The sequence below is a fragment of the Anarhichas minor genome, unplaced genomic scaffold (genome assembly GCF_050575085.1).
Source record: "Anarhichas minor isolate MPS153535 unplaced genomic scaffold, ASM5057508v1 ptg000010l, whole genome shotgun sequence".
NCBI classification, from domain to species: Eukaryota; Metazoa; Chordata; class Actinopteri; order Perciformes; family Anarhichadidae; genus Anarhichas; species Anarhichas minor.
The window spans coordinates 4,096,697-4,355,000 of NW_027466456.1; the positions used below are offsets into that span (position 1 = coordinate 4,096,697).

At 42.2% G+C, this 258,304-nt stretch overlaps 13 protein-coding genes, 1 long non-coding RNA gene and 1 other non-coding gene across 35 annotated transcripts; 6 read left to right on the forward strand and 9 right to left on the reverse strand.

The window, feature by feature from the left end:
• Positions 1-1,288: 1,288 nt before the first annotated feature.
• Positions 1,289-19,769, reverse strand: LOC142946415 (uncharacterized). The gene is made up of 7 exons (XR_012953074.1): positions 19,336-19,769; positions 17,289-17,372; positions 16,594-16,744; positions 16,100-16,162; positions 9,016-13,537; positions 7,327-7,760; positions 1,289-4,313 (listed from the first exon to the last, which is right to left on the reverse strand). It is a non-coding gene; the product is annotated as an uncharacterized LOC142946415 (long non-coding RNA).
• Positions 18,298-25,995, forward strand: LOC142946414 (elongation factor 2b-like). Its single transcript, XM_076087659.1, has 13 exons — positions 18,298-18,450; positions 19,365-19,579; positions 20,166-20,347; positions 20,655-20,866; positions 21,203-21,381; positions 21,483-21,588; positions 21,903-22,155; positions 22,247-22,442; positions 22,556-22,922; positions 23,016-23,369; positions 23,487-23,669; positions 23,872-24,007; positions 25,626-25,995. Exons 1-13 carry the CDS (start codon positions 18,448-18,450, stop codon positions 25,817-25,819), a joined length of 2,580 nt encoding a protein of 859 aa, XP_075943774.1. The 5' UTR covers positions 18,298-18,447; the 3' UTR covers positions 25,820-25,995.
• On the forward strand, positions 21,729-21,797 carry LOC142947214 (small nucleolar RNA SNORD37). Its single transcript, XR_012953305.1, has one exon. It is a non-coding gene; the product is annotated as a small nucleolar RNA SNORD37 (small nucleolar RNA).
• Positions 25,996-28,075: 2,080 nt separating the features above from the next.
• Positions 28,076-31,896, forward strand: hmg20b (high mobility group 20B). The gene is made up of 9 exons (XM_076087677.1): positions 28,076-28,229; positions 28,610-28,754; positions 29,162-29,362; positions 29,561-29,681; positions 29,797-29,849; positions 29,951-30,017; positions 30,229-30,444; positions 30,559-30,691; positions 31,218-31,896. The coding sequence occupies exons 2-9, from the start codon at positions 28,674-28,676 to the stop codon at positions 31,228-31,230; spliced, it is 885 nt and encodes a 294-aa protein (XP_075943792.1). The 5' UTR covers positions 28,076-28,229; positions 28,610-28,673; the 3' UTR covers positions 31,231-31,896.
• A 138-nt stretch (positions 31,897-32,034) lies between these two features.
• unc13a (unc-13 homolog A (C. elegans)) lies at positions 32,035-78,142 on the forward strand. The gene is made up of 43 exons (XM_076087687.1): positions 32,035-33,067; positions 37,752-37,781; positions 37,889-37,988; positions 39,862-39,979; positions 40,834-40,957; positions 41,395-41,465; positions 41,732-41,786; positions 42,427-42,456; positions 43,066-43,261; positions 44,235-44,354; positions 45,934-46,737; positions 46,899-46,992; positions 47,966-48,012; positions 48,192-48,270; positions 50,160-50,165; positions 50,421-50,495; positions 50,602-50,821; positions 52,218-52,445; positions 52,709-52,850; positions 53,419-53,588; positions 53,741-53,856; positions 54,799-54,962; positions 55,073-55,226; positions 55,470-55,538; positions 55,890-55,979; positions 56,325-56,459; positions 57,647-57,780; positions 57,948-58,033; positions 59,034-59,160; positions 59,280-59,376; positions 60,132-60,275; positions 60,388-60,465; positions 60,633-60,710; positions 61,441-61,529; positions 61,654-61,800; positions 62,353-62,476; positions 65,801-65,830; positions 67,210-67,266; positions 67,413-67,493; positions 69,003-69,150; positions 73,821-73,913; positions 74,470-74,629; positions 74,720-78,142. Exons 1-43 carry the CDS (start codon positions 33,046-33,048, stop codon positions 75,006-75,008), a joined length of 5,421 nt encoding a protein of 1,806 aa, XP_075943802.1. The 5' UTR covers positions 32,035-33,045; the 3' UTR covers positions 75,009-78,142.
• On the reverse strand, positions 76,544-92,385 carry LOC142946281 (unconventional myosin-Va). Its single transcript, XM_076087395.1, has 31 exons — positions 92,359-92,385; positions 91,561-91,671; positions 91,291-91,459; positions 90,493-90,637; positions 90,012-90,168; positions 89,767-89,910; positions 89,586-89,667; positions 89,333-89,437; positions 89,076-89,188; positions 88,712-88,980; positions 88,532-88,613; positions 87,781-87,921; positions 87,480-87,611; positions 87,308-87,391; positions 87,100-87,216; positions 86,922-87,019; positions 86,709-86,795; positions 85,914-86,234; positions 85,341-85,497; positions 84,950-85,189; positions 84,630-84,839; positions 84,396-84,486; positions 84,141-84,289; positions 83,842-84,045; positions 81,157-81,234; positions 80,770-80,859; positions 80,447-80,579; positions 80,058-80,355; positions 78,768-78,942; positions 78,592-78,672; positions 76,544-78,506 (listed from the first exon to the last, which is right to left on the reverse strand). The coding sequence occupies exons 1-31, from the start codon at positions 92,383-92,385 to the stop codon at positions 78,345-78,347; spliced, it is 4,452 nt and encodes a 1,483-aa protein (XP_075943510.1). The 3' UTR covers positions 76,544-78,344.
• Positions 92,386-92,745: 360 nt separating this feature from the next.
• mbd3b (methyl-CpG binding domain protein 3b) lies at positions 92,746-101,061 on the reverse strand. Of its 7 annotated transcripts, XM_076087678.1 has the most exons (8): positions 99,464-99,647; positions 99,257-99,382; positions 98,142-98,301; positions 97,377-97,514; positions 97,079-97,169; positions 96,167-96,344; positions 95,477-95,629; positions 92,746-94,400 (listed from the first exon to the last, which is right to left on the reverse strand). In XM_076087678.1, the coding sequence occupies exons 1-7, from the start codon at positions 99,478-99,480 to the stop codon at positions 95,482-95,484; spliced, it is 858 nt and encodes a 285-aa protein (XP_075943793.1). In that variant the 5' UTR covers positions 99,481-99,647; the 3' UTR covers positions 92,746-94,400; positions 95,477-95,481. The 7 variants fall into 7 exon arrangements, with proteins under 7 accessions (XP_075943793.1, XP_075943797.1, XP_075943795.1 ...); XM_076087682.1 differs by lacking the exons at positions 99,257-99,382; positions 99,464-99,647 and adding an exon at positions 100,975-101,061; XM_076087680.1 differs by lacking the exon at positions 99,257-99,382 and having other exon boundaries at positions 99,464-99,645.
• Positions 101,062-101,496: 435 nt separating this feature from the next.
• LOC142946420 (cytochrome b-c1 complex subunit 10-like) lies at positions 101,497-103,837 on the reverse strand. Its single transcript, XM_076087685.1, has 3 exons — positions 103,715-103,837; positions 102,535-102,674; positions 101,497-101,676 (listed from the first exon to the last, which is right to left on the reverse strand). Exons 1-2 carry the CDS (start codon positions 103,774-103,776, stop codon positions 102,554-102,556), a joined length of 183 nt encoding a protein of 60 aa, XP_075943800.1. The 5' UTR covers positions 103,777-103,837; the 3' UTR covers positions 101,497-101,676; positions 102,535-102,553.
• A 330-nt stretch (positions 103,838-104,167) lies between these two features.
• Positions 104,168-132,901, reverse strand: tcf3b (transcription factor 3b). Of its 11 annotated transcripts, none has more exons than XM_076087665.1 (21): positions 132,088-132,901; positions 128,857-128,953; positions 126,694-126,766; positions 121,014-121,087; positions 120,284-120,353; positions 119,739-119,779; positions 119,365-119,491; positions 118,909-118,955; positions 114,151-114,244; positions 113,947-114,047; positions 113,467-113,590; positions 113,261-113,319; positions 112,587-112,662; positions 111,943-112,004; positions 111,534-111,740; positions 110,714-110,825; positions 110,268-110,418; positions 109,953-110,006; positions 108,783-109,024; positions 108,513-108,664; positions 104,168-107,662 (listed from the first exon to the last, which is right to left on the reverse strand). In XM_076087665.1, exons 2-20 carry the CDS (start codon positions 128,929-128,931, stop codon positions 108,519-108,521), a joined length of 1,935 nt encoding a protein of 644 aa, XP_075943780.1. In that variant the 5' UTR covers positions 128,932-128,953; positions 132,088-132,901; the 3' UTR covers positions 104,168-107,662; positions 108,513-108,518. The 11 variants fall into 11 exon arrangements, with proteins under 11 accessions (XP_075943780.1, XP_075943775.1, XP_075943779.1 ...); XM_076087660.1 differs by having other exon boundaries at positions 119,359-119,491; positions 132,088-132,898; XM_076087664.1 differs by having other exon boundaries at positions 110,714-110,822; positions 119,359-119,491; positions 132,088-132,896.
• Positions 132,902-140,750: 7,849 nt separating this feature from the next.
• Positions 140,751-162,716, reverse strand: zbtb7a (zinc finger and BTB domain containing 7a). Of its 4 annotated transcripts, none has more exons than XM_076087672.1 (4): positions 162,563-162,716; positions 152,527-153,093; positions 150,935-151,872; positions 140,751-148,902 (listed from the first exon to the last, which is right to left on the reverse strand). In XM_076087672.1, exons 2-4 carry the CDS (start codon positions 153,013-153,015, stop codon positions 148,464-148,466), a joined length of 1,866 nt encoding a protein of 621 aa, XP_075943787.1. In that variant the 5' UTR covers positions 153,016-153,093; positions 162,563-162,716; the 3' UTR covers positions 140,751-148,463. The 4 variants fall into 4 exon arrangements, with proteins under 4 accessions (XP_075943787.1, XP_075943790.1, XP_075943788.1 ...); XM_076087675.1 differs by lacking the exon at positions 162,563-162,716 and adding an exon at positions 161,346-161,513 and having other exon boundaries at positions 152,527-153,089; XM_076087673.1 differs by lacking the exon at positions 162,563-162,716 and adding an exon at positions 161,346-161,512.
• A 2,871-nt stretch (positions 162,717-165,587) lies between these two features.
• Positions 165,588-174,009, reverse strand: map2k2a (mitogen-activated protein kinase kinase 2a). Of its 2 annotated transcripts, none has more exons than XM_076087689.1 (11): positions 173,127-174,009; positions 172,623-172,833; positions 171,675-171,821; positions 171,468-171,545; positions 171,055-171,106; positions 169,040-169,164; positions 168,216-168,435; positions 168,049-168,113; positions 167,873-167,934; positions 167,528-167,573; positions 165,588-167,438 (listed from the first exon to the last, which is right to left on the reverse strand). In XM_076087689.1, the coding sequence occupies exons 1-11, from the start codon at positions 173,213-173,215 to the stop codon at positions 167,328-167,330; spliced, it is 1,206 nt and encodes a 401-aa protein (XP_075943804.1). In that variant the 5' UTR covers positions 173,216-174,009; the 3' UTR covers positions 165,588-167,327. The 2 variants fall into 2 exon arrangements, with proteins under 2 accessions (XP_075943804.1, XP_075943805.1); XM_076087690.1 differs by having other exon boundaries at positions 168,222-168,435; positions 173,127-174,007.
• A 1,315-nt stretch (positions 174,010-175,324) lies between these two features.
• On the reverse strand, positions 175,325-187,945 carry pias4a (protein inhibitor of activated STAT, 4a). Its single transcript, XM_076087688.1, has 11 exons — positions 187,843-187,945; positions 185,346-185,727; positions 185,141-185,225; positions 184,990-185,031; positions 184,597-184,687; positions 183,381-183,509; positions 180,636-180,741; positions 180,465-180,538; positions 180,141-180,301; positions 178,927-179,078; positions 175,325-178,816 (listed from the first exon to the last, which is right to left on the reverse strand). The coding sequence occupies exons 1-11, from the start codon at positions 187,867-187,869 to the stop codon at positions 178,551-178,553; spliced, it is 1,515 nt and encodes a 504-aa protein (XP_075943803.1). The 5' UTR covers positions 187,870-187,945; the 3' UTR covers positions 175,325-178,550.
• A 2,864-nt stretch (positions 187,946-190,809) lies between these two features.
• On the forward strand, positions 190,810-192,769 carry foxq2 (forkhead box Q2). Its single transcript, XM_076087266.1, has 2 exons — positions 190,810-191,550; positions 192,275-192,769. The coding sequence occupies exons 1-2, from the start codon at positions 191,059-191,061 to the stop codon at positions 192,647-192,649; spliced, it is 867 nt and encodes a 288-aa protein (XP_075943381.1). The 5' UTR covers positions 190,810-191,058; the 3' UTR covers positions 192,650-192,769.
• Positions 192,770-215,230: 22,461 nt separating this feature from the next.
• On the forward strand, positions 215,231-231,940 carry onecut3a (one cut homeobox 3a). The gene is made up of 2 exons (XM_076088570.1): positions 215,231-216,287; positions 231,648-231,940. The coding sequence occupies exons 1-2, from the start codon at positions 215,231-215,233 to the stop codon at positions 231,938-231,940; spliced, it is 1,350 nt and encodes a 449-aa protein (XP_075944685.1).
• A 7,165-nt stretch (positions 231,941-239,105) lies between these two features.
• On the reverse strand, positions 239,106-256,021 carry atp8b3 (ATPase phospholipid transporting 8B3). The gene is made up of 27 exons (XM_076087410.1): positions 255,997-256,021; positions 255,447-255,532; positions 255,185-255,298; positions 254,413-254,511; positions 253,726-253,787; positions 252,672-252,744; positions 252,348-252,418; positions 251,353-251,444; positions 251,057-251,215; positions 249,386-249,474; positions 249,110-249,303; positions 248,782-248,990; positions 247,808-247,839; positions 246,960-247,116; positions 246,573-246,761; positions 246,322-246,434; positions 245,197-245,364; positions 244,914-245,025; positions 244,728-244,803; positions 244,509-244,632; positions 243,557-243,743; positions 243,159-243,382; positions 242,223-242,306; positions 241,885-242,109; positions 240,878-241,016; positions 240,475-240,605; positions 239,106-239,345 (listed from the first exon to the last, which is right to left on the reverse strand). Exons 1-27 carry the CDS (start codon positions 256,019-256,021, stop codon positions 239,106-239,108), a joined length of 3,474 nt encoding a protein of 1,157 aa, XP_075943525.1.
• Positions 256,022-258,304: the final 2,283 nt, after the last annotated feature.

Sequence of the window (258,304 nt, forward strand, 5' to 3'; positions counted from 1 at the left end):
CACTTGAAATCACAAATGTCAACCACATGGTGTTATGAAACGGGGATATTTTGAGAGGTTTCACAAAACAAGTACACATTTTGACCTGCTGGTTGTATAGAGGAAAAGTCAGGCGGCCACCAAAGTCAGTTGGTTTAATCCTCTGGGAACCATTAATCTCTATACTACATTTAAATGTATTGATATATACTACATTTCCATTGAGATTAAATGAGTTGAAGCTTTTAAATTGATTTCTTTGCGATATTCCAGGGACCTGCCCTTGATTCACAAAAAGTCTTCACAGGTTATTTGCAACAGAATGAACATCGTCATCATCGGCTGCTGCAGTGTTGCTGACCTTTCTCTGCCGATGAGGATCTTTCCTAGCCTTGTGCCTTCAGCTAAAATACCAGCCAGTGTTTCAAGCTTTATCTGTTGGCCATGTTGCCATGTTATGAAGCCCAGGTCGAGACAAAGAAAGCTTTAGATACACCAAACCAGAAAAGGACAGATCCTGTCATCCATATCTGGAGCCTTTATTATCCCACATACCAACCAGGCTAAGCGGAGAAAGCAGATGGATTGAGCGCAGATAAACCTCATATGCATGGAGGTACGGTTGACAGGTGTGAAACCCGAATGTTAACTGTTGTCATTTTATCAGCCTCAGTTGTAGTTTGTGTTAGCACTAATTAGCACATTTTAGCATGCTAGCATTGTCCTTGTGAGCATGTTAGCATGCTGTCGTTAGCATTTAGTTGAAGATACTGCTGTGCAAAGCTTCAAGTAGCAGTTATTTAAAAGATGGGGCAGTCTTTAAAAAGGCCACTGTGCAGGATTTAAGGGAATCTATTGGTAAAATAGAATAGAATATTCACAACTATATGTTTTCTTTCATGTATAATCAGATTTTTTCTTTTGTTACCTTAGAATGAGATGGTGAGGGGTGTTCAGTTGGATGCAATCTGCAACCTCACCTCTAGATGCCACTATTTCCTACACCCTGCTCCTTTAAGAATAAAGGATTACTCTTTATATGAAGATGATCATATCGTCACATGGTTCAAATGTCTCCAAAATGAGGTCAAAGGATCACAATTACCAAGGCACTGCAGTAGCTACTGCTGTTTATGAAGATGACTGCCACCACCACCACCACCATCATCATCATCTTGCAACATCATCATAATCATCCTCATGCACCACGGGTTGCTGCTACCTCTCAGAGATATAATGAGGGTGTGATATGGCAGATTTTCCATATCTGCAAATGAAAAGCTGGTGCTGATGCTGCTGAGCTGGAAAAAAAGAAAATGACTTTAAAAAGTACCCTGCCACTGAAATATTCCTCGGGGCTCTGATCTGTTTCAAGAACCAAAAACAAGAATCAGCTAGACCAGGGGTCTTCAACGTTTTTCAGGCCAAGGACCCCCAAACTGATAGAGAGATGGAGCAGGAACCCCCGACTATATATATTGTATAACATTGTGTTTTATATTAAATGGGCCTAGTACCGTGTATACCTCTTTATTGTGCATTGAATACTAAGCTATTCAAATAATACACAGGTTCATATATTCATGTTTTTATTTTAAACATGTGCAAGGTACAGTGAGTAGGGTGGCCGTGCCACTGCCATTTATAAACATACCTCGTTAACTGATACCAATGCCAATATCAACATTGTCTGTCAATTGCATGATAATCATGCATACAAGCTATTCAAATTGATGTTTTCATTTTAAACATAAATGTGGAAATGAAAATGAGTGATGGCCTATTAGTGCCACTGCCATGCATAAACATACCTGTTATCTTGCATACAATGCTGAACTATTGAAATAATGGACACATTTATGTTTTTTGTTTTTTTTAATCAAAAATTTCGCGGACCCCCTGCAGTACCTCCGCGGCCCCCCTAGGGGGTAATTATGTGAAGAACCACTCAATGTAATTTTCATGTTTCATTCTATTTCATTTGCACACAATGTTTTGTATAACCCGTTTAGTGAAAGCTGAAAGACTGAACGTGTAAAGGTTATCTTCAGTCTTTCTGCAAAGCATGTATTTGTCGCCAACATCGTTCAAAGATGTTAACCCACTTATTGGCTCTATTGGAGTTTTGTGCATTCAGGTTTTAAAGAAATGGAAACAGATGTTGACTGACAGATACTGACTTTTTAAATTGAAGAAGTTTGCTGCAGTTATGTAAGTTTTTTTACTGACGCAGATGGAATTGAGCTTCCTAACCTTCGCCCTAACATTTGTTTTTCAGCCTCTCAAAAGAGGACATGATCATTCGTGAGGTTTTCCACAGGGCTTCTCAAATAGAGAACAATTCACAAGTCAGATTCCTCCAGAGACTGAAAGCACTGTGATGTAGGTCAGGCATTGTCTTGCTGTGAATCAAATGTCAGATATCCTCATGACAATCTATCTATCTATCTATCTATCTATCTATCTTCCTATCTGTCCGTCCATCCGTCCGTCTGTCTGTCCATCCATCCATCCATTTATCTTTCCTATTCTGTGACAGTGAATATCATACACATAACATCTTGTTATGTATAGCTGAATATCAACAACCATGCTCATACTGCAGCTATGCTCATTGCGATTCGGGCATATTTGTCACATGCTGATATTAGTGAACAAGTAAAAGACAGCTGTTGGTGCCAAAAGAAAAAGGGAGGGAAAAAAACTACTTGTTGTACCCTAACAAGGGAATGATGATAACATAAAGCATATCTACATCATCATTCCCTTCTGGACAACAACAACGCAATTAAAACGAGGAAAAATGCTCGAGAACACAAATATACTCTCACTGAAACGTTTCAGGGGGATTAAAAATGCAGTTTAGTGGTTTCCAGTGGACACACTTGAGTCAAACTCAGTTTGCCCTTGTAGCGGGTTTGTTTGTTATCTCTTAAGAGAGACCTCACAGCAATGAGACGGCGCCTGGAGAGCATTCTGTTTCATCTTCAGTCGCTGGGAGAAGACAGATCCACCAACTGTGCTGTGCAGTGCACTTCTGTGTGTTATCCGGGGAGATCCCGAGCTGGCTGACTGGAGAAGTGAAACAAGGTCACCTCGAAAGGGGAAATGCTTTAATGTGGACTGAGATTAAGACACGGGTGATGTTCTTTTACAGAAATGTCAGTACTATAGTATGATGCTTCACATGGCGGGATGAATCTCTTTGCAGTGTTTCATGGAGCACTCTGCTTTCTAACTATATATCTAAATGCAAGGGCTGCAACAATCATTTTGTTAATTGACTAATCTGTTGAATATTTTCTCAATTAATCATTTGGTACGTAGTATTTATATAAGCAAAGAGGGGGAAAAAAGCTCCAAATTAACATATTCAAGGTTGTTTTCTCTGACCAAGATCAAAGAGTCACAGTAATGTCATTGGAGACCTAAAAAGCCAGCAACTATATGTATATCTATATATATATCTATAATATATATAGATATATATATATATAGAGAAAGAGAAAACATATATATATATGAATGATATTTATAAGTTAAACATTTGTTTGTTACCCAGTTCACCTGTAGTGTCTTGGGTTTTTTTCATAAATCATTCACAGCTTATTTATAACATTTTATTCCTAAATACATGGCTTTTTTTAAAAAAAGACTATTTTCTGATGTACGGAGTGATGAAAAGAGATGTCAACAAAATGAAACAGGAACTTTGAACCTGGCTTAACATAATGTTCAGATTTCTGTTCAGGAGGTTTATACAAATATTTACAGTAATAAGTCAATGCACTCTTTCTACAAAAAATGATAATAATATAGTTCGAAGAAAGTTTACTGAGCAACTGTTTTGCATATAATTACAGTAAGTCAACTCTGCAAAATCTAGCGGGAGCCCTCATCCTTATTGAATCTCTCTCTCTCTCTCAAGAATGTAAACATTCAAAATATCAACTCGGTCTTCTCCTTATAATTAGCAGTCATTGTTCTGTAAAGCAAAGAAGAGAGCAACATAACCGACCAGCGTGAAGATGTTGGCAGTTACTCCCTATGCAAATGAGATGTGACAGGATTAAAGCAGCAGATAAAGTGCTGGTTAGCAACAGCTGAAGATGAAATACAATCTGAATTTTTCCCTTCAGCAAAATGAAAAACCTATTTTATAGATTGTTTGCCTTTACCTATTTTATATATGTATGCCTTTTCATTGCATGCATCTCAGGTAGAAGTGTTGTTTTTGTTAACAGCCATAGCGTGTAGACTCAGCATTATTGTTTTGTCAAATATGCTGCAGTGCCATTTCAGCTGCAAGCTGCCGAATCCCCTTCACGCTTTCTCTGTAACACATTGTTTTTCCAAGACAAAAAACAAACAAACAAAGGATTACAAGACAATAAAAAAAAATCCCTTCAAAGTTAGAACCGTAGAGTGAAAGGATAGCTCTGACATTTGAAACAGCAGAATAATTTTATTCTTTACACCCCCACCCTACTGTCTCTTTGAGCAAAACGGGTCTCATTTATGCTACACAGGAACAACACGTCTCACTCGCCACCTGATCCGTGCATCCTGCCCGGACGGTACTGCGCATTATGCAACTCTCAACAAAGATGAGAAAGAAGCGAGATGGCCCACTCGCATACATCTGTCATCGATTCTGGCATTAGCCAGAGCAAGCTAAATGACAGCAATCTGACAATATTTTACACTAACTAGATAATAGAAAGTGGCATTCTTTCTCTGCATGTATTTGTTCATGTTTTACAAAGGGTTTAGTGTGAGCCGTCCACAAAACAATGATTGCGTGACAGTATTTCTCACAACTCTTCATATTTTTTCCACACACCATTTGCATAAATGCAAAGAAGTTGTTGTGAAAATTGCAATCATTACAGAAAATAATACAGAAGAAGATAGAGCTATGGTGGCGCTCAACAACATAGACTCTGTAATTTATCCTGGTGTTAACAAGTATTATCTGAGCAGAAACATTGGCTATGTCAATCTGGGTGTCTAGCAATTTCATTTCCCCGAGTGCCACAATTTCGTCATAGGAATATAGAGTGAGTCTCTTATAGAATTGTTATTTAGCCGGTTGAGGATGGTGTTGGCTGCCTGGTGGAGAAAATTGGACCCTCTGGCTATGATAATGTTTGAGACCTGGTGTCCTGTGCATTCATACACTCTCCCTCATAAATACAGCAAGTTTGCCTGAAAGTATGTTGAAGAACATGTTTGTACTCACAGAAGAGAGACATTGGTGCCATTAAAGAAAAAGTACTGAGATACAAGGAAATCAATAAAAGCTAGTTTTGTAGTAACAATCTGAAACATGTCGATAGTGAAATTATTGTCAAGAACAAGGACAGTCATGACAGAAGAAAATGCGTGTGAATGGCTTTCTCTGTGAGGAGGAATGAGCATATCAGTTCTTTCAGTTTTATATTAATAATGTAAATAATTACTATGTGTAATGACTCCTCATTGTGACAAACTCAGATAATTAGTCTGATTTTTTATTTTTTTTTATCTTTCAGCTCATTGTTTTGGTTTACCAACCCACAATTTAGGACACTGTTGGCACTCTTATGAATCATGTTTCCAGCAAAAAGCAGCTGTTTTCAGCAGAAAGGTTTGAATAAAGTTACTATGCGCGGACGGCAGACAAAACAGTTAGTGACTAACTGCTGAACATAGTCGAGCATTTAGCAGCTACGGAAGGTTTTAGTCGGTGGAGAACAAAACAGAGCTGAAAGGTGAGTGAAGATTGGATTTACATGTATCAGACAGCCTCAAAAACTATATTCCAAATGAACACTAATGTTGCTCTGTAACTGCTGGATGTGTAAACATCTGCCATATCAACATTATAAAACATCACTTAATGTAGCTTTAAAGGAATGGTTGGACATTTTGGGAAATATGTTTTTTTTTGCTTTCTTGCCAAGCATTAGATGAGCATAACTTAATATAAATAATAATATCACAGTGTCTCTGGAGTCTACAGTTGCCAGACAACTGGTCTTGGCCAAGTAAAGTCAGGCATATAATACCTCCCTTTCGGTGAGCTTCAGAGGTGCTGGTAGGTGGGTTTCGTTACCTTTGGACAGAGTCAGGATTGTTGTTTCCCTGTTTCCAGTCTTTATGCTAAGCTAAGCAAACTGTCGGCTGGATTCAGTGACTTATTTAAAATAGAGACATGAGAGTCGTATGAATCTTCCCATCTTACTCTGGGCAAGAAAGCCAATACGTGTAATTCTTAAAATGTTTAACTATAGCTTTAACAAACAATCATATTCAAACGCAAGGCAGCCACTAAAACCTTGATTTTCAAGCTACACACAAAGAACAACTTTGCTTCGAACATGAGGTGGACTGTGTCTAAGATGTTTTGATTCTACACTGATATGTTTTGTGTATTGAGAAGTGTGCTGTCACTTCTGTTCTCATAGGTCTCTTTGGGGTATAAAAAAATAGAAAATCGGGTCGTGGGGACTGAGGAAAACCCGCCTCCTGCAGTTTGTTTACTGAGCTAAGAGGGGTGATTTGAACGCTGCCATCTCTCAGTTCAATATCCCCTCAAAGGATCTGGAAGGCTTGAAATTCCCTGCAACACTTATATGTTGGCATTTCTTCAGCTTTTAATATGATTTAACCTAATACCCAGGCAGAGAAACTGCTGACCCATTTTGGGCACGATATTTTCATTTTAGGATGGATTTTAGATCTTTGACTAGCAGAAGCCAGAAAAAAATATTTTGTTGTTTTTTCGCTCTCTTTTTATGATTATGGAGGAGCAGCTGGCATGTAGCAAACATATATGACTACATGCCGGCATTTTGTAAAAAGGAACAGCAGGGCCATTCGTTTTCCCCGACAGGAAGCTGACTTTGTTCCCTCTATCTGCACATCAGTGATGCTTCTGATGGCCTGAGCTTTCTGCGTACTGCATGGCTTGATAACAAGTCCATCACAAAACCAAATTGGAAAATGCAACACAGGTGGCAGTATTTCAAGCCATCCATATAAATGTGGGCAGAACAATCACTGGAGTGAAATCATCCACGCATGGGAAAACCTCTCAGAGACTATCTTAAAGAGGCCAAGTCAAATGAATTGAGCCCAACGGCTCTCTCTCAAAAGAGACCCCATTGCATACAAACATGAACCCTATAGAACACAGTTCAAGACATGATGATGGTGGCCAATTGGGATTATAAGATATGTTAACAAGCCATCCAGGAAATCCTCATTATTTGTGTTGCATAAACATGTTGACATCCTCCTCCACAGTTATAAATCACCACTAGCTTGTAGCATTCGTCACATTCCAAACTGTTCTGTACTCACTTTCTTTTGTGTCCACTTTCCCTCAGCCTGCCACAGTCTATTGAGACTGTTGTCAATGAAGACGTTGTCGCTGCTGCTTGCACAATGGAGTTCTGCCTTGGTGAGTGTTGAACACTGCAACAAAAAGCTGAGTCTCGAAATAAGCCGCCAGTTGTTGGGGACTGACACCTAAATTGAATGTTTTAAAGTGAGTAGTCTCAAAAAATCCATTGAACAAGGTAGTTTCACAAGAGCCACATTGTCTAAGCTACACAATGTATCCAAAGCGATCGCACCAAACAACAAAATGAACCCAATTTCTGCTTGAAATAGTGCTAATACTGCTATAGTGTGTTTTTCCTTAAGGTTGCTTGTATGAAAGGACGCACTTACTGCCAGACGACTGCATCAGCAATCTCTTCAGCAATTCAAAGACATTGTTGGCACATTTTGTCCTAGACGGAATGGAGGCGAAGCAAAAATGATGAGTGTGGTCCGCTGCCTGATTTGAAAAAGATTGCTGTTCTGAATGTTTGTGGAGCTCAGTATTAAATCACCAGAAAGCCACAGAAAGATTTACTGAACAAATAGAAAGCTGTGTTGTCTTCATGTAGTGATTGAATCAGTTTATTCCTAGAGAATGCATTTCCTTTTATATGGACAAACATTTGCTTTAATTAATGCAGAAATACATGGCAAACTAAAGCAAGCTGAAGTTGATTTCCATACAACTGCGGTGTGATGACAGGAAGAAGTATGACTAAAGCAAAGGGAAGTGAATTCACCAGCTTTGCTATTCGCAACTGTTAATATTCTCTCCATCATGTCCTGCATGAAATCCTCATTGGTGGAAGTAATGCCAAGCGATGGTCTTCAGGTTCACAGCTTCAAAATTGTAACGTAATCAAATTATTTCATAAACTAAGAAGCCCGGACTGCCCCCGGGGGAATGCTTCTGGTAAATTCTCATAGACCAAATCTGATGTGAAAAGATGTTTAAGATAATCAACAACAGCTTTAAAGAGGAACACCCTCTAAATTAACAATTACAATATGCTATTTCCAATGCGGAGGAGTTCAATCAATATTTGTTAATTCTCTATTAAGTCTCAAACCTGTAATGACAAGTAGAGTTTGGAGCTGCTTTACAGAAAGTTGTTTTCTTTATAGCCAAATTGGCTTTATTCTATTGTAGTGTTCTTTGTTTCTACATACTCAGAACTATCAGTACACCGGTACTGATGATAACCCAGATATTTCATAAAATAAATATTGATATCTTGATAATAATCAACACTTTCGCACTCCCAATGCACCAAATGCCGGAGATTTTTAACTTCAACTTCACAGATCTGATCATGTTCCCCTTCGAAAAGCTTCCTGTGAATACAAAGTCTAAAACTATTTGTGACATTATTTTGTATTTATTTACAGATTGTTAAAGTTTTGAGACTATTTTATATTTTCCACACAGATCCACAAATGCATGCTGTGTTTAAGGGCCGGTGGAAAACTGGGACATCTGGGCTATCGGTGAAACCATAACCATAACCTACTGGATGGCTACGAATATAGACATTATTCTATCACCAGCCCAGAATTGCCAGTGAGTATAACTGCAAGCTGAGGACACTTTTTGGAACTTGACAGATGTCTGCTCTAAATTCAGCACTTTCATTTTCCTTTCATTTTTTTTAAAATGCCACATACCTTGTCGTGGGAGAAATGCCCAAACATGCACCGTGCTGTAACCCTTCTGAGATGCATTGTGTGCCTCAACAGAGAGAAGCAGCTTGAAGTAGTGTCCCTTGTCCTGAACTAGTCAACAACAACGTTGAAACCAAAAGAAACAGAAAAACAACAATCTGCTTGTCAAGATGTGAAACTAGAAATGAGGTGTAGCCTATAAGTGTCACTTGTGTGAGCAGCCATGCAAGCTCGTTGAATTAATAATGTTGTCGTTAGAAAATGAACTATGTGCTCTACATTTATATTGGCAGTTTGATAAAACGTAGTCATTTTTTTTCCATTATCCTTATTTTTCAATGCAGTGGCCAAAAAGCAAGATAAAGTGCCTCAGAGGATATAGTGTCACCTTGTTCAGATAGCTGTCTGGCTGGTAAATCAATTTATTCTCATAGCAGCAGAGATTGATAAAATTGTTATCTGTTTTGTGATGATTTTATCTGCTTCTTCTATTTATCTATTTTCTCTTAATCAATTTTCTAGATAATTTCGTATCGTGCGTCTATAGACCGTAAAAGACAAAAGCAATTTCACCTAAACTTGATGTTTTAGACACGATAACAGTGATGGGGAGCCCAACATGCTCTCCAGGGGAATCCGAGAAGCTTCCACACACTTGTGTTTAGAAGACAAAATAGCTTTTTAGTGAATGACTTTCAGCAAATGCAGAGCTTGGCAGCAACAGCTTCAAATATTTTTCATATGTTCTCATACAGTATACACATTGAGTGAGCTATCCGTTACCATCAGACTCTAGTTTCTGTTAGTCTGGGTCTTAATCTATCTTGGTATATGATTTTGTTAAGCCCCCTTGATAAATGACAGCTCATTCATTATTCCAAATTTATAATAGTTGTGTATACAATTAAACACATTTTTTGGCACTTTTGTCAGTATGTCCTACCTTAGAGTCATTTTCTCAGCCTCACTGTCCATGTGCGGTAGTTTAATACAACAGACAATATTAGAGAAAATAAAAAATGAATAATGGAAGCACAGTGGTGTAGCGTTAGTCATACATGATGTAATGTACATCGGTCTAAATAAAATTAGAACTGAAATAATTAGTTGACCATTGACCAGTTGATCAAAGGAAAACAAATTAATTCCTCATTTTTAAAAGCGAAGATGCTTGTTAGTCCTCTCAGATTTAAACTGCGTATAAATCCAGGTATTGATTGATTGATTGCATTGTGGATGGTCAGTCTCTATAGTTGAGCTAAAACTGGCTGCCAGGTATCATAAATTATGATTTCCCTTAAAGTCACATCTGATTAACCTTATATTTCTTTGTACACAATTCAGTTAGGGATTTTTATTTTGAAGCAAAATGCACCATCCCGCAAACAGAGCTTTGTTGCCAAAGTGTATTTTTGTATTTTTAACAGTGTACAATTTAACTGTCCTCAGCAAACCACAAAAATTGTTTCATTGACTATTTATCATGAGATTATAAGGGTGTAGTTAAGAGGGCCAGTGTGATAACAGTAAATGTATTTATTTCAACATTTTAATTAGAGTATTAACACCTTGAGATGCACCATCCTCCAGCACAAAACCGGAGTGTAAACAAACATTTAAGCACATAAATAATATTAATGATAATCAATTAAAAAAGTCAACGACACAAAATAATCAACAGTAACATCAACGAGGAAACAATGAGATAAGGGCTCCCCCTCCATCCCAAACTACACCAACATAACGTGAAAATTATATAAAGCACGACAGTATGGACTACACGCCAACGTTATAAATAACACGCAGGCAGCATTGCAAATAATCCCCCCATGGCAATTATCTTGGCAATGATGACCCTCCCGGGCGCAGAGAAAAAGAGCAGAACTGAGACAGGTGGAATTTAGGAAGAAGCAACAAAGCTCAGTACAAAGAGCTACAGTGATTCAAGCATGAAGACCTTTTAAAAAATAAGATCACGGAAATGAGATGGCACAGCACAGCATGACTCTGAAGCCTATTTCAACGTCAACAAAAAAATGGCTTAAAGTCAGTAAGTCAACAGCTTTCGCTTCTGTGTCAATGTTTAACCCCAGCTCTCCAATAAACTGCCTTCTGTCCATGATGCTGCCTCCATGCTGGCTCTGGGATTTTTGAAAAGCCTTGCTTGTATTGTTTCACATCATGATGACACCTTAATCAAACTCCCCTATCAAAGGAGGTATCAGTAATCTGCCCCCATATAAAACCAGCACTCATTCTCATTTGTATGACTTTGGTGCAGCACCTTCACCTGGCTGCTATCAGGAGCCATATAGCTGCAACTGAATGATGATCGTTCAGAGAAAAAGAAACTAATAGGAAAGTGAACAAAATTCAATGAATCCTTTTTGCTGGCGTCGGAGCCATGCCATAACTGGGTCATTCGTCATTTTGAATTTCTGGGCTTGCTTTCAAAAAAGCTTTGTAAAAATGTCTTGATGTTTGAAGAAAACATCCCCTTCATACAAAGGGACTGCTGATGGTAGGAACAGTTCACTTACATGTAGCCTGTTTTGAAACGTGTTCTCTGAAAATCTCTGCCATGACTACATCCAACTATAGAAACGCTATGTGGATGACATTGACATGATCTATGATGGTCCTGTTGACAGTTTATTGCAGTACTATGAGTATCTAAATTGCCACAGACATTTTAAATTTACCATTAATCATGATATACAACAAATCCATTTTTTGGACATTCTTGTAAAACGTGAAGGCAGGACATTGGGGTCAGACCTGCATAGAAAAGATACAGACAAATGTTCTTTCTTACATGGGCAATCACTTCACCCACTCCTCCCCACTCCTCCCCATCAGCCAGTTTAGTCGTATCAGTAGAATCTGCAAAAGCTAAATTGAGTGTGAGAATCAGACGGATGAATTAGAATACAGATTTAGGGAAAGAGGGTATAATGAAAGCTGCCTGAGACAAGTACCTTATCCAAAAAGTAAAAACTCCACCAAATAATATTCAGAGGTAAAGATTTTTAAAAGATTATACGATAACGCTGCTCATTTTGAACTCAAAGAGGTGTAAACGTCCCACTTAACTTGAGACAAATGACCATCAAATCTGGTCTCATCTCTGTTTAAAACATTTAACTTTCCTTCATCGTACTGCAGGAAATGATCGCTGTGGTTCATGCACTTAAATACAAGTGTACCACATACAGTGCACCCACCCTATAACAGAAGAGACAATGAAAGTAAGGAACACTATGTCTTGTTCCACAAGACATGCAGTCAATCTTATCAAATGCCATGTGGCTTAGCATAAGAAATAAAAAACAAAAAGAGCACAAAAACAAATGATAGCAGAGCACAGGACCTGCATATTTCATACACATATTTGTGCAAATAAAAAGAATGTTCTAAATGTAACAGGTGTGTCTTTTTTCTTCATGTGATTAGATATAGTTTACTTTTTCATTATTCAGCATTGTGCTTTTTGTGATATATATGATGATGAATATGAAATAATGTTTAAAGATTACATATCTTCTCTGTTACTGTTTTATGTGCTTTTTCTATTTACTTTATTGAATTATTAACAGCTTGTGATGGATGATCTATCAAGCAGTTTTTGGGGGGGGGATGAACCAAAAGCCATCATAGCTTGTTTATATATAAATATGGATGTGGTTTCCACTTTTCAAACATTCTGACCAGTCGAAGATCCAAGTAGGATCGAAATGTAGTCATTAACAAAAATTGTGGCACGTAGTAGTGAGCAGGCGCTACCTTTTACCTCTCTTTCAAAACGTCACTGCCTTTTTCAAGCTTGTTTTCAAGCAGTAACATATTGCCCACAAACAAAAAATTAGAGATTAGAATAAATACAAGCTGACATCCATTTCCACTTGCTGACATTACCATTAATCAGTGCTCTGTGTTCTGTCACTCGTCACAACTGGCAACTGTAAGTACCTGCAACCTGCATGACAGATCAGCATTATATTCTCTCCCCTCCTCCTACTCTGTCACCCCCTTCTCTCTTCATCTTTCTTTCTGTTCTTCTCTTCCTTCTGTTGTTTTGGTCTTTCTGTAGTTGTTTGGCATCTCCTTGTAGTTGTTTTGTGGCTCTTTGTGGTCATTTTGTGTCTCTATGTTGTTTTGTGTCGCTCTCATTTGAGTCTCTGTTGTAGTTTTGTGTCTCTCTATAGTCATATTAAGTCTCTTCGTGGTTGTTTTGTGTCTCTTTGAATTTGCTTTGTGTCTCTTTGTGGACAATCTGTGTCTCTTTAGTCATTTTGATTCATTTGTGGGTCTCTTTGCAGCTGCTTTGCTTGTATATGTTGTTGTTTTGGTAATTTTGTAGTGTTTCTTTGCTTATTTGTGGCAATTTTGAGTCTCTTCCTGGTTGGTACATATCTCTTTGAGAGACATTTCCTGGGCGAAGACTGGGTCCCTGACACTTTGGGCCCCTGGGCCTTTGCCCAGTAAGCCCGTTCATTGATCCATCCTGGATGGGGCCGTGTATGATCTACAACAACAAACAAAGTTTTGTAAAGCATATATTGGACGGAGCTTCATCTCTGCTGAGTTTGGCTAACAGTAACAGTGATCAACTCTCTCAAATACCTCCAACACTGAACACCATTTAAATCAGAATGTGTTATAATCACACTTTGGGAGTGGAAATCCACTCGGAAAAAGTTTATTTCAACACTTTTTTGCTGTGTAGCTGCCCTCGCTATTTGAAATTCAAGAGCAACAATACTGGAGCATGACAGATTACTGCTGTCGGATGAAAGCCACATTTCTCTCAGAGGGAAGCTTCTCGGTGTGTGACTGAAGCTGCATATTGCCTGAACGCGTGTTCAAGAAAGCCACCTCAGGAGCAAAGGAAACTTTTAATAAGTTTGGAGAAGAGGATTCACACACATCTGAGCAACAAAATGATGAAGACATCTGAAAAATAATCCAGCGCAGTTAATGGAAAAGTAAACATTTACTGAATATGAAGATATGGATTTCAGTGGAATAGATAAACATGATGCAGAGGTCCCTCACGTGGACGTGGGAGGGGAGAGGGTATACACTAGTTGCCTCGCTGCACACTGCTCCAGGAGTGAGAAGATTAAAAAAACAATGCTCAAGGAATGTCTGTATGTGTATCTCATTACTTCTTGGTGCTGTGTGATTTACCCGAAATGTAATGTGTCAACAAACTTGGGCAATAAAGTTGATACTGAATCTTATATTGCCATAAATTAAGTTTCTAATATTTATACTTTTGTACTCTTTTTGTAAAACACCACTGGGTACTGTGTGTGATGTTTGGGCTCACTTATGAGGAGTAAATAAGGGAAAGCATCAAGGCAAGAGAGCAAGAGGGACACTGATAAGACTTTCAGGCCTGCGTGCATTCTGAGGATCAGACTGCAGTAAATACGTGGATACGGTATGTCAGTCTTCTGTCTCTTACTGTCACACAAAGTACCAGCAGAACATGGACTGTTCTTAAAGTAACAACTTTGAGATTTAACAAGACACATTCTCAGGGATGGCTTGTTGTGGGTGAAATCATTCCCCTCTAAAAGTTTGGTGTCATTTCAATCCATAGTCAATTACTCAGCCTGAGTTCCCTGTCATTTCTCCCTGCCAATCATTGTGTGCGAGTGTTTTCAGATATGACAGCCCGCTGAGAGCCACAGCATAGGGTTAGACAAGCAGATCAAGTGTGATGGCGTTGAATGAGAGCATTTTACACCATTTACGTTTTGATCTCGCAGGTGATTAACACTGTCACTTTTGTTCAATTTATAGTTGTGTTTTTTGAGCATGCCTGTGTCCATTTTAGACCTAATTGTTTTCTAATTCTGTTCCTGATGCACCCCACCGCCTCTCTCCTCACAGAATATGAGTCATGGAATCATTTTACGCCTTTTAGAGAGCCCTTTTTTTGGGGGCGAGCATGTCCGTAAAACTCATCACATAATGGTGTTCAGGTTATCATACTGACCGTTGCCAGTGCAGCAAGGCATAGAATTGTCTCAGCAATTATTATTACTGTATCAACTATTTTTTTTTATCTACTGCTATCTGTTTATTTCTCTTGCTTTTTATGTCCTTGTAAAGCATTTTGTTTCTGAAAAACATTTTAAAACCAGTATTTAACTTTGAGGCATCTGAAACAGTTTTAGTGAAAAGTAACTCATCACATCTGCAAGAAGGTCTTACATGTTAACAGATTCATAAGTGACATTCAACAACCCACAAATAAGACCTGTACGTTCTATGCACTACATTTATAATTAATTGAATTTATTCCTAATGACTGAGGCAGCATTTTATTCAAGGGACTTCCTCCTGCATGCATCCTTGGATATAATGGAGGTGTACAGTATTTTCTATAGTCATTAAAACAACCATTTAATTTAACCCTGACTGTTCAATCAAGTTCATACAAAGAAGATCTTTATAGACTATGGAGGTTATATTTACTAAAGGAAAATTAAACAGCATATTTCCTTGGATCTACACATGTAGTACTTTGATATACTGGAAACACATTCACCTGAAGAATGTGTATATTACAGAGAAGATTCCTGTACGATTTTTTGACAAAGAACAAAGAATCCTTCATGATTCCTGTTCCCTTAGTTCATTGCCACAGAGTTTAGAACATCATGTCCTCTGAAAGTAAACAGAGCAGCGGCTCTCAATGCTTTCCCTCTCCACCAAACTGTTAGCTCTAACACATCTTATTTGTTGTTTCTCCCTGACCTTCTTAAGTGTCTCTGCATATGTACTTAAAAGCCACACCGTTGGAGAAAGCCTTGGCTATAAAGCAAGCGTACACAGGGTTCAATTAAATCAACAGAAGAAGAAAATGCAAATGTGTCTTTTAGGGGTAGTTTAATTGGAGACTAATGATGCATTAATTCCAGCATGATCAAAGACAACATCGAGGGTGTTCTATCCCATTGATGGAGCCCATAAAGAAAGTAACCTTGTCTTCTAGCCTAAAGCAAGTCCATGCTTACAACATAATCACTGCTTAACTCAGTGTGATTATCTCGATAACACAGACGAGGATTACCTGTGTTCTATTGGACTGGTGTGCTGACATCTGGAGTGTCTGGAAGTGAGGCTTTGGCACCATCTGCTGGAAAGAAAACAAACAACAATCAAGCAACATGGTGTGAAAAAAATGGACTACAGAGGAAACTTTAGCCTAACACAAGACTAAGAATCCTACAATCTTTTGATAATTGAAAATCAACTCTTTCTGGTATTTTTGTTATGATCAGTATATGTCATTTCTACATTTAAATAATCTTTTCAACCACATTTTGGATTTTTGGCCCACATTGCCCACTTCCTTGAATGTAATGAAAGAGTTGGGCCATAGTTTTCTTTTAGAACGCTGCGTTAATATCCCTCAGTAGCAATTTTATGCTGTTAATAATGCACAATTTTATGTAGTTACGTAATAATCTCATTTTTGTTTGCTCCAGAGAAGTCAAAGTATAGGCACTAACTACAGAGCAGGTATCAAAACATCAACACTGAGCTGGTGGAAGAAGTATTCACAACGGTAAGTAGTAGCATCGGGGGCAGCTGTGGCTCAGAGCGGGTCATCCTTTCACCACATGGTTGGTAGTTTGATGGCTGACTCTTCAAGTGTCCTCGAGCGAGACACTGAACCCCAAGTGGCTCCGAGGGTGCTTCACTGCTCCAAATGCTTAAGATGGGTTAAATGCAGAGGTTACATTTCATGTATGTATGTGACCATTGTAATAAAGTTAAATAAAAGTACTCTTTATGCAGAATCACTCATTCTATTAATCCTAATGATGCATTAGGTAATTATTGGATTATAATCATTGATGCTTCATGTATTAGCATCAGTTTACTGTTGCAGCTGGTAAAGATGGGGGGCATTGTTTTTATTATGTTATACTGCTAAGTAGCTAATGCATCAGGATACATTTGTTGATTATGTTTTGTGTAAATTATAGGATTCTGGGTCACTAACTAAAGTGCATAATTGGCCTCTCAAATGTAGTGGAGTATAAATATTATATAATAGTTTCCTTAAATAATTCAATGAGTTCTGTGTGTGGCATCATTGCTGTGCTGATAGGAAGGACTCAATGTTCCAAGTACCAATTTGACACATTTAGCAAAAACAGATCTTAATTAGTCAAAATGTTCTTGTGAGCCACCAACACCTTATGACCTCATGACCTGGCAAATTCATATGTAATGCTTTCTGATAAACACACCTTGAATAAAGGGCGTTTGGATGAGTCATTGGTGCTATTAGGTAATCGGAATGTACTGCAGGGAACTGGTGAAGCCACAGCCCCCTAGTGGAGAGGAAGAGGTAAAAGGCAAAGTCTTTAAATAAGGAGACACGAGGAGAGGCATAGGAGGTCAAGTGAGAAATTAAAAGGGAAATTTGGCATTATTTGGGGTAACTGTCATCCATGGTATAGGTTTGGATCCAGTTAAAATAAATTGAGGTACAACACGGAGCCAGTAATCCATAACCAAAGTTGTGTAATTGTTTCTGGACTCAGTGGTTGAGAGTTTTGCTGTAATGTATTTGTAGCCTATCATACAATTCTGTGCAAGCAAGTTAGATAGAGAACAGCCAATCATGTCCACAGATCAATTCATGTTATAATTTCACGATATTTTCTTTTTGTTTGTGAATTTGAAATGATTTACAGGAGGTTCAGGAGGTTTTGTTTTGTTTGTTATGTTTGTTTCATTGTTCATCCCTGTGTTGCATAATGAAAATAAATGATCCTTGAATCCTTGAGAAGCATTTGTGTCACATGTTTCATTTCTAAAGTCCTGCTTGAATCATTAAAAAAAATATTAGACCATAATATCGACTGCTGTGCAAATGGGAATCAGGCAATTTAATAATGCAAATACAACGTGGTGCCTACTCAGACTCAACATTTTAGACGTATTTAGTCCCTGGGACTTTGATAAATGCATCATGTTAAAAAGCTATTCTTGATCAGCTAATTATATGCATTGATGTACAGTTATTGTTAAATGTTTCGAAGGCACGATCAGTAAGGAATTTACAAATCCTTCACAGAATTATACCATAGTCAGATTGAAAGGAGGATAAAAAAGAGTAATTTACATAAATAAGTGTAAAAAATAATCAATTAATTCAATGAATGATGATAAAGCTCTTTTGGCTTTGTCGACAGGTAAACTTGTGCTTCTCGGCAGCCGTAGCATGCCACACGGTCTTGAGCGCAACATTACGTGATGACGCACGCGGCCCGACGCACGTACTATAAATCCCAATTTTCTGACGTCAGCGGTCTCTTCCCTGCCTATGACCTCGTGAGGTGGGCAGCGTACAAAATTCCTGTCTTTTCTCGCCACTGAGCGGATCCGAAACCATCCGTCAAAATGGTGAGTTTATCGTACTTCCCCGAGTAGTTAATGCATTATCGAGTGCACAATATGTCCTTGACGTTAATATTACGGATGATGTGCGTACTTCTAAGGTTATTTCTGGCGATTGTGCTTTGATCAAAATGGCAGCCGCTCTGTCATCGTTACCGATGGCCCTACGGAGCTACCGGGACTCTAGAGAATCAGTTTTACATTTATTTTACTAAACTGTGGGTTGTTTGCCTACGTTAATGCATTGTGGCCCGTTTTGAGTGTTAATGTGTCGGCCGACTCTTAAATGGCTAACGTAAAGTGACGCTACGATGTTGCGTATGCTCACCTTTTTGAGCGGCGGCTCTTTGCTCCGACTAATGGAAGATTTAGCTAATATCGACATACATGAGTAGTAACTGAATTGGGGGGCAAGTGACTATTTAAATGTTGTCTTTTGTAGTGTTGGCACCGTGTTTCTGAAGTCGCAGCGCCCCGGTTTATAATTTGCCGGCATTTAATGCTAACGGGCCCTGCCGGCTAGTTTTGGCAAACAAGCTAACATTAGCATTGAATCATGAGTCTGTACACGTGGCCTATTTTGTGCTGACGTATTATGCCGGTTGGTGCTTAGTTGAGTTCTAATCCTACTAATGATTTGTGGGTTGAATTGTCATTTTATTCTAGATATAATTGTTAAATGGATATATTGAAAATCACATGCGAAAGATTCTGAAAAAATAAAAGCTAAATGGAGAACGACAACGTCACAGCGGTGACTATGGCGGATAACGCCCTAAGTGGAACTGGAGAACAATTCACACAGCATCCGCAGCAATATTCAATATGCTCTGGATACTCTTTTGCTACATTTATGTATTTAGTTTTTTCCCTTTATGTAAATCTTCTTACTATATTTCAATTTTTCTCTCCCCCTTCAGGTGAACTTTACCATCGACCAAATCCGTGCCATCATGGACAAGAAGGCCAACATCCGTAACATGTCTGTGATTGCGCACGTTGACCACGGAAAGTCAACTCTGACTGACTCGCTTGTGTCAAAGGCTGGCATCATTGCCTCAGCTCGTGCTGGAGAGACCCGTTTCACTGACACACGCAAAGACGAACAGGAGCGTTGCATCACCATCAAGTCAACGTAAGCATCTTGTTATACGTCAGTAAGCATCTTGTTATGCATCAGCAGGCCGGATGGTGGAGTAGCCTGAGGTCCTAGGTGTTTAGCTCCCATCTCTGGTCATCCCTGGGTCTGGATGGTGAGTTGGTTGTGTCTGATATCCCCACGTCGTGTCATCTGCCATTAGTGATAAGCAAAATATTTCTGCACAGTAATGGTGACTAAGCACCTTACATCGTCATAGCACACCGGCTCACAGGAATGCATGCAGTTAACGCTTGTATAACCTATAATAATGTTAGGACTCAATAAAGAACTGGGTGAAAGTTAAATATTGTAAGTTTCCTTTCTTTGAGCTGATCATATTCATCAAGTGTATTTTTCAAATGTACATTCCCAAGCTAATTCAATTACAATGCATTTATGGAATGTAAAGCTGTTAATTGTAAAGTAATAAATATAAAGTTTTTATTTATTCTTTTTGGCTGATCCGAAAAATGATCTGCTCCATTGCACCACTTGTGTATTACGTTATTTTGATATTTGCATTTATTTAAACACTTTCGTAAAACTGACTGTCTAAAAAGTTATCCATTCTGACTTGCAGCGCTATCTCCTTGTTCTACGAGCTGGCCGAGAATGACTTGGCCTTCATCAAGCAGGGCAAGGATGGTGCTGGCTTCTTGATCAACCTGATTGACTCACCAGGGCACGTTGACTTCTCCTCTGAAGTGACTGCTGCTCTCCGTGTCACTGATGGAGCCCTGGTTGTAGTGGACTGTGTTTCAGGTAATGACAAGACTGTCAAACCCTCACTAGCCAACATTTTGATCTTAGCAAATAAAATGAAAGTGTTAACATGGCCAGTCACATCGTTTTATCGGGCATATAAAATTAGACAAAATTCTTGCGTCAGATTAACAATAACATTAAAAGTTAGTTTACATTTAAATGTACACATGCTACAGGAAAACCTGGAAGGTCTGATTTGCTATGTAAATAATTAAACGGTGTCCTTCATACTCTGTTTACCATAGTGCTGCTTGTGTGAACTCGCAACTTGATCTTAAATTGTCTCATTGTGTATCCCTGCCAGGTGTTTGTGTCCAAACTGAGACGGTGCTCCGTCAGGCCATTGGTGAGCGTATCAAGCCAGTCCTGATGATGAACAAGATGGACCGTGCCTTGTTGGAGTTGCAGCTTGAGCCTGAAGACCTTTACCAGACTTTCCAGCGTATTGTTGAGTCAGTCAATGTCATCATTTCCACTTACGGAGAAGACGAAAGTGGACCTATGGGCTCCATCATGGTGAGTTTCTGTCTTGAGTGCAACACACTGGCCTCGTGTCTGTATCAATAGCTTAAAATTTAGTCCAGTGCATTTCCAAACTAAAGGGTTGTGCTCAATTAACTCCTGTGTCCCAATTTATGTACTGGGCTACTCTGAAAACGGCATACTTTTCTTATTTAAAAAATATAAAAATCAGATTCCTGTTACGGGTTTTTAAATTTAAAAGAACCTAAAACCGTGAAAGAACTAAACAGACCCAACATGAGTATTTTTGTCTCTTTATTCTTGCGTCCAAAGTAAAATCAGTATAGCTTAATAAAACAAATTGATTAATACTTATGTCAACTCTCAAAGGTCGATCCAGTCATTGGAACAGTTGGCTTTGGCTCTGGACTCCATGGCTGGGCTTTCACCCTGAAGCAGTTTGCTGAGATGTATGCAGCCAAGTTTGCTGCCAAGGGCAACACCCAGATGACACCAGATGAGAACTGCAAGAAGGTGGAAGACATGATGAGGAAGCTGTGGGGTGACAGGTCAGTCTCGAGCTTGATTGCCAATTAAAGCGCGCACAATCCAAGTGGGAACACAACTAGCACATATAAAGTAACGAATCTTCACTCGTGTATTTCTCTAGGTTCTTTGATGCAGCCACTGGAAAGTTCCTTAAAAGTTCTAATGGGCCTGATGGCGCCAGGTACCCACGTACCTTTGTTGCTCTCATCCTGGATCCCATCTTCAAGGTAACATGGCTGATTATATTTAAATGTTATTGTGCTACAGTGCACTTAAAAAAAAAAAAAGGCAGCGTCGTACCTTTTGTAATTTGATAATTCCATATCTGTAAACTTTTAAGCAAACTAAAAGGGTTATTACTGTGCCTGCATGTGATGATTTGAAACATTCTTCACTTTGACCTGAGTAAACAGTGATGATAACCTTCACTCTGAGCAGGGCACAGAAAAACTCGTTTCATTCTTGGCTTAGTCATATTTAATTGCAAGCAAAGTGGTCATGTTTAATCGCAGTCTGCTAATTCAAATGGACTTTCTTTTAGGTCTTCAATGCCATCATGAACTTCAACAAGGAGGAAACTGCCAAACTGGTCGCAAAGCTGGACATCAAGCTGGATGCTGAGGACAAGGAGAAGGAGGGTAAGCCTCTCCTGAAGGCTGTGATGCGCCGCTGGCTGCCTGCCGGAGAAGCCCTTCTGCAAATGATCACCATCCATCTGCCTTCCCCTGTCACTGCCCAGAGGTACCGTTGCGAACTGCTCTACGAAGGACCTGGGGATGATGAGGCTGCCATGGGTATGACAATACTCCAATATTCCAGATGTGGCTTTGATTAGTAGTCGTTTTTGGACTCAAACTTATTGTCAAACAAATTGTTTTTAACCAGGTATCAAGAACTGTGACCCCAAGGCTCCCTTGATGGTGTACATCTCCAAGATGGTCCCATCCAATGACAAGGGTCGCTTCTATGCATTTGGCCGTGTGTTCTCTGGCTGTGTCGCCACTGGCCAGAAAGTACGCATCATGGGACCAAACTTTGTCCCTGGAAAGAAGGACGATCTGTACTTAAAGCCAATTCAGAGGTTAGTTTCAACATCTGTATCAGTTGGCTGATATGTATTGATGGCAGTAATTTTAAGTAAACTTATCAGATATTGGTCACATCTGAATTGTCTTGTTTCTACCACTCACGCAGGACCATCTTGATGATGGGTCGTTATACTGAGCCCATTGAAGATGTGCCATGTGGTAACATCGTGGGTCTGGTCGGAGTGGACCAGTTCCTTATCAAGACCGGAACAATCACCACTTACGAGCAGGCACACAACATGAAGGTGATGAAGTTCAGTGTCAGCCCTGTGGTGAGAGTTGCTGTGGAGGTCAGAAACCCTGCCGACTTGCCCAAGCTGGTGGAGGGATTGAAGCGTCTGTCCAAGTCCGATCCCATGGTGCAGTGCATCATTGAAGAGTCTGGAGAACATATCGTTGCTGGAGCTGGAGAGTTGCATCTGGAGATCTGTTTGAAGGATCTGGAGGAGGATCATGCTTGCGTTCCACTTAAGGTAATTAATAGCAAATCAAATGTATACTTTTCAAGTCATTTTGATGTAGCCCTGAACATGTCTGCATTGAAACTTTTTTTATATTTTTTTTAGAAATCTGATCCAGTGGTGTCCTACAGGGAGACCGTCAGCGAAGAGTCCAGTGTTATATGTCTTTCAAAGTCTCCCAACAAGCACAACCGTCTGTTCATGAAGGCCTGTCCCTTCGCGGAGGGCCTGGCAGAGGATATTGAGAAGGGTGAGGTTGGCCATCGCCAGGAGTTGAAGGCCCGTGCCCGATACCTCACTGACAAGTTTGACTGGGATGTCGGTGAGGCCAGAAAGATCTGGTGCTTCGGACCTGATGGAACTGGCCCCAACCTTCTGGTGGACGTTACCAAGGGAGTGCAGTACCTTAATGAGATCAAGGATAGCGTTGTGGCTGGCTTCCAGTGGGCAGTCAAGGAGGTAAGGAGGCTAAACTAAGGCACAAATTCATTGCACTCAGCTGAAATGGTTTTAAGTTTGGATTAGGACTATGAATGGGTTATGTAATTGTTTTTCATCTACAATTGTTGTCTTTAGGGTGTCCTCTGTGAAGAGAACATGCGTGCCATTCGCTTCAACGTCCATGATGTGACCCTGCATACAGATGCTATTCACCGTGGTGGTGGTCAAATTATTCCCACTGCTCGCAGAGTTCTGTACGCATGCGAGCTCACCGCCGAGCCCAGAATGATGGAGCCAATCTACCTGGTGGAGATCCAGGTCAGTGCCACTGGAGATGTTTTTTCTTTTTTTTTTCTAGGGTGCCGGTATATCTAGGCAGGGCATCATGGTTAAGTTGCAACGGTCTTTACTTGTCACACATGGGCAAGTAATAACCAGAACTGTTTATAGTTGACTTGCCTGTCATTTCACAAATGTGAGCATGAAGTGTAAAACTAAATGTATCCTGTCTACTTTGCAGTGTCCTGAAGATGCGATGGGTGGAATCTACGGTGTGTTAAACAGGAGGCGTGGTCACGTGATTGAGGGCGGCGAATGTATGCTTGGTACACCCCTGCGTGTTACCAAGGCCTTCCTGCCTGTCAATGAGTCATTTGGTAAGTCCTTTTTTCTTTCTTTCTTTTTTTCTTTTTTTCTTTTTATAATAATATAGATATAGAAGGGCTGATCTGAGCAAAGCAGCCAAAACATTAATTTTCAAGCCGGTGTTTATTTTGGCACCTGGTTTTGATTTATATTAAGTTTGTCTTACGCAGTCAAGTGTACAATACTCCCATCTTTTAGTAAATGCGGATGTTGTTAGACGTTTTAAGCTGTCAGCTGAAAACTCAAGGTTTTGAATCAAGGATCAGAACGGCACAGGAGAAAAAATAACTATAAATAAGATTCCCCGATCACGTTTATTGATTATGATACCAGTCGCTGATGTCAGTGTAAACCATAAAAAAAAATACATGCATTTATTTTACTTTCTATATTTATGTCATCTATAGTAGTTATTTGCATAAAACACAATTCAAATGATTAGGAAATGAAAGATTGTATTTGTATTGATGAGTCTAGCTGCTTAGAGCTAGTGTTAGAAAGTTGAACGAGTCAAAATTTCCTCTCGTATCTATTTAATATTGCTGTGAAAACAATTTTCTTCTAACCACACTTTTTTCAAGTGGTTCACCAAAAACATTTTACAAGACATTGGAACACATGATAACGTTAATTTACCTTTGCCTAATACTTGTTTTTACTTAAGACCCTGAACGCATCATGTAACTGAATGGAACCAACTTACTTCGTTAGCTCGTAGCAGCAGTGCTGCCGGCGTTATTAGCGCTCATGTTTTCAACACATTTGTTTCACATGTAGCATCATCGGGGATTGGTGACTAGAAAGCATTAATGCAGATCTCCTGATTGCATACTTTTACTGAATATCATCTGACTATGATCTGCATTAAAACTTTATTTCACACTATGATGGTTAAACGAAGTTAATTCTGTGAGGGTGGATATCCGTACAGATCATGACTCAACTATGTCTGTTACACCACTACTAGGGTTTAAATAGCAAGAGTTTAGGACAGTGACAGCCTTACACCTGTAGGGTATGTGACTGGATCCCATCCAACATGCTAACGCACAATTGACAGAATCACCCAGATGTCCCAATAACTGCTTTTAAGCCGCCTTTAGAAGCAAAATCATAATGGGATAAAACAATTGACACATAGTAAAGGTGGAACTAACTTTACTGAAACCCCATCTTTGTCACATCTTCCACTTTGCATGCCAGTTTGTTGACATGTCAATTTTCATTTGTTAGCCTTACAAGGACCAGTAGCAAAACTTAGATTCATGTTACTGAAACTCAAGATGCTTATTTTTAGTGTAAAATACCAAGTGACCTAACCTAATGAGATACTTTTGGAAAAAGAAGATAATTGTTACCAGGAGTAGAGTGTGTGTGGTCATGTAGAAAAGTAAAAGCAGAAAAATATATATTTGTTTTGTGATTTTACTTGACCCTGACAACTGGAAGGCTTTTTTTTAGCTACCATGTTATACTAGACGCCCCAAGCTGTTGACCAGAGGGGAAAACGACTGGTCACTCCACATTTATGACTGCTGCACTAGCACGCCTTGCAACCCTTTAACCCATAGTGTAATAGAGGCTTGGTAGACAGGTGTTAAAAGCATACCTTGCTCTGTGCATTCTCAGGTTTCACAGCTGACCTTCGTTCCAACACTGGTGGCAAGGCCTTCCCCCAGTGCGTGTTCGACCATTGGCAGATCCTCCCAGGAGACCCATTAGACCCTACAAGCAAGCCTGGCATTGTCGTTGCTGAGATCCGCAAACGTAAGGGTCTGAAGGAAGGTATCTCGGCCTTGGACAACTACCTGGACAAATTGTAAACGTCTGGACCCCCCTTGGCTCTTGCCTCATTCCTCCCTTTCCAACAAATTCTAAGTCTGCTTTGTGGGACTGGATTGTACAGAACACAGTGAGCACCAATGTTTGCCAAAAGGATTGACCATAATGAATAAACTACAAAAATTGTAAACGATAAATAAAATAAAATAAAAACGAATTGTTCAGGCTGTTTTTTGTTCATTTGAATGATGTGGGAGCAGTCTCGACTGCTGCTGAGGTGCTCAATATCGTTTTTATATTGTAAAATGGCTAAATATATATTGCACCTTAAAGAGCACACACTTTCTAGTTTTCTTTTGAGGTGGGTGCAGTTGATTTTCACAGTAAACTGGAGACACTGAAGTCTGCTAGGTATTCAATGCAGAACTACAGCTGAATGGTGCCAATGTTACTCGGAATCACTGATGGGGCAGTAGCGGCTGAAATTAAGATGTTTGACACTTGTATTTTTTAAAGGTTTACAATGATGGTGCAAACCATTTTCCCATGATAGTTGATCAAAGTCACTTTCATTATTCCATTGTTTGGTGTAATTCACTCATTTATAGGTTTTGGTTTTTTAGATGCCAGAATTAACAGAATATCAAATGACAAATTTCCAGACTCATTTCCATTAGACATACCACTAGAAAACAGTTGGTTGCTGCGCTACGTGCAACCTACAAAACCAACAATAATTCCCATCACTCCAAATCTGTGGACTTTCTAAAGTCCTGGTATTTCTATTTATCTTGTGCACACACGTTAACGTGTTCCCACATGAATAACATGTGCACAAGATAAATGTCACCTCGCAGGACTTAAGGGCTCTATGCTAATCAAACATCCAAAGAAGTTTGATTTGTTTTTAGTCAGGGTTGTAAACATACACCTTAATCTTTGTATGAATTGTGATGGTCAAGTTATTGTCCTACGGTATTCTATTTCCTGCCACCACAGAGTGAAGATGCCCATGCTTATGTTGCCACTGAACCTCGGTAACATTGGCCCTAGTCTGATGCCCCCCCCCCCCCCCCCCCCCCAGACTCTACAAAGGTGGTCTTTGAGATACTCGGGGTCTCTACTGTTCTACATGTAATGCACCACTCTGATTTGTAGTTATACTGCTCTATCCTTCAAGGGCAACCACACATGTTGAAGTTGTTTGCCAACACGTGTTCAGTGACATCTGTAGTTTGTCTTAAAACGTTTTCCAGGCAAGAAACCAAGAACAAACTTTTTTTTAGATTGCTGATGTAGCAAAACACTTTTGCCAGTCTTACTACAGGTTATGTGGGGAAAATAACTGAGCAAGCTGGGCAATACCGGTAGAGCTGATGCTTTCTAAACCTAGGTTTGGATCCAGTTATAATAAGTTGAGTTGTAAAAAAGGTACAATGGAGCCAGTACTCCATAACTAACGTGTACTTTCTGGAATCAAGGTTGAGTTTTGCTGTCATGTATTTGTAGCCTATCATACAATTCTGTCCAAGCAAGTTAGAGAACAGCCAATCATGTCCACAGATCAATTCATGTTATAATTTCACGATATTTTCTTTTTCTTTGTGAATTTGAAATGATTTACAGGAGGTTCACCTCCAGGTCTGCGTTGACTGACTTCATCTAATCTATTTGTTGCAGTTCCTCACTGTGACCAGTGGAGGGCAGTAAACATTCATGATTCTTAACTTTCCAAATAGACAGAGGCAACTCCCTACTTAGATTAGATTCAAGTTTACTGGCATTGCACAGAGCACAAGTACGGAGAAAACAAAATGAAGTGTGGTATCTAACCAAATGTACTGAATAGTACACAGTATGAAATGTAGAATTAGAAAAACTATTTCTGAATGAATTGCGATGCTAAAAAGCTGATGCTGCGCTGCATTGCTGGCAGTAATCTGCGTGAAGGAAGGGAAGAAGTAGGAATAGTTAGCAGAGAAAGTTTGGTCAGACTATAATATATTCATCATTCCCAACAAAACAAACAAAAGAACACATGGAAACATTGCATCGATACTAACTTAACTGTAATAACGTTTTGCCTACATTAATTAATTGCAGATATTTCTCAAGTGTGTGGGCGTGGAGTTAGATTTTTTTTATTGAGTTTGAGGACAAATCGTTGCTTCACTTAAAAAAAACAAAAAAACTTTATCCAAATTCCATACACAAACAATTACAGAATATCATGCATTTCATAACTGCATAATAACAAACATTTTGTCATCTTATAAACCTAAAATAGTAAAAAAGTAAAATACAAATTACTTAAATATAGTGAATAATATACAGGAAAAGAAAGTCAACGGGATCTCTGTGAATACACCTTATTAAAAGGGACTCTCCGTGCCGACCAATCAGAGGGCAGACAGGCTTCACTTCCTGTTTGGCTGAGGGAATCATTATCGGGTGAGTTAGAAGACGTTTATCCCCCCAAAAAAGTAGAAACGATTCTATATAACTCCCATTGTCTGTAGCGACTAAACAGTGTGTCTGAATACACATTTTTCCTGTATTTCATTGTTCTTTTCTTGTGAAGAGTGAGCGGTTTGGATTCGCTTTTTGTTTGGCTATTGTCCGTTGTGTGTGTGTGTGTGTGTGTGTGTGTGTGTGCGCGTGTGTGTGTGTGTGTGTGTTAACAGTTAGCCGCATTGGACTGCTAGCAGTCAGGTTAGCTTAAGAAGCGGCATCCCTGCGAGGACATTATTGCTGGATTTTACTGTCGCTCGCATCTTTTTTTTTTTCTTTCCTTTTTTTTTTAACAGCGTCTCCTATGTTATTCTGCACAGGCTTCTCCCCACCACGTAAACCCCTAACAGATTAACCCAGTTACATCGTCCGTGCACGGTGGTCATGGGTGGGATCAAACAAGAGCAGGGTGATGCATCGCAGCAGTCCAGACCTTCACATTCAGCAGATCAACCACAAGAAGAGGTGAGTGCTGCGGCATCTGACCAACAGGCTCCGTAAAGGACTTCTGCCTCCTTAGTTGGAGGAGTAAGGCTGTCTTTGCAACCAAAGATCTTGAACTGTAAACACACTCGGTTCTCATTTTATTAGATGGCTAAAAGTAATTCACACTACTACAACCATCCTGCAATATATAACATATATGCTCTTGTAGGACAATGTCCTGTTGAGCAGAATAGATAGATAGTTACTTTATTAACTAATAAAACAAAATAACAAGGACAAACTGTGTCAGTTAATATTTATAACCCTAACTCATAAAGAAATACCTCTTACTTTAACGTAATACAATTTGATAGTTGTCTGCTGAGTAGCACGGATGAGGGAGCAGCCCCCGCCTTCATGTGAGTGTTGTTTCCCCCCCTCTGCAGCCAAAGAAGAGAGGCTGGCCGAAGGGAAAGAAAAGAAAGAAGGTGCTACCAAATGGTCCCAAGGCACCGGTGACGGGATACGTCCGCTTCCTGAATGAACGCCGAGAACGTATGCGGGCCAGATACCCTGACTTACCGTTCCCAGAAATCACCAAGAGACTTGGAGCAGAGTGGACACAATTAGCCCTGAATGACAAACAGGTAAGCTTTAACATGTATTGTTTATTATAATATATATTATACACGTATATCCGGCAAGGTCTTATGAGAATATTATAACTGCTAAGGTTAGCCTGCTACTTCCCGCTCAGCGGCAGGCTCATTGATGGACTAACCGGTCACAGCGAGACCAAATTCTTCCCTCAGTAAAGCGGCACTACATTATCTTTGCACCGACAGCGCTACCTGGACGAGGCGGAGCGGGAGAAGATGCAGTATGCCCAGGAACTGAAGGATTATCAGCAGACTGAGGCCTATCACATCACCACCGCTAAGATACAAGACAAGAGGATCAAGAAAGGTGACGACAACGGAGCTCCACATACGTGTTGCACATCACACCACGAGAGTTTGTGTGCGTTATTTCATGACTCTGTGCCGCGTGAGCTGTAATATGCACATCTTTTCTCTTTCAGAAGACACTCCGTCTGTCATCATTAGTACTAATTCAGAGTCTTCGGTATCAAAGGTACATGACACGTCCAGATCGTGTCACCGTTTATTCTGCGATGTCAGTTTCACATCCTTTTCAAACAGCTAAGTTGTTGATTTGCTGATTATGTCCTTTAGGCTTGTGACCTCACCAAAGGATTCGACATCCCCATCTTCACAGAGGAGTTCCTCGATCAGAACAAAGGTAACAGAGAAACTGAACACAGGAAACGATCGTTCTATTAATCTACTACGGATGGCTTCTAAAGCAAATTGTGCGATTACTTTGTTAGCTAATAGGACATTTTTATCAAATCCCCCGACTGTAAAGTAAATCCCATCCAATATGACACGCAAGACATAATCTTGTGCTCCCACCTAATCCCGTTTTTATTTTCCCTTGTTTGTGCTTTCAGCTCGAGAGGCTGAGTTGCGACGGCTTCGTAAGGCCAACATTGAGTTTGAAGAGCAGAATGCGGTGCTTCAGCGGCACATAAAGGACATGTACAGTGCTAAAGAGCGCCTGGAGGCTGAACTGGGGCTGGACGAGAAGCGCACCCAGGCTCTTCACCAAAACTTGCTGACCATTAAACACACATTGGTCAACAGTCTGTCATCAGTTCCCCTGCCAGGTCAGCAGTCAGTTGGCTGTATTTAGTCAGAGGAGAAATGCATTAACGAAGACGGATGGATATCCGATTTATATTTTTCTGCTAGATTTATTCTCCTGTGACTTTTCTGAACAGGCACCGGAGAGACGGCGTCTCATGGGAACCTGGACTCCTACCTGAGTCGTCTCAGCGGAGTGCTGGAGGGAAACCCTCACAAGCATCGTGCGCTGCTCAGCCAGCTCTGCGAAGTCCTCTCTCATCTAGACAGGTAACTGATCTCATCCAGACTCCACCTGGTAGGGTTGACGTGTTAAAAAAAAGAAGGTTGGAGGCTGTAATCCAGTGTGCTGATGCACTCTGCTTCTTCTTCTGATGAATCTGCTATCCTTCACTTTGCCTAAATATAGGATTAGATGAGCAACCAGTCATCTTTTTTTCCCATCAAAGCATAAGCTTAAACCAGACGTGTATAATTCTACGTGCTAAACTGGGTTTAAATGTGAGGAGTTGTTGCTAAAATATTGGGCTTCATGTTTTCGTGAGGCTTACTCGCATGAGAGCTCCAAGTCGGGTTCACCAAACTCTTACAGACTGGTCGTAAATTGCTCGTTTCATCCTGTTCATCAGGAGGTGTGCGTTCAACAGATTTGAGCATTAGCACAAGCAGAGGCTTGCTAATTTGTTCCCAAGTCTCAATACCCATGTATGTATGTATGTATGTATGTATGTATGTATGTATATGTCTGAATATTTTCTTTGTTTTTTTCTAACTCTGTGCTTTAATTCGTTGTCAGTGAGAAGTTATGAGGAGACTTCAGCTGGCGACCCTTTCATTCCTGCATCAGAGGGACACGTGTCTGGCTCGGTGGCGTTAGGTCAAGTCAGTGCCAATCAACAGAGCATGTGGATATCTCAAGGATAGTAAAGGCAAGGGTGCAAACACTTCAAAAAACGCCACACACACACAGTCCGCGTCTACATGCCTCTTCTTTATGAATATGTGTATAAGGTAGAAAATGTGTAGTCATGCACATGAGTTTTTGTGAATGTAAATCTGTGTGCCAGGGTTTAGGGTTTTTACACTTCAGGAATTTCATTAAATGTAATATTATCTTCAAATCTGCTTTAATTAAGTCAAATTGGATTGACCCTAACCTCATTGTGTAGTATCTGCAGTTGCCTACAGGCCCATGACCTGTCCAATAAGACAAACCTAGTTATTTGTTTACAATAAATGCCATCTGGCATTTGATGGGTGGGGTAATGTGTAGTATTATTTAGAACGCATGAAAAACACAAAACTGGAAAGGGTGAACAGGAAATGTCTGGGTTTACATGTTTGAATTGACATTGATGATGGCAGGTTGTTGAATGGACAAGCAGTTTCACATGTCACAATATTATATATTTGTGAAGTATATTTGTATTTTCTGAAATGTTCATTAAACCATACTGAAAATATTTCCAACAAAAGGAGAATGTGAGAAAATGTTGATTTTCTTTACTTTTTAAAAATTGTTTAATTGTATAAAATTCCCCGTCTCAAGTTAAAGTCATATCACAAAACGACTTGTTTTCCCCCTCTCAAATATGCCTCGGTGTGTGTGTGTGTGTGTGTGTGTGTGTGTTTTCGGTGAACTAAGTCTGTAGGGATGTTGTTTAACCAGCAGGGGGAGCTGTTTGCCAACACTGGAAAAAGTCTTAAATCTTGGAACAGTTTTATTTAAGGCTACATCAGTCTGGTGTCAACTGAAAGGGTTAAGATGGGATGAACTGGGGTGAATATGCAACACACTGACTGACTCGGTCTCACCAAGGCAGGGCCATTAATAGTGACGAGTTATCTGTTTTGTTTGTTCTGTATTTCTTCTGCTTCTAGTCAACTATCGCTCATCTAAATCACCTCGTTACGGTTCGTGTCCCTCATCATGTTCATCTTCAATCTTGTAAAACATGCTCTCCAGGTGAAATTCTGCTGAAGAGGAGCAGTATCAAGTGTTCCATACCTTTCCCCTATAACTGACTCTTATCAGTGAAGACCAGTGAAGTCCTTTAACTGACTGCTAATTGGTGCTAAGTAATATTGACAAAATCAATCATTACAATAGTTTACACAGTGTTGCTAGTGTGTCATTATTTGAGGATTTCCTAAGATGTTTTTTGACAAAACATGTTGAAGATCCAGAGGGAGAGGCTAATAATCAGGTGTTACGACATCTCCACCCCCTTTTCACGCCATCAGCACCGCCCTGACGTCACTGGCAGGAGCTGTCCACGCAGCGGCGGTGCTGAAGCTGAACAAGATGGCTGTGTGTTGGCGAGCGGAGAGCTGAGACAGAAGGGGGGTGGGAAAGAGTCTCAAATTTGAGAGACACGCCATTAAAACAAAAAGAAGAAGACGGGGGATTGCGACGCTGGCGTTCACTCGAAGTGTGAATATTTTATTTTATTTTTGTCGGGCGTAACGAGCGCTGCCAGGCCCCGTCTCTGCCAGCGACGGCAGGCTTCTCCACCTCCAAGCCCAACGATTCCCTCCCAGGCTGTATATTGTGCACAGATTATTCGCTCGATAACGGAAGCGGGTGAAGAAGCTGGAGCCTGTACTAAAGGCGCATATAAGAAATGTCATTGCTGTGTGTTGGAGGTAAGAGAACATGTCCATGTCTTGCTGTGCATTTCCTCGACCTGCTGGTGTGAGCGGCTTAAATATCACCAAGTCTTCTCTTTACTGCTTTTGGGGATTCACCTGTTAGAATAACGAGCCTTCATCAATATTTTAAGAATAGCCATCTTACACAGGAACGTTTATTTTTAATTTTCCACGCTATTAATTGTCAGGTTAATGCAAATCTCATCAATAAGGCGAACACTGCATATTTCTAATCTATGTATTTTTTTTTGACATTTACTTAACCTGACATATTTCGCTCCTACTGGGTGACTGTCTGGGCTCATTTTATACAAAACCTGCCATTGCTACAACCGGATCGATTTATGGAGTAGGTGTATGCTTTCTGGCGGCCACTGTCAAACATAGTAAAACAAGATGTAACCCACTCTCAGTTGCGCCCCCATCCCCGTAAAATAAACGCGAGGTGTTATTTGTTTCATGTAGAAAAAAAGAAAGAAATCGAACGTTTTAACTGAAGTCATCTGTGGACCTTAAATCTCAGTTTTCATGCGTAATTGCGCGGACCAAAATATAAAAAAGGCGTGTGCAGCAGACTACCGGTTATACTTACAGTAGGATGTTTCTTTAAGCCACATGATTGGTTGCAGCATTCTATAATGAAATTGCTTCTTTTGATTTATTTCCGTCTTTGAATAATTTCAGATTTCCCCAATGGGGGTCCAAATTGTTTTTCTACTCTATAAACAGACTCATCACATTAAACTGTATTGTATTATTATATCTTCCTTCAGGCGCTGTTTGTCCTTTGATGGATGAAGCCAATGATGATGACTGTGACGTATTTTTCCAGAGAAACAAATATACCCGAAAGAGACTTTGTATGTTTTACATGTAAGGGATTGTCGGTGAATCAGTCCTAAAGACTTAAATGGCATTCAGTCACTGTAATAATGACGTTTAAAGCATAATGTGGTGATTTCTAAAATGTACAAGTATATTTGTTTTTATTGGTGAAGTTGTGGAACATTTTGTATCGGGAGGTCCCAGACTTTATTTCTTCCTATTAACCTGATCTGAGTCTTATTGCTGTCAGATTTAAATTAAAGTGCATTACTGTGCAAGAGCAAACGGGATGGATAGATTGTGCAGATTGTGTCTCCCGAGTGAAATATTATTACCCTTGTGATCCCATGTAACTTTCTCAATAACCTCTGGTCAACCCCAGATCCCAGAATAATACTTAAAGTTTCATTAGGATTAACCCCCCCCCCCCCCCCCCCCCCCTTGTTAGAGTAACTAATTAATGCTTTTTACACTGCCTCTTAACAAGGAGAAGTTCTTGTGTTTTACAACACTCACAACCTTAAAATCAATTCATGTCGTGTCAGCATTCATTCAACACATTTAAAAAAAAAGACTGACAGATTTATGAAGAGACAACATTTTGATGCATAACAATATGTAAAACTGTTTGAGTTCAAAGATCTCCAGCTCTCTTAAATCATCTGTTTCTCAAGTTGCACAGTTAACTCATTAATAACCCCTGAGCCTTCCATTGGGAGCACGTTTGCACCGGCAGTCTGAATATTCTAGGTCAGTTTGGTCTCATTCTCTCCCCTGAGACACTTGATGAATACACTGCCTGATTTCTAAGGGAGGGAAAGATGTAAAAGTGACTGCTTCAAACTTGGCCTGCAGATTCTCTGAGAGGTTGTAGCAGGCTTGTCGTGTGTATGAAGAGGCTGCTGCGTTGTTGACGCCAGTGCTAGAGCTGATTGCACAGCTGTCAGGATTGAAATCCAGGCTCGTTGGTGGTCCCTGTCCTGAGGCTTTGTTGGCATAGCAACCCCAATGTATTTTAGGTCTCTGCTGGCATCTCTCATTAGATTCTACGCTCTCTGTTATATTCCTGCAGCTAGGTTTATATTGATGGTATCTTCTTTTCACGGTGGCTGTTAGTAGAATGAAGAAATGGAGAGGATGATGAGCTCGGCGGTTTACCTTGAGATGCTGCACGGTAACATGAGTTGGGCTGATAAACGCTGCAGTGGGCAGTGATGTGTGTGCGTTTACTTCCATGTCCCGTGATGTTGGATGTACTGTTTGAGCTAATGGCCTGTGCCACAGAAGCTGAATAAGCGCATTCAGCTCTGGCAGCCTTCCTCTTACTGTCACCTCCTGGAGCGAGACGCCAATTCAAGCATGATAACTTTCCAACAGAGTGAGCCGCGAGAGACATCCTCATTAGTGTCACCTTCCTCTCATTGAGGCATTATCCAAACATCTATTTACATATGAATGCAGAAAGTGCAACATCAGCGATGAATATAATTTAGCAACAACCCGTCCTTGGCTAGTTCTCTATCTTATTACCATTTCAAACACATTGCTGTGTTACTGTAGTAATGACTACGGATCAATCGTGTATGCATGGAGATATATACAGCACTGTAGTATTCATATTCTGCTTTGAATGATTCCAAGGCTACATACTGTTTATATACTATATTCTCTAAAAGCTTAAAGTTAAAAGCTTGAAGCTTAAAATATTTTGCACCTATTTTTAAAGCAGTCATACTCTGATCAACGTTGATATATTCCCCAAGGTACACTGCAGGTGTGGGACTCGATTGTTATCTGGCAGAGGACACAAACACACGCTGTAATAATAATCACAGTAATCTCAGTGTAACAGTTTTTCTTAATTCTGCACTTGAGTCATTTCTCCTTTCTTTGTCATCATCTTTAGGTTTCTTCCTCACTGTGTTCCCTGTCTGCCGGTTTGTATTGTTGTTCCTGGTGTCAGTGTCCTCTGAAGTGTGGGCTCTTTGAAAGCTTTTGATTGGAAAACCTCAGGAAATCAAAAAAGCCCCTTTAGGTCGTCTGCACTGGGGCGTGAGTGAATGTATTTGTCCAATTTTCCCCGGCAAAGAAAGAGAAAATGAGATTCTGTAATTGCTGTGGCAGGGACTCAACATTGGTTTGAGGGTTTGCAGAAAATATGTAACTCCTTTTCACCTACTTTCTTTCATTCGTTCCCGTGTTTAGTAACTGCAGCAGTGGTGGTTTAGTCTTATGCCTGTGAGCTGTAAGCACCCCCTCCCAACACACACACACTCCCCATTATGGCACTCCCACCCCTGTCACACTGAAGTGGTTATTTTTAGTGTTGGGGGTGCAGCTCGCTCTGCCCGCATCCGGCTGCACAGAGAGATTAATGGAGCACGAGCGAAAGAGATAGAAAGGAAGCACACGTGCATACTCGCCACATGGCAGGAGGAGCTAGTAGGAGCGAGTGATTGAGTGAGAGGACCGATGACTGGTTGATGGGGAGGAGAGGACAGTGTATGAGACAGAGGGAGAGTGTTGACAACAAGTCTTTATTCTGGGCTTCCATGGAAAATATTCTTCCTTACCGCTGAGGTGTGGCTGCCTCATCAGCAGCTGAAGTATCAGGATGTGGATTTTACTTTTAAATTTGGGCTACGAACCACTTGCTCCGCCACCTGCCTCATGAATCACACCGATATTTAAGCAATAAGCATTATCCCAAGGGTTTGCTGGGGTGACGCTATTTTTAGAAGCCAATTTGTCCACAACGATTATCATGCTTGTTCGGCTGCCACTGACTAAGGAAGTGACTCAGAGTGTGTTTCTTTGTCAGCGTCACTTCTGCTACCCTAATGTGTAGGCGTTTCTTGATTGAATAACAGGGAGTCTTTATTTATTTAGTTATTTTTGTTTCAGAGAGTCGGACTGTAGGTCATACATTATAAACCTATTCTTCTCGCAGCCAAGCGGAAACATGCTAACATGACAGAGAATTTTTTTACGGGCTTGCTGTTAAGGTCCATTTAGACTTTAAAGTATGCTTATTCCCCGTATTTCTTTCCTGAAATGTTACATCAGTGAAAAGAGGCAATCAGCAGGGATAAAAAAAAAAAAAAAAAAAAAAAAAAGAAAGAAAACCACCCATAGCTCTGAATATTAATACCTCACTGCTGAACATGGGGATGCTGGGCATCGACAGGGTGCCGGACTGAATGAATAATGAATAGACTGTTGACGTCACTGTGGTTTTATAAGTGAGTTTGGTACCTCCAGAGGTCCCTGCATGGAGGAGCCGGCAGTGGCACCTCAGCAGAGCCACTTCTATTGTGCTAGGCAGAAAAGCAGCACCGCTCCATCTTTTATCCACCACCCCCCTGCTGTCAACCATCCAGGAATACATGCACATACATCATTCAGAGAGGACGAGGTATGTGGCCACTCTCCTCCCTGGCATCAGCTTTTACTCTCGCCTCCACAAACTGTCCTACTGGCCCAGTGACTCAGAGATCCTGACATCTCCTGCTGAACGGATGCAGGCTTTCATATTGAGATCCTGGCATTCTGTCCAGAGAGGAAAGAGGAGTCCTAGACTGAGAAGAGCAGCCTTCTCCCCCCCCCCTCTTTTTAAAAATGCCAGGCTCCTGTCAATCACCAGCTGTACTTTCATGCTACATGCAGAGGCCTGCCTGGTCTGTAGGTTAAAGTCACATCACGCTGTAAGCAAAGGCCTGAGAAAAGCCTTTGAGGATTCACTGAATGTTATATTTGCAGCATGAAAATGTGAAATCTTTGAAAACTTTATTGATTTTGATATTACAGCTCCTTTTTCCCTAATTTGTTGTTTGTATTCTCAATTTGTTTGCAGTGAAGAAAGCCAAGCTCGATGGACCCCAAGGTGAGTTGGATATCATCCATTAGTTGCTTTTTTTCACTGAATCAGAATGTTTCCTATAAACACACACAGTATCATGACCAATGGTATTTGTATTCTACTTTTTACAGAGAAATTTAACACATACGTGACCCTGAAGGTGCAGAATGTTAAGAGCACAACCATCGCTGTGCGCGGCATTCAGCCGTGCTGGGAGCAGGACTTCATGTTGTGAGTGCTTCTTTTGCTCTCTCACATCTTCTGCCCTCTTTTATCTCACCAGGCTTTTCCTTATTTTTAGCCTCAGTCCTCTTCTGTAAATCGGCCTGTACGTTGCTTAATTGGGGGACAGACTTTGCTGCACATTTTCGACTCTTATTTCATACTACATTCCCTACGTTTCACACCCACTAGTCATCCTCCTCTCTCGCTTTCTCCCCTCACTGCCTTCTCCTTTAAATAGCACCGGTAGTGCAATGAGCCTTCTCTTTTTACAGAGAGGCTCATAACTGTACACATTAAAGTTTATGTGACCAAGAAAGGCGGCATTAGATTAATCAAATGAGGTGTCAGATAAGCCAAGAGTTGTGATATACACATGAATGTCTGTTATCAGGCCCTGAGGGAGTACTACTGCATATGCAAAACAGGTTGTAAGCCTTTTGTGGCCCCAGAGGGAGCTGAATGAAATCGGATGAATTGCCTCGCGTGATGTCACTCGAGTCGGCGTCAGCTGGGGCTGAAGACTTCAAGTTTGAAAATAAAAAACAAATCTGAGCTCCTCATCTCTGCTCGAGGCTAGCGGCTCGAGGCTACATTAGCTGCTACTAGCATGGAGTTCTCTTTTGTGTATTAAGCTCTGGCTTTGCTGGCACAGTAGCTTTTTAGTTTGAACTTGTCTTTTTACTCTTAAAGAGAGGAACTTTCAATGGGCTTTAATGCCAGACATTAAAGTATGTCCACTTGGACGTATTTCGAGAATGCAATATGTTTGCTGTTGCAATTATGGTTGTGAATCTACATGTTAATATCAGTTGTCAGATGCAAGTCAATGGTAATAATAAGTAGTTTCAATATAGGCATTAAATAAGGAGTGAGTACTGTCACACAGATGTTGTGTAACACGGAGCAGCAGGGTCAGCTGTGACAGTTCTACTTCCTAAAGGGAGTTATTTTTGCTCTCTTCTTCTTGCTTCCGCTCTCTGCTCCTTTGAAGAGTGAGAGGATGACCTAACACCTGCTCCAGCAGAGTCCACACACCCAGTGGAGAGGGTTTCTCTGAGCTTCATTACACGGCACCAGAAAATTGACTTAATGGAAGAAAAGCTAAACACAACAGATACTACTTTTATGTTTAATCTACTTAAGCTATATCTTTAAACTAAACTAAACACACACACACACACACACACACACACACACACACACCTTCTCTTTAGATCACTCACTTCCTCCCGCTCCTTTCCTCTCAATTTCTTTCCCCTTTCCCGACATTCAGTCTTTTGCCAGATTACCTCCTCCCCTTTCCAAGGAAACAGAACGATGTGTTTACATATCAAAGCTGTGGTTATTATTAGGTTTTCAATTAAGACAGCCGGTGGGCTCGGGGAAGCGCACTGCCTGACAATAAGAGATGCTTAGTGATCTGATAATCTGCCAGTCAGATTTGTAATCACTTTACAAATCCTAGTTATATTTGCTGTATATCAGCGTTGCTTGATGGAAAGATGAGTAACGATGAGTTCACTGATGTTTGTCATACAGAAATATAGATGGTCTCTGCTGTTGTCCTATCTGGGCTCTCTCTTCTATCCTGCCAGCAGCCTAGTTGACAATCACCTACTATTTCCATCTTCATGAGGAGTGACTCATTTCCCTCTGCAGATTGAATCCCAGTGCATATCCATCTCCAGATTTAAGTGCAGCTCCCGATGACATAGACTGTTTCTGTTGAAAGCCCTCTGTGCAGTGAGGTGTCGTTATACAAGCCTGTCTCCACTCCGCTTTTTCTTACATTCTGTATTATTTCACTCTCTTCCTCACACCTTTTTCCTAACTAATTTCTCTTTTTCTTAATCCACCTCTTCCTCTTTCTGCCGATCAGTGAAATAAACCGCCTGGATCTGGGCCTCACAGTGGAGGTGTGGAATAAAGGGCTAATCTGGGACACCATGGTGGGCACCTTATGGATCCCCCTGAGCGACATACGGCAGTCCAATGAGGTACGCACTCTCTCTCTCTTCCTCTCTCTGGCTCCCAGCATTAGGTTTTACAAGTGCAGTGCCCGTTCATAACGTGCCTGTTCAGAACGGGCCAAAATACTTGGCCTGTAGTGTTGCTGCCATGACATAGTTCCTTGATACTCTTTCAGTCATGGCCACTCAAAAACACAGAAATTGTGCGTGTGTATATATATCTATATATATATATATATATATAGATACAGTATATATACACTTTAGTTAGCTTATTGATTGTTATTGGAAGAAAAAAAAAGAATGGATTAACAAAATGTCAAAATGTGAAGATAACATACACATTTAGAAATAGACAAAATGTGTTGAGGAAATCTGGAAACCTTTTTATACATAATACATTGTACACTTTATACACATAAGGCAACAATCTTATAATTTCCTTAAATAATATACATAAGAATCACCTTTGAGCAAGCAATGATGTTGAGAGTACTACCTAGAGTTTAGGACTCATTTTGATGTATTTTTATTTTTTGTTTGTGTATTTATTTTGGTACTGTTGTGTTGTTGCTACTCTTTAGTTTTTGTGTGTGAGTTTATGACACCCGGTTTGTTTTTGTTTTGTTAGTGTTAATATGTTAATGTAATTTATTCTCTGGTCTGGAGAACTGAGGTGGGGAAATGGGGGATATTGTTTGTAGAAAACTAATAGACATTGTTTACAAAAAAAAGACATGTCTACCAGCACCTCTAAAGCTCACTAATAGACCATTTTCACCGCAGATATTTGGACTCATCATAGTAGGAAAAACAGCATATTTGTATCATGCAGTACGTATAGCTGAAGCCATATTTCTCTGCTCCTCGATCTTTTCCAGGAGGGTCCAGGTCAGTGGCTGACTCTGGACTCCAATGCGATCATGGCTGAGAATGAGATCTGTGGAACCAAAGACCCGACCTTTCACAGGCTGCTGCTCGACACCCGCTTTGAACTGCCGCTAGGTTTGTCCTCTCATCGTAGTCGTGCTTATCCTACCTTGTGCTTTATTCTGTAACTTGTTTCATTTATGCGTGCTACATTTTAGATATATGGCTATGTTTCAATAAAATGTAATAAAACGGCAAGATAACATTTAACACTGTTGCTTGAATTAGAACTGTTACTACAACAAGCAGTTGATGTCCCAACCACTTTGATATTCACTTGGAGTACTAGTGCTGTTGCTGCTACTGCATCCGCTAATGTACTAACACTGCATTGAGTGCTTTTAATTGATATTGCGTTGTAAATCCATTACTATCGAATACTGTTGCCATGACGTTGAAAGAAATCAATTGGATTGCTCTTTGGTTCTATTCCAGTGCTTATAGATTATTGTACAGAAAGATATCTATTTGATGTGCTGAGTAGAGTAACGTGGTTGTGTTGTGTGCTGCAGACATTCCCGAGGAAGAGGCGAGATACTGGGCCAAGAAACTTGAACAACTAAATGCCATGAGGGATCAAGATGTAAGAACTTCAATCTCTTCCGCAGTCCCATCTCTCTGCACCATCTGCCATCTATATTTTCTTATTTATTATATTTCCTTTTTATCCTATTTTCTTTCATGATCCCTCTCCTACTCAGTGTTTCCTCTTCATTTCTCTCTAATTACACTCCATGGCTGCCAATAACAGCAGAATTACAGAGTCGATATTCTTACCAGCGATTTTCCTCAGAAGAAGCGCTGGATCTTACTTTCTAAAATGTGTGTTGTTGTTTTTTCCCCTCTCAGTATGCCGATCAAGAAGAACAGGAGCGACCTCTCCACGCACCAACCACACAGTGCTGTGAGTGTCAATTCTACGTCCGCCTCCTCCTGTTCCGTTTTTTTTTCTTCCTCACCCCCTCTGCTCCTTCGCACTGAGAACGAGACTAGACGGGAGGTAGAAATGAGGCTGAGAGAAGAAGGATGGAGGGTGGAGGGAGGAAAGCTGATGAGACCGATCACGAGTAGAATGACTTATAGGTGCTAGATGTATGATGAATGTGAATGGACATATGATTGGTTGTCAGACACACAACATCCTGTCTGTCTGTCTGTCTGAGTGATGATGACACAGGGAGCAAGTGTGTATTGTATAAATCCGTGGACAGACGGGTTGGATGGTGGCACGATGCCTGTGTGTGCGTAGATGATAACAGCATGTGTGTTTTATCTGTTCTTACTTACTTAGCAGCACCAAGGCCAGCAGCATCTGTACAAAAGCTTATTTTGATCTAAGCTTCTCTAAAGACCTTGTGTGTTTCTTTACTCACACACATGTACACACACACTGACTTGAGAACCCTTTGCACACATATTTACATCTTTAAATAAGGATTTATCAGGGCTGTGCATGTTTGTTTACCTGACTTTGTGGACTGTTGATGTGTTTAATTTGTCGCCCAAACCTAATTTGGTTTCCCCAACGCTTTATCTCCTTGCAGGTAATTGGAGTCTGTGGGGAGATCAACAAAGTAAGTTTCTTTCATGCGTTTCTGCTAATGACTTAGAGTAAGTCTGTATTTATTGTCCATGTCTCACTTAATGTAATGATCTCCTTGTGTAGTTTTCCTCAGAGACCGTAAGCTGCCATGCAAATATCTCTCTGAACCTCTCTGCACTTCCTTTCAGCTCAAATCTATATTCTCCAAATGGATTTAAAGTCAATCTGGTAGAATTAGATTCAGTGAAGTTATAGTAAATTAATCTCTGTGGTGTTTGCTGAAGATGCATATGAGTTTTTTCAAGAGCGTCATTTCCACTGTGGACTATGAGATAGTAAAATAGATAATAGTCTTTGTCGTAATGATGCAAATACGACAATTATCAATCAGAAAGTATCAGGTATCTAATGTATAAATTAAACAAAAAATATATTAAGTAGGATTACAACATAAAAACATACATTTTTTTGGAAAATATATAAACATTTTAGCATACTTTTTAATTTGCTCTATTAATCTTGTGTTTGTTTGTTTTTTTGTCACATCATTGCGCACACACGTGCACTATACAAAAATACTGTGTAATACAATTCTGACCCGTCGTCCTCTTCTCGTCTCCTGCTGTGTTCGTGTGAACAGACGAGGATCAAGACAGCGCCGTGGAGGACAGGGACAGCGACTACCGCAGCGAGACCAGTAACAGCATCCCGCCTCCCTACTACACCACCTCGCAGCCCAACGCCTCCATGCACCAGTATCCCATGAGGCAGGAGCAGTACATACAATCCTACAACGAAGACATCCATGAGCTGAACTACGACCACGGAGCCATGAGGTAACGAGCACCTGCAGGCACTTCGTAGCCACAACTGAGTGGTTTCCTTTTCATGAGATTACCATGGCTGGATGTCATAATGGATAAACAACAGGGATAAAGGGTTTGTTTTGGATGAGACAGAAAGAGAAGAACACCAAAAGACGAATGTTTAATATTAAAGTCGTAATATCACACTCCCCATCTTAAGCAGATATTCCTATTTGAAGACTAACGTTTAACCCTGAGACAGCTCAGTCCCTGTGGCCTTGTTTTGTTTCACTGTATTGTACATGGTAACATGTTGTCCCACTGTGCTCTCCTCTTTTAGAGAATAACCCTGGCCTCAGTGTATACAAGCACGCTGGGGCAGCACTGTTCTTGTATACAGGTCATGTACAGTATGAAGTGGGCCTTTGTGGTTATCTTTCATGTGCATGTGTGAATGCGTGTGTGCACGTTGAGTGCGTGAGCATCAGAAACCCCATGTGATCTCTGCACCATTTTGTGCAGAAAATAACAGTATTTCTGAAATATGTTTTGAACTTTTATTTTTAAAGGTGTCGGATGATTAGAAGTCATGCAATGCTCCAAACAAGCTGAAAGTTTGACCTTTTCATTTGGTTAGATTCAGATGAGTAAAATCCATCTTCAAGTGTCTGTGTGAAGAAGGGTAAAACTTGGAAGACATTTTGGTACAGAACTGTTTTACCCTATTATTTACATTGTGAGCACAACGGGAAGGGATTTTTTAATGGCCAGTATGAACAGAAGGAATAATTACAGCAAGCAAAAATTGCCTCATAGTTCATATTTACACCTGACTGTTATTTTAAGACGAGCTTGAAAAACTGTGAACCCCAACCTGTAACCGGGTCGTGCAGAGGCTCAGTTTGGTTAGAACTTTCTTTGAAAGATTTGCACTGAGCTCCACTGATGCTCCTCTCCCACCTCTTCCCTCTCCCCCTACCTCCCTCCTTACTCCTCTGACCAGACTCTATGGTAGTTTAGACTCGGCCACCAACGGGCGCAGCGATATCGACTCAGGCTCAGGGTCGAGCCGGCGCACCAGTCGTCAGTATTCTCTAGACAGTAGGCATTCACTGTCCGATAGGTGGGTCTCTGTACCTCCTCTCCAACTCCTTCTCCTCTTCCTTCTCTTGCTCCGGCCTGTGACTCCGTCTCGCTGTGACGTCAGTGGTGGACTTGTCCCGTCCTCCTCGCTCGCTGTGCTTGCATGCATGCGCTCTTACCCTATCTCTGTATATGTATATTCTCTACTATTTTATTGAAAACTACTGCTCCTGCATCTATATCTACTGTGTTCCTCCTGGTGAACAATCACAAATCCGTATCACAAATGATGTATCACTCTCATCTTCGCCTTTGTTGGACTCTTATGAGTTTTGCGCAGTTTTGTGTTTTTGTGTGTGGGTGAGTGATTGACGAGTTGTGTGTGTCTGTGTATGTGCGTGTCATCTCATAACAGTCAGAGACAGAGAGGTTAATTGTCGGAGTTTGTGTAAGAGCCTGTGTGAATACGCATGTGTGTGTGTGTGAGAGAATCTGTTGTCGCGGCAGCCTATTATTACAGCCTCATCCTGAATGTGAGACCTTAAGAAGAGCCCTGTCTTGTTCTGGGTGTCCCATACTTGTTAATTCTACACGTTTAATTTCCACTTGTTTCCACCAAGACAGCAGGAGGCAGTCAGCCTAATAATGGGGCAGCAGAGAGGCCAAGACAGATTACGTACATTGTCTTCCTCATTTCATCATGTTTTTTTGTTCTTTGCTAAGAAAGAGGGCAGACATGTGCGTAGACGCAAACATTATGCAAGCATTTGTCACTGTCTGTGTCAGTCTTTGTGTTGGACGAGAGGGAGATCGTGAGATAGGTGATGAATAGAAAAGAACAGGAGTGTCGTCATTGTGTGCGTGTTTATGTGTCCGTTCATCGATACTTGTGTATTCCCTCTGGCTCACAGCCAAAAGCCATTATACAGTTCTCTCCTTTACTGCTCCTGCATCATGCGTTATTGAACCAACATGACTGTAATCAATAGAAACAAAACAATTGTGTGTGTGTGTGTGTGTGTGTGTGTGTGTGTGTGTGTGTGTGTGTGTGTGTGTGTGTGTGTGTGTGTGTGTGTGTGTGTGTGTGTGTGTGTGTGTGTGAGAAATTGTTTTTGCATGCGTCTCTCTCTGACTCATAGTCTGCCTCAATGCCTAATAGCCTCATTTATCATCGTAAATAAATATTATTCACTTATTTATCTGCAAAGAGAGACTGGTTTTGTTCTGTCAGGGTAATAAATTACCCTCAGCCTCTCCAGGTTCACTGAATAGGTCTATTTATATCTCTGATTCATGAAAAATGTGTTCTTGTGTTTTTGCTAATCTTGTGCTTTTGTATGCCGTGTGTTGCTGTATTAACCCATTACTAAAAGGATGACTCTCCTTGTAGTTACGTAGATGCATCACTAGCCCAAACCCCTCCTGATTTGTCTCATTGGTTGGATAAAGACACTCCTCTGTTCCAATTGGTTAGCTGTCTCCCTCCCTGGCCCCAACACAAGTTCCTTAAGTGTCACTGTGAAAGCCAAACTCCTCATTGTGCAAGTGTGGAAAGTTTTCATTTGAACCTGTGTGGGTGTGTTTATGTAACGGGTGTCTGTATCTCCCCCTCCCCTCAGTCCCACCGACAGTCGTTACGCCTCGTCGGGCGAGTTGAGTCGAGGCAGCTCTCAGCTCAGCGAGGAGTTTGTCGCCAGGGATGGCGAGAGCTTGCGAGGGTCGGAGTTCTACGAGGAAAACGACTCCTACCACTCCTGCCACTCCTCCGTCAGCTACGGCAAAGAGGATTCCCCAGGCTGGGATGGTGAGGACCCCCAAGGTGTCTACAGCGACGAGGGCGGCTACCTCAAAGACGGAGGGGAAGAGGGGGCGCTGTATGCCGAAGGAGAGGGCGACATATACGTGGAGGGAGGCGAGTACAACTACGAGGATGAGGAGGAGATACCTTTTGAGGAAGGAGAAGAAATGTATCCACTTGATGGCACTCTCAGTGAAGACCAGGAGCCGCCCTACACCCCAACACCCACGAGCGCTGCCCCCACCCTGATGCCCCCCACTAATGGTCTGTCCTCCGCCAGGCCACCGCTGGAGAAGCAGGCGACGTTGCATCAGCAGCGGCCAGCCCATGATCAGCTCCAGCCCCCCAGCACAGCTCCCAGTCTACCTCCAGTCAAACAGGACGACACGTTGCCCCCTTTCAGTGCAGAATCCACCAAGCCTCCATTCGCACTCACCCAGCCAGCACTCTCAACCGCCACCCCAACGACGGCATTGCAGGTCCCAGCTCCAGGCACCGAGCTCCTGGGGCCTGAACCTATTTCTGAGGTGCCGCTGGAGGAACCTCGACCTCCCGAGCAGCCTCCAGTGGCAGTGAGTGTCCCTCCAGCTCCTGAAGAGAGAGCAGAGGAGCCACCTGTTTCAAGGTGAACACTGTTCATACACCGTCAGCTTCATAGAGGAAAAATAGGCTTTCACTCACTGTAAACACTAAGGCAGCTACATTTTGGTACAAAGACGTTTACCTGGCAGTTAACAGGGAGCACATATAATATATGAATAACGTTTTTCCTCAACATTCTTTCAGCTTCCCAAAGAGGGAAATCATGCAACCCGGTCATGCCAGAGCCAAAGCCAACTGGCTTCGGCTTTTCAGCAGAGTACGACTGCAGCTGCAAGAGGTACAACCTGCATGTGTGTGTTTCTTAGTGTGCATAGGTGTGCATCCGTGCCAGGTAAATGCTCATAAGTCTACTGTTTGAGATCACTGACTTGTTGCATCAGTCCCTGCATGTTCTACTGTTGCTGTGTTTTGTTCCAGCTTTTGTTGACGCCATGTTTTTCCCATTGTTTTGGTTACTGCTGTGGATTATATTGTCTTGTGTTTAATCGATAGTTTCTGTTTACCCCTTGTACTGCTTTGCCATTTCATTATTTTCTTTTCAGTTGTTTGCCATCCTCGTAGCGATTTGCATGTTGTCCATTCTGATTACCCATGGCTGGAGCAGACACTCAGGTGGGTGTGGCCAGTGGTGTGTTAATCAATCTAATTTATATTTCATGTGTCCCGTGCAGCTCATAGATATTTAAGGCGAGCCAAGCAACACATAGGAAGATGCTGTAAGCCTGCTAAGTGTCATTTTTAATGCCTGGCGTTTATGCCAATTATGACTATTTCTGTCCATCAGCGTGACGTGAGTATCAATGCTGTGTGTCATTCTTTGAGCAGGCAGGCAGACAAAGAACATAGCAGATAGAATTAGAGGAGTGATTACACGGACCTCAATCTGGCTGTAATCTACTTTTATGTACTATGATTCTCGAACACAGAGCTGCTGATGTGGTAAAGCTGAGTTTTGTCTTCCTAAGTGAGTGTGTTGATCATCTCCTCATCTCCCCCTTTTTCTTTCTATATCCCACTTGTACCACCGTTGTATTACTCATTTGTGAATTTTGGGAACACTTGTGGCCACAGCTACTCGTGAAACTTGACATGAAACGGTGCTTTTTGCTCAGGAACACCATACAGTCTCTCTTGATTTTGCTGTTGTCAGTGTTTACAAGCACTATATACTACAGCATGCTTCCCATTTTTCCAGCCACAGCTCTAATGCTTGCCTCTCTGCCTCATCTCATTTCTCTCTCTCTCCTCAGGCCCGAGGAGAAAGTGTTGGCATAGCCTCTCTGCTTTTATCAGCAGGGTAAGTAACCATGACACTGTTACCACAAAGATCATGGAAAATCTATAACTCACCAACCGTAAAGGCAAGCCGATGGCTTAATGTCTGCATGTATTTATGTATAATTGATTTGTCGTGTCCAGGTTCTTGTTAGCAACTGTAGCTGAACTGTTGAACGCTGCTCTGTGCATGTTTTCCAGGATGGGTGGCGCTCTGTATAGCATTGACAGTATGCCAGACCTCAGGAAGAGGAAAGCTATGCCTCTCGTCAGAGATCTGGTGAGTTTCTGCACTAATCTCTTAAAATTCCCCTGACTAAGTGTATCACATCTTCCCAGTCCATTTACCACTCTGCTCAGCAGTGAGAGCTGTCATATATTAAACCTGCTTCTGTTTTCCGTCTAATTCTCAGAAGTCCTTTCTCATCTAATTCTCTAACCTCATTGATTTATTTTCTTCATCTTTTCTTCCTTACTGTCTCTTACCACACTGCATTACATCCTCATCTGCTACCAGACGATTCATTTCCCTCCTGTTACAGCCTGACAGGGCGATCTGCAGGGCAAAGGGCCCACTGGCAAGGCCAGAGGTTTCCTTTGACTGATACTGATGTTTGCTAGACGCTGGCATATAACGGACCATTTCATTACCTAATGCTGCCATCGTCCCCATGTCTCCCTGACATTGCCTTGTTAGGAATAAGACAGTTAGTTTTCTCCCCAAGGATTTATATTTCTGACACAGTCTGGTCAGCATTATCACATTTCTGCTTTTGTTAAAATGTCTTATATTACTTGCAGTTATGAATACAATCAGAATATGGATAGACCTCCAGGATGAACGTCCTGTGTTTGTTTGACCCATCCATCCCAACATCCTCCCCACGTATTTGTGATATGCAAAAAAAAAAACAGGAGAAAATATGTTTCACTCGACACGTAATTTTAAGTACAGTTTCATTGTGTGGCAACGTAATATTTAGGAGACCAGGCTGGGATAGACACACACAGTATCATGATTCAGCTTTTTAGAAAGACAAATGAAAGCAAACCATAAAGAAGTAGTTTAACATTTCAGGAAATTCGTTGGAGGCTTTTTCACTGAGAGTTAGAAGATTGATTGATTGAGCAGCCGCAAGTCTGGAAACAGCTTCCAACCTGTTGCAACTTCATTTTCAAACTAATTAAATACAACATATTAATTAGTGTGTTATAGATCTGCTGATAGGCGGATTTTATTACATTCAGACGGAGCCAGACTAGCTGTCTCCCCTTGTTTCCAGTCTTTGTGCTAAGCTAAGCTAACTGGCAGCAGGCTATAACCTTACATTTAACGGATAGAAGAGAGTGGTTTCGGTTTTCTCTCAACAAGAAAGCAAATTAGCATTGGGAGAATGCGGACTTGTGTTGCAAAGCGCTTTGAGTGGTCACTAAGATTAGAAAACCGCTATACATGCAGTCCATTTAACACCTCAATAGGTTTGGTTCTCCAAAAGACAAATTATACACATAAGTCATTGCGATAAACCCAATAATACTTATTCAGTGCTTAAGTATATTATATCACTAAATTATGGGGTGGCATAGACATTTGGCTCTTTATGTTAACTGTCTGCTCAGTGTGCTGTTTTCCAAACCACGCCAGATCCAAGCGTCACCACACACAAGTAATTAGCTCAGATGCTGTCTTCATTAATACTTCTTGCCGTCTCAAAGTCATAGTGACTACGCACTGACAGACAGTCACAGGCAGGTGCACCGATCTTTGTCTATACCTCGCTCTGTCTCTTGCTTCCGGGCATGCGAACACACTCACAACTTGTCAGACTGTTTCCGGTAATTGATCGGACAGGGTGTGTGGTCCTGGCCTAATGAGCGGTGATCGCAGGCTATTTCATTCACATATCAAATACTCAAGTCTGGTTGCAGCTGTGACTTTGCCCTTAAAGTCTTCACATCTTGTTTGACCCCCCCCCCCCCCCCCCCCCCCCCCCCCCATGTTTTTATTGTGGATGTCCATTCTTGTTTAATCAATAAATACAGTATTTATGCGCAATAAATGCATCCTTTCTCAACATTTGTAATTGGAAATGTCCCCCCTCTCTGTCTTGTCTTTTTCTAATATTAAATCTCTCCCTTGTTCCTCCCACCTTCACTGCATTGCCACAGGCTATGGTGAGTAACACCAACACCATTTCCTTTCAAAACACTTAGGTTATGAAGGTATAATCGCTCTTATGAGAGGAAGCACTTTAAATTCTGCAGCTGTCACCTCCAGTTTGCTATAACTATTCAGGGGAAGATTGCCAGACAGAGAGTAATAATACACATTGCTTCATAGGCTGCACTGGGATTTGTCTTGATAAAAATAAATAAGATATTGTGGTGGGAGCTGAGAGAAACTGACCCCTCCTCTTTCCTTTCACTCAGTCCTTGGTTCAGAACTCCAGGAAGGCTGGCATCACCTCGGCCTTGACGTCCAGCACCCTGCATAACGAAGAACTGGTCAGTGCTCGTTTACAATATTTATTCAAAGTATCTCACGTCAAGTCCAAAGTCATTCTAGCAAACTCTGTTGACCCTGCATTTCTCTCTCCTGTCCCTTTGTTAGAAGAGCCATGTCTACAAGAAGACCCTCCAGGCCCTCATTTATCCCATCTCCTGCACCACGCCACACAATTTTGAGGTGTGGACAGCCACCACGCCCACTTACTGCTACGAGTGTGAGGGACTGCTGTGGGGCATTGCCCGCCAGGGCATGCGCTGTACCGAGTGTGGAGTCAAATGCCACGAGAAGTGCCAAGATCTACTCAATGCTGATTGTCTGCAAAGTAAGTGAAAAGTCAAACAACATTACCCCTATTCTAGCCCATAAAGCGTTGATAAGAAGCTGGATTTGAAATATGATGACGTAATATAAAGTTAGAAACACACACTTGACACCACTCTCATATCTCTATATTAAATATAAGGCTGCAGCCTGGAGACAGTAAGCTTAACTTAGCATAAAAGACTGGAAACAAGGGGGAACAGCTAGCCTGGCTCAAATGAGATATCAAGTGTTAAACAGTGAGCTTGCTGTTTGGCAGATTTTGTTAGCTTCATATTTACAGTACAGATATGACGGTGGTATAGATCTTCTCATGCAACTCTTGGCAAGAAAGTGAATAAATATATTTCTTACAGGGTTTTTTTTAAAGAAAAAAAACAACCCACAAATTCAACAAGTCATTCAGATCTGGCTCCTCTTCCTTCGTGACATTCAGGCCCATTAAAATATACTGCCGCCCATCTGAGTATTGCCTTTGCAGAGGTGCGGCATATTTTTGTCAAAAGCCAATCAGAGCACACTGGTCTTTTTTGGGGTTGGGGCCTTAAAGAGACAGACACTAATATGGAGCATTTCAGACAGAGGGTGAATACAGGTATATTCAGACAGACAGTATGAGAAAAATAAAGTGTTTTTTGACCGTTAAAGCATTTACATATACTCTAGTAGAAACCCCAAATACAGTTATCAACCTTAAAATTAGCATGATATGTCCCCTTTAAATTTTCCTTTAAATGTGTAATTGTAAATTTACAGCTTGGCCAAAGATTCACTTTTCACAGTCAATAATATTCTGGGATAAATAAGAGCTAAGGCTTTGATGCAACATTGTTTTCACATGGTGTTCAGTGTGAAACGATGATAACATATAGCACGAAATATTTACAGGAGCTGAACAACCATTTGCTGACGTTATGTTTTAGATGTATTGTGCTGACAGTGCTGCTGTTTTCTGTTATTAATGATAGTAAACTCTCTAGTCCATCTATTTCCTCTCATCTCTATTTGTCAATGCCAAGCACACCGTCCTCCTACTTCTCTCACTCCTACTTTGTTATTTTCTTTGCTTTCTTGAGAGGATATTAAAAGCCATTTGTCTTTTGTTGTCATCCGCCTCTTTTTCCTGTCTCTCTTTTACTCAGAATTTCAGAGCTCTGCAAGTGTGCCCGCCTCTCATTCATGAGATATAGCCAAGTTTTTCATCACCTACGCAGTCTTCTTATCTGCTCTGTATTCTAAATTGAAATCTCAGTTTCAAATTTTCCTGTAATTTGTAGAAATGTATCCTCCAATTTACTGCTATTCTATTGTTCAAAAGCCAACTTATAACACTATATATATATATATTATACAAGTCTAATCCTTTTCTTTCTCATCTTAATTTTCACGCTAACCAGGAGCCGCAGAGAAGAGCTCCAAACATGGCGCGGAGGACCGAACCCAGAACATCATCATGGTTCTTAAAGACCGCATGAAGATCCGCGAGAGGAACAAACCAGAGATTTTCGAACTCATCCAGGAGGTGTTCGCCGCCCCCAAGTCCACCCACGTCACCCACATGAAGCAGATCAAACAGAGCGTGCTCGATGGCACCTCTAAATGGTCGGCCAAGATCTGCATCACAGGTGAGAGTGGAGTCAAATTCGTGCAGTACTGTAGCTTTGAACAGAGCTGGCCAACACTGTCAACATCAAAGTCAGAAGGGACAGCACGTGTCAGGTGTTTGTGTCTATAAAAAGATGCAAGCTGGCGTTTGTAGGAAGAGAGCACAGGTGGCGTTTGTGGGGCAATAGAGTAGAAGGTTGGATGATTTAACAGACATCTGTTTGCATCCAAACACACACATACACTCACACAGTGGCTGACTAGCCTTTTTTCTTCTTCCTAGTGTTGTGTGCCCAGGGTCTACAAGCCAAGGATAAAACCGGGTCCAGTGATCCTTATGTCACCGTCCAGGTGGGAAAGACAAAAAAGAGGACCAAGACCATCTACGGCAACCTCAACCCTGTCTGGGAGGAGACGTTTAACTTGTGAGTCAGGAACTCTTGGAAACACATGTAACATTTGGAAGAGCTAAGTCTGCAAATAATGTTTTTTTTCATTACCAGTTATTATGTAGTTTGTTTTCTTTTTCCAGCTATTTAAGATTTTATACAAAAAAATGTCATATAGTAGTAGAAAATCCTGATCATTGTTTCTAAGAGCCCAAGATGCGTAGCTTAAAGGTTGGAGGACATTTGTCCTTCTATTTAATCAGTATAAATACTAATTTCCAGAAACTATTTAGTTTTGGCTAAAACATATTTGAAATGGTGGCTGGTGTTTTCTTGCATCAGTCACACATAGGATCCACACAAGGCATGAACTATTATCACTAACTTTAATCACACAATGCATCTGAATCCTTCGAGCTGTAGTTGTCGAACTGCTGCGGTTAAACATGTTTTATCTGCTTTCTGTTCAATTCAACATATTTGTTTAAGGCTTGTTTTTTTGCTTACACTTTTGATGTTTAATCAATCATGAATCATGATAATAATCCATCTGGTTTTCTTGGCCAACTGTCAGTGTGACTACTGTACTCTCTGTCTGTTTTAGTGAATGTCACAACTCCTCAGACCGCATCAAGGTGCGAGTGTGGGACGAGGACGACGACATTAAGTCTCGCGTAAAGCAGAAGTTCAAACGGGAGTCGGACGACTTCCTCGGTCAAACCATCATCGAGGTCCGCACTCTGAGCGGAGAGATGGACGTCTGGTACAATCTGGGTCAGTTGACTATTCACATGTGTTGATACCACTGCTTCTTACTGCCATGAGCAGTTCACCTCACCTTCCAGTTGTATGAGTGACCTAACTTCTCTGAATCCGATGTTTTCAGTTCGGTAACTGTGTTGCTGTATGTCTTGTGCTCTTCACAGACAAGCGTACAGACAAATCCGCCGTGTCTGGAGCTATCCGCATGCACATTAATGTAGAGATCAAAGGAGAGGAGACGGTCGCCCCCTATCACGTTCAGTACACCTGTTTGCATGAAGTAAGCTCAGTGTGTTGTGCGTTCTGTGTTTGAAGGTAGTAGAAAGTAATAAAATACATAAAGAGCTCTACTTAAATGCTGTTTTGAAGTACTGGTGTTTTATATGTGCATTTTTTGAGACTCTGTACCTTTACCACTAGATATTTAGGAATATTGTCATTTTTTAAATCACTACATTAACTTTGAACAGGTACATTTTACAGCTCATTGATCTGCATAACAACACAGACAACATTATGCAGCCCATGCCTTTGAGTCTCTACTCTCTGCATTGTATGTCGATGCGTACGCTGCACATTTATAGCAGATTGAGCATTTAAGTAAAATAATTGGAATATTTTTTGGATTTATTGGTTTATAGTACTTTTTCTAAAACTGTGTTTTGTCTGTGTATCTGTGAGTATCTCTGTGCAAAGTCATCCTTATGAACCATGCCAAACAGGTTAATTTACTTGAATGTTCAGATCCGTTCCAAATCAAACTCAAGCTAATGTGAAGTTTGCTTTGCACCCATAAAACAGAAGACTCTGCTGATTGATTGTAGACCAATCACAGCCTTGTATGGGGTCATTAGGCAGCCCATTACTAAACAGAGCATATTAGCTGAAGCTCAACAGACAAATGTCCACTGTTATTGCTGCACATAAGTGGCCATAAACCACATAGCCGACTCAGAAGACAAGACAGCACCTCGTGTTGGCCTCATAATGTAGTTTATTGGCTAGTTGTGGAGCACAGCCATTTAAAGATTAACAGATCTTGTAATCGGCTCTGTTTTTGTACAATGAAACATCTAGAAACTTTGATTACAACAAGATGTGCGGATGCTGACCATTTTGTTCCTTTCTTTACCTTCTCTTCTGTATGTTCTCTCACTCTCCTTTTTTTCTTTACACCTCGTTCAATTCTCCCTCTAACTCTTTTCTATTTTCGTCCGTGTAGAACCTCTTCCACTATGTGACAGATATCCAGAACAACGGTGTGGTGAAGATCCCCGATGCCAAAGGGGATGACGCATGGAAGGTCTACTTTGAGGAGACTCCCCAGGAGATTGTAGATGAGTTTGCCATGCGTTATGGAGTGGAGTCCATCTACCAAGCCATGACGTATGTGACCGTCTGAAAGCCTTATTGAAGGCTGTGTGTTTGCGTGCATTGCTGGTTGTTTTCATGTCATTAATCCTGTATTTGCTTAAACGTCTCTCCCTCTTTTGCAGTCACTTTGCCTGCCTTTCATCTAAGTACATGTGCCCAGGTGTGCCTGCAGTGATGAGTACCCTACTGGCTAACATCAATGCCTACTACGCTCACACCACCCAGGCAACTAACAACGTCTCTGCCTCAGACCGCTTTGCTGCTTCTAACTTTGGGGTGAGTCACGGCAGACACATTAAATGCAACAGTTATATTCTTTCGCTCCGACATTAGCGCTTAAAGAAAAAAGAATTTCAAAATGTCCTTAAAAGTAAAAGTATAAAACTGAAGGGTGTCTTTTTTTTTGCAATCACAATTTCTTTTTTTTATTAAGTTATTTGTTATCCTGGTGCTGTTAAGCAGTGATGTGTGTCTGCTATTTGTCTGGTGATGTTCAAATCTGTGTTGTAATTCACACAGAAAGAGCGATTTGTCAAGCTTCTAGACCAGCTTCACAACTCTCTGAGGATCGACCTGTCCATGTACCGAGTAAGATTGCTCTCCGCCCTCATATATTATCTGTGAAATGTTTATATAATAGATGACAACTGATGGTGGCTGGATAGTTAGACTGCATGGTAGAACATCATCCCACCTCCCCTCTTTTTCTCTACTTCTTCTTTCCTCTTTGAGAGAAGCAGTGAGACAAAGCAGGCGGATGTGTTAATGAGACTGACAGCTCCTCTAAAACATGCACAGACACATTCAGGAAACACTGCACACCCACACGGTAACAAGTGTTTCCTATGCCGGATCACACAAGCACACAGGGGACAAGGATGGATACGAAGTCATGTGTTGTGCCTCACTGTATTATGTTTTTTCTTCGTCTGACTGCAGAACAACTTCCCTGCCAGCAGTCCCGAGAGGCTGCAGGACCTCAAGTCCACAGTGGACCTCCTCACCAGTATCACCTTCTTCAGAATGAAGGTACCGTCCCTTCTTTTGTCTTCGTTTGTCAAAGCCTTTTTGATCATCAGACTGCCATTTAGCTCAGTGTGTTACACATATAGAATACATACACATACATAATGAAGTTCATCAACAGTTTCCTCTTTACTCTGATTTGAAAAGCACAATTCAATATATTATATTATATTATAATATTATTTATTTGGTGTTCATCTTGAAATTTCTACTGTAGAATTTGATTTTTTCAGAAGAATCATTTTTTATTTGTCTTTGCAATCGAGATGAGCATGAGGACAATTCTGAAATGCCATGATTTGGTGAATTTATTTCAGTTCACTTGCCTACTTTGACTTTGTTCTTCAGGTCCAAGAGCTTCAGTCTCCACCCAGAGCCAGTCAAGTGGTGAAGGACTGTGTCAAAGCCTGCCTCAACTCCACCTACGAGTACATCTTTAATAACTGTCATGAGCTGTACAGCCGCGAGTATCAGACAGACCCGGTAAGAAGCAACAGTTTAATATTTGTAGGTGTTAGTGAAAATCAGAAATATGTTTCCAATGGTTTACTTAGTTTATTACTAGGTTTATTTACACAAGAAAAATACAGGGATAGTCTTCAGAAAAGATTGTTTTGGGTGCGTCTGTATCGGACTTTGATATTTTTTGTTGTGGATGTCCAATGATTGATGTACTTTTCTGTTTCTTTGGCTGTGATTTGGTTCCCTCTCTCAGAAGAAACAAGCAGGATAAGTCACTGCCTGACTCCGGACTGACTGAAAGAGTTGGCCGTATTAATCATTCAAATCTTGGCCTGCAGTTTTCTTCATAAATAACTGTTACAAAGAGAGGTTTCTTGGACTAATCAGACCGCTTGGCTTAAAAATGTTCCTGAAAGTGAAAGTCCTTTGCTTGATGTCTGTATTTTGCTCAGTGCGTCTGTGTGAGTCTCCGTCATCCTCTTAGTCGAGGTAGGCCAGGCTCTCCCATCCATCACTCCTGCATCGGATTTCAACAGGGATTTCTAGAACTTGCTTTAAGTCCTCATTAAAGCGGCAACTCCATTCAGACTCCCTCGTGAATTTCAAATAAGCATTTTTCCCTTTGAATAAAACATTTTATCCTGAGGGACGTTGCTCTATTTTGTTGAAATCTCTGCAAGGTCATTCTTCACTCTTCAACCCCTGCGGTGCTCAGGCTTAGTTGTTTTTTTTCTTCAGCTATTTCAAAGAAGTCTTCCAGACAGTTGACATTCTGAGTCTGTTCAAAGCTGTTTGAACAGCAAAACAAATAAGAACACCGTCAAGATTCCCCTCCAAAAAAGTCTCTCAGACTCAGACAATAAGAAATAACATTAGTACAATTCAAATTAAGAGTGATAACAATTACATAACTACACTACTTTTTGGAAGATTGGCCCATTGGATATCTTATCCAGCATGTGTGAAGAGGTTTGGTGTGTTCAGTATGGCCTAAAATTTGTTTAATGATGATAAGAAAATTGTTTTAAACAGGCTTTAAAATCTTAGTGATTGAGCAGAGTACAATTGTTTACAGACTCTTCAGGTTGGCAGTTGTTGCCAGAGATGCTGATCCTCTCATCACATACTGAACAAAGTCATCAAGCTAATATCAACCCAAAGAGTATATGTAGGTTTCTTTGTGACTAGTTGTGTCACTGCTTTTCCAGGCCAAACCGGGCGTCGTGCCTCCGGAGGAGCAGGGACCCTGCATCAAAAATCTGGATTTTTGGTCCAAACTCATCACACTTATCGTCTCCATTATCGAGGAGGACAAGAACTCCTACACTCCCTGCCTAAACCAGTGAGTCTCTTTACTCCTCTTCTATGTATTTGATCACATTTCCTTCCCCATCTCTTCTCCACAGTTTGTTTTTCTTTTTCGTCTCTTATCTGCTCTCTCAATTTCATATACCTTCCCTCGCTAACTGCAAATACAGTAAGCCCGTTCTCCTTCTCTCCTCCATGAAGATTTCCCCAGGAGCTCAACGTGGGTAAAATCAGCGCTGAAGTGATGTGGAACCTATTTGCTCAGGATATGAAGTATGCAATGGAGGGTGAGTGCAAGTCAATGATACACTGAGCCTCTGAACTGACCGAGACTTGTCATAGCACCGAAGACTCGTTAGATAAATGAGGCCTCTTGCTGCGATTTTAAGTAAATGTACATTCCAATATGTGGTAAGCCACACCAGCCGAAAGTATTGGAAGACTTAGCATTAGTGGAAATCGGTCAAAGATACAGTTGTTGGCCTTAATGATGCTCCTTATCTGTTAAGCTTTACACACAAATCTGAGATATGGAGGACTTTTGTTTTAGCCTAAGCAAACAGCCAACACATTTTTGATGGATATGTCTGATTTAGTTAAAGGTTCCTGGTATTCCTCCTGCCCTCATACCAGGTGTTTTTTTATTTTTTATTAGAGGTGTAGCAATCTGACTCTTTTAGTCCTGAAACCAATAACTGAGCTTTGGATATCGGCCGATACGGAGTACCGATCCGATACCAGATTTGAATTAATAATCTGTATGCCTCACTCTGTGGAAGTGACTGGGATCATTCTTTTATGTGTAAGGCACCATCAGACTTGAATTAAACATGGTGTCCTAACTTTGTAAAGTGAAGTATGACAAATATGTACATAAATATAAATCCAGCTATTTGAGTCAGTATCTGACCGATGTCCAATATCGGTATCGGTGCATCTCTAGTTTTGATCAAACTTTTGGAAATGTTTGTCAATTATGCAAAGCCGGAAAGGTCATACACAGTGTTTGGGTTTGATCAATATTTGATTTCTTGAATAAAATTGGTGTGATTGGTGTCCTCTCCTAATAATCTCAGTCTTGAGTTGTGCTATGACAACTACACAAAATGTGATTATGTAATTAAACCATTAATTATATTCATCAAGTCCGTGACGACGTGTGCTTGACTGTAGGTCAATCCCACTGAATGCACAATAGACCTGTTGAAACTGCAGGTAGACATAGCTTAAATGCCAGGAGAGAAATTTGCTCAACTTGCATTTGTCCACTTTATTTTTTTCTTTCAGAACATGAAAAAAATCGCTTGTGCAAGAGTGCGGATTACATGAACCTGCACTTCAAGGTTAAGTGGCTGTACAACGAGTACTGCAAAGACCTGCCCTTCTTCAAGAGCAGAGTGCCTGAATATCCTGCGTGAGTAGCAACTCTTTAACTTACACTGAAAACAGAAAAAAAAGCAATAGAAAGCTATCATCTTGTCTTATTTTGGGTTCCTAGTTTGTAGATTCGTATATATTTTCTGCTCTCCATAGGTGGTTTGAACCATTTGTTATTCAGTGGCTGGATGAAAACGAGGAAGTGTCTCGGGACTTTCTGCACGGTGCTTTGGAGAGAGACAAAAAAGATGGGGTAAAAATGTCCTGCTCCTTTTCTCCTTATCTCCCTTTCACTCCTCTGCAAGCGCTGAGTCGCCGTTGTTGTTCTTGCAGAATTACTGTAATCCATCCTTTGTACTTCCTCTGTCACACGCAAAGTTATCAACCAAAGTTGTATCCTCCATCCCGCTCTGCATCCCACACTTCTCTCCTGCATTCTTCAAAGGCAACAGTAGAAGCATGGACGTGGCAGCACAGACGTGGATATTAAGGCATACAGTGTATTTGGGCTTAGAGGATGTTTCAGTCAAAGTGCTTCGTTGTACTCTTTGGAAGTTCAAAGAAGCGTGGTTGAGCCGTGCATGTACTCAAGGAGGGAGACATCTCTGTGACAGCAGGACAGTGTGAATTAATGGCCTTATTCCATAGTTTTGACTGGAGGAAAGCTGTCTTCACGTCATTACCCAGACTCCCCAGAGGAGCACAAACACTCACCTCTAGCCAATTAGGGACCAGGTGCTAACCAGCAGCCAATTACATGAAGACGGACAGGAGCTCCCAACTGTCACCGGATGTCTGTCTATGGCTGTAGGGGGTCTGAGGCGCAGTAAATGTGGGCAAAGATATCAAAGGTTCAGTTTAAAATAGCATCTAATGGTCCGTCTGTATGATCTTCAGTGCCCAGAGGTCCCATCTTGCTCGCTTCTCACCTGCTACTCCTACTCATCCCTAATCACTTACGCATCGTCCCACTTTTTAATCTCCTTGCACACCCTTTCTGCCCTGCAGTTCCAGGTCACATCAGAACATGCTCTGTTCTCCTGTTCGGTGGTGGATGTGTTTTCCCAGCTCAACCAGAGCTTTGAGATCATCAGGAAGCTCGAGTGTCCTGATCCGCAGATCGTAGGACACTACATGAAGCGATTTGCTAAGGTAGATTCAGTTCAATTTGCAGTCAAATCACACCTTGCCAAATCTTTAAAAGTAGTTTTCACTACAGCGTGATGATTAATGACCTGCTGATCGTTCTTGTTTCTCTCTCCAGACCATCAGCAATGTGCTTCTTTCCTATGCTGATATCATATCCAAGTTGTTTGCCAACTATGTCACCATGGAGAAAGTGGTAAGTGGTGAAAGACTTGATGAACCTGTGTGGATTTTCAAAGTGGACTCAGCTCTGTCAATTCTAATCAAAAAATACATTAGAGTATATTCATGGTTGCTGTAAGAAAGGTTTCTTTGAATCCTATACCAATAAGAAGGCTGATCCATTCGTCTTTCTATCCTCAGCCCTGCATCCTGATCAACAACATCCAGCAGCTGAGAGTTCAGCTGGAGAAGATGTTTGAAGCCATGGGTGGAAAAGATGTGAGTGATTCTCTTTTCTTGGTCCTGTCTCGAGTTTCAACTCCCAACCGGTATTATTCACCAGCTTAGTTGTGTGCGTATGTTAGTATTTGGTTACAGTTGCCTAGTACAAGCTTCTTAAAGCTGGGACTTGCAGTTTATTTTTGGCATCAAATGGGCAAAAATGTCGTCATAACCTTTCAGCATACTGTGATTCAGTATGCCTCGGGGAGAAAACTATACCTACTCCTCTTGGCCCTTCTTTCAGGTATAAGAAAATCTAGATTGTGATGGTAGACTTTGGCCAATCACAGGTCAGTTCAGAGAAAGGGCCTTCCTATTGGCTGTTATACAGATGCGCTTGTATGTCCCTTTGGTGCCTCAAGTCGGACTTATCAAAAAGAGTGTCTGACAAAATTGATTAACTGAAAAAGTTGCTTATAGTTTAGCCTTCTGCTCCTGGCTAAGGTTTGAGAAGGCTAAACTATTAGCAACAGTTTAGCCTAACAGTTCGCAAAAGGCCAAACTATTTGCCACAGTTTCTCTCCATCTCTGAAAATATCACCGAAATTTAGCTGGAGTTTGCAAAGAAAACAAGGCGAAATGTTCTCAAAGAACTGAAACTATATAACGGCATTGGGATCACAATCCCAAGCTTTAATCCAAATGTGCTTTGTCATTATTACTGCCCACCCTACTGCCCAGTCACTCCAACCAGTTCTGTGTGTGTGTTTCCATGTGCGTACTTTAGCTGTGTGTGGAGGCCAGCGACATCCTGAAAGACCTGCAGATTAAGCTCAACAATGTCATGGATGATCTCAGCAGGATCTTTTCTGTCAGGTAGAAACACACCCGCACACAAAGTCATTCTTACATAAGATCACATTAAGGTGATGTATATTCAGACAGACCGACAGACACAGTGCAGACTTTGTTAAAAGCCTCTTCTGCTTCTCCCCTGTAGTTTCCAGCCTCACATAGAGGAGAACGTGAAGCAGATGGGAGACATCTTGGCTCAGGTGAAGGGAACCTCAAATGTGGGAAATGCCAGCAGCGTTGCCCAGGATGCTGACAACGTCCTGCAGCCCATCATGGAGTTCCTGGACAGCAAGTGAGGCCATTTTAGTGGAGTCCTCTGAAGGGGATAGTTCAGCTTTGAGAGCATTTCATTATTTTTTACCTAGAAACTCATAGATGCTTGTTTTTGTCTCTGAATGCAATTTGAAAGTATGTTGAATGGTCATCATAGTTTAGGTGAAGCTGTAGATGTCGGTGAAGCTAAGTTGCAGCCCAGGAGGAGTTATAACAGCAATCCACACACACAAGTTTGTTATTTTTATGTAGTTTCGCTACTTTTGAGAGAAATTCCTACTTGATTCCATAGTCATGTTATGGATTGTGCCAAACTAATATTATCACTGAAACTGCTCACCGAGACATAAGATTGACTACAAAAGGCATCCGTGAGCATGCCTGACTCTAGGTGAGTAGAAGCAGAAAAGAAATTCCCTAAAAGACTTTTTGGTTGTATACAACCCTTTTTTTTTGTTCTTTGTTCTTGATCATCATTTCTTTTCTCCATGGAAAAAAAGCGCTTGCCTCCTTTCTGCTGCTTATTAATCACCACTCCTTCCTGTCTTCTGTCTCCCCCACCTCCTGCCAGCTTGACTTTGTTTGCTAAGATCTGTGAGAAGACCGTGCTGAAACGTGTGTTGAAGGAGCTGTGGAAGCTGGTGATGAACACCATGGAGAAGACCATCGTTCTGCCGCCGCTCACAGACCAAACGGTGAGAGTGCACAGACGTATGAACACGCATTCAGAGGCGTACAGCCGTACAAATACACACAATAATGATGCTAAGCTGCACACGTTGGCACTCGATGCTGACTGTGCCTGCTGTGGATAAATATACACATATATGCAAGTGTGGATGTTGCTACAGAGATATACGAATACAAGATCTTATGATGATCACGGCAATACATGTAACACACATGCACGGATACACACTTACACACACCTCCAACTGCTGAGGCGGCATCAAAAGAAGAAGGAGGAGGAGGAGGAGGAGGTGGAGAATATGGAAAGGCAATACAAAGGCAGACATTTTGTGCGTGTGTTGCGATTCAAGATGGCCCTCTTATAAAAGATCAATTTCTATATGGCATTCTATCCACACATTATATTTAGCATCGCCCCCAGTGCCTTCATTCATCCAAACAACCAAGATGAGACCCTTCCCTTTCAAGAAAAAAAAAAAAGCTGAAAAGAGAAAAGGAGTGCACCATATCATTCTTACACCAGCTCATGGCTGCTCTCCAGTATGTCAGCCAGCAATTATCTGGAGAGATTTCTGATTTATGAGTAACTCATAACAAAGTGGCAGAAAATATTTGCCCAAAGGATCTGGCCCACTTCCAAAAAAAAAAAGGAATCATACATTTTGGAAAGCAGCCTCTTGTTTTCTTTTGTTTTGGATATATGTGTTCTTATTTGTGTTTGGTTATGAACTAAAGAGCCTCATATCACTTTTAATAAGGTGATAATTAATCTTTGGTTACCATGTTCTGTGCTAGCCAGTTATCAACACAACTGGTTCAGCCTCAGTAGCCATCGGTCTGCAGTTAGCCCCTGTCCAATTGAGTTAATCCAATTAGGGAAAAGAGGGCGGAACAAAAACAGGAGAAGATAGTGAGTTCTGCATGTGTGCAAATACCACATGATCCTCTCTAGAATGGCTATTTTTGCAAGTGAAGTTGCTGTTAAAAGCTAAAACACTTATTTGCTCTATTCTAAGAAATTTCATAGGAGTAAAGTTACTTAACCACTGGCCTCTCTCACTTCTCTACCTGTACATAGTCCAGGCTTTAGACATGACAATTGGTCCACGTCCTTCCAGCCCTCAGGCCCAAACTTGTATTTTATTTTTTTATTGATGTGGGGCTCTTTGCAGCTTGACTGACCCTTCTCTCTGGTTGTTGTTGTGATTACTATTACATCCTGCTCCCACCGCTCTCCCTCCACAGATGATTGTAAGTACAGCACTCCTGAGTGTGTGTCTGTCTGTCCGTCCACGGTGGTTGGTTCTTTGCTATATGTGGCTGCGATCTTCCCCTGTTTTTTAACCCCACATCACACCCTCTCCCTTCTCACCTCTCAGATCTGTCCCAATCTGTCTCTTCTTGTTCTCTTTTTCTTCTTCTTGTTCTTCTTGTTCTTTTTCTCCTCCTTCTTCTTCTCCTTCTTTTTCACCTTCTCTTCTTTCTGTTCTCTTCTTCTTCTCTTTTTCCTCCTCTTCTTCTCCTACTTTCCTACTTCACCCTCCTCTTCTCTTCACCTTCTTCTTCTTCTCCTCTCCTCCAACACTGTCTCTCTTTCGAGAAGACAGAAGCATGGTGCATTCCTGACTGGTTCTGATAGGTCCCACAACCCTTTCAAAAGTCTCCACCAATCAGTGCCCCCCTCTTCTGCTGTCTCTTCTTCCCGAACACTCTCCTTAAAACAGGAAGTGGTACTCCTCTCTTGCGCCTGGTGTTGCCTTGTTTCTTCTCATGCATTGTTTCCTTATACTGGGACTCTGGTGGGGTGACTCTGATCTCTCGGTGGCTTGGTATCTGGTGTCCTGACCCACCCCCACCCCCACCCCACGCCCCTCTCCCTCCCTCCACTGTCCCCACCTTTCCCACCTGTTTGAACTGTGTCCCCCTCCACCGCCCACTGTGGGTTTGTTGCTTGCATCTGATCTATTTCAACACTGCAGTCTTCACTCAGTATACTGTACAGCACTGTACTTTATGTCTCTGCAGACCTGTCGTGTTGGTCTGTCCTGGTTTGATTTTATGTTCTGTTGTTACCATGATGATTGTGATGCTGGTATTGTGTCACTGGTCTTGATGCACAGAACGACTTTTCTAACGAGACTTTATCAGTTTGACTCTTAATGTCTTTGACTCGTCTTTTCCATGGTGTAGTGCAGTGCTGCACAGGAAGTGATGTGTTTTTTAATGAACAGAATCGATGTGTGTTTCTTGGTAAACGTAATCTGCAGCTCTTATTTATTGTTAACCTTCAAGTGTAACCAGTGGTGAAGGAAGTATTCAGTTCCTTAACTTCAGTAAAAAGGAACTCCACAAATAAGGAGTTATCACATAGAGCCGTAATGTATTGAATCTTCTGAGTTTTATCTGATCTTCTTTTAAAGGGATAGTTTGACTTTTGGGGAACTACACTTATTTGCTTTCTTGTCAAAAGTTAGATACGAAGATTGTTTGAGTTTAAATCTTTTTAAGTTCAAGTTCTTAAGTTTGAGATTATCATATCTGTGATTTCAGTATAGAGCGAGCGCCAGGAGTTAATTAGCTTAATTTAAAGACTGGTAGTGGAGGGGAAACAGCTAGCCGGGCTTTCTCCAGTTCAAAAATCCGACTACCAGCACCTCTAATGCTCACCAATTAACATGTTATATCTGATTAGTTTTTTCTGTACACAAACCCGAACGTTTAAATTAACTATTGTGGATTGAGAGTTACGTGCACTAACTATTTCTTGGCGGCAGCAGCAGCGGGGCGCACTGCCTAAATAGAGCCTTGACACAGTTGCAGCACACGTAAAATCACATCCTGTCACTTTTACACTCCGTTTGTGTAAGGATTAAACAAACAAGACATAATGTGTTTATTTGTGAGCTGAGAGATGGGAGTGGATAAAGCCAAGCTAGTTGTTTCCCCTTGTTTCCTGTCTGTATGCTAATATAAGCTCTAGTTCTGTGCTAGCACAGATATCTTCTCATCTAAATCTGCATAAGAAGGCAAATAAATGTGGACAAAATGTTCTGTTTTATCAGCATGCATTTACTCCTGTCAGCATGTATGCTCTTCTTGCTCTGCCAACCGGCAATCTGTTGTCTGATTTTGTTGGTTTGGCGGTAAAGCTTATTAGCTAACTGAAGGGAGGTGACATCTACAGCAGTGACGAGTATGCTCATTTTTTTTTTTTCAACATTTTGCACGTTTGCACTTAAAAGGCTTATTCTCATGTAGCCAATGAGAGTGAAGTCAGACTGCAGGGACTGGCCACTGCTTGAAGTATTAACCACATGCTCTCTTTCCAGGGGAGACTGAAGAATGCGTCTCACAGTGATGTAAGGACTAAACCCCTTTAGATCAATGTGTCTTGTCTCTCTCCTTGTCTTCTCTACGTGTCTCCGTCTATCTCCCTCAGCTCGCCAGTCAAACAAAGCAGTGGAAATATTGATTTTTCACTTTTGTTTTTGCACAACGGTCCTCTATGGTGCTGTTCATATGCTGTGAGAAATGCTGTAGCAGTAGCTGCCTGCACTCCCAGCCAAACCGTAGGTTATACACTCAAATCTACATGCAGATATTTGCGGCTCAAACGCACCACAAACAGCCAGTCAAGGAGGTCAATCGTCACTTAATTTCACTTGGAGTTCAAAAACTATTAGCTGTTTTGTTCATTTCTGCAACACAGAACAAGAAATATGCCGTGGTTCAGCTGCAAGTTGCATTGCAAGTCAAAGCGGCTGAGCTTTACGAGCCTCATTCTGGAAGTGAAGTTTGGCACTTTGACCTGCAGTTTATGGTGCATTTTAGCAGCATAAATGTGCTCGTAGGGTGAGAATATTTGGCATAACATAACTATTTTCATCACAGTAGCCCCATGAAATAAAATGCTCAACTATCTACCTTATTTTCTGTAGATTTAACATAGTGTAGCAGTGGAGAGTGGCTGGATTTCTCTCACATGACCCTGTCAGGCTTCGCTTGCCTGACTGAATCTAAAGTAAATACAGTTTAAATGAATAGACACATCACAGTTTCAATAGTGCACACTAGTTTAATTTTTCCAGTTTAATTAATCTATAACGTTTTGTTTCTAACATTATTGTGCTGTTGCTTGTAAGATTATTTCCAGTCTCTAGCCCCATACAGTATATAACAAAAGCTTATTTCGTGCCTAAGGCTGGAACCAAGGATAGGATTAAAAGTGCAGTCAGTAGCACTTAGTGATATATTCGCGCACCAGAGTATTGCATAAGGCTGGACATCCAGTAAATACCTGCGTACCCCACAGTGCAACTGCATAGCTGCTACATGTGTGTGTGTGTGCACGTGTGTGTGTGTGCACTTGTGCGTACATGAGTGCACAAGTGTGTCTTCTTTCTTGCCCTAACTACGAGCTTAGCCACTTTCCCTTCTCTTTGTACTGACATGTCTCAGTGTGTGTGTGTGTGTGTGTGTGTGTGTGTGTGTGTGTTGATTTGTTCAGCAGAGTGTAATGTTCTGGAATGAATAAAACACAGATAAGTGTGATAACAGCCCTTGAAGGAAAAAGCACCTAATATCTATAAAGCGGCTTAGAATGACTGTTTGTGAATGTGTGTCGGAAACGTTGCTGTCCTCTGTGTGACACTAAGCCGTTTACTGCTGCCCCGCATTGTCCCGATAATAACAATACTCCTCTCTACCGTTCTTCCATCTGTCCTGCTGTCTTCTCCAGGGCACTCAGCTCATCTTTAACGCTGCCAAGGAGCTGGGACAGCTGTCCAAGCTGAAGGTACAATATGTTTTTACACCGTTATGCTCTGGGCCTGACACCAGTGCTTCAGATCAAGACTCTTAATTGCCAAGAAAAACGAGACACGTGATATGAACAGACGGGCGCATCATTTTGGTCTGTGCTTCTATTGTTGTCGTCTTCAGGAGCACATGGTTCGAGAGGAGGCCAAAGCACTCAGCCCTAAGCAGTGTGCTGTGATAGAGCTGGCCCTGGACACCATCAAGGTAAAACACTTCGCTAAATGTCTTTCACCGTCAGGAGCCACCTTAAATGTTTGACAATAAACAGGTATGGCTAGTGGACATTACAGTAAACCCTTTGGTTTTAAAAGTCATATTTGAATATTGTTCCCTTTCTGGAGCTGTTTTTACCTGTGGAAAAAAATGTACCAGACAGGCTTAGAACTCAGAGATTGAACTGGGACGTAATCATTTTTTTTAAAGTAGGTAAAGAGAGAACATTTTCTAAGTTCTATAATTAACACCTATTAAGCTACACTGGATTTTAAGTTTACTGTACCTTTGACATGGTTAAGAAAAGAGAAATAAGACATATTTAAAATGGACATTTCATTCCAAAAGCATCTCTTGTATAAGATAACTGGAACATCCGCAGAGCAGGGGCACAGAAATGATTCAGAGGATGTGGAGCTGGAGAGAGGCCCTGTAACATGCCAGAGATTATGTACATATTTAATTAATGCAAGCTGTTGGTGGTGGATCCACAATTTGTAGCAACTCATTCTACAGAGACAGAAACCATCATCACTTTTAAAGTTTACAAGCAGGATTAACGTTTTAACAAGTATTCCACAACTTTTCTAAATGTATCATTTGACTATAAGACATGAGAAAAATGCCCATCACAATTTCCTTGAGCCTACAAAATGTCTTGTTTTGACCAACAAACAGTCCAAAACCTAAGACTTGTAATTTTGCTATAATACAAGAAAAAGGAGCTTATTCTCACACTTTAGAGCCTAGATCCGTTAACGTTAGCATTTTTGCTTGAAAAATAAGGATTAATCAACTATCAAAATAGTTTTTGAATCATTTCCTGTCAATCGACAAACAGAATAACCAACTGTACTTTAGAACAAACTGCCTGAGTAGATTAGGTTTGCCAAAATTAGTTTAATCTTTTAGATCTTTTCTAAAACACAAACAGGCTTTTTTGTGAATCACTCCCTATCCACCTTTAAGTTTTGACCTGTTCTTAATTGTACCTCTGTTTGGTGGTGTGATTGGTTGTAGCTGGTGACATAAAGACTTTTATTCCTATTTTATTGTTTCTTTTGGGTTTTGCATTGGTGACATTGTTTTCATAAAAGTGCTATATAAGTTATAGTTATTATTATCAATAGATTAATCGTTGCAGCTCTAAATTATTGTGTAAACATTTTGAATCCTTTAAGAAGTAAAGTGCCTTCATTTCTTTCTTAAAGAATCTTTTGCAGCGAATAAGTAAGTTAACCTTTTAAGCCCTGAGCCGTTTTTGAGGTCTCTGAGCGAAAATGCAGTGTCAGAAGTGACTTATATGATGTTGTTGTCCATACGTTGCTCTTTCATCGAAAAAAAAAATTAGCCACATACATGCTACTGGCTAATAATCATGCTATTTTCCGCATTTGAGTTTGAGGGGTTCTGAGCCCGAGAAGCCCAAATGGTCTCCCCTCGGGCTAAAAAGGTTAACAGCTGTCTTCTACTTTGTCTGCCTGTCTTTGTGTGTGTTAGCAATATTTCCATGCTGGTGGTGTGGGTCTGAAGAAGACTTTCCTGGAGAAGAGTCCTGACCTCCTGTCTCTCCACTACGCCCTGTCCCTCTACACGCAGGCGACAGACAAACTCATTCGCACTTTTGTCCAGTCACAGAATGCACAAGGTAGAATAATTGTCTTTGGGAGATCTTTGATTCTCTTCATTATCAGTATACCTTCATTTTCCAAGTGTGAAGTTAATGTCTAACGCTACTTCATTCTGTTATTGAGATCAGCATATCTCTGTTTCTACTCTCCCCTCTCAGAGGAGCCACCCTTCTCGGTGTCTCCCACTCCTCTGTTGATATTAGGGTTTCCCAAATGTTGAGCTCTATATCCTGAAAGTGTCTCCCATGCTTTGTAGAGCATGAAGTCGAGGCTTTAGCTGCATAATATATTTTCTCTCTGCTCTGAAATTCGGAGTCTCCTGGAAGCCAGCCTCGGGAAACACACAGACTATTCTTTACATGATCTGACAGCTATTTGCAATGAAAAAATAAATGCCCGCCCCCTCTTTTCTCTCGCTCTTTGATTCTGTTGCTCAGCCTCCGTCCTACCGTCAGATGGCTTCATAACAGCCATCATCTTTGTGGAAGCGCTGATGGCTGACACGCTGTCCCTGGGCGCCGCTGGTAGAAATGCCATGATCATTTAGAATTTAATTAGCAAAAATGCCATGTTGTTGTTTTTGGAGCATACCTAGGTCCGGTTTGCAGCAGAAGATCTGTGTGTGGTTTGACATGTTGCAGGATTTCACAGCAGATCTGAAGAATTACAACAAGCTGATTTGATTAAAATAACAATGTATCGATCAGGATCTCTCCCATCTTTAGGGACAAGACTTATAAATGTTGGTCTGTTTTTCTACTCTGTAAACTTCATATTTCTACGTGTTTCTCCTTTCTCTGTCTACCTCCTCCTTCTGCCCCGTCTGTGGGCCAGTGTTCGGCGGGAAGGGGGTGAGGTTCACCACTAGTGAGGATGTTTACCCAGACAAGGGTATGTGGCATTCAGGCTCAGGGCCTGAGACATCCAGGACTACCGGAAAGCCTCCAGACCAAAGCCCAACTCCCTCCACCCTCCACCCCACCCCATGTGCATCCCAAAACTCCCCTGCAAACTCCCCTGCCTGCTCAAACTCATCCCAACAAACAAATGCAATGCACAGATTGAACATCCTTTTCTATCTCTGCCTTTTTGCACACACATACGCATACATGCCCACCGCAACTATAACAACATAGACTTTATGCATTCATGCATGTAATGTACACACTGATGTCTGTATGTACGGAACTGCACTGAATACATACGCCATGGACTGTCTGTATGAACAGACACTAAAGCATGATGTGCTGACATCAGACAAAAAGAATAGAAATGCATTAAAGTGTGGAGGAATCCTGATCCAGCATGATGTCACCCAGAGAAGCCCGAGGTGTGTGTGTGTGTGTGTGTGTGTGTGTGTGTGTGTGTGTGTGTGTGTGTGTGTGTGTGTGTGTGTGTGTGTGTGTGTGTGTGTGTGTGTGTGTGTGTGTGTGTGTGTGTGTGTGTGTGTGTGTGTGTGTGTGTGTGTGTGTGTGTACGAACGAGAGGAAGAGCGAGTGACTGAGCAGAGCCAATGTGACTGAGTGAGACTGTCTTTAAGGTTGTTGAAGCAGAAGCACAGTGTATTGTCTGTCTCCGGCGAGGAAGACAGAGAGGAAATCCTCCCCCCCACGTCACCACCCCTGCCACTGTGTTTGAAGTGAAAGACGCTGAAGAAGAAGACTAGAATGATTACGTAGAACGATGATGGCTGTTCAGTTTTGTCTGGGAGGGCTCCCTGTCCTCGCCTGCTCTATCATCACACAGAAATACAGAGACTGACACATTCAAACACACACATAGCTCCCACGTGCAGCGCGGCTCGCCCTACAGCAGTGATGAGAGAGGGTGCTCAACTCCCCCCCCCCCCCCCCCCCCCCCCCTCCTCCTCCACAGATTGAGCCAATCAGAAACAGCTCAGGTCAGGTAGTCTGATTTCTGTCACTCTAGATTAGTATCCAAAGATGTGACACTTGCTCACAAGCACTTACACAGGATGACTTCATTTGATGCTGCACAAGCTCCAGCACACTGACTGTCCTCTTGATGAACAACAGTGGTCTATGGACAGAAGCCAAGGAGAAATGTATAGAAGCAGTATAAGCACGAAACCAAATGCTTCATGTCGGAACAAAAAAAAAAAAAACTGATTGGACAGCATTGATTTTATGTGGTCCAAATTGTCCCATCTGAAATTTCCAGTAGGTCATTTCATTTTGCAATTTCAAAAACTTTTCTTTTTCACAAATTCAAGTCATTCACGGGTTTTCAGTGGCATATCTGAGCTCCTCTATCTTTGATCACATGACTGACAGAACACAACCTGATTGGCCTGAAGTCTATTCCATTGCGACTTCTCAATTTTACCAATTCAGAATGAGCTACTTGATTTTTTTTTTTTGTTGACTTTTTAGAGTCAAAAGTTATGAATTTAAGCAAGTCAGCTCTTATTTTGACGATTGGATTTTCTATTAGAATTTGTGATCTGTAAAAGAATCTTTAAATTTAGTTTTTTTTTATTGCACAACTTTAAATGACCTTCTGGAAATATCAAAGACGCCACACAAATTTAGACAGATGGTTTTCAAAGTGAAATATTTCAGCGCTATCCACTCATTGGTATTTATATTTCAGCATGAAGTTTTCGTTCGTGGTTACATTTCACAGTTAGGTATTCATTATCACAGTCCCATAGTGTGTCTTCAGCCTGCCCGCCAGCTGCTGGATGCTCTTGACTGTAACAAGGATGCAAATTAACTTCCTGCCAAGCAAGTGGCTTTCACTGGAAAGAACAATTTCCAACCGTATTAGAGTTGACGATTAGAGCAGGATGACTGATCGAGGCTCAGTAGACTTTATTCTTATTAACTCGCATGCTGCTGATCAGTGATGACTGTGCTACTTGCATACTGCAGGCTATGATCTACATTATTTGTAATAGAAATAATTAAAGGTCAAGGTGTTTCGACGCTATCCACAGTACAAGTTTGAGATTTAATGTCTCTTCTCGTTAAACCTTTCAATATGGTAGAAAAATATGCACCGATTGAAGAAGAAAAGCCTGCGTTTTCTTGGCAACATCTTCCTGCCTCCCAGCCAGCAAAGTTTGTTTCTCATCTTTTATGGAAGACCTCCATAGAGTAGACCAGGCCAGATGGATGACTGCTGCTCTCTTTGGTCCTGTTGGCAGCGAGACCAACAATCCCATAATGCTCCCTGGAGAGCTGCATGCCAGGAACACTCTGCCGTCTAACTCCCACGGACACCTTGTTTCGTGGGCGGCTGGTTGAAAACACACAAACAGGCTGCTGGTTGTCGCTACAAAGCTACCGTTGACAAAGTGAAGACATTAATTAAAACACTGAAAATGTATGTCCATCTGTCGCCGTATCCTTCTGGAGTTGTATGTGGATCTCAACCACTTGTTCACATGCAGCACAAAACAACACACACACACACACAGACACTGAGGAAAGATGTGTCCATCATCTCCCTCCCAGACAAAAGAGTCGGTGCCTGAGTGGAGCCATCACTGTCTTCTATACTCTAAAATACAGCTTACAGCTAGAAGTTCTATTGAACCAAAACAAATTTATTTGGTATTTTGTGTTAATCATTTGCTATCCTAGTTAAATTAACAAGATTATTGTAAGTACAATTTGAGACCATTAGATTAGCCAAAAATCACAAATCACATATTTGCGTCATAGGGCTTTACAACCAGTACTGCATTCAACTATTCTTGCTTAAATTTCACTTCGAGGTCTCGCAGTCATGCAATAATGTCCAATGTATAGGGTAGATGGAAACGACACTGTGGAGAAACGTAATGACAACATTAGTTTAATGGAGTTCGAGAAGTATGGATGTGGACCTTGACTTGAATTTGAGTCATTGAGACTCTCTTCACACAGCTTTACTGAGAGGGTTGGGTATCAGTAGTGCCGTCCTTCACTATCAGATCAGAGAGGCTGAGCTGCTTCTCTCTCCGTAAAGTCCTTTCCCTTTCTTGTCCCTCCTCTTGCCATGCTTGGGTAAAAGTCTTTACCAAGGAATGGGTGTGTCCACCTGTCTAGATCCATCTGAGCATGTCTTGACCTGATCTATGTCGGGGGTACCACACTTTCAGTTGACCTTCTCCAGCTTCTCTCCTGTCTTCTTCTCAGCCTCTTACTAACCACCCTGCATCCTAACAGACAACTTGCGTCTATGAGTGGGCACAAATTACTGTCCTCACTGAATCCAAATTATTACCTCTCAATTGCTGAATTGTAAGGCAGAATGTATTCCATGAGTTAATGTATTATAGTTGTCCTGCATTACAGAGAATGGTATTACTACCTATATTAAAAAGATATGCCCACTCATAGCAGCTCTGTCTGATTGTCCACTTCCAGACCACAACATATGCACAAGCAGATCACGATGCCTCATTTTAAGCCCTCCTGTTACACAGTGATTGGTTTAGTATATGGACCTGTTTGCCCAGTCAATATTCTGTGTAATATCCAAAAGGTTACAGTCAAATCCATTTCAATGTTCTCTTTAGAAATTTGAAATGGAATTGGTCTGTAACCTTTCAAAATGAGGAGGATTAATTCGGGCCCAGTGGTTTGTGTGAGTGTTTGGTCTGTGATAGGAGCACCAAGAGTCCATGTTTCCACGTTTAAAGGAGTTAACGATCCCCTCTCTCTGCCGGTCCTCTCAGGCTCTGGTGTGGACGATGCCGTGGGAGAGGTGTCCATCCATGTGGAGATTTTCACTCATCCCAACACTGGAGAGCACAAGGTCACAGTGAAAGGTAAAGGAAAATGCATACTGAAGTATGCCATTCAAATGTCTCAATTACATTATAGAACAATCTGCCATAAAAATCTCATAAAATAGTTGTAAAAAATGTTGTAGTATAGTATGTCATGAAAATGTCTCAAAAAAAGTCATAGTATAATATGCCATAAAAATGCCGTATTATAGCATGTGATAAAAATGTCATTAAAAAGTCATAGTATAGTATGTCAAAAAAAGTCATAAAAGTCGTATTATAGTATGTCATAAAAGTGTTGCTTAAAAAGTCATAGTACAGTATGTCATAAAAAAATCATTAAAAAGTCTTATTATAGTATGTAAATGTCTATTTTGACAAGCAACTGAATATGAGACCTGAGGGAGAGCCAGTATTTTCTTCTTCATCATTCTCTGTTCACTTTTTCTCACCGCTCCACATTTTCACACATTTCCTCCACATGAATCTCTCTCTCTCTCTCTCTCTCTCTCTCTCTCTCTCTCTCTCTCTCTCTCTCTCTCTCTCTCTCTCTCTCTCACACCTTCCCACTCTCCTTCCTCTCTCTCTGTCTCAGTTGTGGCTGCCAATGACCTGAGGTGGCAGACGCAGGGAATATTCCGGCCATTTGTGGAGGTGTATATCATCGGCCCCCATCTCAGCGATAAGAAGAGGAAGTACGCCACCAAGTCGAAGAACAACAGTTGGGCTCCCAAATACAACGAAACCTTCACTTTGTGAGTAATAACACTGATTATGATTGGTTGTTTTGTTTCAAGGTTGTAGAAAATGTCTGAACAAATTGACTGTCTTCTCTTCACTTGCAGCACCCTGAGTAGCGAGGTGGGTCCTGAGTGCTACGAGCTACAGGTGTGTGTGAAGGACTACTGCTTTGCACGGGAGGACCGCACCGTGGGCATGGCGGTCCTGCAGCTGAAGGACATGGCCTCCAAAGGCAGCGTCGCCTGCTGGCTGCCGCTGGGTAAACGCATCCACATGGACGAGACGGGCCTCACCGTCCTGCGCATCCTCTCCCAACGCAACAACGACGACGTGGCCAAGGAGTTCGTCAAGCTCAAGTCGGACCAGCGCTCTGCAGAGGAGGGCCGCAGCTAAGAGACACCACGGAATTTAAAAAAAAGAAAAAAGGACCCATCTGAAGCTCAATCAGACGCCTGTCACCTACTGCCCTGGAGCTCTCCTGAGCCACCGCTAGCCACTGCCCTGCTGATCCAGTGTTGTAAAAGTCAACAGTCACCACACATCCAGTGCTATAAATACATTAATTTCAGTCGAAAGTACACAAATCATCACTCATTTTCTTCTTTATTGTTGCAAATACAATTAGCCATCCTTTGGATGAACAATACATAGAGTTTAATCATGAAGCATATATCTACTTTCCTCGGTCCGTAGAGGTGAGTCATGCCATTTCATACACACACACACACACACACACACACACACCCCTCATTTGACTGGTCAAGGTGAGAAATATCTTGTAGCCTTTAATATTTTTGGCTTCTTCTCGTCCCTTCCCTAGCTTGCACCTGCTCAGAGAAGGGATGGCAAGTGCCAGCAGATAATCACTGAAATATGCCAAGACCAGCCCTAAGCACAACAGGACCAAGTGTCCAACTGACCCATTAGCAACAGCAACAACGGCTGCAAGGCCTCAAACATTCCAGATATTGGGCGGGGGGGGGGGGGAAAGCACTATTTAGTTAAGATAATTTAAATATTTATTTACTGCTCTCTTCCAAATTATATTTATATTTAAATAATTCTATACATCATAATATATGAAAGACATATGTAAAGATATATACAGGATTATTCGATGGACGTGTGGTCTTTGAAAGATTGTCCTCGTCTGTCTTTTTGTCCGTCTACCCTGTAACAGAGCACACTGCCTGACACCCTTAATGCCTTCTGTCTCGTTTACCCTCGTGCGTATGTCTCCTATATAGCGACTGTAAAGAGATTAATCTGATGAAAACACGCCCTCAAGCACTGTGGTTCATCAGAGTATACAGTATGTGTGTGAAGAATGTCCAGGTGTGAATGCATAACCTGCGTATCGAGCACATGTGGAGCTCATAACGTGCGAGTGTGTTTGTAAGTTGTTCTAATGTTGACCTCATGTAGCCGCCCGTGTTGCCTGTTACCTGCAAATCTAATCACAGAAAGCCATCACGAGCAAAGAACATCACGCGGAGGGAGGTGTTCATATTCAGATTTTGTAGGATTTTCAAAGTGTCTTTTACTCCAGGGGATTAAGCGTCCTATATGTCATGTTACTGTAAACATTCCCAACAGCCCTCGACTGGGTGTGTGAGAGGTGCATGATAGGAGAGGAAGAAAAAACTTGACTGCCACTTCCTTTTCTTAAAAAAAAAAAAACAATTTGCCAAATGAAAACCTGCATGTAATTACATCATAAATACCTGAGATCCTATTTTGCAAAAGCAACATGCGTTGAGGAAAAAGTGTTGAGGTGGGACAGCACAGATCTTTAATGATCTAGCACCCACGATCCTGCTGATACCGAGAAGCCAGGCCTCTGCTGCCATTTAAAAGAGGGGCTACAGCTTGGTAGAGATGCAGTGTGAAAATCTGGAAATACAGGGTCTTTAACGCACCCACAATAACACATTTATACTTTATTTTTCAGTAATTGTTTTGTTGAATGACAGGTATTACACATCAAGGCTTCAAATCATTCTACAGCTAAATTCACTTCTTGATTTCATGTGAAACTAAATGTTTTTAATTGATTATTGCCTGTCCAGCATGTCTCTTAATTAGTTATATTTTTATGAATGCCCTTTTAAAAAGCTAAAAAAAGTTTGATTGGTTTATTTATCTATAAGAAGTATGTATGTTTGGAAAACAGAGTCCAAGTTTAATGACGACAGGGTATTTTGCTTGTTTTTTTTCTATTCCTGCCTCTTTTTTTAAGTTCCCCCCAAAAGCACTTGATCGTAAATGAATAATTTAACCGGCCCCCTCTTTTGAACAAGGTGTAAGGACTGAACTCTATGCATCTAATCTATACGAACCTATGTAGATGAGTCGTTTTCGAAGCAGTCTTATAATGTTTACATTGTGGATTATCCTTATATCAGCACAAGTGTTTGTCTGATATGTTGTACATGCTGTCTCTATTGTAATGGGCCAAATATCACAACGGTAGTCGAGCTGATTAGAGACTGAAATTTGTTTGTACAGCTTTTCAATGCTGAGGAAACTAATCTCAAACGGAGAGATTGATTATTGTTGTTGTTGTTGGCCGTTGTAAATAGCTCGGATGTAACAAACACATGTCAGCCTATGTGAGTTGAAGTTTGCTGCTCTTTTGTAGACTTGAATATTTGCTCTGAGTGACTGAGTTGGGGATTATGTGTATTGGTGCCCAATCTGGATATGTAGCTATTATTGAACAATATAGGACGGCCTTGTACACACTGGAGAAGAAGAACAAGGACTTGGTACAAATCTGATCATTTCATGGGTTTAAGAGCCGAATAAAGACACAGAAAACTACCCACCTAAGTTAACTACATCTAAACATGTCTTTCTCTAGTGTGTACACAGTTTTTCTAGTCGAGGGAACATCGGCACAGTCTTTTAATTACAGGTACTCAACTGTCACATAGCTGGAAATGCCACGAAAAAAATCTTTATTTATTGCTGTTGACAATGATACTTCAGTCTCCTCCTTCAGAGGCTCAGTTTGCGTGTTTGGGTGTTGGAATGCACGGGAATGCACACGGAAATGAAGGACAAGGATAAATGTAGAAGCACAATGAAAAGCACACGGACAAAGAGCAGACAGACGTGCATGATCTGTTCTGTCTAGCTGACCGGGCCACACAGACAGACAGACCGCTGCACAGCGACGCCGGTCCTGTACTTCCAGAAAAGGTGCATGATGGGAACAATAAAACAAAAAGAAAAAATGTATTGTGCCAGCACGCAGAATTATTTGATGTTAATTGCCAATTGATGTCTCCTTTTATTTTGATATTTCATTATTGTTTTCTATTTTTCAAATGTTTGTGAATATATAAATATGCATTACTGATGATGTGTAGTGGTACAAAGTACTCGCATGAGGATTTTTTTATACACGAGATGTTTCTAATTTTTTGCGTTTTTTTTATTCTGGTTGTTCTTATTGGGGGTTGAGGTGACTGGGACTGCAGTCTCATTGTGTTTCTGCTTCCAATAAAATATGAAAAGAAAAACACTTTCATCTCATTTCTTGTTCATCAAACTGTACTGAGATATGGCTGGACCTTTGCTGTGCACAGACTAATCCACTGATTGTTGATAGATTCATTAAACACCTTCTGGAAGTTATTTCAAAATGACTAAACGCATTAGGTCTGGGAATCAAATCTGCCAACACAGTAATATATTCACTCTGAACAGACAATGCATCCTGTTCTAGGCTCTGCGGACAAAGGAGATCTTGAGGGAGTCTGGGATGACTAACTGCTCAGCACGGAGGACGGGGGGAGGCAAGTAGGGAAATGTGACTGGAAACACTCGCCTCACATCCATGAGGAGCTGTGGAGGCTGACCGTCAGAACGGCCTTTAAGAAGCCCCTAGAAGAGCAAAGACAGAGACCACTCGCATTAGACACGCTTCTTGTGCACGGGAAGCCCTTGCAGCTGTAAGGCGGTACAGTACCTGGACAGTACGGATGAAATTCAGTGTGACTCTTTCATCGAGGTCGCTGCCGGGAGTGTAGAGGGTCAGAATCTTTACAATCTGTCAAACGAAACAGATCCCAACATAGAGTTATATACACTTCAACTGCACAACAATTTGTTCTTTCTTCAAGCAGGATGCAGATAGAGACCCACCTGCTGGCTGGACAGGGCAGTGCAGGTCTGAACAAGGGCCTTTGCATCCGACTCTGTCTTTTTCCCAGCTTGCAGCAGCTGAACGGCCTGGATGAGGTGCTCCAGTGTGGCCACAGCACCCCCTGTCTGCAGACCTCGGCTCCGCAGCCACTCCTCCAAAAGACTCACATTGTAGCTGAATGAAAATAGTGAGAACGGCTAATTAAGAAATAATCTTAATTATACAATTCTGACTTTCTGTAGGTTGACAGTATGAAATGAACACTGGGATTTTAAAAAGTTTATAGGAAATACTGTCTTATGACATACTATGTTATGACTTTTTCAAAATATTATACGATAACTTTTTAGAATTACTATGCAATGACTTTTTTATGACTTTTTCGACATGCTATACTATAACTTATTTCGACATACTATAAGTTTACTTTTTTTATTACTTTTTTCGACATACTATTATCTGACTATGTATATTTTCAACATACTATTCTATGACTTTCTATATGCTATACTAAGACTTTTTTAAACATACTATACTATGAGCTTTCACAAAGTTGGAAATGCTACAACAAAAATCTTTATGTATTGCTGTTGACAATGATACTTTATTCTCGTCCTTCGGAGGCTCAGTTTGCGTATTTGTATTTTACTTTTCATGACATTTTTCGACATAGTATACGATCACTTTATTAAACATACTATACCATGACTTTTTTCGACATTCTAAACTATGACTTTTATATAACTTTTTTCGACTGTTTTATGTATATTTTCAACATGCTATACTACGACTTTTTTACAACTTTTTTCAACCAATAGACACACCATACTATAGCATTTTGGTATTTACATTATCATGACATTTGTATGACATGCTATATATTATGACGTATTTTAATGACATTTTTAGTACATACTTTTATGACATATTTTGTCATAACAGACTATCACTTTTGTATGACTTTTAATGACATATTACACTATGATATGTTTTTGGATTTAATCACATACTATAATACGATCATTTTCTGACTTTTTATGTTTTTTTGGTACTTCTTCATGAGGCTGTATGCAGGTCATTGAAGAGTGCTCTTTCACTCAGAGAGATGCCATGTGTGTGTGTTTGTGCATTTTGTTGCCTCACTCTCATCACTCTGGAAAGCATCTCATTTTAAGTTAACACAACAGTATAGTATTTATACTTGTTTCCATTATCAACTGTCCAATCAAGGTGAAAATGCAGAAACAAATGTTGCATATATGTTAATTGATTTCTGTGTATATTTCTACCGTATTTGCATGCCACGGCTCCAGCAGCACATGTCTTTCCTCAGCAGGAGGCTGTTAAGAGCGGAGGCAGAGATGAGGTAGATGAGCTGGTTGAAGGCTTGCTCCATCAGTGTTGGGGACAGATCCTGATGGGACAAAGCGGTGTGAAGGGCTCCCAGCTTCCTCAGCACCGCCGCCATAGTCGGAGCATCGCCTCCCACAGTCCTGGGGTCCGAACCCGCTCGCTTTCTGGACATTACCGACTTCCCTGCCGAGCCAGACAGACCTGGGATGGTCTCACTCTCCAACAGAGCAGGGACTGAGGGAGAGAGGGAGCATGAGGTGAGATTAGAGGAGCAGTGGAGGATGGAGCATTAATAGCATCGGTATTGTCTTAGTTATAGTGATACCTATGATGTTTTGCAGATGTTTTTCAGTGATGGAAAGGAGCTGCTGATAGGCCTGGATACAGAGGTCACTCAGGGTGCGGATCAAGTCACTCAGATCAGCGGTCAGTGGAACCACTTCGTCTGAGTCAAGGGTCTAAAAAGCAATCCATCCACTTTAATGCATTGATATCGATGAACTCCCAACTACTACAAAGATTATGTTCTATTAATTCTATTTGTCAGAGACTGTGAGGTCATCAGAGACTGTGTGTGCTAGACGTCTAGAAGTCTGTTTTTGGATTTGATATATAGATGTAAATCATAATAAAACATGTGCGTCCTACCTGTTTTGGGGAGTGCTGGGTCAACAGGTCGTGCAGCAGACAGGCGTTTCTCAGCCACAGAGCTGTCATATCTACATCGTTACTATGTTTCTGCAGGAACAGATGGGATGAGTAAAGGTTATATTGTCACTTGGAGATGAAAAAATATATCCGTGCTATTATGTATATTTGTGTGTGAGAGGTATGTTTGGGCTTTGCTGTCATTTACTTTGTCCTTAGGGGCCAAATTGTTGGACAAAACAATCCGCAACAATCACATGAAAGTGGTTCAAAGTCAGTTGTTGATGCTTCCGTGTAAGTGACAAGCTACCCGACATGATGTGATCTGCCCTTACACATTAAACCTCAACCATATGGCGCACCAAGGAGACTCATAACTCAGGTTACCTTCAGAGCTGCCTTCATAGCAGTGACAGCGGCGCTACAGAGCGAGCGAGCGTGCGCTCGGTCTCCGCTGCAGTCGGCCTGACGAACACACAGGAAGAGCACGCTGGCAGGCAGGCCAGGAGGCAGAGACAGGGCGCTGTCAACACGGATGTCTGGACCACAGACAGAGAGAGCAGCAATGGCAGAGTGAACACGGCCAGGTCATACTTGTCAGCTATAGAAAAGTTAGTTGAAGTTAAAGGTTTATTCTTGTGTGTCATCCTCATCATCCTAAGAGGCAACGCTACAAGTGTGGTCTCAACATCCCACCAACGAGTTTCTAAAGCATTCAAAAGAATCCCCTTAAAACTGTTGTCAGACACGATCATGTCATTCCAGAGAAAAAACATACTTTGTTTATATGAATACTATGTTTGGTGGGTGTTTCCAATGAGCAAGTGAAAATGGCACCATACGTTTAAGGAGTCACTATGATGCAGTCCCACGTATCCACACAAACTCACTATTTTGTAAATCACAATTGTGCACAAGAAAAGCATGGACACTTTTTCGACACAATTAGTTTAGAGTTGAAACTTTCAGTTGATTAATCAATTGACAAAGAAAATATCAATCATTCCCTAGTTCTAGCCTCTAGCCTCCAGTAATGATATCCAATGTTGCTCTATGAAGAACTTTGGCCTGCATGATTGTATGAAAGGTGCTATAGAAATAAAGTTGAGTTGAGTTATAGGCCTACAGAAGTTTCCTTTTAAATATACTGTTTACCAGGTCAAATGTCAAAGGGCTTGTATTCTAGTTTAATGTCAACATGAAACTGTATGCAGGTTTAGAGGACAGAATATCTAGCGGAATACTGGTATTTGTGCTTTCTGCTGTGATGCTTTTTAATGTCTGCTAATAGTGCCATGCCACTGAATAACGAAGTATGTAAGTATCTATAGCCATGATATAAATTACTTTTGTGTGTTTTCTACATAAAAGTTTGAATGCTTCTATGCACTAAGACCTGAATATGGTGTTTGTTTACTGTCTCACCTGTGATGAGGTTCTTGATGAGCTTGGCTTCGTCTCTCTTCCTACATTCCAGTAAACCAGTGACTGCTGCTGGCTTCGTGCGGGATGGACTGGAGGACGTCTCCGGGGTGAAAACTGATGAGCACAAAAACAAACAACTGAAGCAACAGCACCGGCTAAAAACTACAGCGATGTAAGAGAAGATATAATAATTGGAAGGTTTATACTTTATAAAATTGATACTTTAAAAATTGACTACTGTTGGTTTATAAAGCACAGGATGGTTTAAGGCCAAAATACATTTCTGATCTTCTGCAACCTTATGAAACATCCAGACCTCTATTCTATTTTAGCCTGTTTCTATTTTCTATTGTCTTAGATATTTAATGAGTGTTTTTAAATGTATTTCCTTTGCACTTCGTCTCAAAGCTTCTAATGGTTTATGTTTTATGTAAAGCACTTTGAAGTACCTTGTTGCTGAAATATGCGATATAAATAAACTTGCCTTAATATGTTGTACTCAAGTTCGTAAATAACCTGCTGAGTGGAAAAAGTCAGTGGATGGAAGGCATTTTTTATTTATATGAACGTTTGATCCCATTATGATATTTCTCTAATGATAAGTGTTTACTTATCGGCTTTCATGTACATTTTAACATCAATATTTGTGGGAGCAATATACGTTAAGGATCCAAATATAGCTATGTACTGTGATGACAAGAAAAAACACCAAACACTTTATTCTGAAAGTGCATAGCAAACCAAAAGCTCGGAATTCTTCCGATGAGATCTCACCTTGTGTCAGCAGTCGTCTGAGTGAGACTGTGTTTTTAAGCTCCTTCAGCTCTCTCCTCAGTCGGACACACTCGTGTTCTCTGGCCTCTAGCAGTGCCTGCAGTTCCTTCACACACAAACACACTCACATTTAGGATTCGTGGCTTACAGCCAATGCTCTAAACCAAACTGACTTTCAGTAGAAAAAGCTTCAACATTTCATAAAGATTACAAGCAGCCAGAATCCACTGGCTCTTACTTTATAGACTGTGGCGTGATGATGTCAGAGAGAACAGGTGAGTGACTCGGACACATTTAGGAAGGGGCTTTTATGTCAGTGCAGAAACAAAGACCATTAGGACTCATCTACCCATGTCTTTCAATCTATAAATAGTCTTTCCGCAGAATCCTTCATGCACCACAGATAAGATAGCCTTCATAAGCCGATACCTGTTGCTGTGCAGCAGGGGAAGAACCAGAGATAGCTTGACTAAGCTGGCACCTCAGAGCCTCCAGCTCCTCCTCCCTCTGACTGTGCTGGCTACGCAGCTGGCTCTCCAGAAACCTGACACAGACAAGGGGAGACATAACAACAGCATCCCAGAGTTCATCCACTGAATATAAATCACAGCATAGATTTGCAGGGGAAGCAAGTTGACACACTAGTGACCGACTGACTTGTTGGCCACTCGTACAGCGTCGTAAGCGTGTGCCAGGTCCTCTCCTTTCATCTTCACTGCCGGGTCTTTGGCTACGTCCATCATCTCCATCAACTGGTCCTGTCAATGCAAACACGAACACAGACATATTTATTACCTGATGAGATTGTGTTGCAAGTTCAATGCTCAAAAAATGTCTTCGCCACCAAAACTGAGGTTTTGTGACTTTCCTCACCATTGGCGTTTCGATGCCCCACACTGAGACTCTCCTCTCAATGGAGGGAGACGTCACGCTGACCCTGCGGACCTCCTCCGGGGAAGAGAAGGCAGATGAGAAGGGTGACAGTGAGAGTGGGGTGAGAGACTGGGGTGACAGCGGAGTGGGGGAGGAAGGCTCCAAGCTCTGGGTAGAGTCCGTCCTTCTGTGGCCCTTGGTGCGCTGTAGTGAGTGGAAAAAAACCAAGATGGAGTTTCAGACCAAAAATAGTATTTTTCTAAAAGTATTTAAGAGTGCCTGTGGGTGTAGTTAAGAACCTCAGTGAGCAGACTCATCTCCCTGAGGTTGTCGTATCTTTGCTCCAGTCTGGTGAACTCTCTCAGGAGACCCTGATACTTTCTCCTCTCCTCATCCAGCTCCGCCCTCAGAGCTGCACTCGCCTGAGACACAGCCTGGTGCACACACTCTGCACACACACAAGGGAAATACAAAAACACTGAGATGAAGAAGACCAAGGTTTTACCCATGAGGCCCATGAGGCCGTGTGATGCTGCAAAGTGAGAAGAACCTACCTTCTTGTGCTTTTTCTTGTTCAAACAAGCGAGCGGAGAGATCCTCTGTGTCTTTGCAAAAACTGTCCTTTTCTCTCTGCAGGGCTTGCAACTCCTCAAAAATTAGGAGAGAATGAGAATAAACAATTAAAACTCCTGGATATCAAAATGAACTAAGCTTGCAATGGTATTCTACACGGTTAATAATAGCACAGTGTAAAATGTGTCAAGTTATTCTTGGGTCGGTAGACCTACTTGTGTGAGTTGAAGGACCTCCTGGGCAGCCTTCTCCTCAGCTCTCCTTCTTTCCTCCACCTCCTTGTCGCTGATGACGGGGCAGGGCTGAGGCTTCTCCTGTTTCTGGCTCTCTAGTTTCTGTACCGTCGCCCTCAAAGCCTCCAGCTCAGTGTTAGTGGCCTCTCGCTCTGCATGCAGGGTCTCTTTCAAAGCTGCACCCCCCCTGGCCTGGACACACAAACACAACTCTATTGTGTGAATAGATAATAACTTTTTGAAACACACATCTTAGGGCTTATACCAAGACCACATGACAGGATCAAACTCCCTTCACCCACCTCCTGGTCTGCCCTCAACTGCAGCTGCATCAGTTTGACTTCCATGCCCTTGTTGAGCTCTCTGTACTTCTCCACTGAGCGGGCCTCGGTCTTTAGTTTCATCAGCTCTCTCCTGGCAGCCCTGCGGCGTGCGCAGCACTGCATGAACACCACCGCCGCACGTACTCGCCTGTACGTCTGCCTCGCCAGCCACCCACGCACTCTCGCCTGAAGCAACACAGCAGCCCGCTCTGCCACCAACTGAGGAGGCAAAAAAGGGTTTACATTTTTCATCAGTTCAGTCTTATAACTTTACTTTTATGTCACAATTAATTTATCTTCTAAACAGAGCAAAGTAAAAAAAAATTGACTTTTTAAAAGATTTTGAAGCAGGTTATGATAGAATTCTGACCAGTCTGTATCTGCTGCGGGCCAGTGTTCCCCTGGTGAAGGCCTGGATGGTGACGGTGGCCTGTCGGATCATGAGGAACAGCTGTCTGACCACCATCATGCGGTAAGACTTCTGGATTACTAAGGCAGCCTTGGTGTAGCGCAGCGTCAGGGCCAGTCTGCAGCCAAAATGACAGAGACGACATTTAAGTGCAGAATATCCAATTAAAAGTTCAAGGCTATGTCTGGCAATCTTTGAGTTGAAGTTTTCACAAAATATAGAAAAATATCACAGATTATTGCGCACTGTAAAAATCATTGTAGCTCAGCTGAAGTAGTTTAAAACATAAACCTGGCTTCATTATTGGATAAATTACTAATATATTTAACAAATACATAAAAATACAGACAATTAAATTAGATTTCCATCACCAACGGGTCTGTTTCTGTAAAAATCACTTTCCTTTCAAGAAATAAAAGGACACAGTTAGTATAAACTTTAATATAAAGGAAATACATAAATATTGTATTGCAACAACATATTAATTTCTCTCTCGCACACAGACACACAAACATCTTTTTCTATCCTCCTCACCGTCTGGCCAGAGCTCCTCTGCAGTATCTCTGTATGGTGACTGTTGCCCAGCAGGTCCTGGTGTATCTAATCCGTGCCAGCCACCCTCTGACCCGGCTCTGGATGATCACAGCAGCCACACGCAGCCTCTCAGCTCTCAGCCTCTCCAGGAGAGCCACCTGACCGGCCCGGAAAAATACTTTGGTCTTTCCAAAGCAGTACTGGTCTGGGTCTGGGATGAGCTGAGGCAGGGCTTGTCTGCACGAGGCCTGGGCCTGCTCCTGACCCTGGGGACCTCGAAGCAGAAGACGGTACCTGCAGAAGAACTCCTCGTACGTCCATCTGGAAACAAAGAAAGAGAAAAATGCTTGATAGTTCTGTAAAGATTGTTTGTAAATAGATAAGACTTAAGTAAATAGATAAAGACAATTAAATTGGCATTGTTATAAATGATCTATCTCAAACATGTTTTATATCCCTAAAGACATTAAAGTACATTTTATACCATAAGGTCACAAATTGAAACAAATGCTGCCTAAAAGGTAGGAAAAAAATCCTTGTATTTTATACAAGGTACACATAATTAGCAGGTAATGGTCTATCAACCACAAATGGCTGTAGTTATCAAAACTCTGATATAGTCCTCCAAGATTAAGGCACTTTAGGAAAACCAAACTCTGGTCCGTGTGTCTCTCTCATCAACGACTTAGAACAGAAGAAGTGTACCTGCTGATATCCTCTTATATTCTTTACATGTCTTTAAATCTGAGCTCTCGTACTTTACAGAGAGATAGAAGAATGTGGAGTACTCGGTACCTGGATGGAAAACCTGCAGCACTGATGCGAATCGTCTCCAGCACCCCACAGGCTCTCAACTGCTGGACTGTCCTCCTGGGGTCAAACCTAACAAAGCAAGGCTGTTAGGCTGCTCGGTGCACACACACACACACACACACACACAGGCGTCAGGGAAAATGCAAAATCAAATGCATGAACATTTCATTTTGTGAAGACAAAACAAAGACATACATGAAAGCTTCTTTGAGGTCGTTTGGTTTAATACAGCGGACATAGTGAGGAGTGGTGTTGTTCAGAGTGTCCATTAGCATCTGTAAGGACTGACGGAACTGACAGGCACCAAAAACACAGTGTTACAGATAGATTGCTGCACCACAAATGAAGCGAAGTGAAAGTCATAACAGCTCACCTGGAAGCCCACTGTCAGTTTATGCTCTCTGGCGGCTCTTTTCCCTGAACGAACACTTCCATTAGCCACAGAGGAAACATTTCCCTGCTGCTGGAACAATTCAGCCACCAGCTCAGACTGACACACACATGAACGCACACAGAGACAAGTTAGTGGTCCCATAGACACAGAAAAACTAAATGAAACCCAATATGTAACACATACCTACCTGACTTGCTTTGAGGATGTTAATGAGCTCCTCAAAGACTGTATCTCGATTCTTGCCTAAAAAGCCATCGCATTCATATTGCACCTGATGAAAAAAGAGAAAACTGTTAGTAATAATAATAATATCAGAAATACTTTCCTACGGTTTGTGTTTGTTGACCCTCATCGCTCACCGTGTCAGCGAAGTGCAGAACGACGAAGGCGCTGTTGGACATGCGAGGTTTCTGGAAGTGAGGGTGTTTCTTGCTCGTCAGGTGTTGATCATACAGCTTCTGCACCCAGCTCTCATCTGAACCTTTGGGCATCTGATGATAAACACAGACACTGAATGAGATTATCACTACAACCACCGAGTTAAAAAATCCAGTGCTTAAAAAAAACAGCTAACATTTTTTTACGTTTGTGAAGATTGATCCAAAAAGACAGATGAAAATAATAAGACAGAAAAGGGGGATGAGAGAGAGGGAGACTGACCCGACACTCCTCGTCTAAAAGATCAAACAGGCCCAGTTGTCCCTCTAAGAGATTGATGCACTGCTGATTGTCACTGAACTCAATCCTGCTCCAGGCCAGCTCTTCCCGGACGTACTCCTCCTGCTCCAGGTGGAACACGTGCTGCAGAAGAACACAAAATAAAAATAGAAAAGATTGAGTGAAAATGAAAATAAAAAAACACTGCAATGACTCTGAAAAGAGAGTTCAAGGAAGCAGACGACCTGCCTATCCTTAACAAAAAGAAACAGCTTGAAAAGATTGACACAGTGAGGCCATAAACAACAGATCGTCACACTGGGAGGACAGTCTGTGCTGGTTTCCCTCACAACAGAGAGGTCAAGACAGAGAAACACTTCCTACCGCATGTTGTAACAATGAGGAAAACAAACCTTTCTTCCCTAAAATCAAAACAATATAATGTGATTTTGGAAATCTTTTTACCCCCAAATAATTACACCACATTGTAGGAGAGGAAGACTATGCAAAACTACAAACAAGACGGACATTAACAGCGGAAAAAATGATTCAAAATAACATTTGTTGCTGTACAATTTGAAGTATTTTTGTCTTCATTCAATGAAACTCAATTGAACTTTGTGATGACAGACTGCAGTGGTGATTGGGCTGATTCCCTGAAGAGTTTAAGAAGAAGAATCTACTGATTAACTGGTTGTAGTAACACACAGCAGTAGACACAGAGACATGTCTTCCTGTCACATGACTTACTTACCCTGTTGAATTGCTGTTGCAGTTTTTCATTCGCATAATTAATGCAGAACTGCTCAAAACTGTTCCGGTCAAAGGTCTCAAACCTGCTCCGGGAGAGAAGACTCATTAGTCCAACTTTGTAGAAAAACACACTTCAACATTAACTGAACTATAGTAGGCTAAAGCAAAGCTCATCACTCACCCGTAGATGTCTAGTACCCCTATGAAGGATTTGGCCTGTCCCCTCTGTGAACGCAGAGCAGAGTTGAGCCTCTGGACAGTCCAGGTAAACAGCTGGCCATAGATATGTTTGGCCAGTGCATCTCTGGCTTCTACGGCCTGTTGGCCGGACACGGGTTTGACCAGCAGCTCTCCCCCGACAGCCAGTCTGCGATGACACAACCAGTGGGCCATCTGAGGTCCTTCTACTCCTAACAGCTTGGAGAAGACAGCCAGAGGTCGGTCGTCTGCCTGGAGAACAAACATAAAGGCTTCAGATGTACCTGTTGTATGCACTCATAGAGAAAAAAGGAAGAGGTGAGAGGAGACATAAACACATTTCTTACATCAATATAACTCCGGTCAGAACTTCTCCCACTGGCTTGGATGTTGACATTTCCCAGGTGCAGAACAGCTGACAGGATCCTGAAGAGCTCCATCTGCTGGTCAGGCTGCACACCTGCAATTTCAACAAATCCACCAACAATTTTGTGTTATCTTCATAATCAACTGATATGATTCAATTACATAAGCATCTTACCAGAGCCTGAACGGTTGGTTTTGTTACACTCTGTGTGTGTTCGTGGGAATACAAATATCTTACCCAGGATGGTGAAAGCATTGCGCGTGCGCTCCAGGTCCGACAAGTCATCAGTACCAGGAATCTGCATCTCTCCCTGGCTGGTGTAGCGGAAATGCTCAGGTGCATCTGGAGGAAAAACATAAAGCACAGTCACACTGCTATTAACATTATTTACATTATTTACACTATAATACACAAAACGTTAAGGACACAGGGAATGGACATGGTAATATTTGAGATCAAGCTGGTGGGGTCGCCTGTGATTAAGTCTCACCCAGTTTTAGGGTTCTCATTTCAGGCAACTCTCTGGAAGCACACAGCTGGTAGAAGATGTGGTAGTTCCTCTCTGCTGACGCCTTACATGCACAGGAACATAAAGACAATAATCATGAACAGGTGCATAATAAATGAAGGATTCTTATGTGCAAAAGTATCCCTCTGACTAAAGAGCTTACTTGGAAGACAACCCTAGACTTCTCCAGTAGATACGTCCTCATGTTTGCCCCAATGATGTCCCCTTTTCTGCCAAAGCCGATCTCGATGTACTTCCCAAAACGACTACTGTTGTCATTTCGAGTGGTTTTAGCATTCCCAATAGACTGTAGGCAAAAGTACATGTTGTCTGTATCTTTAAAAGAAAACCATCATTGATGGAAAAAACCTTGTTTCTAAGTGATACAACTATTCAACCATCCATCACCTCCATAATTGGGTTGGAAGCCAGAACCCTCTCCTCCACGCTGGTCTGCTGTGATGCTCCTCCAACCACAGCAAAGTATCGCATGGTGAATTTGGCTGAGACCGTTTTCCCCGAGCCAGACTCTCCACTGATGATGATAGACTGGTTTTTCTCCTCCCTATACACACAGTTATACTATCAAAACCCATACAGTGAAGTTATGCGGAGACAGTCAGTGTTGTTGCACTACACCATAAGCAAGAAAGTATAGGAAATATTCTAATTGAAGTATGTTTTACTGTATACAGTTTGAAATGATACACACTCTTACATAATTGTATTTGTCTTATGTTTCTGCATGATTTATGTTGTTTACTTTTGTTATTTTAGACTTTTGTTATTGTTTATAATGTTTACTGAGGTGAGATTCCTCCTGTAAGCCATGAGAGTTTTTTTTAAATCTCACGTGCACAACTGGTTGTCATAGCATTTCACCTCTGACCTGGTCATAGTGCGGTAGGCTTCCTCTGCCACAGAGAAGATGTGGGGTTCCATGTCGGCCATGTCCTGACCGCTATAAGCATCGATCACCTCCTCTCCGTATATGGGGAGCTGGTCATAGGGATTGAAGGCAACTAACACAATACCTGGAGGACGGGAGAGAAAGTCACATCAGCACGAGACTGTGGATATTCATTGGACTTATCTTTCATGAAAAAGGTCATAGAAATGAAATATTATGTAATAGCCATTTCATTTGAATCTGTTTAAAAAAACAAAATCTTTGAGGAGTAAACCATTTGGAATTATACGTGTAATACCTTCACCATTGACAAAGCAAATCTAAATACAACTCAAAATGAAGATGTATTTTTGTCACTCTTAACTAAAGAGAATATAAACACACAACCTTTCTCATTTTAAAGAGATTTAAGGGTTTAAAAAAACAAACATTAATTGTCATGATAAAACTACTCAATTTGAATGTAAACAAAAAAACGAAGTGATTTTTTGTAAAGGGGCAGAGGGACTTTTGGAAAATATGTAATCACATCTTAAACAGGTGGCAGTGAGGGAGTTGCCTCCCTGTCTCAACCTTTGACCTCCTGTAAGATAGTCGACATTATGAGCTGTTATCATACAGACAGAAGCACACAGGAGCTGACTGTTAGTGGCACATTGCCAGCACAAATCCAAAAGACCTTCTATCACTAATGTTGTCCCACTTTTAGTTGGACAGTCGTCTCTCTTTTGGTTAGAATCTCCCTTGTTTGTCTGCTTTTGCCCGTCCGGTGTTTACCACAGTACGTGTAGATGCTGTTGTAGTCCAGGAATCGAACCCGCAGGTTGTGCAAGACTGCAGGTTCATGGAGGAAGCTCAGAGCTGTCAGATCATTTTCCCCCTCCAGGATGGCGGGGTTCCCCAGCGGTGGGAGATCAGAGGGGGACACCACTGGGTATTGGGCCTCCTAGGAGAAGGAAGTTCAGAGTTCTTGTTGCGGGACACTGGAGCTGAGGACAATACTTGAGCATTGATTTTTGGGTAATATAAAGGTAGTGCATGTCTCACCGTTCCATCAGAGAGCTGTAGCAGTAGATGTTTCTCTCCAGGACTGTAGTCCCGAAGGAGCAGGCCTGACACCCAAACTGCATCGGGGTCAGGAATCCACACACTTGCTCCCTAGCAAGGAAGCAGATTTAATTGGAAATTAAAGAGAGAAAGAGATACTGCAGGTTGAACACATTCCCACATGTACTGAGCCCCTTTGGAGTCCAGGAAAGGATATATTTTAACTGCATAATATGCTATTTTCTGTCCCGACACTCTTCAGGTACACGTAACACTTCCTGGCCGCACCCAGACAAGATATTTGTCGCCCATCAGCATAAAAGGCTCCTAAACGGTGTTAAAAATTAACACTGGTCATCCTACTCTAAAGTGCCTGCATAGATTAGTCATTACCTACTTCTAAAATATTAACTTTGCCTATTAATTTGTCCATTTTACAAAGAAATCCACACTTTTATTACAATTCTATAAATTACTGAGCACCAAGTTTACAGACATACAGATAGAAATAGGTTATGGGAGAATTTATCACATAAAATCTCTTCATAACTGACATATTGGCTGAAGAACCCATGCAAAAGGTAGAGGTAATCATTTAGGCATTATCATTTCTTTATTAAACTTTGCATGACTGGGAAAGGCTGACTCACTCATACCAGACATGTCACCATAATTCATACTTAATGACACATAATTCAGTTGAATAATTACTCTTCTTTCTATGACCAAACAGCCGGTCCTGCAGGAGAGAATGATAATCCCATTAAAAACAGAAACACACATTCAAGTCAGTCTTACCTTACTGTATAGCTCCAGTGATGTCATCTTAACTACCTTAAAGCATGCAGATCAACATAATTAAAAAATCAACAGTGGGTTCACATCAACACGTCCCTCTGAAGGAACAGCCTGTATCCTCGACACCTCCGCAGAAGAGCCGCTCTGTGTCCTGGTGACAGTATTTTGCACTTTGTCCGGGCTCACATGAGGACTGTCAAGTTAACTGTTAATCTGTGGGAGGACGCAGTGATTGGATGGAGGGGTTTCTCCATTTGAATGTGCACAGTGTCAATCATCACGGCCAGCCAGGGTGGCCTCTCAAAGACATACTTTTGCAGGATCAAATGTATCTAAACAATATTTTCAGTAGTTTTAAAAGGGAAAAAAAAAGACACACCAGCAGAGTTTATGACATGTGGACTCATTTTAATATGTAATACAATCAAATTCATTTCAGCAATCAGCCTGCTGATATAGAGACGGGATTTTCATGATTTCAGCTGGGTACATGATTCACCATCACACCTCGACAGACGGGGATAAAAAATACAAAAGCATTAATCCTCAGATGATAAATTACATCTAAACTCAATGTTAACTAATTTGCGGCATCACCAATTTTGTGCGTGGGTTTAAGAGGAGGCAGCTTGTGTGTTGTAACATTGACACATTAAAAAGACACAAAAACAGAAAAACGTGGATAGAAACTGTGACAGAAACAAAGCAGAAACAGCTTCAACATCAGAAAGCACCTAAAACGATGACGTTGAGGTTTAAACCCAATACTTTTACAATAGAAAGAGGTTTCAGGTCATTTCTTTCCCATTGTGCTCAGCCCCAACATATAGGGCTGGGCAATACATTGATATCGTGGTACAAGACTAGATATCATCTTAGAATTTATTTATCGTAATATGGTACAAGTGTTGTCTTTTTCTGGTTTTAAAGTTTGCATTACAGTCAAATTATGCAATTTTACAGAATTGCCAGACTGTTCTTTTACCCACTTAGTCAATATATCCACATTACTGATTATTTATCAAAAAGCTCTTTGTTTAAATATTTTGTAAAAGCACCAAGGGTCAACCCTACAATATCGTCGTTGAGGTATTTCATCAAAAATATCTTGATATTCCATGTTCTCCACATCGCCCAGCCCTACCAACGCATACTTTTTACTTTCCTCACGTTGAGTTGCACGACGGCAGCGCCGATATAAATCGCTTACGGTAAAATACCAAGCAGACTTTAGTTACACGCACGTCACACAACCGTCTTCCAAATGACGTGTCTCCTCTTTGGTCAACACTGGACACGACTCACAGGGCGACACAGCGGTCACGAAGTACAATATTTCATTGAAATTACAACAATAAAAACTTGACTGTCCCCTCCCAGTGGGTGAACTACACCGTCTGCATCTGTATCGTCAGCCGGCATGCAGGTTGGCCCCGATGCCGATTTAAATTAGTCCAACTCGGTATAGTTACATCTCAAATGGTTCCACTAGAAAAGACGGTGTTTTGTGTCAGACAACTCGTGTAGTGCATCATAAAATTCAAGACAGAGACATGCCAAAATTACACAACATTCATTTCCAATCTGCCCAAAAAAAAAAGCAAAAAAAAAAAGCACCCAATTTAACTTTTGCCGACATAAAATGTTTGGATTTGACACGAAAAATACAAACCCATTCAAAGCCTTTTAGTAAAAAACACTCTTTTCATCAAACACTAATTTTGACACACTATAGATAAGTTATTTAATATTTTAAAGTTCAAGAAAATATTTAAAATCTCCTAGTCGAAGGTCCACCGAGCTTTAATTTAATTGCCGTTGAAGTCGAGGAGTCCTGTCCAGTGAACGATGATGAACAGACGCATGTGAGACTCCCGAGTGTTTTGGGTTCAAGCGAGGGGAAGACAGCTCTCTACTGGACTGGTGTAAGTTGGGTAACGGGTGAAGTTGGACGCAGATACACGGGGACAGTTCATCAGGGCAGGACTGCTGTGTGGCTCCTACTGTTCATGGTCGTGTGTGTGCAGACGTTGAACAAATCCCTACAAGAGGAGAGGATTGGCAATTAGAAGAAACATTCTCTATTTTATTTTTTGAATAGCTCGGTTGCATCTTATACATTATTATGTAATAATTCATGCAGTAAGTACACAACCCTGCAACGCTCTATGTTAAGGTCCTTGTAATAAGCTTTAGTTATAAGATGCTTATTAACATTATGTGTTTAAAGGGAGGCACTAAAGACTTAGTGTTAATAATAGCATCATAAACATGTGTATTGTTAAGCACTTATAACAACCTTGTTAACAGACTGCTTAAGAACTTTAATAAAAGCTTTATTAGTTCCTTATAATTCTTTATATCATTACAAACAGATTAACTAACTTTTATAATGTCATTGTTTAAAAGCTTTTTTTGTTAGTTTAATAAGGAAATGGCTGTCACATGCGGCCTAAATGAGAACGTTCTATATATATATATATATATATATTAAATTATTAGTCCAATTACAGCATAATTTAACAATGAGGTTAGTTGCGCATTGTAAAAGACATTCTGATAAAAGTGATATAAAATATCACTAAACCCATCAACAAATGAAATAGTGCAATCGTAATATACTTTGTCTTTAGCAATCTACAATTTACCGTTCCTTAATAAGGCATTGTTCTTGGAGAAAGCATTGTTAACTGCTAATAAATGCATAATAAAGTATGTATTAATCTTAATAAAGCAACAAAAAAAGCTTATTAAAAGGTTTATAAAATAGATAATGGGTAAGTGTTCATAAATGCCTTGTAATCTAACAATAAATGTGTTTATGTTGCAATTAACACTTAGTTTCATTAACACAGTATAATGTTATTGGGCATCGTGTAAGGGCGTTATTACCTATTAACTAACGCTTATTACAAGGACCTGAATATAAAACATTACCCAAAGCTCATGATATGCCTTTGAGATTCAGCAAGCTACGAATGTTTGCAAATTTCCTTTAAACGACATTAATTTCATGAGTTGCTTGGTTTTCTGTGAGGGCCACAGGTGGGATAGAAGGTCATACATCGTCTATCGTCTAAATAATTTGCTCATGAGCCTAAATTGCCCCTTTACCAACCTGTGCTATACACTCTCCATATCTTCACTGCTGTTGCCTTCGTCTTTCAGAGCCTCTCCCTCGCCGGCGGCCTCCTCGACGTGAGCCAACATGTCCGCCATCAGAGCCTCCTCCAGCCTTTTCCTCACGCTGTACACCAGCTCCTCCTGTTTCCTACACACAAACACAACAGGAAGCGGTTACAGTTGGCAGTTGCAGCTGCCTATAGAAGCCAGTGAATCAGCACAGAACAGATGGTGTGTGCTTAAAAAGAGCAGGGGTCACTTGTTATGGACCGCTGAACAGACTCGGTCAACTTTTGGGGAAATCAAAGACGACAAAAAGTCAAAAAGAAATGTTTACGGTCAATTCCAATTTGGAAGATTTCTCCATTATGTCTTTGCGACTCGTTATTGTGCTTCAGCATTTAAAATAGAAGCCAATATTTCATGAACTGGTAAATCGTATAACATATGCCATTATTCACCCTGGCTGAGTAGTTATTTCTTATCTTTAAACACACTGAAGGATATCGGAAGATTTGTAACAACTTTTTTTCAACTGCCACACATGCGGATACATTTTGCTCAAAGCCAGAAAGTTCAGAAAAAAGTTCAAACAACAAACAGGAACAGCATGTTGGATCTGACTAGATATTGGCTCCAGCAATGAATTATCAGGATCTAACACTGTAAAAGAAAAAACAATCACCTGATGTCCTCATCGGTGACGATGAAGGCCTTGCACAGCGGCTGTGTAGTGTTGAGCCAGACTCCTGGGTTCTTCTCCACAGCAGCAGACAGTTGGCCAGTGATGGGAGCGGCGCTGGTGTGCAGAGCGCTCGCAATAGCCGACAGGAGAGTCTTGTCTGAGCAGCCTGGACCGACACCTGAAGGAGCAAACGGGTGGCGAGAAGACATTTGGAAGGAACATCACAACTGTTACTCCTTTGTTATAGTCATCTAGTGTTTTTTGTTCTTCATAAAAACACACAACTCAAATGATTAGGAAATAAAAGATTGCAGTTTTATTGATTAACAAAATCATGTCATCGGTAGTTTTAATGATGCATTATAAGCTGCTTAGAAGTATTTTAAACAGGTCATAATTCATCTCTAATATCCATTTATGTTGTTGTGAAAACATCTCCTTCAACCAACTACGTTTATTTAAGTTTTTCACCAAAACTACATTTTACGAGATTGCAAGTGAACGCATCATGATAACCTTATAATTCACCTTTGCCCGATAGTCATATTCACAGAACAGAGCCTGAACGCATCACGATGTAACTGAATGACAGCGCTGCTGCCATCGTTAAAAGCTCTTCTGTCAATTTCAACACAGGTTTAATATTCACAGTGTAACATTATCAGGGATCGGCGAACAGAAAGCATTAACGCCGATCTCCTGATCGCATATTTTTGCTGAATATCGACCGACAACAATCGTCAGTAAAACTTTATTTCAGACCACGATGGTTAAACTGTGTAATTTATCCGCGGTTCAGATGCGTGCCGAACCGCGAAGGGGGATCCGTAGGAATCAACAACGGTCCCTTATACCACAATAACCTGTTGTTTATTTTGTCTGAAGAATCGGTGACTAACTTGTGTACATTACCTTGCAGGCCTTTCGGTAGTTCCATTGTTTTCACCAGCTCCTCTGCAATGTCATAAGCATTGAGACCACCGAGTTTCTTCTCCCAAAAAAGCTGTTGACAAGAAAAAGAAAGAAACCAAGAGAGTAATATTAACTGCAGGCAGTTTTGAAACTTAAATGAAAATATTCTGCTGCTTCGAGTAAAACAAATACATCAACGTGTTCAACTTCAAGTCTGTCCACTTTCAAAGTAGCACATTTCTTCTGCATGAGATTATCATGCGTTTGCGATATGTTTGGGATGATGTTGACCGTTCACCTGTCTGGGCTGGTCGACAGCTTTCTGAGGATCCGTCTTCACTTTGTTGTTTGGGTGGTTGGTAACCTTGGTCACAGGCTGCTTAAAGATGGAGGCCGTCTGTCTGACGGGGAGCGACGTGTTCAAGTCAGGTTTGCCCTTCAACATATCAAACACAGCGCGAGGGGGGATGAGTGGCCAGGAGATCGTAAAAGAGACAGAATGTGACGTGTTTTTCCACAAAACTGTTGATTACAACCACACAAGAAGACACGTATCTCATATATCTCATACAGCTTTTAGAGGCCGAACCCTAAGTCAGTGTTCAAACTAGTTAACTCATCTGAGACTCCAGGTCCATGAGAAAAAGTGATTATTTCGAGATTTTTTTTTGAAAAAGCTAGTTTAATACTATTTCTTCTCTCCAGCTCTGATGTGGTTAAAATAAGACATCAGTTGAGCAGTTTCTGTCTTATTTAACTTACATGGCCAAATGTAAATAAACATGTCATGTCTATACTAGTGAAAGCTTGACAAGTAACATAAAATGTTGTTCTCACATATGTTCTTATCTTATAGGTTTTTGTCATGTATGATCTTTTGCTGTGTTATCTTGAAGCATATTGAGTCTACGCCTGTCATACGAAATGTGCTTTATAAATAAACTTGACTACATGACGTTTATGTGAGGGTGTTTCACTGGCAGTGATCTCTTGAGGCTTCAACTTGCTACACTTTGTGTCCAGGTCACCATTAGTTGTGTTCGTCAGTGTCCAGTTGTCTCACCTTATTCTGGTTGTTGTTATCATAGCGCAGTCTCTGGCGGTTCTTGTTCAGCTTGCTCATCAGCATCTTCCCCGTGCGGAAATCGAAGGAGCTGAGGTCCATCTGGTTCCCAAGATAACGGGCCAGCTGAGGCTTGCTCCGAAACTTCTTCCCAGATGGACTGTGGCAGGGAAGGCAGAAGACATAAGAAACCACTCTACTCATATCATCTCTTACAAAAATAGACAAAAAAAAAAGTGTCCAAGACAAGAGACGACGGCAGGGAAACAAAAAAACTTCAAAAACACAGAAAAAGTACAAAACAAGTATCACAACATGCAACAAGTCAAATGCAAACAGAAGCAGAGCACATTCAAATGAGCAACGGCACTGAAAATCACATTACTGTGTGAAATGGATCTTTGCTGACTACCTTAACCCTTGTTATCTATTACAAGCTGCACACAATATAGTGTGAAGAGCAGATAGGACAATATATATATAAAAACACATTCAACAACATTGTTCATAAAGCATTCAAATGAACCTCCAAGAACCAGTGAGCACAATGTCAACATGGCAAAAACTAACACTTGTAGCTCCATTTGTGGGAGCAAACACTATTATAAGCCTGAGCGATGACCAACAAAAAGGACCGACTGTGGGTGTAGTAAACTCATGCAAATGTATCTTACATCACAGTTAAACACCAGTATATGAGTGGACGGTTAGCCTACCACAAGCTATACAACCGACCCGCCTCCCCCCTCTCTTGCCTCTGTTCCTCATCTTGCTCTTCTCCTCTGCTAAATGAAAACAAAATCTGGCGTTTGTTGGTTCACTTCAAATGGGGAATGAAAGAGTATTAACTGAGATGACACTGAGTTAGATTCATTAAACAGGCCTCGCCAGGCGTGAGCTGCTACTGCTACTAGCCCGCACGGTTGGACAAACTCTTATCTCAACTCTTGTGAGAGGAGCTGGCCTTGTTACCAGCCTTGTTACCCCCCCTCCCATACCCATCTCAAACTTTATACCGCCCCCCTCCCTCTTTATCACAACCCTGTCTGTTTCCGTCCGCAAACTCGGTGTCTTGTGCACCTGTAAGTTTTGCAAGCCCTCGGTTCGTTTAGTACCTAAAATAATAGACATCGCTTTTTCCAGCTGACAAACCCGACTTTCTGGTCACTTCTTCCATTTTCCAGCCCTTGGGGAGAGCAGTGCAATCCCACCTTTTCTTCTCCATTTCCCACGCGAGTAGCCTATAAATCCACTAAAAAGTTACTTCGCATAAACAGATTAGATTTCAGGATTATTATTTTTTTTGGCCTATCGCTTCTTACGCTTTTGTTTCGACCATATTACAACATGCGTCCTCTGTAATGGGATCTCCCTGCTAACAACGTATCGTCTCTTTGTCGTCGCGCAGATCACTCCGCCGCAGAACCGCGGCCACATCACTACCTGCCTGTCTAGGCCGGGGGCACGAGGGCTACATCCGCAAGGAAAACATAGGACGACGCGGCTGCAGAGGACGAGACAGGAAGTTAGCGCGACTGTGTCACGGAATAAATTTACCGACAGTGAGAGCGATATAACTTTGCCCGGTTTGATGTTAAGTCTCAAAAAGCCCCAGTTAAGCCCTAAACGTTATAGTCAATTCAGAAAACTAGTTTTAAAAGTGTATTCAAAGAAGTCCAGATTAAATAATTTTTTCTACATTATGTTATTGTTTCTTAGTACTGTATTTTCTCAATCTAAATGTGAATTGCCTCATTAGATTAAGGGAATATAACACATTAGTGTCCAGCAACTACTATACAAAATAAAATATTTTCGAAAAGTGAATAGTTAAAAACTGCACTGTATTCTACATGAATTCATTGAATGTGTGATGATGTAACTTCATTATTGACCAATGGGGGGAATATTTTTGACAAAATAAACTTTTACTTAAGGTGCACTTTCAGAATTTTGTCTCACTCCATATTTATTTCAAATATTCAAGCATGTCTTTGAATATAGTTATAATTTTGTTACTTGAGTAAAACTTTTTTTATTAATTTAACCATTCCAAAAACCGGATCTATCAAAATACGTTTTTGACCGTTAGTCTTTTATTTCGAAATGTTTTACCGGAAGTGTTATTTTCTAGCTTGATGGTGGTAGCCAGCTACACCAGTTAACCTATGGGAAACAACAATTAAGCTACTGCTACAAATAGACCGTAAACAGTAATCATGTAGATACACAGTGAAAACAATGATGGACGCCGCTGAATAATAACATCGACTAGATATATAACAAAATAGCGTCCTTCACTTGTAGCTTTCTCAGTAACTGAAAATGAAAGTTTCATGTTAGCTACGTGAAATAGGAGAAGCCCTTTTCACCACGACAATGTCTACCGTTGTCATTCAGACTTGAAGCCGGCTTTTATGAATGAACAAAGTAGATCTTAACGATTAAACGCAGACACCATTTTAAAAGCATATCATGCATCTATGGAGGCTTTGTGCATGTAACGATGCAGAGAAGAAAACAAAATGTGATTCTCTTTGTGAGATTAAAATCGTATCTCGACATTAGTCGACGCAGCGTACCGACTCCGTGGTTCATTTCAACATTAGCTGCAAATATCAGGACAGTTTAATCATAGTACAATGACCGACATCCTAGCTTAAGACCACAGCATTTCTATTTCCAAATGCGAGACCACTGAGGTCATCTGGCGTATCGATGATAAACATACTTTCAAATATATTACGAGAACGACATACAGCGTAAAAAAACGCTACAATAACAATTAATACAGTTGTTGTGGGTTTCATTGCCCTTCAGATGATGTACTTACTCGTTTTTATCCATCTTGAAGACACTATCGTTTTCTCCCTCTCGCTATGTTAAATCCCTTCTCTCCCCTCTCCTCTCCTCTTTCAGTCCCCTCCCCCTTCGATGGGAGAAATGAAAGACATTATCCACGCAAATTTCGCAGTCTGGCAGATAAAATGAGTATCGTGTCTGGGGCGAACCTGGCGTATTCTCTGCGTGCAATTGGGCCCATAACTCGGTGAATTCGTGTGAGTCCGCATGCATACGGAATTATATTATCACAACACTTTACATATACAATGTCGGCAAAAACATTTTTATTTCACACTACTTTTACAGTACAAATAGTAGAGACCAGTTGGCAAATATCATGTGTGCAAAGCCACGCTTTTACAACTGCTCCATGCAAAAGAAAATTATATATAAGTATAATCTTTCTTTTTTTAGCACTAAAAACCAAATAGAAAAATACTCTCAACATCAAGCAATTGAATCAAAACATTTCAATAGATGACATTTTGCAGAATAACTTGACACATTGGGGGACAATTAAAGATTTATTCACATTAAATAACACTGGATCAAAAGCAGCATTTATACAGAGTGCATTTTGTCATCCAAGCTCCTAACAAGCCCTCAGCGACTGATTGTTGAGCCAGGGCATCCTACTTAAGCTTGCATTGTGTAAGCAATCCACCCGTGCGCCCATTCCCAAGCTCTGGTCCTGTAGGCAAGACACACAGCACCATTTGTTAGCAAAATGTACATCAACACATCTGTTTGAATGTGTAAAGAAAAAAAAAACCACGAATCTTGTCTGCCTCTGAGGTTGGATTTCTGACAAAACCACATCCAAGTAGGTGAAAGGTGTAAAAACTTTAATAGGGCTTAGGAAAAATCCACATGTCTACAGTGTGGTGTTACAGTGAATATGATGGATATTGTCTGGGGTTTAGGTTGCAAAACAAAGTATTATAATGTTAATTGATTATTGAGGGAAGTGAAATGTTTACCATATTGATAATCATGAACTGAGTAAACAAATTGATCATTTAAAAATAGGCAAGCCCTAACCACTACACCCCAACAATACAATTTAACAATTCATATTCAAAATGAAATCTGTCGGGCCAGCTGTGCTGAATGCATACTTTCTCTAAACTTTTATTTTGTCAGAAACTGGCTGTTTCTATTTTAAAACTAGTCTGACCCTTTTGCAAGGCTTTAAGATTACTCAGAAGCATAAAGCTGTTTTGTTGTCATCTAACAAGCTCACAAGAGCAACAAGAACTCTCCGGCCTTTATTCTCAGCCTGGAGTAAACTTTAGTTAGTGAGCACTACAGGTGTTTTAGAATAAGTTATTTCTGGCCTCAGTATGGGGTGGCCACAGTAACTTTAACCAATACTCAAAAGAGTGTTTTAATTTGAATGTTCAGTTCCAACACCTGGCATGTTACACCTGCCTGATCTTATCAGGAGTACGTGGGTGTGGCTAAAGCTGATGAGCAATCCAACTGAACACGGCAAACAAAGTATGTGTACAAAAGCTCAGTTACACGGGTGTTGATTTTAATAACTCACAATTTCGTTGTGTGAGACTTTACTCATCGTCGCTGAACTTCCCTTTAATGTATGGCACATAGTCCAGAACCAATCGCCAGTCTGTGAAGTGAATGAGCGCCACTCCACCAACTGTTCCCCAGGCCACCATATTTGGTACCCTAGATGAAAAAAAAAAAATGCCACTTACAACCATTGTCAGAATAATGTTTTTAAGTTTCAACATGCACACTTCCCCAAGTCAATGCACAAAGTGACACAAAAATGGTTGTTGTGATTGACAAAAAGCTACTAAAAACTTAAAAAAAAAAAAAAGTGCTATCCTAGTAAATGTGCTATTTTTACAACATAAATATTATTAATATAAATAATACCTTTATGGTTACTGACAGGAACCAAATGAACTAGCTCCAACACTGGTTTAAGTTATTGTGCATAGGCAAAAGGGTTATTCCGGTTTACACAAAGGGTCAAATAATAGATAAAAACGTTTTGATGATCGATTGATTAGTACACGTTCAATAATAAAGATCTTTACAAATTACTGTTCAACATTCAACATCTGAGTTTTTTTCTGTGTGCACTTTGCAAGGTCAGCTATAGTGCTGTACTCTCACTATGTTTGTGGAAAAACAAACAGCTGTCAAGTTTAGTTAACTCTCATGAGTGGTCACATCATATTTGAGGAAGATAATGTTATGTAAAAACATGCATCTCCTTTTATCATATTGACATCAATTATACTTACTGTGATTTTACATCATTTAGAGGTTTATCAGACTCATACACTGGTCACATAGTTCATGAATTAACTGAGATGCTTCTATGTTAGCAAAGGACTATGAGCACTTCAGTACTTAAAGATATTGAATATTAAAATAACTTTGATATGGTTAACTATCTATTAAATCTCTGACATATAAGACATGATCCAGATCGTTATAGTGTCAGTGTAAACAAACTAACAACCTACCGTTAGCTGTTCAATTACAGCAGACAATTCAGCATCGTTGGTTATAGTAGCATTATGCTAACTAGCCCAGCTAGCTAAATCAGTGGGAAATAAACAAGCAGGCTAAGCTAGTAAGCTAAGCGGGTCACCCAGAAGGACACAACCGTTGTAGTATTTGTAACATGACGGAAGCACTAAAAAACATTATTTCTAAAACAGTACTCCACCTTTGTTGATGGTTTAACTTACCACGTCCTTAGAATAGTAATGTACTTGGCACCGACGAGTTTATTAAGTATTTTTTGCACCATCCTGACCTTCTCTCAGTTGTAGTTCTTTACTCGTTGCAATGTTTTCTCGCGCTGATGGCCGTGAAGGACCCCTGGGCTGCCTTTTTTTTATGCCTGTTAAAAATAAACTGGCTACGTGCAGCTACGGTTCATTTCAGGCCACCACTTCAAAAGGTCTCCGTTTACAACAGAGTTGTTTTCAAGACTGTGCTCCGTGTTAGGCAACCATGTAGTTATAAGCAATATTGCAGTACTGTGCGTGTTGACTTTGAGAAATCAACTGGTTTTAATCATGTCTTGAATTTAATGTGGTGCCTTGGTTGCGTAATCATGAATCATAAACGCATTTGTGATCCCCAAAAGGCTATTGACAAAGGCAAATATGAACAAATTCATTTTCCGAACTACAATAAACCCTTTATTACAATGTTTTCCTTTATTTTCCTTTTTATGTATACAATATTCAAAAGCCAGACATTGGAAAAGGTATAATCTGTTATTAAAAATGGCACATTTATTGCTACATTACTGTTATATACAGGACAGTTCTCAACTATATATATTTATATATATAAAAAAAGAGAGAGAGAGAGATTGAGTGAGACACTGAGGACCCTGCAGGAGTCAACAGTGTCCTCACTCCAAAGATGTCAGGCTCTGTACCTGTGAATGTATTAACACTCAATAGTCTCCCCCTTTTTAGTTCAACAAAGATATGACAAAACTGTTGAAAGCAAGTGTTTTATTACTGCTTTCTTATACCAAAACAAGTTCAAGCCCGTCAACTTAACATTTTTTTGTAATTTTCTGTTGACATCATGTGCTCCTGCAGTGGTCGGCTTGCTTTTCTGCAGATTTCAAACTGTGTCTATGTCAAGACTTGTTTTAAGAAATAAGGTTCCCCCAAACAAAGAATTTGAGTATGTTGCTTGTAGGCTAATGGGATGCTCACAGAATACTAAATGACATCAAGTCAGATTTCCCCATTGAAACAAATCGGCAATATTCAGTACAATAATTGATCTTGAAATAATAAAAAGAAAAAACTTCAAATACAACTTTTTGAAAGAAGTGATTAGAACTTCTCAAAAAAAGTCACTGTCAACGGCATCAAAGAGCTGGAAGAGGTGAAAATAGTCACTGGAGACTAAATATACTGAAAGTCACTGCAGCAAAGGGCTTGCACTCTGATATACAGAAATTGAAAATGCTCCAAGTCATTAGAGGTTCCAGCTACGACGGAAAATAAATCTCACTCCCTACATTGAAATTGAAGCAACACACACACTGAAACATGTTAATGTGCATCAAAAACAGACAATCAGAGCCAAAAGCAGCATCTCTTGAACCCTGTAATGTCAAGCGATGGAGCAATATTGGGCAGATAGAAAGAAAACTCATGACCTGGACCCATGACCTTAACTCAAACAGCAGTTTGGACAATATAATCCAGTTGAATAATTAGAAAAAAGGGGGAATAAAAACTAAACAAGATCTACGTAACATTTATTTATTTAACTAGATACACTGAAAGAAAAATCTCTTTATACCATTTAAACTTCTTCCTGAAAATTGAAAAAAGCATTAGGAGAAGGGAGGGTGGGGGAATGAACAAGTACCTCTTTAATCTCCATGATAAATGAAATGATATGGTTCACAAAATAAAACTGTCTTAAATGAAAATACAAGTTCAGGCACTGATAAGGTATCACTCTCCCATCATGTCATCTTAAGTCTTGAGAATGAAAAGGCCACACTATTGATTTGTATAGGTCTTTTTCTTCATCTCTTTTTGTAGAAATTAAACACACAAAAATGCTCTACCTCCCATTTGTGATTACATGTTGGTAAAAACCATTCACAACATGACATGGGAATAACGTCACAATAACACTGTTTTGTTCTCCATATTATCCATTACCTTACACCCAAATACGGACGTCTGCCTCCACAAATAAATGTGCAGGCTGCTATAAAGCGAGCTGCACACTGAGAGCCACTTGGTTGAGGGCAAACATTAGAGAGAAAAAAAAAAAAGGTGAAATGAAAACTTGTATACGGTACTGACAAAGCCCAGGACTTTGAAAATGAAGGTGATCCACATTTGTATGGTAGCTACATTCAAAAACCAGTTGCATAATTACTGTTAGAGACAAAAATCTTCCCACATTTTTCCTCAGTGCTTCACTGCTTAAGAAAACTTCAACAGGACCGTGGCACAAACTCTGTCCACAAACCCCCAAAAGAAAAAAATGTATCTGGGTAGCTGATGATGCGCTTTACAACTAATACTGGAATAAAGGTTACACCAAACGCTTTTTCATTTATCATCCGTTGACCCTTTTCCTCTGCCATCCTGGTTCAATTTAGATTTTTTTTTTTTTTTTTTTGATCAATTTCATTTAAATGTCAAATATCCCCTTTTTCAGCTCATCTACAATACACTCTAAACTTCAAACTAATATTGCCATTTATGTAAAAAATCTACAATGTATAGACTAACAAAAAATATATATTTTTATATATATTTAATTTTGAAAAATGAAACATATTAGAGTAATGTATGAAGTGAATTTACACGTCACACTTCTCTCGGTAAGAAACGTGAGGACAAGCGTACTCAGGAGGAAGGTGAGGGGCTGTAAATCAGTGGGAATGCTCATTTAGGAAAAGAAAGCCTCCGTTAAACGAAGGCTTGTCTGCTTCAAACAAATGCGGACTGATGAGATCCCTTCTTCAAAAAGGAACCCAGATTTTTTTTTATCGTCTTTTACAGAACGTCGTTTAAGGGGAAAGATAATTGAGCTGTTAAGTCTGCTGGCATTGTCAGTAAACCATTTTAGGTAAGTAAGAGCACTAAGTGGTGCTGATCACTTAGCAAGCGTCTCAAATGGCTTTAATACACGACTTCCGGGGACTGAAATGCACAACAGGTCGACACCTAACCTTCCGTCTAAACCTGTACAACTGTGCTTTGCCTCGTCCAAGTATGCTTTAGTACGTAAAGCAGTACAAAAACCTGAACATGCGACAAGGGATTACTGGAGTAACACTAGAATTTGTAGTCAACAAATAGGAAGAACGGGTTTGTAGTTGACAGACTACCACTTGGATAATTCATAACTTTCAAGGAAGGAGTCTTCTATTCCAAGTCTCCAGCCGCCTTGTGGGACGAGACCGGGCTCGAGTGAGAGACTGCCTCTAGGTCAGAGTTCACGTCTTTCATGAGCTGCTTTTGAACTGTCGAGACCTTTGACCTTTCTGCCTTCCCTAAACATTTGCTGATAAGATCGAGGAAAAGTCACCGAATTTAGACAATTCAACTTCAACTATGGGCTTGGTTACATAACATATGTAAGACTGTACCATCACGCTGGGAATGACATACATTAAAAGTAACTGCTCATACACATAAGCAATCCCTCACAATAAATGTTCCTCACATGTAAAGCAATTTGCTTAAATGTCAAATAGAAAACATGTAACAATTAGGCACAAATCCTTGATTCAATTTGTGTTTGTTTAGGTCTCCTCTCTTTCACAAGAGCACCTCTCGGCAGTGTGTGAAGTCCCAATTTGTGGCAGGACAAAAAAGTACTCCGGTGTTCCATCGTCTTGTGGAAACCCAAGAAGAAGATTTTTTTTTTTTTTTTACATGTATAAAACAAAGCAAAACTAAAAAAAAGTTCTTCACATTTGAGCTTGTAGTCATGGTTGGGAGTGCGACAAACAGGCTGTGTCAGTTTTGGCAGTATGCATGTGTGTACGAGTGTGAATGTGCATCTTGAAACTTGAACGGACAATACACAGACATGTCCACATATATACACACACACACTGGAGAATAATGGGTGGAAGAAATCTGTTAAGGCCACATCCTCTGACAGCCGAGGAAACACCACCAGATCTGCAAAAAGGAAGGACCACAAACATTATGTTGTAGTAATCCTGTACTATAACGAAAGCAACAAAATAGTGAGGATTATACTGAGCCCACTGACTCCTACGTGCTAATGCAATTCATTGTTTAAGTTATAATCCTTAAAATCTTCCAAAAATCAAACCCCGTTTTTGATTCATGGTCCTTCAGTGTATTTACATTTAGTAATTCCATTTTCACGGTTTGTTGCTGATTCAGACTTCACTCACATGAGGGATTCAAGGGGAATTCCTGCTTTTGCAAACCAAACATGTTCTCCACCTGCTGCTGAACATTAAAAAGTATTCAACTGGCTTTAAATCTGAAGCCTCCACAGGTGTTTATAATGGCCATTTCGGTATTTTGCGTCAGCGGCTTACTTTTTAAATATTGCAGGAGGTAATAAGAGCAAAAGGAGCAGCCACAGCGATGAAGAGCTGCAGGCGACAGGCCGCATACTTCTTCATCAAGGTAACCAACTTTAACTGTGTCCTGCTGTTATGTGGAGAAGTACATGTGCATCATTACACTAGATTGCCATTGCTTATGGTAGGATGGAAAAAGACTAATTATTGACCTTTGTTTTTGTTTTTATTACTCCAACCGTGTCAGTTTGTTTGGCTACTCTGGTTTTATTTTGCTGGTGAAGGAATGTTTGCTGCCCCAAGAATTCTGGGACTTGTAGTAATGAATCTCTCTTGCAATTACCACCTGTAACCACATATTAAGGATTTTAACTTTTAATTAAGTAACTGATACCTATTAAGTAACAAATACCTATGAAATACTCAGGGTTACATCCTAATAATCACTTCTGTAGCCAATTTTTAAGGCCTACCTGGTGTTACATGTGGCCAATTGGGTTGTGGCCATCTCCTCCCATACTAGGATGGCCTCCTGAGAGCTGCATGGCTGCTTCACCCACCACCCCAGACACCTTCTCCTCCTCACGGCGTTTTAAACATGCTGCCTTGGGGTTAAGGTTACGCTCTGACAAGAGGAAGGGAAAACAGAAACAGGCCCTCTCAGCATAAAAGAGTAACGGTGTATTTAACAGAGGTAAACATAACCGGGCTTTCCATCCACGATGTGCTGCTGGCAGACTGACCTCTGACTTGCTGCTCTAAATTAAGGATGACATTGACAGCTTGGTGCAGGATGAGAAGTTTGGTCTGAGGTTTGTCGTGGCTTAGGTGCAGCTGGCACATCTTCCCAAGCTCCTTAAATGCCTCGTTGATGTCCCGTACTCTGAGGCGCTCGCGGGCATTGTTAGCCACTCGCCGTTCCTTCTCGCGTTCCAACTTCACCTCAGGGGGAAGGTCCTCGTCATCTTCCTCATCATCTAGACTACTTACAGATAAGAGATCAAATAATGAAGCCACGGGCAGGAAGATATTTCAAGACACAAACAATCAAACACTTAGTGTGTTCAGGTGACCGTGTGAATAGCATTCAGCTACTTTAAGTTTAGGCAAGGCAAGTTTATTTGTATAGCACATTTCAACAACAAGATAATTCAAAGTGCTTCACATAAAACCATTAAAAGCATCAAAACATAAGGCAAAAGAGATTTAAAAAACAATTAAGAACATACATTGAAACAATAAAAACAGTCATTGAAACACTCTAACCCGGCCTCCCTGAGGTCTTATTTAGCGTGGGACTCCAACCCCGCCTCGGGACTCTAACCCGGACAATTGGACGCGGGACTCCAACCCCGTCTCGACGCGGGACTCCAACACCGTCTCGGGACTCTAACCCGGACAGTTTAGCATGAAGAGCAGGGACTGTACACACACAGTTGAGCTTTGTGCTGAATGGACGCACTAAGCATAGGAAGTGTGTTGAATGCATACTGTATAAAAGTGAAAAACATCCAAGAAGCAGCATCTCCCTCTGGATCATTTGATCATAAATATCTGTTGGATGTGTTCTGTGTGTACTGTGTGTCTGCTGTGTTTAAAGGTTTTAACAACAAACTACGTACTTAAAATAAAAAAGGGAAGGCATAATGAGCTGTAGTTTCCTATTGTAATGTTTGTTAGGGGTAAATGTTTTTATATATTTTTTTTTTTGCCCAATACATAAAAAAAAAAATACATCTCCATTTCAAAATTCGCAGCATAAATACAGAAATATTGAAAGTCAGAGACGTATAATACATTTCAGAATGTCATACCGATATTATTACAATGATTCTGCCAATCATGTGCTTTAATTGATGTGTTACAAGAGCCAACAAAGCACAAGAAATTGACCCTCTATTGGAGAGACTTACTCGTCTTTCTGGTCTGAAAGGCTAGCGAGCATCTGGAGGGTCAACGCCTCCTTTCTGAAAACGTGACATGAAGGGAAGGGGGATTTCAACATTGTTAAATGCTTAACAGAGTCTGGGCGATCGGCGGGGCACACAGGATTAATTACACCATCTGACACATTTAACAGCAGACGTGTGGAAACTTGCAGCAGATATTTCCAATATCAAACATGTTCCTTAATATTTTCACACTTGGCAATTGCGTTTTATAAAGTCTTTGGTTAAAACACAGACAAGAGAACAAATACTAGAAAAAAAGAGTAAGGACCACCTTACCGTCGAAGGCGTGCTGCCTTGGAGTCCGTCTTTTCGTCATCAGATTTGTCTCCAACAGATGAGTTGTCGTCGTCATCATCCTCTTTATCTTCCCTTTTGATGTCTGAGCCGCTGGAGGAGTGCGTGGAGCGGGCCAAACCACCAGGGAGACCTAGGGACGAACACATAGATGTTAGGATGTTCCAAAGTAACCTCTCTAAGGAGGGGATGTAATACAACGGATCAACGTAGAAAGCTAATTAAGTTGAGCAGAGATCACTGAAGAATTCTCAATTGCATATCAGTGTGCACGTACACTCGTTGAATCATGAATGAGTATCTGGGTATTGAAATCAAACATTTGGTTCTGTGGCGATGCTAAATAAAAAGACATTCTATTGTGCAGTTTCACTAAACAACAACCGATGTGCTCTACTGTAAGTAACGAGATATCTAGTCACACTTACCGGTGAAGCCTTCCGGTTGGCCGACTGGTGGTGTGGGTCCGGATGCGTGATGACCGTGCAGAAGAGTGCTGCTGGGAGGAAGGCCTGTGGGCTCCTCGTGTTTCCCTCCCTGCTGAGGAAGGTGGAGAACCATGAGGTGGAGCTCACAGGGACAGACAAATCACAACGACACTCATAGAAAACACACCGCAAACTGCATTGGTCCAACGTTGAAGACCAATAAAACAACTTGACATGTGCTCAACTCTGTGAGAACAAATATTTACTAAATTATGGAGTTAATTCAAAATGTTTTACATGTCGTTTGCCTACATTATATATTGTTATCTAAATCACCAAAGAAGATGCATAAACATAGTTTACTCCTATTTGCTTGTAATTTTACAATTTGTTACCAGCAGATGGCACAAATAATACTATGTTTGACATTTTACTGGAAATGTACTCCTCACTAATGCTATTGTTATTTTCATAATTCTTTCTTGCTAATAAGAACAGAAATCAGATTTCTTCAAAAAGCTAACTTGGCATGTAACATATAAATACAAGATAAAATCAAGGTACGCTGTCAATCAATAAATCAAAGTGTATTGCACATGTTATGGTTCATGCAAGCCATGAAGAATGTTTGTTTTAACCTCCATACTAACATTTCTTCAGTAATGGCTGGTGGAATGACCATGTACTTCAATCTCCATTAATTCAGCATGAAAACAAACTCCTTGCAGAGTTTTCAGAAGTGTTGACAGATATTATGTTTGTTGTAAAATTACCCACAAAACACAGATGAACACTTTAGTTTGTATCCTGCTTGACTCACCAGAGCAGGATGTCTGTTGCTGAGGGCAAGGCTTGCATTTGGGAAAGCTGGAGAGAGGCCCCCAAGGCCTCCGAGGCCCCCGAGGCCCCCGTTGTGTACAGCGGACAGCAGGCTGTGCATGTCGGGGGCGCCCTCTAGACCCTGACCCACAGCATGGCTACGCAGTACATGGATGGCCTCCTCCAAACGGTCCTCCATTTTACTCTGCTTTCAAAAACACAACAAGCACGCACTTTATCAAAATGACGAAGCACAATCAAATTCCAGGAAACGGCTTACGAATGCACAGTACGTCTTTGAACAATACTTTGTACTTAACGGTGAAATAAGCATAAAAAGGCTGAGAATACGTGAAGACAAGCTCTTGCTTAAAATCCCTTTGATGCAGCAGAGAAACGTTTTCACATACCAGTGCGTGTGCTTGCCCTTCATAGTTGGGTGTGGTTGGTCTTTGCCACTGAGACTGAGCCCCTGCAGAGAGAAATATTGGGATAGTGTTTAGAGGTAATTGTTAACGTTACAGCAGATGGCGCTGCAGACACGTTTCTATGCTGAAGATCATTAAAAATGCAGAGGATCATTTTTGCCCCATCAATTTCAAGTGATTCTTTTTTGTGTGCCAAAAACAAGGTTGCAATCAAACTGAACAAGTTAAATCAATTGGACTGATGTCAATATTCTGTGGCGGAAATTGAAATATCATCCAAATTTGTGGTTGCATGAGTGAGGATAAAGCACAGGATAAAACCACCTGATCGCAGTTTACCAACCTTCTGATTGGCACAATTTAATCAGCGGTTAGGCTGACATGAATCTTTCATCAAAGCGAGATAGTACTTAAATGATGCAGGTAAAATAAAGACACGGTAAATAATGTGTTTATGAATATGCAGATTTCATATCTGATACATGACACATTACGGTGGTGATTGGAGATTAAATGCCTTTTAGTGACTCGACATAACACATTAAAACCTTAAGATGTTGTCTTCTCATATACAAGTACTAATTATTTCACACTCATGTGATCAATATGTGAGAATCCAACTGTACCTGCAATAGCCTGAGGAGATCCAGGAGTAGACGGCGCGGAGGAGAAGTTATTACTGTTGTGGTCCGACGGGTAAATCTGAAAGAATTGATCAAACAGCCCAACATTATTGATTTTCACTGCAATAGTGAACCGAGCAATGAGTCACCACAATAGATTTTTCTACATGATACGATGGTTTCCATATCACACAATATTTATCTCAAATGCCACATCAGAAAACGTTAACGGGAAGAATCAAAGAGTTACAGCAAATAAAAGAAGAAATCATTAAGCAGGTTATTTTTCACCAATAATCTATTTTAAAATAGGACAAATACTACTTTGTTGAGTAAAATTTGACTTGAGAATTTCTTGCACACTTTAAAAATTAAAATTAAAATCTCCAAATACAATTATTAGGTCCTTGAATTCCACCGTTTTCTCGTTATTAAGTTGTGTCTTCGGCATATTTTACAATGGAAATTCATTCAACAACCAAAATAATGCTAAACCGCGGACGGAACTTATTTTTTTTTTTTTTTAAGCATCATCTTTCTTTTTAAAATTAGCATTTATTTACGCAACATCACCCCAACATCACAGATTTTCACTTGAGAGGAAATAAAACGAAATGACTATTAGTTTCATTGCCCAGCACTAATTTGAAAAACCAAATAAACAAAAAATAACTCACTGAGGCAAGAGCCTTCCCAATTTCATCTCCTGAACTGCCAGCTGTGGTGCCTCGGTTTGCTGCCGAGACAAAAGAAATCACAAAGTCAGATAACCCGATTGTTTTTGAGAAGAAAATAAATAAATAAATAAATAAATCAAATGGCCACGGGACAGACGCTTTCCAAGACACTCGTGCGATAACTTCATTTTTTAAAAGCTCCGTACCCATGATGCCTTCTCCGTTGATGGCGGGAGTGTGGTTGTAGGTGGTGGGGGCTGAGTGGAAGCCGTTGACTTCGCTGCCGTGCAGAGGATAGTTCTGTGGGGACAGAGGCAGGGGTTGACGCTTCTGGAAAAGGAATACAAGTAGCTCCATAAGGCACAAACCCCTCACAGAAAACTAAACAAAATGTGAGAAATGCTTCACCAAGGAAGATTAATTTATTGATGATTATTAACCACTCAATCTTATATCGTACCTTAAATGTTAACACATTAATTCATGCATCTCACATGATATGTGGTTTCATTAATAGAAAAGGAACTTCTGAAGAACAGATGCTAAAATCTTTCCTCTCAATGAAAAGCTAGGCCATTCAAGTTCACCACATAATATCCTTACAAGCAACATCAGAAGATATGAGCCATTATAAACGACAACAAAAAAGAAAAATATTGATTGAGATTGATGCCATTTCTACGCACCATCCTGTCCTGTGGGTTAATTGCAGAGAAGGAGCCCGGCTGTCCAATGTGAGGAGAGTTACCCAGCATGGCAGAGTAGCCAGAGGACGACCAGGGGTCTTCTGAGAGAAGCACAGACACATTTGAAAATATGAAAACACCTTTAAAAAAAAAAAGCAGGCCAACAGAACAAATTCATTCCAGGGATATTATGTGAAAGGTTACCTTGCATATAGAAAGGGTAGACAGCTCCAGGCTTAGCACCAGGGTATCCTCCGTTGTCTCTTGCATACTCATCACCAGATGTGGAAGCATACACCTAAACAAACAAACACAGTCAGCAGTTAGACTGTGATTCCTAGACGACTACACACTTAAACATGGACATTTTATGATTCTTTTTTTAAAAGACAAGAATTCTCAATTTGTATCCCCGAGTATCACGAGAGATAAAAGTGATATGGAATCGATCCAGCCTATCCGCGCTTGCTTTCCAATAGCTTCAAGTGGCCACAAGATGGCAAGAGGGAGTCTGCCGGCGGTGGAGGCAGGCCGGCTCCTCGCCTGTGGAGGAGAACACAGCGGCCATGCCATGCTGGGCACAGCGACGGCTTGAATCCCAGTGCACAGTGAGCACTTCCTCTTGCTCCCAGGACCCCAGTGACATCGCCCTGCCTAGCCTGCAGCCCCTCCCTGTAACACACTCTGTATCAGCCTGCACACATACCATGCCTTCAGCGAGCCAACACTCTCTCTCCACCAGCAATACCCTCAAACCAGCACTATCACGTTCTACATGGCATCAACAAGAGGATTGGATTCCAGAAAACATGAAAATTGACAGCTATGATGTTTTTTATAATAGCATCTTAAAAAGGGTCCAATCGCACACCCTTTCTACATATTGCTAACAAACACGGAGGCTGGGCCTTAAGTGACACACATCTCTGGGCTCCAAGATGGACATGAGAAGCCCTCAGTTTCCCCAAACACCATCAGCCAGCACTCAGTTCGTCTTTTCCTCTCCTCCTCTGTAGTAACATGGCAAATCGAGGAAGAGAGAAAGAGAATGGAGGCTAGGCTGCAAAGAATGCTAATCCAGAGAAGGGATTTTTTCTGTAATTTGATTTAACAGGGAGAAGTGGAAAGGGAATGGAGAGATGCACTTCTAATTACAGAGCCATCTGCCTGTTCCTGGACCACATCCAACTCCACAGGCAGCTGGGCTGAGGAGAGGGAGCGAAGAGAGGGAGAGAGATGGGGGCTGGGATCCAGTCAGTGAGAGAGAGAGAGAGAGACAGAAAGAGAGGGAGAGATTGCAGTGGGTAGGGGGTGGTAAAGGGGCAAGGGGGAGGATTGAGGGGAAAAAATGAAGGCCCTGATGATTTATGAAATGGGTAGAGAGATAAGGGGTGTTAAAGGGGGACAGGAGAAGGTAATCTAAATGACTTAAACAAAGCTTGATATGGCCAGGGGAGTGTGAAGGAAACAGGGGATTTAAAATGATCACGGTTAATTCAGGGGAAAACATGACGGAGATGGCTTCATTTAACAATAGGCTTTGAGTTGTTCTTTCACGGGGAACAATGTCGAGTGAATCCTGCTGCTCTAGATGGGAACAGAGAACTACACAATGACTGGTGCTGCTGGATAATTGTATTCTCAGGAAGAAAGGGGATTTCTAGGGTAAAATCCTCAACTAATAGGGGTTTAATGTGATTCAGGTTACGACCGTGTAAAGGTTTGTGGCAAGGGGTGGGGAGTAGATGAAGATTAACATCAAACTAACCTAAAAGCCCTTTATTCGACCACAGGGGTTTTGTGATTAGTCTATTGGACAACTAGGGGGCAGAAGAGAAGTTCCTCCGTGTTGTTTGATCGGTGCAGATGAGAGGAGGTGAAGGTTCACGGGGTTAGGGCAACGCTCCTGTGCACAGGTATTGGTGAGTTACAGAAGTAAAGGAGCTTGGGGGGAAATGACAAATCGCCTTTACAGTGCAGCTATTATCCATTTGCTGATTTATGGCAACATGATTTAAGTAACAAAAGTAGATAAAGAAAAACTAAAGAGCATGTTGACGGGGTGGTGAAGAGAAGCAGGGAGGGAGGGAGAGTGGGAGGGACGAAAGACCACAGGATCATCATCGGCAGTCATTAATCTGGGCTCAGACACGGGGCTAAGAGGCCTCGCAAGCACCGCTCCTCACAACTGGGTCACTCACAGGGGGGAGGCCCACCCAGGCCATCATGTGGTGAAGCGTAGGCAGAGGGCCGGGCGAAGTGGGGGAGGGAGGGGTTCACACACACATCTCATCATTCGCACCGAAACCACGCGGCCATCGTTCACACTGCAGGGAACGACTGAGGTTCAGACGGTGAAAAAGAGGGGGGGCCTCGGCCAGACAGAGTGTTCGCACTCAATCTCTGTGGTTTAGTCACCACGGCGGAGGTTTCGGCAGCCACTTTAACACCCACAGGTGGACAGCACTGAAGAAAAAAAGATTTCTTTAATGTCTTCAGTGCACAACAGATAAAGCAGCGTGTCCACCAGGTCCAACTCTGATCCACCTCCATACTGATCCGACATGAACCCACCTCATCGATGCATCCGCTGCAACTTTGTCTCAAAATAAGACTGAAGTCTGAACGCAACACTGTTAATGCTCGACTTCATTTCCTGCCGGATTATGCATCCGTGGCTCCGTGATTTGGACCTAGCCAGCCATATAAATCCTTTGAATTCACTTCATCCATGCGTTTAAAAATCATCAGCATAGGCATGAGTCAATCTTCATTTAACGTTTTCTTGTGAATGTTGCACAAATTTTGATGAGATGAAGAAATTGTAGTCCGGGTTAACGTGCAGGTATTTTTTAAACCCAGTATTTCTAAATAACTAGTCTTAATCTCTCTCTCCGCCGCTTCGTGTTGCCGGTTCACTGATTCAAGGCACCGTGCTGAAAACACAGATGACGCAAGTGAAGAGATGCAAAGGTTCCATATCCAGTTTATCTTTCAGGTCACTCTCGTCATCTGAGAACTACAGTAGCGTGTGGCCTGGGTGACTAAAAATGTTTGTGCAATGGCAGTATTTCATATTGATGATCCAGTGGCAGCTCAAGCAGCACGACTGGACTCTAATAGCAGCATGACAAGCAAACAACCCAGTAGGGTTCTTCTGACATTACATATCATGTTTGCCATTTAAAAAAAAATAAAAATAAAAATAAAGTTGGTTCAGGACCATAAATGACTTTCTGCAGAGGGAAATATTAAGAGAAGTCAGTGTTGCGTTGAAAATGCTTTGTGGTATTCAAATTGAGCAAATGGCGTCTGAATCATCCGCGATCTACAGCAGCTGAGTCTGTATGGACGGACCGGTCGGTAATCAGCACACAGGACTTAGTGGAAATAATCTATAAATGGGAATGATGTGTGCAACTGCTGCCCAGTTCAATTCTTCGTCAAGCCGCTTCAACCTAACAGTGAGATTCATTCAGGATATATTCAAACACGTCACGGTGACTTGTGCTTCCAGCTATGTGTGGTTGCCATCATCCACACATCAGCTGCTGGGAATTCTGGGCCCACTGACAAAATGTGACACTTGGTACAGTAAATCAAAGCACTGTATGTTACTTCGGAGCGCTTTGACCAAGGATTAGAGTTCGTAAGCACACGGTTGAATCCAGTATTAAATCCGCTTCTCAAACTGAAATCCAACTGGATCTATTTAGCTTTAAGTTTCCCATTTCAAGCAACAAGTTATGAATAACCGAATACTACGTAACTAAAACTCCAAAACTGATATTCAAAGTGAATCATCGGGAGAACCATTACAAACTTGCTTAATAGCCGCACAACTTTCCAAATGGCTTCTACACTGTCCTTCACCCACAAAATGATCATTCGTATATCGTTCATTCACCCCGTGTTACCTTTAACTCTGGAAAAAACATTTTTATCAAATGTCCACAAAAGGATGAATGAAGAATAAAGAAAAGGAGAAAAGTTACTGTGTCAAAACGTCTGTTGACAATTCTCACATAAAGCATCTTCGCTTAAAACGCACCATTTAAAACACTTTCACATGTCTTATGCTTGCAGAGGCTCGCTACTCGTCTGTGTGCGTCCTGAGTAATTTAAATATTAAGGTTTTAGTGTTTGGGAAGTAGTGAGCGTACGACTGGATAAATGGGACTTGGGTTGTACTGCACGAGTTGTGAGAGAGTTTGTAAACGGATGGATATAGTTTAACCGTCGTTAAACCTGGCCTCCGTTAACTTAACTTCATTCAGACTTCCTTCTGTTTGTTGACTCTCCGTTCACGGTGGTGGCGAGCGAGAAAAACAATGTTTTCCTCAAGAATTCAAGGTTACACGGTGTGAGTATTTGATATACAAATGGTCATTTTGTGGGTGAAGTATTGCTTTAACAAGTCCAAGTGTCTCATTACAAACTTTGAACTGGATCCAAAATTGAACCAGCCACCACAACCCAACCTTCTAGAACCCTTCATGCACTGGCTGCATGAAACTCGTGTACCTTCATTACCCAAATCCAGGACCTGTGTGTTCTTACAAAACGTATAATTCAAATCAGGCCACTGAAGAAGGTGAGTTACCAGACTTGACAAAGCACCTCAAAATCCTATAAAATTGCTCGTCTACATGACAACCAGACCCCGAACAACACTTGAAACCACTTGAGTGTAGTGTAGAGACAGCCACAGTGATGATGTTTATTGGGGCCCGAGTTGCCCGACTGTCAGCTCACTGAGAGTCTGGCTGAGCAGAGGGTCTTTACCCCTGTCCGTCACAGACCTGCTCAAGCAGAGTGGGGAGAGCAAGTGTGTGTGTGTGTCTGCCTGTACGTCTGTCTATATGTAGCAAGAGCGTGTAGTGAGAGAGAGAGAGAGAGTGAGCGAGCGAGCGAGCGAGGAAGGACTGTGAGCTGTGAAGGCAAGCAGAAATAAGCTCTCACCGAAGACGGCAGGCCAGGGGGTTTCCGAATCTTCTTTGGCTGGGTTTCTGTATGCGGGGGGAGGAGAGGGAGAGGGGGGGGGGAGAGAGAGAGAGAGAGAGAGAGAGAGAGAGAGAGAGAGAGAGAGAGAGAGACACACAAATAAGGACTTAGCAAAGACACATCTGACAATGGTCTGTCAGTTCAGGTGCAATTTATTCCTGTGCTCTAAATCCAACAACAGAGGAGAACACAAAGCACCAAACACACTAAGGCATGTGTGAGGCAGTGTGTGTGTGTGTGTGTGTGTGTGTGTGTGTGTGTCTGTCAGTGTGAATGAATGTTGCTGTGCATTCATCTGAATTAACCTTTGTATTGGAAAGAGTTGTCGTATGTAGACAAAAGTGGTCAGACAAAACAAGAACATTTGAACAATTTGAATACAAAAACAATGAAATCAAGTTGTCGTACCTATACCTCCATCAGGCGGCCTTCTCCTTGGGTTGTTGGGGTATGACGGATAAAACTGGGAGCCAGGTTTCAGGCCAGAGGGGGACATGGCATCTGGGCTGGGCATCGCTATGTCGCCAGGAAGAAAACCAGGCTAGAAGAATGGAGAAAGATGGAGAAACAAGGTTTTACAATTAACTACTTACGGAGGGCGTGGGATAGCACAAACCGCTTCTCTTCTAGGAAATGAAGACAGTTAATTCAAAGTGTTTAACGTGAAAAGAGAAGTGAGAAAACAGAGCTTCCTTTACATGATGCATTACATAAATTTAGCTCCTCACACACGCACGCATATATAACCTTGCAGGGAGATGCAAGGAATAAGCAAAACGCTCACATACCTGGCTTACAAAGGGAGGGTATGGCGGCCTCTCATTTTTACCTGCAAGATAAAAGTGAAGATTGTATGAACTTTAATGAGTGAAACCATGAGCTTTATCCAGACAAATTAAGAGGCAATGGTGTGTGCTAAAACAAATGAAAAGTAGCTTCCTTTTTTTTTATTGTGTTTAAGTACAAAAAGTCCAGGGATGCCCTCCCCTTTTTCAGTACGCTCAGCTGCATAAAGCCGCCTGCCAGACAAAACCCTGGGGAAGGTTTCTGCTTCACTGCTCTAACATCCCCAACACTCAACGAATGAACACAGGCACACACGCGCATCCATGTAGACACATACACATTTTAACACCCAGAAAACAAAGTACGCACAACAGTCGGATCGGCCATTATCAACATGATTATTTTAGTGTGACCAGGCAACATGTCCTCCATCACAGAGAAGGGAATTTATACACTCGTTCTGTTAAAGTGCTGAAACAATTCATCAAGCGTTTTATTTTTTTAACCACATAAGAGTCACTTGGTAAATAAAATAGCCCCAACATACCTGCAACCCCTGCACTGATGAACGGAGAGGACAAGCCTTCATGCTCGTAGTGGGGTCCTTCACTATAGCCCTGAGGGGAACAATGGTATACACATAACAACATGAGTAACGTTAAAGAAACGAAAAATGTAATTAAATCATGTCGGCTCCAACATTGGGCAGGCTAACAAACACACCCACACACCCAAATGATAAACAATGTTTAGTGGTCTTGTCAGCGCACCTATGTGGCTTTCTTAGTGAGCACCCTCCCTCTGCTTTTCTGTCTAACTAATAGGATCCATGCCAAACAAATCTGCATCAGCTCGGGGGATTCAAACAGACTTTCTTAATTATCAACTTGTGGTAATCAAAGCCTGCTGCATTTATTTCACCCCATGTTCCTTGTATTTACACAGAGTTGTGCCAAGACAGTTACAGCGGATGTGAAGCTGCAATTACCGGTGGGCTTCCACAGAGGTTCTGGGCTACCAGAGAGCTTGCCAATGCAGGATCCTGAGCCAAGGTTATTAGGTAGAGAGTAAAACTACCACTTCAAATCAAACATGGCACACGGCATGAAACGGTACTAAGCTGTTGTGCTGGTAGGGGGAGAGGGTGTGTGTGTGTGTGTGTGGCCGACTGATTAACTGAATGTGTGACAATATCATGGCATCTGGTGTTAATGCTTAGATCTCCAAACTTAAAATTGCGTGTGACTCAAGAGTGCGAGTGTGTGTTTAGATCTTACCCGTCCTTGGCTGAAAGAGGGGCTGTTCTGTTCTGCTGAGCCCCAAGACCCAGAGCCGCTGCGCTCGTCTATTGCTGCAAGAAGACATATTGTTAAGACTGACGGGTAGGGAGATCAGCAAGTTAGTCTGAAGTACAGATGAAAGACTCAAAAAAATAAATAAAAGAAAGGCAGGTTGGATTAATGTAACGATGTTAGCAATCCCCAAATGACAGTATATAATCATTATCCTATGCGTCACTGCAGATATGTAGAAATGCCCTGATGTTGGAGTCTTATCAAGGGAACCTGTCACCACGTCCTACTCTACACATTGAATGTCCTTAAGTGGCCATAATGGGCTTGTGTGAGCCAAGAGGGAAGCATCACTATTGATCAAAGACAACACTGTCGCATTCAAGATGCAATGTTACACCATTTCTGGAAAAATAATAAAAAAAACAAAAAAAAAACCTTGATATGCTGCTCAGTGTACCCATTAGTGTTTATTACGGTCACTGAATAGCACAAAATTAACCATTTACATCCCTAATGTAATCCAAGCGGATAACTTAAATTCCACTCAAATCCAATTGACACATACAAACATGTGAAGTAACACAAAACAAAAATGCGTTAAGCCAAAATATGAACCTCAATGTTTTAGGTAAAGAAAAGGCCGATGTGTGGCACAAAGGAATAAACACAGCCAAAAGACTGGTGGAGCAGAAAACTCCAAAATACCCCCATCATACCCTTCTCCCTGTCTTATGCACTAATGCTATCCAGGCTCTCTGGAGACACGAGCCTTAATTGCATGCTGATTTGCATAATTGTGCATATTAATGTGGTTTCCTTATGAATATTCATATTTCGCCTTTGATTTTTGCCTAATTAAAAAAATGTGTGTGAGAAAACAAAAGAGAGAGTGAGCGGGTGGAAGGAGAAAGGCAGGGGACGAGAGAGAGAGAGAGGGAGGGAGAGAGAGAGAGAGGGAGGAACAACAGGGATGGCAGAGTGAGAGGGGTCTGGGCGAGATCAGCAGCCTGGCTGACGAGTGAGAATGAGTGATGAGACTAACAGAGCGGTGCAAGCACCTACACACGCTGCGACAGCCGTGATCTATGGAGCTGATGCCAGTGGCATGGAGAATCAGGCAAGCAGGGAGGAGAGGGGACCTCAAAAGATCAGCCTCGCTCACTGTCACATCGGCCCAGCTGAGAGGCCGCGGCGCTAATAAAGCGCCGCGCCACCGTCAACCATGTCCAATGGCACAGGACACTGGTGACGGGCTCGCTGCTAAATAAAGATGACAGACTTTGTATGAAGACACTTGAGCCAAAACCTGGTGCCAGGAAGAAGTAATACCACATTTAAAAAAAAAAAAAAAAAATCTACTTTAGGAAGAGAGACATCAACAATGAGCTACTTCTAGTCTTGCAATAAATAGATGCATCTGAACTCAAGTTTCTTTGTTCCACTTAAAGACACTCTTCTTCCAAATTGCTGGCAGACCACAAAGTATTTTCACACGTACAGGTAACCCCCAAAAAAAAAATGTAACCGTCACTGTCAACAATAACCTGCACCGAGTGGCGCTACCAAGCCAACAAGGAGGAATAACTTCACAGTGTTCACAGCCATTTTCAATACAACACACATTCGCCTCCATTTGGCCAGCGGGGGTGCAGAGGATCGAGCGAAAGCGCGACTGTGCAGGAGAAGTCTGACAACATTGTTTCACACTTGCTGGAGTAATTAACTCTGAGGCAATTATAACAAGGTGGAGAGCTGCTGAGGTGACACCGACGCTCAGCCAGGCTAGGAGAGCCCCACTATGCCAGAAGAGAGACCTTCCTGTTGTTGTTAATCTCTCGTCACGTGTAATATCAAAAACACAAAACTCACACCGCAGACAACTACACTGATGAAATAATGCAGAATAAAGTTCCCAACAAGCTTCAAATGCTGTAGAAATAACACATTGGGGTCAAATGCAACACTAGACACTAGATTTGGGATATTTATATCCTGTGGTACGTTGCTCTCGTACAAGCAAGTAAGCAGGTTTTAAAGTCTAATTGTAAAAACAAGATATGTTCTGTACCATTCAAAGTAGGTCAGAGATATACTCCTACATCAATTATTTTGGCCAGTACAAATATTTTTAGTACTTTGTTTTAAACCAACCCTTCGCCTGTGACCTAAAAAAAATGAATAGCTGTGAACACTTTTTGCATTCTCAATGAAATCTAAAAGGACAAACACAGATCTGCCCCATCTGGGCTTTATTTCATCACTTCACTATTGAGCTTTTCATTTCTCCAGTCGGCCAGCACTGCTGCTGTCCAAGATATACTTAAGAAAAAACAAAGCTCTCACACACCGTAGATGCCTTTCAAATAGCTGCAATTGATTATCATGTCACACAATAGTCCGTGTGATGCTGACGTAGCGGCGTCACACCTCCTTACGTACTCTGACAGCTTAGTTTTCTGCGTCTACGTCTTACTGGTGGAAGCAGACAAGCTTTTAATGCTTCGACAATCTTCCTTTAACCGTGGATAACAACATAACTAGTGTATCGTCTCGCAACAGTGAGATGAAACCTATCATTACCTTGGATTATAAATACCGGTGGAGGTTAGGGCTGAGCGAGATAATTCAACATGATTATCGTCTTTCAGATTTAATCACATTGTAATGAAATCATATATTGAGATACCGTAATTAACAAGTATGTTGTCTAAATTGATAACAAGAAACTCAAGCAAATTACTCAGAAGATCTGATTCTTTTGCAGTAAAGTTCTTAATTAAATGAAAAAATATTCAGTACATTTTTCATTCGTCACATATTTAATTCACACAAGAGTGGTTATTTCATATAGACTATTAAGTTATTGAATTACCAGAAAACATGCTATATTGTGATAGAAGATTTTGGCTACATCGCACAGCTTTAGTGGATGTTTACCGTCTCTGACATTTCCACATTTTCTGATGCTAATTGTGAAGAAAAAAAAGGATTGTACAAAACCTAAGTGGCCATTACCACTAAAAGCTTAATTTCAATGAGCTTTCACAGTGTGACATCCAAGATTATTTCAAGACAGCATCAGAGTACTTGAGCACTGCAGCTCATGCCAACTTACAAATTAATACCAAAATCTATTCCATCTTCAGACAGCTGACAGTCGGCTACATAAAGAACAAAAGTAAAGCAGTTGATGAAGATTCAAACAGTCGAGTGATGGTCAAACTGGGAAAATAAGGTTTAAGATAGAAAGTACCCTGTTTTAATCGACTAATTAGAAACACGCAGAAGACATGTAAAAGACATGGGGCTGGCATGAACACAACAGGTTCTCTGGGCGTGTATCACATCCATCCAGACTTTGGCATGGCTAGTGTGAATGTGCTTCCAGTGAAAGTCACCCAGAAACATATTTATTCTCTGCCACAAAGCCTTCTTGTGGCTGCAGGCTCTGAAAACATCTAATTTAGTTGAAGAAGGAAAGCACTCTCCTTTGAGATTTCCTCTTTTTTTTTTGGCCGGCTTAGACTTTCCAACTACAACCCACCCAAGCACAGCCAAATACATGACACAATACTGCAGGCGTGTGCAGGTATACAGCCGAGAGTGCAAAAGTCAAACAACGCAACCAGTAAGCTAGCTACCAGGAGAGACCACATGTGTAAATTCACAATGTTGTTTGTTGTGATCTAAGGGAGGCGAGCCTGTCACGTCCCGTGTGTGTGCGTGTGTGTGTGTGTGTGTGAAGGGGGTTGGAGACGTTGCCAGCAGCTGCAGAGGTGACAGAGGGGACGCCTGCCTGAAGGCTTGTTGGCTTGGCCAGCTCCCACCACACACTATCACACTCTGCCTCCCCTACTTCTCAAACATCCCACACTTCTTGCCAATCCTCTTCTCTTTCCTCTCCCCAACACACACCCTTCCCCACACACACACCCTCACACACACACACACCCACACACACACACACACTATGGCCACTGAGGAAGGGAGAAGGACGCCTAATGCAATTAGCACCCCTCTGAGCACTTTTGTGTTGATGAATAGAGGTGGTCTGGTGGGCCACTAGGCTGCTTGCTGCCGTTCCCGCGCTGCAGGGCCCCTGAATATACAAGCCGGCTAAGTGACGTCATAGACGGACATTGTTCTTTAATGGTCATCATTTATACAATAAATAGGTTAGCCCATAGCCATATTGTATTTTGAAATAATGAGCTGTCTCTTGGGGGTTTCAAAAGACGGTCCTGTTGACGAAACACAGTCCTTTCATCTAAAAAAAATAAATCACGTTCACTCAATTTTCTTCCAGTTCCTTCCTAAAACATCCCGTCTGTCTAAATGAGATGTCTTCCTCATATACACAGACTGCATTTTATTGCGTTAGAACATGAAACAGATCGACAAGAAAGTCCTGCATTTTGACTCCCAAGTGCTCTTAGATGGTACGTGCAGATTTCCCCCCCCCCCCCCCAAGTGAAATGGGACAGCTTGAAGTATTGCATTAAAATAGGTGTCAATAACAGAGGGGCCACACTTTGGGACATGGGGGGGGGGGGGGGGGGGGGGGAATTAACTCCTCACTGCTTAGTAATTGCCTGCTGTAATAGAAACAAACAGAATCCTGCCTTCCACAGGCTGATCCCTCTATTCAACGAGCTCTCTCTTCCACTCTGGCCGCTCGCTGCATGCTGGGCCAGTTTAAGAGGCTGCGAGCGAAGGGGTGAGGGACATTGTCTCGGACTCGAGCCATTTCCTGCAGATCAGTGGGGGTAAGAGCCCTGTGCCGTGTTGGGGGAGGAGTGTTTTACACTTCAGGGTGGAGGAGTCGTTTCAAGTCCATAAGCCCCTTTTTTTGCCTTTGTTCCTCAGTGGCCAAATTCTCACTCTGGGGAACACTGGGGAGTGTGACTCGATTTCACACGGCAGGTTGGAAGGGTGACAGAGGAACGAAAGTAACACGACTTACTAATAACATTCAGGAAGAGAGAAAAGCTCACTTAAAGGCTTCAGGTGCTTAAAGGGGGTTAACTGCAGCTACTTTGCACTTTAAAAAGAAAGACTAGCTGAAGAAACGGGGAAAGAATCATCAGACAGATGTTAAAATAAAACGTGTGGATACTAAGAAAATCTGCAGGATCAATCCTTTATAAAAGACAGATATTTTTCTATCAGCATAAGAATCAAGGGACAACCAAACAGGCATAGAACAAACTGTGGCGTGATTTACACGACTCCATAGTTGAATAAACAAATACAAGCACAACTAATTTCCTACATTTGTTCTTTTGTAGCAAATTGCTCCAATGAAATCTGTCATCAGCGATGTCAATGGATTAAACTGGAGATTGAGTTTTTCAAAATGAATCTTTGTAAAGCTTTGAGCACCACAAATCTAATTTAAAACTTTTGCACCAACGGAGGCAGCGATCTCAAAACTGGGGCAATCAAAACTGAAACCCTCTGCGTGCTCGATACCAAAAGAGCAACGTGAGGAATATCTTTTTCATGATCATTTGAAATATTTGCATTTAATGTGAAAACTAAAAACACGCATGCAGCCAAAGTCCTGTCAGTTAAAGTCACTCGGGGGGGGAAACAAGTACATTTACATCAACGACCACTGCCAAGACATGCAGCGCAGTGAGTGAGTGCTTTGAAAGCTTACCTGATCCCCCAAACTGACTGCTGGCGAGTGTCATTGTCCTGTTCTTCCCATTGGCTACTGGAGACGCGAACATCTACAAGACAAAAGAGGAAAGATGCCTTAACTAACAAAGGTAAGGATGGCACACTTCACACATCCTATTTCCACTAATAAATGACATCACATACACATGTCGCTCAGTCCTTGTGTGGGTGTGGGTGTGTGTGTGTGTGTGTGTGTGTGTAGGCATTTCAGTTTTAGATGAGTCTAAAGTGAGATATTAACTTTCTTTAAACATGTGATTCCACCATTATTAAGACGACTTCTAGCGTAACACTGAGACGTGCTGATGAAAACTGTCAAGTTATACACATGCAAACCGCCACATTCCAGAAATAACTAATCTCTGTATTTTTGTCCCCGCCCCCCAAACAAATATACAGCATTTTGAAATGAAACCTTTCAGGCATATTTTCATATAAAAAGTTGATCCTGCAGTATCAACTTTAAACCCTGTGATGAGGCTGTGGCTTTTGTCACAGAGCCACTGTGGGCTTTACCATGAGGCTATGATGTGGTGTGGATATCTGCTATGTGGCATCTTTCAGTGACGTGGCCAAACTCTCCTGTACAAACCAAACCCTTTTCTAAAGTAGGACACAAAAACACAATCTGCCACAACCACATCTGATCTCTCTCTCTTCTTTCTCTTTTTAACAGGTTAGGTCTACGTGACCGACTTGGACACCATCTTTGGTTTTATTCGGTCGCAGATATCTCCGTTTAGTTTTTCTTTATTCCACATCCAATCTAGCACGCGTTTCTGTGAATAGCCAGCAAATAAAACAAAGAGGAGGAAAATTTGTTTGTACAATTTGACAGTTTCGCACCTAATTATCAATGTTCATGGAACATCTGCTGATACAAATTGGCAGCCGATCAATTTGAGCTTTTCTGACACAAACCGAACTGTCTAATGAGAACCTCCCACAAAGCCCCTTCACGACGAGTGTGTTTCTTTCATGGGGGGAAAAGGTTTCCTATAAATACCGACGGTGTGTGGCAGAGAATAAAAGGACATTAACAAAGCAGCTGACGGAATCGTGCAAGTCAATATAATGAAGCTCCACCAACACAATTCATGCACAACAACGCCTAAATAACAAAAGAAAGGAAAAAGAAAGAAAATGACAAAGAAAAAGCTAGTACTTCAGTATTAATCGACTGCACCCTGTCAGAAAATATCATGGGACATTAAGTCCGCTGACAAATATTCATTAGGAGCATCGGTTTGGAATTACCTGTTGTGTCCCTTATATAGTATTTATCCAGAGCTGGAAATTTAGCCTTACCAGCTATTCGGCTTATTTAAAAAAGGGGGAAAAAAAGTCTCACAGCTCCATTGGGCCTGTGAGATGTTTATGTCAGCGTAAAGCTCAACAAAAGGCTTCACAACAACATGAAACACAGGTAAATAAAGGCTGAACAGAATACCTCCATCCTCTTTGTAGATAATGTCTGGAGGATTCCTCTGAAAGCATCTCTGTGAAAATGTCTTCCTAAAAGACTAAAAATATGACAAAAAAAAGAAATGCAGAAGCCGTCTGCGCAACCCAATTCATATAGAACAATATTTCCACTTCAAATACTTTTAACAAGACAAACAAGGGTGAAATTATTTCCGCAGTTTCCTGTGGTTGTTCCTGATTCACTATTTACATTTTTTACAGTGGATGCCAGCTCGTTGTAGTGAGGATCCACTTCCTTGTTGCTGTGTCTCTGCATCACCTACATTATTGAATAACTTACATATATTAAAACCTGAATTCATTTTTACCAGTCACCCTGTGGTACAGCAGTGTTTTACTTGCCATGCTTTGATGTAATCAGCACTACCTTTGCATGCCAAGAATGAAGGATGGAAATATCTTGGGCTGACAAAACCTATTGTTAAAAAAAGAAGAAAAAAAAGTAAAATCCAATTTTGTGTTGCAGATTTTGAGAAATGAATCTCCCCACTGATTCTCCTTGCGCTCCCCTTTCCCCACTTCTGTCATTGAGACCTCCAGCTCTCCCCTGCTCAGACCCAGACCTGTATCGCACTCTCTTTAGCCCTTTTCTCCCAATGCCACCCACCTACCACTGCCACCCAGAACCACCCAGACTGCTCTCCCACTCGCTTACCGCACTGAAATCCAGGAGGTCGTTGAGTTCCTTGTCAGTTCCCACTGCAGCCATTCTTTGCTGCTGTTCGTTCATACCCTTCAGTCTCTAATAAACCCTATGAGAGAAATTTGCAGATACAGGATTTTAATGGCACTAGCAAGCACAAAGAGAATTTACATATATCTCTTAAAAAAACAGAGGGTGATGGTAATGAATGATTCAAACTACTCTCTCTTTGCTTTATCACAACCCTAGAGATGAGTCATATTGGTAAATATGGTAAAGTACCAATGTAGGGCTAAGTCAGCATTTTTCCTGAGAAAAAAAAAAACAAAGCAACTTTCTTCTTATTGCCAACGCATCAAATTTATATTTAAAAAATATACATCCATACATGAGAGGCAAGGATTTATATATATATAAAAAAAATCAACAATCGTCTATTGAGTCTCAGCTGGCCAAAACATACTGCTCAAATTACCACGGACCGATGAGGGAAAACAGACCACATTGGGCGACTTAACGCGCTACACTTTTAGCTGGGGCTACTTTAAAATGCTAGCTTCAGTCAGACACTGCCTTCCCATTAAAGCAGTAGAGGAGACACTGCCATGAAATGATGAATACTTTGCCCCTTAGTCAAATCACTACCACGTAACGGGGGGAAAGAAAAATCTTTCATTTTACACAACCCTGGCAAATAACACGGCCATATGTCGCTCATCGCTACATAAAAGAGAGTGTAATACATTTACAATTACAGACATAATTGGGACTATTGTTAGCCCAAGGAAATAGGGGTAAAAGGCAGCGCTAATGACTGTACGCAAACACGTCATTATCAAATTACCATATGTCAACTCAGAAAGAACCTTGTCAAATGACACAGTGAGCGTGAATACTGGATTTACCCTGTGTTTCGCATTCCAACGCGAGCCCGAGGCCGCTCTCTGATGCTGAGCGGCGGATCTGCAAGCCTTACGGGGGAACTATAGTGGTAAGGGGAGCGAGTGGAGGAAGAGAGGCACTCGGACACCAACAGGTGGTGTGCTTTTACAGCCTCTTTTGTAATACACTAACCTAAATTGATGTAAAAAAAAAAAAAAAAAAAAAAAAAAAAAGAGGATGGATTTTATAGAGGAAATGCAAGTTGTAAAATGTAAACAAAAGGGGAGCTCAGATTATTAAAATGTATGTCAGGGAAATAAAAATGTATAAACTAGGAACCACTTGAAAGCAAGAGAAACAAAAGCATTACAATGTCATAAATAATGTTCTGCATGTATGAAAATAACCCAAGAAACAAACAGTGCAGTCCAAGTCTAGTGAACTCAGGCAAGCAGAACTAATGTAACCTTGAGACAAGGGAAGGAAGTGAACACACACACACACACACACACACACACACACACATCAAGTGTAAATAGGCTAAGAACATGGCATTGCTTTTCCAAACTTTTGGATAAGATGGCCAAATCTAAGACGAAATGGGTCACACACACACACACACACACACACAGCACTAAAATAAACTTAACATTTGCAGACATTATTTGACCACTGGGTTAAAAAAAAAAAAAAAAAGGAGTAGAGCACACAGAGGGGCTTAATGTAACAAAATGGCATCTTCAGCTACTGCTGGATCAATATTTGAAGCGAGCAGATTAGGGGTCTTTGTCACCCCACACAAGGCAGAGAAGGCAGGTCATTCTCCATGAACGAGCATGCACCTCCAGTGGAGACAACCACTGAGCCAAACAGATGCCAAAAAAAAAAAAAACACACTAAAATGTTTCATTTAAATTCTGAACACGACTTACATGCACGTGCCTACCTCCGATTATATTCTATGGCTTTCAAATCTAATTATAATAAGGCTCCTACCTGTCATACAAACATGTAATAACATATTGACTTTTAGATATTTCTAATTTGAAAGCACATTTTTTTGCCCGCATGGGTTGTACTTGTTTTGGGTGTCATATGTAATAAATAAAATAAAAATAAAAGCAAAGTAAGTAAATATAACAAGTGTTTATGGCAATGCTATGACTTCGGGAACAACCAGAGAAGCATATTCAACAGTTGATTCAAATCCCGTCCAAAAAGAACCCCCCACCCCCGATGTGAATGTCTCGTGCCAGAAACATATTATTATAAATTATAATAACCCACTTTTGGGTCAAATAGTTTATAACAATGACAGTAAACATCACCACAGGATGCAGGCTGTACCTTATTTGATCATCTCCGCTAGGCCACATTCAGGGCCGAGCTGACAACTAACCCATTCACCATTTATCCTGAAGCGTGTTGACATCCTGAAGACTAACAAACACCCCATAATCTACAGTAGTGGCCTCGTGGAGAAAACAAATTATATATATATATATATATATATATATATATATATATATATATATATATATATATATATATATATATATATATATATATATATATATATATATATATATATATATATATATAGAGAGAGATATGTATTTATAAACAAGTGCAACGGTCGTGACCCTGGAGAAGGAGAGCTCCAAAACTTCCATGCAACAAAATAGTGAGCCCTCTCTCTCTCATATTAGGGTTCAAGTCGTTGCAATAGGAGGGGAGTTGAGTGTCTGTGTGTGTGTGTGTGGGGGGGGGGGGGGGGGGGGGAGCATGAGGAATTTCCTACCAAATGTGCAATAAAATAAAAGTCTAGCTGGTGGCCAGACGCTTCCATAAAGGAATGTTTAAAGGGCTACCAAAAGGGGGTTTAATGGAAAGTTTGTGTCTGGCTTAGTGTGGAAAATACACGTTTAGGCCTCCACAACATAAAGTTCAGCCCCCCCCCCGAAAAAAAATGCTCAGCAACATTATACACATTTTCATTATTTCCACATTCTGGCTACAGCTCGTGGCGGAGACACGCGATTTAAAAAACAAACAAAATGAGGCTTGTTCTGCAGGACTAACACTTTACGTTAGTGGGGTCTTTTATTGCAGAACAAAGGAGTAATTTCCTCCTCTACCGTGGTCGATGCGGAGACCATCACACACACTTGGCTCGCCACCTCAAACCCAGACAAAAAAAAAAAAAAAAAACTTACACCCCCCCCTCCCCGTTTTAACCAACACATTCCCAAAAAAACTTTTCAAAAAATTGCAGGCGTCAAAATAGGTTGTCAGTGAAACCCGTCGAATTCATGCAACTTTTCCCCGAAACGTGAAGTGAAAGAATGTGTTTTGTTTTACCTCTCCTCTCCAAGTGTCTGATATCCAACAGTAAAAAGAAAAGCGGAGACTCGCGAGGGGAAAAACATAAAACTTCAAGAGAATTTCGACCTCAGTGCATGAAACGCATTGGAGCAGCGTAGATGTCTTCCTTTTGTCCCGGTAAAAACCTGCTTTTCACGCTGCGCCCACGTGTTCGCTTCAACGTTACAAGTCTTGAGTGCAAACAAATCTATTATAGTAACTAATCTCGCGTCTTCCTTTTTTCCCCCTGTTGTTACAACTGAGATGATTTCATTCTTCTCGTAGACATCTTCACCACCTCCGTCCACATTGTCAGACGCAACAACGTATCCCTCCGCACAAAAAAAGTGAGGGCCTCAATGCCAGCGGTGTCCGATTTCAAACGCCTTTGAGAGACGGGGTATTTTCACGGAGGAAAAAATACAGCTTTGGCGTCTTCCGGTGGCCAAAACGACGGTAATGTCTAATGCCGACGCTCGGTTTTGTGTTCTGTATCTGCAATTCCTCAAAATACGAGAGCGCTACGAGCACTAGGTCGTCCAGCGGAAGGCTATCGTAAGAAAGTTACCTGCGATTACACAGCAGCAGCTTGGCGAGATGGCACGATAAATGCGAAAGAGCGCAGCCAATGGGGAAGCGTGTGCGCTTGATTGACAGCAGTGGCAGCCATCGAACGTCCGGAAATCCAAGTTGAGCCCGCCTTCTTCTTGACGCTCACTTTCCCTGTGTGCTCAGGGAAGCTGGCTGAGGGGGGGGGGGGGGGGGCGCCAACATGCCCGCTGACATCATTTTATTACTTTGGTTGCTGTGTCCTCTTTCCATTTTTTTTTTTACAAAACAAAAAACTATATTTTCAACCCACGGCTTTAAATTATTTAGATTTACTGATTTACATTACAAGAACAAAGGCAACTATAAACTAAATTACTATTTTAATTGTTACTGTATTTTTTGTCTCAACATTTAAATGACACTATTTAAAACACGTTTTTCTTTATATCATACAACTGTATGACATAAGCTGATTTTATATGTATATATGTATATTTTATGAATATATCATGATTTTACAATACAGCTTATGGATTAATATGAAGGAGAACTATTCAGACTTACGTGCACATATTTGTATATGTTCAAATTAACATCCAATTATTATCTGGATCCAAAATAATATTTCATCCATCTGTATATACTTTAAAATGATCAACTGCTGTCATAAACATAATTTCCACTAGGACTATTTTCATCACTGATTAATATCTTTTTTTTTAAATTTCAATTAATCAGTTAATTGTTAATATATAGTTTACCAGAGACCAAGGGGATTTCTTTCACATTGCTTGTTTTAACAGTCAACAGACCAAACCCTCAACATATTCAGTTAACTATCAAATATGACGAGCAAAAGCATAAAATCCTCACAATTAAGAAGCAAGAGCAATAAATGATTTGGCATGTTTGCTTGAAAACTGACTGAAACAATTCAAAGGTTATTCAAGTTGCTAATTTTCTCTCTGTCGATTAATACGCTAATTGTTTCTGCTCTACTTTCTAAGCCAGTCTTTTTGTGAATGAGCTGTTAAACATAAGACCAACACAGCCTTGGTAACTGCCTGCTCCAGAGCGGAGTGGAGGGGAGGGGAGGGAGAGCACAGAGTATAGGATCACAGAGAAGGGGGGGTGGGGGGTAATAGTTCAGAGAAAACAGTTCAAACAGCAAAGGCAACGCAAATGTGTCTATAATGTTAAGAATGCTGCTTTTACAACATAACAATACCAAAAGATACATATCTAAAACGAACTGCCGCTCAGTCACCATGATGATAAAGAACTATGGAAAAGGTTTGGACCCTAATGTGTTTCCTACCTTTATTTAACACACACACACACACACACACACACACACACACACACATCCCTCACACAGAAACACACTTTTTTTTTAAGTGTCTAGCTGTCCAGCTGTTGTTTCTAACCGGAGGGCAAACCTTGTCAAAGCAGAGGGAATTTAAGATGACCCTGCTTTGTTTCTGGTCTTCAACCTCTAACATTATACTGTTGTATATATGAATTAGCAAAACAGAAAACAAAAAAACACAGAAAACTTCAGAAACAGACAGATTTCTTAGCACACGGCTGTCACTATATGGACCACTACAAAGGCCCAGGGTGACTCACGTATTGTTTGAGTCACTATGTGAGCAGGATGCCAATGTCCTGGGTGTGAGCTGTCATTTAAAAAAAATAAGACATGGCACATGCAAATTGTACATAGCTGCCCGGTGCTATCATACACCCTAATCCCTCAAACTGTCTATTTGCACGGAGGTCACCACTGGGGAGGGGGATTTGCTGTCAATAGGACATATAGGTAAATAATCCATCGGGTGTCCCCTGAGTGAAGGAAAAGCCTCGGCACAGAACATTAATTAGTCTCATGGACCGTCTTAGGAATGTAATGGGGTTACTGCTCGGAACAAACGCACATATGGGCCATAAATACCTTCACAAACATACCATGCATACATTCACGTTTGGTCTCACACACACACACACACACACACACACAGGTATTCACACACACTCAGAAAAAAGAAAAATCAAAAGAGCCGCAGCATCAGAAAATAATCACAGCTATCAAAGAAAGAGCATCTTGAGTTATTTATCTAACACCTATTTGGAATCCTTTCATTGAGGAATGTATTAATCAAAAGATTAGATTCGAACAGATGGAAACATCTGTTTGGGGAAATGAATTTTTAGTGGAGGCAGAGAAAATCTCTCATATTCTCGCTTTTTTTTTCCAGTAGACGTTAGGCCTTGAGTAAGAATAGTGCTGTTGTCAGTATTAGCAATGAGGCTTGTAAGCCCTCCAAGTAGTTTGTAGTAACAGCTGGGTCTGACATGGAGAGCATGTACAAGGGCAGCCAGGCTGAAGAGAGGTAGGGGGCTGTAGAAAAATAATTAAAAAAACATATATATATAGTGAGGATCTTCCCCTTAATGAACACTGAGTGCATCGGTGACACGAGGTTAAACAGAAATCCGTTGGATAACAAGGAGCTGAAGACAAAATAAACATGTTTCAAAGCATTATCCTCTCTTAAACTATATTGACATCAAATTTCTTCTTTTTTTTTTTACAAGTGAATTAGGGTGGTACCACTTTGGAGCCAAGGGCAATAGCTTGTTTAATATGATATTCCTGATATTGAGCGATGCAATTCTATTCAGCTGTTACAAAATAATTAGCGCAGCCTGGACTATATGAACAGGACGATGTTGCTGTCCACTATTTCGTTTGTTTCAGAATTAACACAGGCATAAAAAAAAAATCAGATAATGACCTCTAAAAGCTCAATTTTTATGCTAAAATCCTGTTTCATTATCCACAGTGACAATGGGTAATCTACCGCATGGCAACCTAAAAGCTTACAGCATCATTACACAGGAAGGACCAAAGAAAAAAACACAAACATGTCATCTGTAATCTCAAAATATATTCACAGTACAATGGACAGTTAAAGGCAGAATGGGGAGGGATGCTGTCCCACATGCCCTCAATGATTCCTTCCAGCCATTCCCAGCCTCATATGTGTAATTAACAACAGATGCACATGGAAAATTAGCATATGTTTGGCACATTGGTGCTAAGCGGTCATATATTTGTGCATATTAATGACCTATCTATGTGCACATATTTTGAATTACATAAATTCATAAAAGGAATAATAATGTGTAGTTAATCCTCTTTGGATTTTTTTTTAATCAATAATGCTTTGTGGAGAACAAATAGAGGGCAATCCTGCATCATAGTGAAGATGTCACCTAAGATTCTCGCTGCTTTATTATCCAATCAAAACACAATGGTTTTTTTTCGACCACGCTCTCAAAGCTGGGTTCATTTCTAGCTACCTGCGTCAACACTCTCACGTGTTATCCACCTTTAACCCTCATTGCCATCCTGCCCAGCTCATATAGGAAGCCAGTCATGCAAGCCAAACCACATCACCAGGTTATATCACACACAGGCACACACAGACACGATGATAAACATACAGCATAGGCAGCAGCACCACACATAACGCACACAGAGCTCGGTGGCGAGGCAAGCTGCTCACCTCGTTCCACACTGAGCCCCTCACAGCCTGTAATAGTAGAGGCTTAGGTTTGGGTGGGGGAAGGGCAGAGGTGCACAGGTTTCTGATCAGACAAGAAAACTAGGCCAAGACCAACAATCCCTCTCCCTGAACAGCCTCCTATATGCTACAACTTTGTTTAAGGGTTGTGACAATCACGAGTGAGATTGTGATTAATGGCGAAGCAACAGAGTCGTTTTTTTTTTAGCCACAACACGTGTATTTAGAGGCATAACAGCTTCTCATAGCCGGGCTATGATTCATGCTTCCTTGCCCCTTTGGAAGCTGTCCTCCAATAAGAGTTAGAGGCTGGGGGTAGGAGCGGATAGATTGATAGTGTTGGCTGAGTGCCCATGCTCCGAGTCTATCTGTGCTGAAGGGGAGGAGACAGGGGGAATCTATCTGTTGTGCTCTCTGTGCTCATGATAAACTGACTCCCGTCAAGCTTCTTCCCCCTATTACAGCTCGCCTGGCAGAAAACACCCAAACTTCCACTGACTTCCAGCATGTTAAACAACAAAAACAAAATGTGTGGAGTGAGTGATTTGAGCAGGGCAGCGGCCCACAAGGTTATGTTTCCCCCCTTTCAGCTACAGTTGGATAACACGAGCGAAGCGGTTGTTTTGGAACAAGTGAGGACAGCATTATCTTCTGGAATTGGAACAAGTATTCAAAACAGCCAAACTCAAAAGGGACACAATGAACCCAGATCTCACTTCATCACTAATGGGACCATCGCCAGCAGAACATGCAATGTGTCTCTCTCCCTTATCCTGAAGCCGTAATTCCCACAGAGCTCCACAGTGAGAAAGAAAAGGAGTTTGAGGGATTGTTCATGACATTAATCCTCCCAAACATTACAGTTCTAGGCTGGATCCAATACAGACGGAGAAACACGACACAAACCAACAATCTATTTACTAAAGGAAAAATTGAATCAACAATCCTTTTGACTTCTGTCTGTTCTCATTTGACAATGGCTCCCCCCTTGGATGCCGCCTTCCTCTGTTCTCTCTGGTGATTTTATGGGACCCCTCCCTGCCATCTTGGATTCCCATTACTGTGCATTTGTATGGTTGCCCCTTGTTCTGCCACCCACGCTCCAGGTAACAGCGGACAGAACACCAGCTTCCTGTTTACAAAGCCGGTCAATTGAGAGCCCCAGCGCCAGACTGTACAGCTGAGGGAGAGAGCAGATAGGAGACTGTGGGGATGGTTAAGTTTGAGTTGTTTTTTTTGTTGGTGTTGAGAGATGAAGAATGGGAAGCTGAGGGAGGAACAGAGAGACAGAAAGTGGCACAATCAGACAGAGAAAGTGCAAAGTAGAGAGAAGCATTCCTACCTGAGCCCAAAAAAAATATCTCTACCCCAATCTGAAAATAATACAGTAGTCATATATCGAGGGGGACATGTGCGAAAAGTCACATGATAACAATCGGATCAGAAGCTGAATTGACTCTAAATCAATTGAAGTAGGCATGTCAGTGCTGCCCAGGACAGGAGGGGGAAGAGAGGGAGTGAAAGGGAGATAGATGTGAGCCTGTGTGGGGGAGGGAAGCAGAGATTGTTGGTGTCGTGGGAGCACTGCAACAACAATAACAGCAGTGTATGTGTGTGTATGTGTGTGTCTGTGTGTGAGTGACAGAGTGAATGAGTTAGAGTGGAAGTGGGGATGTGTTATGGCTCACAAAAGTGATGAAATGACATCTCCTTTACTTCGGCACACAGCTGCTATTGCAGCAAATAACACACAGTTGAGATATCTGACCTTCTATTTTCTTTGGTAGCCGCCGGTCAGAAGTGTCTGCCCGCCTGTCATGTTCACCTCTAATTAGCTATATCCACACAATGACTCCACTGTGTCCATTACAAACAGAGCCCTGCCCACCGATGCTCATGTCACCAATATGATCTGCATTGGAAAACGTGACTTCTTATTTTCATTACTGAGAAAGAAAATACAACAAATAAATCTCCAAACTTGATTTAAATGTGTTTTGAAGGCTGTTCATTATACATTTATATCCCCCAAAATACTCTCGGCCTGTATGCATATCATGTACGAGCTAGTGATTTAGATTACAGCTTGCAGGTAAAAACAAATCCGATATGAAAACTTATGGATATGACAAATTTCGGGTGGAGGCTTCTCTTTTTCGTTGTTTTCTCTTTTTCTTTCATCTCTTTTTCTCCTCCCCTCCCCCCTTTCTTTGCAGATTAGAATTCATTAGCAATCAAAGAGCCTCCAGAGAGCTCCAGCTCTTAATTACCTACTCATTTGCATTTTTGCATATTAATGACTGCAGGGTTTTGGTAGGGTTTTTGCCGCAGTGGTTTAAAGGCACCTCAGTCCTCTGTTCTCCGGGGAGGAGGGGAGATGGCCAGAGGCAAAGCTCCAAGCCTGTCCAATCCCCCCTCTATCCTTCCTGATGGGAGCTGGACAGGGCAAGAAGGGGGGGGGGGGGGGGTGTTGGCCGGGGGCGTGTGGGACCGGTGGGGTGCGGTGGTGGGGGGGGGGGGGGGGACGACAGGGGTGCACAGGTTAAAGGTCAATGTCCCTGATCAACATAAGAAAGAACACATGTCTCCAGTGCTGCCTAATTATTGTCATATTGAGCAGTTTAAACACCTGATCTGAACAAAATATACCCTCAGAGAAACTGGAAATCTATACTGCAGAGATTGCTCACGTGGGTTTTTATTGAGGACGGCAGCTAGTTTGGATGAAACTCATGTCCCACAGTGTGCAGAGGCAGGGGCATTTTATATCCCTGGAGAAAGGTGTGTACCGGTGAAAATGAGGCTAGTGTGTGTGTGTGTGTGTGTGTGTGTGTGTGTGTGTGTCGCTGTTTTCCTTTACATTACAGCCTGTCTCTTAAGTGTTCATTGTGAGGACAGTGAGGAGGCTCATTTACTGTGAGCCTTAATGACGATGGCATGCATGCACATGTGCACAAGCAAGTAGGATTATAAAGCCACACCTTTGCGCAGACGCATATAGACAAACATGTCAACAGAAACATTTGCAGGCACACGGGTACACACACACGCTCGCACATTCACATGCACACAATTGGGGGAATAATACCACTAGAGACGCCAGACAACAGCTCCCAGGCATCTCCCAGCCCCTGAAGTGCTGCTGTTCTTCTTATCCAATATGTTTTGACTGCAACAGTGATGTCTGAACATGGAAAATAACACCATATCCCACTGTGTTTTCAGATACCTTATAAACATAACAATTAATGACTTGGAGCCCCGAGACATCTGGCCAACAGGTTCAGCGCGACAGAATAAAACATCTCATACTCAAATATATATATGTACATATATTACTCGGTGTGGATTTGGATCATATTAGATGTAAAAAAAAAGGGTGTTTATTTCAAGAAAAATGCAAACTACGTATCAACTATAATTTTTTATACAAGTAAGGGAAATGTGAGAATGCCAAATTTATGATGGAACGTATGTAAATCCAGTGATTTTAACATACAAAACACATATGTGTCTCATGGTGCGTCCCAGGAAACGTACTGCTTACAGAGTGGGCTTAAGTCGACTTAAGTGCTATTAGTGGAGCATTATAAAATGTGTGTGTGAGAGTGTGTGTGTGTGTGTATGTGTAGCCAGGGCCTGAGGACTGCAGCAATGTGTGGGCTGTCGGGGTGGGGTTAATGAGCTGTTCTGTGACCTCTGTCACCCCACAGGACCGCCTCAGGGAGACAGGCCGAGACAAACAGGAAGACAGGGTGACAACAAGCCCATGGTTGCGGTCTGCCGCTGGACTTCTGGGACGAATCAGATTTATAACACTATAGTGGCCTAACCTCGATAGATATGTCCTCAAACAAGACCTCAGCCTCTATTTGTAAAACATCCTGTGGAACCAAACCGGTTAACTACAGTAATTCTTATGTATGTAAGTCAGGCCAAACCACACCGTGTCTGCAGCAGATATGGATGCGTTATTTGTAATGTACAAGGCCGTACACAGGTCCACGTTTACGCATCGGACGAAATGTGGACACGAACTTAATCGGTGCTGTCATGGTCAGCAAAGACGGCGAGTGATCGAGCTAAAGAAAGAATGCAAAAGAGAGCGAGAGACACAACAGTGATGTGTCCACTGTGAGGATCGCTGCATACTCAAATGATAACAGTGATAATACTGCCACCTTCTGGTGGGTGTAGAGAACCGACTCGTCCTAAGAGGTTGCATTATGTACAGTAGATCACAAGAGAACAATATAACACGTCAATATAATCCCATGCAGCAGTCCTGCTTTTATATAAAGGACTACACACCTGTTGACTGTTATTGTAACTCCACAAATTAAAAAGTGATTAAATAATTTGACAGGGTAAGGTAACGTAACATGGTACAATACGGTGTACTAACCGTACATCCTTATTCACTGCCTACAGGAACCAAAGACTATTGTTTTTGTTATTGTAACAAATTAATTATTTTGTTTGATGAGTTAGAATAAGTGACAAAGTTATACACACACATACTTTTTTGCAACCATTGTTTTTAATAGAAAGTTTTTATATTCTTTAAACCAGACAACCAGATGCCAGACATTTTTGGATATATTAAAAAAAAAAGAAAAAAAGAACAGAACAAAAAAAAAAATGACACAAAATGGAATTATATGGTTTAGACTGTGTGGATTTAGTGGTCTCATATACAATACAATTTATTTTCATCGCCAAAAAGTGCAAATTCTCCAAAAAACAAATCCCCTATACCCCCCCCCCCCCCTCCCCCCCCCCTGCAGCTTCCAACAGATACGGACCGACAGACTGCTACGCGAAGAAAAACACCTTTGAGAAGAGAAAGGGGTTATTTAAAAAGTACGCTGAATCACATGGGGGCGAAAACGGCTGCTGCACTCTGCGGGTTAAAGCGTTCGATGGCGTTGCACTTTCTGGCCACGTTCCATTCAATTAGCGAGGCCACAGCAGGTGGTCCTCCTTTGGGAAACACTTGTTGTGATGCACAGAGTAGAGGCCGTCAGATGTGCAACCAGGAAGAAAGGTTTAACGCACAGAGGGAAGTGGAGTGACGTTTTTTTCTGCCTGACGCATTTACATTAATGGCCAGGTTTGAGAACAGATTCTGACATTTTTAAATGTACATCAGAAAGAAAAAAAAAACTCTGCAAAGGATTATCATAATAATCACAGTTACAAATCAATCTATTATAAATACTAGCCTCTTGCTTTCTCTCCCAAGTCAAACCATTTAGTTACGGATTTACCGAATGTTTATCATGATCATTATTATTATTCTTTTCATTCTAGTGTGATAATCTTGATTTGACAAAGATGTTAAGGCCCAAAAAAGACATTCTGTACTGATTTGCAAAAGTGCATGATGGTCGTTTGGCCATTTCATCTGTCTTTCATAATCATTGAAGCTCTACATGGATACCAGATCCAGCCTTTAACTACAAACAGGGCGTTATTGCAGACAAACAAAAAAACAGATTCTGCAGTGGATACAACACTGCGTGTTTAACATTCAGCACAGCGAGCCTTCTCAGAAAGCTTTGCAACTGTTATACAGGTTTCTTTTTCAAGAAAAGGAGTCTCCCAAAATGAGATCAAATGACCTTTCTCCCAACAAGATCTGAGACAGTAAGCAGAGAGCAAGTAGGGGGAGGTCTGTCCAGTGCCCACCCCCCCACCACCTTTGTGTGACTATGCAACAAGCTGCATATAACGGGTATGGTGGCAATATAACAGAGATCTGTTTATGTCCAGATGAGGTGGAACCTTCAAGTTCATCAAATTGTTTTGTTGTTTTTGTATTTAAATAATGATCTGCTGCACTGAGAAAACAAATAGAAACATCAACAGGAACAACAAAAATAATAACAATAGGGACAACCATAAAATAAAAGCACACAATATTCAGGATGGCCTTTCGCAAAAGTGCTTTTGTTACAATCGCAGAAGCTGAAAAAAAAAAAAAAAAAAAAAGGCTGTTGGATAGCGGTTCGCCGGATAGCGGTAAACCGTCTGTCTACATGTCTGTCTGTCACACAGTGGAGGGTTAGCCAGGCTCGACGGGCTGACTTAAAACAGCCAACTGCAAAAAGTTGACCATTTCCTCCGGCCGTCTGCATCCTTCACACCGTGCCAACAACTCCAAAGTGGGAATCACAGTATGAAGTTATGGAATGTATCCTAAATTAGTTTAGGTGACTGAAAACTGACAACAGTGTCTCCCTCCACACATCAACCGATCCCCTCTCCCTCCTGTTCTCTCCTGCCGACTCCCCTGCTGAGGGTGTGTGATCTTTGATCAAAGGCCAAAGATGTAGACTCTGAGTCCGGAGAGAGGGAGAGCGATGGGAGAAGAGAGTAAGAGAACATACACCCCCCCCCGCCTCCCCCCCCGCAACCCCATCTCCTTTCAAAAATGTTACAGTCTGACTAATAAGACTGAATCTCCAGTGGCTTCCTTCCCTCCAACAAACAATTCACTGGATCAATATCAGATGGAGAAATAGGCCGGTCGCAGCCACTTTACAACGAGGGAACTGTTCCTGCTTTCATCTTTCTGGGAGCTATTATGTTAAATATTGGTACGAGCGAGAAAGGCGAATACGGAGAAGTAACTTGGTGGCTGATTAGACATACCACAAACCTAGCAGACATTGAAACCCAATGCATAGCAGTGTATTTTCCACCTGAGTAGTACTTACATTGAGACAAAAGAGGTCAAAATCTGTGGCGACCTCCTTTGTATTACAATTCTTATCATATTGTGGCCATGCAATTCCTACCAGCTTAGAGGACCAGTGCTGAAACCGTGGCTCAGGGAAGAGTCACCTGGATCAGCTGGGCTTTCTATCCCTGAAAAACAACATCCAGCTTTCCCCTACCACCCGTATTTAATCCTCCTCCCTGCATTGCCAACCTTTTGCCTCCCCAGAGACTGAGAGAGACTCCAAGTGCAAACTGTCCCCACTTGGCTGAGAGCAGCCAATAGACAGCAGCCTGCCTCTCTGAAGGACCCAGGGCTGTCTGTGTAAGTGCCAGAGCCACGCTGCGCATACTGCCGTACTGCATATGCTGCGCTCAGCTTGCTGTGCATCAAGAGCCTGATGGAAAACGCACAAAAAAAAAGAAGAAATTCAGGTGTGCAGGAAAATGACGAAGCAAAGCAAATAGTCTGCCGCCACCAATCTGCGTATTAACAGTCACCCCGTCCTGCTTCGCTTGATTATTTACAGTTACAATTGTTATCATAGTTGTTGGTCGTCTTTGTTTTATGGCCTTCTCAGATAGATTCACCAAAGCTCTTTGATAACAGCATAGGAAAGGAAAACAAAACAAAACATATCAAGGTCAATCTGGAAAACTCTTGCAATGAAGTTGTGAGACCGTCTCCGTGTAGCCTGGGTCAGAGTAACCTTGGTCTGGGGCTGAGGCTGGGGACACACCAGTGGATCCAGAGAGAGACAAAAGCTCTGAAGTAGTGGCTCGTACAGACACATTATCATAAATTCATTCAAGTAAAGCTTAAACCGCTAAATCATCCTTTTATTTTAGTACCAAGCCAATCAGCCTTTACAATTAGTTTTTAAAATATGGAAAGAAAAGTGTTCATGGTGAAATAAATAAATAAAGAGAAGTGAGTTTTGTCAGTTCCTGCCCACGTAAGGCACACTGTGGCCCTTGATGTTTGTGTTGTCCACCTGGTGGGAGTGAGCCTCAGCCCCACACTGCACAGTACAAGTGTCTGGAAACATTAAAAGAAATAAAAAGAAGCTTAGTGCTGCTCAGACAAGGCCACAGAGTCCCAGTCTGCTTCAACTAGAGAACATTTAAATTCAATTAAACCTTTTCAGAAAGTAAACTGAATCCATCCAGCTCGGCAAATGATGAAAATAACAGTGTTCAACAATACCAACAGTTTTCATTATCATTTCATATCATCATTCATCAGTTGACTTAATAGGAGACAAACGTTGACAAAATCCCATCATCATCATCATCTAGAATTTAAATAACTGGATTTAATATCTCTGGCACCTGCACACAGACGCACCTCAGCCATCGAACGAGGACAAAATCTAAATGTTTCAACAGGTTTCGGAGGCTTTGCTACGTTCCAAGTGCCTAAATGTTGTATATTTGGAATATTTATTTTCAAGAAGAGCAAATACAATTTGCAGTTATCACACCATTGTCCATCAAAAGATCTCTTTTCAAGAGCCTTCAGACTTAATAAAACTCTATTAATCCAACGTGAGATTGGTAGCTTAAAATGTCCAATGACTTTAACGCAAGCCATTTCTTCTCCTTTGGTATTTGTTGTTGTTGGACGTCTGTATATTTCTTGATATACTGTACATGATTATATCTATGGAGGGGTTGGATGGACTCTTTTAGAGACCGTTGAGTATTAACCACACTGCTCTGTGCTCATGGAAACTCGCAGGCCTTTCTGAGGTCTCCTGCCCTTCTCCCATAAGCAGGACAAGGACATTAAACATTAGTGCAAACTTTTGCTCTCTCAGCTAAAGCACCATTTCCAGTGCTATCAGGCTTTATATCCATAACCCCACCCAAGCACCCATTTCCCCCACCCTCCTGGCACAGCAACCCAAAACCATGACCCCCCAACCCACACACACACACACACACACACACACGCACACGCACACGCACATGTAAGATTGTTAGAAAACAAATGTAGCACAACATGTTATTTTAAGAAAGAGTGTAGACGGACAGAAAAAAACCTCTACATCCTTAAACCTCTGATTCTATTGTCTACAAGGATACAAAGAGCGAGAGAAAGCAAAGTTAATATCTGTATGATTTCACACACACATGTCTGCATATGTATTCAAGAGGAGGACATCTGTGTGTGGTTTTAAGTCAGGTAGGCCCAGTCTGGATAAATTATAGACACACTATCAACATCTCTACCGTCGACTAAGATTGAGGGCAAAAAAAGCTTTGGTTAATCAACAAACATAAGACTTTTGGGGAAGATATTAAGGTCCGAAGAGAGTTTAAGATGGCTAACAGGTCTTACCTTCTGCCACATCAAGACAAAATTGGTTTAAGCATAAAGATCACATTCCCAGCTTGCATTGGTCTGCCTGTGAGCGTCAAACTGTGCATTAATAAACCGCCATCTTTATCACAACAGAGGAGCAAAAATAGAAACTGAAACTCTCAAGACCTAAGCCAACCCCTGACAACGACCAACAAGGGTAAACAAAGAGTTATGCAAATCTGCACCGAGAGAGCCGTGAAGTAAACAAGCAACTGTCCAATGAGTTGTTTTACAATATGGCATTTCTGCTCGTGTGGTGCCGCGGACCTATTATCACTGCGGTTCCTCGGAGAACACGTGTAGTTATGAGAGTAGCTGGTGAACAGATGGGGCAGACGCAAAGTTTGTTTATCCAAGCTTGTCCTGAGACCCTCCAGCCCGCCAGCCAGCAACACATGCACATAAAGAAGACATGAAGACACACACACACACACAGTGTCCTATCTTCTTCTTCTTGTCTGTCTCCTCCTTCTACATTTAAGACACGATCTCTACATTCCAGCAACAACTAACTTCAAGTTCTATCAGTTACATGGATTCATTTAGTCTTTTCTCAAGGTGACAAACCCCAACGTGTTCGTATCGGAGCCTCTCTTAGAGACCTGAAGTAGTGAATATTTCAATTTTCTGATGATTTTTTATTTTTTTTTGGCAGCTTGTCTTCAAAACCTGAACAGAACCAGTGGAGGAGCTCAACTTCACCACCACGGACAGAAGAAAGGACTGATCTCATTTGCAACTGGTTTGTTTCAAAGTACCCATTTCGTTGACAAAAGCGCCCTCCTCAATAACAAAGTGCATTCATAACCTGGCTCTATCCAATTAAGATGCAACGGACTGATAGTCAAACTACAGCCCAACTGCAAATACTACAGGGTGCAATGGGGTAGGGGTGGTGCTAGTTTTGCACAATAACACAACTTGGAAAGACTTACAAATCCAGAGTCACAGTCTTTTACAACATTCAAACGGATAGATCAGCTCTGGTGTTTCCCCCCCTTCTCTACAGGATACCTGGATCCAGTGAGCAGAGTGTGTGTGCGTGTATGTTTGTATGTGTGTGTGTACGTGTGTGTGAAAGACAGAGAAAGTGCATTGGGGCTGGCAGCTCAGGGTGCATGTTTGAACAGGCCGTGGCTGACTCACACAGTGATGATGTGGCCAGAGCGACCCCGGCTGCCACGCACGCACACACACACACACACACACACACACACACACACACACACACACACACACACACACACTCGCACACTAAACTGCCAGCACCAGGCGTCCCACCCACAGTAACACCAGGCTCTAATATAATAATATCCCCTCCAGGCTAGTTCGGGGGCATTAGAGGACTACAGAGGGAGAGAAAAGGCCCGATTTGATCCCCTCCTGCCTGGAAACGTGGCTGAGCTGGGGGAGATTATTTTTTGGAATGCAACAGACATTGTGAGATCCCCCTCCCCTTCCCTTCTTCCCCTCCCCCATTAACCAGCTGCAGCTGCGCTCCTATTTGGCCTCCCAACTTGGACAGGTATTTATTGCTCTCTTCATCGTACAGGTTGCCTCACGGTTGTGTGGTCCCTAGGGCAAAAAAGATTGGAATAAGCATGATACATAAACCTCCTCTCACTCCCCCCCCCCAAACACCAGCCCACTTCCTTTAAATATACCTCTCTCTCCCTCTCTCTCGCGCTGTTGGATATCTTTAGTAAAGCTGTGCAAACATAGAAAAAAAAAGGTGCTCATCCATCTCTTCTGCGTACTCTTTGTCATTCTCTCACTCGGGCTCCCTGCCATTCCTTTAACCTGCGGTTGGTTAAATGCTACCCGCGCCTTGTCACACAAGGACAGATTCCGAAAAAACTGCACAAAGTTAAGCACATTCATTCATTCGACCTCCTCCTCCTCCTTTGGGTAGGAATTGTACAAGTGTTAAGTTTAGGACATATGGGTGATTCAATGTTTTTTTTGTTTGTTTTTTCTCATCGAAACACTCACACAGGGTTTTTTTTCTTTTCGTTCACCCACAAGCTTCACTCTGTGAGAAATATGACATCAAGCCTAAGAGGAGAGAACCCGATTGGTAAGTACACCTCAGCATTAAGAGGGGACCAATGTCATATTACCACCTGCTGTATATACATGTATACAATTATAAAGTGTCAAGTACCCGAAGCAGTCAACAAAAAGGAACGACGACAAAAAAAAAATAATTAAGACAGAATCAAAAAGGGAAAAACAACAAAAACAAAAAAGCTGAAATTAGCAGGGCTGTGAGGGTTAAGAGGCAACGTAGTCAAAGCCAACAGGTACATCGACGATGGTAGTGCTTTAGAAACACAAACCCTCCACCCCTCATGTTCCCAGAGTCCTGCGACTGAAGAGCCCCCAGTAAAGTGGATTTGACTCGACGTGAATTCGTTTTTTGTTTTTCAATAAGACAAAACCATAGATGCATTTTATAGAGTAAGTAACACTTCAATCAAACCCTCGTCTGATTCTTTCTGGAACATTTAGAGAGAGAGAAAAAACTGTTGCATCAAAATTGTGGTGAGGTTTCCTTGCATATGCCATGTTGTGGCAATGTTGTTTCTATGGTAACTGTACATTTCAGACCTGCAAAAGAATAGAAAAAGAGTTGTTTTTCACTGGGAGGATTTGTCCTCGCTTCACCCGTACAGCAGCCAGAAGGTGCTTGATAGACACCTTGCTTAGAGCTTGAAGGCTGTGAGGACAAAACCAATAAAAATCTAAATCAACTGCATAGTTGCTCCGCGTTTCTTTGTATCTATCATACATTTGCCTAAGCACATATGCCAATGTATAAAACCCCTAATATATTATAAAGAAAGAAATGGCCCAGAAAGTGGACGTCATGGGTACATGATTTGAAGCGTTCTTTGCTCTTCAACAGATAAATCGACTCAAGTGCTTGCAAGTCTACTCCATTTCCTAAACAAAAAAGGAAAAAGAAATATAAAGATTAGATTTTTTGTGACACCCTGATTTGGTTTATAGAGGAATAGTTAGTTGTTGTTTTAAAGTTTGCCTTTGTGTGTTCTTTCTCCTCTCTGTTCACTGGCCTGTCTCACAGGCGGTGCAGAGTGACTATGGTGTCCAGCAGTGTCCTTGTCGCCCCTGCAGTCTCAGGGCCCTGCCTCCCCTGCAAAATCCTGCAGCTGAGGACTGTGTGCATGGGCTCCAGCAGCCCCCTCCAGCTCCGGCGCCGAGGACGCATCCAAGCGCCGCCGCCCCCTGATGGTACGAGGCCCGGGGGGCCCCGTGTCGGAGTCAGGGCTCAGCAGGCCCAGGGGGGCGTCGAGGTGCCCCTGCTCCCGCACCCGAGGCTTTCGGCCTCGACGAGAGGGGATGCCGTTGCAGCCGTCCTTCTTGAGGTGGCGGTGCAGGTGATCCGAGCGCACGAAAGTCTTAAAGCAGCTTGAGCACTGATAGGGGCGCAGGCCGGTGTGCACGCGCATGTGGTTCTTCAGGTCGTAGTTGTGAGCAAAGGCGGCTCCACATTGCGTACAATGGTAAGGCTTCTCTCCTGTATGCTTCCGCATATGAACCTTGAGCTTGTCCTGCCTGGAAGAAAGAAAAGTAAACAAAATCACAGACAGAATACACAGACAAAAGAAATACACGATCAACCCACACCACTCAGCACAAACAGCCAGCTTCAGGTTTTCGGCTACTAATCAAGCCAAGTAACATCATGTACAAATATATAATTAACTTGAAACACATTATTAACTCTCATATGTACAGTGGTCAGCTTAATATGCTTTGGATGGTTTTAGTTCCTATTAAAACGGCCATCTTTTGGATCTCTTCCAATGAGATTATTCTGTGAGGGCAGCCGGGCCAACTGAGGAGAAGCCATAAAGCTCACATCTTTATCTGTGTAACTGCACACAAGAGCGCAACTGTGGACTGACGAGAAAGCTCAATGTGCACTGTGTCAGTTGCCACTTTTACGATTTCGGTTAACTTTGAGGACGTCGCCGTAAAAACAATTGACGGATGACAAAAAGTTTTGTGAATCGAAAATGAGGACTTCGAGCCGAACAGTTCCAAAATCATTTTGAAAACTTGACGTTTAACGTCGAGTCGTACTGAAATATAGATGAGTCTGTAAAGCGTCATCAATTTCACAGCCTGCTTCTATCCCCACGAGCTGTAATCTGATAGAATTCTGCATTACAGCAATCGTCACTTCAAAGATCATCAAATAGCTCGTATAGAAGACTTATTTTCCAAAAAGCATCAATTCCACTTAAACCAAGACCAAACTGTGACTTCAACTTCATCTCATGACATCCTGGAACATTTCTTTACTCTGCGATGGTGCACCAGACTTTATCAGGCTACCTTAGCACTCATCTGACTCTTGTCCTCGTCTACCCACCCCCCCCCCCCCCCCTTTACTATCTCTCGAGCTCTTTAATCGTCTAACCCTTTTGCACTCGGGGCAGAGGGCTCCTAAACAAACAAGCATAAGACAAGTCTATTTGAAAACACACACACACACACACACACACACGCCATGTAAGTGGATTAGCTGTCATACAAGCAACAAATACGCCGGCTGCAACCCATCCCGGTCCGAACAAACGATGCCCCAAATGTAAAAAAAATAACAAAGAAACATTTTGTGAGGAGAAACACACGGGGCCGAAACCTTGGAAAAGAGTGGCACACTGACAGAGGTGAATTATTTAAAGGACAGGAGTGATTTATTACCGTGCGAGGCACACTCTTAACCCTGATCAAACAGGATTAAGATTACAATACCCCCTTCCCACTGCCGAACAAATTTAGCTGGAAGGCAAATTCAGATTGGTCTTCCCTACCTGCCATGCCAGCAGAGGTTCTGGGTATTTCTAGCCCACTGCATCTATTTCCAGCACAAGTCCACTGATTAATTAATTAAAGGAATTATTTCAAGGAAAGGGCAGGACTCCCAAATACAGGGAAACCACAGTCCACTGCTGTAGACCAGCCACATTTTACTGAGTGGCACATGGCAGATTTCATTAGAGAGGTAAAGGAGTGAGAGGGAGAGAGGAGGAGGGTGGTGGTGTAACTGCTCTGCCGTGGGCAATAATCAACATAACCAGAGATCAAAAGTTCAAATTATTGCTTTGGAGCACACAGAGTACCATCCAGGACCTGTAATCCCCCTCTGTATCAGAACACAGAGCTTTATAGCAGCCCTCCACTAGATAACACCGCCATGGCACGGCCTTCTTTTATAGGACCCCTATGTTCCATTTCCAGGACTTTGCTATGAAGGCTGTCCCAATAAAAAAAACCTTTATAACTTTTATAATCCGACCCTCTCTCTCTCTCAGCAGGAATATTCTACATGCCATTTTGATCAGCATTTGGCAACAGTGTGACATTAAAAAAGCGTGGTCAGGGGATACTCTGTCAGCCCACGGCCAAGGTAAACATTTAGATTCACTGCGCTGCCTCCTTAATGCAAAGCTAAGTTGGTTAGCGCTAATACTCCTGGCTGTGGTGTTTCCCTCTGCTGGGCCATTTGTCTGCAGTGCCAACTCCAAGACTATTAGTACATGTGACATGGGGGAGTCACTTCATTAATTGGGCTTACCTGGTAAAGCGCACTTTGCAGATGGCGCATTCGTAAGGTTTCTCTCCCGTGTGCGTTCGGATGTGGCGGGGTAGCTTGCCTGCTCCTTGAATGACCTTGGAGCATATGGGGCATTTCTGGAAGGCCTTAGAGCGCATCTTCCTCTCGCCGCCCCCACCTCCTCCTCCTCCTCCTCCTCCTCCTCCTCCAACCCCGATGCCTCTCTCTCCCACTCCCCCCTCTCCTCCTCCTCCTCCTCCTCCTCCTCCTCCTCTGTCTTGGCCTGTTCTGCCCCTTGACAACCAGAGCGGCGGCACTCCCTCTGTCACAGCCGCAGAAGCTGGATCCTCGTTCTGAGTGCTGTTAAAATAATTCAAGTAAAATTCCATGTCGGGGTCGTCCCCATCTCCCTGTTCCACCCCGGTTGTTGCACGGTCCTTCTGCCTCTCGATGGAGTCCATCATCTGCTGCAGGAGGGCACTGGCAGAACCCCTCTCCCTCGCCGTCGCCTCCCTACTTCCATCCTCCACCTCTGTCTCCTGCCCCAGCCGAGACTCCGGGGGGAGGTAGAAGTGCCCGTTCTGGGACGAAGGGAAGTAAGACGACCCCAGGCTCGCTCCGTTCCCCTGCACCGCCTCCCCGTCCTCATCTTCCTCCTCGTCCTCATCCTCGTCCTCGAGCTCCTGTGTGGGGGCCTGGGCCAAGGCGAGGGCCAGGGGGGAGTAGTACTCACCGGGGCCAGCAGGAGCCCCGTTGCTGGGGATCCCGCCATTACCGTGGTTAAAGTGCAGGTGCGTGGGCAGGTCCCTGAGCTCTGGCGTGCTGCAGCTGCTGCTCCAGTGCGCCCCTCTCTGGAAGTACTCCAGGTACTCCCGGGCCCGCACTCGGTTCCCCTGCTCCCTGCCTCCTCTGCTCTTCCCCTCCTCATCTTCATCGTCATCTCTTCGCTCACTGCCCGCCTAGTGAAACATGACAGGGGAACAAAGAGAGTGAGTGCAGGAGGCATTTAAAAGTCAGTGAAAACTAAAAGGGGAAGACAAAGAGAAAGACAGAAGTACAGACAGAAATGAAAAACACTATAATTAAAAAAGCACATCAGCTAAGGTGAAGGCTGACTGGAAATCTACAACTGTAAGGTCTATCAGCACAGGCAGATCCCTATCTGGGTATCCTGGATGCACACCCAGGGGTTTATTATACCCATGAGCACATGCATGTGCATCTCACAGCTACGCTTGATCACGCTGAAGTGTAGCTGCGATATGCTGTGTCCTGAGTTAGTGGAATCACATGCCGTCCTTCCACACACGCTATTGGCTCAGAATGAGTAAGTGTTGAACCCAAAGGCTGTGGGCGTGTGTTTGGCATGGTGAGAGAGACTGATAAAGGCCATGATGTAAGCTTGACTATGCTGGCTATTTAATGAGGGGCGTGGCATGATGTTTAGACACCTCATTCCAAAACACATCATCTTAGCATGAACTGCTTCTTAGATGGTGTGTGCTTTGCTATAAATTCGTTCAACCCTTACAATGGATTGCTTAATGTGTCACTAACTCAAATGTCATCTCAAAGCTTAAATTTGACTTTAAAGATCTATAATGGTCTTGTACCGGCGGGGAGAGCACTTTGGTGTCCAGCAGGTGCGTACAGACGTCCTTGACAGGCGGGAAGTCCAGGAGGCGAGCAGCAGCGAGGATGTCGGCCACACTGCTGTGACTGACAGTCAATGTAGCTGTGTAGGCAAAGTCCAGCAACGCTCCCAGAGCCTCTGCTGCCACAAAGTCGATGTTGTAGACGTTCTGTTGGTCCGCGGCGGCCCCCGAAGTGAAGAGCTTGTGGAAGTAGGAGCTGCAGGATGCCAGGACGGAGCGGTGAGCCGGGAACTCCCGGTCCTCTGCAACCAGGAGCACGTCGCACAGCAGGCTGCTGAGCCGCTGCTTGTTCAGACTGCCCAGGATGTCTGCGCTGTGCTCAGGGAACGGGATCCCCACGGGGCCTTCTTCTGCCTCTCCTGCCCCTCCCCTCCCACCTCCACCACCGCCGCTGCTCGCCGTCCCCCTGAGCCGCCTTCCACCCCTCCCACCGGCTCCTGACGACATCTTCCACCAGCCTGCCGCCGAGCCGCCTAGCACAGCCCCCACCCGTGTATCCGTCCTGCCGTCTGTCCGTCTGCCTGTCTGAGAGCAGAAGAGTTGGATGGAGGGGAGAGACGAAGAGGAAATAATAGATCAGTTCATGACATTCTTTATGTGGATTAAGGAAGAGAGAGGAATATTGATTTATTGATTCACCACAGTCACACCGGGATGCTCCTGAACACAACCCAGTACACACAAAACGTGAGGACACGAAATTTTAAGTCTTAAGTAGTACAAGTGTAGGGTTTACATCAATTGTGATGATTAAAAAGAACACTGAACCCAATCGATTTCAACCCAAGATTTTATCGTCACGGCCGGGAAACAGACCCGTGTATATATATATAAATAAATAAATATAATGGCCCTTCTCTTATGAAGTCTTTCTATATATCTAAACAAGGGGCCCCTCTGTTACCATATACGTAAGAACCACGTAGATACTAACATACCAATAGTAGCATACACTGTCATATATATATAGACAGAATGCTCACATATAGACTCTGAAGTATCTTAGCAAAATCTACAAAGTGGGTCATATCAGGTTGCATGCCAATTAGTATGGTGATCAGCTATAAAACATGGTTGGTAATCACTCTTTTGATGGATGAGCTTTCAAAGACGTCACAACTCAAGAAAAAAAGACAAAAGTCATAAAAGTCAAAAACAAAAAAAATCATGGCGACATCTGTAAAACACAGACAAACTGCAAAGGACAATGAGATACCGCTATAACGAGTTAAACGTATTGTTCCTCGACCCTATATATCGTATGCTTATGACCTTCATTCAAGGGAACTGTGAACAGACTTTTTCAGTCTCTAAATAAAATCTACAATGATTCACTCCAACAAGTGGTTTTTATTACTCAGCATATTAGCAATGCAAAAACATCTCTTCTGATTTTTCACATTGACAGTTTAATGAAAATACGTGATTTTTATACCCCAGCCTTTAAAATCCTTCACCATGATTTCTTACTTATACCCAAAAAGGACTAATTAAAGTTAAGACATTTAATCAATTTGTGCCGAGCTGAAATTTAACTTCACAGTATAGACTTTTTATTTGCCACGTATGTTGAACCCTGCATCAATCTTCTTTGTAAAGCGTAGCTCACGTAATATAGTGACACAAACAGACAATTCAAACATTTCTCTGGACTCAAGAGCCTTGAGCGTGTGTCCGAGGTGACTGGAGATATGCTACACAGCAACGCTACAGTGCTGCACATCACAACTGCTTGGAGCTGATTTTAAAGCAAATCGACTGGCACAACAGGTGTATTTACAGATTTATTACATCAAGTGTGACAATGTACAATAATGAGAGTTCCTGGTGGCTCACAACAATTGTGAATGCATCATTTGGCCAGGCATGTTGCCTGTTATTAAAACACTGAGTGGATGAATGACTAAGTGAGGCTGTTTATGTGCTATATTTGTCTAGGCAGGTGGCGGTTTCCTTGTACACACCTATATTTACGTGTGTATTTACGTGTGTGTGTGTGTGTGCATCCAGTCGTGCAAGAAACCAAATAAGAGGACGTGAAGGACGGATAGGCATAGGGCAGCGGGGATCAGAGTGCATGCTGGGAGCTGGACTGTGCAGCTTGTTCACTCTGTGTCAGTCAAGAGTTGGGGAGGGGAGGGAGGGAGGTGGAGGGAAAAGGTGGGGGGGGGGGGGGGGAACTCCACAAGAGGAGGAAGAGGACACGCAACAAGCTGCGAGGGAACAGTATTAAAAAGGGAGGTTGTCAATCCGGTCTGAGCTGGTTACCCCACCCTGTACTGTGTGCCAAGTTTCAGGAAAGGCCGTCCCCTCGCTCACGTGTAGGGGGGGGGGGATTAAAACGATCGACTGAAGCCTGCGCAGTGGGAGAGGGGTTTCATCAGAACAAGCCATCCTCGATTGCTCCATTAACACACTCGCACACGCACAGTACTCGTACAGCAAATATACCGTAACATCACGGAGTCGTCAGTAACGCGCAAAACGCACATAAGCACACACATGTAGGACATCCAACCACTCCCCTCCACCCTTCTCCATCTGGCAGGGAGACACAGCAGGGGGTGAGGCCGGGGTGCATTGAGTGCGTTGCTCTCGACAAGAGCGAGGCTTTCAAATGACATTCCTTCAGATCAGCCCTCCTGGTATGTTTGTACACTACACCCCACTACCAAACCTGCCTAACCTGGCCGCCTCTCCTCTATGTTACCTGTGTTCACCTCTCCTTTTCTCCCCTCTGATACTTGTAAAGAGAAACGCCTATCTCCACACCTTGGGATCTGGCAAACATGTCGGCTCTGCCCACAGGTGAAGGTAAGGTAAAGCCTTCATAAAACACATCTCTAGAGAGGAGGAGAGCGGGCGTTTGTTCAAACTCATCATGATCCTCCAAATGGGTCAGTGACTGTTTTTATGATAAAGTTTGTTCATTCAAATAACACAGGTAATTAATGGTAAAATGTTTAACGGCTCCACCGTCTCTCGCTCCGTACTGTACGTCCCCATTAACTAAATTAAGTTCTGATGGGCAGCTGACCACAAAGCCTCTGCAAACACTGCCAACGTCTCACACAAAGCTCTGATGAAAACGGACCGTCAGACATGGCAAATTTTATGATCCAAGCCCTCATTTAAATATGCTGAGGTGAGGGAGACAAAGAGAGATGGCCCAGGAGGGAGAGCGAGGCAGAGGGAGAGCAGAGTGGGAGGAGATGGAAGAAAAAGCAAGACAAAAGGGCAACCGCATTGGCTACTGGTCACGTCCTTCACAGGTGGAAATAGATCTCTGTGAGCCCATCCAGACCCGAGCCAACCTGCTCTTCTCTTATACACAGACACACAGCTCCTGCACTAGACCCAGCTTTGCTGCAAGCTTGTGTAGCGAGTTATCCCCCGTACATATAGCTGACCCTGGGTCACGGCTTTGTCGGGTAAGACGTTTAGCTGAGAGGAGATAAAACACAGTAACACACACACACACACACACACAAACACACGCGCATAAACGACGCACGGAGGGACTACTCTGTCCCCGAATGACCCCCGCAAAGAGCACTAAGAGAGAGAGAGGAAACACAGTGCAACAAACCTGATCCCGACACCTCCTCATGGCTTAAAAACATTCCTTATCACTAATTCATGCCTGTGGGTGACGAGGCCCGCAAACCCAGCACAACGCGGTGCAGCAGCTTTCAGAGTCCCTGGCCACTCCACTTCCAGGGAAGGTTCCTTCTCTCAATGCCCACTGGAAGAGCACCCAGGCCTGCTTTGCAAGTCAAACGACTGCTTTAACACAGGACCAACCCCTCTCCGCCCTCTTCACCTCCACCTCATCCGTGACGTCCCTGCACGCCCCCTCCCTCTCCCATATATATCTACACACAGCAATATCGAAGTCACACTTGAGGAACAAAACAACCCACACCGGTCTACTGCAAACCAGTTTACTGTTACTTCAGATGACGGTGCTGTGTGTGTGTGTGTTCTTACCATCCATGCCAACACAGTCACACCCAATTTTTCTTGTCATTCACCGACAAACACATTGGCATCAGACTGTGGCAGCAGTTAGTAAAAGTGTTTTCATAATGCCTGAGATGTATCATCTAAGGACTGCAGAATTTCCACTCTGGGAGTATCTCTGTCTTTGGCTGACTCATACCAGTCATTCCTAAATACAAAAGAAACAAACTGTTAACCCTGTGTAACCTCAGAGGCTTCTTAGATAGAAACAAAAATACCTAACTGACACTTTTTAGTTTATTGAAGTCTAGAAAAGCAAAAAGTAGATAATTAGTATCGGACTATCAACAAAAGTCAGGTATTTAAATGGGTACTACAACTTTTGATTCAACCCTACTGAACTGAAAAGCAAATATCCTCTCTTTGGCTTCGTTTTATTAAACATTAAACTCATAACTAGTGAGAAACCCAACTTTAAATGGGAGCAATCAGAGCAAACATAACTGAATCATTGATCCCTTAAACCTTAAATGTTGATGGAGCACAGGTGAGCCACATTTGTGTTCTAAAATACAGCGCAGTTATTAATTTTATATCACCATGTGAATTGTTATTAGCTTGTTGCTTTTACAAGAGAACAATTATATCAGGATACTCCCAGTTTTACTCAACTTAACGCATGCAAGCGTTTTAATTAAGTGCTACAGAAATACAGAGGCAAAGTCTGGACTGAAAACAAGTGAAAAATCTGGACATCAAACAAGAAGTTGAAGAATTTGGTTGGCCCTTTGCTCTCCATGTCCTGACCCTTTCTTTATCATTTCACTGACTATCTCAACTGGCGTTTGAGGCAACAAAACCTGCCGACCCCACCCTGCTGCGAGGGAATCACCTACTCGGGTCGAGAGGGGTTCAAGGTTGGACCAAGATAATGGAAGATAATCGGAATGGGCAGGGGGTGGCAGTTCCTTGGAAGAGTGGCCACTGCCAAGTGACTCGCTGGTGTCGGTGGTGGAAGGAAACCTGATTGGTCATATTGCAAGAGAAGCAGGAAGAGGGCAAGTGACTGATAAAAACTGAAGTTGCATGGGCTGGTCTCGGCCTGGCAGCTTTTACTAAAAAAAAAAAAAACGAACCAGGAAGTGGAGCCAAAACGCAGACACAATGCCAGTGAAAAGGTAGTGGGCGAGGCAGGGCGTTACAACTCACAAGCTCAAATCGTAACTCCTTAGCGTTCAGTATAGATGCCGAGGAATCCGGCTCAGATGTCAATGATAAACTCTCCTTCTGTTACCTGGTGCGACCTGCTTCCATAAGAGGGAAGGTCACCACCCACAAGTTGAGCAAAGTTTAATGCGAGGAAGCTAGCCGGGGGGGGTTTATGATGTTATAAAAAGGTCCATGTTTGCGCTGCCAGATAGCAAAGGAAGTAGAAAAATTAAACCTGTAGCTGCTGCTAATAACTCGTGGAAACTCTCGCACTGTTCTAACCGTGTCAGGATTTTGTTTTCTTGCTTGTTTGTCTCAGTCAGACCAACTGTACAGCCACAGGCTAGCAAATAAAAAACACATCGTTATTTAATCCAGTGCAACGGCTGTGACTTACTACTTTCACCAAACTTAAGTTTTGACACAATAACAGCAATATGGTGATTAAACTCTACGGTCATTTTTGAGTCTGTAATTTGTGGTGTTGGATTGCATTATACTGTAATACTGTGCTCCTCCATATGTAAATATCAGAAACACAATATGATCATGTAAAGTAGCTCAATGCCACTCCGCTGAAATATACAGCATCAAAGAATTACAATAGAGTTGAGACAACATACAAACAACTAAAAGAGTAATCTCAGCAAAAAAGTGATCATTTTGATTAAGATAGTATTTCATGCAAGACTGTTGTATGGTGTCGTGCATTTCTATTCATCTAGTCACTCCATGCAGAGAAACACAACAGTGTAACTAATTCATTCATTTCATAATGTCAGTTTTTGTTCAGTAAATATTATATCAATAAAAGCCATAACCTTGAACACTGTTTTAGTTTCATGCCAGTTCAACTACTGACTTTTCATTGTGAAGTCTCGAGTCCTATGACATGTCTTGGGACAGTAGCCTTTCACAAGCTGCAGTGTAACAAAACCACATCCACGGTCTGAGTTCCTTTTAGCTTGAGTAACACGCTCTGACGCTGCCATGCTGCCAACCAGGAAGTGTAACAGAATCCAACACATGGCTTCAGAAGCGGCGCTTACAACCCGACACAGCGTCAACTCCTCCGCTCAGGCGGGCCGGTCGGTCGGTCCGCAGGCCCATCGTGCCCCGCGCCGCTCTGTGCATGCGCAGCAGAGGACTTCCTGGGAGTCTTTGACAGGCGTGTAACAGAACCCGCTCTGTTATCAGATGACCAGCTCTCTCTCTCTCTCTCTCTCTCCCCCCCTCTCTCTGTCTGACCCTCTCTCTCTCTTCCTCTCATCTCATCGTTGCTCCATCTCTGTCTCAGACTGTGCACAGTAACCCACCACAGCACCCACTTCCCCTTTCCACTGCTGAGAAGGCAAAGCTTTGCAGACCCACCCACCCCCCCCCCCCCCCCCCCCCCCCCCCCCTTTGTCTCGGCGTCCTTCAATGCAACCCACCCGTCTCCTCTGCCGCTTCATCCTAAACCAGTTCACTAAATCAACATGCAGACAGATTGGTCACAGTTGGCCAGTTCTGGTACATCTCTACAACGGTGTTCAACATCATTATGACAATTCAGTTATGCCTTAAACTAATTCTCTTTTTTTACAGTATATTGAAAATGTAAAAACCCTCAATTAACATATCCCCAAAATACACCATCCAACTCCAAAAGTGTCAAAATCCAAGTGTAGCTCTACCCACAATCTGAAAAACATGCCAGCCTCTTCCTCTCACACTCTAATTTGATCAGGTTGTGTTAGCCTCTCCATAATAAATGTCCCAGAAGAGAACAGAAGAAGCCCCTTTACTCCCCCTAGACTTCAGCACAACAACAGAAAAACAACAGAGAGGGGTCTGTCTATCTGCCTTGCCAGGCTGGAAGCTGTGGTGCACTGAGCAGCTGACCAGGGGAACCAAACATTAGGGGGGGAAGTGAAGCTGCATTCACCAAGGAAGAGGCAGATAAGGGGATTCAAAATGTTTCAACAAATGTTTTTACAAATTAAAATCTAAAGATAGAACAGCAGCACATAAATGATGTTTGGTTTAAAAGTACAAAACAACTTAAGTTTTGATTCCACCATATGGGCCCCGATGCATAATTTAACCATATAAACAAAACTTTGAACAAACGTAATGAGCGTTACATGTTTTGAATACAGCCAGCATTTCACTCTAAAATAAAAGCCTCAAACTGCCACGGCGACATCACGCAACCTGTCCTCTCCGTCTGTCTGAACCTGCTAGTTTCAGGCCATAGTGGTGGAGGCACAAACATACAGGAATATCAAACTGTATTCAGCCTCACCGCCAAATTGATGGGTGGTGTCTTGGACCTGCCCACAGCCACTGAAGTCCCCTGCAATTCCCCCTGGAGTCTATTGTTGGTAACACAGACACACACACACACACACACACACACGCATGCATGCCTACACACTCACACACACACACAAACACATATGGCGTCCTAGTTTAACCTCTTGCTGGAATGTACTTAAGCTAACTATACTAATCTTCTATAGTGGCACCTAGAAAGTAGCCTAGAGGGGTAGAATGAGGACTAATGCAACTCTACTGCAACTAATGTTGTCTGTGACATTGAACCTTTTCTTCTACCGCCTTCTGAGAAGCATTCCTAACACTTTCCCAGCATTTGGGCGTCTTCATGTGTCGTGCTCTTCTTGTACCCTCTCCGTGCCCACACGTTTAAAAAAAACAAACAAAAAAAAACAGGTTGAACAAGTATGTGAAAGCCAAAAAATATCCATCTGGTTATCGAGCAAGGCAGTCAGGGTTCCTGTGAAGTCTTTAAACCACAAGCCACAAGCAAGCGCGACCAGCACGGGCGAGATTAGAATCTGCGTTTAACAATATGCTGGGAAGGAAAGGGGTTAAGTGGACAGGGAGGGAAATATGTCATGAGATTGACCATGGTGTGAGCAGCTGAAAAACATTTAAATCAATCAAGTACACAAGTTCTCCAGCATAGCTAGCAGGACTTACGTTGTATTTGAATGTTGCATGGATGGAGCGTATACCCTACCAGTTGTCACAAGATGTGCCACATATTCTTCCCCTCGGCAGGAAGAGGTTTCTCAAATAATCTATTACTCACCGCCTCACCTGTACTCTGTCAGCTGTCAACGCGATCGCTCTGCCACAGTCTAGCAAACACTTGATGCAGTGGTTTTAGTGGAATTACTTTAACACCCCCTAAAAGAAGCAGCAGCACAGGCTGTGCAACTGTCTTCATCTTGTCCCTCTACTAATAATAGCGGCAGTGCCGTTTAATCACAGCAGTAGACAAAAGCATTCAAAGAATATTGTGCCTTAAGATGGAGACAACACTGATGCACAACACAAAGTTAGCCTGATGTGGAGGAAAAACTTTGCGACACAAACTCTTCCTCTGAGCAGCGTTGTGTGCAGCACCTTACACTCTGACCCATTTGCCATTCCCTCCTTTATCTGCAAGTGGGTCAAGAACTCTGAACTCTATCAAGCCCCATCTCTCTCACACACACACACACACAACACGCTATGGTATTTATTTCCTCCGCTTGCCTCTCTTGTCCTCTCAGTCACAGTGTGTGTGTGTGTGTGTGCGTCTTTGGAGTGCTTACCAAATAGGCAGAAAATGTTTCCTGGGCCCTACTTGCCTCCCCTGCCTGCCGGCCAGCTCTGCTGCCTCCGTCTCTGGGCAGGGCTCACGCTTTACCAGACAGGAAACTTGCGAGTGGCCGTAGTCATACAGGCAAGCCCTTGCCTGATCCCACACAAACAGACACCTCACCCCCCCCCCCCCCCAAGCACCACCACCAGCGCCACCCCCCCCTCCGGTTTTAGCCCACAACTCGGCTCCGCATCCCCTGCTCTCATTGGTTTGACAGCTGCTCACTCACCACACCTCCTTGTCGGGATAGGCTGGCAGTTGTTCCCTTTCCTGGATGGCCAAGGGCAAGGCACTCTGGGATATGGAGTTCTGACAATCATCCGACCTGCTTTGCAGCCCCTCGCTGTGGACTACGAGTCCCAGCTCTCTCTGCCCTCACCACCTCCACTATCTCCAAGCCTGCTCTAACGTAAGCACTCAGGGCTGAATTATACACTACAGTATGTTGCTAGCAGACTGCCAGGTATTAAAGTACAGACCAGCCATCAAACAGGGCCGAGCTTCGTATGAAAAAAAAGAAAGAAAGACATTTCAGCCTCGACTGTCAGAGCAGTAACATCAGCGGTGGATTCTTTCATTGGCTCACACTCCAGTGACATTTCCGACACACTTAGAAACTCCTGACCTAAATTATGACTTATTCCTATTCCAAACAGTCTGGTGCCACCACAACATGCCCTGCGCACACGACACACAACTTGCCCCGCACTGAGCATTTCAATCGCCACTGTCTCGCAAAAGTTGTTGCCATTGCTGATACCTTGTCCAATATAATTATTTTTGGTTACTCCTTCAGTACCCCCCACCCCCTCTCGACAGCCCCCCCCCTCCTCCTTTAAGTGTTTCCACCTGCCTGAAAAGTTAATGCCTTGAACACATCCTATAAACTTTATCTCAAGACCCCACAGAGGTACAGAGCAGTACAGAGGAAGTACTTTAGGAGGATTTAAAAAAAAAAAGAAAAAAAAAGAGGAACCTTGAGTAGGGACTACTGCTGCGACCCACCTCTCTTCTCCGGCCAACCCCCCCACCCTGCTCTCCTTTCTGCCCCCCCTCCCTCATTCCTCCTTCTCTCCTCTCCTCCTCTGCCCTGCTCCCCTCTGGTCGTCAGGCCCAGGGCAGACAGCAGGGGGGGGGGGGGGGGATGGCAGGGTGCCTTTAGCTCACCTGCGATGGCCGTGGTGAAGCTTGTTGTGGGTTAGCTCAGCCCTCTCCTCTCCTCCTCTCCCTCTCACTGTTGTGCAGCTTAAAGCCCCGTATGCGCTAACCAAGCAGCAGCAGATCAACTCAATTCCCTTCCTGGTTTCTGGAGGGCAAAGAGGTCCCTCCCTTTCTCTCTCTCTCTCTCTCTCTCTCTCTCACTCGCTCTCACTCCCTCTCTCTCTTAAAGAAACAGCATTCCCCCTCTGTCTCCTCTCCCTCTTGCCTCTGTGAAACAAAAGTGAAGTGGAAATTTATTTTGCGCTCAAAAGTGGACAGTTGTCAAAGTCATAAACTCATTTGGAGATGACACAAATCATTAACCCATGCCTTTCCACTCTGTCGTTTTACCGTACATGTCTGCCAATTTCTCCCATCTGTGGACACTCAGATGTTTGCTTTAAGGGTAAATGAACTGTAACTCTTGTCAATTCTCACCCACCTCGTGTCTCACTGCTCCTTTCTTTTTCTATGCGAGTCGAGTCGCACCCACCCTTTCTATTGCCTGAGGTCATGGTGTCCCACCCCAATAGCAAGCCATGGCACATTCCAGCACATACAGTAGGGGCTGCCAGCAACCCCCTTGATACACTTTCTGGCTCAGCCCACTCTCTGTACACAATACCTGCCAAGCTCCAACAGGTGAGGCGTCAGAGTAGACATTACTAAGTCGACAAATGTCTTATCCACAGTGGGAAATGGCAAGATCCCATGTGTGAATTTACAAGCGACTGCACTTGATGTTGCGCCACTTCCAAACCGCCCACCCGCACGCCCCCTCAGTGAGTGCGAGCCAGCCATTGTACCGCGGAGTGGGATGGAGCACAAGATGTATTCGATGATTCTTTTTGCACCATCTGAAAGCACCGTTAAGTCACGTATTTCATGCACAAACTATTGAAAACAATACTTGACACAACGTTGCATGCACCAGTCTCACGGGAGCCGTGTCCCACAGTGCAGCAGGGCTTGACACTGCACAGACAACCATCAAGAGGAATCAAGGGGCTATTTGGCAGGGCGAGGTAGTGACACACCCTCTGCCTTAGAGGGCACTGTTAAGCACCGTCTCTGCTTTTAAGCACAGGGAAATGGCAGCTTTCTAAACTTCACAAAACACACATGAATTGCAGGTGAAGGTATGGTGCACATCAACTTGCTGTAATTTGCCAGGCTAAGTGAAGAGGAATGCAGGTGGATAAGTTGCAGCCTGAGTGAAATGAAAACCGCAGGATACACTGTCACATAAATACACAATATTTAACACAACTTGCCTTCTTATTCAGTTTTGGCCTGAGTCAGAATGAGTTGAGGCCTCTTTACACATCCATGGAGCCCATGGCTGAGATGATGCTCTGTCGTCTCTTCAGTATAATATGAACTGGTCCTCTCCAAGTCCAGACACCCGACATCACATCTGTGGAGCCCCCCCCCCTAAAAAAAGGAGGCAGTTAGCAAGAATCCCTGGATTCAGGTCTTCATTTGACCCACTAACAAAGTCTGAAACAGTCAAAGTAACGTGTACTGACGTCAGTAGGAAACGGCTGGTGCTCGCTGCATAAGTAACGTTAGCTTTAGGTTGTAATGTCGACATTAAAGTTCAGTTACTTTTTGTAGTTCACGGTAACTTGAACACGCTTTCCTCGTATAAGCTAGCAAGCTAACGTTACTCATTTAACGTTAGCTGCTCGATGCTGAACTGAGAGCTCGAGTAAAAAAGATATGATAATATATTTTATGAATATGTATTAAAATGAACACTTACCCAGTTTGAAGTTAGAACACGTGGTAATCCATCTCTCAAACTGTCGCTAGCTACTTTGTTTGTTTACTGAAGTTTAGTTTTCTTCATGTTAATCGGTCAGACACCTGTCAGCCAATCAGAGACGAGTATCGACTAACAGGCTTCTTACAAAGAGTCTATGGGTAAAACATTTCAGAGAAATATCAAAGTCCTCCAGGTGGCTATGAATGAAAACATGTGAGGATTATGAGACATCCTCACATGTTTTCATTGGGCCCCTGGGCACAGACATGCAAAAGAACCCCAAAAGTTATTTAGCCTCTTTTTGTTTCTTTGTTGTTGCTGTTGTTGTTGTCAGGCATCTCTCTGTGGTTTCGTGTCACTTTGTGGTCATTTTGTATGGCGTTGTTGTTGTTTTGTGTCACTTTGTAATTGTTTTGTTGTTATTATTTTCTTGATAATGGAAGTTGTGTTCCTTTTTGTGGTCGTTATGCGTCTCTGAGTAGTCACTCTTTGTAGTTGCTTTGTGTATCTTTGTAGTTGTTTTGTCTCACTGTAATTGTGTTGGTGTTTATGTAGTTATTTTCTTGTCTGTGGATGTTTTATAGTCATTTTGAGTCACTTTGAAGTTGCTTTGTGTCTCTTTGTAGCTGTTTTGCATCTCTTTGTATCTGCTTTGGTCTGCTTTATAGTATTTTGGTGTCTCTTTGTAGTTGTTTTTTGTATCTTCCTGGTTGACATGTGTCGTTGAGTGGAAGTGAAGTCCCTGACACTTTGGGCCCCAGGGCCTGTGCCCTGTAGGCCCATTCAATAATCCAGCCACATTAGAGAGTCTGAATATTTAAATGTCCAGAAAAGACAATAGATATACAATACAACCAAGTCCCCATCAAAAAAATATAATTTGTATAAATGTTATTTCTCTACATGCTGTTAAAACCTATAATAAATAACGTAATGGGGAAATCTTTTTTTTATGTTATTGCATTGCCCTCAGTGTTCTCTGTTATCTAGGGCCCTGACTACAACCATATGAACATATAAACTAAATAAAGTAAATCATTACAGAACAATTCACAAGTGGCAGCTACTCTAAAATAGTTAAAAACTGTAAAACATTTACATATTTGTTGCTTCATTGTTGTCTGTATGGTTAAAACGATTTCTGGTAAGTCTGTTAGCGACATAGATGTATAGTGACGACATAGCGAACAGCAATGGCTGCCATAAATAAATAACACCTCACAGTACATTGACAAATAAGTTTTATTTTAATCTTTTTATACATTATAACCATATCCAACACATTTTTATATTATAATAAAATGACTCTTCTCCCTTGTCATGTACATAAATCAAAAATTTGTATATTAAGACTGCAAAATAGCACTCCTGTAATTTTTGTATATAGCTTTGTAGACATACAAGTGACAACGCATTCATTTTGCTCTGAACAAATGCACATTTGGGGAGGGGGGGGGGGGGGGGGTAAAGAAAGGGCAGCCATAAGCAGAGAGAATACAAGAGCTCTAGCAAGACGGCAGGCTAGCAAGTAACACCACCACCATGTGACCAACACTGACTTGGGTTACAATGTTCAAACCCTTTGTACTACTTGACTCGTCTGAAGTCTCATTCAACGTTGGGTAGTATTTATTTTTTACCACAATTAATTGGGTTGAATCACAGAAATTACTTCAACCCAAGTCTCTTCCAACAGCACGCCTCTCGGCTGGTTGTGTCCCAGGAGAAAGCTCGGAGTGCCACACATAGTACAGTGAAACCATAACCAAATACACTTCAGGGGAAAGTACAGACCAACAACAAAGAAAGAAAATACTTAAATTAGTCAATGTGATTGGAATATCATATCGATATTGCAGAGATTCAGGCTTTTGATAAAAGAAACACAAGCAAATCATCCCCATCATGATCTTGGGAAATAAAATGCACATACAGTATTATAAAGATAATAAACCATGCTATATCATCCCATGAATACATTTCGACCGTTTTTCTTCTCAACGTCAATAATGGAGATTCTGGCATTTATCAGGCCTGCACAGCATACGCCTCCTCCCATGTGAGAGACACGGTGTGGGATGCACATTGAAATGTATGTTGAGGAAACAAGGTCAACTCAGTGGAGCACACTGAATGAAGAAAAAACTAAATCAAAACACTAAGTACACTGATATACTGTTCATGAATTTGCATACGAAATCAAAGTTCTCAGGCGTTGAAAAACTTTTAGTCACGAGGACCCTCTTTGGTTTGTGACATTGTTCACAAAGTGATCTTCAGAGTGATCGCTCACTTACCTAATAGTGAAAAGGACTCCTTATACGCCTATTTGTCCGGCACACTCTCTACTGACAAATCTTATTACATTGGAAGTAATTGCAAGGCCTCTGCTGAGAACATGTATGCATGAGTAAGGTTGACGAAGGGATTTTAAATCAAAGTAGCTGCATTCACCTTCAATAAAACCACTTTAGAACTTGCAAGCAGGTGATATGTTTCGATTTCTCCGTTTGGAAATCTCTACAGCAGGTCATTTATTAAAATACAAGTCCCACAAGCCATCAACTGTTGCCATACAAAAGATTAATACAGAATATTTGTATATTCGACAATCAACAATACAAAAGAAGTTTGTCAAACAATCCAAATTCAGCTGACGCACCGGCAGCCCTTCAGTGCTTTACATCCTCTGTAGCGGTGGGGAAAAGTGAGCTGCGGCTACTCTTGACACTGGCATGGTGAAGCTGTGGTCTTACTGTACAACGACTCAAAGGGCTCTGCTGCTGGTGAAGAAATAAATGGGCGAGAGGGGGGGGGGGAGAAAACCGTACCCAAGAGCAAGATGGAAAAAAAAAAAAAAAAAAGAAGTGCCAATGTGTGTGATGGCTTGTGTACGTGTATGTGCAGTATATTTATGTGTATGCAAGCAAGACCCAGGTGCGTGTGAGGGCAGTTGGGGCCGGTTCACTCAGTGCCACGGGTGGGAGTACTGGGCTGGTTGAGGCCCATGGTTTTGCACAACCAGCCGGCAAAGTCCACTCCCTCCACTTCTGATCGTTTGATGAACGTGTGACTCTGAGGAAAAAAACAAAAAAGGAAACCGTTGTTTGTACTGCTAGCATCATTAAATAAAGATAACTGAAAATGAAGCTCAGGGTACCCACCGTCAACATCTTCAGATCGGCCCTCTCAGCCGGGTTTTTGATCAAACTGCGAACACAAATCACACCAAAAAGTTTACCGACATGAGACTGTCGAACTGCTTCTGTCACTGAAGGATTAAGTTGGATTTAATGTTTCCAAACAACCACCTCGTACATAACACAACTGCATTTCAGTCAACACTGCTGTCTTCATGTCACATGGCATTAAATACACTAAGTGTAGGAATGTAAGCTCTCTACATGATCTACTTCTCCCGCTTCACTTTTGCGTAAAAGCAGATAACAGTGTGCTTTTCTTTCCTTTTTCTTTTAGCTCGCTCTAAAAATGTGGTTGCAGAATCTCACCATTTAGTCACAAAGTCCTGGAAGTCATTGGTGAAGACCCCAAGTGGCAGTTTAGGGGGCGGCTGAGGAGGAACCAAGAATAAAAAAGGTAAAAAAAAACAGAACAATTCATGCAAACAAACATTTTGTGCAGAAATAAAAAATGTGTGTTTATGCAAATCAGCTCTTTCTCATACCTCATTCACAATGTAGTCCAACAGTTCAAAGATGGCCATGGCAGGTCTACTGTCCATCCCATGCCCTGTGAAAAAGTTGCATAACATATTAGAATTCTTCACGTAACAAAATAATTTAAAGTCATATTAAGCAAGTTTTTTATTCAATTATGTTTGACAGTCTTTACCCTTACCGCTCACGGGTCGGCCCGGTGGTCTGGGCCTCTGCATGTTGGTGTGAGGCTCTCCCTCGGCGCCGTCCATAATGGCCCGTCCGAAGATGGACTCCAGCTCTTTGGGTTCTGGTGGGGGGATGGGGTAGCGGCCAATCGCCAGCTCCACCAGGGACAGACCCATGCTCCACACGTCAGACTGAACGGAGTAGTGAGTGCCCTGCAGTCTCTCCGGCTGTTGAGAAACACACGATCTACGTCAGAAGGAGCGGGTAGAGCCAAGACGCCAGGCAGGGAAGAGAGGGTTGGGCAGAGGGCTGGGTGGGGAAGGCACAGGAAGCGGTGGAGAGGATAATGGGAGGGGGGTGTTATGGCAAGGAGAGTATGGGTGTGGTGAGGGCAAGAGGACAGAGGATGGGAGGGTTTGGCAGGAAGTGAAGGGTATCTTTGGACTGTTTTAGTTAGAAGGGTGAGCAAGGACAGGTGTGTGTATGCGTTGCGAATTATGATGAAAGAGCAAGCGTCTCTACACCACTGGTGCTTTGTGGGTGAGGGATTGGGACAGACGAGCGGCTTTCGGCACTGCACCCACCAGGTGTCTAAGAGTGAGGGGAAAGAAGGACGAGAAAGAGCGAGCACAGTTGCCTCGCTCTTTGCCAAAGAACCCTTCCCTGAGCACAGCCCTCGGCTCTTGGCAGGGGAGTGAGGGAGGGCCAGAGGAAGGGAAGGCAGAGGGCGGGGCCAGTGAACGAGAGCAATGTGAGAAACGAGGAGAAGGAAAGTGGGGATAGGGCCAGAGGAAAAAGGGGTGGGGGCGCAGGCGTGCAGAGCTGACTCACCGACATGTAGGAGCGTGTTCCAACAAAGGAGTTGGCCATGGAATCTATGAGCTGGCCGCTCACACCAAAGTCGCACAGCTTGATCTCCCCGCGAGAGTTGACCAGGATGTTGGAGGGCTTGACATCTATGTGGCAGAGGGGACGTGGGCAAACAAACAAAATGTAAAACACGTTTTTAATGAGACCCGTCTTCAGACTTATTGATCATTTGAGCTAGACATTTTTGGTAGACAGTAGGATGAGAGGGTAGTGCTTATAATAGGAAATCATGACTAAACAGATAGCTAACAAGAACACTGCTACACTGGTATGTGACTATATATACATGGGCTTAGGTATGTAAATATTATGATGGTAGGGGCATGAATGCATGTGCATATATGACTAAGTCTATGATGATAGATTTATCTTTGTTCACCATCTCAGACACTAACATGTGCAAAAACTATGTATATACAGCCGCTTTCTGATAGATATAAATATATTTTGTACCAAACATATTTTCTTTGCAACATAGAACGACTTTAGAAACCAAATATTTAGACAAGAGCTAGTCTGCCATGAGGCCTGCAGGTGGTACGCACGCAGCACCCCCCGGCTTCTTCTGTGGTGCCGTGTTAATAGAGCGAGGGAGAAAATAGCTACAATCAAGCTGAGCCCCCGTTATAAACAAGCCCGTTCCTTCACATTCCCCGCTCATCGCTGAAATACATCCTGCAAAATAATGGGGTAAGACTGAGCCCTGCAATCTGTCCTCTGTGGTGTGACCCCCCCCCCCCCCTCCCCTCCCCTCCGTCCGACCAAGGACATGTGATGAGTGACTGAGAAAGAGGTGGCATGAAAGAGCGGGAGAACGATGGAGGGAGACACGGAGGGAGGGGTCAACAGGGCGCGGCTGCTGTATAATCACATCTGAGAGGCTGTAATTACCGCCTGAGCTCACAGACGACAGTCCTGGAGTACCACCGACCCTCCAGCACAGCGAGGCCTCACTGTGAGGCACTGTGCAGGTCTGAGCGTCGCCTTCACCGGTCATGCTACAAACGTCTAAGATGAGGAACTTGTGATACTCTTCAACAATAGCGTGCCTTGTTGTGAGCGTGTTAAAACCCTTAACATGTTGATGAAGTGCAAAAAGGAGGAAAAAGGATGGAGACAATTAATACAAATTTGAAACCAATAGTACGAGGACGACTGGAGACGGTCTAATTAACGTGGCGCATTTTAAGGGTTTCACTGACAAAACAAGTTCGAAGACATTTGGAAAAAGAAATGATAGCAAAATGCTTTTAGTTAGTGTGCTTGAGTCGGTTTCAGAGCAGCAAGGATAATGTCAGTGGAAAATTAAGGGATAAACCTGCATTTTTCTTAAATGTGATGTGTAGACGGGAACATTTGCAGAGTCTCAGCTGGGTGCCTCACAAGCATGAGCAAAAACTTAGCTGCCACTAATACTGAAGGGATGGGACTCATTATATTTACCACAACAAAAGTCCATAAAAAAACATCTACGTTTTATTATTTCTAAATGAGAAATGTGGAAACAAGGCAGAGCTGTTCTAAGGCCTTACTGACACGCACCGCATTTCTATCTTCCAACTCTGAGAATGACTGAATTACAATAATTATAATCTCACACCTAATAGTCTTCTTAGTGCAAACACTACACAATAGCGAAACTGTAGTGAACAACTATAATTGAGTAATTAATCACTATGCCATTAAATATAATTAGGAGCGAATCCATCACAGTTTTAGTAATCTTGCTTGTGGGATATCTGAAGTCAAAGGCTCCTCAGGTTGAAAATAGCATTATTTTTGTAGTTTCAGCATTAGTCATTCTGGAAGCAACAGAAGTTATGCTGATAAATAACCTACAAAGTGATTGTGTGTGTCACTTATCATATTTTACGAACTACACACTCTGTATCTCTTGTACTGCAGTGATTTTGGAAATGTTGCAGAAGGGGTTTGGAGAGCAAATGTAATTCAGTGCGGCTAGAGAACACCCTCACCTCTGTGCATGATCTGGTGCTTCTCCCGCAGGTAGGCCAATCCCCTCAAAACCTGGAAACAAGAGAGGAAAACATTTAACTCAGCGCACAAATAAGGGCCACATCACATCAAATCAATAAGCTTTCCCTACGTAGATATCAATGAATTTTAAAAAAACAACCCTGTTATTACACTTAGTTTGGACTTGCAACAGTTTAAGTTGAGTAAAATACAGCGGTGACTCATGCATTACAGTACAACACGCAGCCAGTTAGGCAACACCACAAGAGAAACACGCACAGTAACGAGCTTTAAGGATTTTCATATCACTGCCAAATTTAAACTGCCAACGATTTTAAGATGACAAACGTGTCATAAAAAAAACAGAAACTACATATTTTTTGAAATGTATCAGAATTAGTGAACTACATACAGCTATGCTAACTTTCCCCAGGATTTCTTCTGGGATTCTTCTGGCTTCCTTCAGGACCTGGTCCAAGGATCCACCATCCTGTAAAGACATTTTGCACGATTTAAATATGACACACCACTTTAAAAATCAATAATAAAAAAAAATACCGGTATCCAACCACATCATTCCGTGTCCAATGGAAGACTGATAACAGTCTTTGTCTCTCACCATGTGCTCCATGCAGATGCTGATCTCCCCATCGCTGTAAAAGGCCCCGTAAAAGCCCACAATGTAGGGAGAGTTGCATTCATGCAGCACCTGCAGCTCTCTGATAATCTGGTTTCTGATGGCAGGCTTGATTTCAAGGTGGATCAACTGAGGAGGGAAAGGATGAGACCATCAACCGCTGTTCTGACAAACACAAACGCAACAGCTGCCTTTTCATCAGTCACTGACTTCCTATATACACAATATATTTAAACATTTCAGAGGTGGTGGTTAGCATAACAACAACGCTTTCATATTCATCTGCGAGCAGCAAACTCAACACTAATTATTTAGGATCTCATTTAAACTAGGCGAGTCTAGATACACACAGAAGGTCTTAGAATGTACACCCGCTTTTGAATAATGATACAATATAGCAAAGACAAGTTCCCATATTTCCAAATCGTATTTTTCATCATTTACAGAACTTTTTAGGGAACTGCCGTGTCAGCACATACTTAAAGGCTTGACAGCCTACAAGCGGAGTGTCTGTCTGGAGTCCCGTTAACTTTCTGTCTCCTAAACTGAACACCAACTTAGAGGGGAAATAAACAGATACAACAGAAAAATACTTTCAATAAGGATCCCCTGGTTAAAACTTGTGACCAGGATGTGTACTGAGAGACATTTCAGAGTGGAGAAAAAAAATGCTGACAGAAAACTATGTGATCAAAGAGCTGATTACAAGCTGCACTTTCTTTCTGACTTCTGAGGTCTACCCCACAAATGATTCATCTGTGAATAAGTAAGTAATAAGAAAGTCAGTGTGGCTCCATTGTTTGGGTGCCAGCACCAGGAATCTGGTGCGAAGATCATAATCTACACCTCTGGAATGTGTTTTGATTCACTTCAGACGCAACTGTCTCATTTCTCCTGCAACAAAACAAACGAACAGGTGTTAATGTTCACCTTCCGGGCCATGACCAGACCCGAGGGTTTGTGGCGGACCTTGTTGACCACTCCTCCATTCCCAGCACCCAACTCGCATATGGGTTCAAAATCCTCATCCTTCAGCTCCCCGACCTGAGCCTTCTGGGTCAGAAAGGCCTCCAGTCGTTTCCTCTGCTGCTCGTCCAGGTCCAACTCGCCCAGTTTCTTTTGTAAGGCCTCGAGGTTGGCTCTGTGGAGGAGGAGACCGTTAGTTCAGCAGGTTTCCAACAGTCATGGGGGAGAAGTGATAAGACAGGGACATTAAATGATGTTCTAACGTTACATAGGTAGTATATAATGATAACTTAGACACACAGGGCAATCCTAAATATCTCTTCAACACAGACACAATACATCTTAACTCACTCAGATGCAGCATCAATGGTGTTAATGATGTGCTAACGTTACACGTGTAGTATATAATGATAACTTACACACACACACACACACACACACACACACACACAAATCTCTTTAACTCACTCAGATGCAGCATCGATGGTGTTCGAGGTGGCCTGTCCCTCCCCGATGGGCGTTATGTTCAGGGGAACGGGTCTTCTTTTAGGAGCCATTTCAATAAATCACCCGAAAAGGACTTTTCTCCAATAACGCACTAACCTGGAAGTGAGCTGAGGCGCTGCTATTCTAAACCCTTTTTTTTTTTACTTGTTCGAAACTCTTGTGTGGGGAAAAAAAAAAGCAACAGGATCAGCTTCTTGGTGGCTATGAACTTAGCTAGCTAACGTTAGCAAAGTTAGTATACTTTCTGTAGCATGTCAGTCAGCTATCTTTGGGTAAATCGTATCATGCCGAGGCGATACTTAAAACTTAGGTAGGTTTCTCTAGCTTTTGGAGTGAACACATTCCTATTTTTCCTTCTTCTTCTTCTGTTATCTACCTCCTGCTACTAGCTACTAGCCAACTAGCTGCTACTAGCTAGCACCAGCTCCAGGAGAAGAAGAAAAAAACGGTGCGTCTCTCAGTCCGAACGTGCAAGCCTCCTCGTTTCTCAGCGGTTGTTACCGGCAGCGGACACCGGTGAGACCGACTCGGGTGTCTTTTTTTTTTTTTTTTCTTCCGCAGGCTCGGCAGCGTCCGAGCAACAGATTCTTCCGTATTTCAGCTCGGTGGTGCTGTGGTGGTGCCTCAATACAGGAAGCAGCAGCTGCAGCAGCATCAGACCTGTGTGTGACACCCACAGGGAGAGCCCTTCAAATAGAAGTTGCGCGAGACGAGACTGAGGCCGTGTCTGACAAGTTGAGACGAGAAATGCAGAAACATCTCATGGGAGATGAGTTTGTGATGATAACACCTCCGGGATGCAGTTTTTTAATGAGATAAAGGTTCAGTTTTAACCATTTCTTATCCACACCGCTGCTTTCTTATGTGTTTTAATGGCAGTTAGTAAACAAGCTGCGAAGCACAGCACTGCCACCCAGCGGTAAGAGGAGGGAAATGAAGATTCAAATACATTATTATTGGAGTATTTTTTATTTTTTTTAAATCACTACATTTTCAGTTTGAACTCTTCAAAGTAAAACATGAAGTTGTATTTATTTATTTAATGATTTAAATCTTCCTCACTCAGAGCATTTTTTACTTTTTAGATCATTTTGTCTGTGTTAATGCTACGGCATACATTTTAGCAAAGTTTATTTTTATTTATTTTTGAAATAAAACTTTAGCTCTTTTAATATGTCTATAATACACTATAGCCAAACCCCAAATAAACCATAGAATAAGACCACCATTTTCGAATCTCATAAACAGCATAAAAACATGCAATGCATAATATCAGGCTTTCAGTCTAGAGGGTTTAAACAATGTCACTTTTACGTTGGTAAAATAAATGCTATTATCCTTGTTTTCACTAGAGGCATCTCTGCTTTATGCGTTTGATGCAATGCATCAAAATCCATGTTGCTAATCAATGGCAAACCCTTCTTGCATTCAGTATACACAACATAATTACATTTTGTGGGGGGTTTGTTCCCCATAAAGAGAAAACAGTGGAATTATGTAAACAAACCGGCATTTAAAAGGATCCAATTCCGTAAAATGAAAATGTTTTATTACACAAAAAAATTCTTCAGTAGCCAGAGATGAAGCATTGTGGGACAGTTAAGCTGCTGCAGTTTCAGGCTCCTGTAACTTTGCTTTATGTCTAGAGGCTAGATTAAAAGTGTTCATTTCTCAGTAACTGGGAAATGGTTAATATATTTGAACAAGTTATGTGAATGAATACTGAGGACTAACCGTCATCATACAGGTGATCCAGACTGAGAGGTGACAGCACAGCTAACTTAGCATTTAATGCTGCCTTATAAACAATTACTAAGAATAAATAAATTACTTTTATTCCATATAGGAAGTAAAACTAGACATTTTTTATTTTTATTTCACTGCACTTGACATAAAAGTAATTATGGAGCAGCCAAATTAAACTACTTAAATGTAATAAAGAACCCAAAGAAGACTTTTAGCAACTCAATTTCACAAAAGACTGAATTTATTATCAGACTAGTTTGCTTTGAGGTTGATCCGAATCATTTTTGAAACACCTGCAGACATCAAAGCTGAAAATAAGATGCAATGAATTCATCTCAGGATCCCCTCATTAACAGTGGCTGTCTGGCTGAATACATACAGACTACTTTCAAAATAAAACAATGGCAGACATGTTTTGTTTTTTAAGAACTGATTTTAATTAATTCCACACGTCAATAACAGCTGTTAGAATACGATCATTTGAAATTTTACAGTTTTATCCTCGACAGGCATCAAATGTGTCCCCAGGTCTGAGCATTTGGTACAGGCCATAACAATGTCCTCCCAGTCCTCTGTGGCATCAGGTGCTGCTGCCCTCATCAGCATTCTTATTGTCTGTTTGCCTGTAGGAACAACTGGAGGCGATTCAAGGCTTAATAAAATATTATCTTAATTTTATTGTCTTTTAATATGAACATATAAAAAAAAAAAAAACGCAACAAACAAAAAAACATTTACATCATGGATTGTAAGCCTCTGCCCTCATGCTACCTTATGCATTATTATAAGAAGAAGAAGAGATGCCACTAGAAGAAGAACAGACCCTCCGCGCGCGCGCGCTCTCTCTCTCTCTCTCTCTCTCTCTCTCGCTCTCTCTCTCTCTCTCTCTCGGGCTCCCAAACAACCTGCGAACGTATCTGGCTCAGTTCTACAGAAGCGACCTGCTTCACTTCTCTCATCTTTAACCACAAGGCAAAGAAAAGTTTCGGGGATCCACTCAAACAATTAACCTTTTACACAGACAAGTGAACAATGTAATTTTTTATATGTATAGCAGTTACTTACAAATACAAATTGCCTAGTTAAAGAAAGGTATTAGAGTTTCTTTACATTATATAGCTTCAGAGCGCCTTCTATAGAATTTCCTTTTCAGGGACAGACTGATGAATTACTGGCAAAAGTGCCATCAACCAAATTGTTTGTGGATTATCAAACATTCATCAACAGTTTATTGATTCTGTAAACCATGTCAAAAGAGAGAAAAATGGAAGACCAGATTTCGCTCGACCTACTTTTCCCATCATCGGCCTCGTCGGAGGATGCACGAGCGACAGAGAGGCCTGGATCGATGTGAAAACGTAATTTCTCTGTGCTCATGAGCAAGGCGAAAGAGAACCGTGCTGATCAAACCGTAACAAAGGGATGATCAGATAGGCAAACGTACAATGTGGAGTTCATCCGAGTCACTTCTACTCTCCTCCCCAACTGATCACGATGGTCAGGTGTCCTTCATTAACACTCACTACACGAGGGCGTTTAGATAAATAAGCCTTAAAGTTGGGATGACGTATCAGATGAAAGTGCAAACATCTTTTCTCATCTTCAAACACTGATGACCTTCCTAAAGCCTGCACATGCAGCCCGAGTATCCTTCTTTGTGGAGCAGCCGTCACATACTGACAATACTAGTGCAAGGGCAGAGGAATATTAGGGATTTTTTTCAGTCTACAGCATGTAGCAATTAAACTCCAATTCTTTTCCAGCAAATAGACGTGACCTTATCTACATCGAGAGGCGGCCGAGGGGATTGTTAGATGAAGCAGCGCCACTTGTTCCAGACAAGACCATTTGTAATCCAATCAATGACTTTAAGCGCGGTGGGGTTGCACTCATTGACACTCCATTAAGTTTCGTCGTGTCAGGCATGTTGAACCCGAACGCAGCGAAGTACTCTGAAAGGGGCTTCGACTCAGGTCGGATTCATTCAGAGGAAAAGAAAAGGGAGCGTTCATCAACAGCACAGCCATGAGCCCGGAAAACAACTTTAACTAAACACACTCAAAAACCACAGCAGCAGATCTGTAACCAAAAGCTCCGGTCTGCACAGAACAGCCAAATGTTAAGTCAATTGATTACACACAACTGTTAAGAAAATGTGAAGCTATTAAATAAATATGATACTTCCAGACGAGGACATCAAAATGTGGAGAAAAGAAAAGAAAAGAAGGGATGACAGCACTTCTGATTCCTGCTCCATAACTGTCCTTCACCACAGATTGTATTCTGCCTCTCTGTCAATTTCTCCAACTTGAAAACCATCAAAGAAATAAAACCCCTTCTCTCAGGCTGGGGTCTGATCTGCTGACCAGTTCCGCTCGCCTAAAAACAACGGGCTCCAATCTCCACCACTCAACAACAACAAAAAAAAAAGGCATCAAAATCTCATGTTCCTGTGAGTGAATCCTTAAAACAGATTTACTTTGGCACAGCCGCCACACAGTCGTTTTGATGCATTTCGTTAATATGCGACGCTGATATATCACTCCTAACAAATCCTTTTAACTGCAAATTATGTTTCACCGAGTCCCCCCACAACTGTTTCCATCACTGACACCTACACTCAGCTTGGTTATCCACAAACTATCTCAACCTTTAGCGGAGATCTTGTTGCTGCAGAGGGAACAGGGCTGTACGGGACGATGGAATAAAAGAAATAAAAGAAATGAAAACAAAAATGTAGGAAAACAAAATATCCAGTGTAAAATTGGCTTCAGAAAGACGCATCGATTCTTCTGTCCTCCACTTCTTTCTAAGCTACTCTCTGGTCAGTCTGCTAAGATTGTATGACTGAGGTAGGTTCTCTTTAGCGAAGGACAAAATAAAAATGGAAAGCATCACACATTGAGGCCAGTACTGTGATCTGCCCTTTCATTAATAAAAAGGATAAATTACTGAAAAAAAAAAAAACTTTCAAGCTTTGAATTCATACTCTGAAGAAAGAAATAAACACAACGGGAGAGATTTTAATTTGCATCACACTCCAGATATATCTCTGCCTTGTCCTCCCCCAAATTCTCCAGTCGTCGTTTTTGACCTTTTACCAAAAACTGCTGAGGAGACTCCATTTTCAACTTGCCTGTTCATCACAAATGTGACAAAAAAAAAAATCAAAAGATGCACACATCGGACGCCCGTGGCTAAAAGAGCCTGTAATTCCAAGTCAAATACAAAGAGAGATGAGGTGGTAGAGAGGGACCAGTCTGGAAAAAGAGAGGCGGAAGGGGGAAGGAGAGGGGGGGGGAGGGGGTTGGTGGTGCACGATCCATTCAGTCTCCTCAGGTAGAGGCAGGACGGTACAGATATTCACTGCAAGGTGACTGTTGGCCAAAAATAGTTAGAGTTGCTTCCAGTGGTGTACAGTACAGAGAGGAATCCTAATCCCTCTAGATTGAAGCTTTAACAGTGCTTGTTTGAGTGTGTTTGTTTTGACTGGATACAAACCAGAGAGCTGCTAAAAGGCTCCGACGTTTGGGCATTAGGGAGGGTGCGTTGCATCTAGTGGATTCCTGTGTTCCTGTCCTTTTAAGCCCCCTGCCTCTCGGTCTCTGTGTCAGTCTACGAGGGGACAGAGCTGTGGGGTCAGTAGGCAGTGACCAGGTCCTTGTCGTAGTTGTATCGGCCCCTCTTCGGGGCCGGACTGTCGGCGCTGTCCTCAGTGTCCTCGCTGTCTCCTCCTGCCCCGCCCCCTTCCTCCTCAGAGGAGGAGTCAAGAGTCAGATCTACCACCGCACCTCCTCCCGGTGCCACAGCGGTTCCTCCTGACATCCCCACAGAACCGCTTCCGGACTTGCCCGTCAGGCTGGTGCTGCTGTGGGCCGGTGAATGACCGTTTGCCTCAGGAATGCCTGCACACATCAAGGCCGTTTTAAAACGGAACGCGTAACGATTTACACGAGGAAGCTAAAAATCCACACATTGATAACGAGAGGTTGAATTGACCGGGTTCGACACTTACATATATCAACAACAGGATAATCTGGCGTGTTGCTGCGTTCTCTTTCTCTGTCCCTCTCCTTCTCGTCGCTGATGGGTCGCCAGGATCCGTCGGTCAAGTACTCGAGCTCCTCAATGTCCTCACTCGTCTCCTTCAGAATCTCTGATAGCAGCCTGAAATACACGATGGGGTTTAGAGTCGCCGCACTAAACAGATTTCACACACAGATTTCCCCTCCCCCCCCACTAGACTCGGCTGCTGAAAGTGAAAGCTAGACAGATGAGCTGAAGAAGGGACTTTCACACAGGCTTAATTTATGGAATGCAAATATAACTCAAAGCCAAACTGTAAGACAATGCTTTCAGTGTTTGTGAAAGTAAGGGAGTGCCTGTGGAAGTTGCTACACGCCCAAATGGTTGTGGATGAAAGTATTTTATCCTGTTTCTTTATTTATTAAATGGACTGCCGCTTCATTTGTGCATTTTCTGCTATTCTGATGAGTTCAAATGCAGTTCTCATTCATACAAACACTGCAGGCTGATTATAGATGAACATGATGTTCCTACAGCTTTGTTGACAGAACAAAACTTTCCACAACTGACTGGTATCGTTATCGACTACTACACTTTTGGGATGTCACAATACCAGTCAGTTGTTGAAGGTTCGCCTCATGTTTCTCGCCTACATGATTACACTTGAACACATCCTAATAACGTAATGTATCTTCGCCCCAATACTCATTCTTACTGGATAGAGAATGAACGCATCATAATGTAACTCAATACAACCTCTGAACGTTAGCCGTTAGCTTCGTTATTTAGCCTAGCTGGACTGTGATGCCAACCGGCTGCTAACAGCAAACGTCAACAGGATCTGTTGTTCACAATGTAGCGTTATCGTCGGGGACATTTTGTGCCGTTAGTCCCAAGCTCTAATCTTGTGGAAAAACAAGCACAGTCACATTTTTTGAATTTCGGCAGAGACTTGGTACTCGTAAAATCCTTCTTCTCATGCCATGCAAAAAACATTGAAAGCTTTTAAAATGAAAACACAGTATGTTGGTGCATGATTCAACTTTCATCAAGAGTCCTTAAATTGCCCCAACGTCTCTGCAGCTTGAATAGTTTCCCCTAACCTGGCTTCAACCCACTAAAGCGTAAAGTTTCTGAATGTATTGAGTGGAAGATGGTGCTGCAGCGGTGGGACAAGTCAGAGCATGTCTTCTGTCTCCTTACCCATCAATAGTAAGCAGCTCAAAGGGGGCGGGCTTGTCACAGACGGGGCAGGTCCACGTGGGCTTCTTCTCATTCATCTGCAGGAAGAAGACTGCGTCGAAACACTGAAGATGGGCGCAAGTTAAAACTCGACAGGGCACACCGAGCCGCATCTTCACCAGCTGGGAAGAGGGAGAGAAGAAGAAGAAGAAGCATGTTAACAGTAATCAAGCTTCACAGTAAAAACATTTGTGAAACTGGCCTTTGACACTGCAGAACAACTGAAATAGAACACGTGCAGGACATTGAAGTCTGACCCCTTCCTTAAAATGAAGGTATACTCACTGGACAGATGAGAGACACCCGGAGGCCCGTTGTCGCAATTTCACTCTCTGGGTCAAAGCGTAGTTTGTCTTGGACTGTAGATAACAATATCATGAAGTGTCATCATAGTTTATCGGACAGTATATTTGAATATTTTAAACATTTGGGCAGAGTACAAAAGGTAGCACTTACTGCGTTCACGACAGCGTTCTGCACTCTCCACGGAGCAGAGTTTGAGCTGGTTGAAGAGGTCGGCTGCAGTGAAGACCCTCACTAGATACACGGCCACAGAGTACCGCTGAAAACACACGGTCACAGGCTGTGAGCACTCATTTCAAAAGACAACCCATCTTGAATAGAGCAAACACACCAGTGTCAATTCTGTTAACTAAAGCCGTGACAAAATACGTTGGTTAACAACATTTTTGTTCATGACTAATGATACACACCGACGTCATTAAACACCAACGTTGACCATATCAAAACATACGAGACTAAAATGTAGGTTAAAAAAAATTAAAACCAAATCTCTCTATTTTCATCACCTTCCACCTTCTCTTCTATCTAATCACTCACTTTCTGTCTCAAACACTAACTCACTCAAACTATGAAGGACCAAAAGGACCAAAAATGCAACTAAAACTAAAAAAAGCATTTTGTCTACCGACTAAGACTAAATCTAAAATAGCTGCTAAAATGAACAAAGGCAAATCTGGAACCCTCCAGATTATATTACTCTATTTAATGCAAGCGATCTTCTTATATGATATTATATTGGCGAATTAAAAAAAGTCACACCTCAGGAAAACCTTACACAGCTAATTTATTTGATTACAGAATGTTCACCATCTCTGGGATCTTTGTTATAATACGCTAGATACTGAGAGTACATTAAATACATTATTTTAAGCTTTCGTGCAAATATGTCTTTATGCTTAAAAGGAAAGTTTGCATATATTCAACCTCATCGCTACGTATCGGGGTTATGGTTGTAGTGTGACAAACGCCTGCAGCTTTTGCCGATGTGCTGTGTCTCTGGGGCGCAGCTGCAAAGCCTGTTGATCCTGCATCCAGAGAGAACTACAAGGAAGAACTACAGAGAGCTACTTCAGCTTCGGTAGCTGTGGTCACAGTCGCAGACGAGAACCCGGAGAGACTGAGCCGTGTTTTGCGTTACTATGCATGAAAGTTTCCCTCCTCACTCGGACAGAAGTGCGCTGGAGACCTTCTTCAGAATCCTGAAGATAAACTGGAAAAGGCAACCAAGACCAGCGGTGCGATCTTTGTCACTGTAATTTGATAATGTAATAGTCTGCATCCGAAGAAGGAAAAAGAGTCGCTAAGAAGCTGCTGCAACGGAGCAGCTGGCACGGGCTCATAGAGACTCAGTGAATTAAGGATTTATTCAACCAAACTAGAGTGGCTGATTGTTGGAACAGTGGAGAGTCAAACCAAGACGGGTTTGGTGAGTTTCATTTGGTTTGTTTGAAATATTAAGCTACTCTTAGATCAGGACAAGAGAAAAACAAGAGTTCAGAAGGTCTACGGTCGTATGTTTCAGTTTAGGTGAAAGAATATTTTCTTTTTTCATTTTGTGAGTTTGTTTATCAGACTAAAAAGACAGCTTGTGTAACGTCGTTAACGTGCACAATGCATCCTGGTGCATGTAGGCACAACCGGCATGGCTCAGCTTTCTCGGTGAATATAGCAAATATAGGTACGTGGGAATTACTTTATTGGAATACATTTGCCATCAGGACTTATTGGACATCCAGAAAAAAAGGTGGCAAATTTTCTCTTTAACCAAACTTTAGAATTTAGGGATGTACAAATGGGTCAACTTTATTTATAACATTGACCTTCAAATTATTTTTTTTTGCTGGTCTATTCAAAGGTAGTTCTGTAGAGTTGCAGATAAAGATTAGGCTCCACTAATCAGTGTTTCCCCTGAATTCATTCTGCAGCAGCAGTTATGAACTGCGAGGCTCAGCCTCCCAATACACACAAACAGAGCGCAGCAGAGATGAGACGGGTCAAGATAACGCTTTCAATCTCGGTTACATAAAGGCTCGGTAGTGAATAGTTTCATACTATTTGTAGAATAAGATTCCAGTGATGGCTGCGTCTAACAGCACCATAAATCACATATATTTATTATGTCATAACACATGACAGACATTCAGACTTGCATCTATTATGTAAGCTGAGCAAACAATCCTGTGATCCACTTCAAACAAACCAAAAAGAAATGTTTGTTTCCTCTAAAGCAGCAACATTTCTCAACACACCTCTTAAGTGCTGAAGTTGGTTAAAAACTGCAGAATGCTTTGATCGTGTTGTGGATAAAAGGAGGCTGTCGCAATACTGTTCAAACCTTCATGCTAGAACAGATCTGTAATGACACTCCTCTCTCTTCCCTATTATACAACACACTATAGAGCACTGCTCAAAATATACATCGTACAAAACAAGCAAATTAAAGTTTTGATGTGGACTATTTATTCTTAACACAGAGCTATTAAGCTGTCAGGCAACTTTAGTGCAGGTTTACCGTCAGCTATCATGATCTGTTTATTTCCAAAACTCTGGGATAAAGAAAAAACTATTAACACACAAAGAAAACTGAATACAAAAACCAGTATCTCACCGTGTTTACTTTCACATTGCGCATCTCTAATTGGTTTACACACGAGCTCTAAAGACGAGGGAGCTAGCAGAAGCAGACTTGCAGCTGCTTATCTAGATCAAGACGCTAGAAAAAGTAGTTCAGCATTTTGCCCTCAGGAGCTTTATCTTTTATTTTTATATATTTGTAGCATTCACAACTGGCCAATGAAACACAAGAAGAAAGACTTGCATGTCCCAGTTTGCATCGGTGCACCACCACAACCCTAAGCTACGTCAACACATGTGAAATATTCAGCATTAGACTCTGACCTTGCCAAAGTTTCCCCAGGTGACGGTGACTCTGTTGGTGGCACTGGAGAGATGCAACCAGGGAGTGATGTTTACAGGACGACAAGGACGGCGGGGCTCCACACCAGGCTTATTGGAGGGGTAATAGCCCTGTAAACACACACAAATACCAAAGAATGATGTTAATTATCCAATATATCATCTTAATCAAATTGGTTTTGAGTAATTTGTTGACATAACAGACATCAGAAGTCCCTCTGAAGGGCTTAGATACAGTATAAAAGACTAACTGGGCTCTTGATTGTTAGTTGTGCCGTCACTTTTTAAACTGTGAAGCTCTAAAATTAAAAAGTGAAAAGACAAGAAGCTGTTTGATTGCAAATAGTTAAAATAGAAGTTGGAGCAGAACTGAAGGAGGAGCGCTGAGCTCAGAGCCTTAGATTACAGTCACTCTTTCAGTGTTTTCCTCTGTGTGTGCTTCTTGGTGTTATTTGATCTACTTCTGTACATCTGATTCACACCAAACAAAGAAGCCTCTGATATTAAAACTTGAGTATATGTGACTGAGAAAAACTCTTTTTACCTCAGCACCCGTTAAAGGTACGTGGGTGTCTTTGGTTCTATTCAGCACAGCTACACAGCTCATCATAGGTGACAATTTTGTCAAATATTTAACAAATTGATCGTTACAAAGACTCAAAGAGAAAGCCAGTCTCTTCATATTTTAACTATATTTACAATTTGTCTTTGGCCAAGTTTGAGTAGTTTATTACAAAAAAATATACATAGCATCAAAACCACAACTAATCCCTTATTTGTGTATCAACTGCGGTTCACTATGGTTCAACTGTTCAAGTGAACTTTTCAGTGAATGTTGTCTTTCCAGTTTGATTGATGACTACACACCTTGTGAACAGCAAAACTGCTCGTGAGTTGATGCCTTTAGGCTGTCTACCCAACACTTTCTGTCCCTGGACATTATTTATTCTTGCCGTATTTAACATCCACCTGCATTAGGTGGACGAATCCATCACTACCATATATTAGTTTGGCTGTGACAAGTCAGTAAGTGTGCCATTGACACCCAAAATAGTGACTCATTGACTGCATTAAAGAATAAATGGCTTAGAGGGATGACTGAAGAAATTATTTACCATGAGCAGTGGAATAGCCAAACTTTAGTCACATTTGTACTCGGAAGGTGAGGCTCGTCTCTCAGAGAGGTAAATGAACTCACCGGCACGTGACAGTACGACTGGTTGACTTTGACAGCAATGTTGGGAGGATACTGGTCTTCCTGGACACCGATGGAGTCTGTGTAACAGATTCTGCAACAGAGAAATACGAGAGAGAAAGTTTAGCATCGTGACAATGTCTGACTGTTTAGCCAATTAACATGCCTGAATCTGTATCAGTCAAGTCTTTGAGTAATTCAGAAACGGATTCTTCAAATAAGTTAATCAGATACTCCAATTTTAAAGTAGATTAAAGGGGGAATTCAAATGCCATTTTCCATTTTTTCCCTTGTGAGAGAAATTCTGATGAACAGCACAGTCACAGATATTGAAATAGGATATTGATACATTAAGGATATTAAAATGTGTTTAAATGGGTTCTAGTGGGAACTTACCTCAGAGCCACTTGGATTGATTTCATTCCAGGACGAAGCTCACTTTGAGAGTAAAAAAGGTCACAAATAGAATTGAGCATTAGTTACAGAGTTTGTAAATAAAGCTAATGTTAAAAATTCAGATCGGAGGAGAAAGTTTGGATTTCCTTACCTTGCATTTCTGATCTGGTCTGCTTGGTTTGGTGTTAATTCAAATATGCATTGACTGTCCTGCAGTTTCTCATTGTTCTGGGCAACTGTAAATATGTTTAGAGAGAATCCATCACAACCACAGCACAGTATGTAGACATAACAATTCCTACAAAACAGATTATTTAAATACAAGGATACAGAAAAATCAAGCTATATACACTCACTTAGCTCTGTTGGTAACAACAGTGTCTCCAAAGTTTGGTAAAAGGGCAGTGGCACCAGCTTGACCTCTGCTGCAGGTGTGGGGATCGGTTTGGAAATGCCGTTGAGGTAGTCTGCGCCCTGAGAGGTGGCCGTGGGGGAGGAGCTGAGGGATGAGTAGGCGACTGGGACGCCATCTGGACGCCGCGCCGCAAGCCAGCCAGATGTTTTGGGGAAGCGCGACTCGTAGAGCTGCCTGACATTCTTCAGAAGCTCCGGGCTGTATTCAGTCTGCACTAGCCTCAGTGCTCGCCCCACCAGGTCCTGTTTCAGCCCACTTTTGCTGCGGCCCATTGAGGCCAGCAGCGTCTGCAGGTCTGAGACCCGGAAACTTTTGACCATGTTCTAAAGGGAGGACAAGACAAAAAACATTAGAAACACAATACTGGGACAATGACGTCTGTAAACGGGGAAGGTTTGGGTGACAATGCCATGAATTTAAGTCCAGAGTCATATTGAAATTCATGACAAATCCAAGGGGTATTGATACTTGATCATAACGCAAAACCAAGCTTCTCTGACTTTTTCAAGCATTTCACGTTGAAGTTTTTCTGAAGATATTTAGTCAGATTTTCTAAAAGGTATAACTTGCTGTGAGGGAAAATTACTGTCCAACTATATAACCCAGGGTGGAAAATACATCCCAGTATCTCAGTGTAAATATTCTGTGAATTGTAGGGATGCACCGGTAATGATATCGGAACAATATTGACTTAAATAGCTGGATCAAGTATCGCTGACAATAAGGCAGATCTATTGAATAAAATTCTATGTTTGTATACCGTATATGTTACACACTGGAATTTTGATTCCCGTTTAAGTTTTGACTAAATTCTTGCTGCATTAAAAGTGTTTACACTTAAATAGCAATTCCTAAACATTTTACCAACTTGTTGTGCGACTTACTATTTCAATGATAATTCATTAGATTTATGTATTTATTAGTCACATTGTGTTTTACAAAGTAAGACAGGCAAAGGTTAAGCCGAGTCTGATTTTTCCACACAGTGAGGGACACGGCTTATTAATTAAACACTGGTATCGGATCAGTACTCTGTATCAACCGAGGAGGCCCACAACTGGCTCCACACAAATATTTACAATATGCAGCATTTAACATGACATAACGGTGTATAATACTATTTGATTCTTTCTAAAATTAGCTTCTGTCCTTAGTCCCTTTAATCCTACAGCAATTGAACCTGCCTCGTCATAAGTCAGATATAGAAAAAGTCACCTCCTTATTCTGACCACTTGCAATATTACCCTGTTCTTAAAGAAATTGAGTTACCATTAAACAAACTGCACTGCAGCAGCAGTTAAAATGTATTACTGCACCTCTGCATGTCACAGCATTACATACACACATCACAGGTTAGGCACACAGAAACTACACAGACAACAAGGTCCAGCAAGCCTGAAAAGCAAAAGGCATGACTACCTTGAGCAGCGTTTAGTTTAAGGATATACATCTTACAACTTACAGTTTGGATCTTTATTGATTTTTTGTTTTTTAAAGACTCAGGTATAGTTTGGCTTACACAATGTTTACCAAAGGCTGTTGTCCCATGAGGTGGAATACACCTTAGATGTAATACTAACGTCTGCAAAACTTTACTTAAAATATGGTTAATAGCTGATGGACGCCATGATTACCAAGTATTCCCCGTTACATCTTATTTGTATCCGTTTGTGCAGCAGCAACAATCAAACCGTAATAAGCGCAGATGTTTTCCCTTTGAATGAACACAACACGGATTGTTGTTACAAGAAAAACCTGAGCCGTGTTAACGTTTCAAGCTTTTAGCTTTGTGTGACATTGTTGAGTTGGGCACCAGTTGCACAATTTGCTGTGTCTAAGATTAAATTTGCACAATAACGCAGCTGTCCATTAGGCTTCTGCTGGACGTGTAGGGCAAAAAAAAAACAGCCATAAAAGACAAAGTAAAGTTGCCATTTTATCAGGATCACTTGAACAATATAGGCTGCGCTAATCGGCTGGCTAGCTTCTCCACAGACTGGGCTGTCGGTATTCAATCATGGCTACTGGACATTTTGACAGGTGCACAGCTTCATAAACTAACCGGCTAACTACAGAGAGACATCATAATGAGCCAAATAGCATCGAATAGTACCGCGCCGGGAAGCATGCTTTCAGCAAACCACCAAGTGTTTTTTTTTATGGTCCCCATCATTCATTATCGGTGTCTTCCTCCAGAGCCAGCGTGATGCTAGCTAAACCAACGCACTTGCATTAGTTAACATTACCTAGCATGCTATCTATGTTAGCAACACAAGCTAGTTCGTTGAGTCGTGACTGTAATACGCCACATTTCTAAGAGTACAGACTCGTAACTATATCTATACAAAGCCCCCAGTTTCCCCTTGACCAGGCTGAGTTTCAAACCCCTCTCCCGCGCCATTCTCCCGTCAAACCAAAGCTAGCAGAGCTCTACTTGCCATCGCTTCCACCAGTTCGGCCGCCATCTTTGTGCAGCAGTACCGCGAGAGCCAGAGACGACGGCTAGTCTTTCACCAATGAAACGCAGACCTTGCTTTGACGGATGGGCAGCCTCAGCCAATCACAGGGCGGATGCGACCAGAGCCCGAAGATCTATATACAAAATGGGCGGGACCTAGATGTTTTAAAGTTACAGTGCAACTTTTTAAAAAACACTAAGAGACAGGTCTCATTTCCAAATTAGGCCTTAGTGTCCATCAATGATACCACGTGTAAAAACATTTTGATACCCTTGATAGTTCGGTTTTATAGTATCGAGATATTGTGAATGTGTCTATTGAAAATGGTTAAGATTCAACTTGGTTGTAAAGCATGGGGTGTCAAGTGGATCAGGTCGCATGGTCTGTTCAAATCCTGTCCGAACAAAAGACTCCGTTCCAGGTTTTGTGACCGGCCGTGAGATGTGTAGTTAATGCTTTGTCTGAGTTATATTCATGATTGAATACAAATGAGTAACTAATGAAATACACTTTCACGTCAAAGTATAGAACCGCCATACCCTGTCCAAAGCTCAAATACCATGTGGTGTCAGGCTTTTAGCTAAATGGAAACAAGTATGCTGTGGACACATTTATACTCCCTCTGGGGATCCAGCCCGGATTTTCCAGAAGCTCCTTATATGAGGGGCAAAGAAGAGCCTCATGGAAACACAAAAATCAATTGAAGGAGTTGCAGAATCATGTAATAACATGGTTCGTTTTGTTTTGGCTTTACTTTGGATGCGAAACATCAATAAAACAATACGGTGCGTTCTAAAGGACAGCTGGTTTTGCCACCATGGTGCTTCAAGGAAAAGGTTATCTACGATTAAGATTTATGAATAAAATATATAAGATATAGGAAATGTACTATTTAGCTATTTTCAAACACCTTCCTAAATTTAGTTCACAAATACAGACCCAAATGTTATTTTTGTTCTCTATAATACATATGTATTTTAAAATTCTGATATTGGTTCATATTTTTGAATTAATAGGACATCATTTTGCATAGAAGTTGATAATTAAGCTAATTACAATACAAAAGCGTGCCAATGTAAAGGCAGAATGGTTCTCTCTGCTGTGTATGTAGGCTATAACATGTTCCTTTATTTAAACAGAAGAGGGCAATATGGTCCATGATGTGACCTCATTTAATTCATCCCCTCACAAAAAACACAGAACGAAGTAGGTACAGATACTATACTATTACTGTTATCTGCTCTAATGTGATGACGGCTGAGGGGAAATTGTGTAGGACAACATTTATATCTTATCGTTGGAAGATTTCAATCTCTACAACTGCACCGTTAACAAGTACTTTAAACTAATGCACAGAGACACTTTTAAACCTTTATTTGTTTCAGATACCACAGACTTTACAGATACAAAACATTGAAATAATGGACATTGATAATTTGCCATTTGGTGTAACACTGTAACTGTATTACAGGACTTTGAATTTAACTATTTCACACACTGAAAGTGTGACACAGTTTCACTGAAGCGCTACAAGAAGCAGATAGAGAATGTGTATTCTATGATGAAAACATTTTAAATAGTTTGTATGACATTGGTCTTACTTAAGGAGAACTTAAAGGCAAATTACACAAAGTGGTTGAATGGCACCACGTTTCAAGGGGGATTAGGTGCTTTATCAAACCTCTTACTTGGTCAAAACACTTAAAGACTCTTGATTCTCTTCATTGTGAAAATGCAGATAATTATTAACTGAGTGTAAAGATTAAAAAACACAATTCATTGCAACATTCAAAAGTATAATACACAGGATGTTTGACCTGTGTATCATAACATAAACAGCATAAACAAGTCTGCTGCATTTCAGTTACAACCCTGAACATAAAAGTGTGGCATAAATTTATCGTTGACATTGAAACATCATCACAATCACAGCACAAATGATACAATTTCAGAGGTAAAGTTTAATTAAACATTAAACAGATGGCTAAAGTCAGTAGTATAGTCCTAACACACGACAAGAGAGCGCTAGTCAATATCTGAAATGTGTCTTTCTGAAAAATAAACCACAGTTAGCTAGTAAAATATGCATTAAACAATTAAACATTACAATATTATGCAATACAAACAAGTAGCGTAAGAGGCATTTCAGTTTTGATCACTGAGAGTTATCTGAAATTATATGTAACTCACTCACAACCATATTACTTCTATATTCTATTGTTTTTTATGTGAAAAAAACATTTCCAATGGCTAACAATAAATAAGTCTATTTTAGAATAATGGGTAGAATTGGAATAAAGGTCACAGGACACACAAATACAAAACATGTTATGTCAAAAACAGGGATTTTTCAGTCATGCGTTTTACTGTTCTGTTACCTACCAGTGTCTTCAGAGTATATTTGTGCTCTTTCCAGAGAAGGAGACTGGAATAAATGTGTTTTGTCTCCAAAACATTCAACTTGACGCATTAATTACTGCTCTATGGTAATTGAAGTAATTCTTTGGACAGCATCCCCATAGACAAAACAACTTTAACAGGATAACACGGGTATCTAAAAGGCCTTTGATCGTAAATCATCCATCCTCTGCACACCATGTCTTGCTAAATCTTGAGTGTTTAATCTCCCGTAATTACAAAGATTTGCTTAGGTTAATAAAAATAATCCGCCTGAATTGAGACCCCCTACCTGGACCTCCCCTGTGCCTTCTTTACCCCTTTCTGTGAGGGATAAATTCACAGTCATATAAATAGAGACACCTTCACAACCGTGAAGCACAACTCTTCGATCAAGGAGCAAAAAGGCTGTTGGATATTGAGAAAGTGTTTTTTATCGTGAGGTTTGTCAGAGAGGCGAAAACATTTAATTAAACTGTGTTGCGAAACAAAGTAGCTGTATTTAGTCTTATAGACTGACGTCATTTCCACAGGTTGAGATTGTGTCGCTCGTGAGCACGTCAACGTTAACAACAGTTGAGAGGCTCATCTTTATCTGTGATCTTGTCAACACTAAGACTTCAGCGAAAGAAGCGAGGGGCATTGAGGCGTTCAATTTATGAAAGGGTCCTGCACTTTACAAGAAAATTGTCATGCTGTGACACTCAGGCACAAAAGAAGGACTTTTGGGAGAGCGACTTTTCATTTATCACCTGATATTTATTCAACAGTCAGTTTGGAGCCAATTAAACCTCCGTAATGAGTCTTAATTCAGAGATGACAATGGAGGACAGAAGCAGCCGCACTGGCGGCAGAGAAAGGCTGGGACTTAGCTTCACTATTGACTACCTTCTGTTCAATAAAGGAGTCAAAGGTTCCAAAGAAGAAGCGACAGGAAGTCGTACAGCAGAGCAGACGGCGAACAACCTGCTAAATCATCAGAATCCTAAACCTGAAGAGGTGGGGATTCGCTCTGAGATACAGGAGAAGCAGCGGCAGAGGTCAGAGACAGAGACTGAAGAAAGGAAAGTCAAAGAAGAGGAGGGGGATGAAGTGCAACAAGAGGAGGGGGAGGAGGAAGTGACCACCACCACATCTACCGGCAGCAGTCCGGAGAAGTCTGCGGACAAACCCAACCAGTCGTACATCGCACTCATCTCCAAGGCGATCCTGGCGTCAGAGCAGAAGAAACTGCTGCTATGTGACATCTACCAGTGGATCATGGACCACTACCCTTTCTTCAAGAGTAAGGTATGTTCACGTTGTGTTACTCTAATTACTGGCAAGACCACAATAGTTCAGGGGCAATTCAGAAAGTCAAACTGGGGGATAATGGGAGGTGAAAACCACGCCGCGGGAGACAAACATACTTTAGCTACACACGTACGACTATTTAGAAAAGAATCATGCTGCTTTACTTTGTTAACTCGTCACAGCTATCAGTAAGATGATCACGAGAGAGATAACAGGAGTTCGTGTTTTCCCAAAGTCTTCCACGTGTTTCATTCGGTTGCTGAAAAATAACCCGGCCGCCATTTTTCGCAAGCGAAGCGACCTACTTGGCACAGGTAATCTGTCTGAGTGGTTAGGCAATTAGGTGCTTGCGGGGACACTAGATGATCTTCTTGTTGGCGAATTCACAAATAAAGTAATCCTGTTGCTAGGTTGCGAACCGCCTCTGCCTTTACCAGGTGCAACAACAGATTGGATGTAGCTTGGTGGATTATAGTTGATCACTGGTTTGACGTGCTAAAAAGGTAACCGAGGGTGTTGTGTCTTGCTGCGATCATGTACGTTCTTGACACGCTATCTTGCATCCTGCCAACAACAGGACAAGGTGACATCCTGACGAGGATCAGTGATACTTAACCGCGACCTATGTTAATTTTCAATTGGGGACACCCATTGTTTAACTCTTACTTACGGTTTCAGGTTTTATTTTTGGCCTAATCTTTTTTTTTACTTGTTCCAACAGGATAAAAACTGGAGGAACAGCGTGCGGCACAACTTGTCCCTGAATGATTGCTTCATCAAAGCAGGCCGCAGTGACAACGGTAAAGGCCACTTCTGGGCGATTCACCCAACCAACTACCAGGACTTTTCCAACGGGGACTACCAGTGTCGGAGGGCACGGCGGAGAGTACGCAGAGTGGCAGGACAGCTCCCCTTTTCCTCCCTGAGCTCCCCCTACCACCCTGGCCTCGCCCGGCCCCACAGAACGACCTACTGGTGCTGCCCTCAAGCCCAAACACTCCCTCTGTCCTACTTGGCTCCCAGACTCTACTGGCCCTGGTCCAGCATGCAGCCACAAGTGAGGTTCCACCCGAGCCTTCATGCCTCTGTACCCTAAGAGTGAACAGTTTAACCCTGAATTATTGTTGGGTAAAAGAGAAATTTTAGAGTCTTATTTGCTAATGAATACATGATGTTGGAATTGAAGTGGACAATGTTACATTATATTCTGCAAACTAATATGATTTTAGGGTGTTCAATGACTTGTTTCAAACTTCTTTCATTTGTATTCTGAATGTTTTTAGAATAAGAAAAACCCATAATGTTTTGTTATAATCTCATTAAATCATATTTAATTCAACACCTTGTGATGTTTTGACTCAGCTGCCTCAGTTGTGATTTGTGTGTGTGTGTGTGTGTGTGTGTGTGTGTGTGTGTGTGCACTTGTGTGCGAGTAGCACTAAAAGTGAGCCCATTGCTAAAATACCTCCCGGTGTTAGATGCTAATTAGTCAAAGCTGTCGGGATGCAAAATCTTCTGCCTTAAGAGACTAAAATCGGGCTTTCCAAAGCCGACTCCCAAGGATATGAGGCCAGATAATCTGAGCAATCCCCAATAGTTTCAAGAAATAGGAAGCTTATCACACAGTGTAATCCATAACCGCTGCTGCAGAAAGAGGGGGACAACGGGAGGTCAGGGATGAAGGAAGCAGAGGAAAGGGAAGGAGGCAGGGAGAGAGGGAGGGGAGGGGACGCTGATTTATTGGAGAGAGGTGGGAGGGCTTTTTTAGGGACTCTCTATGTGTTTAGACGAAGAAGCAGTCGGGCGAACACATACAGCTACTGAAATAATGAAACATATACAAAGTCACTTTCAAAATATATATAACAAAAGCCACATATCATTAAGGGACACCCTATAAATAATAACTGGAATTGTCTCTAAAGCAGGAACACTTCAAGTGATAAGATGACTCCAAAATACCAAAATACTGCCATAACAACAAAGTCAATTTTTACCTGTCTGGCTCTCACATCAATAGTGAAATTCCTCTCTGACTTGCAAAGGTTGGCATTTACATCCACACTGCTCCAGCCTAAGAGGATTAGGTCATACATTGACTTTTCTGAAGTTTGTTTGTCTCGGCGCATGTGGGCTTCCTATTTGCAAATTATTGAATATTTGAATAAGGCAATATTTAACATGAAATTAGACCGACAAACAATATGTCAGAAGGATGAAGCTTGAGAGAGAGAGAGAGAGAGAGAGAGAGAGAGGAGTTATTCACAACAGATATTTTCTGGCGATGCTCATTAGAACAATGACAAATCCATCTAATTAATTTTTGTCCACCAAATCTTCCTCTTCAATGTCGGCAGCTAATTGGAGACCTAATTTGCTTAATTCCCATGAATTGCTCTCTGCATCAAATCCTCTTCAATTCACCAGCTTTAAGGCTTTAATTTGGTTGCATATGTTTGCTGTACACACACACACACACACACACACACACACACACACACACACGCGCACACACACAGACACACACACACACACAGGCAAACAAATGCCCATGTGCAAGAGTTTACAATTCACACACATACAACTCCTAAAACTCTTGCAGTTACACACACACAATCGTCCAAATAATAAAATCAGTGTGAAACTTGTTAAATGATGGGGTATTTGTATTTTTCTGGGTTCATATTTTAAATAATATATCAGCAACCTTAATAAATTTACCTTAAAAAGCTATTTTGGTCATGCATTTCCTGCTAAAATACTTAAAATACAATCACTGATGTGCAACACACTCACACAAAATTGTAATTAACCACCTTTCTATAGGAGAAAGAGATTGAGGTCATGAGCTGTTTTTGTGTGTGTGTGTGTGTGTGTGTGTGTGTGTGTGTGTGTGTGTGTGTGTGTGTGTGTGTGTCTCTGTGTGTTCATATGTGCATGTCATTTTGTTAATCTAATGGGATGGGCGGAGGGGTGCAGGGGGCCGTAGATTAAGGCACAAAGATTTGTTCCTGATTAGCAGAGAGTGAGGTAAGTAGATCAGTCCTGCTGAGATGGCGATGAAACATTCTGGCTGTGTTTTAATACAACACATTTACAGCAGCATTCCAAAGCTGATTCCCTTTAGCTTACATGTATCTCATTGATTTGACTGTGGACTCGACATACAACAGTTCACACAGGATGAAGCCTGAAACTGCAGATAGATCAAAGAGATGAACAGGAAAAGGGAAAATGTTGGTTTTCAGCTTGTAGCTCATTTTTGTGTAAATATATTTCATTAGTAGCACTGTAGACGATGTATCTCTCCTTTTGTCTTCATGATTATAATATTAAATGTAATTTAGTCAGTGACTCTGGCTGGTTACACTTACACAAATTACAGCTATATAAATAACTTGAGATAATTGTATAGCCGTAACTCCTTGAAAGGCCTCCTGAATTATTCAAGAAATTCATTTAAAAATGAATGATGATGACAGGAACATTTAATGGTCATAATTCCACATCTGGGGTAGGGTCCAAATATTAAAATACTTTGTTTGCATGTCGCCAAGCTCAATTTTAACTCGACAAACAACATCCTTTTAATAATTAATTAGGTATTTGGTTGATATCTAGACCTGACTTCAGTCCAATGAACAGTTAGAGCTGCAGAGCTCTATAGCACACCTAATGTTAATACATCATCTTTCATTAATAATGTCTTAGTTGCAACTATTTTTTTTTTTAATTCAGAAGTAGCAACCAATCAGGTGTTCAGTATTGTTGCCCAGCACTAATTTATATCCATATTATTCTTTCATTTTGATTTAGTTTGACTGAGATTGCTGCAGTTTATTTTAGGTAAGTTGTAAAAAGAGTATTTAAAAAACATTATGGCCGTTTTGTATTCTGTAAACTATTATCAATATTATTAGGTTTGATAATAAAAAGCAAACATGTAAACCCAGGGTATTTATGTCCAATAATTAAAAAGACGATTACAAAAATATATGAAGTAGATGGTATAAAGTAATTAACCACGTTTAAAAAAATACAATACTTGCCATTTGTCTGACTTGATTCACCTAATTTGCCGTTTCCCCTCAGAAACAGGCTACGTTTCATCGTGGTGCAACTGCAACTGGATGTGTGAATAACTCTCAATAGGCCCAAAGCCTCGAGGAGTCCAAATTGCAAGTCTATTATAAAGCATGATTGCATAGAAGTAAGTAGTATTTAAGGCTTAGGAAGCGCCATAGTTAAATCAAAACCAGCTGCTATTTTCTGATTGTGTCCCACCATGAACAATAGCCTGGCGTTACCTCGGCTTCAAAGGCTCCATAATAGTCAATCGATCAGAATGCGAGGCGCTATTCTGCAGATTACTGTTAACAATAATTTGCCTCCTAGTGCACCGTTGCCATCTTTGAAGCAATGTTTTATTGCCTTTTTTTTCCATCTGCATCTGTCATCCCCGAGGTCCACTGTTTGATCTCTCCCCACCAGTGTCTGCCTCCCCGGGGTCGCGTTGACCTGTTGATTGGCAGCTGCGATCAGACATATGGTGGGACGAGGCATCGACCGGAGCTCCCCGAAGACAAAAGCAGACTAGTGGGTTTTCCCCCCCCCCCCCCTCTTTCACCGCGCCGTGCAGCAGCGCCGAGGAAGCGGCCAAATCCGGCCACTAGATGACGCAAGGTGCAAGCGAATATCTCCAGCACTTTTTCGACCATTTAATGTAAGTGGACGTGGCAAAGTTTTTTTCTTCTCTTTTTCTTCAACCCATAGTCAGTTAGTCGTGTTTAAAATAAGATATGTAGGATGCGGTGACCTGCTAATTAAGCACGACATTATTTATAAGTTGTGCACTTTAGTCTACATTTGAAATGTCAGTATTCGCTCTGTTATTTTACATTAACACGAATAATTTCCAAAAAGATATTATTTCTTCCCTTTGTAGTGACACGTTGACCCCTATAATAGAGCGGAATGGCAGGGTGGTGCAGCCATCTTAGCAGATAAAATATGGCCTCTAGAGCAGGCCAAGTGATGAATGTGGAGAGGTGGCAAACCAGGGTTCATGCCAGGCTTCTTTGGATTTCGCCCAGCTGTGTCAGTTCACTGGAAACCAATTGGGAGCAGCCAAAAAAAACAACTACAAAACAACAACAAAAAACATATGTGGCTCAACCTGGTATGTGTGCAAGATTTCAGCATACAAAATGCAAAACACCCCCCCCCCCCCCCCCCCCCACCCCACACACACACACACACACACACACACATTTCTCCTCCTCTGTAGTGAGCGGAGTGTTGCCATGGCGATGCATCTCTGGCCAGGGTCTTGCAGTGGTCCTCACTGACCCTGGTTGGTGACCTCTGACATTTAGGCCATGGCCAGGGTCAGAAGGTCAGCGATGGCCGGAGGGCAACAAGAGCACTTCCGTGATTGGCACTCTGACATGCTCGCTGCCCCTTTCATCTGCATCGCTCACCTCCCTCCCACAGTTTGCACCTCTCATTTGCATTTTGTTACAGAGCCGAAGAAGACCATCAGCTGCAGGAGGTTGATCCTGCTGTTTTACATTTTAGCAGGTCGCCCGCTGTACCCTCACGGCAATGCAAAGGCTCAATATCGTATGATTTGCATTCAATGCCGCTACACGTTCTGGGTTCGCACACTTCAGATTTCAGTGTAAATTGTGATGATAAAATGCAATCTCCAGCAGGCTATCCTGTATCGTGATGGTTATGATAGCAGTAATGATTATCAGTATTCCCATGGCCCGTGCAATCCAGTGTATGTGAGGATATCTATAGTTCTTCATGTGATAGTGTGTGTGTGTGTGTGTGTGTGTGTGTGTGTGTGTGTGTGTGTGTGTGTGTGTGTGTGTGTGTGTGTGTGTGTGTGTGTGTGTGTGCGCGTGCGCACGCACGCGTGTGTGCATGTTTCTTCATTTCCAGAGGGGGGGGGGGGCAATGCACCACACCGGGGTTCTTCTCGTGGGGAATAATTACAGAATCGTGGGTACTAAAAGTCATGTGACCCTAGCCTTCTGCATCCAAAGAAATTATCCCCCCGGCTGATAGCTCGTCAATATCAATTCATTAATTTAACAGTTCTGGACTGATAAAAGGTAGTGCGCACAGTTAGCTTGCTGAAACAAGGAATAAGGATGAATTTTACAGTGCGAAGGGAAGGGAAGGAAAGAGGGAGGGACTGGAGGACAAAGCGAGGGGAGAAACGGTACGGGGGATGATCAATGGCAACACAGAGAAGAGAGATGCATATTCGCTGTGGAAAAATGTGCCGCCATCGCTCATATTCCAAAGCTATTGAATGAAAGTTATGAAAATTAATACACTTATTATCACCATATTAAAAATTAAGATTGAAGACAGCACGCTCATTGTATTGATATTCAAATGTCTCCAATATATTGATCAGCACAACCCAGTTTTTCCGCAAACCTCTTCGGGTGAGCCTGTGCGACAATACAGGAGGGAAAAACATGTTTTGCAGGAAAAGCTTCTGACGATTTTAATGAGTAACACAAAGAAAACCTTTTTGTCTTGGTATCTCAGAGGTGTTATACGAGATGATCGCTTCCTGGAAGATGCACCTTCCAAAACACATAAATGCAACCTCTTACATGTGACCCCTCTTGACCTCCCGGCACTTCCTTTGCATCCTGATTTCTTAAAAAGGGTAATGAATACACATCTGGCACAAAGCACAACACATATATCATCCAGTGTCCACCACAAAACAGTCAACCTGGAACCTAACCTATTCCCATAGCCATTACATAATATCCCTGAAGGAGGCTAAAAGGTATTTTAACAAGACCCGCTGCTCTATGACCTTTGACCTCTTCTTAGTTGACCCCGAGCTCCTGACCCCTCTTACACTCGCCAGTGACCGTGGTGGACACACGGATCCTGGACACTTCCTGGTGCGAGAAGACAAAGAGGGTGGAGTTTCATTCACAAATGAATGCATGCCGAGGATTCAGCATTTTTTTGTCAGGGGCCGACAGATTTGTTCAATTTGTAGATCTACGTGTAATTATTTGGTCTCGTATCCGTCCACTCAATCCGATCACATCTTGTCCTGTATGTCGGCGCATTATATAATCCTTTCTTCTCTGCGGGCTCCGAGGCTCTCCACTCGCGGACAATCACTGTAGTGGATTCTCCTCGGGTCTTTGGAGAGCTGCGGGGTAGCGAGTGTCAATAGAAGTGGAGTGTGTGAGTGTGAGAGATGATAGACTAAGGTTAAGAGGTGTCAACACAGAAAGAGAGAGGGCTCAAGGACTCTTCACCGGAGCCAGCCTGACACTCCGACACTCTCCTCAACCTCTCCTCTGATTAACCTCTCTAAAGACGCCATTGAGACGCGGATGCTTCACACAGAAACACACACACATGCTGCCGATTCGTCTATACAGACTTTTACGAATCCCCATTCTCTTCCCTCAAAGTCACACACTTCTGTCTGAGGCTACACTTCATCTGTGTGTAAGACACACATCAACTCTGAGGTGTGGAAACCTGATGATGTGTTGTTCACAGGCACAGAAACTCTCTGAAAGGTTCTGGCAGTCAGGAATGGATTTGTTACACCTCTGATGTGCTGTATATGTTCAGCCAAGTGTAAGATACAACAGTGCCATCCCACAGGGCTTTGCACCTGTCAGGTGGTGTAGTGCAACATACAAACGGCAGAACACACACCGGCATACATTGTCACTCTCATGCACACAACACGGCTTCTGTCTGTGTTGCCATCAATGTATACATTGTTCAAAATGTCTAGTTTTGTCCTTCTTTAGAGCTACACACATCTTTGGGATTGACTCTACTGGGATTTACATATGTAATCATCAAGTGCATGCTAGCCAGTAGTTCTTTGTCATTTCACAGTTTCATAGTTAATATCTTGTAAAACAACATAAGAGCGATACATGTGTGACACTGGTTAAAAAAAAAGGTACTTTCTTGTTGGTTCCATGTCACTGGTGTTCATTTCGGTTTACGACGTTTCTCTGCAGGGAATTAGATGAGATTATTGTTAAATCCAGTGAACTATTGTTGAGTTTTGTTGGCTTTGATTTGACTTGGTTTGGCTCTGTAAGGTGTGTTTGGCTGGTTTAGGGGGGCTTATGAGGGTCTCGCTTAGCTCTATTGGTATCTAGCCATGTGAGATGGCTTTGGCTTTATTTGTTTAGGTTTTTAAAATGTCTGCCTCTGAGATTTTTGATGCCACCCCAATACAATGAAGGTGAATGGAATTTAGTTTGTGGCACTCACAACAGTGGAGAATTACATTTGGGGAGAAAGTTGCTGTTCAGTTTGACAGTTTGACATTTGCCAAGTAGGAGCTGGGAACTGAACCACCAAACCTGTAAGAAATGCCTGATAATTAGGGAAGTTTCTAACAAATAATTTCTCTGACGTTTAAACGGAAGTCTAAACTTAAACTAGTCGACTAGTCTAAAAGTAAGAAAACTCTTTTTCTCCACAAATATGAGCACAATTTAGAATCAGAATCAGAACCGTTTATTGCCAATGTATGTTTCACATACAAGGAATTTGTCACGGTGGGTGGTGAATAACATTAAACAATCAACAACAATCAACACAGTGCATTTAGGCTTGTCTGTAAAATGATTGTGTAGATTATAAGACATTTGAAATTGTTCATCACATTTTTCCTGTTGTCCGGTTAGGAATGCGCCTCATGAACCCAGTGTGTGTTGGTTTTGATGAAATGCCAACGGGGGCTGTGGTCTAAGAACAGTCATGGCTTGGTATTGATAATACCATTAGTATCTTGGCGTGCAAGTTTGATTCGTTGAGCTATCTGGCATTAGCCCGCTTTGTTTATTCATAGCACGCTAGGTCACTAGCTTTAGTCTGTATCATATGTTCTAGCCGGAGCTGGTTTCAGTGGGCTGCTTGCCAATCCTGTTGATCAGGAGAGAACCAGACTGACTGCTGAACCCGGCCGCTCTTTCGGAATCAGGAGGTCGTGGCAGGCGGGGGCCGGGAGAACGTGACGAGGTCGAAGTGAGTCAGGAGCGGCTGATGAGTTCATATCAGAGCGGAAAGCTGATCCACTCCACAGCAACAGCTGAGACAGCATAAGTCCATTGATAAGATAATAATACGTTTAACCGACTTGCATTTCTGGTGCCGACTAGCGAGGGTAGCAACGTTTAATCGACTTATCAATCGATCAATTGAGTAGTTGCGCACATTCCTTCTGATGATTCTTGCCTTTGCATGGAAGACCCTTAGCAACAGAAGCTGAAACCAACAGGCTTCCCATACCCGGAGTTGAACCCAGACTGCCTGGCTGAAAACCAGGGATCTTTATGGGACCATATGGGAACGTTCTAAGAACATTGTCTCTCTTATTCCAACTAGAACATGCTATTATACATGACAACTATTCCTTTGATAGAAAGTAGTTCCCAAAGTAAGTGGATATCTTAAACTTGAGCAAATAAATTCAGTACCAGTACAGTTTAGTGAAAAAATGTGTACACTTTAATACCCTGTAGAGCAAAATAATTCCAACAGACTTTCTATGCGAGGATAACATAGCCCGAGAGTTGCTCTTACTGACCTTTTCATGGACTATGGTGGATGTGTGCTCCATGTACAGTTTGATGCAGTTAAATGATTGGAAGGACTTAGTCCTGCTACCAGATACAGAGATATTTTTTCTTCTTTTTTTGTCAGAGTGTTTGATTTATTGATTACTGTCTGGATGTAAAGAGAATTTCAAAATGCCCTACCCTAGCTTTAACCTCACTTGCCAAACTGCAACTTTGTAATGTCACCATGCACGGCATGGTGGGATAATATTGTCCATTGACAGCATACTGAAACACAACCCTATTTAGTATGCATGCAGTGTAGTTTGAGTTTAAAGGACTTCCTCTCGTCACTCATCTAGTATGAACACACCACATACTCAAAACCTTCGTAGAATTAGTGTGCCGTATTGATTTTGGTCACAGAAGCGCTCTCGCTGTAATAACTCTTCTATTTGGCATTTGATTTCCTTGCGTCACTCCTGTGGTTCTACATACTGTTTATGTGCGTGTCACAATTACTAAGGTCATTTTATTTGGTGCAGCTGGGTTCTTCTGTGTCTGACATTAGGCCAAGCAGCCGAAGAGCTCCTTGTGACACGGCCGCCCTCTCCATCATGCTTTAGCATAAAGCAAATGGCAGTTCTCAAGTGAGCAGACAAAACTGTACAGAAATAGAGATGTAATACACACACTGTGTGGGCTATGGATTGCAGCATGTGAGAACAGTGCATGAGTCAATACCTAAATGAAGAAAGATGCTGATGTGAACCTAGATATATGACTCATATCTGTAAGAGTTGACATGCAGGCAGGCAGCTTCATGAATCTTAATAATCAAGAGATGAGAAGCAAGTAGGTTGAATGGCATTACCAAGATATGTCAGCGTAATGACATGTGAGCATTTAAAACAAACAGTCACGTTGACAGCGATGGCTATAAGACCCTGACCAACTGGTGCCAAACCAGCGCCTCTTCCTCCCATCCCCTCCCCTTTCCTCCTCAAAACCTGTGAGGTAGAAAATAGGGAGATATGGCGAGGTGGGGATGGAGGGAGATAAGCTGAGGTGGAGATAGAGACGGGTGAAAGAGGTGAGGGTCATAGCACATGCTCCTCTCGGCCTTCTCTCGCCAATGTTGTTTTATTAGCCCTGTCAGATTGTAATTTGCCCAACGGTAAACATACAGAACGGGCTTAATTAAGAATTTTTGAACGGGGATACAGTCAAGTCCGGAAACATTAGAGAGATGCAACCGGGTGTCGTAAAGATTGATTGAGACGGAGGATGGAAGGACGTGGTTAGAAACAGAGGGTGCAGGGAGGGAGAGAGGGAGGGGTGGGAGTGGTGTGTATGTTACAGCGGAGGGGTATTCTTGTGTTGCTCAGGGCAGTAGGGCGAGATACGTTTGGAAAGATAGGGACAAACGATTTTTAATGCATTAACAACCCGGCTGTGCGAGGCAATAACAAGGACAAGATCAGCGTTAAAATGTTTGACATCCTGCCTCGAGATCAATGCATCCCCGGACAGGGCACACAGACGCGGGACGCATATTCACCTCAACTACCGGCACAGATAACACACACACACACGTATACACTCACACATACACCAACCTTAACAGGGCACGGAGCACGTGGGTGGGTGCATGAGTTAACAGCCTTCAAACCTCAGGGTGATGTGTGGAGAGTAAAAAACAATACCTATATCCATAACAATATCCGCAGGTAAAAGCATCTTTAAATCAAAACAGAGAGGGAGCATCTGGAGTAGATTGTTGAGAGCTGTGCGCACTATGTAAAAGCCCAGCGAACTAAAAGAGTAATGAGCTCATCCATATCTCCCTGTGGACCTTAAGTTTGCATTCAATACATTATTTACAGCTGAATTTTTTACTGAGGTATAGGTTTCTCTCAGGGGTGTTTACAGAGCAGTGCTCTAACTGCTTTCCATTGCCTGCAGTTGAGTTGAGCCACCTTCAAAATGGATACTTCCAGCTTGTTTCCCCATGTTTACAAGCCTGTATGTTAACAGCAGGAACATTGGTTGGATTATTGAATGGTGCGGTTGGACGGTCACATGATTTTTAAGAAGCAGGAATATAATCTTCACGCCTTGTTTGTCAGATTTAAATAAAAAAGTACTCTCTTATGCACACAAGCCTATAACTGGCATACTCAAAATAACCTGCCTCATATTACAGTATGATTCTGCTCTCTTATGCTGAAGAAAAACTTGTGCTTTCTCTTTTACTGTTCTGTTTTGATGCCTGTTCCTCTAAAAAACTGTTCTCAAAGTGTATTTTAAACAAATAGATATGAGAGCGATAATTTATGGACAGTAAAAGTATGTGGCATAATGGGGAATTATAAAAAAAAAAAAAAAAAAGATATGATTTGGATACCTGCCATTACAACACTGATCTAAATGCACCAACTGGTATTTTCAGGGTTTCTAGACTGCCAGTACACGCTGCACTGTAGATTGCATACTCGTTTTACCCTCTTCAGTGTCTACAAAGAGGGAAAAGGTACTGGTGGTGTCCTGCGCTTGCAGGTTAGGTTTATATTTGCAGTTAATATTGGTGACTTTGAGTGTTAACTCAGGTTTCAGAAATGTCTCGCTTTTTAAAACTTGGTGTAAAGACGAGGCCAAAGAAATCAGATATTGGCAAGAATTCAAGAACTGAAGAGAACACGATCTGCATAAATGTGTAGCTTGAGTGTAGATTTTAGGATAAATGTAACGTCAGCTGCAGGATTCTGGCTTAAACCATTCGTTTGTGTGCTGCTTCTAGATCTGAAGGATTTTTTTATTTTTTATAATAAGTCCCCCTCCTGCTCCTCCAGCTAGAATGCACACCAGCTACTGTAGCCTGAGAAGTCCCTGCTCCCTTTGTCTTTGTAGTTCAGCAGCTCTCGTCCAAAACACTGGAACTTCTGGGAAACAGGGAGGTCTCAGCTCTCTGCTCAGAGAGCACAGCAAGCAGAGACTCTTTCTCCATCTCTTTATGACGCTCTGTCTTTGTCTCTCCCTTTTCAAATAGACTATTTGTCATCTCTGAAATAGAGCATTTTAAAAATTCAACCTGGAGCCAACCCCCACCCTAACTCCCCTCTATTCTCACTCTCAATTCCCCAGACTCTGGCCAGCTACGATCAATAGCCTATTGATCAACTCTCTCCATTCCCATTACACACCAGTGCCAAAAGAGCCAACCATTTTCCCTGAAAAGCTGATCTGGAGCATGTTTGCAATGGTAAGGTTTCTCTAATTTCAGCGGGTTATTATTAAAAGCGTACAGCGTGTGAGTGCTTTGCTGCTCTGTGAGGTGGAGTGGTGAAAGCTGCTGAGAAAGGATCTCAGTAAATGCAGTTACCTTTAAATTGAAAGGTATTGCACTGAAGTAAAGCAGAGTATGGTTCTCCACTTAAGTAAAATAGGAAAGGTGAGCGCATTACCACATAAATAGAAAGTAATTCTTTTTCCAGTTGTTTCTACTTCATTTCCCCCCCCCGCCCGCCCTCTGTCTTTCTCTCTCACTCTCTCGCTCTCTCCATAGACAATGCTACGGGCAAAATCAATACTGGGAAGAAAAAAAACAAGAAAGAAGAAGGCATATTTTTAGCCTGTTATTATATGAGCTGTATGAGGAAAACAGTGTTTGTGGGAAAGACAGAAATGCCAAGGTGCTGATAAGAGAAAGATTGGGTGGGAGAGATACAAAAGAAGTGAAAGAGTGAGAATGATGGTGGTGGGCTGTGTAAGGGAGAGCCTAATGGAGATGGATCAAACGAAGGTGGAGATAAGATGGGGTAACTGTGAGAAAATGGCTGATGTCTTGACCAAGGGATGGAGCTCTGTGCAACGAGCATGGCTTCAAAAAGACGTGTTGATGACGTGTTTTATTGAGGGTGTTAAATGTGCAACGTCAAGAACAAATTGATGTTATCTAAAACTCTCATTTTGATATTTTGTTCATCTACACGTGTTGCTCCGTCTGCTTTCCACATCTTCAAATGAGCCCTATCCTCTTTCAGTCCTCGCATGAGCCCAAATTATTGAACAACAACCCAGCGGTGCTATTAATACCGTATTATGCAGCTTTGCCCCACCTCTGTGTATGTTTGTGCTCTCTGTGGATCTGCTGTGCACCGCAGCCCTCGCTTTCCCTCCTGCTGCCGATGGCTTTCTGATGGACTCCCTTCTCCCTATAACCTCTTTCCGGGCTCACCTCTGTGCCGCTGTCAGTCAACCCGCAACCCTCCTCCCATTGGCTAGAGATGCTCTGTTGATCAAATGGCGGGGCTGTCCAATTGGCCAGAGAGCTCAGGGGGGGAAGGAAGGAATTGATTTATCTGTGGTATTAGGGGATCAATTAATCCCCATTGTGTGTGCCAGCACAGATAGTCCGATGTGTCTGATTTGGTACGGCTTGTTTCTGCTCGGCCAAGATAAGAGTCTCTCCCATCACTTCCCTCTATGAGCAACAAATCAAATCAAATCGAAAGGGATGACGGCACGCAGAGGGTTCCTCCCAAGGCTGTGGCTGGCTGATCACAATAAGGAAAGGCCATCAATATGAAAAGTAGTCTGTGCAGAATAAATGCCGCTCATTTGAGGGCCGAGATGTCTGCCCTGTTGCCATGACAATCCAGCATGAGGATGCAAACATCTTAAATAACTTGAATTGTCTCACGACCCCGTTTAGAATTGATCAATGAAGTTTAATTCAAATAACACACGGATACAGTGTGTATAGAGCTGCAACCATTAAAGGAAAGGTTCACAATTTTGCTCTTAAGTGCATTGAAAGAATTGCTGAAGCGTCATGTTGTCTTTGACTGAACTCAAGGATGCTCCGTGACTTTGGTCCCTCGTCACTTACATTGAACTAAAAGGCGTTTCTTCACATCCAATATGGACTTCCCTTGACGGAGTACAGTACCATGTAAACTAGGTATGATACAGTGTATGAAAGCGCTGCAAATATTTGTAATTGTAACGATTATTTATTTTCTTCCTTTGTCTTTTTATAGTATTTCTTGTTTGGAAAATCAGTTTTTTTCTTTTAGATATTAAAAAAATATTATGTCTGTTTGTAAATTATTGGCAAGCACAGCTGTCTGTTTTTAAGAGTTAGGTGGGTTTCTTTTCCAAGCCCTCTGGGTTTTTTTTTCATCCCACCTGTGCATTTTCCTTCGATATTGTATATTTCTTCACTTTTGTTTTATTACATGCACAACTAAAGAAATAAAGAAACTATTAAAGTCACCAATAACTCTTCAATATACATGTGGGATTATTGTTTTAATAAAAACTTTTAAAAAGGTGAACCTACATCCTTCAATCGATATGTGATCCACAGAAAAACAACAGGTATCAATTGAGTCGTTCTTCAAGCAAAAATGGCCCCAAAATGAAGGTTTCTGCTTTTCTTTATCCGATATGATTGTAAATTGAGCATCGTTGCGGTTTTGGACTATTGTTCGGACAAAACAACACATCTCAAGATGTCACCTTGAGCCTGTCATTTTCTGACATTTTACAGCCCACACCCATGAGTGGTATTCGAAGGATTAATCGACAATAGAAATTTTTGTTAATTGCATTCCTACGTCTATGATGCACGTAAAGAAATAGCACCAAACACTGAGAAACCAGGAGGAAGTCAAGTTAACATACTGTACTGCACATTTCCGAGTGGGAATGCAATCATAGCCAGGGGAGGAAGGGAGAAGGGTCAGTGGAGCGATAGTTGCCGATACTTGCTCTGAGATGACAGTGAAAAGAAAAGGTAAGAGAGACTAGGATAGAAGTGGGTGCTAATTCCTACTTTTCAGTTTAAATAAAGATTGGAGCTGGATAAAAGCCATTAAGGGAGAAATCAGACAGGGCATGCTATGTAGGACAAGAGCTGACTGCAGGGAGGTGAGTGGTGGGATCGATACTCAGTCGATGCGCTCAACACCCAGCTCTGCACACACACACACACACACACACAGAGGGGTATGTGGTATTGCCGGGCATCTGCATGTTTGTGTGCACATGTGTGAGTGTGTGTGTGTGTGTGTGTGCGCAGCAGTGACTAATGGAGAAAGAGAGGGAGCCCGGAGAGAAAGAGTGCATGCAATATACAATTAACTCTCTTTTGAGTGAGGGAATATTAAATACAGGCTGCTTGTGCGGACTGTAATTTGTAGTGATAAAAGTATTAAAGTAAAGCACTTGGACAAAGATGGAAGGGTGGACAGCTGCAGAGATGGATTTATTTTCGGAGGCACGATACAGTTAACAAAGATAGATGTTTCAAAAGAGCGTCTTCAGCCCGAACTGGAGCCTCAGTGCGACTGCAATCACTCTGCATTCTGTCCTCCCCTCCTCTCCCCTCTTTCCCTTACCTTCTCTCTCCCTCCCTCCCTCCTCTCTCTCTCTCCCATGCCTCCTTCCTCTCTCCCTCTCTGTAGAATTGATCGACTATGTCTCCTCAATCCATCTCTCCCTCTGTCGCTTAGCAACGTGTGCTCTATCGGGTGTGGAGGGTGGGAGTTTCACTAGGGGAGGGGTGGGAGGAAGAGGGGGAGGAGGGGGGCATGTATGGGTGGTGGTGGTGGTGGTTGGGGGGGGGGGTTAAGCAAAAGCCAATTGTACTTGATTCCACATTTATTCTGACTGATACATGCTTCCCTTTTATACTCAGACTGTGAGGTTTCACGACTCGACTGATGAAAATAAAAAAAGATTTACAAGACAGCAGAACGATACTGGCAGAGAGATTTTTCACTATTTATATCATCTCAAAAAAACATGTGCTGCAGTTGTAGCACACCGAAAAATGTTTGATATCAGAGCCAGGATGACTAGCAGTAGGTCACCGGTTCTGTTCTGTGTATGTGAACGTTACAAATCCGACTGAGCGGTCCATCACTTTCCCTGAAGCTGTGTCACCGTTTCATACAGTGAGCCATCTCTGTGAAAATACAAAAGCACACACTTGTGCGAGCCTGCACTTTAAATGTATCTACGCCTCCTGTTTCCTGTTTCCACAACACGGAGGAAAAACAAGAAGAAAGAAAGAAAAAACTTCCAGGATATTTTGGCTCATACACAAAGTGTTCTTACTGGGTTTTTTTTTTTGTGTGTTTTTTAAACAATCCAAATCCACAGATTCCAATGATGTCACTTTAAAAAGCTGCAGAACTATAATAAACACTTTTTAAGAAAATACCATATTAAAACTGTTATTTTGGTGCAAAATGACTACAATAAAATGTGTGGAATATAATAAACCCCTGTGGCCATGAGAATCATTGTTGATTGCATGAATATAATTTGCAACAAAAAGCTGTTTAAAGTGGTCTATGCACAATCCCTGCCTTAACATGCATATGGGAATACGAATAAGCATCGAGCAAGAAGCATTGTTCTGTTTTTAAGACCTTATCCTTTTGATCTACACTTAATGTCTGATCCCCTTTGAGGAAGATGTGTAGGCTATTCTTTAAGCCTAATAAATCCAGCGTTAGTAGTACTTAAGAGGGGGAAAAGCTGTGTGGTTTAAAACCAGGAGGGCAGGGAGAGAAGAACAATGAATAATGCTCTTAACTAGCTTGTGAGATAATACATGCACATTACAATCTATAATCATTCTAATCTACGATCTATGAAGCTGAATAAACGTATAGATGTTAGGGCCTCGGATCAACGCTATCATATGCAGCCACATTTGAAAACTGATCTCTTTAATCCAGAATGTAAAACCAAGGAAATGTGTGTGTTGTGTGTGTGTGTGCAGAACCAAGAATCTACAATATAAACAAACGTATGGACTACGTGTACTGTGAGTTATTTTGATGTGTGATAGCTTTTAAATGCATTCACACACACATTCCTGCAGCGTCAGTTGAACACGAGACAACTGATGGATCGTAAACACAAGACAAAACATTCAAAATGGGTCTAAAGCACTTTCTGTTCATTTGGTCAGCCAGAGTCAATTGACTTTTCCTCAATTTAAAAATATGTACTCCATCTATCATCATATTTACATACATACAATTTATATACATAATATAACAGTAAACATGTACATATGGTTTTTTTAAATATGAAATACAATTCTGCAACAACTAGCCTATCGTTTACAATAGGAAATGACACACGCACACACACACACACACACACACACACACACACACACACACACACACACACACAGAGTATAGTATACTATGAAACATAAGATGTAACCCCCCCCCCCCCCCCACACACACACACACACAAACATACTAATATAATTAATAAATAATATAATTGAAAGTCTTCTGAAACGTTCTCTCTGTTGGCATTCAAATGTGGTTAAGGCACAGAGGTGTTTTATTTTTCTCACTTTCATTTTGGGAATTTTTTTCCCAACATATTTAAAATATTGTTTAAATGTAGATAAAAAAGCATTCATATTTCGGCTGTTTTAAGTGCTCCATTATAACATTGATACATTTAATAATAATAGTGGTATTATATTTTAACTTTGGTATTTTATTTTTATTCCGCAAAGACTAAAATTAAAACAATATAAAAGCCTGATTATCAAGTCTTATCCTGTTAATATTTTTTTGTGTGTGCTGTCAACACACTACGTATCCAACCGTCTCATTAGCACTCTGAGGCCTTGCCTGCTAAAGTTGAGGTGTCCGAGAGAAACTGAAAAAAACGAGTTAATCCGTATAACATTTAGTAATCCAGCCCAATCGGATCGATATTCTATTGAATGTGTTCGTGATTAGTAGCTCTATTGATTGCAGTGACATCATGTGAACACACCGGAGTGATGGTTATTCCGAAAACAACTTGTCAGAATGAAAATATATCTGAGAGTGTTTCAAATGACCTTTATGACGAAAGCATTTTATTTTTTTCCAAATTGTTATTGTCTCAAATTGCGTTTCTTTTCGATACATTACACGACACATACAGACGGGAACCTTTATTTGAACACATTTGTCCTTCGACAAATTGAACCGAGCAAACTAGATTTAGATCCAAGAGGAAATAAGCGCACACAATAAACTAACAAAATAAAAGCTGCAACATTTATAACCTCCATTTTTCAGTTCCATATTTTCTTTTAAACACACACGTGTTTCTTTTTTGGGATGGTTTCCCTCCTAAACTATCCTCTAAATATATCTCCACGTGATTTATATTACAACTATTTGAAAATATAAATATATCAAGAGAAATCTTACCCTGTCGATTATTGATTGCAGTCTTCTGGAGGGCATGCCAGGCTTATTTGGCACCTGTTGTCCTAAATATTTTTAGAGTCGTCACGCACGCACACGAACAGGCCACTGCTGTATTAAATCCTGTTTCTACATAAATTGACTTCCATTTTGAGTGAAACCAAGAGCAGAGAGATGTGTGCGCCCAATTCTTTCTGCTAATCGATCAGACTGCGGATGGATCGATATGGCACCAGGGCTATTGATCACCACAGTCCTCTATTGCTGGGCGCTTTCAAATGCAAATGCAGCCTAAATAATAATCCGTGGCAACACACTAATTCCTTAACAAACTGCAGAGAAACGCTTTACAAACACAAGTGATTTATTTTTCTTCCTTTCAACATTTAGGCCTTTTAAAATACAGCCCTGACTGTGAAACAAGCAGCTTTAACAGTAGGCTGCCGTTTAAAGATTTAACAGGACAAACAGGTAACATTCGAAATGCAGGTTGACATTGATTTAGCCTGTAGCCTATATTGAAAGTTTGTAGAAAACATTTGAAGGCAAAGCCATAGGTTAAAATAATTAACTCGGCAATATTTCGCCCAACAGAAACAGAAAAAAAACACCCTGCTGAGTTTTAGTGTTTAATGTGGTCAATAGTTTCAATTTATATGAGAATTATGAGCGTATTTTTACACTTAATCCTGCATATGTGTTAAGGTTATTCATGTGAATAACACACACACACACACACACACACACACACACACACACACACACACACACACACACACACACACACACACACACACACACACACACACACACACAGAGTTACTTAAAGTAGAGCCACATGCAAACAAGGCAGATGTTGAGTTTTTTCCCCAACAAGGCCACATCGTGTGTTGGGATGAGAGCAGCAGCGCCCCGTCCCGCTGACTCTCTCAGAGGCCTGATCAATGCGACATTACTAAACACTGCTGCTTAACTTTTGCCAATAGCCAGATTCAAGTAAATATACTTTAGAATACATTAAGCGTGATGCATCAGCCACGGAGTCATTCAAGGAGTCATGAAAAGATTAGTCTGTCTCTATCGAGTGGTTCCTGGGAAGATACACACGCTTACACGGGAGAAGTTGACCCAGGAGAAACACGTCTCATTAACACACTGTGTTTAATATAAATACAATTAAATACAAATAGCATTGGGGGGGTTGAGCAAATAAATTGGGCAATTGCTGAATAACAATATGTTCTTTTGTAAAATCATGAAGTTTTTTAATTATTATATTTTTACACATACCTTTCTATAATAATTGTAGCCTACTACTAATACTAAACATTTACAATAGGCTACAGATCGTATGTAAATATAGATTGAATGTAATGTGTCTTTTGCACTGAGAGTGTGCAGCACTCAGCCAAATGAAAAGCTCAGCTTAAACTTTCCAGCTGAGTGCTATGTGGTCATTTCCTGTAATGAAACTGCCTGTTGACACAGGTCAAACACAACAGGATGCACCTATAACTTAAACCATTTCAGCAGAATGCATTTTGGGCGCCATCGATCCTTCAGAAATGCATTGAGCGAAGCTCCGGGTTCAGCATTGATTAGTTGATCAGCAAACGACAGCAGTGCTTAAAGATAAAAAGAAAATGCTCTGGGCCTCATAAAAGACTGCATGATGGTGAGCCTGAAAGCACATTGCACCGAGTTGTACCAAAGTCCTATTGCAATTATTAACTTTTATCTTATTAACAAATAAATTAAAACACTAAAAAGAAATCACTGCAGTGTGTGTGTGTGTGTGTGTGTGTGTGTGTGTGTGTGTGTGTGTGTGTGTGTGAAGTCGATGCCAACGTGGTGCTGAGGCCACCGCCTCGCCCGCTGTTATTAATATGAAATGAATCACCGGGTCTCTGCGGCATCGCCCCAGTCACACCGCAGATATCGACACAGTTAATATTTCATATTGTATTCGCCATAGGATATGCTTATTTACGTATCAGAAAACACTACATTAAAATACAAATTAAAACTGAGCTCTAGGCGGACACATGGATTTTATTTTTTGAGCAGGGGGAACTAGCTGGGTTTACTTAGCTATCTTTGTTTTTTTATTTTCTTTTAGCTGACTGGATGAACGATTTGACCAAGCTGCATAAAATAGAAGAAAACAACATTGATTGAAAATGGGAAAAGTAGGCTGATCAGTTCCCCACGCCCTGTTGACCCTGCATGCTGTTTTAGCTGTTTTCTTTGTATCTGCTTGGTGTTAACTTGACCTCGCATGGTGCAGCGGAGCCCAGAGAGAGTATAAAAAAACAATACTGGTATAGGAAGTTTTACAAGTTCTTGGTGAAAGTATAAAACTTTTCAGCGCGCTGTTTTGGGTTGTAAACCCTGGTGAATTAGGAGCAAGGAGCCAGCAATGAAAGTTAACATCCATCACCACCGCGACCAATAAGCTGCTCTGGCCGGCTGGCTGAGCACAGATGACGGATTCGCTGCTGTGCGGGCTTCGGTAATTCATTTTCGATAGCAGTGGTTGCTGGGATCAATACAGGGACATTAACCCAAGCGGACACTGCTGTTCTCCTGATGGCACAAGCCAAAAGCCACCATCCCCCGTTGGCAATCAGCAAAGACACAGTTTTTAGGCTCATTATTTGGAGGGGGTACAGAGAGGAGCCGTGTGCCAAGGCCGCTGATATCACAATTCATCAGTGGAGTTATGGATGGCCTTGACCTAACTGTTGGTAAACACTGGTCAGGGAAATTATTTGATGCAATTTGCACATGATTAGTGATGCCACTTCCTGGATTCGTGGACTTATTTCCCCCCCCCCCCCCCTCCGTGCAGCTCCGGGTCGAAATCCTAATGGCCTCATTTTACATAACATCGGTGTAAATGCCAGGTGTTTGCATATAGTTCACAGAGCAACTTAAGGCCTACTGAGGGCTGCTGTGGTTACACAAACACACACACAAACACACACACACACACACACACACACACACACACACACACACACACACAAGCCACACTTGAAGAGACACACTCGTGTTCAAACATATCTAAAACACGTCACAGAGGTGTTGATGTTGTGACTACAGTTTTATAGCACTCTCATGTGTTACAGGTCTCAGTAGATCTCACCCTATAAGACAGCTGCACGTGCTGGACAATTACAGATACAACCCTGCAGTAAATACCTTATGTTTGTGAAGCTATAGGCTGTGTAAGATAGTTGTAATTTATTTTAGGCCATATGGGGACACAATAGCAAGAAACACCATAAAGCAAATTAGATGCAATATCAAACTAGTCCACTAAATTAGAAGCTGTATTGCAGCCTTGTCACTTTTAACTAATTTAATATTGGCTATATTGCCATGGACTGTGCATGTGCTCGTGACATTGCATCCACCCCATCACAGGAAGCAATACCGATAAATGAAGCTATATTTACGCTCAGCTTTCACCCAAAACGCGTGACTTACTCGACAGCCCTTTACAGAATCCAATCCCTCGATCTCAACCTGCTGCTATATATCGCATCCATATTGCGGGCTACTGCAATAGGTACCAGCCTATCGATGCATCTTCTGATCCATACATACTTTGACATTGATGGATTGCTGACCTGGATTGACGTCAGCGAGCAGCAAGTTTGATATAGAAGTTTTGTGAGACGCGAAACATTATGGGAGAGTTTCTGTGAGTTTTTGTATCGTGGCCTGAATCCGAGGAGCAAAGATGTTAAGGGGTCAAAGCCTCGAGGCGATGATCTCGACAGATTTATTCAGTAACATTTGGTGAAGGAATATAACAATTTAAAAAACACTCAGAAGAAGTTATGAGTGAAAGTTAACGGCGAGACATCAGTCAGAAAGATTTGATCGTATACTTTTCAGATTAAAGAGAGACGCAAATGGAATTTCATAAGCAAGGTGGTTATTATTTAAAACGTGTCAGAGGTCATCCACACAGTCTGGAGCTGTGAATCTCAATCTCTTAAAGAATTTTCCATTTACATCATTGCACATACGGCAATTATTTCAGCAATTGCATCAAGAAGTGAGGCATCTTCAATTTAATGAATAAAGATACACGGCGGAGGCTGAGAGCTGTGACCTCTTCGAGATAACTTGTGGTTTTCTCATTACACTCGTGGCCCGATGTGACACGTCAATTAATATGTAACCTTCAACAGAGGAATCACGTGTGCTGCTGGCGCCGTGTCAAACGCTTTTATCAGAGAAAACAAGGCGCGAGTCCATCTTATCCATCTGAGTGTAAATGTTGCACACACTGCACTTCTGTGTTTTATCTTCACAAGTGTCTAATGCAATCTTCTTTTTTTTTTCCTGGGATTTGAGGTCCAGCGCGCAACATTAACAACCCCCATGACATCGGGGCCAGTGACGTCAGGTTGGCCCCAGACAAGAGTGCGCGGACACACCGCGGGGGCGCGCACATGCGCACAGGCTCGGGCTCATCTTAACATGAGCGCAGCCACGTCAATATACACACAGAGAGCGAAGCGGCGCTTTGGGTATAGTAGAAGGTGCTCTACAGCGAAAGAAATCCAGGCAGGCGCAGACACCTTCACGCACTGAAGCAGAGGTTTTTTGCGGCGCAGTTTGTGTGGCGGCCGGGACCCGATCTTTTAAAACCATGCTGGATTGACTGCAGAGAGGCAACTACAATCAATGGCTTGGCTTTGAGATCGTTCAAAATTTATTGGAAAGAAGTGTGAGATAGAGCGACGGTGAGAGAGGGGGAGAAGCGAGGGGAGAGAGCGCGAGAGAGTGGCGAGAGGGGTGGAAATAAAGATCCTTTCAACGATGGAGCTTACAATGGAAAACATTGGAAATCTGCACGGCATGCCTCACTCCCATCAAACGAACGACTTAATGAACTCCCCGCACGCGCGCCAGTCGTCGGCGTCGCATCGGAACTTGGTGTCGCACGGACGGTCAGCCATGGTCTCCAGCATGGCCTCGATACTGGAGGGAGCAGGGGACTACCGCACGGACCACGCTTTATCTGGCCCCCTGCATCCGGCAATGACCATGTCGTGCGACTCCGGGATGAGCCTGAGCAGCACCTACACCACGCTGACGCCGCTGCAGCACCTGCCCCCCATATCCACCGTCTCGGAGAAATATCACCATCCACACCCGCACGCTCACGCTCACGCCCACGCTCACCATCATCCAGCGCACCAGCGACTCGCGGCCGGGAACGTCAGCGGCAGCTTCACCCTGATGAGGGACGACCGGAGCCTCGCCTCCATGAGTAACCTCTACGGCCACTACCCCAAAGACATGTCCGGCATGGGGCAGTCTCTGTCCCCGCTGTCCAACGGTCTCGGGTCTTTGCACAGCTCCCAGCAGACTCTCAGCGCCTACGGTCCTGGAGCTCACCTCTCCAATGACAAGATGATCTCCTCGGGGGGCTTCGAGTCCCACGCAGCCATGCTGTCCCGGGGCGAGGAGCACCTGGCCCGGGGTCTCGGGGGCCACGGGGCCGGGCTCATGACATCCTTGAACGGCTTACACCATCACAGCCATCCGCACTCTCAGGCAAACGGGTCCATGCTGTCAGATCGGGACAGGCAGACGGTGGTGGGAGGAGGGCAGGGAGGTGGGTCAGGGCAGGTGGAGGAGATAAACACCAAGGAGGTGGCACAGCGAATAACGGCAGAGCTCAAGCGCTACAGCATCCCCCAGGCCATCTTTGCTCAGAGGATCTTGTGCCGGTCCCAGGGAACTCTGTCTGACCTGCTGCGGAACCCTAAACCGTGGAGTAAACTCAAGTCTGGCCGGGAGACGTTCAGGAGGATGTGGAAGTGGCTCCAGGAGCCCGAGTTCCAGCGGATGTCGGCGCTCAGGCTTGCAGGTGAGTGAGGAGACAGCTCCCAACCTGAGTGATGTGGAGGGATCAATTAGAAGTCAATGTGGCGAGACTGTCAATAGCTGCTCAAACAGACATTACTAGAAGTTATTAGTCGATTGTATCGAGTACAACTTCATCATGACAGTTGGGGTGTTAAATGTTGGGGGAAATCTATATTTTGATTGATGCTACAATCCATGATAGTATAAACAGACGCTGTGCAACACTGGAGGTGATATAAACAAAAGGGAGGACGCATCTCTCAAAAGGTGCAAACGCAGTCTACACAGATGTGTTTGTTCTTACGCACACATGCGGTTTTACGCACGAGTACAGCATGGAGGTATACATCTCTCTCACGCTGTCTCACTCGCTTTCTCTGTCTCTCTCTCTCTCTCTCTCTCTCTCTCTCTCTCTCACACACACACACGCACACACAAACAAAAACGCTCACGGAAAGAAGCCAAACAAAATAAATCAAAGCAGGATGTGATCAAAAATGATTACATCTTCTAGCTGGTACTTAAAGCTAACATACACGGAGAGATCACTGCAACGCAAATACTCCGTTTTACTTTGCACTCATTCGTATCAAACAAACTTGATGTGGTAATCTGGCACTCCCCCTGTCAAATAAGCGCTTCTTCGCAAACAAGGATCGTCTGAGGCCTGGCCAAAGAGTCGGGGGAGCATGACCTCCTATGGATCAATATTTCAGGTCCAGGCGTCCCCTTTCAGAGCAGCACACTGATAAATGATCGATTTGGATCTGAAAGACAGAGACACAAACAGATGCGTCTTTCTCTGGCTTGTGTTGTCTCCTCGGCACTCTGGGGGTATCTCGTCTCCAAAGTTGGTTCAAGGCCTGTTTAGCGACTCTGACACGAAGAAATTGGAATGATTGTGCTTTGTGAGATTATATGTGTGGGCTGAGCTCATAGATTGCAAAGAGGTCTGGACATCCCTTATGTTCAGCAAGAAACAAATTGTGACACAATCGCTGTTTCTGCACTGTCTTTCTGAATGGTTCATGTCTTCCATCCATCGTTTAGAGTTTTATTGCGCAAAGATTATCACACTAAAAGCTACCCTCCTTAAACCCTTTAACATTTAGCACCTGATTAACAGGACGTAAATGAAAACGAGAGACGTCGCAGTGGAGTTAAAACAGATGTGAGTGAGAGGTCCCCTCTCATTGATGTTTGTGTAAAGGCCCCGTTTAGACGTGCCGCGCTTCCAAACGTCAATCAGCTCTTCTGTGTCGTATTTCAGCCAACCAGTTCAATTAAGCAGATATAGTGGCATATTTTAGTTCCAGTCAATGCCCTATTGAAAAGCACTTAATGGCATGTAAATTGTTCCTTTGCGCATTTAGTGGGGTTCTGGTAAATAAAGATTTAAACACTCCACAATTGTCTCTTTAAGTGCCACTGCTGTTAAAGCTAATTGGGCTGTGGGGTTTTATATCTTCCACACCCGGCGTCAGGATAAACCCCCCCAATTCAATTGACATGTTGGAGTGGCACAGTCCTGCGAGTGCACACCTACTGCATATTATAATGTGGTCAGGCCCAGGGCCGCCTAAGGCGTGTGTGTACGTGCGTGCGTATTTGGTTGTAGAATGTAAATTAGGGCTACACGCGATATATGGTATTTATTCTATTGTAAAATACATTTTATTATGTATCCACTCACGTTATGTTTTCCGCTTCGTAACAGCAGATTTTTGTGCGCCTTTTGTGCATTAACCTGCACAAAAGGTCTCAGATAAAAATCTAGTTGGGCAAAATGACAAATGACTTGTATGCAAATGGACCGAGCAACATTTTACTTATTGCATTTAAAATCACCATTATCCTCGGTGCAGCATGTGGGCTGGGAGTGGGAGTTGGGGGGGGGGGGGGGGGGGGGGGTTGTGATGCTGAAAGTGAGGCTGGGCCATACTCGCTCGGCCACATCAATCAATAAATTCAAATTACTATTCCAAATTCATCACAGTCACACAAATCAATGCAGCTGCCCTGCTTAGCTAATGTGAAAATGCCAGTGTCTGCACACACACACACACACACACACACACACACATGACAATCCACCCCTGAAACGAAAAGCAGAGCAAAGATGGGCCTGGTTGGGTGGGTGGGTGGGTGGGGGGGGGGGGGGGGGGGAATGTGTGCCCTTCACGCTCAACATCTCCTAATGCAACGAGGGCAAAGACCCACAGGCGTCCCATTGTGTTCTTCCCATGCAGACTCATGGCACCCGGGCAAGCGTTAACCTTTGGATGTCTCTTATTCTCGGAGCATCTTAAAGCGCATGCATCAGTTCACTATACTGTACAAATAAATAGGCGACTTCATTGTAAAGCTGCACAAATAAGAAAGACGTGGGCAAAGCGAGGTTGGGGAGGCATTTAAAGATCGCATTAACGATGAAAACAATTCGTCTTTGCATCTGTGTTGAATTCCACACTCCATCTCAATGTATTTGGTCGGGTCAATACGGCCCTGATCGATAAGGATAGCCAGTGCATCTATCAATTATCCCGCCTCAGCACTCTCTCCCATTGGTCTCTCCCCCGGAGCAGAGGAGTGGGGGAGCCGGAAAAGTGGGGGAAGAGGACAGCTGTTGAAAAAATAAAAATGCAATTGCACACCTTTTTCTTTGCTGTAATCATGTTCCGTTTGTTGTGTGTAATGCACTCACTAATTTGTCCTGTGGGCCTTTGAGTTACATGGTATAATATTCTATAATATATTATAATATAATATAGTATTCACGCCTAAGACAAATGCTGCGGACCAAAGAAAGTATGCAATTATAGCACCAAACCTCCGGTATTTCCCCACGAAATGGTGCGTCCTATTTCTCATTTTGGTGCATGCCAGGGTCCCCTCTCCCTAAAAAAAAGCGCAGTTGGTTTATTACCATTTGAATGGCCGGAGCACGTGCCAGAGTGTGCAGGTCAAGACCCAAGGGCCACGGATGAAAAACATTGTTGAGGGTGGGAGGCCTCTTTTCATGTTTCAATGGACTACACGCAGTTTACTCGAGCCTAATCCTGAAGCAATCCCCCCGCCCCCCCCCACCCTACACAGACACACTGCGCCCTATCCCCTCCGCGCGTGCATCTCTGCAATGCCTATGCTCCTTGGTAAATATATTTTTATTGAGTTGACCAGTAAACCTTCCTTACATGCTATGTCCTTTAAGCTGGGGTTGATGGTTTGAGAGGGCTTTAATTATTGCTTTTCTGCTAATTAAATATGGTGCATGGTACCTAAATGAGGCTATAAACTGTTATATTTTTTATTTCCCTCTACAAATCATTAGGTATGAGGGAGTTTATTCCTGCAGGTCAGTTTTCTCAGTTTAACGGTTTGAGGGCGCTGTCCAGAGTGCTGAAATGTGCTGCCCCATCCATCCACACTGAACTGCGGGGATCTCCTCTCTGTTTTGAGGACCGTTCAAGGTGGTGAACTGGAGTTGTACCGATACATAGCTAATAGCATTCTTGTAGGCCCTAAACACCATTATTTCATCCAACAGCTTCCACCCATCGATCAATATTACAATCCACAATCGCGTCAATCACACCACCCCGCACCCATACTTTCCAGTCCACGAAGCCATTTCATTTAAATCACATCTTCTTCATTTTGTTGTTGTTTCTGAAAACAAACTGGAGGGTCGTCCTTATTTTGGGATGCTCACCAAAAATATCCAAGAGCCACAAAAAATAATCTTCTTTTTGGTCATTTAAGACGGGATAATAGGTTTAATTGGGTATAGGGCAACACGATGTGATTGATGCGGGTTAATCTAAAACATTTTCTTTTTTCATGAAGAGATGGCTTGATGTTAGCCCGCGAAATGATCGATTGGTACTTTAATAATTGATGTGTGAGGGGAAGATAGGGGTGGGGGGGGTAAACAGTGCAGCTGCGGTTTTAGAGCCTCGTTGTTCGTTAAGCACAGCAACGTGTGCTGCAAGTACCGAGACACGCATGTACAAGCATCGCCTTTGAAATCCTGCGGTGGGAGAGCAACAGTCATTTTCTTGAGGTTATACCTCGAGGCTGTTCTGTTTAAATCCCGGGATCAGCGGGGCTCAAACCAGATGAAATGACATCTCACGCCTTTGCATCATTATTGGATGAGGAGGCTGGTTGTATTTGGTGGAGGGGGTCGATTCCTACAACTTTAAATTAGCATGAATCTTCATGTAGGCTGATATGAATATTCATAATTGGATCCATCGTGTGGGAAGTTATCATATATGAATGGGGGGAAAACTCCTACACATGCACCCTTGATTCCGTTTAGAAGACTGCATCTACAAGACTGCAGCTTCATATTCTTATCCACGAATACCACGAGGACAATATCATAGCACGAGCTTCAGCCTGTGTACGTGTAGTGTCGCCTCCCCCGTTTCTTCTCTCCTGTGTGTATGTGATCGGGGTGTAGAGTGCGTCTGCGCCACATTGTTAAGGCCGATCTGGCGAGCCCTGAATCTGTATCGATTTCCATTCCCCCGGCCTCTGCTTTCCATCTCTGGAGCTGCGCCATGCACCCCCCCCCCCCCCTCTCCAACATGCAACACCATTTCTCCCATTAACGGCTCACCCTTCATAAACACGCAGCAGCAGAACGATTAATAAACGCATGCTCTTGCGCCGACTGACTTTAAAATCCTGAGAGGTTTAGTAGCCCCTCTCAGGTTCTGCGATAGAGAGACGGATTAGCAGCACCAGGCGACTTTAAAGTTCACAGTCGCGTGACCTCCTACCGCTCATTATACATCCCACCCACACGGTTCTGACCGAGTCTACCGTAGTATTCAAAATAATGTAATTTTAAAATAAATCAGATTAGCGACAGAGGCAGGAGTCTGCACCATCTCCCATATCTTCATTCGTTTCTCTTTTTAGCCACACACACGCGCACACTGTTCCAATTCACACGGGGAGGGGGGGGGGGGGGGGGGGGGCGTGCCTGGCAATTATAAATGCAGTAGAGGTCTGGACTCTGTACAGTCTCGAATACCGTCTCTTCTATTTCAGATGATCAATTCCTACGCTACTCCGTCGCCCCCTCGCCAAACCGGATCGATAGGAGAGAATGACCTTTAAATCAAATTGCTGGCAGAGTCGACTGAACGCACGCGGCTAGCATCAAAGGGTTAATGGCACCGCGCGCACCCCTCCTTCCCAGGCAAAAAAAACCACACAAAACAAACACAAAGGGCCCAAAACCTTAGGTAATCATAATTAAATATCCTTATTCCTCCATGCGCTCTGGAGTCGAGCACGGTGTGGGTCTGCGCGTGAACATGCCTGATGAAGAAACAAATCACACGGTGGCTTTTTGACCCGCCACAATCTGAAGCGGCGGTTCCAAAGAGCAGACTGTTGAGCAATTAAAATGTTGACCAGAGCACATTGTGTCGATGGAGCATCAGCGCACTATTATGTAACGCGGGGATACCCCCCCCCCCCCCCCTCCCAAAAAAACAGGGTCTGCTCCGTGCTCCTGAACACATGCACTGTCTTTCATGCAACGAATAATTTGTCACGTTTTTGTCATGTCATTTAACGTATTTTATCCAAACACCAGCCTCCTCAGATTGTATTCTCACTGAGCAAACATTTAGGTGTGATTGTGTGCTTTTTGGGTTAGGTTTGTTTTTTGCTGATGTAACGTGTCAGATGTCGCTGCTCCCACAGAGTGAGGAGTTTAATACTTTGGGAAATAAGTAACGGATTACTTTTTTTGGAAGCGTGGTTGTAAATCTGTGTCCAGCGCGCGTCGAAGCAGGGGTGGTGTCCGAAGACTGGCTGCTTATCTGACGCGCTAACAGGCCATCGGTTATTAAAGGCCCCATAATGGCTTGTTTAATGCGCAGTTTAAGAACACAAGGCAAGGACATTGTCCGCGCGATTAAAGGGAAGTGAAGTCACATATCCAAGTTAAGACTGTTCGGGTTCTTAAACAGCAAGAAGTCAGTTAATCTCCTATTAGGTGTTAAAATATATACTCACACTGAGAGAAAGATGTCTGTGCGGAGGCAGATGATTCCACTTATTTCTTACAATGATTGATATGGTTTTATTTTGAAAAAACCCAAGTGTCACTATTTTGGGGCGAAAGGGGAGAATATAAATTATATAAAATCTTGCTAATTTGTTTCACTCGTTGATTTTTTAAAAAGCCAATACGTGATTAAATGAGGTGTTATAATTGACAAGTGTTTCAGTCTGTAAAGTATATTAGACGTTTAGTCTCGTTTTGGTTTTAATGATTCATCTCTCTCTCAGTCATGTAAAAAAAAAAAAAAAAAACAGCATGTGAAGACAGCAATGTTCAAATTCTCCTGATGACAAGTCGTGTCTCCAGCTCTCCGGGCCTTTTTGAAACGAGAGCCTGCAGATGGTTTGTACGGAACCTCTGTAAGTCTTCCTGCAGGGTCGATCTCAACAAAACCGCAAACACACACACGCACAAACACACTCACACAGCTTATCGTACCCACAGATGCAACCCGAAACTCCGGTTGGGCAACCCCACACAGATCAACAAAGGAACAAAACGACTGTGAAATCAATTGATGAATGAATCGATGCAGCGCATATAGCCTTTATATTTCATGTTATTAAATAGCCTGTAAGGAAGAGGCTGCGGGTTATTCTGAAATTAATAATTTGTTGCTTTACTGAGCCGATATGAAAACGCTGACTGTTGTTTCTTCTGTTAGTTACTCAGGTTTTCTGCAGAGTGTGTGTGTGTGTGTGTGTGTGTGTGTGTGTAAGTTGATTGCAACATTGGACTTTTGACAGACAAAATGAACATTTATTACAAAAAAATATACTGCAGTCTTAATAATGTGAAAATATAAAATGACAAAATTATAATTATTTACATTCTTATTTTTTATCCTATTTTATTTTATTATTTACCACATTTGAATTAGTGGTCACACAGAATTAATTGTTCAAATTATTTGCCCTGAAATACATAAATAAATGCTGAGGAATAAATACACATTTTAACAATTTGTTTAGCTAAAAGCGACAAAAGAAGCATCGAGAAAATAAAGCCTATAATAACCCCTCATATAAAATAAACCCCACAGAGACAAACGTGATACAGAATAATAAAACCACTTCATTTACTTTAATCTAATATACTTTGTTTAGCATTGTGAGAAAATAGACCATACGAATGCAATTACTTCGCTGCAATAAGGGTGTAGACATATTTCTGTTGACTCTCTTCCCATGATTGAGTGAGAACTGTATTGAATTGAATCTGGAGAATTCCTGCCTATTGAAAATCTGTCTCGTCTCTCCGTGGAGAGTAAACAGTATCATCTGACTGCAGATCAGTTCGCAGATTCTCCTGCGACAAATAAGAAATTAACAGCGAAGTGGCAGCTGACATTTGAAGAATATGAAGACATTTCGATAAATCATGTGATGTAACTCTGCTCAAATCTGCACCCTTTGTGTCTCCGGCTATAGTCCCGTTAATACTAAGTTGGTGTTAAAATATAATATATATTAGTTCAAGTTCACTCTTAATTTTCGTCCTCACATCTGTTTTCTTTGTGTTTCACCATAAACGAGCCTCTGACACGTTTAGGCAGCTTTTTTTTTTAAAGTGTGTAAACTCTTCAGCAAATTAAAAAAAGGAGCTTAAAGGGAGTTTGAGTTCTGGCACACATGGTGGTTTCACATGAACCCCCCCAGACGTGCGGGTATATTGACCGGCCACATCCTCTCACCCCACACCACATCACCCAAAAGAGACCCCACAGAGGCGTGCATTTCTTTAAATGTTAATGACTTGGAATTAAATAATTAAAGCAGTTAAATAGTTTATTTATGAAATTCTTTTCAACTAACACCTTTGTGAGCATCAAAGCTCTTTTTATTTGTATAAGCACTGGTCCAGGATTTCGGGCACACTCACCACATTTCAGTCAACCAGGAGAATAACTCGTCTGAATCCCTCAAAGTAAAGAATGTCCTAATAAATTCATAACCGACATAAAAACCACACCTGTTGTTTGTGGGAAATGAAACCTGTCTCGTCTACAACAAAATAAAGCATCATGATCATTACTATCACGCATAACTAGTCAAAGCAGTTATGAATGAAATCAATGATAAACGCAGAAAGGAGTATTGCTCCAACAATGGAGCCACTCATACAAATAAATGCGGACCAAGGCTGCTATTAAACTCGCAAAAAATAATTATAATAATAATGCAGGTTCAAATGTAGTCCTAAGTTTTCTCTCAATCATGCGCCTGAATGGCTGAGCGCATTTAATTATCTAAAAACTCATAAGGAGCGTGATCATCGCAGGCGGCAGCCTTTACTGATTATTGAGTTTTTTTTTCCAAGCACTGTGTAATTTCTTAGGTTTACCACTGGGTTGCTAATAACACGTTGGTGTGAAAACAGAGCTGAATAAAATGATATTTCTCAGGTGCATTTTGTGCATCTCCAACAGACAGAAAACACTGTTTGATGTATTTTGAATTAAAAATATAAAGTGCATACAGTGCTGTGATAGATGACAGAGCCAATGAAGGGAAAATGATGCAGGAGACTTAGACCGAGGGGCGAAGGTGTAACTGAGTTCAGGTTGAGTGTTATTGAAGAGCTGCAGAAGAAATGCCTCGCAGCCGAGTCGCTGGAGAACGCAAACAAACAAATTGTGTCGCTTTATCAGTATATTAACACCAATTCTCACTCATTACATTAAGGGGTATCGAGCTTGGAAGTGTTTCGGCCTGGCGATAGAGAGAGAGACAGGGTAAGGTGGGGTGGGGGTGGGGGGGGGGGGCTTGGCATTGCCCTGGAGCGCAGCATGAAATAAATGCCACAGTATCCAGAGAGGGGCCGTGCGCATATACATCAATCTTTAAGGCAACAGCGCATGCGAAACAGCAGAGACGTTACTTAATAAATAGACTGAAGCCTAAACATCAAACTGCCCAATCATGCTTCTTACAATGCAGAGAGGAGAGCAAACTGTTCCTGCATAGGTTGTTAGTGCCAACAATAAACGGGCTGCAGTGTGTGTGTGTGTGTGTGTGTGTGTGTGTGTGTAAACGCGCCGATCCGTAACCGGTAAACATGTTTATTGGTAAATTAATTAAATGACCTCGTGTGCTTTACAGGGCAGCGAGACTGGAGGTTTTGAAACGGAGGAGAATATAAATATATATTTAGATGCAAATGTGTAATCATGGTTTCATAAAACACTGTGGGCGTAATATTAAGGCCGTTAGACTTTCTCATAATGAGCAGGAAGGGCAGGGGTGATCAATACACGATTAATGCTCGAGATGGACTCACATCTGCAGGGACGGGGGAGGCCCGAGACAGCTGTGAACACGCGGTAAACACAGGCAGAACAGGTGATGATCATTTACTCATCTTCCTCTCCAACCCACCTCCGAGTTGTTGTTTTGTAGACCGCAAAGAGAGCTGGATCATCATGCTTCCTTCCTTCCTGCCCTGCGTGTTTTTCGCGTCTCCCCACCCCTTCATAAATCTCCTCTCCGGGCCCACTCTCCCCCTCCACCAACACCTCCTCCCCCTCCCTCCGAGGCATAATTAATTGGACGAACTGAATTTCACACACGAATTATTCACGAATCTATCGATCGATATCGAACACCCAGGGCCTTTCTCTTAACCTCGCTTGGTTTGTCGTGAAGCGAAGAATATTAATGTCATCAGTGGAAGAGGCCCAAGTTATCCCCGTTTTCATCCCGAGCACAGAAGGAGTTAGATGAGAAATCACTCATTAAGGTATTTGATATTAAGAGAAAAGACTCAGGAGGCCCTTGAGGTGACATTCAGGGGGGATGAGAATAATATTATAATAAAATGTAAGACGTGCACTAAAACAAGGAAAGCCAGGATGTCTTTGTTAATCAGTCTTTGTATGTTTGTGGGGAGCCTGAAGGAGGCATTCAAAGTAGGTCAGCTGCAGTCCACAGACTTACAGAGAGAAATATAAATCACATTTCTCTCTGCCCGCGTGTCGCAGCGGGGTGCGCGCCTCAGAAAACACTCAACACCAGAGCAGGATTTCTGCCCTTGTCCGGTTGCTCTTTGTGCATGAGTTTATACGTCCGTCTCTCTGCTCGGTGCCTACTGTAGCTCTAAAAGCTGCAATGATCGATCCCCCCCCCTCTCTTTTCTAACGCCGAGCTTGGTTCAGTAATCAGGGCCCCCTTCCTCACCGATCGATCGATATTGATCGCTAAATCCAGCGCCTGTAGCAAAGGCAGCGCACCACGGCGCCCCGTGCAGCCGGGGCCACGGTGAGAGCGACACCTGCCGACAGGAGCGGCACAAAGCACGCGGTCGATGAGGTGGCAGGACGTGACTCGCTGGCGGAGGGATGTGGAGAGAGAAACGGCGACTGTCTGAGCTTGTTGTGGAGGCAAATTAAGAGAGAGGTGCCCCCCCCCCCCCCCCCCCCCCAACCCCCCATGGCTCAGTTATTATTGCACACAAAAAAGAGCTGCTTTTTGTGTCTTTAATCTGAACCTTTTGGGGATTTAAAGAGAATGAAGTCCTAACAATTGTAATTAAAAATGCTGACCAGCAGTTTGTTTCCAAAGCATTTACCCCACAGATTTGTTGGCTTCTGAAAAACAATCCATAAATAGATTTTTGGGAAGAATCCCCTTTCTGTTACTAGATAGATCCATGCTGGTTCTACTGCCTGGAAACAGTGACACTGAGACTATTCATGAGGAGTTAAATGTTCTCTACTGAGATGAAAGTAGATAAAATAAGCAAAGGAAGCCAAAATGTTATGATGCATCTTTGATCCGATTTCATGACATGAAAAATAGTGCATTTATTTTGTTAAAATAGGATAAACATATCCAAAAGCAAACACTTTACATTTTCAGGTGCAGCCATTAGTGTGTGTTGCGATATGACGATAACAGTGATGTTTAAACATGAAATGGTGATATCATGTTAATAAGACACATATGATGATATTGTGTAAATAATCCTGCACCTCTTATATAATTTAAATAATATATATATAATGGTTGCAGACTCTCTTCGCCTCCCTACATTTGTGTTTTGTGTGCAATTTACTGTAAAAAAGAGGGAAAATGCACAATAAACAAAATCACAGACAAATTTAAATGATACCATCATAATTTTATTTTTATTTTCTACAGATATTGCGATAATATCGTGATCATGAATTATTTTTTTCTCCCACAATAATCATGCAGTGAAAATTTGATATTGTGACAGCCTTTGTGTGTGTGTGTGTGTGTGTGTGTGTGTGCGCGTGTTATCATATGCATACCAAGGTCGCACATCTGGACGACTCACAGGAGAAAAAGGTCACGCACTGGAGGGAAGTGAAGGTATCCTGGTCAACTGGAAGCTGCACACGAAAATAAATGGAACGTCAGTGCGGACTGAAATATTGAGATAGCAATAAATCTATATTGACAATAATATTAACTGCATTGCTGCCGAGGAAGTCGTTCGAAAAGCAAAGTCCAATATAAAAAATGCTGTTGCGTCAGTTACTGTACACTAACGCACATCTGTAATCAAGTTGTATTTAATACTACATATAATTATACAAGTTGAAAATGTTAGAGAAGTAAAAAAAAAAAAAAAAGCTGTCCACAAAACCAAAGAAAACCCTTAAAATTGTGTTTTGTATTTTCACCTTTTGTTCAGTGGGGTGGAAGTCTGGTGACTGTGGAGGCAAAGCAGTGCACGTCAGCACTACCTGCTGCTCCTCCCCGGTCTTCAAACAGACTTCACTGCATGTTTGGGCTCATTGTCCTGCTGGGAAACGAATCCTCTTCCACACAAGTCAAAGCCAGAGGGGATGGCAGGTCTTTGCCGAGCAGAAGCAGTAGCTACTCCTCGGTCAGTGGGGAGCTTACGCAGTACAAGTCCCTACATGTGTGGAAGAAGCAGAGCATCCTCACGTGTGGGCAGTTGTAGTTGAAGAAAAATGGTTTGAAAGCTAAAATTCTCTCCATCGAGGCTGCACATTCACAACCACCGTGTGACTAGTTTCACTAACTAAAGCATGTGTTTGCTGCTCAGCTGTTTTTTTGTTTCTTGGATGTAGATATTCTGTTTTTGTAAAGACATCAGCTTAATACATTAGTCCCCAGTTCCAGCTGGAGTGCGTATTCGTTGTTGCGTTGGAATTCATCATAAATGTTCAGCTTCACTGCAGGTTGGTGCTGGGATGGATTTTCCTCCCTGTGGAAAATCATTTGGTGACACTTTTTTATGACTCCCATGTCTATAATGCATTCTACACATAAATAATTAACTGCTTGCAGCACTGTATAATTATGGGGACAAGCACTCATAAATGTCCATCTTGCTTTATAACAATAACAGTAACATATAAAGCATTTCATTAAAGATTTATAATCTCAAGTGTCACAATACTTCATAATTGCAGGTCTGTCAGGCAATGCTCATAGTGTATTATAATTCCCATAGTTGTAATACATAATTTTCTTAAATAATGCATCGTAATCCCTGTTATAATGTGATTATAACTAAGTGGTCATTGTTCGCTTCAAGAAAGGTAAAATATCATTACATCTATTTAATAAGAACACACAAAACATAAATTATATTTTACTTCACTTCGAGCAAATAAGGACCACTTAGCGTGAGTTATGATCACATTATAATGAATTATAAACTTGATTATGATGCTTTATAAAAAGACGATAATGTATTATAAGACGTACAATATACTATTATAATTATGACGTATTATGACATTATAAGTGATGATTATCGTTATAAAGTATTATAGATATTTATGATGCTTACAACTACAATTATACAGTGCTATGAGCAGATTACAACACATGTTTATTATGCATTATTTATTATGGTTTATAAGTAGTTAGACAATCAAAACAATTCACAATAATTATTCGAGGACCATACATGCAAGAAGACTTGCATGTAGAAGGGATCTATGGGGAAAAAAAGTAAAATTGTTTTACAAGCTTTTCTCAAAAGGTGGATGTCTATCAGCCACAATTGATGTATGCTTGAATAATATGACCCGACTGAACTGATGAATCAATTTTCTAATAAATCCATCACATCGGTCGGCTTGCCAAAGTTTCCCCCTGTAAATGCTGGATAATATTTTGCTTGGCATGTGGCTGTGGGTTCGTGTCACTTTGAAGACATCACGCATGTTCATGTTATAAGTGCTAGTCATTGCATTTAGAGCATCTTTGTAAGAGAAAAAGATAGATGCAAAGATATACAACTAAAAATTGAAGTGACGCCTCCCTACTTTAATGCTCTGTCCTGTTCGTCTATTATCATCTGACCTACTGAGACTGAACTCACTGAGACAATGTGAATAATTTCAGCACCAAATCCAAATGATTAAACTACATCATCCTCCTCCTGACTATCATCATGACTACAATAAATCAACGATGTATGATGATATACATACTGCACAGCATGGATTTAAATTTTGATGTGGCATACTAGCATGTGTGTGATAAATACAGCTGCGGCGTTGATGTGAAATATGAATATGATGGATGGGCTTGTGTGCAGGTTAGACATCTGTAGTAAACAGATTGGACTGCAATGGCTGATCAATGGGCTCTGTTCCACTGTAATTAGACACACAGCGCCACTGCTTGGCTCCAGCCACTTCAGCATAATCACAACCTCCACACACTCACGCTCCACACACTGTGTGTGTGTGTGTGTGTGTGTGTGTGTGTGTGTGCAAAAGAGAGAGGGCACAGAAAAATTCTGTCCTTAAATGCATCACGACACATACACACAGCGTGAGAGTGAGACATTATTGAAGGCGAGCATGAAAAGTATCGGACAATACCGACGGCAGCAGGTGGAGACCCCACAGGGATGGCATCTTTCTCTCCCTTTCTCTCTCCAATTTGCTTTCGTTTTATTGAGACAGTAGGGAAGCTGAGAGGAACACACAGTCCATTCTGGCAGGATTCGATCCTCGGCCAGCAGGGGAACATGTGGCTGCAGAGGTGGTGCCTTAACCCCCCCCCCCCCCACACACACACACACACACCTCCTCCTACATCATCTCTGGGCGCCGTTTTTTTCTGTTTTACCCTGCACCTGTCTGCTGTTTTCCACCCGTCTCCTACGAATACTTCGAGTTACAACACACTTACCCACAATACAGCACTCTATTAACTATTAATTTCTGTGTTTGCTACCCCCCCTCCCCCCCTCCTCCTCCCAAACGTAGAAGAGTACACTCGGTGTGTTTTCTTTTGAAAATTGCTCTGTGCATGGGAAGGGGCTCATAGCAGCCGTTGCATGCACCTCTCGAGTGTTTCTGTTTGGGGAGGTGGGGGGTGGTTGGGTGGGTTATAAATACCCTCTCAGAGCTCAATAGAGTGGGCTCCAGTGGGCTCTGTTTGAAGTAGCAGACTGTAGACCTGCTGGGGGGAGATTCTGACCTCAGTCCCTACAGAGAACCCCCCAATTCCTACAGCAAAGTCGGTCAATATCTTTCTTTCTCCTTCACTCGCCGCCCCTCCCTCCTCTTCTCAGCTCCTCTCTTTCGGCTCACACACACACACACACACACACACACACACACACACACACACACACACACACACACACACACACACACACACACACACACACACACACACACACACACACACACACACACACACACACACACACACTTTGTCTTACTCCTTCACCTTTTCTGTTCTTTTCTCTCCAAACCTTTTCTTTCCCTGCGTCTGCCCCTCTATCTCTCATTTCCACACACCTACACACACACAAAAACACATAATGCTTACTTTTGTGCAACAGTCACTCAGTCCCCCATTGCGACTCAAACTGCATTAATATTGAATCAAACGGCAGTGTCTCCAGCTAGCAGGCAACAGCCAGTCTCACCACCCACCCCCCTCCTCCTCCTCCTCCTCCTCCTCACCCCATCTTTCTCTCACCGCAGGCTGGCTCCCTGTCTGCACTCTGCAGGATGGAAGGAATATTCCCACTGGGCAGGAGGCATGGATTAGCTTTAAATCAACTTTAATATGGCAATAGAGATGGAGCTGTAGAATCTCTGCTGGTGTATAAAGTAGTTTTTATGTGTTTAAGTATTGGCTAATGGTACATTTAGTTACTTTACTTCCCTCCACCTTCTGTCTTTGCCATCTAATCAGGAAAAGAATCACTTTTGTATATTTACCTTGCTTTGTGTTCTCTTTCCCCTCTTTGCCTCCCACTCTCATCCCCATCCCTCCCACCGCTGCCATCCACACCAAGCCTGCAAGCGCAAAGAACAGGAGCAACACAAGGACCGCAACACGGCGCCAAAGAAACAGCGTCTGGTCTTCACAGACCTGCAGCGCCGCACTCTCATCGCCATCTTCAAGGAGAACAAGCGTCCATCCAAGGAAATGCAGATCACCATCTCCCAGCAGCTCGGCCTGGAGCTCAGCACCGTCAGCAACTTCTTTATGAACGCGCGGCGCCGCTGCGTGGACCGCTGGCACGACGACCACGGCGCCAGCCCCGGGCAGCCGGGCACATCCGCCACCACCTTCTCCAAGGCCTGAGAGGAGGAGAGGACCTTCAGGGGGTCGGGGAACCAGGTTGGAAGAACGGGCAACATGGAAAATTGGCTGTGAAACCTGTCTATAACAACCCCACCTGGCCTGGACCATCTGACTGCGTCCTCTGCCCAAAAGAATCCTTTGTGCCATGCAATCATCTCTTTTGTCAGTCAGAATTTCAAGCTCTCACCTGAAACAAGCATAATCTAAAAGGTGAATCGTGAAGTCAGGTCCACTCTGCATTACTCACATAAGGACAATCATTGATTCTGTCTTTTTTGAAAGAAAATCATTTTTATGGCATCTGACAAAAGTAAAGAGACACCAAAGATTTCGATGTTTTTGTTGGACGGGCATCGAGACACATTTGCCGGCCTCCTTCACCAACCCAAGTAGCCACAGACTCTGCTTTTTCTTCCAACTCACCTCCTTTATGTCTGCCTCTTTAGTCCCTCTCTCATCCCCTCCATGCCGGCACACGGAAGCAACAAGGGCGAAAGAACGGCAATAAATCTGACAACAGAACAGCACATAGCCTTATTATCCAAGCCCCATCCTGCACACACAAGGCCGTCATAAAGAAAACAACGCAGCCTTGAAAAAAACCAACATGGCTTTCCAATTCACCGCCTCTACACCCCCCCTTCCTCCCGTAGTCTCCTTCATTCCTTGGCCAAAGGTATTCCCTGATGGCCAGCCATTTCAGAGAGCAGCTCAGCCCGATCATACGGCAAACTAATGAATTGAAAAATGAATCGATGCAGACAGAGAGAGCGGGGCCTTGACCCCTCCTGAAGGTGAAACTCAAGACGCTCGGCAGGAGATACTTAGGTCTTCCAGGCCCAGGTCTATATATTTTTGCACAGATGTTGGAGGCCTGTAGGGAGACATGTCATTGTTACTCTCTGCCTGAGCCTAGAGTCTGTGTTTCTCTGACCAACAGGAGAGGCGGGCGAGATGTCTGGGCATGCTCTTTGTTCTGCTGGGAGCTTTTCCTCTGATCAATAACCGAGAACCAAGCGACAACAACACGTTCGGGCATCCAGCCAACTACATTACAGCTGCATATGAAAAGCAGAATGTAAGAGGAGCACACGGAACCCACTGGAGATGGGGACACAAAGGCCTCATAACAGCAGCAGCAGCACAGCTCCCCCTCCAAAGCCCTGGCAGAGCAACAGTGCCCCCTGCTGTCGATAGCAGAGACCTGTATCCAGCGGAGCAATGGGGGCTCAGAGCGGAGGAAAGGAGCCACTAGATGCTGAGGAGAAGTCACGGCACAACACATTCAGGCCCTCGCAGCTCTTTGAAGGCAGATCAATAGCTAACCATTATCCTATTGTTGTTCCTCATCCAACCAGCACTGGTGAAGCCGGAGGAGGGGGGATGGTTAAACTGAATGCTGAAAACGCAAGGATTTAGCAAAGGCAGGGATTTATTTAGCCGATCCAAATCTTCAAGAATCCACAAAATAGAGTGCAGAAATCACACAAAGACGGGATAGAGAAGTACCACAGAGTAAAAAAGTAACAGACAGGCTTAGTGAGACAGACACATTTGAGGTGTACTGGAGGTTTCATTTATATTATTTTGGGAGGCTTCATATTTTGTCAAATCATTCTTCCATCCCATCTGTTTGCAAAAAAAGAAAAAAGAAGCTTTTAACAGATGTAATTCAAACCAAATCTCCTGGTTATTCCCACACAAGGGTTATGAGTAGCTAACCCAAAGCTAACCACCACACTCAGCTGTCAAAATGCTACAATAATTAGTGCCAATGCTTACTGCCTTAATGCGAATCAGAGAATATGGTACTAGGGTTCACACACAGCTACAGTGCGCCCCACTGATGACGGGCGGTGTGTGCCATAGCAACCAACAATCAGCTTTTATCTGAATTAAAATATACTTTTTTAGTAAAAAAATGAAAAAAAAAGAATCAGATTTTAAGGCATACAATAACCAAACCTCAAATGACAAAGATACCACACACACACACACACACACACACACACACACACACACACACACACACACACACACACACACACACACACACACACACACACACACACACAGTATGTGTTACAAATGAAAATGTCTCCAACCCATAACTGGACACATTTTGAAGCAGAAGAAAGATCTCTCATTCTATCTTTGGTTCTCTACCTCCTCTGTCCCTCTAACCCCATTGCCCCCCCCCCCCTCTCTCTTTCTCTCTATATTGATGCGGGTATTTAATTAGTACCATAGACACAAAGTTTCTATTTCTGGTTACTATTGTGCTCTGTTGTGCATAAGTAAGGCACCTTGTTGATAAATCAAAAACAAAAAAAGGAAGGACTTTTTAAAAGGAAAAAAAAAAAAGAAGAGGGATGCAAGGACCGAGGCCAACGAAGGATTTCTTGTTTCGTTTTTTGCATTCTATGTGAATAAAGACTCGGAGGAGACATTTACCGGGAGCAAGAGGAGAAAAAGAAAAACAGGGAGCTGCTGAAGAGACAAATAAACGACGGACGCTCTCTCTCTTTTGGCATTTCATGTCAGAACTGTGGTACCCTCAGCCCCCCTTTAAGCTGAGCCCCCAGAAACCGGGTAAAACGGAGGGGGACAAAACATGACCTCCAAATGTCCTGGCTGATTCGGTGCGTTTTTATCGTAGGGCGGATGGGGGTAACGCTCGGGACTCAATTGTTATCTGTATGGTCTTAAGATGCAACTGTAGCATTTCCAACAATGTAGTCAGATTAGCGGTGCAGATTAGATAAGAGATGGTCATTGTGGATGAGTTGATTGAGAGGTACTGACTAACTTCACGTTGCTGTAAGCAGTGAGTTAACGTCGCCAAAGGATGATGAGCGAAAATCGATTTGTGGTATACAGTTCAGTGAGCATAGGTAAATAGCTAGATTCAGCTCTAGGTATTAGGCTGACAAAATGACATTTGTTTGTAGTGAGAACCAATGTGGCTACCTCACTAAGCTGAGTGGTTTGTGAAACCGCCACTGATACCAAAGATACTGCAGCCTACCGGTCCCAAACTGCCTAGGGGGACACAAACCAAAAAAAAAAAAAAAAAAGCCCCCCCTTTCCCACTCTTTGCCCAAAACTGTACAGACAGACTGATATCTCACACACACACACGCACACACACACACACACACACACACACACACACAGCGCAGTCAGACTGCATCGTGCCACACAGGAGGAGGTGGCTGCCTTGCAGACAGAGTTGAGTGCCTTTTCCCTTCAACCACGGGTGGGACTGCACTGGACACACACACTCACACGCACACACCGCCATGCGGGTGCATGCACATAGCTGCACACCCATTTACAAACATGCACTCACATTCACATAACGCACCCATAATTGGATGGACGGAAAGCGAGGGGGATGGGGGGGGGCAAAGAGAGGGACACAGAGTGGGGGCTGTGTCAGCATTTTCTCCCATATTGACTTTCCATCTTGATACACTAGAATACAAGCACTTTATCATGTAGAAAGTCTATAAAACATTTTCTATACACTATTTATTTGAAACAAAATTATATGTTACTCTTTAATCTGTCAGAGTCTTTGTTACTGTATCGTTGATCTTCTAGTAGCTCAGAGCCTTTACGTTTTCTTTCTTATTTTATCCTCTCCGCCCGGTGTGCTCAGACTCTCGGCCACTTTACCTCTCTCGCAACAGAGATATTTTTGTGTAACAGAGAAAGACGGGGGTAGAAAGGCCGAGGCTCTAGGCGCTCGCGGGGCTGTAGTTGTGACACCTTAACACTTAATGTCTCTCTCTATCTCCACTGCGTGTAAGCACAGAGGCTTCACTAGAGAAGTGTGGAAGACTCACTGACAGGTTATAGACACAAATTCTCTCCTCCCTCCACCTCGTCTGTCCAGTCAACCTCTCCCCCTGGCTAGTGCTAAGACCCGGTAGGCTTGTGTTGACAATTAATTCTGAAATACCTCAAAAACCTTTCATGTAAACTTTATGTAATTTAAAACTGAAAATAATACTGCTAATGATAACAATGATTATGAAACTATGATAGTTAGTTTTGGAACTTGTGACTTGAAGCTTTATACTGTTAAATTCCTTTTATTTGTTTGCTCATTTTTCTCGTATGTTCTCTTGTTTGTTTTTGCTACGGCATGTACTTTACTGTTTTCATAAAGGAAAAGACATTGTGAATGTTTCTGTGAAGGGTTCCGTGAGAAAAGAAGAGACAGAAGCGAAGGCTAGAATCGAGAGAGAGGGGCAGGAGCTGCTCACTTTAGATGTTTAGTTCAAAGCTCTGTCCAAGGCGGGTACATTTAAAGGAAAATAACAAAAACAAAAAAAAGAAATGAATACGATTTGGGCTGAATTCTTTACCAAAGATGTGATGTTAAACCAAAGGAGGAATAACCTTTTACTCATTGTTAGCTTTCTTCTGCCTTTAATTTTGTCTTTTCTCTGAAAAAAAAAACAACCCAATATCACAGTTACTTTTGAAGGTTCCTGGGTGTGTTCAAGTGCTCCTGATGTTCTTAGAATATTAAAGACCAGCACCTCCTATTGAAAAGAAGGTGCGCTTTTTTCTTTTGTGCATGGATATTGTATAACTGTATAGAAACCAACAGGAATGACCTGTGATTTTGTGGGGAGAGGAGGAGGATGGAAAGACGTGGGAGTGGGTGGAGAAGGGGTGGGGGATATTTTGGTATTCAAAACAAAAACAAAAAAAAAAAAGGGTGGGAGGATTTGGGTTTTCGGCGTTGGAGGGGTCCTTGTTTTTAGAATTTCCGTCACTGTTGGATTCACTGGTTGTGTGCATGTGTTGTTGCAACCCTTCCCCTATCCCCCTGTTTCTTTGATGTATATAAATCCAGACAGTAGGGGGCAGTGTGTGCTGGGGGAGGTCAAACTCCTCTCCTCCCAATCAATAGCATTCAATCTTCATTCCTCAGCTTGCGGTCCTCACTCGGGTCCTGAAATGTGTGTCTTGCTTTTCCAAAGACGGGCTGTTTACTTGGAGTTAATCAGAGGGACACACACAGGCCCGAGCGGCCTTGAATATACCTGTATGTCTGTCTACATGCTTTTCTTCAATCCGTGTACGTGTGTTCATTTGTACCTACGTGGAAGACAAAGTGTTTTTTTTTTTTTATGTTCCTTTGCTATGGGTTGCAATATTTGTCATGCGAAAATTTGAAACCATTTCTTACTGACTGACCGACCAACCAACCGCAGTACCATTTGGCAACTGATGATCCGGCACGAAATGTCGCCAGCATTTACTGTCAAACAGCGTATGTGCGTGTCATTTCACTGTGGGATCGAATGTCGCCAATGGGACTGGTGTAGACACCCCCAGTCACACTGTGCTCTCCCTCTTCTGTTACCTGTTAATCAATCAGAACCAAGTGTCTTTGTGATGGTAGAAGACAATCAGTTTCAAAACAAGAAAAAAAAGGTAGAGAGAGGGCAGGCCAGTGGAGAGGAGGGGGAGGACGAAAGAACAAAATCAAGGGAAAAGAGGCACTCTGAATTGTGACGAGCTGTAGTGCCCGACTGCCAAACGACTGCCCCATTGCCCCCCGCTCTCCCAAAACACCCATCTTCCCGACCCACTCGGTTACACAACACTCCAAACGGAAACATTTCAAATTCACTTCCTCCTCATCTGCTGTCACTTTTCACCCTCCTGCACCCCTCCCCCCCCCCCCCCCCACACCCCTACTGCCACAATGTAGTGCACTGCAGGAGTAGAGAACAAGAGCTGTGGTGCAAAGAACATACTTCCCATCACCCGCCACGACTTCCTGCTAATCTAACGATGATGTAACCAGCCGCGAGGAATAAAAATGGCTCCGGTTGGTGGCTTTTGCACAGAGAACTATGCAAACACCTGACCCCCCCAATCTTAATCGTTGCTGCTGGGTCAGAGTGTACAACCCTCTACCCCATCCCTCAACATTACGACACTCCCGCTCACACTTTGACCTCCATGACCCCCCCCACACCCCTGAGCCCAGAGGCACCCCAGTCACTCAGGGTACAGTAGAGAGTGGCTGGGGAGAGGAGAGCACTACAGCGCCCCATGTTTCACCACACTGATGTCATACAGCGTTTCATGAATGCCCCAAACTGCCATTGACATCAAAATGGAGTCCATGTTGATGTTTGCAAGCTGATCCTCCCCGCTCATGGCTCCATTGTTCTACAATGTTCGACTGTCTTTGTCCCCAGCGCCAAGGAAGGGCCACAATCAATGCAAAGATGCTTACATTGTACTTACCTAAGTTTACAAAGTCGTCTGGAGACGGTGGCTTATATTGCACTCGGACCGACAGACAGACACACAAACAGACACAGGCACATGCTGGAGAGGGTGAGTCTGCCTTTTGAGAGTGTTTGCTGAAACCAAAGATGAAATCAGAGGTATGACAATCTGGCTACCTAACCTAGGAGACAAGGTTGAGCTCTCTGGGCTGCTCTACGGGTCCTGTGATTTACCGGCCATGTGGACATTCCACCTCTTGCACTTAAAACACACATACATACCCTGGTGTAGTCTCCCCCCCTCCACACATACACACACACCTTCAACCACACAGAAACAAGGGGTAAACCCACTCACTACGTCTGGTCAGAAAGCCTCTTTTCCCTCCTCCCACTGCAGAAGCCGGAGAGCCTGTGGAAGACTTTTAGTTTCACTCTAGTTGAGACTTTTGTGAAGGAAAAAAATCTGAGTAATAACTGTTACAGAAAAATAAAAACTTAGAAGGATAATATGGGTAAAATTGCGTGTTTTGAAATAAATTAACAAATAAAACAATTGTAAAACAAAGATGTGCTGTCGGTTTATTGTGTTTGGTTTGATCTTCAAAGGAAATCCCCCGAGACCCCCGCAGATGGAACTTTGATTTTTACCACAACAGTGTGAAACAGGAAAGATCAGAGATGTTCATGTAGAGGTAAACTGTCGATGTAAAGACAATAAACAAGATGTATAGTACAAACTGTATTTTGTATATTATATCATATACTTTATTGGAAAAAGTAGCAATACAAAAGATGAGTGCAGGCTCTACTAACAATTGCGCACAAAAACATGTTTGCAGTACAAACACATGACGAATCATCTTTTAAATTCGATGTTGCAGCAACAATCTATGTTATCAAATATTTATTCCATGATTATTGTTCTTCATGTGAATCTGGACTTGTGAGTCAGTGGGGTTGTTACTTGCAGTCACCTTCTCATCCACCGTCGGCACGGTGCTGCGGATGCAGGTCCCTGAAGTGATGTAGCGCCCGGCCCCGGCCCCCTGAGAGAGGGCGTAAGAGGAACGGCGAAGAGACGTCCCCCTTCTCAACTTTGACCTCAGCTCCATCAGCTGACAGGACGCGCTGTGGACCTACATCACAGACAGGTGAGAGGGACCATTTGCCATGAGAGCTCATGCTTTTGTTTTTATGGAAATTAAACCACAATGACTCGTTGGATTGGAAACCACTCAGATAAGGTACACAGCTCCGCCCTCTTACAACTCAAAAACAATATGAAATGGCAACTACATTCAGTATCATGTCAGGGTGGTTATGTTATATAAATCATCAGCAGCACATTTTCCTGTCAGAACCCACTAGGATGCTCACAACTGGACAATCGTCACTGAGAAAAATATTACGTAACTGTGAAAGTCTTCTATAGTTTTGGAAAAGGGCTGAGATTGATGTACAGGACCTTACTGCTATGCTTAATCTTCCCACCAATTTCAATGGATATTATGTTTTACATCCAAGTGACTGCTAAATGTTTTCATTTTAAACTATTCATTTTTTTTTCTTACTGTCTTAAGGGGAGACACTAGGTGAATATAACAAGTTTTGATATACATTTTCTAGAATAGAAATCGGAACATTGTATACAACCAGGTTCAAAATCCTTGTTTCATGTTGTTAACATATTTGAGACAAAGGTTTTTATACGGATGTAATATTGGATATCTCTTTCTATCACTCCATGAATCCGAAAATACTGTCAACCTCCATAAAAAGTTCTCCATGCTTTTAGGAGTAAAATGTTGTATAAATCAGGCTATGAATAATATATGTACAAACCCCACAGTAAAAACCTTCAGAATATAGATAGGAATGAAACTAGAGAGTTTGCTGTATGTAAATGCTACTGAAGTGGAGATTTCTGGCTGAAAGTCTGAGAAAAAACACTTTAGGAGAAAACAGCCTGTGATGTGGTAATACAATTTCACTAATAAATATCACCAGGAGACATCCCCAGCTCATTACTTATATTAAGATGATTCTGAAATGTTATGTTTAAATATGCAAATGAGATATTATCTAATGCTAACTTTTAGTGGATTTAGGAGAAAGTAAAATCAACACCTAAATGATAATTTTAGATGTTTTCTTTGAACTAGTCTGAAAGAAGACATCTTTCAAAATCTCAAAAATGATCAGTGCATTAAAAAACAACAACATTGTTTTTGCCTCTAGCGTCTCGCCATCTTGCAAATTACTCACCTTGTGTTTGTCATGCATGGTGAGGATGACATTGAGAGCCAGAGCGGTCAGTGAGGGCAAAACAGCCGTCCATGTAGTGAGCAGAGCTGCGAGCCACACGAGTGGATCGATGAAGGCCTTATCAGACACACCTGATGAAAAGCACACAGAGCAATCAAACCTGTTCACAGGGATGATGACAGATCATCGGATCAACATTAAAAAAAATCATTAAAATTGACATTTTCTTCTTGCGTGTTTTGATTGTATGTTTTTTTTCAACAATTGTTTTGATATTATTTGTCTCCAAGTGAATCAAGTCCAGCAGTTTTCTGCAGTAATGGATGTTAAAATGGCCACAGAGAGGAGCAACATCCCTCAAACGACAGAAAGTAGGCGTGCACTGAGATGAGCAGAAATGTACCGATAAAGAAATAGTCTCTGGGTGAGTTCTTAAACAGCATGGCGCTTTGGGTGATCCTGGTACAGATGAAGAAAAGCACCACAGAGACCAATACAGCAGCTGCATTGAACTTCGTCCAGTATCTGGTCAGCAGCGCAATCTGGAAGACGAACAGAAACACTGTAATCAGAGGAGAATGGCTCATCTGGACAAACAGCCTTCCTCCTCACCCTCTGTTCCCAAAGAGTCCCCAACTGGCCTCCTGATTAGTTTTACTGATCACCACGTTAGCAAGCATCACCAGCATGCTCCTGTATTGACTGTTCAGGTTAATAAATTGTGCTGTAGCCTCTTATCCAATACCTCTTAAATACAGACCAATTTGGCTTAGTTTAAGGACTAAGCAAATGATAATTTTCCATCATTTCACTGTCCAATTTCAAAGAAAAAATGTAATTCCCGCACTCACTTATCACATCTGCATTGATTTATCGTAACCAACCAACTCTTAGTATAGTGCCTCTAAAAGCTATTATGTTTAGACTGTGATAGTAAGCTGCTAAATGTCATATTCACAGCATTAATACAGCAGCAAACAACTATTTGCTATGTGAAGATATAGTGGAGTAATGTCTACCTGAGCAGAGAATGAGGTCGCTATCTCTTTGCGTGTGTGTGTGTGTTGTTATCCAAGCTTCCCTGTGCTTTGTTGACGCTGCACATGCTTTTAGTTCATTTGAGCATGTCCCACTGGCTATCTCACTGCCGACGCTCTGCACTGGTGGTAACAGCTGATAACTCCGTCATGATAATTGGAAGTGTTGCACCCACCCTCCGGTTCCCCCCTCAGGTAAACACTGTACGATCTCTCAGGTAAACACTGTACGATCTCTTAGGTAAACACTGTACGATCTCTCAGCACTTCTGACATTGTTTACATGGTTAGCGCTGTTAGCACGGTTAGCTGCAAGCCACCGAATAAGAGTTTCTGTGGTTCACTTGCATGTATGAGAAAGTGTGATCCTGACCTCAATGTTGGCAGTGAGCGTGGCTGCCAAGGCAACAGTGACTGCCATGGTCTGGTAGTCATAGGCCGTGTCGTAATAGACTCCAAACGGGATGAAGAAGAGTACAAGTGATGTGTAGACGGCATACAGGAGTGACAAAGACAGCATGAGAGGGCTGGAGAGCTCCTCTCTCTGTCCAGCCTTGTACAGCTCCGGCCACTTCAGGCTGCTGTCTGCATTCACGTCCTAAAACACAAAGACGCAGGATGAAGCATTAGGACTTAGAACTTAAATATTTCAAATAATATCAATAAATGAAATATCCTTCGTAAAAACCTCCATCTCTTCAACTGACTCACCTGTTCAAAGAAGGCCACACACATAATTGGGAACGCTGTGTAGAAGACTGTGTAGAGAGCGATGAACCAATTCTCATACAAAGACTGCAGGAGAGAAATATATGATGGAATAACGACAGGATGTTTTCTCCATGTTTAACTTCAGTTCATTAAGCGACTCCAAATGGAGAGGTCAAATTTTTGGAAGTGGGGTTGCATGAGGCACTTATTCATAGTCAGTGTATCACCTACAGTAGATGGTGGTCGTTACGCCCCCAGTTTGGAGAAGCAGGAGAACCAGCCCCGGAGCAAAGCAATGTACTGCAGTAGGCAGCAAAACCTCACCACTTCACCGTACCGCCAGACTGTCCTTTTCGACTGGGAACTGAAGCTCCATCTCTCCAAAGCCACAATAGTACTTTTGACAAAAACAGTCATTTTGCATCGCAGAACACCGGAGTTGCTGGTCTACTGCTGCCTCGATCGGTTGGTTTGTTTGTGTCATTGTGTGACTTTGGTGTTTTAAAAAAGTTTGACTTTGGTGAATCCAAACTCACACAATAACACAAAGAAACTGACCAATCGAGGCAGCGGTAAACCAGCAACTCCTGTGTTCTGTGAAGTAAAATTACTGTTTTGTTTTTTTCTTTAATCTTGTGGCTTTGAAGAGAACATACAAAACGGCTTCAGTTCCCCATCGGAAAGGTAAAGTGGTAAAAGGTTTCTGAATATGGCAACTCAAAATGATAATGATTTTTTTTACCCATCTTTCTTTCAGGTGGGTAAAATACGTTTTGCTGCCGCTGTCCACAGCAATAGATTGCTTTTGCTCACGTGCCTGTTTCTCCAAACTACGAGTGTGTGGACCGCCATCCACTGACTATGGGTAAGTACCTCATACAAACCAGTACAACAAATCCTAACAATCCATTTAACTCTCATCCATGCATGTCTAACCTGAGCACTGAAGCCGTTGAAGAAACCGAACCATATGTGCACGAGAGCAAAGCTACAGGTCTTAAACAAGAAGAAGAGCAAGAAGAAGGAAATGCGCCGGTAGGACCAGCGTCCATGGACCAGTATCAGCCTCTGCAGAAATCTGAACTGGGACAATGCAAAGTCAGCACTCTGCACCGCCTGACCTCCCTCCACTCCTGCTAGTCCCACACCAACATGAGCCGCTGGTGTCGGGGAACAGCAAGAAAAGACAGGGATCGAAAAAGAAAATGTAAAAACATATTAGCAGAAAGCCAAATGTATCCAAATTTAATTAGTAAACTGATGAGTAAGATTTGGCAACAATTAACAGCTACAAAACACACATCTGTGTCATCTTTTCCTTCAACCTGACTTACTCTTGATCATGTTTACGTCATTGGCACCGTCCCCGATGGACATGGTGACAGAGCTGGTGTGTTTTCTGACCAACGTGACGATGTCAGCCTTCTGTCCAGGTGTGACACGACAGCATAGCACCGACTGACACTGTTCTGCCAGGCTCATGAACGAGGCCCCCCATTCTGGTCTCTGGTCAAACTCTGCCTGGAGCACAACAGCATCAAAACAGCTTAGTTTTGGTTATATTATTATTATTTCTCAGAAGTTGGTAGAGACAAAAGCAGCGCTAACATGACTCCAAATTAATGCTAATGTGTCTCCTTCTATAGAATATATTTATCTACTAGGTGTCTACATATGCAACTGTTTGTTTACCAGTTTGCCATATCAATTACAGTCTGTTTTGTTTACAGCTCGTTTCCCCAAGTGGCCAAAAAAATCAAGTGCAGTGGAAACCGCTCATAGTGATCACGGTTACAATGATCAACCGCTTATATTGATCAAAATGCTCGGGACAGAATCATTCCTATACAAATGTTTAAAACATTCGCTTATAGCTGTCAAGTAGTCAGTTTAAAGTGCTCATTTTGGGTCTTTTCATTTTGTTTACTCCCATGAACATTTACCTGACAGGAGAAATAAAGCAAAAGCAAAATAAATTGGTTATAATAATCATCTGCTTATGGAGATCAATTTGACCCAAACAGATGTGATCACTATAAGAGGATTCTAAAAGTATTGCAGGTTTAAGAAAGAACTTTAGATCAAAAAATTCTACTTTGTGACCAATATACACAATTAAAATGTAAACAGCACAAGAGCCTTGAATCTCCACTGTTCTATCCCATTCTCTGACATTAACAACACGGTGTTTCATCATGCAGAGCCATGTGTAAACTATAGCACGACAGCTAATTGGCCATTTGAAAACTATTTGAGTAACCCATTGCCTGTATGTCCAGTGTTTACCAGCTCAGGTCCAGTGAGGACCACGGCGGTCTTTGCTCCAGCCGACTGCTTGTCTACAGCCCACAGCTCTGTATGTCTGGCCTTGATGAAACTGACCCCTGGGTCTGGGGACTGGAGTATCTGTCTGCAGGGGCAAACATACAAAGATCAATGAGCTGGTGTGAGTGTGTGCATGAGTGTGTTTGTGTGTGTGTGTGTTTTTATTTTATCATTGCTAACCTCAGCTCCTGCCATTCCAGTAATCTGGTCTCGGGATCCAGTAGCTTGCAAGAATATCCAATATTCACCGCAGTCTCTGCAAGGATGAAGAAAGAGCGAGCAGGAAAAGATAGAAACCACAGTGAGACATGTCGGCATGAGACAAGTGGCGTCGCTCCCATCTCCTGCTACAGTATGTCACAATACCTTTTTTGTCGCCAGTCAGTACCCATACTTTAAGGCCAGCCTGTTGAAGCAGTGCAATAGTCTCAGGAACGCCCTCTTGAAGCCGATCCTCTATCGCGGTCACCCCTATAAGCTACGAAAAAGGAAAGTTCAAATGAGTTACTTTGTGCTCCACACATATGAAACCTAATTTGGGGAAAAGTTAAGGGCAGAAACAGATAAGCTTGATTTAAAAGACTGTGTGTCAATGATCAGCTTTAGACTGAAAATAAACATTTAAAAATCCCATTGCGGGCGAGCCCACCTGCAGCTCTCGCTCCATCTGATCGTAGAGCTTTTCCAGCAGTGCGTCACGGTCAACGGTCGCCATGGCAGCAGACTGGGCCAGAGTTTTGCTCCACTGCTCCCACGATGCCTCGGGAACAGATCGAACCGCAACACACAGAGTCCTCAGACAGGCCTGGGCAAACAACTGACAGAAGAGAAGTTAACACATTATTATAGGCTGCACATTATTTACCGAGTGATCTTATAGGCAAGATTGAGGAACTGACAAAGGAAACACGAGATAAACACTGCGGCTCGTGCCTCAACTCTCTCAATATAAGATCGCTGCTCCTTTACTACACAAGTCTATCGATCAAGAACTCTTAACCTCTCAAATGCTCAATGCAGTGTGTACACGCGTTGATAATCAGACAGCGATGGAAGATATTGTACGTCGAGCACAGATGATCACGACGAAGAGACTCTATAAATTATTATTATTATTTGACTGATTACTATTAATGGAGAAACACCTTTACTGCACAAAGGTGGTCTTTAAGTACATATGTTTCAGCCATGCTAGCAGCTTGGGACCAGGAATGGCAATGTTGGTACGTCGGTCGGTCCACCAACAACAACTGGATAAATTGCCATGAAATTGTGTTCGTATATTCATTGTCCCCAGAGGATGAACCCTTCAATACTGTAACAGGGGAGTCCATGTTTCAGGATGCCCGAAAAAATTTAAATAGAACAAACAACCAAAACAGACGTCTGAGCAATAGCAACAGTGGGTTGTTTTTTCTTCTTCTAAAATTACACAGTAAAACAGTTAGTTAGGTTTTATCACTGAAAAGAGTACCATACTTTGTCTACTCAGCGGCGGTAACTAGCCCAGTGCATTCTGGTTGTTGTAAGTGTTCTACTTTAGAGCAAAAGGGAAAACCACAAACCTATTTCTCGTTTCCTCTGGTCATGTAGTCTTAATTTCTAAAATATTTGCACCTTTCATAGAAAACTTAGTTTTCTGAAAAGCCTATCTTTCCAGTGGCAAAATGCTTCTTTAATACTGAAATGGAAACCAAAAGATACTAAGAGTGTCATATAAAAAGTAGGCTCAATAACAGCACACGTTAACGGTTCAGTAGAAACTCCAGTTCACCTCCAGGGCACTTTCAATCCTTTCCTGATATGGAGAGTCCTTCTGCAGTCTCTCCAGGATCACAATGTCTGCCCCTTTACAGTACAGCTTTAACCCACCCTCCGGCTCCCGCACTGAAAAAAAAGAAAACACTATGGATACATTTTTCAGAAAAGAAGTGGACAAGGAAGAACTTAGCTTAAGTACAATTATAAAACATAAGAAGAAATTGTAGATATGTTGTTAGTGTATATTCAGAGGGCTACTCTCACCCAGTACAGACATGCGTCTTCTCTTGCTGGTAAAGTCCAGCAGTGCCAACAGCTGATATTGGCGAGTGACACCCAGCTCGGAGACAATGATAAAATCTCTTGTCCTGGAGAGAAAGGCCCAGCCCAGCTCCCTGGCTGCACCAACAAGAGCTTCCTCATCTGGGGATGCAGCCTGGTAAACCGGAGCCTCTGGAGGAATGAAGCCAACATGCAAGGTGGATGTAAACAAGTTGTCTTCCGGAAAAAAAGCATGAATCCCACACACATTTCATCGGGAATAAACCAGCGTTTTCTGAAGTTTGACACTTTTCTCAGATGGAGGATGAGAGCTGACACTACTTTGATCTGAATCACAATCAGAAGTGGATACTCTCACACAAACACAACCTTCTTTCCACTCTGCCATGACGGTGTGACATAGAGACAGCGCTCTGAGGAACTGTCTGCTGAAGGGACACTGCTGTCCTCTGAGCTTCTCCAACAGGTCGGGAGCCGACATGAACAGCCCACCGCAGGAGTACGGATTCCAGCTCAAGTCCATGGGCTGCACACATACAGGGAAAAAAGATGCACCAAATGTTACTGTGCACTGATATTATACAGTGCTGCAACTAGGGAGGAATAAAATCTTGATTCTTATCTTCTACGATTCTGAATCGATTCACAGCTTCCAAAGATCTGTTTTTTGTTTTGTTTTCCTCACTTTATTTCTTTTTATTTTGTTCTTCTGTACATGCATGGACATCTGTGCAAAATCAGGCTTTCATACTGTGTAATGTATTAATTAATTAAAGAACAACATCTGTACAGGATGACTGAAACAGCATTCAGATTTTAGTGTCAGAGATCGTTTCCTGTTCTTTCACTAAACGTTTCACCTTCATGTTGATATTTGAGTCGCCGCCAGATTAAATAACTGTCTTTGTTTTGTTAGAGCTCCTCTCACATAAAACTATTAATTATAATGTGAGGATTGATAAAACCTCCATCTTCTAACATTTTGGTATTTCAGGGGAAATATCAGAGACTATCTACAATTTTCCATTGAGAATTGATTTTGTATCAGGATTCGAGAATCTATTTTGAACATGACATAAAACCAGGCACATAGTGGAGAAAAGATTTACCATGAAGAAAGGTTTGAGAATACCTCTGAATTAGGGTGAAACTTGTGAAGAAGAGGCAAAGAAAGAACAAATTACAGTTAAAAGATGCCGATTTGAGAGTCGTTATACCTCTGTGTCCTCTGCCGTGACTGATGCATCACCTGTGAAAGTCAGTCAAAGAAATTATTATATTTAATAACTTGCAAAAGGTATTTGAAATGGAGTTAAAGTACATGAATAGCATATGCAAACCAAAATAAAATGAAAGGAAAGAAAAAAACATGAACCAGGAAGTGGTTGATGTGATTCTGACACGGTATCAATTACAGTTTGTCTTCAGCGGGCAGAGCCGGTGTTAAATATTTAGTAGACGGACTCTGTTGTGTCAGTTGGATATGAGCATGTTAATGTCTCCCGTTGTCTCTCTCTTGAGGAAGCCGGCTCCTCAGAGGGATCTTTGCTCCACTGTGAGCCAGCGACGAAACTTGGCTCTGTGGTTATTATCAAAATCTGTTACAAAAATATATATGTAATAAAGTAAATAATTATCAAAGTCATGTTACAAATAGGGATGAAAAATAATTATATTTTTGTATGATATAATAGTCAACATGACTGCTTCCTGATGACAATCAAAGTTGCTTAAAGGGATAGTTTGGATTTTTTGAATTGAGCTAATGATCTCCTGCTGGTACTGTCCGTTTCTCCAAACCGGGGGCGTGCCGAATGCCATCTGTAGGTAATACACCGACTGTGGATCGGTACCTCATACAACCTCACTTCAAAAAATCTGAACAGTCCCTTTAAGGTCCTGTGAAGTTGCATTTTGAGAGCATGTTGACTTCATAATTTGATGTGCATCCTGTTAAAAGTGTAAGATAAAATTGAAAAAACAGATTTTGTCAGAGTGAGGTTGTTCAAATGTCTGAGTGGTTGGAAAATAAATTTCGAGCTAGCCGTGCAGCTTGAGATCAGATTAAGGTAATTTGTGCTGGCATTGGGTTGTTGTTTTGTTCTAAGAAGGACAATTAAAATCTAATTAGATGTATAGTAAAATATAGATTTATATATAATAGATGGTTTGGCTTCAGTTGATGTTTTACCATAGACCTCCCCAGCTATGCAGCATTGCCTGAAGAGCAGACGGTTCTGTGTTAGTGTCCCAGTTTTGTCACTCAGCAGGTATCCCACTTGGCCGAGCTCCTCGTTCAGTGAGGTATTCCTGGCTTGGGCCGGTCTGTCTCCCTGCTGCCAATACATCTCCATATCCCAGCCGATAAACAGGCTGTGGACCGAGTGGATCACCTCAAACCTGTGGACACACAGACATGGAGGACACATACACAGTGAGACAGTATACACACAAACACAGGTGTATTTCAGACTTCTTCTCTTCCCTCAAATGAGTGAAGTGCTGTAGGTGGAACTAACGAGATGTAGAGAGAAATGGGCATGGCCGGGCTGAGCAGAATGATGTAGCTCCAGAAGACGAGGAACCCGGTGTAGACGGGATTGCCGTCAACCACCATAGGAGACAGAGCCCCCGTGTGGCTCATGACCCAACTCGCAAACACGCCAGCGCCGATGGCAAGGAGCAGAGCTGTGAGCAGCACGGACAGGACGATCTACAGATCCAGACACACACATAGTTTAGAATAACTCCTCGAGTTGTCGTGCACGTCATCCACCTGCCCTTTACCCACTCACCCCCATCACCACTCTATTGAAAACTCTTTCCGTTCGAGTCCTCTTCACTCTCAGTTTCCCGCAGTTCCTCATGATCTTGGTGTCCGCGCCTGGTATAGAGCAGACAACTATTAGATGCCATCGCTCCGGCGGCCTGCCCGGGCGAGTTGTGAGGCCATCCTGCGGCCAGAAGGTGAAGGTTCAAGCCCTTGTGTCAGTGAGCAACTGCTGACGTGCCCTTGAGCAAAATGCTGCATCCCTACCAGTTTCTGGGGGTGTTTGACCCAGCTGCTGAGAGGTCAGAGAGAATTTCCCTTGCAGGGATTAACGAAGTATCACATTGTGTGTTCAAGTGAATCTTTTATAGACATACTGAGACAACACATTCTCACTTCCAACTCAAGTCATATGCAGACACTTGGTCAGTGGCCCAACACTTACTATGACGTCCTACATACCCCTCTAGAGTCAGCTTTGGACTTTTCAGGGACGGCGTGTCAGTTTCCGCTTATTATAAGCATATAATAAAGTAGGTTTACTTAGTTTTTAGGTTGACTTGCGCAACAAAGCTACTTGGTTAGGTTTAGGAAAAGATCGTTTAAAAATAATTACACTTGTTCCATACATCCGCGGCGCTGCACTGAAGTTACGTGACAACAAAACTATGGTAAAATAACCTCAACATTGACTTGGTTTCACAACAAAACAGTGGTCTCCTGGGTGAAAGTCTTGTGTTTATTTGACCCATCCAACCACCCTTTCCGATTTTCTCGCTCTTTATACTACACCAGTTGCTCTGACCATCTCATAATGATGCGGATGGATTTAGTGTGGAGTGAGTCGAAAGTCGGGTGCCTCTGAAGACGATAAAGGATCTGCAGTGTGTAAAAAGTACGTGAAAGGCATCCGTATCAGACGCCGAGGGCCACTGACCAAGCATCGGTATTTGACGAGTTAGGAGTGAGAACTCAATTTGCCATATCTTCAAACTGTTCAAGGGCAGAAACTGACTCCGACTTCATCTTACTGCAACAACATCAACCTTGATCGTGCATAATCTAAAGTAGGCCGTGTCAACCGTGTGTGAGGGGGGGTTAAGAGTTATAATCAGGCTGAACCGGGGTCACACCAATAAACAGTCTCTGATGAATGGTATAAAACCCATCTCTGGAAGAATTTGATCTATTGATCTGCTTTACCAGAACGGAAAAGGGTCATAGCAGTGAGATCCATGACACCTCCGCCTGGTCCAGTAATCTCCGATCAATGATCACTTAAAAAGACAGGAGCCTGTAATCTGCCAGACGTTAACAGACCCACATTTAAGACACAGCTGCAAGAGTTAAGTACTGTCCATAATTAGCAGTATAATATATTGCACATAATAAAATTTGTCATTGAAACAAGCGGAGGCCACAGTAGAAGGTGAAATGAGGATAGTTGGCATGGACACAAAAACATTTTTATCTCGGTTATCATTCACCTCTAATGGGCATTGTGCAAAATACAAGAGCTTCTCTTCACCTTGTTTGCCTCAGTGTCATATTTAGACTCAACAGACCAGTTTGACGGTAGCTAGCACCCATTTTCTGAACAAAAGCTGTGTCGTCTATCCGCTCACTAACATCTCTCAGGCATAGAAATGCCACAGAAATCCACTTCTCAGCGGTGAATAAATCCTGCTACATGTACCAGTGTATATGGCCAAGCCGTAGGCAAACTCGGTGTTGCGTAGGACTGTTCCCCTCAGGAGGACGTGCTCATTTTCCAGCAGAAAACACTCTCCTCGCCAGTGCAGCTGGCCTCTGAAGGTGTACAGGCGATTGTTGGGCTCCTCGCAAAGCACCACACCTGTAAAGTGAGCAGTTACATTTGCTCTTACTTCGGCCAAGTAATGCAGTTCTGTAAAACGGGTTTACTTGTTTGCTTTTGCACCAATTTAAAACACACCTGAATTTGCATTCTTAATAAGAAAAACATTTATTCACCATCAAAGGCAGCAAGCGTCTCCTCTGAGGGGTGTGAGGTCAGCTCATCGTGTGTGGCACTGAGCGCCTGCCGGAACTTGAGATTAGTCTCTCTGTTGGAAGAAAAGAAATTTTTTTTTTTAGACATCTCTATTGTCCACTCGTGTGGGAACTTGTCTCCGGCTTCACAGACATACGTACGTTTAAACGCTTCCTTTGCGATTTATGAAAAAAAAAAAAAATTATTGTTTTGTAAGATGACAGAGGATGGAATAAATTATCTATTGAAGTTGTTAATCAAATTCATTAAACAAAGGATGTAAAGGGTCCTGAACTAGTTAAGTTATATTTGCCAATAATATCATTATTAGGCAGGTACTGATACCAGTATCTTGGGGGAGGGGAAAGTGACTGGACTGGCCTAAGAAAAAGTGACTTGGGGCTTACTCGAGACTTGGACCAAATTACTTGAGTAACTGCTGTTGAGTAACTGCTGTACGTCTGCTGTTTAGAAGTCTAGAAGAAATTAATTTAATTATATAGACTCATTAAAAAGGTATTTACTTTGCAATAAACCACAAGGCACGTATACCTCTCAAACTGGTTCTAACTGGTAACAAAGAGTCTCATGTTGTGCAAACAGATACCACTCTTTCACTGATCCCACGCTGTTTCTCAGACTCGTATGTATCGTAGACACTTCTTTAAGCCACCAAGAAGCCTCTGAAGTGCTGTCCCAGAGTGTATACATTTTAGACCTTTAGAAGTGACCAAGTTCCTGTTGTCCCCATGGCATCAAGAGCCTGATGATCTTGGGCATCGAAAATCAATATAAAGTATAGAAATTATATATTTTTACACTATACTTTTTTAAAATACTTTAAAACTTAATTGTTTTTACTCGTTTTAATATACTGCTACTATTACTAGTACAATCACCATGAAGTGCATACATGATATATGATGAATTAAATGCTGAATTTGAGGTAGATTGAGAGAACAGATTATTTTCCTACCCGTCGATGTCAGCTGTCTCCACGTAACACAGACTGTGAGGTTCTGAACTACACAGGAGGAGAAGGTCAGCCTGGGAGGAAATAGAGAAAACAGTCAAATAAAATAAAAGAGGGCTACGTAGAAAGTTACTGGACACACAAATAGAGCTACGGAACATTTAGCAGCTGCAGGCTGCTACGCGGATTCATGTGCTTTTCAGGTTATACGAGTAGTTTAACAAGCAATTCATGCAGTCGTATCTTATTCAAGCAACAACTATTCCTCAGACACTTTGTTTTCTATATTGCTGTTCATTTCTGTGTTTTATAAATTGAAAATCTCACAGGGATGACTTGGTCTTTGTGGATCCGCAGCACATCTGCCACATGCAGATCCCTCCACTGTCCTTTGTTTAAACTGAGACAATGGAAAGACGAGGGGCGAGCAAATGGAAAAGAAATGATCAACGGCTTTCATATGATGACATTTTATCAAATTTGCTGGTCACAGATCTCTTAAATATGCAATGCTACATTATACCATACCATACATATAAATATATATATATATATAAACACAACAACTTGGTTTTCATAGAGCAGAAGTAATGTAAAGAAAATCCAAACCGAAAAACGATTTACTTTAAATACAGAAACTAACCCGACATGCCAACTATAACAACAACTAATATAATGTTTTCTCATCAAAAACAAGAGCAGAGCTGGCTTATATATTAAAACATTACAAGTTCAGCAATCCCTTTGTTAGGGATGCACAATATTGGATTTTCTTTGATATTCACACATTTTAAACAAAACTGAAAAATGCATCCCACTTTAACAGGCTTGGATGATGCGGTCACTGAGACAATCGTGAGAACAGGCACAACTGGGGCAAATTTGACCTATTTCACAAGTTGCAAAACAATGTACCTCCATATCGCAGACATATTTGTTTTTACACCTGCTTCGTTTGACGTGCCGATATCATTGTGTATTCTTAATATATGTGACTACACTAGTACTTTACAGCAAAACATGTCAATGCCTTTAACTGAAATGATAACTGCTAGTGCTAAAAAGCAGTGGTCTTTATTGCAGTTCTCATGCAGTTACTGCACTTGAGGTCTAGTGAACAAATGATCTTTTTACATCGTCTCTTAGTTCACACGGTGAAGCTTATCATCAGGAGTGTAACAGTCTCAGAAAAGGAGAAGATGTCATCAAGAGGTTGGTCAAAGTTCGTGTCTTCTAATAGGTGTGGAAAATGTTTTTGCCCTGCTCTGATGCACAAAGGGACCATTTAGGGATTCACTCATTCGCACTTCATTAGAGCTTCATTACAGGGCCGTTTCAAACTGGAAGTCCTGAGAGAATAACAAACCGTCTTTGTCCTCACCTCTGGGAGACGAGTACGTCACAGGGTCGGGAGTTAACCTCAGCGTCACTGCGTCTCCTCGCCTGAACCACAGATGGAGAGAGAGACAAAAAGAGAATGAGAGAAGAGACGGAGATAAGACTGAGGAGCGTGAAGGATGGAGGAAAAGAGTGATGGACGGGGGAGCGTGCGAGAGGGAGTGAGGGTGGCCGTGAAAGGTTGAACAGGAGAAAGGAGAACCGCCATTACGGGGCTCTACAGTGACACCAGCTGGGAGATTTACACCCTCCACTAAATGATTAGTCAATAGAGAGGGGTCAAGCAAGCGGTTCACCCAGAGCTGTTAACGACCGTAACTCAGTGATGCACTTAACCAGAGAATTCTCCATGCAAAACATCACGCCTGCATTTAAAAGGAAAAGCTTTAATGATAGGAGAGAAAATGAATGCTACTGGGATGACTGGTTTTGTCAATGAGGAGAGGACAAGGAGTCAATGCGGACAATGAAGGAGGGAGAAGAGTGCACACATTCTTAAGTGCCAGGTGCATAAATGCATGCGCGAGGCCGGTCGTATATTCGTGTTTAAGATCATGCATTTGTGTGTGAACGGGTGGATTCATCGCTGAGGGGATGTTTCCCCTCCCAGACTCCACCAGGGTGAGAGAGGGAGGGGAGGGGGGCACTACGGAGTGACTGGCGGCCTCACCATGTCGTTGGCAAGGTCTTTTGTCCCTCTCACAGAGAGTACGATGGTCAGCGGGATGATGGTGATGTACCAGGGAATGGCTGAGATGACAGGGACACACTGGAAACCACACGCAAGCACGAATATACACACACACATACACACATGGAAACAAAGTCACACATACTGTATAAACTATAAAAATATAAAACACCCACGGATGATATTTCGTGTGCTCAGCTGCACTTCCGATGCTTTTTCATTTCCTGAACCACCAGTGCTGGAAAATCACACGTCTGCTTTGTTTAAATTTGTTTATCAGTACCTTGATTTTACGATTGCTGACGTTCTTCAATTTATTTACTTTTTTTGGTTATGTGCCGGAGTATTTGCACACGGCAACAACACCATTCCTTATATAGTGTTTAGGGGGCGTTGCATATGCTAATAAACAACAGGCCACATGCCTCCAATTGGTGATCAAGTGGGATTCATCGTTCAGCACATCTGGATACAAGCCAAAGAACATTTGGTGCATCTGGAGTTTACTTATTTTTTCTCTCAACAGAAAATTAAGAGAAAATATAAAGGTGATGTTGCAGCATGAGGCCCGTCACAAATCGCTCATGACCCACCATGATGTTAGGTACATTTAATCTTAAAGACCTGCGTACGTAGATCACAGTGTAAGGAACATACCAGCATCATTTCCATGACTTCAGACTGTCTGCGCATAAAAAAAAGATTGTCTAGAGTCAAAGCATGAGAGACAGCAGCAGAGACTTCATCTGACCTGCAACACCATCATGAGGAGGAAGTAGAGATTGGCCACTCGCTGAAACTGTTCAAACAGTGTCAGGGGCAGGAAAGTCAGGGGGGAGTACTTGTAGCTGCGGATCACATTGTCCTGGCAACCGACACGAACACCAACCGAGAGAGAAGCACAAGGGAAACACACAGTGTTAGCACATTAACCTGTTCCTCTGTGCATCAGCATGCCAACAGGTGTTAGGTTACCCTGCAGAGGGAAAGAGGCGCATGTGTGAGTGACTCACCGCGTATCTCCCCCAGCGAAAGCACAGGGAGGATTTCTTCTGCTTGTGGTAGTGACGGCTGTTCGCCCTCACCTCCCATGTAAGGCCTGTCAGACACATGGAAGGCCGACTATTAGCTCTCAGAACCCACTCACAAACAATAATTTCATGTATCATTTTACATCTGCAGACAACAGATGGGACAGAAGTGTGTATGCGCGCTTCTGTGAATGTGTATTAATATGCAAGTGTATGTGGTGGGCTAATGTGGATCTCAAAGGGAGTCTTGCGTTGCCTCAAGAAGGCAAAAACGACTAATAGCATCTGTTGAAGAAAAGTGATCCCCAATAGGAGAATAGTTCAATCTACATTAAAGATCGCATACCGGCTGCCGCCTATATATGACACTGACAGTTTGTGTAAATGGATATGAAAGTTGCAGTACGTTTCATTTCAAATCAAAGACGCTGAACTACGCTCGCCTCTGAATGCGTGTCAGTAAACACGGTGAGAAAAAAAGACAGAGCATCAGGTGGAGGAGAAAGGAAAATGGAGATCAAAAGAGACGTACCTGATTCAAGGCTTTCCTTGGCCATGATGCAGAGGAGACGTTTGTAGACGTGGGTTTTGCTACACGAAGGCGACAACAGAGTGAAATGGCTGCTCGTGTGCCTCTCTAAGACACCGTCTTGTTACTCATTTACACTCATTTACCATGAAGCCACAGCCAAACAGACAAAAGGCATAAATCACTGATGTGGATCTAAACCTCTACAAACTGTACCCATCTTCGATTAACCTCTTGACTGAATAAACAGAATGTTACTGAGGTGAGGCTTGTTTTGTTCCCCCCATATGATGAAATACTTAGAAATGCACCAACTCTTCTGTCTGAATCTCTTCTGGAAGCTGGATGAGCAATCCTGGTGAGAGAGACCCGAGGCTGCTCCGATCTAACCATCTGAATCAAACCTGCGAGGATTAACATGGAGAAAAATCAGCACGCTACATTGTACCTGTTGCTAAGTCATCAGAACACATTTGTCGACAATAAAATAGTCTATTTTACTTGTAATGAATCCTGCTGGTATAGCTGTTAATAGTAATAGTAATGGCTTTGAAATAACGCACACAACTTACCTGCATTGTTAGCCGGCTCTGTCAGTGGGCATTGTGGCGTACTCGCAGCCAGGTGATGCAGCCGAGTCATCAATCACCAAGCTCTACTGACAACAGATGTAGATAAACATGGTTGTTTGCATAACCATTATTCAGCTGCTTTTCATAAACACACCAGTTTCATCCACCCCCCCCCCCCCCCCCCTCGTTTCTCTGTACGCCCGGGGCTCCGCCTTCCTCTCGCTCCCAGGTGAAGGATCCGGTATCACAGACTGTTCTCCCTGTGCACCTTACCTGAGGACAGGAGGAGGAGGAATGGAGGAGGGGCTCCAGGGCCAGTGGAGCATAAACATATTAAATCACAGTTTCCTTTGTCATTATCCGCAGCTATTAAAATGTAAAAACAGAAACATCTTTAGTCTTTAGGAGACAAACATTGGAGACATACTATCTGGGGGAACTGTAACTAACCTAGATAACTTCGGTGTCCCAGAAGATCTTTGCAACAGCAGGGTAGTGGCGATACAGTGGGAGTATTGGTTTACAGTAATGTGAAAGCAGCAAAACGTTGAATTCTCAAACTCGGATTCTCATTTACAGCTTTTTTTTGTCCTTTCTCCCGCAATCTCTATCTCCATACATTATTATCCTTATCATTATGTTTTGTATAGAAATCTAATCTGACACAAAATGTGTATTATGCAATATAGTTTAAATAAACCTTGCCACTAGTCTAGATTAAGTTTGATAAACTACTACAGTGGTTGAATGGTTGTGTATATGAGCAAATGCCCCTGACCTAATTGACATTGTGCTTCCAAAAACACTCAAAAATGGTATTTTATACATGACATGACTAGGGGCACATTCACCGTTTTATTTATACCGGATGTAAAAAATGAAACGCATAAAAACACAAAGAATAAAGTTTGGCTTGGCCTCTAGTGTTAAACTAATCAATTATATAAGTAAGTAACTAAGATTTATTTATAAAGCGCTTTTTACAGACATAAGTCACAAAGTGCTTAACGGGCAGAATTACAAACATAACAACAACACAATGTGACCATATAAGGGCCAATAATTTACATACACAGAGAAAGTACAAAATTAAAACATGGTTTAAAAGCAAAATTAAAACATTGTTTAAAAGCAAAATTAAAACATGGCTTAAAAGCAGGCCTAGGACATGAATTTTCTCGTCAAATGCCAGTCTAAACAAGTGTGTCTTGAGCTGATTCTGGAATGAATTCACATAATCTGAGAAGGGTGCAGGCAGAGCATTCCACAGCCTTGGTGCTACTGCCTCAAAAGCTCGGTCACGACGGGTTTTAAAGCGAGTGCGTGGGACAGACAGATAATTTAACATGTTTGACCTGAGACCGCCGGCGGGTGAATAAGGGTGAAGTAATTCAGTCACATATGTAGGAGCCTGACCGTGTAGTGCTCTGTAAATGAGAGTGAGAATTTTAAAATGGATCCTAAATGCTACAGGGAGCCAGTGGAGAGATCGGAGTATGGGGGTGATGTGAGACCGTCGATTTGTCCTCGTGAGTAGTCTGGCGGCAGCATTTTTGGATTACCTGCAAACGTTTAAGAGCAGATACACTGAGTGACGAGAAAAGTGTGTTGCAGTAGTCGATGCGTGAAGAGATAAAGGCGTGTATGATCATCTCTAGTTCAGCTGTTGATACCACAGATCTCAGTTTGCTGATATTTCTTAGGTGGAAGAAACAGGATCTGGACAGCTGCTTAACATG

Excerpts from the sequence above, each read along its gene's own strand:
- LOC142946414 (XM_076087659.1), top strand. Across the intron at positions 20,867-21,202 it reads GACCTATGGGCTCCATCATG|GTCGATCCAGTCATTGGAAC; the intron begins GTGAGTTTCTGT and ends CAACTCTCAAAG. Across the intron at positions 22,156-22,246 it reads GGATGATGAGGCTGCCATGG|GTATCAAGAACTGTGACCCC; the intron begins GTATGACAATAC and ends GTTTTTAACCAG.
- hmg20b (XM_076087677.1), top strand. The coding sequence starts at position 28,674 with ATGGGTGGGATCAAACAAGAGCAGGGTGATGCATCGCAGCAGTCCAGA. Across the intron at positions 29,850-29,950 it reads CAGAGTCTTCGGTATCAAAG|GCTTGTGACCTCACCAAAGG; the intron begins GTACATGACACG and ends TATGTCCTTTAG. Across the intron at positions 30,018-30,228 it reads GTTCCTCGATCAGAACAAAG|CTCGAGAGGCTGAGTTGCGA; the intron begins GTAACAGAGAAA and ends TTGTGCTTTCAG.
- unc13a (XM_076087687.1), top strand. The coding sequence starts at position 33,046 with ATGTCATTGCTGTGTGTTGGAG. Across the intron at positions 57,781-57,947 it reads TACACTCCCTGCCTAAACCA|ATTTCCCCAGGAGCTCAACG; the intron begins GTGAGTCTCTTT and ends TCCTCCATGAAG. Across the intron at positions 74,630-74,719 it reads TACAACGAAACCTTCACTTT|CACCCTGAGTAGCGAGGTGG; the intron begins GTGAGTAATAAC and ends CTTCACTTGCAG.
- LOC142946281 (XM_076087395.1), bottom strand. The coding sequence starts at position 92,385 with ATGACATCACTGGAGCTATACAGTAAG. Across the intron at positions 87,612-87,780 it reads TTTTAGACGAGGAGTGTCGG|ATGCCCAAAGGTTCAGATGA; the intron begins GTCAGTCTCCCT and ends GTTTATCATCAG. Across the intron at positions 85,190-85,340 it reads CCCGCAGCAGATACAGACTG|TTGGTGGCAGAGCGGGCTGC; the intron begins GTCAGAATTCTA and ends TTGCCTCCTCAG.
- mbd3b (XM_076087678.1), bottom strand. Across the intron at positions 97,170-97,376 it reads CTGTCGACCAGCCCAGACAG|CTTTTTTGGGAGAAGAAACT; the intron begins GTGAACGGTCAA and ends TCTTGTCAACAG. Across the intron at positions 95,630-96,166 it reads GTCACCGATGAGGACATCAG|GAAACAGGAGGAGCTGGTGT; the intron begins GTGATTGTTTTT and ends GTTTGTGTGTAG.
- LOC142946420 (XM_076087685.1), bottom strand. The coding sequence starts at position 103,776 with ATGGTGCAAAAAATACTTAATAAACTCGTCGGTGCCAAGTACATTACT. Across the intron at positions 102,675-103,714 it reads ATTACTATTCTAAGGACGTG|GGTACCAAATATGGTGGCCT; the intron begins GTAAGTTAAACC and ends TTTTTCATCTAG.
- tcf3b (XM_076087660.1), bottom strand. The coding sequence starts at position 128,931 with ATGAACGAACAGCAGCAAAGAATGGCTGCAGTGGGAACTGACAAGGAA. Across the intron at positions 114,245-118,908 it reads CCCCTGGCCTGCCGTCTTCG|GTGTATGCTTCCACATCTGG; the intron begins GTGAGAGCTTAT and ends TTGTTTGTTTAG. Across the intron at positions 109,025-109,952 it reads CTTTCAGACCAGAAAGACGA|TAGTCTAGATGATGAGGAAG; the intron begins GTAAGTCTCTCC and ends CTTATCTGTAAG.
- zbtb7a (XM_076087672.1), bottom strand. The coding sequence starts at position 153,015 with ATGTCGTCAGGAGCCGGTGGGAGGGGTGGAAGGCGGCTCAGGGGGACG. Across the intron at positions 151,873-152,526 it reads CCAAAGTGCTCTCCCCGCCG|GCGGGCAGTGAGCGAAGAGA; the intron begins GTACAAGACCAT and ends ATGTTTCACTAG. Across the intron at positions 148,903-150,934 it reads TGCAAAGTGCGCTTTACCAG|GCAGGACAAGCTCAAGGTTC; the intron begins GTAAGCCCAATT and ends TCTTTCTTCCAG.
- map2k2a (XM_076087689.1), bottom strand. The coding sequence starts at position 173,215 with ATGGCTCCTAAAAGAAGACCCGTTCCCCTGAACATAACGCCCATCGGG. Across the intron at positions 171,546-171,674 it reads GCATCTGCATGGAGCACATG|GATGGTGGATCCTTGGACCA; the intron begins GTGAGAGACAAA and ends ATGTCTTTACAG. Across the intron at positions 168,114-168,215 it reads CCGACCCGTGAGCGGTAAGG|GGCATGGGATGGACAGTAGA; the intron begins GTAAAGACTGTC and ends ACTTTTTCACAG.
- pias4a (XM_076087688.1), bottom strand. The coding sequence starts at position 187,869 with ATGGCGGCCGAACTGGTGGAAGCGATG. Across the intron at positions 185,728-187,842 it reads CCGAACTGGTGGAAGCGATG|AACATGGTCAAAAGTTTCCG; the intron begins GCAAGTAGAGCT and ends TCCTCCCTTTAG. Across the intron at positions 184,688-184,989 it reads TCAATCCAAGTGGCTCTGAG|AATCTGTTACACAGACTCCA; the intron begins GTAAGTTCCCAC and ends TCTCTGTTGCAG.
- foxq2 (XM_076087266.1), top strand. The coding sequence starts at position 191,059 with ATGAGTCTTAATTCAGAGATGACAATGGAGGACAGAAGCAGCCGCACT. Across the intron at positions 191,551-192,274 it reads ACCCTTTCTTCAAGAGTAAG|GATAAAAACTGGAGGAACAG; the intron begins GTATGTTCACGT and ends TTGTTCCAACAG.
- onecut3a (XM_076088570.1), top strand. The coding sequence starts at position 215,231 with ATGGAGCTTACAATGGAAAACATTGGAAATCTGCACGGCATGCCTCAC. Across the intron at positions 216,288-231,647 it reads GTCGGCGCTCAGGCTTGCAG|CCTGCAAGCGCAAAGAACAG; the intron begins GTGAGTGAGGAG and ends ATCCACACCAAG.
- atp8b3 (XM_076087410.1), bottom strand. The coding sequence starts at position 256,021 with ATGGCCAAGGAAAGCCTTGAATCAG. Across the intron at positions 247,840-248,781 it reads CATAGCTGGGGAGGTCTATG|GTGATGCATCAGTCACGGCA; the intron begins GTAAAACATCAA and ends TGACTTTCACAG. Across the intron at positions 242,110-242,222 it reads GTGTGGCCTTCTTTGAACAG|GACGTGAATGCAGACAGCAG; the intron begins GTGAGTCAGTTG and ends TTTGTGTTTTAG.